Source organism: Carcharodon carcharias, chromosome 18 (genome assembly GCF_017639515.1).
Source record: "Carcharodon carcharias isolate sCarCar2 chromosome 18, sCarCar2.pri, whole genome shotgun sequence".
Lineage (NCBI taxonomy): Eukaryota > Metazoa > Chordata > Chondrichthyes > Lamniformes > Lamnidae > Carcharodon > Carcharodon carcharias.
In genome coordinates, this window is record NC_054484.1 from 82,823,139 (window position 1) to 83,111,496 (window position 288,358).

The 288,358-nt window shown below is 45.0% G+C and overlaps 1 protein-coding gene across 5 annotated transcripts; it reads left to right on the forward strand.

The window, feature by feature from the left end:
- The first annotated feature begins 9,562 nt into the window (after nucleotides 1-9,562).
- On the forward strand, nucleotides 9,563-166,552 carry ptchd1 (patched domain containing 1). Of its 5 annotated transcripts, none has more exons than XR_005945806.1 (5): nucleotides 9,563-10,157; nucleotides 57,830-58,490; nucleotides 143,376-145,341; nucleotides 146,115-147,238; nucleotides 164,702-166,552. XR_005945806.1 is itself a non-coding variant. In XM_041210828.1 (3 exons), the coding sequence occupies exons 1-3, from the start codon at nucleotides 9,807-9,809 to the stop codon at nucleotides 145,025-145,027; spliced, it is 2,664 nt and encodes an 887-aa protein (XP_041066762.1). In that variant the 5' UTR covers nucleotides 9,563-9,806; the 3' UTR covers nucleotides 145,028-145,961. The 5 variants fall into 5 exon arrangements, 3 of the variants coding, with proteins under 3 accessions (XP_041066762.1, XP_041066764.1, XP_041066763.1); XR_005945807.1 differs by having other exon boundaries at nucleotides 143,376-145,075; XM_041210828.1 differs by lacking the exons at nucleotides 146,115-147,238; nucleotides 164,702-166,552 and having other exon boundaries at nucleotides 143,376-145,961.
- Nucleotides 166,553-288,358: the final 121,806 nt, after the last annotated feature.

Consider the following 288,358-nt stretch of genomic DNA (forward strand, 5'->3'; position numbering starts at 1 on the left):
GTGTCTCATTTGCACCCCCTTTGAACATGAACTCATCCAAAACTCTGCTGCCTGTGGCTTAACTCGCATCAAGTCCTATTTATTCATTGTACCTGTGCTCGCTGACTTGCATTAGCTCTGCTTCTGGCAACACCTGGTTGGCAAATTCTCATTCTTATTTTTCAATCCCTCCATCACCTTTCCCCTCCCTGTCTCTAATCTCCTCCAGCCCCACAACCCTCTAAGATATCAGCGTTCCAGTTCTGGCCCATTGTGTGTCCCCAGTTTTGATCGTTCTACCATTGTTGACTGTGCCTCTACAATTCCCTCCCTAAAATTCCCTGCATGTGTCTCCTCCTTAAAACCCACTTCTGACCAAGATTTTCATCCTGTCCTAATATCTCCTTGTGGCTCGGTGTCAAATTTTGTTAACCCTTCTATGAAGTTCCTTGGGCCTTTTTACTGTGTTATAGGCATAAGTAATAAATGCAAGTTATTTTCACCTGAAGTCTGATGGAATTATTGCAGTTAGCAGGAAAACACTTAATATTGTTTATTGCAAGAAATTGGGAAGGGGAAGTAAGATGATGGATGGTGGCCCTAGATTTAGCAGTACTGTGGTGAATTACTGCTACATCTGAAATGTGCAAGCAATCATCCAAAGGTACCTCCAGCAGCTACATTGTCCCCCAGTTGCAATGTAAAGCCCTCCTGTCCATCAGCACAGGTCAACAATTTACTTTTAGGTTTTTTGATCTGTCTGGACCACTTCCAATCAATTGGGAAAGGTTTAGTGGTCAGTAAGCAAGAGGTAAATTTTTGTCCTCGCCCAATCGGCAGTATTCCGGCAGAGCTGATCACCTGCTTGTCCAATAACCACTTAGATTTTGATTTTAGTGGACCAAAAATGAGATGGATTATAACACCAGGCAGATGATCCACTCTGCTAGATGTACTGGCCATGCAGTAAAGATGAAGAGTTACTCCACCTAACTTGCTGATGTGGTTTATTAGTGTAAAGATCATTAGAATGCCAGCTTCTCTGGTCTGCATGTAAATTGTGTGTTTGTAAAACTTGTTCCTTTGGCATGTGAAATGCTTACACATAATAACTTTTATATAATGCCTGTTAACATAGAAAAATGTCCTATAGTGTCCTTTATAGATGCACGGTGAAAAGAAGTCTAAGCCAATGGGAGATTGAAGGGTAACCACAAGGTTGGGCAGAGATATGGTCTTTAGCAAGGGGAGGTGGAGACAGGTGTTGTGAAGGGAATTTCTAGAGAGTGAAGCTTGGCCACTAACAGTAAATTGAAAAGTGGGGTAGAACACATGGCCAGAGTCAGAGAACAGTGTGTGGGTGGTGTTCAAAGACTAATTGTCAGGCTGAAAACAAAGATGGGGAAGGGCAAGGAATTTAAAGACAAAGGTGAGAATTTGAAAATTGGGGAGTCGGGAGCTGGTGAAGGTCACAAATGCTCTTCTCAACTGCAATTTTGGCATTTATTTGAAATCCTTTACTAAACAAGAAAGAGACTTTTAAAAATCAAAGTAAAGGACTTGTATTTATTAGAACCTTAGGACATGCAAAGTGCTTCACAAGCAAAGAAGTACTTTGGAAATGCAATCATTCATTGTATGTGTTGGTTGACTTATGAATAATGAGGACCTGAAGGCTAACTGTTGTCTGATCAGCCCTATCCCCATGAAGGAGGAATATTATTTTGTATAAAATAAAAACGGAAATACTTAGGTTTGGCAGTATCCGTGGAGAGAGAAACAGTGTTAACGTTTCGAGTTGAATATGACTGTTCTTTGTATTCTGAAGAAGAATCATATTGGACTCAATGTTAACTGTTTCTCCATGGATGTTGCCAGAGTGAGTATTTTCAGCGTTTTCTGTTTTTATTTCAGATTTCCAGTATCCACAGTATTTTGCTTTTATTTAATTGAATAATTTTGGGGTAATAGTTGCCTCTTAGATCAGCTGTTGGTTTTAAATTGAGTCTCTAGATCAGTGTTAGCTTTGTTTTAGTGCTAGCACTCTTACCTCAGAGTCCACACCTGGTCATTTATCTTATTGCTGTTTGTAGAACCTTCCATTATTAGAACAGTTACAATTTCAAAATACTTAGAGTTAGGAAGCATTTTGGAATGCCCTAAAGTGTGAATAGGGTTATATAAATGCACATTTGTTCTTTAATTTTCTGAAGCTTCACATTCAATTTCTCTGTTGTAAACACTTGCAGGTATCTGTTGTTTTGGTAATGTGGGATACAGACTCAAACTTATCAATCTCACTTCTACCAGTAATTCCATATCCTAGTTGCTTTCTTTACAAGTATAACGTTAAGCAAATCAGATTTTTCCATACAAATTGATGTATAAACCGGAATAAAAACAAAGCGCTGGAAAAATTCAGCAGGTCTGGCAGCAACAGAGTTAACGTTTCGAGTCCATATGAGTCGTTAACTCTGTTTCTCTCTCCACAGATGCTGTCAGACTTGAGTTTTTCCAGCACTTTTTTATTTCAGATCTCCAGCAACTCAGCATTTTGCTTTTATTATAATGTATAAATTGGAATTAGGTTTCCCAGCGTGTCTCCCCTGATCGCTGACAGCTACCCCCCGATCCCTGGCGAATCGTGAACATGAAAACGGTGAATTGATAGTACTTTTGGCCACTTGGAATGAGGCAAAAATGGGGAGAGAGCAGGAACAAGCGGGACAACAGGAGCAGGGTGAGAGCGAGGTGAAAGCAGGGCTGATCTGGGAATCTCTCAAGCCAACTCCTGAGGTTGCAGACAAACCTCCCGATATCACCGTTCTATTGATCTGGCGATGACAATGCACAATTCTTCCCAATTTGTATTGCCATTTTCACTTTTGGGTCATTTAAGTGCAGCACTGGCAAACGCCCTAAAGAATGATTTTAAAATTAAACAATGTTAATAGTTAAAATGAGGACTTACTGTATTTCGTACAAATCTACTTTTCAAGACTCTGCCCACTAACGAGTCTTCACAATATTTGCTTTGGATAATTGCTTCCATTGAATATAAATAGAAAGGAGTTGATTGGGAGTGCACAGGTGGAGATAGATGGGTGTTGGGTAGTAGTGTATGGGAGGAAGTAAATAGTTGGGAGTGGGTTGGAGTGTGTGTAAATAGCCAAGAAAGGCACCTGCTGTGCCAAACACCTCCATTCTGTCCACAAGTACAACCCTGAGCCCCCTTATGCTTGTCGCATTAATTGACCCGCCTGTTTCCACTCTGATTCCTGTCTTTGGTCACATACATAGAGCTTTGCTGAAACAGTATAAGCTCTAAGAACAATATCTCATCTTGTTCCTAGAAGTGAACACTGACTTCAGGCTTCAACCATAACCTCATTTTCAACCCTGCTTTAATTCTAAAGGGTAAGAATTAAATACACAATGCTCTAGGGTTGTTAAAACGAAAGGGTAACCTTTGCAGAAATTGCTGCAAGAAGCCCAAAAAACCGATTATACACAAAATGAGTTAAAACAATTCTTGGTTTGATACTACTGAGATGATTAGAAATTGTTGGGAAAAACAAGAACTGCTGTATGAGTAAGCTGGTGTAAGATGGCTGACAAAGTTGCCATAGTTTCCAAGTTTAATGGCTCCTGAACAAATGGCTGTGTTCAGCATTTCTGCCCAGCAACAGTGGGCGGTCAAAATGGAACTAATTTTATCTTGCACTCCAATCAGCAAGAACTGTCTAAAATTGGGTCATAGTGGCAGTTCTGGCACTACAGTTGGTGAGAGCTTTGAGAGGAGGCAGAAGAAGTCAAGTGCCTATGAGAGCTGATCACTCTGCTATCTTGACATTGATTCCTTGGTTTAAAGTTCAATGAATTAATTAAAACAGTTTACATAGGATGAAAACAGTTTCAATGTTGTGTGCTACTTTAAATCATTAAAGTGACTAATTAGCATAGAGTACTGAAACTGACTTTGACAGGATACCGTCCAAGTTCATAAACCACTGGAACATGTGTATCCCTACAATTCCATATCTCCCATTTCTCCAGGCCTCCTTATGACTATTTATACACCACTAGCTAGCTTCAATGTCAAAGTTTGCCTATTACTTGACTCTGATGATCTGTTACCTCATTCCATTCTCAATTCCTGTGTATGCATTTTTATTAACCCTATGTGTATTGTGAAAAGGAAGAAACCAAAGCTAAGTCTATGTCCTCCCATCTGTATTTCTGAATAGACTAAGTCCAGCCCATCAGCCAGTACCAACAGTTACTATTGCCCCAGATAAAACATAACAATAGATTAATACTCAAGCTCGATGCAAAAGTAGAAGTTTGCTGCTTTCAGTTTGATTAGTGTGGAAATTTCAGTATTAATATTTCTCCAATGATAAAATGAAGTAAAAAAAAACATGCACCAAACTGGATACAAAGGGTTCTTTGGATGATGAGGAAGAGAGAATATGATGAAACAAAAAAGGTGATGTGCGTCAAGTGAATTCTTCAAGAGAGTAGCAGGTCAAGTACAATGGGTTGAGAGGGGAATGAAGAGAAAAATAAGATTGGCAAAGAGAGAATATGAGGATAGAATGACAGTTAACATAAAAATATCGCTGAAACTGAAAGGAAGAATTAATAAGAGTTGTGAGAACAGCCTTGTTGGTTTGTGTAGAAAGTTGGGGAACAATGATTGGATACTAATAATTTGCGGGTGCTGAGAAGAATGTGGAGTAACAAGAAAGGACAAAATTAGGAACCAGTACATTGGGGTCAGTGAAGGTTGTGGGAGCATCGAAGAAAGCAGCTGAGAAGAAATTGAAATAGTTTGGTCAATCTGTTGTAGAGAGAGAGGAAATGTGGTGACAAGAGTGATGGAGATGGGACTGCCAGGAAGAAGAGGAGGAAGGCCCAAAACCAGATGGAAAGATGCAGTGGTGATAAATTTAAACAGTGGGATTGGAAGAAAAATGGGTGACTGACAGGAGGAGATTCTGGATAAAGAGGATGATATTTGCTGAGAGGCCCAGGGCAAGTCTAGAATACTTAGAGTGCTCTGTATCAATGCTTACGAAAGAACTGGGTGCTGACAAAGGCGAAGATGATAGAGATAATGGATGGGATGCACTGGAAAGGTTGGCGATGCTTAGAGTGGATAAGTTGCCTGCTCCGAGTGGTTTGCTTCCTAGATTGCTAAAGGAAGTGGGAATGGAGATAGCAGACAGCTTTGCCATAAGTCTCCCGGGCTAATGCTCTGGGGACATGGGTTCAATTAATGTATATGGAATTAAAAAGCTAGTCTCAGTAATGATGACCATGAAACCAGTCAGTTATCGTAAAAATCCATCTGGTTCACTAATGTCCTTTAGGGAATGAAATCTGCCGTATGACTGGAACTACAGTGTCTGTTCTACACCAATTGAATCATGATTAAGGCATAACTTAAAAGCAAAATACTGCAGATGCTGGAAATCTGAAAGAAAAACAGAAAATGCTGGAAAAACTCAGCAGATCTGGCAGCATCTGCGGCGAGAAAAACAGTTGACGTTTCAAGTCCATATGACTTCTTCAGAGCATTAAGGCAAAACTTCTTTGTCAAGAAATACTGGATCATGATTATGCTGCTGATGATAATTGTTTCAGCAACAGTTCTGTTCACAACACAGAAGGAGCTCATTCAGCCCACCATGCTGATAGTTCAGGTGAGATTGATTTGATTTTGTTGGTTCTCCATTTTCAAACTGATCTTGGAATGATACATCTCACCGCTGAAGGTTGGCTGAAAAGCAGCAAAATCTTCATCAGCATTGATTTTAAGCAAGGCAGAGCTACAATATGTACGTACGAAATATCAGCAGGAATATTCCATTTGGCCCTTTGAGCATGCTCCACCAATAAGCTCATATCGCAGTATCTTTACAGTGCAGTAGGAGGCAATTCGGCCCATCGAGTCTGCACTGGCTCTCTGAAAGAGCATTCCACCTAGCCCCACTCCCCTGCCTTATCCCCAGAACCTTGCACAGTCTTTTTTTTCAGGTTTCAGGATTTAGCAATCCAATTCCCACTTGAGTACCTCCATCAAACCTGCCTCCACCAGCCTTTAAATAAACCATGGTTGATTTTCTACCTTAACTCAGAGTTTAGGAGGGTGGAAAATGAGAGGACTGGCCAGAAGATGATTGGTCAACAGTCAAGTCCAGAGGTAACAAAGATGTGGCTCAGGATTGCAGCAGCATATGATTTAAGGCAGGACCAGGGACAGGTCAAGGAGATGAAAGTGGGCGGTCTTGTTGATGGGGTGGATATGGGGTTGGAAGTCCAGCTCAGTGTTAAACTGAATGCCAAGGTTACGATTGATCTGATTCAGCCTCAGACAGTTGCCAGAGAGAGGACTGGAGAATGGGGTTTGCGGCGGGGATCAGATGGAATGGCTTCAACCTTTCCAATATTTAATTGGGGGAAATTCCTGCTCATCCAGCACTGGTCATTGGACAAGCAGCATGACAAATCGGAGACAGTGGAGGGGTCAAGAGTGGTAGTGGTTGATAGATCTGACTACAATTTAATAGTGCCTTCAGCTGCCAAAGCCCTGTGCTCTGAAATTCGCTCTCTAAAATTCTTCACTTCTCTACCCTGTGTCCCCATTTAGGATGGGCCAAATGGCCCCCTGTGCTTCTATGATCAAAGCTGCACTGTAATGGTAAAGGAATTGGAGGTGAGATTCCAATGGAAGGTCAATAAGAATGTTGCAGCTTAACCCCCTGAGTTATCAACACTCCGATATCAAATATTGGCCAAGATCTTGGGGACAGCTCCTCAGCCTCACGCACCCCAGCTGAGGGGGGGTAGGGACCTTCCCTCAGCTCTGAGGGTGAGGCCACAAAAACCCACAACCCCCTTCCCCCCACTGCCATTCTCCCTCAACAATCCTCCCTTACCCCTCCTCTTCCCCAGCCCCTTCCACCCACCCCCCACACCGCCCTTCCACCCACCCCACCCACTTCCAACCCCCAACCCTCCCCTTACGCCCCCCCCACCCACCCTCCACTTCCAACCCCGACTCCTTACACCCCCCCAACGCCCCTCCCCTTATAACCCACCACACCCCTCCCCCTCTCCTTATACCCCCCTCTCCTTACACCCCCCCACCTTACAATCCCCCAAACCCCTCCCCTTACATTCCCCTCCCCTTACACACCCCCTTACAATCACCCACCCTCCTCCCCTTACATCCCCCTCCACTTACACACCCCCCTCCCCCTACACACCTCCAAACCCCCTCCCCTTACACGCCCCAACCCTTACACCCCCCCACCCCCTCCTCTTACACGCCCACACCCCCTCCACTTAAAACTCCCCATCCCCCCTCCCAAACCCCCACCGCTTACACCCCCCATCCCCTTACACCCCCCTCCCCTTACATCCCCCACCCCCTTACACACCCCACCTCCCCTCACCTCACCTTACACCCCCCACCCCCCTTACACCCACCCTCCCCACGTCCCCTTACACCCCCCTCCCTTCACACACCCTCCCCCTCCACTTACACCCCCCTCCTCCCCTTGCACACCCCCTCTCCTACAGCCCCCTTCCCCTTACATTCCCCACCTCCTAACCCTCCCACCCCATACCCCCACCCCCTAGATCCCCCCCTCCCCTTACACCCCACCAACCCCCTCCCCTTACACACTCCCACCCCCTCCCCTCACACCCCCCTCCCCTTATAACCCCCACCACCCCTCCCCTTACAACCACCACCACCCCTCCCCTTACAACACCCACCCCCCTCCCCTTAAAACCCCAACCCTCCCCTTACAACCCATCAACCCCCTTCCCTTACAACCCCCACCATCCCTCCCCTTACACCCCTCACAACCCTCCAACCCCTCCCCTTACACCCCCAACCCCTCCACTTACACCCCCAACCTCCCCTTGCAGCCCCCCTCCCCTCCTCCCCTATGCCCCCCTCCCCTTACACCCCTCTCCCCTTACACCCTCCTCCCCCCCCTTTCAGCCCCCTCCCTCTACAGCCCCCACCCCTAACCCTCCCACCCCACTCACCTTACAACCCCAACCCCCCCTCCCCTTACACTCCCCACCCCCCTCCCTTTACACCCCCCCCACCCCCGCCTCCCCTTAAACCTCCCCACCCCCGCCTCCCCTTAAACCCCCCCACCCCCGCCTCCCCTTACACCCCTCCACCCCCACCTCCCCTTACACCCCTCCACCCCTGCCTCCCCTTACAACCCCTCCACCCTCGCCTCCCCTTACACACCCTCAACCCCCGCCTCCCCTTACACCCCCCAACCCCTGCCTCCGCTTACACCCACCACACCCCCTCCGCTTACACCCCCCACACCCACTCCCCTTACAACAACCACACACCCTCCCCTCACAACCTCCTCCTCCTCTTACAACCCCCTCCTCCCCTTACAACTCCCTCCTCCCCTCCCCCTCCCCTCACAGCCCCCCTCCCCTTACAACTCCCTCCTCCCCTCCCCCTCCCCTCACAGCCCCCCTCCCCTCCCCCCTCCCCTTAAAGCCCCCTCCTCCCCTCCACCCCTCCCCTTACAGCACCCTCCTCCCCTCCCCCCTCCCCTTACAGCACCCTCCCCTCCCCCCTCCCCTTACACCCCCCACCCCTTACACACCCACACCCCCTCCCCTCACACCCCCTCCCCTCACACCCCCTCCCCCTCCCCTCACACACCCTCCCCCTCCCCTCACACACCTTTCCCCCTTCCCTCACACCGCCTCCCCCTCCCCCACACCCTCTCCACCCTCCCCCACACCCTCTCCACCCTCCCCTACATCCCCACCCACCACACCCCCTTACAACCCCATCCCCCACACTCTCCTTACAGCCCCCTCCAGCACACTCCCCTCACACACCCCTCCCCCACACTCCCCCCTCTCCCAACTCCCCTCACACACCCCTCCCCCACACTCCCCCTCCCCCAACTCCCCTCACACCCCTCCCCCAACCCACCTCACACACCCCTCCCCCAACCCACCTCACAGCCCCCTCCCCCACACTCCCCTCACAGCCCCCTCCCCCACACCGTCTCCACCCTCCCCTACATCCCCACTCCCCCACACCCCCTTACAACCCCACCCCCCCACACCCCCTTACAACCCCACCCCCCCACACCCCCTTACAACCCCACCCCCCACACTCTCCTTACACCCCCCTCCAGCACACTCCCCTCACACACCCCTCCCCCCACTCCCCCCCTCACACCCCCCCTCCCCCCTCACACCCCCCCTCCCCCAACCCACCTCACGCCCCCACCCCTCCCCCAACCCACCTCACGCCCCCCTCCCCCAACCCACCTCACGCCCCCCTCCCCCAACCCACCTCACGCCCCCCTCCCCCAACACCCCCCTCCCCCAACTCCCCTCACACCCCCCTCCTCCACACTCCCCTCACACCCCTCCCCCAACCCACCTCACACCCCCCTCCTCCACACTCCCCCCCACAACTAATCCCTCCCCCCATACCTCCCACCTCCATCTCTCCCCTCTTTTACCCTCCCCCCCTCAATCTCCTCCTTTACTCTCCCCCCCCGCCCCCCCTCGCTCTCCCCGTCAGTCGAGGTGGGGGGGAGGGAGCGGGACCCGGGGGCCGGCCCGGGCTGTCCCGCCTCCCCGTCCCGTTCCCCGCCCTGCCGACAGCGCCGCCTTCCCGGGAGCCGGGCCTGCAGCCGAGGCCGAGCCGAGTGAGGGAGGTGGATGGCGGGAGGCTCGGACTCGGAGTCCAGGCCGGGCTCCGGGCTCTGAGGCCCGGCTCTGGCTGGCGGGCCTGCCCGGGCCCTGGCACCATGCTCCGGCAGCTGTTGCACCGGGGCCTCCGGAGCGGCTTCTACCGCCTGGGCTTCCTGATCGGGAACCACCCGGTGTTGTTCGCCTCAGCCCCCGTGCTCCTGTCCATCCTGCTGGGGGCGAGTTTCAGTCGGTACCGGCTCCAGGACGATATGGAATATCTGTTCGCACCGAGACACAGTCTGGCCAAGATCGAGCGGAGTCTGGTCAACAGCCTCTTCCCCGTCAACCAGTCCAAACAGCGGCTTTACTCTCACCTGCAGAGCCCGGGGCCCTATGGCCGGATCCTCATCACCCGCACCGGCTCCGGGAACCTACTGGAACCGCAACAAACCCGCCTCATCCTGCAGGTCAGAGCGGCACAGAGCCCATACATACCCATTACATTCCCTATTGCATACGCTATCATACCCATTACATTCCCTATTACATACACTATCATACCCATTACATTCCCTATTGCATACACCATCATACCCATTCCATTCCCTATTACATACACTATCATATCCATTACATTCCCTATTACATACACTATCATACCCATTTCATTCCCTATTGCATACACCATCATACCCATTCCATTCCCTATTACATACACTATCATATCCATTACATTCCCTATTACATACACTATCATACCCATTTCATTCCCTATTGCATTCACCATCATACCCATTACACTCCCTATTACATACACTATCATACCCATTACATTCCCTATTGCATACACTATCATACCCATTATATTCCCTATTGCATACACCATCATACCCATTACATTCCCTATTACATACACTATCATACTCATTACATTCCCTATTGCATACACCATCATACCCATTACATTCCCTATTGCATACACCATCATACCCATTATATTCCCTATTGCATACACTATCATACCCATTGCATTCCCTATTACGTACACTATCATACCCATTACATTCCCTATTGCGTACACCATCATACCCATTACATTCCCTATTGCGTACACTATCATACCCATTACATTCCCTATTACATACACCGTCATATCCATTACATTCCCTATTGCATACACCATCATACCCATTACATTCCCTATTACATACACTATCATACCCATTACATTCCCTATTACATACACCATCATACCCATTACATTCCCTATTGCATACACCATCATACCCATTACATTCCCTATTGCATACACCATCATACCCATTACATTCCCTATTACATACACTATCATACCCATTACATTCCCTATTACATACACCATACCCATTACATTCCCTATTGCATACACCATCATACCCATTACATTCCCTATTGCATACACCATCATACCCATTACATTCCCTATTACATACACCATCATCCCCGTTATATTCCCTATTACATACACCATCTTACCCATTAAATTCCCTATTACATACACCATCATACCCATTACATTCCCTATTAGGTACACCATCATACCCATTACATTCCCTACTACATACACCATCATACCCATTACATTCCCTATTAATACTTCATCATACCCATTACATTCCCTATTACATATGCCGTCATACCCATTACATTCCCTATCGCATACACCATCATACCCATTACATTCCCTATTGCATACACCACCATACCCATTACATTCCCTATTGCATACACTATCATACCCATTACATTCCCTATTGCATACACCATCATACCCATTACATTCCCTATTGCATACACCATCATACCCATTACATTCCCTATTACATATGCCGTCATACCCATTACATTCCCTATCGCATACACCATCATACCCATTACATTCCCTATTGCATACACCACCATACCCATTACATTCCCTATTGCATACACTATCATACCCATTACATTCCCTATTGCATACACCATCATACCCATTACATTCCCTATTGCATACACCATCATACCCATTACATTCCCTATTACATACACTATCATACCCATTACATTCCCTATTACATACACCATCATACCCATTACATTCCTTATTACATACACCGTCACACCCATTACATTCCTTATTGCATACACCATCATACCCATTACATTCCCTATTACATACACTATCATACCCATTACATTCCCTATTACATACACCATCATACCCATTAGATTCCCTATTGCATACACCATCATACCCATTACATTCCCTATTGCATACACCATCATACCCATTACATTCCCTATTGCATACACCATCATACCCATTACATTCCCTATTACATACACCATCATACCCATTACATTCCCTATTACATACGCCGTCATACCCATTACATTCCCCATTACATAAACTATCATACCCATTACATTCCCTATTACATACACATTACATTCCCTATTACATACACCATCATACCCATTACATTCCCTATTACATACACCGTCATACACATTACATTCCCTATTACATACACCATCATACCCATTACATTCCCTATTACAAACACCATCTTACCCATTACATTCCCTATTGCATACACCATCATACTCAATACATTCCCTATTACACCATCATACCCATTACATTCCCTATTACATACACCATTATACCCATTGCATTCCATATTACATACAACATCAAACCCATTACATTCCCGATTGCATACACTATACATACCCATTACATTCTCTATTACATACATCATACATACCCATTACATTCCCTACTGCATACACCATCTTACCCATTACATTTCATTGTCTTCCATGTTACCTCTGCCAATCTGATTTGTCCAGTCAATATGCAGATTAAAATCACCCATGGCAATTGTAGCGCCCTTCTTACAAGCCTCCATTATTTTCCAATTTATACTTTGCCCTACAGTGAGGCAACTCCTTGGGGATTTATTTTTGATTTTCTAAACTTCCCTTCAATTGAACCCTCCTGCCCCCACTAATTAGCTTAAAATCCTATCTAAAACCCTACTTATAGGATTTGCCAGGACACTGGTCCAGCATGGTTCAAATGAAGCCCTTCCCAATGGAACAGCTCTCTCCTTCCCCAGTACTGGTGCCAGTGCCCCATGAATCGGAATCCATTTCTCCCGCACCAATCTTTGAGCCACGCATTTACCTCTCTAATCTCATTTACCCTACGCCAATTTGAACATGGCTCAGGTAGTAATCTGGAGATTATTACCTTTGTGGTTCTGCTTTTTAATTTAGCCCCGTGCTGCTTGTAGTCCCTCAGCAGAACCTCTTTCCTAGTCCTACCTATGTTGTTGCTACCTACCTAAGTGACCCTTCTAACATGAAATACACACCACCCCCATCAGATGCCACTATACCATCAAACACCTGCATCCCCATCAGACACCCCCATTGCATCAGATACCCCCGTAACCATCAGATACCTCTTATATCATCAAAAAAAACCCATAATGCCAAATGCCCCCATACCATCAAATAACCCCTCACCCTATCAAAGTGCCCCCTAACCCCATCAGGTATTTCCTATGCCAACAAGTACCCCAGGGTATCAGATACCCCATCAAATACCTCCAATGAAATATCCTTATCAAGTACCCCCATAGAACCAAATACCTCCAGATGCCCCATCAAATACCTCCCTGCAAATGCTTACCACAAATACCCCATGGCATCAGATACCCCAGTCAAATACCTCCATACCCATCAGACACCGTATAGCATCTAATACCTCCACCAAGTACCCCCATAGCATCAATTACCCCATCAAATACCCCTTCAAATACCCCTAAAGTATCAGATGCACCCATTAAATAACCCCAGCAGATACTCCATCAAATACCCCATAGCATCAAATGCTCCCATCAAAGAACCCCATATCGATCTGATACCCCCATAGAATCAAATACCTCTCATCATATACCCCCCATACCATCAAATAGCAGTCATAACATCAAATACACCCAATCCCCATCAGATACCCAATAGCATCAAATATTCTCATACTGTCAAACACCCCTCACACCCATAAGACACTTCCATTGTATCCCCCCCATAACCATCAGATATTCTTCATAACATCAAACCCTGCCCCCCATAGTGTCAAATACCTCTCATACCATCAAACACCCCCGTCACCATCAGATACACTCCCCCACCATCAGGTACCCGCATCACCCCATCAGACACCCGCAGAGCATGAGATACCCCCTCACTAACAGATAATCCCCATATCCCATCAGATACTCCTCATTCCATCAGATATCCCCTCACCCTATCAGATATCCTCCTCACCTTATCAAATACTCCTTCACTCCATTAGATACCCCCTCATTCCATCAGACACCCTCAACTCAAATGATACCTGTCCTCACCCCAAAAGATACTCATCCTCATCTCCTCAGAAACCATCAGATTCCCAACCTCATCCCATTGGATTCATAGTCCCTTAGTTCAAACTCCCACCTTCATTCCAAAGAATCGCATGAGACACTGACCCTCATCCATTCAGATACTCACGCTCACCAGAGAGCCACCCTCATCCCATCAGATTCTATTAGGTATCCACCCTCATTCCTCGTACCCTTATCCCATCAGATACCCACCCATATCCCAACTAGCACCCGCACAGCTCCCAGCAGATACCATCAGATGCCCACCAGTATCCTGTCAGATTCTCAGCATCATCCCATTAGGTGCCTGCCCTCATCCCTTTTTCCCAACCTCATCCCATAAGATGCCACCATTTGATGCCCATCCTTATCCCACCAAATCCCCACCCTCATTCCATCAGATACCTTTCCTTCGATGAGGGGACCAGGTATAGCCTATCTAAGTTTGTGAAATACAAAGTTAGGTGGGAAAGTAGAGTCAGAGGGATTTTAGCTACAAGGTTAGTTTGGAGAAGCTGAGATTGTTCTCCCACAAGAATTAGTGGACGGAGATTTAAGGTTTTGGGCAAAGGATGCAGGAGGGATGTCAGCAAGAACTTTTTTACACTGCGAGTGGTAATGACCTGGAACTCGCTACCTATGAAGGTGGTTGAAGCAGAGACAATCAATGATTTCAAAAGGAAATTGGATGGGCATTTGAAGGAAATAAACTTGCGGGGCTTTGGGGTTGGAGTAGAAGTAAGCTGTAAAGTGGCCATAAAGATGCTGCAAAGGGATATAAATAGGTTAAGCGATGGACAGTGTTATAGCCGATGGAATAAAATGTGGGGAAGTGTGAAGGAATAATAGAAAAACAGAATATTTTTCAAATGGTGAGAGACTACAAAATGTTGATATTCAGAGGGATGTTGGTGTTCTTGCACATAAATCTGAAAAATTTAACCTGCAGGTGCAGCAAGCAATTAGGAAAGCAAATGGTATGTTAGCCTTTATTACATAAGTGGTGTGGAAGAGTGAAGAAATCTTATTGCAATTGATTGGGGCCTTGTTAAGACCACACCTGTCTACTGTGTATAGTTTTGGTCTCTTATCTAAGCAAGAATCCATAGAGGGAGTGCCACAGATGTTCACTAGATTGATTCCTGGGATGTGGGCATTGTCTAATGAGAAGTCTTCTTTCATGGGGTGTGGGCACCACTGGCAAGGCCAGCATTTGTTGCCCAACCCTAATTGTCCTTGAACTGAGTGGCTTGCTGGGACATTTTCAGATGGCATTTACGAGTCAACCACATTGTAACATCTGGAGTTACATATAGGCCAGACCAGGTAAGAATGGCAGATTTCCTTCCCTAAAGGGACTCAGTGAACCTGATGGGTTTGTACAACAATTGATGATAGTTGTCATGGTCACCAATCTTGAGACTAGCTTTTAATTCTAGATTTTACTAATTTGAACTTAAATTCCACCAGCTGCCATGGTGGGATTTGAACCCGTGTCCCTAGAACATTAGCCTGGGCATCTGGATTACTAGTCCCGCAACATTACCACCACCTCTTCCCCCTAGGCTTTTATTCTGCCCCAGGTTTATATTCCCCAGAATTTAGAAGAATAAGAGGTGGCTGCATTGTAACATAAAATTCTTAAGGGGCTTGACAGGGTAGATGCTGGGAACATGTATTCCCTCGCATTGGAGTCAAGATCTTGGGATCGCAATTTCAGGATAAGGGGCCATTTAGGTCTAAATCAGAAGAAATGTTTTCATCCAGAGGGTATTGAATCCTCTTTTTCTACCTTAGAGAGCTGTGGATGCTCAGATGTTGGGTATATTGAAGACAGAGATCTAGATACTAAAGCAATCGAGGGATATGGGCAGGAGGCAGGAATGTAGAATTGAACCAGAACAGCCATATGGATTGAATGACCTGCTCCTATTTCATACATTCTTATAATCTCATGCCGTCATCTCATGAGACACCCACACTTTTACAATCAATTACTCACTACGTACTATCAGATACCTTCAGATGCTGACCCTTATATATCTGATGTACTATCAATAACCCTCCTTTGTACTGTTGCATACCAACCTTATAGCATACAGATACAATCAGTTACCCACTGCCATACCATCAGATATTTCCTCTAAAGCCATTAGATACCCACTCTTATACCATGCAGGTACCCACTCTCATACCATGCAGGCACCTGCTGTAATACCGTGAAGATACTCGCTCTAATACCATCCAGATATCCACCTCATAACATCAGGTACGCACTCTAACCCATCAGATACCTGCCCTAACCCATAAAATACCCGCCCCAACCCATCAAATACCTATCCTAAACCATCAAATACTCACGTCAACCCATCAGTTACCCACTCTCATATTATGCAGATACCTGCTGTAATACCATGACGATGAGGGGAGATGGTGGCATGGTTTTAACGTCGCTAGACTAGTAATCCAGAGGCCCAGTTTAATGCTCTGAGGACAAGGGTTCAAACCCCACCCTGGCAGCTGGTGGAATCTAACTTCAATTCATTAAAAAAAAATCTGGAATTGAAAGCTAGTCTCAGTAATGGTGAGCACGAAACTATCATTGATGTAAAAATCCATCTGGTTCATTAATGCCCTTTAGGGGAAGAAATTTGCCGTCCTTATCTGGTCTGGCCTACATGTGACTGCAGACCCACAGCAATGTGGTTGACTCTTAACTGCCCTCTGAAATGGTCTAGCAAGCCACTCAGCTCAGGGACAATTAAGGATGGGCTAAAAATTCTGGCCTTGCCAGTGCTGCCCACATCCCATGAAAGAATAAATTTAAAAAAACTTGCTCTAATACCATCTAGATATCCACTTCATAACATCAGATACCTACTCTAACTCATCAGATACCCACTCCAACAACACCAGATATATATTCTCTTCCTACCAGATCCCATTGTACACCATCAGATGTCTACCCTTGCACCATCCAACACACGCTTACATACCAGCAGATACAACCTCGTACTGTCAGATTCCCAGCTCACACCACCCAAATTCCATTATATCAGTTACTCACTGACATCAGATACCTACATTCATATTGTCAGATACCATTAAACACTCACTTATACCATCAGATACCCACTCTTGTACCCTCCAATAGATCAGCAGATGCTATCAGATTGTCATTGATCTGAGGATGATGTCTACTCAGGGTCATGAGTTTCTGCCATGGATCTTCATGTGACTGAACAAGCTGATCCTTGACCTGCAGATCTTTGGGCACATTGGGCAGGATGTCCCCCGAGATAGCGGGATCCAAAGTGCAGGATTTGTTTCCTTTTCTCTTCTCTGATGCTGCTCTGCCTCATCATTAAGACGTTGGGACTCAAATCGTGATGCAGCTTGATGGACAAGTTGTTGCCATTTTGAACGATTGGTAGCAAGCTCCTCCCAGTCATTAATGCCAATGCTGCCACGCTTCATAGAGAGCTTCAGAATGTCTTTGTAGCATTCTCTTTGTCCTTTGCTGGAACATTGGCCATTTGAGAGATGGCCATCAGATGGGTACCCTCAAATATGCACCTCACACCATCAGATTCCCACCTCATACCATCAGACACCATCAGATGTGTATCATTATTTCCTCAGGCAGTCACCTTCATGCAACCATAGTGTTATGATCCCAGCTGATGTTACTACTGGACAAGCCAGATCTCAGGGTGGAACCTGGCTTGATTGATCCTAACTTTTATTTTTTGTTTAGATATGTGGAGAGTGGCTACTGAACAGAGTCACAGGAATCAGCTGATGAACTTTTAACAAAAGAATAAAACATTTATTAAACAAGAAAAGATGAACTATATTACAATACTCCTTCACCAACAACTATACCTTTACAGATATATGCAGATTTGTAAGGATAAGACAAGTTACAAAAGTTATTTTATACTCTAATGTTTACAGTAAGTACACAGTCCATGTAAACCAATAGGAGACCTGTGGTCAGACACACTACACTCTGAAACCAAGTGACAGATGCCACTCCAAACAGATGCTATGGTTCTCCCCTCAACCTCTCTCAGCTCCTCATTCTTAACTTCATCTAACAGGACCTTTCCCCAGTTCCTGCCTTTCCTTTGACTTAATTGTCCTCTTGGGACCTTCCTGTTCCACTCCCTAGTTATGGGGACTTTCTTCTTTTGTTCTTTGGGGAAACCTGTTTACTCTGCAGTTCCTTCTTCTGCCCTGCTTCCGCTGGCCACTGCTTCCAACTTTACTTTGGGACTTGCTCTCTGTTCCTCTCTTATGCTGCTTCTGCTGGTAACTTCTTTCAACCTTGGAGCACACTAACCAACCGCACTCAAACTGAACTGAAACTACTTTTCTGTCTCTGTGGGGCCTCCTAATGCTAGACAACAGCACAGTTTTTTTCTACCTTATGTTCACTTTACCTCCCCTTCAAGAATCATAAAACCTTCATTAAAATGCAGACATCCTTTAAAGTGAAACTAAAACTCAACTTCCCCTTTTTTAACACAAGTACAGGAACACAAATCAAACTTAAACTTAAAGGAAGATGGTTGTGGTTGTTGGAGGTCTGTCTTCTCAGGTCCAGGGCATCAGTGCAGGAGTTCCTCAGGGTAGTTCCCTCGGCCCAATCATCTTTAGCAGCTTCATCAATGACCTTCCTTCCATCATGAGGTCAGAAGTGGGGATGTTTGCTGATGATTACACAATGTTCAGCACCATTTGCGACTCCTCAGATACTGAAGCAGTCTGTGTCCAAATGCAGCAAGACCTGGACAATATCCTAGCTTGGGCTGACAAGCGGCAAGTAACATTCACGCCACACAAGTGTCAGGCAATGACCATCTCCAACAGAGAGAATCTAACCATTGCCCCTTGACATTCAATGGCATAACCATCACTGAATTCCCTACTATCTACATCCTGTGGGTTACCATTGACCAGAAATTGAACTGGACTAGCTATAAAAATACTGTCACTACCAAGAGTAGGTCAGAGGCTAGGAATCGTGCGACAAGTAACCTACCTCCTGACTCCCCAAAATCTGTCCTCCATCTACAAGGCACAAGCCAGGTGTGTGGTGGACACTCCCCATTTGCCCGGATGAGTGTAGCTCCCACAACACTCAAGAAGCTTGACACATTGCAGGACAAAAGCAGCCTGCTTGATTGGCACCCCATCCACAAATATTCACTCCCTCCACTATCGACACAGAGTAGCAGCAGTGTGTGCCATCTACAAGATGCACTGCAGGAATTCACCAAGGCTCCTTTGACAGCACCTTCCAAACCCACGACCACTATCATCTGGAAGAATAGGGGCAGCAGATAGATGGAACACCACCACCTGGAGGTTCCCCTCCAAGCCACTCACCATCCTGACTTGGAAATATATTACCGTTCCTTCACTGTCACTGGGTCAAAATCCTGGAGCTCCCTCCCTAACAGCACTGTGGGTATACCTACACCACATGGACTGCAGCGGTTCAAGAAGGCAGCTCACCACTACCTTCTCAAGGGCAATTAGGGATGGGCAATAAATGCTGGCCCAGCCAGCGAAGCCCACATCCCATGAATGAATAATAAAAAAAAGATATACCTTATTCCCATCACCTCCAAATACACATATAACTTAATTTAAACTATCTCTATTTTCCAACAATATACCTATCCAGTTTCATATCATCCAGATGCCATTAGATGCACCTTTAATATTATATGATATCCCCATACCATCATAGCCCCTCAAATTGTTCAAATGCTCCTATAGCGTAAGATATCACCCTCACCATGATATATATGCTCTTAAACCATCCAAATATTATCCTCATAGCTTCAGATTTCCTCTCCATTCCAACCAAACACCCTGTGACCTCCCTCAGCCTTGGCTCATTAGTTGCATTCTGTCCTCTGAGCCAGAATGTTATGAGATCAAGTCCCACTCCAGAACTTGAGCAAATAATCTCAGCTGACACTCTAGCACTGAGGTGTGCTGCACAGTATTTGGTGAGGTATTAAACGAATACCCTTTCGGGTGCATGTATAAAATCCTGTGATATTTTTCAAAGAATATCAGGGGAGTGATCTGGCCAGCATTTATCCCTCAACCAACATCACTAAAACCATTTATCTGATTGCTGTTTGGGGGAATTTACTGTACACAAATTGGCTGCTGTATTTCCTGCATTACAACAGTGACAAAATAGATTTTATTGGCTGTATCTATCTACCTCTCTGTCCATTTTCCTCTCTATCTCATGCTTTCTTTTTCTCTTTCCCTCCCTCTCTCACACAGAAGCATTATCAAACAGAATTTGACACTGAGCCACTTAAGGAGGTATAAGGTAGACAAGGAAATAAATTTTAAGAAGCATCTCAAACAGGTGGAAAGGTTTAGGGAGGTAATTCCAAAGTTTAGGTCCTAGCCTGTTATAGTCACAGCTGCCAATGAGGGAGTGATGAAAATTGGGATGTACAAGAGGCTAGATTGGAGGAGTACAGAGATCTTGGAGGTATGTAGGGCTGGAGAATGTTACGGAGATCAGGCCGAGGCCATGGAGGGATTTGTAAATAAGGATGAGAATTTTTAAATTGAGGCATTGCCAGATCGGGTGCCAAAGCAGAACCAGTATAGGTCAGCAAACAAAGATGGATGAACAAAGACTTGGTTAGGTAGAATTTTGGATGAGGACAAATAAACGAGACGGGAGGGTAGCCAGGAGAGCATTGAACTAGTCAAGTTTAGAGATTACAGAGATATGGACAAGAGTTTCAGCAGCAGATGAGCTGAGGCAATGTGGGGATGGGTGACTTTATGGAGACTCCCCGGAGGACAAGGGGATTGCTTTAGGGAATGTCCTCAAAGCATCCTCATTGTCTCATGGGATATCCTGGCTTGTGACCAACCAAAATGGAGGAGATACTTTCGGGAAGGCTCTGAACACATCAAGGGACTTTGTCGGGAGCATGCAGAAGTGAAGTCAGACCGCCAAACCTCCAAACATCTCATCTACTCAACCCTTCAAGCTTCACCTGCCCTGCATGTGGCAGAGCCTTAAGATTCACGCATTGGACTTATCAACCACCTCAAAACCCACTGAACTGGAGTGGAAGCCAGTCATTCTTGATCCTGAGGGTCTGCCTATGAAAGGAGGATGTGGTAGTAAGTAAACACAGAGTTAAATAGGATGACGAGGTTGCAAACATTCTGATTCACTCTTCAACACTGGCCAAGGCGAGGGATAGAGTCTTTGGTTAGGGAGTGGAGTTTGTAGCTGGGAGTGAAGACAATAACTTTGTTCTTCCCGATGTTTAATGGGAGGAAATTTCTGTTCATCCAATATCGGATGTTGGACAAGCAGCGTGACAAAGAAAGAGGAGCAGGGTCAGGAATAGATCCTTGGGGGTACCGGAGGTAAGGGTGCTGGAGCAGGAAGAGAAGCCATTGCGGGTTATTCTCTGGCTACAACCAGATAGATAGGAATGGAGCCAAGTAAGGGCAGTCCCACCCAGCTGGACAATGGAACTGAGTTGAGAGGATGATGTGTGAAATGTGTAAAAGGATGTAGACAAGGCAAAGAGGATGAAGAGGAATAGTTTACCATGGTCACTGTCACATAGGATGTCATTTGTAACTTCGATAAGGTCTGTTTCAGTTCTGTGGCATGGGTATAAACCTGCTTCGTTGGGTTCAAACATGGAACTGCGGAAAAGATGGGCAGGGATTTGGGGAGCAATGACATGTTCATGAAAATTGCAAACTGAATGTAACCAGCCCCTCTCACCTTCAATAATTCCCCTCCCATTATCAACTCATGCCATCTCTGATTACCTTTAGGGAGTTTTGTTGTTTAGTTATTAGACTAGTTGCAATTTCTTGTCTCTTGTGTAGGTTTGCAGCATCTTTATCTGTGCCATAAATTACTCTTCCTTGCTGCTGACTGCATCCCTGTTCCTGGCTGTTTTGTCAGGTTGAATCTGATTGTGTCCTTTTTGACTTTGAAGTGAACTACGGAAGCTCCTATCCACCTGATGGAGCACAGAGATTGCTTATTTTCCCCTTAATATTGTTACCCACCTCAGTCCCTATCATTCTCTAAGTGATCAATACCTTCTGTCTTTCTTTTTATAACCCCTTGTGATTTGCACCCTTCATAAATTCAGAATGATCCAAAATTTTACAGCCTAATTCCTGGCTGGCACTAAATCTCACTCACATCACTCCATCCTCACTGACCAATAGTGGCTCCCTGTCTACAACACATCAAATTTAATATACTCATTCTCAACTGCTACTCCTTCCAGAGGCTCACCCCTCTCTAACTTAGAAATCTGCTCCAGCCTAATGTGTCTTTTTGCACTGGTGCTCTGATTGTGGCTTCCCTCTCTCAGTCTGCTCCTGCCTTGGGCAAAATATTTGGAACTACCTCCCTAAGATCTCCTGTCTCTACCTCACCCTTTGCCTTTGAAAACCTTCTCCAAAAACTCTTCCACTGACGGATCATCCAAACGCTCCCAATGGCTCAGCTTCCATTCTTTCCTTTTTGGGACTTTTTTTTCTGTTAAAGCTAAATAGCAAACTTATTATAAGTTAACTGTCAAGTAGGACTTTCACTAAAAGTGCCATGTTTCTCAATGTTGCAGGAATGTCCTTTTAGCATTGATGCCAAGGAGGATATCCACACTTGTGTCGTAAGGGCCCAGTTTCAGAAACATTGTTTTCACAGAAGACTTGTACTTTTCCCCTTGGCAGCCATGCCTTTAGCTTCCTAGGCCCCTAAGCACTAGAATTCCCAACCTAAATATCTCTGCCTTCCTGGCTCTCTCTTTTAAGTTGCTTCTTAACCAAGCCTTTGATTGTCTGTGCTGATGTCCCTTTGTGTGGTTTGGTCTCAAATTTTGGCTGAATATGCATTTTTGAAGTGACTTTAGATGTTTTTTTGATGTGTAGTCAATGTTGTAGGAAACACAGTGGCCAGTTTGCACACAACAAGCTCCCACAAACAGCAGTGTGATAACAACCAGATCATCCCTTTACTCATGTTGGTTGAGGAATAAATATTGGCCAGGAAACTGGGGAGAGCTCCACTATTCATATTCATAATAGTGCCATAGGATTTTTTTACAACCAACTGAGAGTGCAGGGAGAGTTTCAATTTAAACACATCATCAGAATATAGAACTTCCATCATTACTACAGTGGAATGTTAGCTCAAATCTGACCTAAGGTTTGAACCAATAATCTTCTGACTTAGAGGCAAGAATGCTACAAACTGAGCCATCTCTAACCCTTTTCTGGTAACGTTCCTATGAATCACCTTGGGATCTTTACACAGATAGCAAGAAAAATGGTGATCCAGTGGAATGTGAGAGTTAAAGAAAGTAACAAAGAAACGCAAAGGAAATAATATGAGCTTCAAAGAGGAATGTAAGGAAAACTTTCAAATAGGATAAAGGCAATTAGTAAAGGCAATTAAGAGAATGATTGAAGGAGATGTGGGCCCATTGAAATATTGATACTGTAATAGTCAACAAGGTAATTCCGGATTTATTAAACAAGTATCTTGTATCTGTTTTCACAGTAGAGGAAAAAGATAAAATACCAGTGATAGGAAGGAAAACTAAAAGTAAGTCAAGGAACTTACTGTGTTCAATATTAATAAAGTAATGATAATGGAGAAAATAATGGGACTGAGGATAGCTAAATGATTTCCAAGCCAGGGAAAGGAGATAGCTTTTTGACTTGGATTAGAAATTGCTTGGGAGATGGGAGACAAAGAGTAGGATAAAGGAAAAGCTCTGTGATTGACTGATTTGCCAACTGGTCTTCCCCAGGGACTTGTTTTGGGTCGTCAACTTTTCATCACTTATTGGAAAAAGAACTGGAGAGTTGTCTATCCAATATTTCTGCTGATATAAAATTAGGAGGCGCAGTAAATAATGTGCCAAGCACAAACTTGCCTAGGGACATTGACAAATAAAGTGAGTGGGCAAAAACTATGAAAGATGGAATTTAATGTGGGCAAATATGAGATCATCCACTTTGGGCCCAAAAAAGATAAATTAGAGTATATTCTAAATGGTGAGAAACTGTAGAGAAGTCTGTAGCTAGACTTGGGAATCCAAGTTCAGAAATCATTAAAATCTAATTAGATATAAAAAGTGATTTAAAAAGCTAATGGAATGTTAGCATTTATCCCAAGGAGACTGGAAAACAAACAGGTGGTGTTTTGTCTTGAGTTTGGGGTCTGATGGGGTTTCTTTAGGATTTGCCTGTTTCCTTAAGAATGCTACCATAGACTATTATTCATGTTTATTTAATTTAAACTATTGTTGTTCATTTAAAGATCTATATACATCTCAGCACTTTCCACAACGTTGTACTTCTGCTTCCCACCAGATCGTAGTCTCTTAGTGACGTGACATTGTATCATAGTTACATCAGTATCAGGTAAAGTTAACCCTTTACATCTCCCCCCAAGTTTTTATCCCAACTATATACATCCTCCTACATTTCCCCTCAAAGGCTCAGTCTTCACAGGATCAGTCTCTGTGGTGCCTTGACCAATCTCCCTGATCTGGCCCTGACTTCATTTTGAGGTTGAGGGCGAACTGCACTTCCTCGTTCGATAAGAGTATCTTCCATCTGGGTGGTTGTAGAGTTTTCCTTGTTTCTGATTCCTTGTCTCCATCCAGATCTGGATAATAAGTCCAAGGTTCCATTGGTTTCCTCCCCAATGGTATCAAGGCTTTTTGGGTCCTTCTGATATTTCCCTTGTCCATTTTGATTCTATAAGGTCTTGGTTGTGGAGCTCTTTCTGTTACAATTCCCTCTGCCTGTTGATCTCGTCTCTCCCCAGCCGTAGCACTTTTGAGTCTCATGCTCTGTGCCTGAGGTTGACATTACGATCTTGACTGTCTCTTTGTTGCTCCTCACGCTTCCTAACTTTCTCCCGATCATCTGAGATAATGTTATATTGTAATGTTTGTTGTAGAGCTGGAGGTTGTGTTTGTAGCTGTCTTCCCATCAATAATTCTGATGGTGAGAACTGGTTTTTTAGTGTAGCTCTGTAGTTAGGAAGGCTAAGTTAATATCTTTGTCCCTTTTCATCAATTTCTTGATTGTTTGAATGCTTCTTTCTGCTTCTGTTTTTGACTGAGGATATCTAGGAGAGCTAGTCACATGTATGAAACCATATTCCTGCACAAAGTTGTAACACAGCTTGTTAGCAAACTGAGGTCCATTGTTTGACACCACAAAGTCCGGGATGCCACGTGTCACAAGGATTCTCAGTGATGTAATGACTGCCTCCGCCGTGATGCAGTGCAGCCTACTCACCAGACCATGCGGAGTAGTAATCAGTGACAATGCTGAAAACGCTGCCTTTAAACTCAAATAAACCCATTCCCAGGCGCTACCATGGCCGCTGGGAAAAGTGGAGGGTACCAGTGGTTCACTCTCTTTTGGCTGTTCACTGCACATAAAACGATTCATGATGAACTATTCAATGGAGTGGCTGATGCCTGGCCACCAGACTGACTGCTGGGCTCTTCCTGGCATTTCATTATTCCCAAGTGACCTTGATGGATTTCCTGGATAATTTGAAAGTGAATTGTTTTAGGGATGACTAGTCTGTCATTAAGAAATTAAGAAATCATGAATGAATGTGAGATATTTTCTCTGTTTGAAGTATTGGCGAAGTACTGGGTTGTTAGGAGTATAAGCTGGCCATCCTTTCTGGCAATACTCTTTTGTTAGAATGCATTTGTCTTTCTGTTGTTGTGCTTGCTTTATCTATTGTAATCTCTTTCCCGTGGCTGGTCAGTGTTTAGTAATGAACAAAATATATGCTTTTTAAAAGTTCATTCACAGGATGTGGTCTTCGCTGGCTAGGCTAGCGTTTATTGCCCATTCTTAGTTGCTCTTGAGAAGGTGGTGGTGAGCTGCCTTCTTGAACTGCTGCAGTCCATGTGGTGAAGGTATTGACAGTGCTATTAGGAAGGGAGTTCCAGGATTTTAACCCAGTGACAGTGAAGGAATGGTGATATATTTCCAAGCCAGGATGGTGAGTGGCTTGGAGGGGAGCTTCCAGGTGGCGGTGTTCTCATCTATCTGCTGCCCTTGTCCTTCTAGATGGTAATGGTTTGGAAAGTGCTGTCTAGGGAACCTTGGTGAATTCCTGCAGTGCATCTAGTAGGCTGCTACTGTGCGTCAGTGGTGGTGGGAGTGAATGTTTGTGAATGTGGTGCCAATCAAGTGGGTTACTCATCGCACGATTTCTAGCCTCTGACCTGCTCTTGTAGCCACAGTATTTATATAGCTAGTCCAGTTCAATTTCTGGTCAATGGTGACTCCCAGGACGTTGATGGTGGGGGATTCAATGATGGTAATGCCATTTAATGCCAAGGGGCAATGGTTAGATTCTCTCTGTTGGAGGTGGTCATTGCCTTGTGTGGCACGAATGCTACTTGCCACTTGTCAGCCCAAGCCTGGATATTGTCCAGGTCTTGCTGCATTTGGACATGGACGGCTTCAGTATTTGATGAGTTGCGATTGGTGCTGAATATTATGCAATCATTAGTGAACACCCCCACTTCTGACCTTATGATGGAAGGAAGGTCATTGATGAAGCAGCTAAAGATGGTTGGGCCTAGGACACTAACCTGAGGAACTCCTGCAGTGTTGTCCTGGAACTGAGTTGGTTGACTTCCAACAACCACAACCATCTTCCTTTGTGCTAGGTATGACTTCAGCCAACGGGGTTTTTCACCTGATTTGCATTAACTCCAGTTTTGCTAGGCTTCCTTGATGCCACACTTGGTCAAATACTGCCTTGATGTCAAGAGCAGTCACTCCCACCTCATCTCAGGAATTCAGCTCTTTTATCCAAGTTTGAACCAAGGCGATGAGGTCAGGAGCTGAGGGTGAGGAACCCAAATTGGGCATCAGCAAACAGGTTATTGCTAAGCAAGTGCCACTTGCTAGCACTGTTGATGACCCCTTCCATTACTTTACTGAAGAGAGTAGACTGATGGGGTGGTATTGGCCAGGTTGGATTTATCCTGCTTTTTGTGTACAGGACATACCTGGGCAATTTTCCACATTGCTGGGTGCATTCCAGTTGTAGCTGTACCGGAACAGCTTGGCTAGGGGCATGACAAGCTTTGGAGCACAAGTCTTCAGTTCTATTGCCGGAATATTGTCAGGGCCCATAGCCTTTGTAGTATGCAGTGCTTTCAGCTGTTTTTTGATATCACATGGAATGAATCGAATTGGCTTAAGACTGGCATCTGTCATATTGGGGACCTTCAGAGGAAGCCAAAATGGGTCATCCACTTGGCACTTCAGGCTGAAGATTGTTGCAAAAACCTCAGCCTTATCTTTTGCACTGCTGTGCTGGGCTCCCCCATCATTGAGAATGGGGATATTTGTGGAGCCTTCTCCTCCAGTGAGATGTTTAATTGTTCACCACCATTCACGACTGCATGTGGCAGGACTGCAGAGCTCAGACCTAATCCATTGGTTGTGGGATTGCTTAGCTCTGTCTATCACTTGCTGCTTATGCTGTTTGGCACGCAGACAGTCCTGTATTATAGCTTCACCAGGTTGACATCTCATTTTTAGGTATGCCTGGTGCTGCTCCTGGCATGCCCCCTTGCACTCTTTAATGAACCAGGGTTGATCCCCTGGCTTGATGGTAATGGTAGAATGGGGGATATGCCAGGCCATGAGGTTACAGATTGTGTTTGAGTACAATTCTGCTGCTGCTGATGGCCCACAGCGCCTCATGGATGCCCAGTCTTGAGTTGCTAGATCTGTTTGAAATCTACCCCATTTAGCACAGTGGTAGTGCCACACAACATGACGAAGGGTATCCTCAGTGTGAAGGCGGGAATTTGTCTCCACAACGACTGTGTGGTGGTCACTCCTACCGATACTGTCATGGACAGATGCATCTGTGGCAGGCAGGTTGGTGAGGATGAGGTCAAGTATGTTTTTCCCTCTTGTTGATTCTGCCGCAGACCCAGTCTAGCAGCTATGTCCTTTAGGACTCGGCCAGTAGCTCAGTCAGTCCTACCGAGCCACTCTTAGTGATGTACATTCTGTGCCCTTGTCACCCTCAGTGCTCCTTCAATTGGTGTTCCACATGGAGGAGCACTGATTCATCAGCTGAGGGAGGGCGATATGCAGTAATCAGCAGAAGGTTTCCTTGCCCATGTTTGATCTGATGCCATGAGTCTTCATGGGGCCCAGAGTCGATGTTGAGGACCCTCAGGGCAACTCCCTTCCGATTGTAGACCAGTGTGCCACCACCTCTGCTCGGTCTGTCCTGCCGGTGAGACAGGACATACCCAGGGATGGTGATGGTGGTGTCTAGGACATTATCTGTAAGATATGATTTCGTGAGGGTGCCTATGTCAGGCTGTTGCTTGACTTGTTTATGAGATAATTCTCCCAATTTTGGCACTGGCCCCCAGATGTTAGTAAGGAGGACTTTGAAGGGTCAACAGGGCTGAGTTTGCCATTGTCACTTCTGGCACCAAGGCCAATGCCGGGTGGTCCATCTGGTTTTATTCCTTTTTGGAGGCTTTGTAGCAGTTGATACAACTGAGTGGCTAGTTAGGCCATTTCAGAGGGCATTTAAGAGTCAACCACATCGCTGTAGGTCTGGAGTCACATGTAGGGCAGGTAAGGATGGCACATTAATAAAAACAAAAAACCGCGGATGCTGGAAATCCAAAACAAAAACAGAATTACCTGGAAAAACTCAACAGGTCTGGCAGCACGGCGGAGAAGAAAAGGGTTGACGTTTCGAGTCCTCATGACCCTTCAACAGAACTGATTGAATATTAGAAGAGGGGTGAAATATAAGCTGGTTTAAGGTGGATGGGGGGGGGGGGGGAGGTGGGGGAGAGAGGTTGGGGGGGTGGTGGTTGTAGGGACAAGCAAGCAGTGATAGGAGCAGATAATCAAAAGATGTCACAGATAAAGGAACAAGGATGTGTTGAAGGTGATGAAATTATCTAAACGAATGTGCTAATTAAGAATGGATGGCAGGGCACTCAAGGTACAGCTCTAGTGGGGGTGGGGTGGAAAGACTAACAGGGCATACAAGATTTAAAAATAATGGAAATAGGTGGGAAAAGAAAAATCTATATAAATTATTGGAAAAAACAAAAGGAAGGCGGAAGAAACAGAAAGGGGGTGGGGATGGAGGAGGGAGTTCAAGATCTAAAGTTGTTGAATTCAATATTCAGTCCGGAAGGCTGTAAAGTGCCTAGTCAGAAGATGAGGTGCTGTTCCTCCAGTTTGCGTTGGGCTTCACTGGAACATTGCAGCAGGCCAAGGACAGACATGTGGGCAAGAGAGCAGGGTGGAGTGTTAAAATGGCAAGCGACAGGGAGGTTTGGGTCTTTCTTGCAGACAGACCGCAGGTGTTCTGCAAAGTGGTAGCCCAGTTTACATTTGGTCTCTCCAATGTAGAGGAGACCACATTGGGAGCAACGAATGCAGTAGACTAAGTTGGGGGAAATGCAAGTGAAATACTGCTTCACTTGAAAGGAGTGTTTGGGCCCTTGGATGGTGAGGAGACAGGAAGTGAAGGGGCAGGTGTTGCATCTTTTGCGTGGGCATGCCTACTAGAGCTGAGTGCCCTGCCATCCATTCTTTGTTCCTTTGTCTGTGACATTTTTTGATTAGCTGCTCCTATCACTGCTTGCATGTCCCTACAACAACACCAACCCCCCCACTTCTCTCCCCCCACCTCCCCTCCCACCTTAAACCAGCCTATCTTTCAGCCCTCTTCTAATATTCAATCAGTTCTGTTGAAGGGTCATGAGGACACGAAACGTCAACTCTTTTCTTCTCCGCCGATGCTGCCAGATCTGCTGAGTTTTTCCAGGTAATTCTGTTTTTGTTTTTGTTTTGGATTTCCAGCATCCGCAGTTTTTTGTTTTTATCTCTGTGTTTAATTGACTGCCACTGCTCTTCAAGAAATGCCTACCTTGAAGAAGTTTTGTTCCTCTCTGTGACAAGATTTCCGTATCTCTTTTGCCTTGTTCACCTTCATTGCTTTCCATTTCTCTCCTGGTGTTTGACAAGGTGTTTACTAAAATCCGCTTTCACAGTCATATCTCCTTTCTCAGTGATTGTCTCCATCTCCGACTTACCCCACGTGGATTTCAACTGAAATTCCATCCCTCTTGTTTCGAACCCACCCAGGATTACAGGTATCTCCGGGACATAAAACATTTCTCGGACTGCTGTTCCTGTCACATTCTGAGATCCACACTCAGTGCCATGCGCCGCCATATGAACACACTTGACCTCTCCCTTCGGCAGCACCGCCGCACCCTTTTTCAAAGCTGTGCGTGCCCCCAGTTTCATTTTATTCTTTGTCTCATCCGACGCCGCAACAAGAAACTTTTTCTCTCAAGTGCTAAGGAATGCAAGCTCCAACAACTCATCGACACCAACACACATCTAGGATCCTCCACCCCTGCCTGTCCCTCCGTCCCCACCCCATCTTCCAATCCCAGCCCCAGCCGTGTATTCACTATACCCCCTGACCTTCCCCTCTCCGATGCTGAATGTTCAGTGCTCAGCAAAGGACTTTGTTTCATACCCTTACGCCCTCATCTCAATGAATATCGGGCTCAGCACGATGCTGAACTCTTCTTCCGCCGTCTTCGTCTCCGTGCTCACTTCTTTGGGCAGGAGTCCTCTCCCCGTTCAACGGATCCTTTTACCCACCTCCAATATTCTCCCTCCACCTGGACCCCTCCCTCTGGATTCTTACCTTCTCTTGATCTTTATATTGAGAACTGTCGGCGTGACATTAGTCGTCTCAATTTCACTGCTCCTCTCACCCATTCTAATCTGTCTCTTTCTGAATTTACTGCACTCCATTCTCTCAGGTCCAACCCCAACATTGTCATCAAACCCGCTGACAAAGGTCGTGCTGTTGTTGTCTGGCGCACTGACCTCGACCTTGCAGAGGCTGAGCGTCAACTCGCAGACACTTCCTCCTACTTCTCCCTGGACCATGATCCCACCACTGAACATCAAGCCATTGTTTCCAGGACTGTCACTGACCTCATCTCCTCTGGAGATCTTCCTCCCACAGCTTCCAACCTGATAGTCGCCCAACCTTGGACGGCCTGCTTCTACCTCCTACCCTAAATCCACAAACAGAACAGTCCCGGTAGACCGATCGTGTCAGCCTGTTCCTGCCCCACGGAACTCATTTCTCGTTATCTTGACTCCCTTCTCTCTCCCCTTGTCCAGTCCCTTCCCACCTGCATCGTGATTCCTCTGATACCTTACGTCACGTCAACAATTTCCAGTTCCCTGGCCCCAACCGCTTCCTCTTCACCATGGACGTCCAATCCCTCTACACCTCCATCCCCCACCAGGATGATCTGAGGGCCCTTAGCTTCTTCCTCGAACAGAGGCCCGAACAATCCCCATCCACCACTACTCTCCTCCGTCTGGCTGAACTTGTTCTCACACTGAACAATTTCTCCTTCAACTCCTCTCACTTCCTCCAAATAAAAGGTGTGGCTATGGGTACCCGCATGGGCCCAGCTATGCCTGTCTCTTTATGGGGTATGTGCAACATTCCTTGTTCCAGTCCTACTCCGGCCTCCTCTCACAACTCTTTCTCCGGTACATCGATGATTACTTCGGTGCTGCTTCATGCTCTCGTCGGGACTTGGAAAAATTTATTAGGTTTGCTTCCAATCTCCACCCCTCCATCATTTTCACATGGTCCATCTCTGACACTTCCCTCAACTACTGCTCCTCACACCCTGCTTCCTGTAAGGACTCCATCCCATTCTCTCAGTTCCTTTGCCTCCGTCGCATCTGTTCTGATGATGCTACCTTCAAAAACAGTTCCTCTGACATGTTATCCTTCTTCCTTAACCGAGGTTTTCTACCCACGGTCGTTGACAGGTCCCTCAACGTGTCCGGCTCATCTCCCGCGCATCCGCCCTCACGCCTTCTCCTCCCTCCCAGAAACATGATAGGGTCCCCCTTGTCCTCATTTATCACCCCACCAGCCTCCGCATTCAAAGGATCATCCTCCACCATTTCCGCCAACTCCAGCATGATGCAACCACCAAACACATCTTCCCTTCACCCCCCCAGCGGCATTCCGTAGGGATCATTCCCCCCGGGACACCCTGGTCCACTCCTCCATCACCCCCTACTCCTCAACCCCAACCTATGGCACCTCCCCATGCCCACGCAAAAGATGCAACACCTGCCCCTTCACTTCCTGTCTCCTCACCGTCCAAGGGCCCAAACACCCCTTTCAAGTGAAGCAGCATTTCACTTGCATTTCCCCCAACTTAGTCTACTGCATTCGTTACTCCCAATGCGGTCTCCTCTACATTGGAGACACCAAATGTAAACTGGGCTACCGCTTTGCAGAACACCTGCGGTCTGTCCGCAAGAAAGACCCAAACCTCCCTGTCGCTTGCCATTTTAACACTCCACCCTGCTCTCTTGCCCACATGTCTGTCCTTGGCTTGCTGCATTGTTCCAGTGAAGCCCAACTCAAAATGGAGGAACAGCACCTCATCTTCTGACTAGGCACTTTACAGCCTTCCGGACTGAATATTGAATTCAACAACTTTAGATCTTGAACTCCCTCCTCCATCCCCACCCCCTTTCTGTTTCTTCCGCCTTCCTTTTGTTTTTTCCAATAATTTATATAAATTTTTCTTTTCCCACTTATTTCCATTATTTTTAAATCTTGTATGCCCTGCTAGTCTTTCCACCCCACCCCCAGTGGCGCTGTACCTTGAGTGCCCTACCATCCATTCTTAATTAGCACATTCGTTTAGATAATTTCACCACCTTCAACCCTTCTTTGTTCCTTTACCTGTGACACCTTTTGATTATCTGCTCCTATCACTGCTTGCTTGTCCCTACAACCATGCCACCCCCCCCACCCACTTCTCTCCCCCCACCCCCCACCCCCCAACCACCTTAAACCAGCTTATATTTCACCCCTCTTCTAATATTCAATCAGTTCTGTTGAAGGGTCATGAGGACTCGAAACGTCAACTCTTTTCTTCTCCGCCGCTGCTGCCAGACCTGCTGAGTTTTTCCAGGTAATTCTGGGTTTTGTTAAGGATGGCACATTTCCTGCCCTAAAGGGCATTAGTCCTTTAGGTGACATTAGTGAACCAGATGGGTTTTTACAACATTAGACAATGTTTTCATGGTCATTATTAGACTTCTAATTCCAGAGTTTTATTGAATTCCAATTCCACCATTTGCCGTGGCAGGCTTTGAACCTAGATCCCCGAACTTTACCCTAGGTATAAGGATTACTAGTCCAGCAACAATACCATTATGCCATTACCCCCCACCCCCACCGTTCCTCAATAAAATTTAAATCTTCCAGTTTGATTCCTTTCACTGATATTCTTGATAATGCATCTGCTGTCATTTGGTACTTTCTGTGAAAATACTCAGTAACTGAATCGTATCTCATGAGCCTCTCTCTAAACTTTGAATTCTAGGCTGAAATTTTTAAATCTCCTTTATGTCAAGAACAGTAACCAAAAGTCTGTGATCAGTTTAAATTTTAAACCTTAATCCCATGACATAATTGGAGAACTTCTCACAGGTCCGTGTGGCTGCTGATTCTTCTTTCTCAATGTTGCATACCTTTTCTCTGTGTCTATGAGAGTTTTGAGGCATAATAAACTAGTTATTGTTGAACTTGAAACAACATTGCACCCAAGTCTGTAAATGTTGAGACACTGCTACAATTGTTGGCAACAATGGATCATAGTGCGCTTGAAGGTTTGGTGAAATTGGGAGATTTTTGATCTTGGCAAAAGCATTTTGCTGGTCCAAGTTTGAGCACCACAGTTGACCATGTCTCAACAGCTGTTGTAACAGCTCCTTGATTTCCACCAAGTTTGGTAGGAACTTGCCATCTTGATGGAGCACCCCAAGGAAATTTTGCAATTCTGTGATGTTTTTAGGCATTGAGAACTTTCTAATGACTTTGGTTTTCTGTGGGTCAGCGGTAATTCCCGAAGCTTGCACAATGTGCCCTAAGAATTGTATCATAGGCTGTTCAAATTCACATTTGTAGTTTAATGTCAAATCTGCTGGAGATCCATGCGGGTCTGTGTGCCATGGTCTGTATTGTGGAGGAGTCCATGCGGAACATAAGCACTGCATTGAGCCTCATGGTCGCGCGCACTGCCTCCTCCATTGAGAGAGTGTCGACTCTCATGAAGAGGCAGCTCCAGGAACAGAATCAGGGGTCTCTGGGGTTGCGCTTGAACCTGCAAGCCCTCATACAGGCACTGACCTCAGGTAGTCAGTGACAGTGTGGGAGATGGATGAGGCACGCAGTATCCGAGTTAGGTGTCCATCCATCAATAGTGAACAGGGAGGTCCAGAGTGACCTCACTTTGGCACACGAGCTGCCTGTCGTCTCTGCAGCTTTTCTCAGGGCGCTCCGCATGATGGCAGCAGTTCCCCCACCTCTCTACCAGTGACCGTCGCATCTGATGAGGCTGCCATGACTGGTGAGATGCCAGCCGTGGCACAGGCCACTCCCTCCCAGGCAGGACCAGCACAGGCTCCACTGACCAGAGGACAACCACCAAGGTGATCAAGGCCAACAGGACAGCAGAGTCAGCAGCTGCCTCCAATGCCACTGCCAACGAAGGGTGGGGTGGAGTGACACCAAGTTGTAGCATAGGCAAATGTAAGTTTAAGGCACCAAGAACACAAGAGACACTGGTCACGGGTGATCTTCTGTTGTGCAATGTCTTATATGTATTGGTCCGGGGTTGAAGGCCAGAGAAGGTTATGTTAATTCGTTTGGATTGTCAAAATGAGATAAATTGTGTTTTTGTTGTAACAGCCTGAGTATGCTTCACCTTTTTTATTTTTTTGGTGCAGGGTACCCCAGTATGTAATGCTGGACATGAGTGGCTGTAAACTTTATTGCACAGGCACTGAGTGGACTTTGTGTTCAAATGAAAGGGTCATTTCAGACACCTGGAATGGAGGACACACCCCAGGCATGAGGTGGAAGCAGATCTTTGGCAGCTTAGCTGAAGGAGCATTGGACCAAGGCGTTCCTGGTGTCCCTGCCTCCCTGGAGATTACAGAGGTCTGCCTCCATCCCTCAGTGTTCTCCTCACCATGCTCCTCTTCTGACTCACCACTGGATTCATCCTCTGTGGCCTGTGGAGCTGCCTCAAGATCCTCTTCCTTCAGTGGGTCCCCCCTTGTCAGTGCCAGATTGTGGAGAGCGCAGCATGAAACCACTATCAGTGACACCCGCTCTGGAGGGTATTGTAGTGCTCCCCCTGAACGGTCCAGGCATTGGAAGCACATCTTCAGAAGACCTATGGTGCTCTCTATCACTGCCCTTGTGGAAGAATGGCACCTATTATAATGTTTCTCTGCCTCTGTTCTTGGGTGGCGGAGAGGCGTCATAAGACACCTTTTCAACAGATAACCCTTGTCAATCAGCAGCCATCCATCCAGGCGGGCTGGAGCACTGAAGAGCCTCGGCACATGGGAGTGTCTCAGGATGTAAGCTTTATGGGAGTTACCAGGGTACCGTGCACAGACTTTGCAGAATCTGTGTCCTGTGGTCACAAACTATCTGGACATCCATCTAGTGGAATCCATTCCTGTTGACGAAGGCACCCAGCTGACCCGCTGATGCCTTGATGGTCACATGTTTAGTCTATTGCACCCTGGATCGGGGGAACCCAGCAATCACTGCAAAGCTTCTGACTCGCTCAGTCTGGCTGGCCTCGTCCGTACAGAAATGAATAAAGGTCAGTACCTGCCTGAACAGAGCTTCTGTCACCTGCTTGATGCAACTGCAGACAGCTGATTGGGAGAATCCACATTGATTCCCCCACTGAGCCCTGGAAAGAGCCGGAGGTATAGAAGTTGAGGGCCACTGTGATCTTCAGAGCCACTGGCATGGGGTGTCCACCCACACAGTCGGAACTGATCTCAGGCCCAATCATCTGACAAATGGAGGTCACTGTCTCCCTTGAGAGGCGGAGCCTTCTTCAGTATTACACCTCAGATATATTGAGGTAGCTGCATCTCCGCCTGTAAACCCTGGCAGCAGGATAGTGGCAACTTCTGCGGCCCCTTCCACCTTGGACTTCCTGCTGGCCCTGCGCCCCTTGGGCCTGCACCTCTCCTCCCACAGGTCGCTCCCCTGGAAGCTGCGTAGGGACACCTGGTCTTCTCTCCCTTCTGCTCCTCTCTTCCTCCTCAGAAAAGGTGCCACCAGCGGAGACCACAATCCCCTTTACCAGGGTAATGGAAGGCTGTCTGATACCGGGAAGGGTCCACACAGTCAAAATTCTCCGGTGGCCTTGGAGACACCAATGAGTCCTGAAATGAAGCCTAGAAATTCTAAGAATGAAGCTCAGAACAGAGATGAAACTGTCATGTTCAAATAAGCAACCAGCTGCAAACTATCTCCCAAACCTTTCTCAACTGACATTGACAATATTGCTGACCCTTATTATCCCGCCCTCGGATGAGTTTTTGCAAAATGTGGGCTGCCCGCCTGCCCGTGGGACAAGTGCGAAATTGCACGGGCATCATAAAATCTGGATTAATTAGGTTTTTAGTGGCCTTAAGTGGCCTATTAAGTGATGGTGGGCGTGGCTCTGACACCCGCGCATGCCCACCGATCTGAAGATTGCACACATGCGGGATAACATCAGGAAGCTCGCTCGACGTCTTCTTGCGCTATTGGGTCGGGCGCGCCCACTGGCAAGCGTAAAATTCTGTCCATAGGCTTAGCATCCACCCTTAGGGTTAAATGATATTCTGTTTTCAAAAGCCTGAAAATAGGAATGGAAATTCGTTTCTGAATACATTACAGACTGCTTGTCAGCAAACTTGTAAATCAACTGCAAGTATACATTTTTGCTCAATAATGATGCCCTCTGGCTCTGTATAACATACAGAGATTCAATAGTTTATTTATCTTTCCATCTTAAACTTGCCAAGTTTTGGCCTATTACTTTCAGTGTTCTGTCCTGGATCTTGCAACTGGTTGGAGCATGATTTTAATGTTACATTTTGAAGCCATTTTACTTCAGATAATACTGAAAAACCTGCTCCAGTATCTAGCTTGAATTCTGTGGGGTGACCATCAACTTCTAATTTAATGCTCCAATAATTATTTTCTATTTCATTAACTTCTCCTAAGAAGGTTATTTGTTTTTTTCTGTGGCTCTTCCACTTCTTGAATTTGATTTTGATTTGGACTTGTTATTTTCTCTTTCTTTGTGTGAGCTATTTTAAATCAGCGGACAATTTTAAAGTGTCCTAACTTTCCACAGTTGTGGCAGTCAGCTCCCCCTGCTGGATATTCTTCCCGCTTGTGTAGGGTTTTCCTGCCACATCAAGAGTGCCTCAAGATGACAATCAGCACGCTTATTCCGATCTTACAGGCTTTTGCTCCAGTACACTTTCTCTTTATTGTCTAATATATTGATTGAATGGCTTCACTCATTTTTTTCCAAGGGACATCACTTTCCTCATGAAAAACTGCTCTGGTTAGCTTCCTAAACTTGGTCTGTCATGCTATTTGTACTGCCTTTGTGAGAGTTAAATCTTCTCTCATTTGCAAGAGACCTGATAGGGTTTTATCTAAGACCCTCAACTACTATACAGTGGCGTATTAATTCATATCTGAGGATCCTATAGTCACAATTATCTGCTAGCCAGTACAGGTCACTTATGAATGAACCCATGCATTTACCCACTTTTTGTTTCCTCTTAATAAATTTTGTTTGCATTGATGTACGCATTGAATACCTAGAGGACTCCTTTGTATAAGCTTGAAGTCTCAGCAACTCTCTGCCTCACTATTACATCATCTACAGTAGTCCCTAGTGTATAGAGTACTGACCTGATCCTTTTATCCCTTCTAATGCAGACCAGGAGCTGTTCTGTATCTGGAAAATCTTGCTTCCTTCAGTTGTCCCAGTGCTGAGCCTGTTGCGAGCCTTCAGCACTTCAGAAAGGGTCTGGGAGTGGCAAGGTAGACCCCATGCTTGTCTTGAGCTCTGGATATATTGGCCTTAGATGGGATGCAGTGCAGATTCACCAGAATCATAAGGTGGCTTAGAGGTGTAGATTATGAAGACAGGTTGCAGAAACGTCTTTAGAAGAAGTGATCTGATTGAAGCGTTTGAAAAGATTCCATTGTGTAGATGCATGGAAACAAATTTCTGTGATAAGGGGATCAAGAACAAGAAGACGTAATCTTAAAATTAGAAGCAGGCTTTTCAGGAGAAAAATCAGGAAGCCCAGCTTTACAGAAAAGGAATTAGGAATTCTCTCCTGCAAACAACACCTTTTATTTGAAGAAAGTGAGTGGAGTTAAAGGAGAAATTCTTTAATGTGAGAAGAAGTTCAGCCAGACGGAGGAGGGTGGCGGTAGATGGGGACTGGTTGGGTCTCTGTTCAAGGAAAAAGTGGCGATGCCTTAGACCTGGTGGAGGATGTAGGTGAAGAGTTAAACAACCATGATAAAAGAGAAGATGGTTAGGGTCAGGAAACTGGAAATTGCTAAAGTACTTAACAACATCAAAATAGTCCAAGATGTTGTTGGGAAGAGACTGGACAAGAGGAGAAAAAAGTAGAATCAAGTTCAGTGGGGCACGAACAGGCTGAAATGATGAGGTTACCGGGGGATTCCTGTTCCTGGATCCGGGAAAGGAGGTGGAGCAGACTGTTCGGGGTTGGGAGACTATGAGGTCGGAGGCTGTGGAGGGAAGATCTCCAGAGAAGATCAGGCTAGTGACAGCCCTGAAGATGATGGCTTGATATTTGGTGGTGCGGTCATTGTCCAGAGGGAGGTAGGAGGAAGTGTTGGAGAGTTGGTGTTTGGCCTCAGTTAGGTAGAGGGTAGCTCACCAGAGAATAGCACTACCCTTTTCAGCAGGTTTGATGACAATGTTGGGCTTAAGAGACCGGAGCGTTACAAGTTCAATTTATTACATTATATCTGCTGCTCAGAATGCAGCGTTCTCTACATTAGAGAGACCAAATGCAAATTGGGTGACCATTATGCTGAACATATCAATTCAGCCTGTAAGCATGACACTGAGTTCCTGGCTACCTATCATTGTAATTCTCTACCTTGTTCCAACTCTGACCTCTGTCCTCAGTCTCCTACAATGTTCCAGTGAAGATCAACATAAGTTTGAGGAACAGCAGGTAATCTTTTGATTAGGCACTTCACAGCCCTCCAGACTCAACATTGAGTTCAACAGTTTCAGACAGTAACCTCTATCTCATTTTGTTTCCTTTTTTTTGGTTGACTGTCTTGTTTTTTTCTCTTTATTTGCTTTCAGATGACATTTTTTGCCATTCACACCTCCTCTAGACACATCTTTTGTTTTTTTACTTGTCCCATTACCACTCCCTTTGGCCTTGCACCACCAACTTCGTATGTACAGGCTATTCGGTGCTGCATCCAGTATATACGGGCTGTTTGGTGCTAAATCTGGTCCATGCAGATATTGGTGCTAAATCTTTTGTTTCTTTACTTGTCCCATTACCACTCCCTTTGGCCTTGCACCACCAACTTCATTGACATTTATTCTCTTCTGCCTTCCACCCTATCACAGATGACCTTCCCTTTTGTCCTTTGTTCCGCCCTCCCCTTTTTCTTTGCTGAATACCTATTGCATTTCTAACCTTTCCTAGTTCTGATGGAAGGTCATCAACCTAAAAATTTAATTCTGTTTTTCTCTCCATAGATGCTGCTTGACCTGCTGAGTATTTCCAGTGTTTTCTGTTCTTAATTTCAGGTTGCCAACATCCGCTGTATTTTGATTTACCAGTATATGCAGGTCATTTGGTGCTAAATCTGGTATATGCAGGCTGTTTTGTAGCTGAATCCGGTATTACAAGCTGTTTGCTGGTAAATCCAGTATATACAGGCCATTTGGTGCTAAATCCAATATGTACAGGCTATTCGGTGCTGCATCCAGTTTATACAGGCTGTTTGGTGCTAAATCTGGTCCATGCAAATAATTTGGTGCTAAATTGGGTAGATGCAAGTTGTTTGGTGCCAAATCAGAAACTGAACTGGACTAGTCATAAATACTGTGGCTACAAGAGCAGGTCAGAGGCTGGGAATCGTGTGACGAATAATTCACCTCCTAACTCCCCAAAGCCTGCCCACCATCTACAAGGCACAAATCAGGAGTGTTGGAATACTCTCCACTTGCCTGGATGAGTGCAGCTTCAACAACACTCAAGAAGCTTGATACCGTCCAGGACAAAGCAGACTGCTTGATAGGCACCACATCCACAGACATTCACTGCCTGTACCACCGACACAATATAGCAGTAGTGTGTACCATCTACAAGATGCACTGCAGGAATTCACCAAGGCTCCTTGGACAGCACCTTCCAAACCCATGACCACTACTGCCTAAAAAGACAAGGACAGCAGATAGATGGGGACACCACCACCTGGAAGTTCCCCTCCAAGCCACTCACCAATCTGACTTGGAGATATATCACCATTGCTTCACTGTTGCTGGGTCAAAATCCTGGAACTCCCTTCCTAACAGCACATTGGGTGTACCTACACTTCATGGACTGCAGTCGTTCAAGAAGGAAGCTTACCACCACCTTCTCAAGGGCAACCTTAATGGGCAACAAATGCTGGCCCAGCCAGTGAAGCCCACATCCCGTGAATTAATAATACAAAAAACCCTGGTACATGAAAGCTGCTTGGTGCTAAATCTGGTGTATGTAGGCCGTTTCATGCTAAATGCAGTATGTGCAACCATTTGGTGATAAATCTGGTACATGCAGGCCATTTTGTGCTATATCTGGTATATGCAGACCATTTGGTTCTATATCCGGTATATACAGGCAGTTTGGTGCTAAACCCAGTATATACAGGCTGCTTGATGCTAAATCAGATTTTTGCAGGACCTTTGGTGCTAAATCCAGTATATGCAGGCCATTTGGTGCTAACTCCAGTATATACAAATTGCTTGGTGCTAAATCCGGTATATACAGGTCTTTTGGTGCTATATCTGGTATATGCAGACTATTTGGTGCAAAATTTGGCATATGCAGGCTGTTTGGTGCTAAATCCAGTTTATAATCTAAGCTAATATAAGCTAAATCAGGTCTATGCAATGTTATGACTGATGCAGTTAATAAGGTGGACTTATTTAAAATTCCCAGAGGGAAACTTTAAATAACTGTCATAACCTATAATTTTAAGTAAAAATACCTGGAAAAACTCAGCAGGTCTGGCAGCATCTGCGGAGAGGAACGCAGTTAACGTTTCAAGTCCGTATGACTCTTCAACAGAACTAAGTAACAATAGAAGAGAGGTGAAATATAAGCTGGTTTAAGGGGGTGGGACATGTAGAGCTGGATAGAGGGCCAGTGATAGGTGGAGATAGCCAAAAGATGTCATAGACAAAAGGACAAAGAGGTGTTGAAGATGGTGATATTATCTAAGGAATGTGCTAATTAATTATTATTAATTAATCTGCCAGACCTGCTGAGTTTTTCCAGGTATTTTTATTTTTGTTTAGCATTTCCAGCATCCGCAGTTTTTTGCTTTTATCCTGTAATTTTACGTGTTATGTTTGAGATGCGACTCTAAATTCAGGAATCAGACCATCAGTTCTTGAGTTATTACATTAAATTAATTGAAACATTTTATTAATTTACACAGGTTAAAAATATATATACACATGGCTACAAATTACTACTATCATAACTTTTAACAAATTCACAAATTAATCTCCATTAAGGCAACAGCAACCCATAGACTTAACCAAACACCAGGCAAAGCATTTTCACCTTATGAATTCAAAATGAGGTTCTTTTCACTTTGGAGCCAGTTGGAGACTTGCAGCTGCCTTTTGATCTTACATTGCCTCTGCTCTGTACATGTGAAAACTACTGAAATTATGCCTAGCACCACTGATTGAATTCAAATTCTCATTGTCTCATCAGTCTCTTTGAACTTTACCTTTTAACAATGAAACCCCTTTCATTGTACCAATTTTATTAGTAATATAAACATATTGCTCGATAGCTGCTAGAAAGGCACCAAGTTTTCACCCCACTTCTTGAATGCTCTATTCAAAAAATGCAAATACATGCTATCTCTCTGTTTACATCTCAAAAATAGTACATATCAAACCAGCTGGCTTTAATCTAATTAAGACATACCTGCAGACTAGCCCTCTATTTTAAAAGAAAAATATTTTCCAAAATATATACATTAATAGCTTCATGACAGCAAGATGTTTGTTGCTAAATTCGGTATATACAAGTTTTTTGGTGCTAAATCAGGTATATGCAGGCCGTTTGGTACTAAAGCTGACATATGCAGGCCATTTGGTGTTAAATCAGGTATATACAAGCTGCTTGGTGCTAAATCCAGTATATGAAGGCTGTTTGGTGCATAATTCAGTATATACAGGCTACTTATTGCTACATTTGGTATATACAAGCTGCTTGGTGCTAAATCTGATATAGACAGGCCGTTTGATGCTGAATCCAGTATTTGCAGACTATTTGGTGCTAGATCCGCTATATTTGAGCTGTTTGGTGCTAAATATGGTATATGCAGGCTATTTAGTGCTAAATATGCTATATGCAGGCCATCTGGTACTAAATCAGGTATATACAAGCTGCTTGGTGCTAATTCCGGTATATACAGACCATTTGGTGCTACATCTGCTGTATATTAGCTGTTTGGTGCTAAATACAGTATATGCAGGCCATCTGGTACTAAAATGGGTATATACAAGCTGCTTCGTGCTAAATCCGGCATATGTAGGCTGTTTGGTGCTAAATCCGGTAGATGTAGGCCGATTGGTGCTAAATCCAGTTTTATACAAGCTGCTTGGTGCTAAATCTGCTATTTATAGATAGTTTAGTGCTAAATCCGGTATTTGCAGACCATTTGGTGCTAAATCTGGTATATGCAGTCAATTTGGTACTAAATCAGGTAGCTTGATGCTAAAAACAGTTGATCTAGGCCAATTGGTACTAAACCCGTTTTCATACAAGCTGCTTAGTGCTAAATCTGGTCTATGCAGACTGGTGCTAAGTTCGGTATGTGCAGGCCATTTGGTGCTAATTGGGTTTGTGCGAGGTTCTTGGTGCTAAATCTGGTATATAAGGCCATTTGGTGCTAAATCCCATATAAGGATGACATTTGGTGCTAAATCTGGTATTTGCAGACCATTTGGTGCTAAATCCATTATATACAACCCCTTTGGTGCTAAATCTGGTATATTGTAGTATTTATGGTCTTATTTAGGGTGCAATGTACCTTTAAGAACAATACTTGTTAAGGAAGATCACATGATCCATAGTAACCAATAGGAGGGTAGCTCAGGCTACCTCAGCAGTCAGTTTAGAGATAGAGTTAGAATTGAAAGCACACATGTATTGCTGCTGAGTATGTTGTAAATAAAGTTAAAATTTCCACCCAAGAACTGTCTGCAGATTAACTCTATCACTAACAGCACAACTTGGCCACCCTACAACAAACTGGCAATGAGGAGACAACAGGATTGAACAGAAGAAATTAAGTTAAAAGGAAATTGGCACTGTACCTCACCCAATGATTGTAAGTAGAAGCTTCCCTTTCAAAATGCCACAATTTGGGAGAATTGATCCTATTGAAGCAGCCACAGATGATTGGTCTCAATACATAGAATGCTTCCCATCCTTTTTTTAAGCGAATGAGCTTATGAGGGAAGAGGTGAGCCATCTTCTTGAGTACCTGTGGGGTCAAAACCTACAGCTTGACTCGAAGTTTGACGGCACCCAGTGCCTCAGATTTTAAGAATTTTGATGAATTGGTGGACCTCATGAAGGGTCACTTCCAACCAAAACCCTTAGTCATGATGCAGAGGTTCAGGTTTAATTCGTGAAATAGAGCCCCAGGTGAGACAATTGCATGCTCCGTGGCAAATTTGAAGCAGCCAGCGGAACATTGTGAGCTCGGTACGACTTTGAACAACATGATCAGAGATCATTTAGTGTTTGATGTGAAGGAGGACACTATTCAGAAAATATTATTGTCCGAAGTGAATCTGGATTTCAAGAAGGTGCTAGAGGTAGAGCTGGCAATGGAAAGCGCTGTAAGAGATTCACAAGCAATACAGGGTGTGCAAAATGGCGCCGTCCTCCACATCAGGCGGGAAACCTCAGCTGAAAAGGGTGTGAAAAAGTGAGACTCTGCCGAGAAGTGGGAAATCGCCCTCACTAGCTGAACAATAAAGAAAAATAACTTAGTAGCAAAATCAAAGAATAATTTCAATAGAGGTGGAAACAAGCAGTCTTTTAGCGATTGGCAGTTTAAAAAAACCGAATGCTACAATTGGCACAGAAATGGACATATGATGGGGCAATGCAAGGAAAGATTCAAGCAGGCTTGTGAACAAAAGAAGCCCAATGAAGTCTACAATGTAGAAGAGCCTGGAACAACAAATTCAGACATTTACTTGTTGTTTAATTTGATAGTTGGAAAGACAGAACCAATATTTGTCACAGAGAAAGTAAATGGCAAACCCGTTAGATTGGAAGTGGACATGGGAGTTTCCACTACAGTAATTGGGGAACATACCTTCAGATATTTGAATAATGATGAACATTAATTAAGTTTAAAAGAAACAGATGCCAAGCTAAAAACGTATACGGGTGAGTACATTCAAGTAAAAGGCATAAACAGAATAACTGTCCATTTTGGAAGCCAATCAGCAAAGCTACCAGTGTTGGTAATGGAAGGCAGAGGACCAAGCCTTCTAGGGTGAAATTGGCTATGGGAAATCAATCTTGATTGGCCACTGAGATTCCAAAAGGAAGCTGGGAGAGTTCCTGTTTTGAAAAGGTGTGTGTAAGGACTCAACAAGAAATGCAGGCTGTCTTAAGCCAGAACCTGGAAGGACAGCAGAAGAAACTTGAGGAAGAGACCCTGCTTGATGACAGAGTTTGAGATGAAGTGAGCGAGCTTCGCAGGGAAAAAGAAAACCTGCTGAAAGATTCCCTCAGGTCAAAGTTTTTACCTCTGGAACAGTACGAAGAGAAACAGAAAAAATTCAGCACTTCTCTGAACAAACTGAAGAATGAGTTGGCAGAGAAGACACAACAATGTTCAATTTTCCAGGAGGCAGCAAACAAATACAAAAAAGAGATGGAAGAGCCGAAGAATCAGCTAAATGAAGCCAAAGAGGCTTTGGAAGCAAAAGTCGCAGAATTTGCCAAGAAGCGGACAGACAATGAAATTTTGGGAGACTCAGCCACTGAGCTCAGACAAGTTGAGCTGGCATCTGAGAGAATTCTGGCCAATAGTGAAGTCAAAAATAAGGCTGAGATTAAATTCTGTGCTAGAAAGAAGAAGGCACGTAGAAAGAAGATACAGAAATACCAATAGGGCTTTAATCCTGGCAGCATACCAATACACTTTCGTACATAGGCCTGGCAATCTAATCACAAACGTCGATGTCCTTAGTCATTTGCCTTTACAAGAGAATGATGAGCATGTCCCAGTTCCATTAGGCCTTGTTTTACTGTAAAATTTTTTAGATTCGTCACCGGTATGTGCTCGACCCTTCACAGATTTGACAAGTTGGGACCCAGTCCTATCTCAAGTACAAGAACAAGTGCTACATGGTTGGTCACAGGAGCTCGTATCTGATGAAATGAAACCTAGCTTCAACAGTTGACATGAAATAATCAGCCAGGATGGCATCGTATTGTGGGGAGCACAAGTGATAGTTCTTCCAAAGGGAAGGGAGTCACTTTTAATTGACCTACACAGCGCACATTCATGATTTTCCCGAATGAAGACCATAGCACGCAGCTGTCTGTGGTGGCCTGGGATGGATGGCGAAATAGAGAGTTTAGTAAAGCACCATGTCAGCAACTGCAAAGGCTGCCAGTGACAACTCCATTACATCCAGATGCGGTTACACATTGACTGCATCGGACCTTTCCTGGGAACAATGTTTCTGCTCATTGTCAATGCCCATTCAAAATGGTTGGATGTATATGAAGTGAAGTCACCAATGTCGGCCGCTACAATTGAGAAACTACATCAGAGTATTGCCATTCACGGACTACCAGAAGTAGTTTCCGATAATGGCACGGCACTTACGATTGCTGAGTTTCAACGGTTTATCAGCCTCAACGGTATCACTCATGTGAAAACTGCACCGTACCACCCTTCCTCAAATGGACTGGCCAAAAGGGCGGTTCAAACGTTCAAGGCAGGCATGAAAAAGCTAACTGGCGATTCCTTGGCAACCAAGCTAGCACGCTTTCTTTTTCTGTACAGGATTACCCCCTCATACAATAACAAGTGTCACACCTGTGGAGTTATAGAAACATAGAAAATAGGAACAGGTGTAGGCCATTCGGTCCTTCGAGCCTGCTGTGCCATTCGTTATGATCATGTGATCATCCAACTCAATTTCCTGCTCCCGCTTTCTCCCCATATCCTTTGACCTCTTTCACCCCAAGAGCTATATCTAACTCCTTCTTGAAAGCATACAATGTTTTGGCCTCAACTACTTTCTGTGGTAACGACTTCAACAGGCTCACCACTCTCTGGGTGAAGAAATTTCTCCTTATCTCAGTCCTAAATGGTCTACCCCATATCCTCAGACTGTGAACCCTGGTTCTGGACTCCCCCACCATTGGGAACACACTTCCTGCATCTGCCCTGTCTAGTCCTGTTAGAATTTTATAGGTTTCTATGAGATCCTCCCTCATTCTTCTGAACTCCAGCAAATATAACCCTAACCGACTCAATCTCTCCTCATATGTCAGTTCCACCACTCCAGGAATCAGTCTGGTAAACTTTTGCTGCACTCCCTCTATAGCAAGAACGTCCTTCCTCAGATAAGGAGACCAAAACTGCACACAATATTCCAGGTGCAATCTCACCAAGGTCTTGTACAATTGCGGCAAGGCATCCCTGTTCCTGTACTCGAATCCTCTCGCTATGAAGGCCAACATACCATTTGCCTTCTTTGCGGCCTGCTGCACCTGCATGCTCACCTTCAGCGATTGGTGTACAAGGATACCCAGGTCTCGTTGCACATTCTCCTCTCTCAATTTATAGCCATTTAGATAATAATCTGCCTTCCTGTTTTTGCTAGCCAAGTGGATAACCTCACATTTATCCACATTTTACTGCATCTGCCATGCATTTGCCCACTCACTCAGCTTGTCCAAATCACACTAAAACATCCCTGCATCCTCCTCACAGCTCACCCTCCCACCCAGCTTTGTGTCATCTGCAAATCTGGAGATATTACATTTAGTTCCCTCATCTAAATCATTAATATATATTGTGAATAGCTGAGGTCCCAGTACCGATCCTTACGGTACCCCACTAGTCACTGCCTGCCATTCGGAAAAAGACCCTTTATTCCTACTCTTTGTTTCCTGTCTGCCAACTAGTTTTCTATCCATCTCAATACACTATCCCCAATCTCATGCGCTTTAATTTTACACGTTAATCCCTTATGTGGGACTTTGTTGAAAGCTTTCTGAAAGTCCAAATAAACCACATCCACTGAATCCCCCTCATCAACTCAACTGGTTACATCATCAAAAAATTCCAGTGGATTTGTCAAGCATGATTTCCATTTCATAAATCCATGCTGACTCTGTCCGATTCTGCCACTGTTTTCCAAGTGCTCAGCTATTAGATCTTTTATAATGGAATCTAGAATTTTCCCCACTTCTGACGTCAGGCTGACTGGTCTATAATTCCCTGTTTTGTCCCTACCTCCCTTTTTAAATAGTGAGGTTACATTAGCTACCCTCCAATCTGTAGGAACTGTGCCAGAGTCTATAGAATCTCGGAAGATGACCACCAATGCATCTACTATTTCTAGGGCCACTTCCTTAAGTACTCTGGGATGTAGATTATCAGACCCTGGGGATTTATCAGCCTTCAACCCCATCAATTTCTCCAACACCATTTCCCAACTAACACAATTTCTTTCAGTTCCTCCCTCTCACTAAATCCTGTGTTCCCCAACATTTCTGTTATGTTATTTGTGTCCTCCTTTGTGAAGACAGAACCAAAGTATGTATTTAGTTGGCCAGCCATTTCTTTGTTCCCCATTATAAATTCCCCTGTTTCAGACTGTAAGGGACCTACATTTGTCTTCACCAATCTTTTTCTCTTCACATACCTATAGAAATTTTTACAGTCAGTTTTTATGTTCCCTGCAAGCTTATTCTCGTTCTCTATTTTCCCCTTCTTAATCAATCCCTTGGTCCTCCTTTGCTGAATTCTAGAGTGCTCCCAATCCTCAGGTCTGTTGTTTTTTCTGGCCAATTTGTATGCCTCTTCCTTGGATCTAATACTATCTCTAATTTCCCTTCTAAGCCATGGCTTGACCACCTTTCCTATTTTACCTTTGCGTCAGACGTGAATAAACAATTGTTGCAGTTCACCCATGCACTCTTTGAACGTTTGCCATTGCCTATCCACCGTCATCCCTTTAAGTAATGTTTCCCAATTCATCAGAGCCAACTCATGGCTCATACCATCGTCATTTCCTTTATTAAGATTCAGGACCCTGGTTTCAGAATCAACTACGTCACTCTCCATCTTGATGAAGACTTCTATCATATAATGGTTGCTCATCTCCAAGGGGCCTCGCACAACTAGATTGCCAATTATTCCTTTCTCAATGCACAATACCCAGCCTAGGATGGCCTGTTCTCTAGTTGGTTCCTCAACTAGACATTGTTGAAACGCCCTCTCAGGCTGAGACTGAGCATAATAATGCAGAATTTAGAGGGGAAGGTGAAAAGGAGTCTGGGAAGTCAGAAAACTAAACACGACTCATAGTCATGAGAGGAAATTTACCATGGGACAGCTGGTATATGTGAAAAATTTTGGAAAAGGATCAAAGTGGTTATCGGGTGAAATAAGTGCGGTGACTGGACCTCTATCTTACCCCGTGGAGGTGGAAGGCCGGATCATCCGTAAACATGTGGACCATTTAAGGAACAGAGAGACAAATCCTCAAGTTATAGTTCCACCAGTGATCATGACCGATGACCAGGTCTGCATTTCCTGTTGAGGATACTCAATCCAGGACTGACATGTCTGATGTTCCTGTAAGTATTGAGGATACAGAACTACAAGTTCCCACTGAAGCACCTGATGTTCAGGCAACTCCGGAAAAGGAGGTTCCTGACAAAGAATCTGAAGTTGTAGAGCTGCGACGTTCCACTCGTACCAGGAAACCACCTGAAAGACTGAACTTGTAAATTCCTTACCCAGTGTAAATATTATGTTTTTAAAAATAAGTACTTGTAAATATAATATGTATAGCTAAGTTCAAGGGGATAAAATGTAGTAATTATGGCTTTGTATAGGGTGCAATGTACCTTTAAGAATAATATTTGTTAAGGAAGATCACATGATCTGTAGTAACCAATAGGAGAGTAGCTCGGGCTACCTCAGCAGTCAGGGTAGAGATAGAGTTGAAGTTGAAAGCAGACGTGTAGTTGCTGCTGAGTATATTGTAAATAAAGTTAAAGTTTCCACCCAAGAAGTGGAAGGCTTTTTCATGCCTGTCTTGAACATTTGAACCGCCCTTTCCGTCAGTCCATTTGAGGAAGGGTGGTGCTTTTTTCACGAATGATACCGTTGAGGCTTATAAACCGTTGAAACTCAACACTCAAAAGTGCCATGCCGTTATCAGAAACTACTTCTGGTAGTCCGTGAATGGCAATACTCTGAAATAGTTTCTCAGTTGTCGGCCAATATTGGTGACTTCACCTCATATATGTCCAACCATTTTGCAGATCAACTCTATCACTAACAGCACAACTCAGCCATCCTACAATATACATATATATACAAGCTGCTTTGTGCTAAATCCGGTATATGATGGCCATTTGGTGCTGCATCCAGTATATACAGGCCGTTTGGTGCTAAATCTAGTATATGCAGGCCATTTGGTGCTAAATCCAGTATATATAAGCTGCTTCGTGCTAATTTCCAGTATATGCAGGCCACTTGGTGCTAAATATGGTATACACAGTTGTTGGTGATTTATCTGGTATGTGCATGCCATTTGGTGCTAAATCTGGTATATACAAGCTATTTGGTGCTAAATCCAGTATATGCAGGCCGTTTGGTGCTAAATCCGGTATATACAGGCCATTTGGTGCTAAATCGGGTATATACAAGCTGTTTGGTGCTAAATCCGGTATATGCAGGATGTTTGGTGCTAAATATGGAGACCACTTGGTGCTAAATGCGGTATATGCAAGCTGCTTGGTGCTAAATACAGTACATGCAGGTGGTTTGGTGCTAAATTCGGTATATGCAAGCTGCTTGGTGCTAAATCCGCTATTTCAAGCCATTTGGTGTCAAAACACATATGTGCAGGCCATTTGGGTCTAACTCCAGTCTGTGCAGGCCATTTGGTGCTAAACCTGGTCTCTACAAGCTGCTTGGTGCTAAATCCAGTATATGCAGGTGATCTGGTGCTAAATTGGGCATGTACAAGCTCCTTGGTGCTAAATCTGGTATATGCAGGCTGTTTGATACTTAATCCTGTATAACGATGCCATTTGGTAAATCTGGTATATGCAGACCGTTTGGTGCCAAATTCAGCATATATAAGCAGCTTGTGCTAATGCCCCATATATGCAGGACACTTGGTTCTAAATATGGTATACTCAAATTGTTTGGTGCTATAACCAGTATATGCAGGCTGCTTGGTGTACACCTGGTATATGCATGTCATTTGGTGCCAAATCCAGTATGTACAAGCTGTTTGGTGCTAAATCAAGTATATGTAGGTCATTTGATGTTAAATTCGGTATATGCAGGCCGTTTGGTGCTAAATCCATTACGTGCAGGCTGCTTGGTGCTAAATCTGGTATAGGCAGGCCTTTTGTTGCTAAAACTGGTTTATGCAAGCCATTTGGTGCTAAATCTGGTATAAGCAGGCAATTTGGTGCTAAATTCGGTATATGCAGGCCATTTGGTGCTAAATCTGGTATGTAGATGCTGCTTGGTGCTACATTCGGTACATGCAGGCTGTTTGGTGCTAAATCCGGTATGTACAAGCTGTTTGGTGCTAAATCTTGTATATGCAGGCTGTTTGGTTCTAAATCCAATGTATGCAAGCTGCTTGGTGCTAAATCCACGATAGACAAGATGTTTGGTGCTAAATCTTGTATAAGCAGGCCATTTGGTTCTAAATCCGATGTATGCAAGCTGCTTGGTGCTAAATCCACGATATACAAGATGTTTGGTGCTAAATCTGGTACACGCAGGCCATTTGGTGCTAAATTGCTTGGTGGTTCATCGGGTATGTGCAGACCATTTGGCAGTAAATCTGGTATATACAAGCTGCTTGGTGTTAAATCCAGCATATGCAGGTCTTCGTGCAGGCCGTTTGGTGCTAAATCCGGTATATGCAGGCCATTTGGTGCTAATTCCTGTATATGCAGGCTGTTTGGTGCTAAATCTGGTTTATGCAGGCCCTTAGGTTCTAAACACAGTATTTTCAAGCTGCTTGGTGCTATATCCTGTTTATACAAGCTACTTGATGCTAAGTATGGTGTATACAATCCGTTTGGTGCATCCAGTATATGCAGGCAACTTGGTGTAAATCCAATATATGCAGGATATTTGGTGCTAAATCTAGTTCATACAAGCTGTTTGGTGCTAAATCCAATATATGCAGGCCACTAGGTACTTAATTCGGTAAATATAGGCTGTTATGTGCTAAATCTGATATATGCAGGCCATTCGTTGCCATATCCTGTATATCCAAGCTTCTTGGTGCTAAATCTGATATATGCAGGCCATATGGTGCTAAGTCTGATGTACACAAGCTGTTTGATGCTAAAGCGGTATATGCAGGCCATTTTGTGCTAAATCTGGTATATGCAGGCCATTTGGTGCTAAATCCGATGTATATAGGCCGCGTGGTGCTAAATCCGGTATATGCAGGCCATTTGATGCTAAATCCAGTAAGGACACAGTAGTTGGTAAATTCTGAATTATTTAAAATCCCAGAGGGAAAATTTAAGCAACTGTCATAACCTACATTTTCAATTGGTATGTTTTGAATTGCAGCTCTAAATTCAGGAATAAGACCACCAGTTCTCAAGAGGTTTTTATATCAAACTAAATGAGGCATTTATTAATTTACAACAAATTAAACATATGCACATAGCTATAAAGTACTACTATCATAACTTTTAACAAATTCCCAAATTAATTCCCACTAAGGCAACAATAACCATAGGCTTAACCAGATACCAGGCAAAGCATTTTCACCTTATGAATTCAAAATGTGGATTCTTTTAATTTGGTTCCTTTGCAGACAGTTGTAGGCTTAGATGCTTTGATCTTACATGCCTCTGCTCTGCACACACAATCCTTTCTGTTATACCCAGCATTCCCCTTTGAATGCAAATTCTCATTGTATCACCAGGCCCTTTGAACCCCTTTCATAGTACCAATTTTATTAGTAATATAAACATTGCTTGGTGTCTCCTAGCTAGGTGCAAGATTTCACTCCCACTCTTGAATGCCCTACTCAACAAAATGCAAATGTACCTCTACCTCTGTTTACAGCCCAAAACTACTATAGATCAAAGCACCTAGCGGGCTTTAAACCAATTAACACACACAGACATACCCACAGACTAAACCTCTTTTTAAAAAAAAATTCCAATAACATTATATACATTATATACATTAATAACTTCATGACAGCAGGCCACTTGGTGCTAAATCCGGTATATGCAGGCCGCATGGAGCTAAATCTGGCACTTGCAGGAGTTTTAGTGCTAAATCCAGTATATTCAAGCTGCTTGGTGCTAAATCCAGTACATGCTAAATTCAATACATGCAGGCCGTTTAGTGCTAATCCTGTTATATGCAGGGCATTTGGTGCCAACTCTGGTATTCGCAGGCCGTTTGGTGCTAATTCTGGTATACACAGGCCGTTTAGTGCTAACTCTATTGTACACAGGCTGTTTAGTACTAACTCTGTTATACGCAGGCCGTTTGGTGCTAACTCTGGTATACGCAGGCCGTTTGGTGCTAACTCTGGTATGCACAGGCTGTTTGGTGCTAATTCTGGTATACACAGGCCATTTGGTGCTAACTCTGGTATATACAGGCCGTTTGATGCTAACTCTAGTATACGCAGGCCGTTTGGTGCCAACTCTGTTATACGCAGGCCGTTTGGTGCTAACTCTGGTATACACAGGCCGTTTGGTGCTAACCCCAGTATATGCAAGCTGCATGGTGCTAAACCCTTTATATGCAAGCCACTTGGTGCTAAATCCTGTATATATAGATCTTACTCTGGTATATACATTGGGGCTAGTCTGGTTATACACAGGCCTTGCATAGGTAGGTATAAATATTTTGTGGGGGGGATGAAAGCAAAGCCACTGTAACCCCCATAAATCATATAAACTTTGTAAGAAAATCATTTTGAACTGTGAGTGCCTCAGCTCTGAGTTCTCCCCTCTTTCCAGAGTGTTGTAGGTAGGTCACTTTTCTGCTGTCTCTGATTTTTTTTTCTCTTGGTCTTGGTTTTATCAAATTTCTAAAACTAAGCACACAGGAAACTATTGGTAGCCCAGTAAGATGTTTCCTGTGAAGAGCTGTGTGTTCTTGACTCGTGGACAAGGGACTGTACATGAACTGTAATCAAGAATGCCAAGTTATTGAGCAAATAAAATTGACAGGCAGGTAAAGTCCAGTAGGCCTATCTTGCTTGCTCACGCTCAGGGAGCATCATGACTGAAATTTTCTCTCTTCTCCACCCTCCACCTCCTCTTAGAGTCAATAAGAGGAAAAAATACCCTGGAAAATTCCTCTCTGATTTGCCTTAGGTGGTCAAAACCAGCCCAGGAGGATCACAAGTGTTATTCATCAAGACTCTTACCCTGTAACTGATGTGATCTCTGCCCCTGTCAGGAACTGGTCCAGCTCCCTTTTGAAGGCATCACACCAACTGGAAATACATTCTAGAGGCTCAATAACCTCTGGGAAAAGAAAAGCCCCTACAATCCAGTCTATTCCTACTCTTACATAGTTTAAACTCATGTCTCATGGTTTTCTCCAATCTGTTAAACTGGAATAACCTCTCAAACCCTTTAATTATGTTATAGACCTCGAGCAGGTCGTCCCCAAGTCTAAACTGTTCTAAAGTAAATAGACCAGCATCCTTATACCTGTCTAGGTAACTAAGGCTCTTTAAGCCAGGAATCATTCTTGTAGCTCTCCCCTGAATCTTTTCCCAGACTACTACATGACCCCACCATACATGGGAGGTGCAAGCCTGGGCACAGTACTCTGAATGCGATCTCACCAGTGATCTCTGGAGTGACAAAATGGTTTCCTCCATACTGAATGCTTCTATTAATATACCCCAATTCCCTATTCGCTTTAGCTACAGTTTCTCTACATTGGTCATTTTCTCTCTTAAACTCTTTTCAGTATTGATCTCTGCAAATGGTACATGTATTTTGCGTTGGTTTTACATGATGCTGCATTTATCTAAGTTAAACTGCCCTAGTGCATCTAAATATTTTTGCATTTGTCTACTGCCTTAACCTGTGCACAGATTTTGGTGTCACCTGTAACCGTACCGACCATACTCCCAATGCCACTATCCAGGTTATTTTAGTAGAATCATAGAATGGTTACAGTACATAAGGAACAAAAACAGAATTACCTGGAAAAACTCAGCAGGTCTGGCAGCATCGGCGGAGAAGAAAAGAGTTGACGTTTCGAGTCCTCATGACCCTTCATGAGTCACGAGGACTCGAAACATCAACTCTTTTCTTCTCCGCTGATAGTGCCAGACATGCTGAGTTTTTCCAGGTAATTCTGTTTTTGTTTTGGATTTCCAGCATCCGCAGTTTTTTGTTTTTATCGCAGTACATAAGGAGGCTATTCAACTCATTGTGTCCGTGCTGGCTCTCTGCAAGAGCAACTCAGCTAGTCCAACTCCCCCACCCTTTCCCTGTATCCCTGGACATTTTTTCTCTTCAGTTGCTTATCCAATTCCCTTTTGAAAGCCAGCCTCAGACAGTGCATTCCAGATCCTAACCTCTTGCTGAGTGAAAAAGTTTCTCCTCATGTCGCTGTTTGTTCTTTTTCCAACCACCTTAAATCTGTGCCCCTTTGGTTCTCAATCCTTCTGGCAATGAGAACAGTCTCTTCCTATCAAGTAGACCCCTCGTGATTTTGAACATCTCTCTCAAATCTCCTGTCAGTCTTCTTTAAGTAAAACAACCCCAACTTCTCCAATTTATCCACATAACTGAACCTTCTCATCCCTGGAACCATTCTTGTGAATCTTCACATTCTTCTTAAAGTGTGGTGCCCAGAATTTTACACAACACTCCAGTTGAGGCCGAATCAGTGTCATATAAAGATTCAGCATAACTTCCTGGCTTTTGTAAAGAATGTTAACATATATTTCCATCTGCGGGTTTATTCTGTAACTGGGTGTACATAAGTTGAACACGATAGTTTCTGTTAGTTTGCAGACAGCACATTAAAAAATGTGTTAAAACTAAGGCAGAGGGGAAGATATAAGGGAACATACAGGGTTAAGAGTGAAGATGAAGCGGCCTTTGGTGGTTGATTTCTATATTTAGCCTGCAGATAAATAGTCCTGTTGCTGTCCATGTGAATGTTGCAGGATGAAGAGCGTGCACCAGTGTTCTGGCTGCTGTGGCTCCTTGTGGCTCTTCATGTCCTGGATTGTAGCCATAAACACCCAGTACGATTCCACTTCACGTGGAATTCGCACTGCTTAAACTGACAGGAGTTAATGAGAATAATAGAATTGTCCTACTATAAAAAAAATTCTAAAGGGAGGACCCACCATCCATGGTTAACTAAAGAAGTTAAGGAAAGCATCAAACTTAAGGAAAAAGCATATAACTGTGCAAAGATGAGTGGCAGGTCAGATGATTGGTCAGAATATAAAGAACAGCAGAGAATGACTAAAAGGTTAGTCAGGAGAAAGAAATTAGAGTATGAGAGGAAGCTAGCTAGAAATGTAAACATGGATAGCAAGAGTTTCTACATTTAAAAAGGAAAAGAGTAAGTAAAGTGAGTGTTGGTCCCCTAGAGAGTGACAGGGGGGAGTTAATAGTAGATAATAAGGAAGTGGCAGATGAAATGAAGAAATATTTAGCTTCTGTCTTCACCATAGAGGATACAAAAATATTCAAGTGATAGCTGTAAATCAGGAGGTGTAAGGGAGAGGGGAACTTGGTGAAAATGCAGTCAGAAAATAAAAGCTCATGGTATAGGGGGTAATGTATTAGCATGGATAGAAGATTGATTAGTTGGCAGAAAACAGAGAGTATGTATAAATGGGTCTTTGTCTGATTGGCAGGATGTGATGAGTGCAGTCCCACAGGGGTCTGTATTGGGGCCTCAGCTTTTTATAATTTACATCAATGACTTAGATGAGGAGAGCAAAGGCATGGCAGCTAAATTTGTAGACAACACAAAGATAGGTAGGAAAGTATGTTGTAAAGAGGTTTTAAGGAGGTTGCAGATGGAAATAGGCTGAGTGGGCAAAAATATGGTAGATGGAGTATAATGTGGGAAAATGTGAAGTTGTTCACTTTGGCAGGAAGAATAAAAAAGCAGAGTGTTACTTAAGTGGAGAATGGCTGGAGAATTCTGAGCTACAGAGAGATCTAAATGTTCTAGTGCATTAGTCACAAAAAGTTAGTATGCAGGTACAGCAAGTAATTAAGAAGGCTAATGGAATGCTATCCTTTATTCCAAGAGGAATTGAACATAAAAGTATGGATGTTATGCTTAGTTACACAGGGAATTGCTGAGACCACATGTCAAATATTGTGTACAGTTTTGGTCTCCTTATTTAAGGAAGGATGTAAATGCATTGGAGGTGGTTCAGAGGAGGTTTACTAGATTAATATCTGGAATTAGCGGGTTGCCTTATGAAGAAAGGTTGGATAGACCGGGATTGTTTCCACTGAAGTTTAGAAGGGCGAGGGGTGACTTGGTTGAAGTATGTAAGATCCTGAATGGCATTGACTAGGTGGAGATGGAAAGGATGTTGGTGAATTCAGAATTAGGGGGCACTGTTTTAAAATTAGGTGGTGCCCTTTTTGGACAGAAATGAGGAGAAATTTTTTCTCTCAGAGGGTTGTGCGACTTTGGAACTCTGCTTCAGAAGGCAGTGGAAGCAGGGTCACTGAATATTTTTAAGGCAGGGGTAGATAGATTCTTGTTAGGCAAGGGAATGAAAGGTTATCAAGGGTTAATGGGAATGTGGATTTCGAAACACAAACAGATCAACCGTGAGCTCAATAAATGGCGGAGCAGGCTGAAGGGGCCGAATGGCCTACATTTTGTACATTCGTATGTCCTGAGCCAGCAACATCTGTCACCGCTCTTAGCTCTCTTTTGTCTATTAGTCTCCTGCAGTTTGATCTAATTTGCCACAATGTAAATGAAATTGGCTTTGTAATAAATGAAAAATCATGTTGAGTGTTTGCTTCCTAGATAATTTACCCCCAAACCTCTTTTTCCTTCTTTCCAGTTGCACTCAACTGTAACACGGATTCAGGTGCCAATGTTGGGCTTCAACTACTCATTTGCCCACATGTGTATTCTAAAGGATAATAAGATGTGCGCCCTGGATGATATTGTGTATGTGCTGGAGGAACTGAGGGCTGCATGGACTATGAACCACACAGGGATCGTCATCAATTACCCAAATACCTACCTTAAAGATGGCCAGGAGGTGTTCATTGGGCACCAGCTCGGAGGTGTTACTCTGCAGAATAAGAATCGGGTGAAATCTGCTCGAGCGATGCAGATCACTTATTTTTTGCAAACCCGCAACTCCTTAAATGATTTGGTGGCAGAGAAATGGGAGTCGACTTTCTGCAAAACCATTGAGAATTTCCAAAAATCTCACAAGGAACTGAAGCTCTATCCGTTTACATCTTCATCACTGAAGGAGGATTTTCAGAAGAGCAGCCAGGTTTCGGAGTGGTACCTGGTGACCAGCCTGCTAGTGGTTTGGGTACTGGCCATGCTGTGCTGTTCCATGCAAGACTGTGTACGCAGCAAGCCCTGGCTTGGACTCCTGGGCTTAGTGACAATGGCTCTGGCCACCCTCACATCAGCAGGGATCATCAATTTGATGGGAGGGAAGTACAACTCTACCTTCCTGGGAATTCCCTTCATTATTTTAGGTAATTATATAACTATAATTGCCCTCTGTTTGAACTATTACATTGGTGTCACTACAGTCTGGAATTGGTTAACAACTGCTGTAAAGTTGAGACTTATTTATATCTGAAATGCACACATATTTCACCGTTTAAAAGTATACAGACAACCCTTACCAACCTATTCTCAACCAAGAATTCTGCAAATTTCTATAGAAATTCTATGAAGTTAATTTTTTTTAAAACTTGAGTTAGCCATTTCTTTCTCAAGCAAGAGAACCACAATTTATTGCAGTCTCAAAGTTATTTTGGGCAACACAATTTAGGAAGAATTTTGAGGCTCTAGAGTGAGTAGAATCCCAAATCATTGGGATTTAGAGATACAAATATGAAGAAAGACATGAAAAATTGGATAATATTGCAGAAAAATGCATATTACAGGGTAATATGATACAAGATATGGAGAGATAGGGCGAGGTAGAAGAAACAATGAGGAGCCATAGGCCATAGATTAAATGTAAGAGTTTTTGAACAAAGGACAGCAGAAACCTCTTCACGCAGAGAGTTGTGAGGCTGTGGTGGAGCCAGAAACTATGTCAACATTCAAGGTGAGATTGGATGGTTGGATAAAGAAAAAGGGATTGAAGAGATATAGGAAGAGGGTAGGTAAATTTGAAGGTAAACACTAACATGGACTGACTTGTTTCCATGTTGTAACTTCTCTGCATTTCTATGTACATAATTTGACTTATTTGTCCAGTTGAATTTTTTCCAAGTATCAAATGCCTCCTGTGCTTTTATTCATGTTGTTTTAATGGTCTTGTTAGGGTTCTGCTATTTAACCCCTGACAAGGTAAATTTATTCAGTCGAACTTATTGTCAGTTTAAATTCTCAACTAAAAGAGATTTTAAATCACTGTAAGTCAGCTATACTAGCTATGGAATTGGTCTTAAGATAAAGTATCCTCTCTCCCAGGAGTATTTAGAATGAGCAAAGATATCTTAGAACAAAACATACATCTTACATGTATTTTATAGCAGAAATTAACTTGCTGAAGTATTTACCTCTGTCAGAATTACATAATAATACAAAGTATAAATGCAAGATAAACTAATCCATCTATGTATAAATACAAAGTCCAACTTTACTTAAGAATAATTGAAAGATTCAAATCCACTTAGAAGATAAACGTAGGACATTTAAACAAATAAAAACTAGCTTTTCACACTCGCTATCAAAGTATAAAGTGTAGTATCCTGCTGTCTTTGTCTCATCTTGAGAGGAAACCATATTAGGTCTTGACTCTCTGATGGTCACACAAAGCTGACTGATCTGTTTACCTAAGTTCCTAATTTAAAGAAAGTCTGTTGCGTTTGAATAGCATGACTATTATCTATTTATTACATTTCTGAGGCTCTTTGAGTGCAAATTCTTGAAAATCAAAACATGGTTTTTGCTGCATCGCAACTGCAATGTTATCAGCTTAAGCCTGGTTCTCTATCTAAAAATCTTTCCTCAAGGTCTTTTTGTCTATGTATATGTATGAATCGAATGTTGTCTTTCTCTGCTTTTTTGCTAAGGAGTTTTAGCTGTGCTCTCAGCTGAGCTAAATTTTTAACCCTTTCATAGACTGATCAAATCCTTCACAGGCTTACTGGATAGCTTTAATCTTATTGGTGTCAGCATGACCTAATGGTAGCACACTCACCTCTGAATCAGAAAGTTATGGGTTCAAGCCCCACTCAGAGACCTGAACTCATAATATAGGCTGATAGTTCAGCACTGAGAAAGCGCTGCTGTCATAAGTGCTGTCTTTCAAATATGATGTTAAACTCTCTCATTTGAATGTAAGAGATCCTGAAGCATTATTCAAACAATAAAGGGGGAGTTGTCCTGGCCAACCAAAAACCCAATAACCAACCACACATCTCATTGCTGTATGTGGGACTATATTGTGTGCAGAATGGCTGCCAAGTTTGCTGCAAGAAAACACTGACTATGCCTCAAATAGATATCCATTGGGATGTCCTCTAGAACTGAAAGAGGTAAATATTAATGCAAGTTTGCTAGTTCAAGCAAAAATGATTTTGCGTGAATGAACATATTGTAATGGGCACTCATCATTCTGTCAGTACAAACACAGTCAAGAGTCCTGGGCAGTGAAGTCCTTAGCATGGAAGCTCATGTTCCCTTGAGAATAGAAGATTAAGGATGGCCTGACTGAGATGTGTAAGATGATTAAAGGAGTTAATAGGGTAGATGGAGAGAAACTATTTCCTCTGATGGGAGAGTCCAGAACATGGGCACGTAACCTTAAAATTAGAAATAGACCATTCGGGAGTGAAACCAGGAAGCCTTTTGCACAGAAAGAGTAGTGGGAATCTGGAACTCTCTTGCCTAAAAGTCTGTTTGACCTTGGTGGGGGGGTCAATTGAAATTTTCAAAACTAGATTTTTATTAGGCAAGGGTAGTAAGGGTGACAGTTCCGGAGCAGCTAGAGGTAAGATATAGATCAGCCATGATTTAATTGAATGTGGAATAGGCTCGAGGGACTGAATGTTCCTACATGTCTATTGAACATTTCTCTGTACCAGTTAGAGTAAACATGAATTGCACTTCATCTGATTGGATCTCCAAAGTGAAAATGGGAGAACAGCAGTTGTTGAATCTGCATTCTGTCAACAGAATGCTCCATTCCTGCATTCTTTATTACAAGCAAAATGTCAAACTATTTATGATGCTTTGTCACTCCAGTCATTTCTATTTCCTCTGGGGCAGCTGCAACAGAAAATATTTCAGTGTGTTAAAAACGTCGGAGGGCATGGAGTAGGTGGTGCAATGGTAAATTGAATCTGTGGCTTTGTAAAATCAATGGTCATGTTCTTCCAGAGTTGTCCGATGTTGACTGCATTTGCCAACAGCCAGTACAGGGTAACTTTCCAGGGAGTTGGATAGGCAATCAGAGACAAAGGGTGTGGGTTGGCAAATTAATGTTAATGCACATTCTCTTATCTCTGACTCCTGTCCAACACTCTGTATTCTTAAATTAGTTATGCACTAAAAGAGCGATTAAGAAATTTCTGTCACATCCAATGGGGCCCTCTGCCCCAAGATCAAAATCAAAAAGGGAAACTAATTTACTCCACGATGATACTGCGTTTCAAGCCTCTTTTGAGAGAGAAGAGAAAGGTGAGGATTTCTGATTAATTGCCTTTGCTATCTCAATAGTTAGTGATACCAGAGTCCGCAGTGTCTGTAGCTGTTGGTTAGTGAGACCAGAGTCCACAGTGTCTGCCCCTGATGGTCAGTGAGGCCAGAGTCCATAGTGTCAGTAGTTGATGTTGAGTGAGATCAGATTCCACAGAGTCGGCCCCTGATGGATAGAGTGAGCAAAGTCCACAGTGACTGTCCTTGATGGTCAGTGGGACCAGATTCCGCAGTGTTTGTCCCTGATGGTTAGTGTGACTAGAGTCCACAGTGTCTGTAGCTAATGGTTAGTGAGAACAGAAGCCACAGTGCCTGTAGCTGATGGTTACTGAGACCAGAAACCACAGTTTCTGTAGCTGATGGTTAGTGAAACCAGATTCCACAGCGTCTGTCCCTGATGGTTAGTGAGACCAGTGTTCCCAACCTCGGTCCCTGACTGTTAGTGATACCAGGGCCCAGAGATTCTGTTACTAATGGTTAAAAGATGAGAATCCACAGTGTCTGTCCCTGACGGTCGGGGAGACCAGAGTCCTCAGTGTCAGTAGCTGATGTTCAGGGTGACCATAGCCCACAGTGCCCGTAGCTGATGGTAAGTGAGACCAAAGTCCACAGTGTGTGTCCCTCATGGTTTGTGTATCAAGAGACCACAGAGACTGCCCCTAATGGTTAGTGAGACCAGAGACCACAGTGTCTGTATCTGATGGTTAGTGTGGCCTGAGCCCACAGTGTCTGTAGCTGAAGGCTAGCGAGTCCAGATACAATTGCCTGGAGCTGATGGTTAGTTAGGCAAGAGTCCAAAGTGTTTGCAGTTGAGGGTCAGTGAGACCAGAAACCACAGAGTCTGACCCTGATGACTAGTGTGACCAGAGTCCACAGTGACTGTCCTTGATGGTTAGTGAGACAAGAGCCCATGGTGTCTGAAGCTGATGGTTAATATGACCAGAGTCCACAGCCCCTGTCGCTGATGTTTAGCGTGACCAGATTCCACAGTGTTTGTCCCTGATGGTTAGTTAGACCAGAGTCCACAGTGTCTGCAGCTGATGGTTAGTGAGACCAGAGTCCACAGTGTTTGTAGCTGACTGTTGGTGAGACAAGAGTTGACAGCATCTGTACCTGATGGTTAGCGAGTCAGGAGTCCATTGCCTGTAGCCGATGCTCAATGAGACCAGTGTCCACAGTGTGTGTCCCTCATGCTTTGTGTATCAAGAGACCACAGAGCCTGTCCCTAATGGTTAGTGAGATTAGAGTCCACATGTCTGTAGCTGATGGTTAGTGAGACCAGAATCCACAGTTTCTGTAGCTGATGGTTAGTGAGACCAGATTCCACAGTGTTTGTCCCTGATGGTTAGTATGACTAGAGTCCACATTGTCTGTATCTGACTGTTAGTGAGACCAGAGAAGACAGCGTCTGTACCTGATGGTTAGCGAGTCAGAAGTCCATTGCCTGTAGCCGATGATCAATGAGACCAGTGTCCACAGTGTCTGTTCCTGATGGCTAGTGACTAGAGTCCACAGTTTCTGTAGCTGATGGCCAGTGAGACCAGACTCCACAGTGTCTGCCCCTGATGTTTAGTGAGACCAGGCAACACAGTTTCTGTAGCTGACGGTTAGTGAGAGCAGAGTCCACAGTGTCTGTCCCAAATGGTAAGTGAGACCAGAGTCCACAGTTTCTGTAGCTGATGGTCAGTGAGACCAAATTCCACAGTGTCTGCCCCTGATGGTTAGTGTGACGAAAGTCCACAGTGACTGTCCTTGATGGTCAGTGAGACCAGATACCGCAGTGTTTGTCCCTGATGGTTAGTATGACTAGAGTCCACATTAGTGTTGCCAGAGTCCAGAGTGTCTGAAACTGATGGCTAGCGAGTCCAGAGACCATTGTCTGTAGCTGATAGTTAGGGAGACAAGAGTCCACAGTGTCTGTCCCTGATGGTTAGTTAGACCAGAGTCCACAGTGTCTGTAGCTGATGGTTAGTGAGACCAGAGTCCACAGTGTCTGTACCTGACTGTTAGTGAGACCAGAGTCGACAGCGTCTGTACCTGATGGTTAACGAGTCAGGAGTCCATTGCCTGTAGCCAATGGTCAATGTGACAGTGTCCACAGTGTCTGTCCCTGATTGTGGGTGAGACCAGAGTCCACAGATTCCGCCCCTGATGGCTAGTGTGACCAGAGTCCACAGTGACTGTCCTTGATGTTTAGTGTGACAAGAGTCCACGGTGTCTATAGCTGATGGTTAATATGACTAGAGCCCAGAGCCTCTGTTGCTGACGCTTAGTGAGACCAGAGACAACAGTGTCTGTAACTGATGGTTAGTGTTGCCAGAGCCCAGAGTGTCTGTAACTGATGGCTAGCGAGTCCAGAGACCATTGTCTGTTGCTGATAGTTAGTGAGACAAGAGTCCACAGTGTTTGTCCCTGATGGTTAGTTAGACTAGAGTCCACAGTGTCTGTAGGTGATGGTTAGTGAGACTAGAGTCTATAGTTTCTGTAGCTGATGGTTAGTCAGACTAGAGTCCACAGTGTCTGTCCCTGATGGTTAGTGAGACCAGAGTCCATAGTTTCTGTAGCTTATGGTTAGTGAGACCAGAGTCCACAGTGTGTGCCCCTCATGGTTTGTGTATCAAGAGACCACAGAGCCTGCCCCTAATGGTTAGTGTGGCCAGAACCCACAGTGTGTGTAGCTGATGGCTAGCAAGTCCAGAGACCATTGCCTGGAGCTGATGGTTAGTTGGGCAAGAGTCCAAAGTGTTTGTAGTTGAGGGTCAGTGAGACCAGAAACCACAGAGTCTGACCCTGATGGCTAGTGTGACCAGAATCCACAGTGACTGTCCTTGATGGTTAGTGAGACAAGAGTCCATGGTGTTTGAAGCTGATGGTTAATATGACCAGAGTCCACAGCCTCTGTCGCTGATGTTTAGTGTGACCAGATTCCACAGTGTTTGTCCCTGATGGTTAGTGAGACGAAATTCCACAGTGTTTGTCCCTGATAGTTAGTTAGACCAGAGTCCACATTGTCTGTAGCTGACTGTTAGTGAGACCAGTGTCGACAGCGTCAGTACCTGATGGTTAGCGAGGCAGGAGTCCATTGCCTGTAGTCGATGATCAATGAGACCAGTGTCCACAGTGTCTGTCCCTCATGGCTAGTGAGACCAAAGTCCCCAGTTTCTGTAGCTGATGGTTAGTGAGACCAGATTCCACAGTGTCTGCCCCTGATGTTTAGTGAGACCAGGCAACACAGTTTCTGTTGCTGACGGTTAGTGAGAGCAGAGTCCACAGTGTCTGTCCCAAATGGTAAGTGAGACCAGAATCCACAGTTTCTGTAGCTGATGATCAGTGAGACCAGATTCCACAGAGTCTGCCCCTGATGGTTAGTGAGACCAGGCAAGACAGTTTCTGTAGCTGATGGTTAGTGAGACCAGTCCACAGTTTCTGTAGCTGATGGTCAGTAAGACCAAATTCCACAGTGTCTGCCCCTGATTGTTAGTGTGACGAAAGTCCACAGTGACTGTCCTTGTTGGTCAGTGAGACCAGATTCCGCAGTGTTTGTCCCTGATGGTTAGTATGACTAGAGTCCACATTGTCTGTAGCTGACTGTTAGTGAGACCAGAATCCACAGTGTCTGTACCTGACTGTTAGTGAGACCAGAGTCGACAGTGTCTGTCCCTGATGGTTAGCGAGTCAGGATTCCATTGCCTGTAGCCAATGGTCAATGTGACAGTGTCCACAGTGTCTGTCCCTGATGATGCGTGAGAGCAGAGTCCACAGTTTCTGTAGCTGATGGTTAGTGAGACCAGACTCCACAGTGTCTGACCCTGATGGTGCGTGAGAGCAGAGTCCACAGTTTCTGTAGCTGATGGTTAGTGAGACTAGATTCCACAGTGTCTGTCCCTAATGGTTAGTGAGACCAGATTCCACAGTGTCTTTCACTGATGGTTAGTGGGACCAAAGTCCATAGTTTCTGTAGCTGATGGTTAGTGAGACCAGAGTCCATAGTGTGTGTCCTTCATGGTTTGTGTATCAAGAGACCACAGAGCCTGCCCCTAATAGCTAATATGGACAGAGCCCACAGTGTGTGTAGCTGATGGCTAGCAAGTCCAGAGGCCATTGCCTGGAGCTGATGGTTAGTTGGGCAAGAGTCCAAAATGTTTGTAGTTGAGGGTCAGTGAGACCAGAAACCACAGAGTCTGACCCTGATGGCTAGTGTGACCAGAATCCACAGTGACTGTCCTTGATGGTTAGTGAGACCAGTGTTCCCGACCTCGGTCCCTGACTGTTAGTGATACCAGGGCCCAGAGATTCTGTAACTTATGGTTAGTGAGTTGAGAATCCACAGTGTCTGTCCCTGATGCTCGGTGAGACCAGAGTCCTCAGTACCTGTAGCGGATGTTCAGGGTGACCGTAGCCCACAGTTCCTGTGGCTGATGGTAAGTGAGACCAGAGTCCATAGTGTCTGTAGCTGATGGTTAGTGAGACCAGAGTCCACAGTGTGATTCCCTCATGGTTTTTGTATCAAGAGACCACAGAGGCTGCCCCTAATGGTTAGTGTGGCCAGAGCCCACAGTGTCTGTAGCTGAAGGCTAGCGAGTCCAGAGACCATTGCCTGTAGCTGATAGTTAGTGAGACAAGAGTCCTTAGTGTTTGCCCCTGATGGTTAGTTAGAGCAGAGTCCACAGTGTCTGTAGCTGATGGTTAGTGAGACCAGAGTCGACAGCATCTGTACCTGATGGTTAGCGAGTCAGGAGTCCATTGCCTGTAGCCAGTGGTCAATGTGACAGTGTCCACAGTGTCTGTCCCTGATGCTGTGTGAGACCAGAGTCCACAGTTTCTGTAGCTGATGGTTAGTGAGACCAGAGTCCACAGAGTCTTTCCCAAATGGTCGGTGAGACCGGAGTCGACAATGTCTATAGCTGATGGTTAGTGAGACCAGATTCCACAGTGTCAATAGCTGACGGCTAGCGAGTCCAGAGACCATTGCTAGGAGCTGATGGTTAGTGAGACAAGAGTACACAGTGTTTGTTGTTGAGGGTCAGTGAGACCAGAGTCCACAGATTCCGCCCCTGATGGCTAGTGTGACCAGAGTCCACAGTGACTGTCCTTGATAGTCAGTGAGACAAGAGTCCACGGTGTCTATAACTGATGGTTAATATGACCAGAATCCAGAGCCTCTGTTGCTGACATTTAGTGCGACCAGAGTCAACAGTGTCTGTAACTGATGGTTAGTGTTGCCAGAGTCTAGAGTGTCTGTAACTGATGGCTAGCGAGTCCAGAGAGCATTGTCTGTTGCTGATAGTTAGTGAGACAAGAATCCACAGTGTTTGTCCCTGATGGTTAGTTAGACCAGAGTCCACAGTGTCTGTAGCTGATGGTTAGTGAGACCAGAATCCACAATGTCTGTACCTGACAGTTAGTGAGACCAGAGTCGACAGCATCTGTCCCTGATGGTTAGCGAGACAGGAGTCCACAGTGCCTTTCGCTGATGGTTAGTGAGACCAGATTCCACAGTGTCTGTCCCTGATGGTTAATGCGACCAAAGTCCATAGTTTCTGTAGCTGATGGTTCGTGAGACCAGAGTCCACAATGTGTGTCCCTCATGGTTTGTGTATCAAGAGACCACAGAGCGTGCCCCTAATGGTTAGTGAGACCAGATTCCACAGTGTTTGTCCCTGATGGTTAGTTAGACCAGAGTCCACATTGTCTGTAGCTGACTGTTAGTGAGACCAGAGTCGACAGCGTCTGTACCTGATGATTAGCGAGTCAGGAGTCCATTGCCCGTAGCCGATGATCAATGAGACCAGTGTCCACAGTGTCTGTCCGTGATGGCTAGTGAGACCAGAGTCCACAGTTTCTGTAGCTGATGGTCAGTGAGACCAGATTCCACAGTGTCTGCCCCTGATGTTTCGTGAGACCAGGCAACACAGTTTCTGTAGCTGATGGTTAGTGAGACCAGAGTCCACAGTTTCTGTCGCAGATAGTTAGTGAGACCAGATTCCACAGTGTCTGTCCCAAATAGTCGGTGAGACCAGAGTCCACAGTTTCTGTAGCTGATGATCAGTGAGACTAGATTCCACAGAGTCTGCCCCTGATGGTTAGTGTGACCAAAGTCCACAGTCCTTGATGGTCAGTGAGACCAGATTCCGCAGTTTTTGTCCCTGATGGTTAGAGTGACTAGAGTCCACAGTGTCTGTAGCTGCTGGTTAGTGAGAACAAAAGCCATAGTGCCTGTAGCTGATGGTTAGTGAAACCAGATTCCACAGCGTCTGTCCCTGATGGTTAGTGAGACCAGTGTTCCCAACCTCGGTCCCTGACTGTTAGTGATACCAGGGCCCAGAGATTCTGTTACTTATGGTTAGTGAGATGAGAATCCACAGTGTCTGTCCCTGATGCTTGGTGAGACCAGAGTCCTCAGTATCTGTAGCTGATGTTCAGGGTGACCATAGCCCACAGTGCCTGTAGCTGATGGTAAGTGAGACCAGAGTCCACAGTTTCTGTAGCTGATGGTTAGTGCGACCAGAGTCCACAGTGTGATTCCCTCATGGTTTTTGTATCAAGAGACCACAGAGGCTGCCCCTAATGGTTAGTGTGGCCAGAGCCCACAGTGTCTGTAGCTGAAGGCTAGCGAGTCCAGAGACCATTGCCTGTAGCTGATAGTTAGTGAGACAAGAGTCCTTAGTGTTTGCCCCTGATGGTTAGTTAGAGCAGAGTCCACAGTGTCTGTAGCTGATGGTTAGTGAGACCAGAATCCACAGCCTCTGTACCTGACTGTTAGTGAGACCAGAGTCAATAGCGTCTATCCCTGATGGTTAGCGAGTCAGGAGTCCATTGCCTGTAGCCAATGGTCAATCTGACAGTGTCCACAGTGTCTCTCCCTGATGGTGCGTGAGACCAGAGTCCACAGTTTCTGTAGCTGATGGTTAGTGAGACTAGAGACCATTGTCTGTAGCTGATGGTTAGTGAGACAAGAGTCCACAGTATTTGTCCTTGATGGTCAGTGAGAACAGATTCCGCAGTGTTTATCTCTGATGGTTAGTGTGACTACAGTTCACAGTGTCTGTAGCTGATGGTTAGTGAGAACAGAAGCCACAGTGTCTGTAGCTAATGGTAACTGAGACCAGAGTCCACAGTTTCTGTAGCTGATGGTTACTGAATCCAGATTCCACAGAGTCTGCCCCTGATGGTTAGTGTGACCAAATTCCACAGTGACTGTCCTTGATGGTCAGTGAGACCAGATTCTACAGTTTTTGGCCCTGATGGTTAGAGTGACTAGAGTCCACAGTGTCTGTAGCTGATGGTTAGTTAGAACAGAAGCCACAGTGCCTGTAGCTGATGGTTACTGAGACCAGACACCACAGTTTCTGTCGCTGATGGTTACTGAATCCAGATTCCACAGCATCTGTCCCTGATGGTTAGTGAGACCAGGAAACACAGCTTCTGTAGCTGACGGTTAGTGAGACCAGAGTCGACGGCGTCTGTACCTGATGTTTACTGAGTCAGGAGTCCATTGCCTGTAGCCAATGGTCACTGTGACAGTGTCCACAGTGTCTGTCCCTGATTGTGGGTGAGACCAGAGACAACAGTTTCTGTAGCTGATGGTTAGTGAGACCAGAGTCCACACTGTCTTTCCCAAATGGTCGGTGAGACCAGAGTCGACAAGGTCTATAGCTGATGGTTAGTGAGACCAGATTCCACAGTGTCTATAGCTGATGGCTAGCGAGTCCAGAGACCATTGCCAGGAGCTGATGGTTAGTGAGACAAGAGTACACAGTGTTTGTTGTTGAGGGTCAGTGAGACCAGAGTCCACAGATTCCGCCCCTGATGGCTAGTGTGACCAGAGTCCACAGTGACTGTCCTTGATAGTTAGTGTGACAAGAGTCCACGGTGTCTATAGCTGATGGTTAATATGACTAGAGCCCAGAGCCTCTGTTGCTGACATTTAGTGCGACCAGAGTCAACAGTGTCTGTAACTGATGGCTAGCAAGTCCAGAGACCATTGTCTGTAGCTGATAGTTAGTGAGACAAGAATCCACAGTGTTTGTCCCTGATGGTTAGTTAGACAAGAGTCCACAGTGTTTGTCCCTGATGGTTAGTTAGACCAGAGTCCGCAGTGTCTGTAGCTGATGGTTAGTGAGGCCTGAGTTGACAGCGAGTGTACTTGATGGTTAGTGAGTCAGCAGTCCATTGCCTGTAGCCGATGGCTAATGAGACCAGTGTCCACAGTGTCTGTCCCTGATGGTCAGTGAGACCAGAGACCAGTGCCTGTAGCTGATGGTTAGTGAGACAAGAGTCAACTGTGTTTGTAGTTGAGGGTCATTGAGACCAGATTCTGCAGAGTCTGTCCATGATGCTTAGTGTGACCAGAGTCCACAGTGTCTGTATATGATGTTTGGTGAGATCAGAGTCCATAGAGTCTGCTCCTGATGGTTAATATGACCAGAGTCCACAGTCACTGTCCTCGATGGTTAGTGAGACAAGAGTCCACAGTGTCTATAGCTGATGGTTAGTGAGACCAGATTTCACAGTGTTTGTCCCTGATAGTTAGTTCGGCCAGAGTACGCATAGTCTATAGCTGATGGTTAGAGAGCCAAGAGTCCTTCGTGTGTGTAGCTGATGGTTAGTGAGACCAGGTGCTACAGTGTTTGACCGAGATGGTTAGTGAGATTAGAATCCACAGAGTCTGCCCCTTGATGGTTCGTGAGACCAGTGACCTTTGCCTATAGCTGATGGTTAGTGAGACAAGAGTCCACAGTGTTTGTAGTTGAGGGTCAGTGAGACCAGAGTCCACAGCATCAGCCCTTGATGGCTAGTGTGACCAGTGTCCACAGTGACTGTCTTTGATGGTTAGTGAGACAAGATTCCACGGTGTCTGTAGCTGATGGTTACTATGATCCGAGTCAACAGCCTCTGACACTGACGCTTAGTGGGACCAGATTCCACAGTTTTTGTCCCTGATGTTTGGTTAGATCAGAGTCCACAGTGTCCGTACCTGGTGATTTGCGAGTCTGATATCCATTGCCTGTAGCAGATGGTCAATGAGACCAGTGTCCACAGTGTGTGTCCCTGATGGTTAGTGAGTCCAGAGTCCACATTTTCTGTAGCTGATAGTTAGTGAGAACAGAGTCCACAGTGTCTTCTCTGATGGTAAGTGAGATCAGAGCTCACAGTGTTTGTCTCTGGTGGTTAGTGAGACCAGAATCCACAGTGACTGTCCTTGTTGGTTAGTGAGACAAGAGTCCACAGCCTCTGTCGCTAACATTTAGTGAGACCAGATTCAACAGTGTCTGTAGCTGATGGCTAGTGAGACCAGAGACCAGTGCCTGTAGCTGATGGTTAGTGAGACAAGTGACCACAGTGTTTATAGTTGAGGGTCAATGAGACCAAAGTCTACAACGTCGGCCCCTGATGGCTAGTGTGACCAGAGTCCACACTGACTGTCCTTGATGGTTAGTGAGACAAGAGTCCACAGTGTCTGTAGCTGATGGTTAATATGACCAGAGTCCACAGCCTCTGTCACTGACGTTTAGTGGGACCAGATGCCACAGTGTTTGTCCCTGATGGTTAGTTAGACCAGAGTGCACAGTGTCTGTAGCTGATGGTTAGTGAGACCAGAGTCCATAGTGTCTGTAGCTGATTGTTAGTGAGACCAGAGCCTACATTGTGTGTCCCTGATAGTTAGTAAGACCAGAGTTGACATTGTCTGTACCTGATGGTTAGCGAGTCAGCAGTCCATTGCCTGTAGCCGATGGCTAATGAGACCAGTGTCCAACGTGTCTGTCCCTGATGGTTAGTGAAACCAGAGTCCACAGTTTCTGTAGCTGATGGTTAGTGAGACCAGAGACCAGTGTCTGTAGCTGATGGTTAGTGAGACAAGAGTCTACTGTGTTTGTAGTTGAGGGTCAGTGAGACCAGATTCTACAGAGTCTGTCCATAATGCTTAGTGTGGCCAGAGTCCACAGTATCTGTTGTTGATGTTTGGTGAGATCAGTGTCCACAGAGTCAGCTTCTGATGGTTAAGATGACCAGAGTCCACAGTAAATGTCCTTGATGGTTAGTGAGACCAGAGTCCACATTTTCTGTAGCTGATGGTTAGTGAGACCAGATTCGACAGCCTCTGTCGCTGACGTTGTTGAGACCAGATTTCACAGCGTTTGTCCCTGATAATTAGTTCGGCCAGAGTACGCGTAGTTTGTAGCTGATGGTTAGAGAGACAAGAGTCCTCAGAGTGTGTAGCTGATGGTTAATGAGACCAGAGGCCACAGTGTTTGACCCAGATGGTTAGTGAGATTAGAATCCACAGAGTCTGCCCCTGATGGTTCGTGAGACCAGAGACCCTTGCCTGTAGCTGATGGTTAGTGAGACAAGAGTCCACAGTGTTTGTAGTTGAGGGTCAGTGAGACCAGAGTCCACAGTGACTGTCCTTGATGGTTAGTGAGACAAGAGTCCACGGTGTCTGTAGCTGATGGTTAATATGACCAGAGTCCACAGCCTCTGTCACTGACGTTTAGTGGGACCAGATTCCACAGTGTTTGTCCCTGATGTTTAGTTAGACCAGAGTCCACAGAGTCTGTACCTGATGGTTAGCGAGTCAGCAGTCCATTGCCTGTAGCTGATGGCCAATGAGACAGGTGTCCACAGTGTCTGTCCCTAATGGTTAGTGAGACCAGAGTCCATAGTTTCTATAGCTGATGGTTAGTGAGACATGAGTCTACAGTGTCTGTTGCTGATGGTTAGTGAGACCAGATTCCACAGTGTCTGTAGCTGATAGTTAGTGAGAAAAGAGTCCACAGTGTCTGCCACTGATGGTTAGTGAGACCAGAGCCCTCAGTGACTGTCCTTGTTGGTTAATGAGACAAGAGTCCACGTGTAGCTGATGGTTAACGTGACCACAGCCCATAGCCTCTGTTGCTGTGTTTTAGTGAGACCGGATTCCACAGTGATTATCCCTGATGGTTAGTTAGACCAGAGACCACAGTGTCTGTAGCTGATGGTTAGTGAGACCAGATACCAGTGACTGTAGCTGATGGTTAGTGAGACAAAAGTCCACTCCGTTTGTAGTTGAGGGTCAGTGAGACCAGATTCTACAGACTCTGTCCAAGATGCTTTGTGTGGCCAGAGTCCACAGTGTCTGTTTTTGATGTTTGGTGAGATCAGAATCCACAGAGTCTGCTCCTGATGGTTAGTGTGTCCAGAGTCCCCAGTGACTCTCCTTGATGGTTAGTGAGACAAGAGTCCACATTGTCTGTAGCTGATGGTAAATGTCCAGAGTAAACAGTTTCTGTCGATGACGTTTAGTGAGATCAGATTTCACAGCATTTGTCACTGATAGTTAGTTTGGCCAGAATACGCATAGTCCATAGCTGATGGTTAGAGAGACAAGAGTCCTCAGTGTGTGTATGCTGATGGTTAGTGAGACCAGAGGCCACAGTGTTTGACCCAGATGGTTAGTGAGATTACAATCCACAGAGTCTGCCCCTGATGGTTCGAGAGACCAGAGACACTTGCCTATAGCTGATGGTTAGTGAGACAAGAGTCCACAGTGTTTGTAGTTGAGGGTCAGTGAGACCAGAGTCCACAGCGTCATCCCCTGATGGCTAGTGTGACCATAATCCAGAGTGAGTATCCTTGATGGTTAGTGAGACAAGAGTCCACAGTGTCTGTAGCTGATGGTTAATATGATCAGAGTCCACAGCCTCTGTCACTGACGTTTAGTGGGAACAGATTCCACAGTGTTTGTCCCTGATGGTTAGTTAGACCAGAGTCCACAGGGTCTGCAGCTGATGGTTAGCGTGACCAGAGTTGACAGCGTCTGTACCTGATGGTTAGCGAGTCAGCAGTCCATTGCCTGTAGCTGATGGCCAATGAGACTAGTGGCCACAGTTTCTGTTGCTGATAGTTAGTGAGACCAGATTCCACAGTGTCTGTAGCTGATGGTTAGTGAGGCCAGATTCCACACTGTCTGTAGCTGATGGTTAGAGACAACAGAGTCCTCAGTGTCTGTTTTTGATGTTTGGTGAGATCAGAGTCTATAGAGTCTGCTCCTAATGGTTAACATGACCAGACTCCACAGTGACTGTTCTTGATGGTTAGTGAGACAAGAGTCCACAGTGTCTGTAGCTGATGGTTAACATGACCAGATTCCACAGCCTCTGTCACTGACGTTTAGTGGTACCAGATTCCACAGTGTTTGTCCCTGATAGTTAGTGAGACCAGAGTCCACAGTGTCTGTCCCTGATGATTAGTGAAACCAGAGTCCATAGTTTCTGTAGCTGATCATTAGTGAGACCAGATTCCACAGTGTCAATAGCTGATGGTTAGTGTGATCAGAGTCCACAGTGACTGTCCTTGTTGGTTAGTGAGACAAGAGTCCACAGCCTCGGTCGCTGTTGTTTATTCAGACCCCAGTCTGCAGTGTTTGTCCCTGATGGTTAGTGAGAGCAAAGTCGACAGCATCTGTACCTGGTGATTTGCGAGTCAGATATCCATTGCCTGTAGCAGATGGTCAATGAGACCAGTGTCCACAGTGTGTGTCCCTGATGGTTAGTGAGTCCAGAGTCCACATTTTCTGTAGCTGATAGTTAGTGAGAACAGAGTCCACAGTGTCTTCCCTGATGGTAAGTGAGATCAGAGCCCACAGTGTTTGTCTCTGGTGGTTAGTGAGACCAGAGTCCTCTGTGACTGTCCTTGTTGGTTAGTGAGACAAGAGTCCACAGCCTCTGTCACTATCATTTAGTGAGACCAGATTCAACAGTGTCTGTAGCTGATGGCTAGTGAGACCAGAGACCAGTGACTGTAGATGATGGTTAGTGAGACAAGATTCCACAGTGTTTGTCTTTGAGGGTCAGTGAGACAAAAGTCCACAGCGTTGGCCCCTGATGGCTAGTGTGACCAGAGTCCACAGTGACTGTCCTTGATGGTTAGTGAGACAAGAGTCCACAGTGTCTGTAGCTGATGGTTATTATGACCAGAGTCCACAGCCTCTGTCACTGATGTTTAGTGGGACCAGATTCCAGTGTTTGTCCATGATGGTTAATTAGACCAGAGAGCACACTGTCTGTAGCTGATGTTTAGTGAGACCAGAGTCCACAGTGTCTGTAGCTGATTGTTAGTGAGACCAGAGCCTACATTGTGTGTCCCTGATAGTTAGTGAGACCAGAGTTGACAGTGTCTGTACCTGATGGTTAGCAAGTCAGCAGTCCATTGCCTGTAGCCAATGGCTAATGCGACCGGTGTCCATAGTGTCTGTCCCTAATGGTTAGTGAGACAAGAGTCCATGGTGTCTGTAGCTGATGGTTAATATGATCAGAGTCCACAGCCTCTGTCACTGACGTTTAGTGGGACCAGATTCCACAGTGTTTGTCCCTGATGTTTAGTTAGACCAGAGTCCACAGAGTCTGTACCTGATGGTTAGCGAGTCAGCAGTCCATTGCCTGTAGCTGATGGCCAATGAGACAAGTGTCCACAGTGTCTGTCCCTAATGGTTAGTGAGACAAGAGTCCATAGTTTCTATAGCTGATGGTTAGTGAGACAAGAGTCTACAGTGTCTGTTGCTGATGGTTAGTGAGACCAGAGCCCTCAGTGACTGTCCTTGTTGGTTAATGAGACAAGAGTCCACGTGTAGTTGATGGTTAATGTGACCACAGCCCATAGCCTCTGTTGCTGAGTTTTAGTGAGACCGGGTTCCGCAGTGATTATCCCTGATGGTTAGTTAGACCAGAGACCACAGTGTCTGTAGCTGATGGTTAGTGAGACCAGATACCAGTGACAGTAGCTGATGGTTAGTGAGACAAAAGTCCACTCCGTTTGTAGTTGAGGGTCAGTGAGACCAGATTCTACAGACTCTGTCCAAGATGCTTCGTGTGGCCAGAGTTCACAGTGTCTGTTTTGATGTTTGGTGAGATCAGAATCCACAGAGTCTGCTCCTGATGGTTAGTGTGTCCAGAGTCCCCAGTGACTCTCCTTGATGGTTAGTGAGACAAGAGTCCACGTTGTCTGTAGCTGATGGTAAATGTCCAGAGTAAACAGTTTCTGTCGATGACGTTTAGTGAGATCAGATTTCACAGCATTTGTCCCTGATAGTTAGTTTGGCCAGAATACGCATAGTCCATAGCTGATGGTTAGAGAGACAAGAGTCCTCAGTGTGTGTATGCTGATGGTTAGTGAGACCAGAGGCCACAGTGTTTGACCCAGATGGTTAGTGAGATTACAATCCACAGAGTCTGCCCCTGATGGTTCGTGAGACCAGAGACACTTGCCTATAGCTGATGGTTAGTGAGACAAGAGTCCACAGTGTTTGTAGTTGAGGGTCAGTGAGACCAGAGTCCACAGCGTCATCCCCTGATGGCTAGTGTGACTATAATCCAGCGTGAGTATCCTTGATGGTTAGTGAGACAAGATTCCACAGTGTCTGTAGCTGATGGTTAATATGACCAGAGTCCACAGCCTCTGTCACTGACGTTTAGTGGGAACAGATTCCACAGTGTTTGTCCCTGATGGTTAGTTTGACCAGAGTCCACAGGGTCTGCAGCTGATGGTTAGCGTGACCAGATTTGACAGCGTCTGTACCTGATGGTTAGCGAGTCAGCAGTCCATTGCCTGTAGCTGATGGCCAATGAGAATAGTGGCCACAGTTTCTGTTGCTGATAGTTAGTGAGACCAGATTCCACAGTGTCTGTAACTGATGGTTAGTGAGGCCAGATTCCACACTGTCTGTAGCTGATGGTTAGAGAGAACAGAGTCCACAGTGTCTGCCACTGATGGTTAGTGAGGCCAGAGACCACAGTGTCTGTCTCTGGTGGTTAGTGAGACCAGAGTCCACAGTGTCTGTAGCTGATGGTTAGTGAGGCCAGATTCCACACTGTCTGTAGCTGATAGTTAGTGAGACCAGATTCCACAGTGTCTGTAGCTGATGGTTAGTGAGGCCAGATTCCACACTGTCTGTAGCTGATGGTTAGAGAGAACAGAGTCCACAGTGTCTGCCACTGATGGTTAGTGAGACCAGAGTCCACAGTGACTGTCCTTGTTCGTTAGTGAGACAAGAGTCCACATCCTCGGTCGCTGATGTTAATTGAGACCCCAGTCCACTGTGTTTGTCCCTGATGGTTAGTTAGACCAGAGTCCACAGTTTCTGTAGCTGATCGTTAGTGAGACCAGCTTCCACAGTGTTTGTAGCTGATGGTTAGTGAGAACAGAGTCCACAGTGTCTGTCCCTGATGGTAAGTGAGATCAGAGCCCACAGTGTTTGTCTCTGGTGGTTAGTGAGACCAGAGTCCACAGTGACTGTCCTTGTTGGTTAGTGAGACAAGAGTCCACAGCCTCGGTCGCTAACATTTAGTGAGATCAGATTCCACAGTGTCTGTAGCTGGTGGTTAGAGAGAACAGAGTTCACAGTTTCTGCCACTGATGGTTAGTGAGACCAGAGCCTACAGTGATTGTCCTTGATGGTTAGTGAGACAAGAGTCCACGTGTAGCTGACGGTAAATGTGACCACAGTCCATAGCCTCTGTCGCTGAGGTTTAGTGAGACCAGATTCCACAGTGATTATCGCTGATGGTTAGTTAGACCAGAATTCACAGTGTCTGTAGCTGATGGTTAGTGAGACCAGAGACCAGTGCCTGGAGCTGATGGTTAGTGAGACAAGAGTCCACAGTGTCTGCCACTGATGCTTAGTGAGACCAGATTCCACAGCGTCTGTCGCTGATGTTTAGTGAGACCAGGTTTCACATTGTTTGTCCCTGATAGTTAGTTCGGCCAGAGAATGCGTAGTCTGTAGCTGATGGTTAGAGAGGCAAGAGTCCACAGTGTCTCTAGATGATTGTTAGTGAGACCAGAGACTACATTGTGTTTCCCTGATATTTAGTAAGATCAGAGTTGACAGTGTCTGTACCTGATGGTTAGTGAGTCAGCCGTCCATTGCCTGTAGCTGATGGCTAATGAGACCAGTATCCAAAGTGTCTGTCCCTGATGGTTAGTGAGACCACAGTCCACAGTTTCTGTAGCTGATGGTTAGTGAGACCAGTGACCAGTGCCTGTAACTGATGGTTAGTGAGACAAGAGTCTAATGTGTTTGTAGTTGAGAGTCGGTGAGACCAGATTCTACAGAGTCTGTCCATGATGCTTAGTGTGGCCAGAGTCCACAGTGTCTGTTGTTGATGTTTGGTGAGATAAGAGTCCACAGTGTTTGTCCCTGATGGTTAGTTAGACCAGAGTCTGCAGCTGATGGTTTGTGAGACCAGAGTTGACAGCGTCTGTACCTGATGGTTAGTGAGTCAGCTGTCCATTGCCTGTAGCTGATGGCTAATGAGACCAGTATCCAAAGTGTCTGTCCCTGCTGGTTAGCGAGACCACAGTCCACAGTTTCTGTAGCTGATGGTTAGTGAGACCAGAGACCAGTGCCTGTAACTGATGGTTAGTGAGACAAGAGTCCACGTGTAGCTGATGGTTAATGTGACCACAGTCCATAGCCTCTGTCGCTGAGGTTTAGTGAGACCAGATTCCACAGTGATTATCGCTGATGGTTAGTTGGACCAGAGTTCACGGTGTTTGTAGCTGAATGTTAGTGAGACAAAAGTCCATCCACTGCGTTTGTAGTTGAAGGTCAGTGAGACCAGATTCTATAGGGTCTGTCCATGATGCTTAGTGTGGCCAGAGTCCTCAGTGTCTGTTTTTGATGTTTGGTGAGTTCAGAGTCCATAGAGTCTGCTCCTAATGGTTAACATGACCAGAGTCCACAGTGACTGTCCTTGATGGTTAGTGAGACAAGAGTCCACAGCGTCTGTAGCTGATGGTTAGTGAGACCAGATTCCACAGTGTCTGTAGCTGATGGTTAGAGAGAACAGAGTTCACAGTTTCTGCCACTGATGGTTAATGAGACCTGAGCACACAGTGAGTGTCCTTGATGGTTAGTGAGACAAGAGCCATGTGTAGCTGATGGTAAATGTGACCACAGCCTGTAGCCTCTGTCGCTGAGGTTTAGTGAGACCAGATTCCACAGTGATTATCCCTGATAGTTAGTTAGATTAGAGTTCACAGTGACTGTCCTTGATGGTTAGTGAGAGGAGAGTCCACAGTGTCTATAGCTGATGGTTAATATGACCAGAGTCCACAGCCTCTGTCACTGACGTTTAGTGGGACCATATTCCACAGTGTTTGTCGCTGATGGTTAGTGAAACCGGATTCCACAGTGTCTGCCACTGATGGTTAGTGAGACCAGATTCCACAGTGTCTGTAGCTGATGGTTAGTAAGACCAGATTCCACAGTGTCTGTAGCTGATGGTCAGAGAGAACACAGTGTCTGCCACTGATGGTTAGTGAGACCTGAGCCCACAGTGACTGTCCTTGATGATTAGTGAGACAAGAGTCCACTTGTAGCTGATGGTTAATGTGACCACAGCCCATAGCCTCTGTCGCTGAGGTTTAGTGAGACCAGATTCCACAGTGATTATCGCTGATGGTTAGTTAGACCAGAGTTCACAGTGTTTGTATCTGATGGTTAGTGAGAAAAAAGTCCACTGCGTTTGTAGTTGAGGGTCAGTGAGACCAGATTCTATAGAGTCTGTCCATGATGCTTAGTGTGGCCAGAATACTCAGTGTCTGTTTTTGATGTTTGGTGAGATCAGAGTCCACAGAGTCTGCTCCTGATTGTTAATATGACCAGAGTCCACAGTGACTGTCCTTGATGGTTAGTGAGACAAGAGTCCACAGCGTCTGTAGCTGATGGTTAGTGAGACCAGATTCCACAGTGTCTGTAGCTGATGGTTAGAGAGAACAGAGTTCACAGTTTCTGCCACTGATGGTTAATGAGACCAGAGCCCACAATGAGTGTCCTTGATGGTTAGTGAGACCAGAGTCCACAGTGTCAATTGATGATCAATAATGAGACCAGAGTCCACAGTGACTGTCACTGGTGGTTCTTGAGTCCAGAGGCCACAATGTCTGTCACTGATGGTTAGTGAGGCCAACGTCCAGGTGTCCATTTTAGATGGTTCGTGAGACCAGATTCTACAGTGTTTGTCCCTGATGGTTAGTGAGACCAGAGTCCACAGTGTCAAAAGATTATCAGTAATGAGACCAGAGTCCATCGTTCCTGCATCTCATGGGTTGTGAGACCAGAGCCCACAGTGACGGGCCCTGATGGTTAGTGAGAGCAGAGCCCACAGTGTCTGTCGCTGATGGTTAGTGTGATAGGACTCCATAGTTTCTGACCCTGATAGTTATTGAGTCCAGATCCCACTGTGTCTGAGCTGATGGTTATTGAGACCAGAGTGCCCAGGGTCTGTAGCTGATGGTTAGTGAGACCAGCGTCCACAGTCTCAGCCACTCATGGTTAGTGAGACCAGAGTCTGTAGTGCCTGTAGCTGATGGTTAATGAGACCAGAGTCCAGAGTTTCTGTCCCTGATGGTGAGTGAGACCACAGTCCATAGTCTCATCCACTGATTGTTAGTGACACCAGAGTCCACAGTGCCTGTAACTGATGGTTAGTGAGACCAGAGTCCACAGTGCCTGTAACTGATGGTTAATGAGACCAGGGTCCACAGTGTTTGTCCCTAATGTTTAGTGAGACCAGAATCTGAAGTGTTTGTAGCTGATGGTTAGTGAGACCAGATTCCACAGTGTCTGTAGCTGATGGTCAGAGAGAACACAGTGTCTGCCACTGATGGTTAGTGAGACCTGAGCCCACAGTGACTGTCCTTGATGGTTAGTGAGACAAGAGTCCATGTGTAGCTGATGGTTAATGTGACCACAGCCCATAGCCTCTGTTGCTGAGGTTTAGTGAGACCAGATTCCACAGTGATTATCGCTGATGGTTAGTTGGACCAGAGTTCACAGTGTTTGTAGCTGATGGTTAGTGAGACAAAAGTCCACTGCGTTTGTAGTTGAGGGTCAGTGAGACCAGATTCTATAGAGTCTGTCCATGATGCTTAGTGTGGCCAGAGTCCACAGTGTGTGTTGTTGATGTTTGGTGAGATCAGAGTCCATAGAGTCTGCTCCTAATGGTTAACATGACCAGAGCCCACAGTGAGTGTTCTTGATGGTTAGTGAGACAAGAGTCCACAGCGTCTGTAGCTGATGGTTAGTGAGACCAGCGTCCACAGGGTTTGTAGTTGATTGTCAGTGAGACCAGAGTCCACTGCGTCGGCCCTTGATGGCTAGTGTGACCAGAGTCCACAGTGACTGTCCTTGATGGTTAGTGAGACGAGAGTCCACAGTGTCTGTAGCTGATGGTTAATATGACCAGAGTCCACAGCCTCTGTCACTGACGTTTAGTGGTACCAGATTCCACAGTGTTTGTCCCTGATGTTTAGTTAGACCAGAGTCCACAGTGTCTGACGCTGATGATGAGTGAGACCAGATTCTACAGTGTCTGTAGCTGATGGTTAGTGAGACCAGATTCCACAGTGTCTGTAGCTGATGGCCAGAGAGAACACAGTGTCTGCCACTGATGGTTAGTGAGACCTGAGCTCACAGTGACTGTCCTTGATGGTTAGTGAGACAAGAGTCCATGTGTAGATGATGGTTAACGTGACCACAGCCTCTGTCGCTGAGGTTTAGTGAGACCAGATTCCACAGTGATTATCGCTGATGGTTAGTTAGACAAGAGTTCACAGTGTTTGTAGCTGGTGGTTAGTGAGACAAACTCCACTGCGTTTGTAGTTGAGGGTCAGTGAGACCAGATTCTATAGAGTCTGTCCATGATGCTTAGTGTGGCCAGAGTCCTCAGTGTCTGTTTTTGATGTTTGGTGAGATTAGAGTCCACAGAGTCTGCTCCTGATTGTTAATATGACCAGAGTCCACGGTGACTGTCCTGATGGTTAGTGAGACAAGAGTCCACAGTGTCTGTAGCTGATGGTTAGAGAGAACAGAGTTCACAGTTTCTGCTACTGATGGTTAGTGAGACCAGAGCCCACAATGAGTGTCCTTGATGGTTAGTGAGACCAGAGTCCACAGTGAAAGTGGTTGATGTTTAGTGAGACCAGAGTCCACAGAGCCTGCCCCTGATGGTTAGTGAGACCAGAGTCCACAGTGTAAATAGTTGATGTTTAGTGAGATTAGAGTCCACAGAGTCTGCCCCTGATGGTAAATGTGACCAGAGTCCCTAGTAACTCTCCTTGATGGTTACTGACACAAGAGTCCACGTTTTCTGTAGCTGATGGTAAATGTGACCAGAGTAAACAGCTTCTGTCGCTGACGTTTAGTGAGACCAGATTTCACAGTGTTTGTCCCTGATAGTTAGTTCGGCCAGGGTACACATAGTCTGTAGCTAATGGTTAGAGAGACAAGAGTCCACAGTGTGTGTCCCTGAAGGTTATTGAGACCAGAGCCCACAGTCGCAGCCTCTGATGGTTAGTGACACCAGAGCCCACAGTGTCTGCACCTGATGGTTCATTAATCCAGGTCCACAGTCTCAGCCACTGATGATTAGTGAGCCCAGAGACCATAGTGCCTGAATCTAATGTGTAGTGAGACCATAGCCCACAGTGACTGCCTGTGATGGTGAGTGAGACCAGAGTCCACAGTCTCAGACAATAATGGTTAGTGAGACCAGAGCCCACAGTGTCTGTAGCTGATGGTTAGTGAGACCAGCGTCCACAGTTTCTGTAGCTCATGGTTAGTGAGATCAGAGTCCACAGTATCTGTCCCTGATGGTTAGTGAGACAAGAGTCCACAGTGTCTGTAGCTGATGGTTAATATGACCAGAGTCCACAGCCTCTGTCACTGACGTTTAGTGGGACCAGATGCCACAGTGTTTGTCCCTGATGGTTAGTTAGACCAGAGTGCACAGTGTCTGTAGCTGATGGTTAGTGAGACCAGAGTCCATAGTGTCTGTAGCTGATTGTTAGTGAGACCAGAGCCTACATTGTGTGTCCCTGATAGTTAGTAAGACCAGAGTTGACATTGTCTGTACCTGATGGTTAGCGAGTCAGCAGTCCATTGCCTGTAGCCGATGGCTAATGAGACCAGTGTCCAACGTGTCTGTCCCTGATGGTTAGTGAAACCAGAGTCCACAGTTTCTGTAGCTGATGGTTAGTGAGACCAGAGACCAGTGTCTGTAGCTGATGGTTAGTGAGACAAGAGTCTACTGTGTTTGTAGTTGAGGGTCAGTGAGACCAGATTCTACAGAGTCTGTCCATAATGCTTAGTGTGGCCAGAGTCCACAGTATCTGTTGTTGATGTTTGGTGAGATCAGTGTCCACAGAGTCAGCTTCTGATGGTTAAGATGACCAGAGTCCACAGTAAATGTCCTTGATGGTTAGTGAGACCAGAGTCCACATTTTCAGTAGCTGATGGTTAGTGAGACCAGATTCGACAGCCTCTGTCGCTGACGTTGTTGAGACCAGATTTCACAGCGTTTGTCCCTGATAATTAGTTCGGCCAGAGTACGCGTAGTTTGTAGCTGATGGTTAGAGAGACAAGAGTCCTCAGAGTGTGTAGCTGATGGTTAATGAGACCAGAGGCCACAGTGTTTGACCCAGATGGTTAGTGAGATTAGAATCCACAGAGTCTGCCCCTGATGGTTCGTGAGACCAGAGACCCTTGCCTGTAGCTGATGGTTAGTGAGACAAGAGTCCACAGTGTTTGTAGTTGAGGGTCAGTGAGACCAGAGTCCACAGTGACTGTCCTTGATGGTTAGTGAGACAAGAGTCCACGGTGTCTGTAGCTGATGGTTAATATGACCAGAGTCCACAGCCTCTGTCACTGACGTTTAGTGGGACCAGATTCCACAGTGTTTGTCCCTGATGTTTAGTTAGACCAGAGTCCACAGAGTCTGTACCTGATGGTTAGCGAGTCAGCAGTCCATTGCCTGTAGCTGATGGCCAATGAGACAGGTGTCCACAGTGTCTGTCCCTAATGGTTAGTGAGACCAGAGTCCATAGTTTCTATAGCTGATGGTTAGTGAGACATGAGTCTACAGTGTCTGTTGCTGATGGTTAGTGAGACCAGATTCCACAGTGTCTGTAGCTGATAGTTAGTGAGAAAAGAGTCCACAGTGTCTGCCACTGATGGTTAGTGAGACCAGAGCCCTCAGTGACTGTCCTTGTTGGTTAATGAGACAAGAGTCCACGTGTAGCTGATGGTTAACGTGACCACAGCCCATAGCCTCTGTTGCTGTGTTTTAGTGAGACCGGGTTCCACAGTGATTATCCCTGATGGTTAGTTAGACCAGAGACCACAGTGTCTGTAGCTGATGGTTAGTGAGACCAGATACCAGTGACAGTAGCTGATGGTTAGTGAGACAAAAGTCCACTCCGTTTGTAGTTGAGGGTCAGTGAGACCAGATTCTACAGACTCTGTCCAAGATGCTTTGTGTGGCCAGAGTCCACAGTGTCTGTTTTTGATGTTTGGTGAGATCAGAATCCACAGAGTCTGCTCCTGATGGTTAGTGTGTCCAGAGTCCCCAGTGACTCTCCTTGATGGTTAGTGAGACAAGAGTCCACATTGTCTGTAGCTGATGGTAAATGTCCAGAGTAAACAGTTTCTGTCGATGACGTTTAGTGAGATCAGATTTCACAGCATTTGTCACTGATAGTTAGTTTGGCCAGAATACGCATAGTCCATAGCTGATGGTTAGAGAGACAAGAGTCCTCAGTGTGTGTATGCTGATGGTTAGTGAGACCAGAGGCCACAGTGTTTGACCCAGATGGTTAGTGAGATTACAATCCACAGAGTCTGCCCCTGATGGTTCGAGAGACCAGAGACACTTGCCTATAGCTGATGGTTAGTGAGACAAGAGTCCACAGTGTTTGTAGTTGAGGGTCAGTGAGACCAGAGTCCACAGCGTCATCCCCTGATGGCTAGTGTGACCATAATCCAGAGTGAGTATCCTTGATGGTTAGTGAGACAAGAGTCCACAGTGTCTGTAGCTGATGGTTAATATGATCAGAGTCCACAGCCTCTGTCACTGACGTTTAGTGGGAACAGATTCCACAGTGTTTGTCCCTGATGGTTAGTTAGACCAGAGTCCACAGGGTCTGCAGCTGATGGTTAGCGTGACCAGAGTTGACAGCGTCTGTACCTGATGGTTAGTGAGTCAGCAGTCCATTGCCTGTAGCTGATGGCCAATGAGACTAGTGGCCACAGTTTCTGTTGCTGATAGTTAGTGAGACCAGATTCCACAGTGTCTGTAGCTGATGGTTAGTGAGGCCAGATTCCACACTGTCTGTAGCTGATGGTTAGAGACAACAGAGTCCTCAGTGTCTGTTTTTGATGTTTGGTGAGATCAGAGTCTATAGAGTCTGCTCCTAATGGTTAACATGACCAGACTCCACAGTGACTGTTCTTGATGGTTAGTGAGACAAGAGTCCACAGTGTCTGTAGCTGATGGTTAACATGACCAGATTCCACAGCCTCTGTCACTGACGTTTCGTGGTACCAGATTCCACAGTGTTTGTCCCTGATAGTTAGTGAGACCAGAGTCCACAGTGTCTGTCCCTGATGATTAGTGAAACCAGAGTCCATAGTTTCTGTAGCTGATCATTAGTGAGACCAGATTCCACAGTGTCTATAGCTGATGGTTAGTGTGATCAGAGTCCACAATGACTGTCCTTGTTGGTTAGTGAGACAAGAGTCCACAGCCTCGGTCGCTGTTGTTTATTCAGACCCCAGTCTGCAGTGTTTGTCCCTGATGGTTAGTGAGAGCAAAGTCGACAGCATCTGTACCTGGTGATTTGCGAGTCAGATATCCATTGCCTGTAGCAGATGGTCAATGAGACCAGTGTCCACAGTGTGTGTCCCTGATGGTTAGTGAGTCCAGAGTCCACATTTTCTGTAGCTGATAGTTAGTGAGAACAGAGTCCACAGTGTCTTCCCTGATGGTAAGTGAGATCAGAGCCCACAGTGTTTGTCTCTGGTGGTTAGTGAGACCAGAGTCCTCTGTGACTGTCCTTGTTGGTTAGTGAGACAAGAGTCCACAGCCTCTGTCACTATCATTTAGTGAGACCAGATTCAACAGTGTCTGTAGCTGATGGCTAGTGAGACCAGAGACCAGTGACTGTAGATGATGGTTAGTGAGACAAGATTCCACAGTGTTTGTCTTTGAGGGTCAGTGAGACAAAAGTCCACAGCGTTGGCCCCTGATGGCTAGTGTGACCAGAGTCCACAGTGACTGTCCTTGATGGTTAGTGAGACAAGAGTCCACAGTGTCTGTAGCTGATGGTTATTATGACCAGAGTCCACAGCCTCTGTCACTGACGTTTAGTGGGACCAGATTCCAGTGTTTGTCCATGATGGTTAATTAGACCAGAGAGCACACTGTCTGTAGCTGATGTTTAGTGAGACCAGAGTCCACAGTGTCTGTAGCTGATTGTTAGTGAGACCAGAGCCTACATTGTGTGTCCCTGATAGTTAGTGAGACCAGAGTTGACAGTGTCTGTACCTGATGGTTAGCAAGTCAGCAGTCCATTGCCTGTAGCCAATGGCTAATGCGACCGGTGTCCATAGTGTCTGTCCCTAATGGTTAGTGAGACAAGAGTCCATGGTGTCTGTAGCTGATGGTTAATATGACCAGAGTCCACAGCCTCTGTCACTGACGTTTAGTGGGACCAGATTCCACAGTGTTTGTCCCTGATGTTTAGTTAGACCAGAGTCCACAGAGTCTGTACCTGATGGTTAGCGAGTCAGCAGTCCATTGCCTGTAGCTGATGGCCAATGAGACAAGTGTCCACAGTGTCTGTCCCTAATGGTTAGTGAGACAAGAGTCCATAGTTTCTATAGCTGATGGTTAGTGAGACAAGAGTCTACAGTGTCTGTTGCTGATGGTTAGTGAGACCAGAGCCCTCAGTGACTGTCCTTGTTGGTTAATGAGACAAGAGTCCACGTGTAGTTGATGGTTAATGTGACCACAGCCCATAGCCTCTGTTGCTGAGTTTTAGTGAGACCGGGTTCCGCAGTGATTATCCCTGATGGTTAGTTAGACCAGAGACCACAGTGTCTGTAGCTGATGGTTAGTGAGACCAGATACCAGTGTCAGTAGCTGATGGTTAGTGAGACAAAAGTCCACTCCGTTTGTAGTTGAGGGTCAGTGAGACCAGATTCTACAGACTCTGTCCAAGATGCTTCGTGTGGCCAGAGTTCACAGTGTCTGTTTTGATGTTTGGTGAGATCAGAATCCACAGAGTCTGCTCCTGATGGTTAGTGTGTCCAGAGTCCCCAGTGACTCTCCTTGATGGTTAGTGAGACAAGAGTCCACGTTGTCTGTAGCTGATGGTAAATGTCCAGAGTAAACAGTTTCTGTCGATGACGTTTAGTGAGATCAGATTTCACAGCATTTGTCCCTGATAGTTAGTTTGGCCAGAATACGCATAGTCCATAGCTGATGGTTAGAGAGACAAGAGTCCTCAGTGTGTGTATGCTGATGGTTAGTGAGACCAGAGGCCACAGTGTTTGACCCAGATGGTTAGTGAGATTACAATCCACAGAGTCTGCCCCTGATGGTTCGTGAGACCAGAGACACTTGCCTATAGCTGATGGTTAGTGAGACAAGAGTCCACAGTGTTTGTAGTTGAGGGTCAGTGAGACCAGAGTCCACAGCGTCATCCCCTGATGGCTAGTGTGACTATAATCCAGAGTGAGTATCCTTGATGGTTAGTGAGACAAGATTCCACAGTGTCTGTAGCTGATGGTTAATATGACCAGAGTCCACAGCCTCTGTCACTGACGTTTAGTGGGAACAGATTCCACAGTGTTTGTCCCTGATGGTTAGTTTGACCAGAGTCCACAGGGTCTGCAGCTGATGGTTAGCGTGACCAGATTTGACAGCGTCTGTACCTGATGGTTAGCGAGTCAGCAGTCCATTGCCTGTAGCTGATGGCCAATGAGAATAGTGGCCACAGTTTCTGTTGCTGATAGTTAGTGAGACCAGATTCCACAGTGTCTGTAACTGATGGTTAGTGAGGCCAGATTCCACACTGTCTGTAGCTGATGGTTAGAGAGAACAGAGTCCACAGTGTCTGCCACTGATGGTTAGTGAGGCCAGAGACCACAGTGTCTGTCTCTGGTGGTTAGTGAGACCAGAGTCCACAGTGTCTGTAGCTGATGGTTAGTGAGGCCAGATTCCACACTGTCTGTAGCTGATAGTTAGTGAGACCAGATTCCACAGTGTCTGTAGCTGATGGTTAGTGAGGCCAGATTCCACACTGTCTGTAGCTGATGGTTAGAGAGAACAGAGTCCACAGTGTCTGCCACTGATGGTTAGTGAGGCCAGAGACCACAGTGTCTGTCTCTGGTGGTTAGTGAGACCAGAGTCCACAGTGACTGTCCTTGTTCGTTAGTGAGACAAGAGTCCACATCCTCGGTCGCTGATGTTAATTGAGACCCCAGTCCACTGTGTTTGTCCCTGATGGTTAGTTAGACCAGAGTCCACAGTTTCTGTAGCTGATCGTTAGTGAGACCAGCTTCCACAGTGTTTGTAGCTGATGGTTAGTGAGAACAGAGTCCACAGTGTCTGTCCCTGATGGTAAGTGAGATCAGAGCCCACAGTGTTTGTCTCTGGTGGTTAGTGAGACCAGAGTCCACAGTGACTGTCCTTGTTGGTTAGTGAGACAAGAGTCCACAGCCTCGGTCGCTAACATTTAGTGAGATCAGATTCCACAGTGTCTGTAGCTGGTGGTTAGAGAGAACAGAGTTCACAGTTTCTGCCACTGATGGTTAGTGAGACCAGAGCCTACAGTGATTGTCCTTGATGGTTAGTGAGACAAGAGTCCACGTGTAGCTGACGGTAAATGTGACCACAGTCCATAGCCTCTGTCGCTGAGGTTTAGTGAGACCAGATTCCACAGTGATTATCGCTGATGGTTAGTTAGACCAGAATTCACAGTGTCTGTAGCTGATGGTTAGTGAGACCAGAGACCAGTGCCTGGAGCTGATGGTTAGTGAGACAAGAGTCCACAGTGTCTGCCACTGATGCTTAGTGAGACCAGATTCCACAGCGTCTGTCGCTGATGTTTAGTGAGACCAGGTTTCACATTGTTTGTCCCTGATAGTTAGTTCGGCCAGAGAATGCGTAGTCTGTAGCTGATGGTTAGAGAGGCAAGAGTCCACAGTGTCTCTAGATGATTGTTAGTGAGACCAGAGACTACATTGTGTTTCCCTGATATTTAGTAAGATCAGAGTTGACAGTGTCTGTACCTGATGGTTAGTGAGTCAGCCGTCCATTGCCTGTAGCTGATGGCTAATGAGACCAGTATCCAAAGTGTCTGTCCCTGATGGTTAGTGAGACCACAGTCCACAGTTTCTGTAGCTGATGGTTAGTGAGACCAGTGACCAGTGCCTGTAACTGATGGTTAGTGAGACAAGAGTCTAATGTGTTTGTAGTTGAGAGTCGGTGAGACCAGATTCTACAGAGTCTGTCCATGATGCTTAGTGTGGCCAGAGTCCACAGTGTCTGTTGTTGATGTTTGGTGAGATAAGAGTCCACAGTGTTTGTCCCTGATGGTTAGTTAGACCAGAGTCTGCAGCTGATGGTTTGTGAGACCAGAGTTGACAGCGTCTGTACCTGATGGTTAGTGTGTCAGCTGTCCATTGCCTGTAGCTGATGGCTAATGAGACCAGTATCCAAAGTGTCTGTCCCTGCTGGTTAGCGAGACCACAGTCCACAGTTTCTGTAGCTGATGGTTAGTGAGACCAGAGACCAGTGCCTGTAACTGATGGTTAGTGAGACAAGAGTCCACGTGTAGCTGATGGTTAATGTGACCACAGTCCATAGCCTCTGTCGCTGAGGTTTAGTGAGACCAGATTCCACAGTGATTATCGCTGATGGTTAGTTGGACCAGAGTTCACGGTGTTTGTAGCTGAATGTTAGTGAGACAAAAGTCCATCCACTGCGTTTGTAGTTGAAGGTCAGTGAGACCAGATTCTATAGGGTCTGTCCATGATGCTTAGTGTGGCCAGAGTCCTCAGTGTCTGTTTTTGATGTTTGGTGAGTTCAGAGTCCATAGAGTCTGCTCCTAATGGTTAACATGACCAGAGTCCACAGTGACTGTCCTTGATGGTTAGTGAGACAAGAGTCCACAGCGTCTGTAGCTGATGGTTAGTGAGACCAGATTCCACAGTGTCTGTAGCTGATGGTTAGAGAGAACAGAGTTCACAGTTTCTGCCACTGATGGTTAATGAGACCTGAGCACACAGTGAGTGTCCTTGATGGTTAGTGAGACAAGAGCCATGTGTAGCTGATGGTAAATGTGACCACAGCCCGTAGCCTCTGTCGCTGAGGTTTAGTGAGACCAGATTCCACAGTGATTATCCCTGATAGTTAGTTAGATTAGAGTTCACAGTGACTGTCCTTGATGGTTAGTGAGAGGAGAGTCCACAGTGTCTATAGCTGATGGTTAATATGACCAGAGTCCACAGCCTCTGTCACTGACGTTTAGTGGGACCATATTCCACAGTGTTTGTCGCTGATGGTTAGTGAAACCGGATTCCACAGTGTCTGCCACTGATGGTTAGTGAGACCAGATTCCACAGTGTCTGTAGCTGATGGTTAGTAAGACCAGATTCCACAGTGTCTGTAGCTGATGGTCAGAGAGAACACAGTGTCTGCCACTGATGGTTAGTGAGACCTGAGCCCACAGTGACTGTCCTTGATGATTAGTGAGACAAGAGTCCACTTGTAGCTGATGGTTAATGTGACCACAGCCCATAGCCTCTGTCGCTGAGGTTTAGTGAGACCAGATTCCACAGTGATTATCGCTGATGGTTAGTTAGACCAGAGTTCACAGTGTTTGTATCTGATGGTTAGTGAGAAAAAAGTCCACTGCGTTTGTAGTTGAGGGTCAGTGAGACCAGATTCTATAGAGTCTGTCCATGATGCTTAGTGTGGCCAGAATACTCAGTGTCTGTTTTTGATGTTTGGTGAGATCAGAGTCCACAGAGTCTGCTCCTGATTGTTAATATGACCAGAGTCCACAGTGACTGTCCTTGATGGTTAGTGAGACAAGAGTCCACAGCGTCTGTAGCTGATGGTTAGTGAGACCAGATTCCACAGTGTCTGTAGCTGATGGTTAGAGAGAACAGAGTTCACAGTTTCTGCCACTGATGGTTAATGAGACCAGAGCCCACAATGAGTGTCCTTGATGGTTAGTGAGACCAGAGTCCACAGTGTCAATTGATGATCAATAATGAGACCAGAGTCCACAGTGACTGTCACTGGTGGTTCTTGAGTCCAGAGGCCACAATGTCTGTCACTGATGGTTAGTGAGGCCAACGTCCAGGTGTCCATTTTAGATGGTTCGTGAGACCAGATTCTACAGTGTTTGTCCCTGATGGTTAGTGAGACCAGAGTCCACAGTGTCAAAAGATTATCAGTAATGAGACCAGAGTCCATCGTTCCTGCATCTCATGGGTTGTGAGACCAGAGCCCACAGTGACGGGCCCTGATGGTTAGTGAGAGCAGAGCCCACAGTGTCTGTCGCTGATGGTTAGTGTGATAGGACTCCATAGTTTCTGACCCTGATAGTTATTGAGTCCAGATCCCACTGTGTCTGAGCTGATGGTTATTGAGACCAGAGTGCCCAGGGTCTGTAGCTGATGGTTAGTGAGACCAGCGTCCACAGTCTCAGCCACTCATGGTTAGTGAGACCAGAGTCTGTAGTGCCTGTAGCTGATGGTTAATGAGACCAGAGTCCAGAGTTTCTGTCCCTGATGGTGAGTGAGACCACAGTCCATAGTCTCATCCACTGATTGTTAGTGACACCAGAGTCCACAGTGCCTGTAACTGATGGTTAGTGAGACCAGAGTCCACAGTGCCTGTAACTGATGGTTAATGAGACCAGGGTCCACAGTGTTTGTCCCTAATGTTTAGTGAGACCAGAATCTGAAGTGTTTGTAGCTGATGGTTAGTGAGACCAGATTCCACAGTGTCTGTAGCTGATGGTCAGAGAGAACACAGTGTCTGCCACTGATGGTTAGTGAGACCTGAGCCCACAGTGACTGTCCTTGATGGTTAGTGAGACAAGAGTCCATGTGTAGCTGATGGTTAATGTGACCACAGCCCATAGCCTCTGTTGCTGAGGTTTAGTGAGACCAGATTCCACAGTGATTATCGCTGATGGTTAGTTGGACCAGAGTTCACAGTGTTTGTAGCTGATGGTTAGTGAGACAAAAGTCCACTGCGTTTGTAGTTGAGGGTCAGTGAGACCAGATTCTATAGAGTCTGTCCATGATGCTTAGTGTGGCCAGAGTCCACAGTGTGTGTTGTTGATGTTTGGTGAGATCAGAGTCCATAGAGTCTGCTCCTAATGGTTAACATGACCAGAGCCCACAGTGAGTGTTCTTGATGGTTAGTGAGACAAGAGTCCACAGCGTCTGTAGCTGATGGTTAGTGAGACCAGCGTCCACAGGGTTTGTAGTTGATTGTCAGTGAGACCAGAGTCCACTGCGTCGGCCCTTGATGGCTAGTGTGACCAGAGTCCACAGTGACTGTCCTTGATGGTTAGTGAGACGAGAGTCCACAGTGTCTGTAGCTGATGGTTAATATGACCAGAGTCCACAGCCTCTGTCACTGACGTTTAGTGGTACCAGATTCCACAGTGTTTGTCCCTGATGTTTAGTTAGACCAGAGTCCACAGTGTCTGACGCTGATGATGAGTGAGACCAGATTCTACAGTGTCTGTAGCTGATGGTTAGTGAGACCAGATTCCACAGTGTCTGTAGCTGATGGCCAGAGAGAACACAGTGTCTGCCACTGATGGTTAGTGAGACCTGAGCTCACAGTGACTGTCCTTGATGGTTAGTGAGACAAGAGTCCATGTGTAGATGATGGTTAACGTGACCACAGCCTCTGTCGCTGAGGTTTAGTGAGACCAGATTCCACAGTGATTATCGCTGATGGTTAGTTAGACAAGAGTTCACAGTGTTTGTAGCTGGTGGTTAGTGAGACAAACTCCACTGCGTTTGTAGTTGAGGGTCAGTGAGACCAGATTCTATAGAGTCTGTCCATGATGCTTAGTGTGGCCAGAGTCCTCAGTGTCTGTTTTTGATGTTTGGTGAGATTAGAGTCCACAGAGTCTGCTCCTGATTGTTAATATGACCAGAGTCCACGGTGACTGTCCTGATGGTTAGTGAGACAAGAGTCCACAGTGTCTGTAGCTGATGGTTAGAGAGAACAGAGTTCACAGTTTCTGCTACTGATGGTTAGTGAGACCAGAGCCCACAATGAGTGTCCTTGATGGTTAGTGAGACCAGAGTCCACAGTGAAAGTGGTTGATGTTTAGTGAGACCAGAGTCCACAGAGCCTGCCCCTGATGGTTAGTGAGACCAGAGTCCACAGTGTAAATAGTTGATGTTTAGTGAGATTAGAGTCCACAGAGTCTGCCCCTGATGGTAAATGTGACCAGAGTCCCTAGTAACTCTCCTTGATGGTTACTGACACAAGAGTCCACGTTTTCTGTAGCTGATGGTAAATGTGACCAGAGTAAACAGCTTCTGTCGCTGACGTTTAGTGAGACCAGATTTCACAGTGTTTGTCCCTGATAGTTAGTTCGGCCAGGGTACGCATAGTCTGTAGCTAATGGTTAGAGAGACAAGAGTCCACAGTGTGTGTCCCTGAAGGTTATTGAGACCAGAGCCCACAGTCGCAGCCTCTGATGGTTAGTGACACCAGAGCCCACAGTGTCTGCACCTGATGGTTCGTTAATCCAGGTCCACAGTCTCAGCCACTGATGATTAGTGAGCCCAGAGACCATAGTGCCTGAATCTAATGTGTAGTGAGACCATAGCCCACAGTGACTGCCTGTGATGGTGAGTGAGACCAGAGTCCACAGTCTCAGACAATAATGGTTAGTGAGACCAGAGCCCACAGTGTCTGTAGCTGATGGTTAGTGAGACCAGCGTCCACAGTTTCTGTAGCTCATGGTTAGTGAGATCAGAGTCCACAGTATCTGTCCCTGATGGTTAGTGAGACCAGAGTCCACAGTGTCAATCGATGATCAATAATGAGACCAGAGTCCACAGTGACTGTCGCTGGTGGTTCTTGAGTCCAGAGGCCACAGTGTCTGTCGCTGATGGTTAGTGAGGCCAACGTCCAGGTGTCCATTTTAGATGGTTCGTGAGACCAGATTCTACAGTGTTTGTCCCTGATGGTTAGTGAGACCAGAGTCCACAGTGTCAAAAGATTATCAGTAATGAGACCAGAGTCCATCGTTCCTGCATCTCGTGGGTTGTGAGACCAGAGCCCACAGTGACAGTCCCTGATGGTTAGTGAGACCAGCGTCCACAGTCTCAGCCACTGAAGGTTAGTGATGGTAGCGTCCACAGTGTCCAAAGCTGATTGTTAGTGAGACCAGAGTCCATAGATTCTGTCCCTGATGGTTAGTGAGACCAGAGTCCACAGTGTCAACAGGTGATCAATAGTGAAACCAGGGTCCACAGTGTCTGTCCCTGAAGGTTTTTGAGACCAGAGTCCAGTCTCAGCCACTGATGGTTAGTGAGACTAGAGTGCATAGTGCCTGCATCTGATGGGTAGTGAGACCAGCGTCCACAGTCTCAGCCACTGATGGTTAGTGACACCAGAGCCCACAGTGTCTGTAGCTGATGGTAAGTGAGATCAGAACCCACAGTGTCTATAGCTGATGGTTAGTGAGACCAGAGTCCACAGTTTCTGCCACTGATAGTTAGTGAGACCAGCTTCCACAGTGTCTGCCACTGATGGTTAGTGAGACCAGTGCCCTCAGTGATTGTCCTTGATGGTTAGTGAGACAAGAATCCACGTGTAACTGATGGTTAATGTGACCACAGCCCATAGCCTTTGTCGCTGAGGTTTAGTGAGACCAGATTCCACAGTGATTATCCCTGATGGTCAGTATAACCAGAGACCATAGTGTCTGTAGCTGATGGTTAGTAAGACCAGAGACTGGTGCCTGTAGCTGATGGTTAGTAAGACCAGAGACTGGTGCCTGTAGCTGATGGTTAGTGAGACAAGAGTCCACTGTGTTTGTAGTTGAAGGTCAGTGAGACCAGATTCTACAGAGTCTGTCCATGATGCTTAGTGTGGCCAGAGTCCACAGTGTGTGTTGTTGATGTTTGGTGAGATTAGAGTCCACAGAGTCTGCTCCTGATTGTTAATATGACCAGAGTCCATGGTGACTGTCCTTGATGGTTAGTGAGACAAGAGTCCACAGCTTCTGTAGCTGATGGTTAGTGAGACCAGAGTCCACAGTTTAAGTAGTTGGTGTTTAGTGAGATCAGAGTCCACAGAGTCTGCCCCTGATTGTTAGTGTGACCAGAGTTCCCAGTGACTCTCCTTGATGGTTAGTGAGACAAGAGTCCACGGTGTGTGTAGCTGATGGTAAATGTGACCAGATTCCACAGCCTTTGTCGCTGACGTTTAGTGAGACCAGATTTCACAACGTTTGTCCCTGATAGTTAGTTCCGCCTGAGTCTGCAAATCCTGTAGCTGATGGTTAGAGAGACAAGAGTCCGCAGTGTCTGTAGCTGATGGTTACTGAGACTAGGTTTCACAGAGTCTGCCCCTGATGGTTAGTGAGACCAGAGACCATTGCCTGTAGCTGATGGTTAGTTGGACAAGAATCCACAGTGTTTGTAGTTGAGGGTCAGTGAGACCAGAGTACACAGCGTCAGCCGCTGATGGCTAGTGTGACCAGAGTCCACAGTGACTGTCCTTGATGGTTAGTGAGACATGAGTCCATGGCGTCTGTAGCTGATGGTTAATATGACCAGAGTCCACAGCCTCTGTCACTGACGTTTAGTGGGACCAGATTCCACAGTGTTTGTCCCTGATGGTTAGTTAGATCAGAGTCCACAGAGTCTGCAGCTGATGGTTAGTGAGACCAGAGTTGACAGCGTCTGTACTTGATTGTTAGCGAGTCAGCATTGCCTGTAGCCGATGGCCAATGAGACCAGTGTCCACAGTGTCTGCCCCTGATGATTAGTGAGACCAGAGTCCACAGTTTCTGTATCTGATGGTTAGTGAGGCCAGAGTCCATATTGTGAATAGATGATCAATAATGAGACCAGAGTCTTCAGTGTCTTTCCCTGATGGATCTTGAGTCCAGAGTCCACAGTGTCTGTAGTTGATTGTTAGTGATACCAGAGGTTCACAGTGCCTGTCCCTGAAGGTTTGTGACACCAGAATCCGCAGTGTCTGTTATTCAGTCTAGAGTCTACAGACTTAGCCAATGTTGGTTAGTGAGACCAGAGTCCTCAGTGTCTGTAGCTGATGGTTAGTGAGACAGAGTCCACAGTGCCTGATGCTCTCTGTTAGTGAGAGCAGAGTCCACAGTGTCTGTCGCTGATGGTTAGTGAGAGCAGACTCCACAGTGTCTGTCTCTGATGGTTTGTGAGACCAGAGTCCACAATGTCCATAGTTGATAGTTAGTGAAACCATTGTCCACAGTGACTGTCCCTGATGGTTAGTGAGATCACTGTCCGTGGTGTCTGTCCCTGATGGTTACTGAGACCAGAGTCCCCAGTGTGTGTCCCTCCTGGTTTGTGTATCAAGGGACCACCGAGGCTGTCCCTAATGGTTAGTGAGATCAGAGTCCACAGTGTCTGTAGCTGATGGTTAGTGAGACCAGAGTCAACAGTGTCTGTAACTGATGGTTACTACAGCCAGAGTCCGTAGTGTCTGTAGTTGATGTTTGGTGAGATCAGAATCCACAGAGTCTGCCCCTGATGGTTAGTGTGACCAGAGTCCACAGTATCTGTAACTGATGGTTAGTTAGAGCAGAGTCCACAGTGTGTGTCCATGATGATTATTGAATCTAGAGGCCACAGAGACTGTCCTTGATGGTTAGTGAGACAAGAGTCCACAGCCTCTGTCGCTGATGTTTATTGAGACCCCAGTCCACAGTGTCTGTAGCTGATGGTTAGTGAGACAGAGTCCACAGTGTCTGATGCTCACTGTTAGTGAGAGCAGAGTCCACAGTGTCTGTCCCTGATGGTTAGTGAGACCACAGTCCACATTTTCTGTAGCTGATGGTTAGTGAGACCAGATTCCACAGTGTTTGTAGCTGACGGTTAGTGAGAACAGAGTCCACAGTGTCTGTCCTTGTTGGTGAGTGAGACAAGAGTCCACATTGCCTGTAGCTGAGGTTTAGTGGGACCAGATTCCACAGTGATTATCCCTGATAGTTAGTTAGATTAGAGTCCACAGTGTCTGTAGCTGATGGTTAGTGAGACCAGCGTCCACAGGGTTTGTAGTTGAGTGTCAGTGAGACCAGAGTCCACTGCTTCGGCCCTTGATGGCTAGTGTGACCAGAGTCCACAGTGACTGTCCTTGATGGTTAGTGAGATGAGAGTCCACAGTGTCTATAGCTGATGGTTAATATGACCAGAGTCCACAGCCTCTGTCACTGACGTTTAGTGGTACCATATTCCACAGTGTTTGTCCCTGATGGTTAGTGAGACCAGATTCCACAGTGTCTGTAGCTGATGGTCAAAGAGAACAGAGTCTACAGTGTCTGCCACTGATGGTTAGTGAGACCTGAGCCCACAGTGACTGTCCTTGATGGTTAGTGAGACCAGAGACCACAGTTAAAATGGTTGATGTTCAGTGAGATCAGAGTCCACAGAGCCTGCCCCTGATGGTTAGTGAGACCAGAGTCCACAGTGTCAATCGATGGTCAATAATGAGACCAGAGTCCACACTGACTGTCGCTGGTGGTTCTTGAGTCCAGAGGCCACAGTGTCTGTCGCTGATGGTTAGTGAGGCCAGCGTCCACGGTGTCCATTGTGGATGGTTCGTGAGACCAGATTCTACAGTGCTTGTCCCTGATGGTTAGTGAGACCAGAGACCACAGTGTCAATAGATTATCAATAATGAGACCAGAGTCCATCGTTCCTGCATCTCATGGGTTGTGAGACCAGAGCCCACAGTGTCTGTAGTTGATGGTTAGTGAGACCAGAGTCCACAGTGTCTGTAGCTGATGATTAGTGAGACCAGAGTCCGCGTGACTGTCCCTGATTGTTAGTGAGACCAGAATCCAAAATGTCTGTAGCTGATGGTTAGTGAGACCAGAATCCACAGTGTCTATTGCTGATGCTTAGTGAGACCAGAACCCGCAGTGTCTATTGCTAATGGTTAGTGTGACCAGACTCCACAGTGTCTGTCCCTGATGGTTAGTGAGACCAGATTCCACAGTTTCTGCAGCTGATGTTTAGTGACACTCGCGTCCACAGTGTCTTACTCTGATGGTTAGTGAGACCAGAGTCCACAGTGCCTGACCATGATGTTTATTTAGAGCAGAACCCACAGTGTCTGTAGCTGATGGTTAGTGAGACCAGATCGCACAGTGTCTCTACCTGATGGTTAGTGAGACCAGAGTCCACAGTCTCAGCCACTGATGGTTAGTGAGACCAGAGTCCACAATGTCTGTCGCTGATGGTTATTGAGTCCAGATCCCACAGTATCCGTAGCTGATGATTAGTGACACCAGAGTCCACAGTGTCTGTAGCTGATGGCTAGTGAGATCAGAGTCCACAGTGTCTGTCCCTGATGGTTATTGAGTCCAGATCCCACAGTATCAGAATCCAAAGTGTCTATAGTTCATGATCAGTGAGACCAGCGTCCACAGTGTCTGTCACTGATGGCTAGTCAGACCAGTGATCACAGCGTCCATAGCTGATGGTTAATGAGACCAGAGTCCAAAGTGTCTGCACTTGGTGGTTAGTGAGACCAGAACCCACAGTGTCTATTGCTGATGGTTAGTGAGACCAGAGTCCACAGTATGTCTCCCTGATGGTCACTGAGGCCAGAGTCTACAGTGTCAATAGATGATCAATAATGAGACCAGAGCCAACAATGTATTTTGCTGATGGTTAGTGACACCAGATGCCACAGTGTCGGTAGTTAATGGTTAGCGAGACCAAAGGCCACAGTGCCTGTAGCTGATGGTTAGTGAGAGCTGCATCCACGGTGTCCTTGGCTGCTGGTTTGTGAGAGCAGAGTCCACAGTGTCTGTCCCTGATGGTTAATGAGACCAGAGAGCACAATATCAATAGATGTTCAATAATGAGACCAGAGTCGAAAGTGCCTGTTCCTGATCGATAATGAGACCAGATCCACAGTGTCTGTAGCTGATGATTAGTTTCAACCGTGTCCACAGTGTCTGCCTCTGATGGCTAGTGAGACCAGAGCCCACAGAGTGTGTCCCTGATGGTTATTTAGACCAGAACCCACAGTGTCTGTCGCTGATTGTTAGTGAGGCCAGATCCCACAGTGTCTGTACCTGATGGTTAGTGCGACCAGAGTCCACAGTCTCAGCCGCTAATGGTTAGGGAGACCATAGTCCACAGTGCCTGTCCTTGATGGTTAGTGAAACCAGATGATACAGTGTCTGTAGCTGATGGCTAGTGAGACCAGAGTCCACAGTGTCTGTCCCTGATGGTTACTGAGTCCAGATCCCACAGTATCTGTAGCTGATGATTAGTGAGACCAGAAGATACAGTGTCTGTAGCTGATGGTTAGTGAGACCATTGTCCACAGTCTCAGCCACTGATGGTTAGTGACAGCAGAATTCACAGTGTCTGTAGCTGATGGCTAGTGAGACCAGAGTGCATAGTGTCTGTCCCTGATGCTTAGTGAGACCACATTTCACAGTCTAAGCCACTGATGGTTTGTCAGACCAGAGTCCATAATGTCTGTCCTTGATGGTTTTTGAGTCCAGATCCCACAGTGTCTGCAGCTGATGGTTTGTGAGATCAGAATCCACAGTGTCTGTCCATGATATTTAGTGAGACCAGAATCCAAAGTGTCTCTAGTTCATGATTAGTGAGACCAGCGACCACAGTCTCAGCCCCTGTTGGTTAACGACACCAGAGTCCACAGTGTGTGTCACTGATGGCTAGTGAGACCAGTGATCACAGTGTCCATAGCTGATGGTTAATGAGACCAGAGTCCAAAGTGTCTGTAGCTGATGGTTAGTGAGACCAGAGTCCACAGTGTCTGCAGCTGATGGTTAGTGAGACCAGAACTCACAGTGTCTATTGCTGATGGTTAATGAGACCAGAGTCCACAGTATTTGTCCCTGATGGTTAGTGAGGCCAGAGTCTGCAGTGTCAATCGATGATCAGTAATGAGACCAGAGCCCACAGTGTCTTTTGCTGATGGTTAGTGACACCCGAGTCCACAGTGTCGGTAGTTAATGGTTAGCGAGATCAAAGGCCACAGTGCCTGTAGCTGATGGTTAGTGAGAGCTGCATCCACGGTGTCCTTGGCTGCTGGTTTGTGAGAGCAGAGTCCACAGTGTCTGTTCGTGATGGTTAATGAGACCAGAGACCACAATATCAATAGATGATCAATAATGAGACCAGAGTCCACAGTGCCTGTCCCAGATGGTTCTTGAGTCCAGGGTCCACAGTGTCTGTCCCTGAAGTTTAGTGAGCCCAGCACCCACAGTGTCTTTAGCTGGTGGTTAGTGATAGCAGAGTCCACAGTGTTTTTAGCTGATGGTTAGTGAGAGCAGAGTCTACAATGTCTTTAGCTGATGGTTAGTGAGACCAGAGTCCACAGTGTCTTTAGCTGATGGTTAGTGAGACCAGAGTCTACAATGTCTTTAGCTGATGGTTAGTGAGACCAGAGTCCACAGTGTCTGTCCCTGATGGTTAGTGACACCAGAGTCCACAGTGTCCATAGCTGATGGTTAGTGAGACCAGAGTCGATAGTCTCAACCACTGATGGTTAGTAAGACCAGAGTCCAAAGTGTCTGCAGGTGATGGTTAGTGAGATCAGAGTCCACAGTATCTGTCCATAATATTTAGTGAGACCAGAATCCAAAGTATCTATAGTTGATGTTGAGTGAGACCAGCATCCACAGTCTCAGCCCCTGTTCATTTGTGATACCAGAGTTCACAGTGTCTGTCGCTGATGGCTAGTGAGACCAGCGTCCATAGTGTCCAAAGCTGATGGTTAATGAGACCAGAGTCCAAAGTGCTTGCAGCTGTTGGTTAGTGAGACCAGAGTCCACAGTGTCTGTCCCTGATGGTTAGTGAGACCAGAATCCAAAGTGTCTGTGGCTGATGGATGAGACCAGATTCAGCAGTGTCTGAACCTGATGGTTAGTGAGACCAGCGTCCACAGGGTATACCTGATTGTTCATGAGATCAGTGTCCACAGTGTCAATAGGTCATCAATAATGAAATAGGGTCCACAGTGTGTGTCCCTGATGGTTATTGAGTCCAGATCCCACAGAATCTGTAGCTGATGATTAGTGAGACCAGAGTCCACAGTGTCTGTAGCTGATGGCTAGCGAGACCAGAGTCCACAGTGTCTGTCCCTGACAGTTATTGAGTCCAGATCATACAGTATGTGTAAATGATGATTAGTGAGACCAGAAGATACAGTCTCTGTAACTGCTGGTGAATGAGACCAGAGTCCAAAGTGTCTGCAGCTGATGATTAGAGAGACCAGAACCCTCAGTGTCTATTGCTGATGGTTAGTGAGACCAAAATCCACAGTGTCTATTGCTGATGGTTAGTGAGACCAGACTCCACAGTGTCTGTCCCTGATGGTTAGTGAGACCACATTCCACAGTGTCTACAGCTATTGGTTCGTGAGTCTGCAGCTGATGTTTACTGACACTCGTGTCCACAGTGTCTTACTCTGATGGTTAGTGAGACCAGAGTCCACAGTGCCTGTCCATGATGGTTATTTAGAGCAAAACCCACAGTGTCTATATCTGATGGTTATTGAGACCAGCGCCCATGTTAACTGTAGCTAGTGGTTAGTGCGACCCGAGTCCAAAATGTCCATAGCTGATGTTTAGTGAGAGCCGAGTCCACAGTGTCAATAGATGATCAATAATGAGACCTAATCCACAGTGTCTGTAGCTGATGTTTAGTTTCAACCGTGTCCACAGTGTCTGCCTCTGATGGCTAGTGAGACCAGAGCCCACAGAGTGTGTCCTTGATGGTTATTTAGACCAGAACCCACAGTGTCTGTCGCTGATGGTTAGTGAGGCCGGATCCCACAGTGTCTGTACCTGATGGTTAGTGCGACCAGAGTCCACAATCTCAGCCACTGATCGTTAGTGAGACCAGAGTCCACAATGTCTGTCCTTGATGGTTATTGAATCCAGATCCCACAGTATCTGTAGCTGATGATCAGTGAGACCAGAGGATACAGTGTTTGTAATTGATGGTTAATGAGACCAGAGTCCAAAGTGTCTGCAGGTGAAGGTTAGTGAGATCAGAGTCCACAGTGTCTGTCCATGATATTTAGTGAGACCAGAATCCAAAGTATCTATAGTTGATGATTAGTGAGAGCAGCATCCACAGTCTCAGCCCCTGTTCATTTGTGACACCAGAGTGCACAGTGTCTGTCGCTGATGGCTAGTGAGACCAGCGTCCACAGTGTCCATAGCTGATGGTTAATGAGACCAGAGTCTAAAGTGCCTGTAGATGGTGTTTAGTGAGACCAGAGGATACAGTGTCTGTAGCTGATGGTTAGTGAGACCAGAGTCCACAGTGTCTGTTCCTGATGGTTAATGAGACCACCGTCCACAGTCTCAGCCACTGCTGGTTAGTGACACCAGAATCCACAGTGCCTGTCGCTGATCGTTAGTGAGAGCTGCGTCCACAGTGTCCTTGGCTGCTGGTTTGTGAGAGCAGAGTCGACAGTGTCTGTCCCTGATGGTTAATGAGACCAGAGTGCACAATGTCAATAGATGATCAATAATGAGACCAGAGTCCACAGTGCCTGTCCCTGATTGTTAGTGAAACCAGAGGATACAGTGTCTGTAGCTGATGGCTAGTGAGACCAGAGTCCACAGTGTCTGTCCCTGATGGTTATTGAGTCCAGATGCCACAGTATCTGTAGCTGATGATTAGTGAGACCAGAAGATACAGTGTCTGTAGCTGATGGTTAGTGAGACCACCGTCCACAGTCTCAGCCACTGATGGTTAGTGACAGCAGAATTCACAGTGTCTGTAGCTGATGGCTAGTGAGACCAGAGTGCACAGTGTCTGTCCCTGATGCTTAGTGAGACCACATTTCACAGTGTCTGCAGCTATTGGTTCGTGAGAGTTGTGTGCACAGTGTCTGTCCCTGATGGTTAGTGAGACCAGCGTCCACAGTGTCAATAGATGATCAATAATGCGACCAGAGTCTTCAGTGTCTGTCCCTGATGGTTAGTGAGACCAGAGTCCACAGTCTCAGCCATTGATGGTTAGTCAGACCAGAGTCCACAATATCTGTCCTTGATGGTTTTTGAGTCCATCTCCCACAGTATCTGTAGCTGATGATTGTGAGACCAGAGTCCACAGTGTCTGTAACTGATGGTGAATGAGAATAGAGTCCAAAGTGTCTGCAGCTGATGGTTTGTGAGATCAGAGTCCACAGTGTTTGTCCATGATACTTAGTGAGACCAGAATCCAAAGTGTCTATAGTTCATGATCAGTGAGACCAGCGTCCACAGTCTCAGCCCCTGTTGGTTAACGACACCAGAGTCCACAGTGTCTGTCACTGATGGCTAGTCAGACCAGTGATCACAGCGTCCATAGCTGATGGTTAATGAGACCAGAGTCCAAAGTGTCTGCACCTGGTGGTTAGTAAGACCAGAACCCACAGTGTTTATTGCTGATGGTTAGTGAGACCAGAGTCCACAGCATGTCTCCCTGATGGTCACTGAGCCCAGAGTCTACAGTGTCAATAGATGATCAATAATGAGACCAGAGCCAACAATGTATTTTGCTGATGGTTAGTGACACCAGATGCCACAGTGTCGGTAGTTAATGGTTAGCGAGACCAAAGGCCACAGTGCCTGTAGCTGATGGTTAGTGAGAGCTGCATCCACGGTGTCCTTGGCTGCTGGTTTGTTAGAGCAGAGTCCACAGTGTCTGTCCCTGATGGTTAATGAGACCAGAGAGCACAATATCAATAGATGTTCAATAATGAGACCAGAGTCGAAAGTGCCTGTTCCTGATGGTTAGTGAGACCAGAGGATACAGTGTCTGTAGCTGATGGCTGGTGAGGCCAGAGTCCACAGTTTCTGTCCCTGATGGTTATTGAGTCGAGATCCCACAGTATCTGTAGCTGATGATTGGTGACGCCAGAGGATACAGTGTCTGTAGTTGATGGTTAGTGAGACCAGAGTGCACAGCGTCTGTAGTTGTTGTTTAGTGGGATCATTATCCACAGTCTCAGCCACTGATGGTTAGTGAGACCAGAGTCCACAGTGTCTGCAGCTGATGGTTTGTGAGATCAGAATCCACAGTGTCTGTCCATGATATTTAGTGAGACCAGAATCCAAAGTGTCTATAGTTCATGATTAGTGAGACCAGCGACCACAGTCTCAGCCCCTGTTGGTTAAGGATACCAGAGTCCACAGTGTGTGTCGCTGATGGCTAGTGAGACCAGTGATCACAGTGTCCATAGCTGATGGTTAATGAGACCAGAGTCCAAAGTGTCTGTAGCTGATGGTTAGTGAGACCAGAGTCCACAGTGTCTGCAGCTGATGGTTAGTGAGACCAGAACTCACAGTGTCTATTGCTGATGGCTAGTGAAATCAGAGTCCACAGTATTTGTCCCTGATGGTTAGTGAGGCCAGTGTCTGCAGTGTCAATCGATGATCAGTAACGAGACCAGAGCCCACAGTGTCTTTTGCTGATGGTTAGTGACTCCAGAGTCCACAGTGTCGGTAGTTAATGGTTAGCGAGATCAAAGGCCACAGTGCCTGTAGCTGTTGGTTAGTGAGAGCTGCATCCACGGTGTCCTTGGCTGCTGGTTTGTGAGAGCAGAGTCCACAGTGTCTGTTCGTGATGGTTAATGAGACCAGAGACCACAATATCAATAGATGATCAATAATGAGACCAGAGTCCACAGTGCCTGTCCCAGATGGTTCTTGAGTCCAGAGTCCACAGTGTCTGTCCCTGATGTTTAGTGAGCCCAGCACCCACAGTGTCTTTAGCTGGTGGTTAGTGATAGCAGGGTCCACAGTGTTTTTAGCTGATGGTTAATGAGACCAGAGTCCACAGTGTCTTTTGCTGATGGTTAGTGAGACCAGAGTCTACAATGTCTTTAGCTGATGGTTAGTGAGACCTGAGTCCACAGTGTCTGTCCCTGATGGTTAGTGAGACCAGAGTCGATAGTCTCAGCCACTGATGGTTAGTAAGACCAGAGTCCACAGTATCTGTCCATAATATTTAGTGAGACCAGAATCCAAAGTATCTATAGTTGATGTTGAGTGAGACCAGCATCCACAGTCTCAGCCCCTGTTCATTCGTGACACCAGAGTCCACAATGTCTGTCGCTGATGACTAGTGAGACCAGCATCCACAGTGTCCAAAGCTGATGGTTAATGAGACCAGAGTCCAAAGTGCTTGCAGCTGTTGGTTAGTGAGACCAGAGTCCACAGTGTCTGTCCCTGATGGTTAGTGAGACCAGAATCCAAAGTGTCTGTGGCTGATGGATGAGACCAGATTCAGCAGTGTCTGAACCTGATTGTTAGTGAGACCAGCGTCCACAGTGTCAATAGGTCATCAATAATGAAATAGGGTCCACAGTGTGTGTCCCTGATGGTTATTGAGTCCAGATCCCACAGAATCTGTAGCTGATGATTAGTGAGACCAGTGTCCACAGTGTCAGCCACTGATGGTTAGTGAGACCAGTGTGGATACAGTGTCTCTAGCTGATGGCTAGCGAGACCAGAGTCCACAGTGTCTGTCCTTGACAGTTATTGAGTCCAGATCCTACAGTATGTGTAAATGATGATTAGTGAGACCAGAGGATACAGTCTCTGTAACTGCTGGTGAATGAGACCAGAGTCCAAAGTGTCTGCAGCTGATGATTAGTGAGACCAGAACCCACAGTGTCTATTGCTGATGGTTAGTGAGACCAGAATCCACAGTGTCTATTGCTGATGGTTAGTGAGACCAGACTCCACAGTGTCTGTCCCTGATGGTTAGTGAGACCACATTCCACAGTGTCTGCAGCTATAGGTTCGTGAGTCTTCAGCTGATGTTTACTGACACTCGCGTCCACAGTATCTTACTCTGATGGTTAGTGAGACCAGCGCCCATGTTAACTGTAGCTAGTGGTTAGTGCGACCCGAGTCCAAAGTGTCCATAGCTGATGTTTAGTGAGAGCCGAGTCCACAGTGTCAATAGATGATCGATAATGAGATCAGATCCACAGTGTCTGTAGCTGATGTTTAGTTTCAACCGTGTCCACAGTGCCTGCCTCTGATGGCTAGTGAGACCAGAGCCCACAGAGTGTGTCCCTGATGGTTATTTAGACCAGAACTCACAGTGTCTGTCGCTGATGGTTAGTGAGGCCAGATCCCACAGTGTCTGTACCTGATGGTTAGTGCAACCAGAGTCCACAGTCTCAGCCGCTAATGGTTAGGGAGACCATAGTCCACAACGTCTGTCCTTGATGGTTATTGAATCCAGATCCCACAGTATCTGTAGCTGATGATCAGTGAGACCAGAGGATACAGTGTTTGTAATTGATGGTTAATGAGACCAGAGTCAAAAGTGTCTGCAGCTGATGGTTAGTGAGATCAGAGTCCTCAGTGTCTGTCCATGATATTTAGTGAGGCCAGAATCCAAAGTATCTATAGTTGATGATTATTGAGAGCAGCGTCCACAGTCTCAGCCGCTGTTCATTTGTGACACCAGAGTCCACAGTGTCTGTCGCTGATGGCTAGTGAGACCAGCGTCCACAGTGTCCATAGCTGATGGTTAATGAGACCAGAGTCTAAAGTGCCTGTAGATGGTGTTTAGTGAGACCAAAGGATACAGTGTCTGTAGCTGATGGTTAGTGAGACTACCGTCCACAGTCTCAGCCACTGCTGGTTAGTGACACCACAGTCCACTGTGTCGGTAGTTAATGGTTAGCAAGACCAAAGGCCACAGTGCCTGTAGCTGATCTTTAGTGAGAGCTGCGTCCACAGTGTCCTTGGCTGCTGATTTGTGAGAGCAGAGTCGACAAGGTCTGTCCCTGATGGTTAATGAGACCAGAGTCCACAATGTCAATAGATGATCAATAATGAGACCAGAGTCCACAGTGCCTGTCCCTGATGGTTAGTGAAACCAGAGGATACAGTGTCTGTAGCTGATGGCTAGTGAGACCAGAGTCCACAGTGTCTGTCCCTGATGGTTATTGAGTCCAGATCCCACAGTATCTGTAGCTGATGATTAGTGAGACCAGAAGATACAGTGTCTGTAGCTGATGGTTAGTGAGACCATCGTCCACAGTCTCAGCCACTGATGGTTAGTGACGGCAGAATTCACAGTGTCTGTAGCTGATGGCTAGTGAGACCAGAGCGCACAGTGTCTGTCCCTGATGCTTAGTGAGACCACATTCCACAGTGTCTGTAGCTATTGGTTCGTGAGAGTTGAGTGCACAGTGTCTGACCCTGATGGTTAGTGAGACCAGCGTCCACAGTGTCAATAGATGATCAATAATGAGACCAGAGTCTTCAGTGTCTGTCCCTGATGGTTAGTGAGACCAGAGTCCACAGTCTCAGCCACTGATGATTAGTCAGACCAGAGTCCACAATATCTGTCCTTGATGGTTTTTGAGTCCAGATCCCACAGTGTCTGCAGCTGATGGTTTGTGAGATCAGAATCCACAGTGTCTGTCCATGATATTTAGTGAGACCAGAATCCAAAGTGTCTCTAGTTCATGATTAGTGAGACCAGCGACCACAGTCTCAGCCCCTGTTGGTTAACGACACCAGAGTCCACAGTGTGTGTCGCTGATGGCTAGCGAGACCAGTGATCACAGTGTCCATAGCTGATGGTTAATGAGACCAGAGTCCAAAGTGTCTGTAGCTGATGGTTAGTGAGACCAGAACTCACAGTGTCTATTGCTGATGGTTAGTGAGACCAGAGTTACAGTATTTGTCCCTGATGGTTAGTGAGGCCAGAGTCTGCAGTGTCAATCGATGATCAGTAATGAGACCAGAGCCCACAGTGTCTTTTGCTGATGGTTAGTGACACCCGAGTCCACAGTGTCGATAGTTAATGGTTAGCGAGATCAAAGGCCACAGTGCCTGTAGCTGATGGTTAGTGAGAGCTGCATCCACGGTGTCCTTGGCTGCTGGTTTGTGAGAGCAGAATCCACAGTTTCTGTTCGTGATGGTTAATGAGACCAGAGACCACAATATCAATAGATGATCAATAATGAGACCAGAGTCCACAGTGCCTGTCCCAGATGGTTCTTGAGTCCAGGGTCCACAGTGTCTGTCCCTGATGTTTAGTGAGCCCAGCACCCACAGTGTCTTTAGCTGGTGGTTAGTGATAGCAGAGTCCACAGTGTTTTTAGCTGATGGTTAGTGAGAGCAGAGTCTACAATGTCTTTAGCTGATGGTTAGTGAGACCAGAGTTCACAGTGTCTTTAGCTGATGGTTAGTGAGACCAGAGTCCACAGTGTCTGTCCCTGATGGTTAGTGACACCAGAGTCCACAGTTTCCATAGCTGATGCTTAGTGAGACCAGAGTCGATAGTCTCAGCCACTGATGGTTAGTAAGACCAGAGTCCAAAATGTCTGCAGGTGATGATTAGTGAGAACAGAGTCCACAGTATCTGTCCATGATATTTAGTGAGACCAGAATCCAAAGTATCTATAGTTGATGATTAGTGAGAGCAGCATCCACAGTCTCAGCCCCTGTTCATTCGTGACACCAGAGTCCACAATGTCTGTCGCTGATGGCTAGTGAGACCAGAATCCAAAGTGTCTGTGGCTGATGGATGAGACCAGATTCAGCAGTGTCTGAACCTGATTGTTAGTGAGACCAGCGTCCACAGGGTATACCTGATTGTTCATGAGATCAGTGTCCACGGTGTCAATAGGTCATCAATAATGAAATAGGGTCCACAGTGTGTGTCCCTGATGGTTATTGAGTCCAGATCCCACAGAATCTGTAGCTGATGATTAGTGAGACCAGAGTCCACAGTGTCTGTAGCTGATGGATGTTGAGACAAGTGTCCACAGTGTCAGCCACTGATGGTTAGTGAAACCAGTGTGGATACAGTGTCTCTAGCTGATGGCTAGCGAGACCAGATCCACAGTGTCTGTCCCTGACAGTTATTGAGTCCAGATCCTACAGTATGTGTAAATGATGATTAGTGAGACCAGAGGATACAGTCTCTGTAACTGCTGGTGAATGAGACCAGAGTCCAAAGTGTCTGCAGCTGATGATTAGTGAGACCAGAACCCACAGTGTCTATTGCTGATGGTTAGTGAGACCAGAATCCACAGTGTCTATTGCTGATCGTTAGTGAGACCAGAATCCACAGTGTCTATTGCTGATGGTTAGTGAGACCAGACTCCACAGTGTCTGTCCCTGATGGTTAGTGAGACCACATTCCACAGTGTCTGCAGCTATTGGTTCGTGAGTCTTCAGCTGATGTTTACTGACACTCGCGTCCTCAGTGTCTTACTCTGATGGTTAGTGAGACCAGAGTCCACAGTGCCTGTCAATGATGGTTATTTAGAGCAGAACCCACAGTGTCTATATCTGATGGTTATTGAGACCAGCGCCCATGTTAACTGTAGCTAGTGGTTAGTGCGACCCGAGTCCAAAGTGTCCATAGCTGATGTTTAGTGAGAGCCGAGTCCACAGTGTCAATAGATGATCGATAATGAGATCAGATCCACAGTGTCTGTAGCTGATGTTTAGTTTCAACCGTGTCCACAGTGTCTGCCTCTGATGGCTAGTGAGACCAGAGCCCACAGAGTGTGTCCCTGATGGTTATTTAGACCAGAACCCACAGTGTCTGTCACTGATGGTTAGTGAGGCCAGATCCCACAGTGTCTGTACCTGATGGTTAGTGCGACCAGAGTCCACAGTCTCAGCCGCTAATGGTTAGGGAGACCATAGTCCACAATGTCTGTCCTTGATGGTTATTGAATCCAGATCCCACAGTATCTGTAGCTGATGATCAGTGAGACCAGTGTTTTTAATTGATGGTTAATGAGACCAGAGTCAAAAGTGTCTGCAGCTGATGGTTAGTGAGATCAGAGTCCTCAGTGTCTGTCCATGATATTTAGTGAGGCCAGAATCCAAAGTATCTATAGTTGATGATTAGTGAGACCAGCATCCACAGTCTCAGCCCCTGTTCATTTGTGACACCAGTGCCCACAGTGTCTGTCGCTGATGGCTAGTGAGACCAGCGTCCACAGTGTCCATAGCTGATGGTTAATGAGACTAGAGTCTAAGGTGCCTGCAGATGGTGTTTAGTGAGACCAGAGGATACAGTGTCTGTAGCTGATGGTTAGTGAGACCACCGTCCACAGTCTCAGCCACTGCTGGTTAGTGACACCAGAGTCCACTGTGTCGGTAGTTAATGGTTAGCGAGACCAAAGGCCACAGTGCCTGTAGCTGATCGTTAGTGAGAGCTGCGTCCACAGTGTCATTGGCTGCTGGTTTGTGAGAGCAGAGTCGACAGTGTCTGTCCCTGATGGTTAATGAGACCAGAGTCCACAATGTCAATAGATGATCAATAATGAGACCAGAGTCCACAGTGCCTGTCCCTGATGGTTAGTGAAACCAGAGGATACAGTGTCTGTAGCTGATGGCTAGTGAGACCAGAGTCCACAGTGTCTGTCCCTGATGGTTATTGAGTCCAGATCCCACAGTATCTGTAGCTGATGATTAGTGAGACCAGAAGATACAGTGTCTGTAGCTGATGGTTAGTGAGACCAGAGTGCACAGTGTCTGTCCCTGATGCTTAGTGAGACCACATTCCACAGTGTCTGCAGCTATTGGTTCGTGAGAGTTGAGTGCACAGTGTCTGTCCCTGATGGTTAGTGAGACCACCGTCCACAGTGTCAATAGATGATCAATAATGAGACCAGAGTCTTCAGTGTCTGTCCCTGATGGTTAGTGAGACCAGAGTTCACAGTCTCAGCCACTGATGGTTTGTCAGACCAGAGTCCACAATGTCTGTCCTTGATGGTTTTTGAGTCCAGATCCATAGTATCTGTAGCTGATGGTTTGTGAGATCAGAGTCCACAGTGTCTGTCCATGATATTTAGTGAGACCAGAATCCAAAGTATCTGTAGTTGATGATTAGTGAGACCAGCGTCCACAGTCTAAGCCCCTGTTCATTCGTGACACCAGAGTTCACAATGTCTGTCGCTGGCGGCTAGTGAGACCAGAGTCCACAGTGTCCAAAGCTAATGGTTAATGAGACCAGAGTCCAAAGTGCCTGCAGCTGTTGGTTAGTGAGACCAGAGTCCACAGTGTCTGTCCCTGATGGTTAGTGAGACCAGAGTCCACAATGTCAATAGATGATCAATAATGAGACCAGAGTCCACAGTGCCTGTCCCTGATGGTTAGTGAAACCAGAGGATACAGTGTCTGTAGCTGATGGCTAGTGAGACCAGAGTCCACAGTGTCTGTCCCTGATGGTTATTGAGTCCAGATCCCACAGTATCTGTAGCTGATGATTAGTGAGACCAGAAGATACAGTGTCTGTAGCTGATGGTTAGTGAGACCAGAGTGCACAGTGTCTGTCCCTGATGCTTAGTGAGACCACATTCCACAGTGTCTGCAGCTATTGGTTCGTGAGAGTTGAGTGCACAGTGTCTGTCCCTGATGGTTAGTGAGACCACCGTCCACAGTGTCAATAGATGATCAATAATGAGACCAGAGTCTTCAGTGTCTGTTCCTGATGGTTAGTGAGACCAGAGTTCACAGTCTCAGCCACTGATGGTTTGTCAGACCAGAGTCCACAATGTCTGTCCTTGATGGTTTTTGAGTCCAGATCCACAGTATCTGTAGCTGATGGTTTGTGAGATCAGAGTCCACAGTGTCTGTCCATGATATTTAGTGAGACCAGAATCCAAAGTATCTGTAGTTGATGATTAGTGAGACCAGCGTCCACAGTCTAAGCCCCTGTTCATTCGTGACACCAGAGTTCACAATGTCTGTCGCTGGCGGCTAGTGAGACCAGAGTCCACAGTGTCCAAAGCTAATGGTTAATGAGACCAGAGTCCAAAGTGCCTGCAGCTGTTGGTTAGTGAGACCAGAGTCCACAGTGTCTGGCCCTGATGGTTAGTGAGACCAGAATCCAAAGTGTCTGTAGCTGATGGTTAGAGAGACCAGAACCCACAGTGTCTATTACTGATGGTTAGTGAGACCAGAATCCACAGTGTCTGCAGCTGATGTTTAGTGACACTCGCGTCCGCAGTGTCTTACTCTGATGGTTATTTAGAGCAGAACCCACAGTGTCTATATCTGATGGTTAGTGATACCAGCGCCCATGTTAACTGTAGCTAGTGCATAGAGCGACCCAAGTCCAAAGTGTCCATAGCTGATGGTTAGTGAGAGCCAAGTCCACAGTGTCAATAGATGATCGATAATTAGACCAGATCCACAGTGTCTGTAGCTGATGTTTAGTTTCAACCGTGTCCACAGTGTCTGCCTCTGATGGCTAGTGAGACCAGAGCCCACAGAGTGTGTCCCTGATGGTTATTTAGACCAGAACCCACAGTGTCTGTCGCTGATGGTTAGTGAGGCCGGATCCCACAGTTTCTGCACCTGATGGTTAGTGCGACCAGAGTCCACAATCTCAGCCACTGATGGTTAGTGAGACCAGAGTCCACAATGTCTGTCCTTGATGGTTATTGAGTCCAGATCCCATAGTATCTGTAGCTGATGATTAGTGAGACCAGTGGATACAGTGTTTGTAATTGATGGTTAATGAGACCAGAGTCCAAAGTGTCTGCAGCTGATGGTTAGTGAGACCAGAGGATACAGTGTCTGTAGCGGATGGCTAGTGAGACCAGAGTCAACAGTGTCTGTCTCTGATGGTCATTGAGTCCAGATCCCACAGTGTCTGTAGCTGATGTTTAGTTTCAACCATGTCCACAGTGTCTGCCTCTGATGGCTAGTGAGACCAGAGCCCACAGAGTGTGTCCCTGATGGTTATTTAGACCAGAACCCACAGTGTCTGTCGCTGATGTTTATTGTGGTCATATCCCACAGTGTCTGTACCTGATGGTTAGTGCAACCAGAGTCCACAATCTCAGCCACTGATGGTTAGTGAGACCAGAGTCCACAATGTCTGTTCTTGATGGTTATTGACTCCAGATCCCACAGTATCTGTAGCTGATGATTAGTGAGACCAGAGGTTACAGTGTTTGTAATTGATGGTTAATGAGACCAGAGTCCAAAGTGTCTGCAGCTGATGGTTAGTGAAACCAGAGTCCACAGTGCCTGTCCCTGATGGTTATTGTGTCCAGATCCCACAGTGTCTGTAGCTGATGTTTAGTTTCAACCGTGTCCACAGTGTCTACCTCTGATGGCTAGTGAGACCAGAGCCCACAGAGTGTGTCCCTGATGGTTATTTAGACCAGAACCCACAGTGTCTGTCGCTGATGTTTATTGAGGTCATATCCCACAGTGTCTGTACCTGATGGTTAGTGCAACCAGAGTCCACAATCTCAGCCACTGATGGTTAGTGAGACCAGAGTCCACAATGTCTGTTCTTGATGGTTATTGACTCCAGATCCCACAGTATCTGTAGCTGATGATTAGTGAGACCAGAGGTTACAGTGTTTGTAATTGATGGTTAATGAGACCAGAGTCCAAAGTGTCTACAGCTGATGGTTAGTGAAACCAGAGTCCACAGTGCCTGTCCCTGATGGTTATTGTGTCCAGATCCCACAGTGTCTGTAGCTGATGTTTAGTTTCAACCGTGTCCACAGTGTCTACCTCTGATGGCTAGTGAGACCAGAGCCCACAGAGTGTGTCCCTGATGGTTATTTAGACCAGAACCCAGAGTGTCTGTTGCTGATGGTTAGTGAGGCCGAATCCCACAGTTTCTGTACCTGATGGTTAGTGCGACCAGAGTCCACAATCTCAGCCACTGATGGTTAGTGACACCAGAGTCCACAATGTCTGTCCTTTATGGTTATTGTGTCCAGATCCCACAGTATCTGTAGCTGATAATTAGTGAGACCAGTGGATACAGTGTTTGTAATTGAAGGTTAATGAGTCCAGAGTCCAAAGTGTCTGCAGCTGATGGTTAGTGAGATCAGAGTCCACAGTGTCTGTCCATGATATTTAGTGAGACCAGAATCCAATGTATCTATAGTTGATGATTAGTGAGACCAGCGTCCACAGTTTCAGCCCCTGTTCATTTGTAACACCAGAGTCCACAGTGTCTGTCGCTGATGGCTAGTGAGACCAGCTTCCACAGTGTCCATAGCTGATGGTTAATGGGACCAGAGGATACAGTGTCTGTAGCTGATGGCTAGTGAGACCAGAGTCAACAGTGTCTGTCTCTGATGGTTATTGAGTCCAGGTCCCACAGTGTCTGTAGCTGATGATTAGTGAGACCAGAGGATACAGTGTCTGTAGCTGTTGGTTAGAGAGACCACCGTCCACAGTCTCAGCCACTCTTGGTTAGTGACACCAGAATCCACAGTGTCTATAGCTGATGGTTAGTGAAACCAGAGTCCACAGTGCCTGTCCCTGATGGTTAGTGAGACCAGAGGATACAGTGTCTGTAGCTGATGGCTAGTGAGACCAGAGTCAACAGTGTCTGTCTCTGATTGTTATTGAGTCCAGATCCCACAGTGCCGGTAGCTGATATTTAGTTTCAACCGTGTCCACAGTGTCTGCCTCTGATGGCTAGTGAGACCAGAGCCCACAGAGTGTGTCCCTGATGTTTATTTAGACCAGAACCCACAGTGTCTGTCGCTGATGTTTAGTGAGGCCAGATCCCACAGTGTCTGTACCTGATGGTTAGTGCGACCAGAGTCCACAATCTCAGCCACTGATTGTTCGTGAGGCCAGAGTCCACAATGTCTGTTCTTGATGGTTATTGAGTCCATATCCCACAGTATCTGTAGCTGATGATTAGTGAGATCAGAGGATACAGTATTTGTAATTGATGGTTAATGAGACCAGAGTCCAAAGTGTCTGCAGCTGATGGTTAGTGAGATCAGAGTCCACAGTGTCTGTCCATGATATTTAGTGAGACTAGAATCCAAAGTATCTATAGTTGATGGTTAGTGAGACCAGCGTCCACAGTCTCAGCCCCTGTTCATTTATGACACCAGAGTCCACAGTGTCTGTCACTGATGGCTAGTGAGACCAGCTTCCACAGTGTCCATAGCTGATGGTTAATGAGACCAGAAGATACAGTGTTTGTAGCTGATGGTTAGTGAGACCACCATCCACAGTCTCAGCCACTGATGGTTAGAGACACCAGAATCCACAGTGTCTGTAGCTGACGGTTAGTGAAACCAGAGTCCACAGTGTCTGTCCCTGATGGTTATTGTGTCCAGATCCCACAGTGTCTGTAGCTGATGATTAGTGAGACCAGAGGATACAGTGTCTGTAGCTGATGGTTAGTGAGACCACCGTCCACAGTCTCAGCCACTGATGGTTAGAGACACCAGAATCCACAGTGTCTGTAGCTGACGGTTAGTGAAACCAGAGTCCACAGTGTCTGTCCCTGATGGTTATTGTGTCCAGATCCCACAGTGTTTGTAGCTGATGATTAGTGAGACCAGAGTTCATAGTGTCTTTAGCTGATGTTTAGTGGGATCATCATCCACAGTCTCAGCCAATGATGGTTAGTGACACTACAGTCCACAGTGTCTGTAACTGATGGTAAATGAGAGCAGAGTCCAAAGTGTCTGCAGCTGATAGTTAGTGAGACCAGAGTCCACAGTGTCTGTCCATGATAGTTAGTGAGACCAGAATCCAAAGTGTCCATAGCTCATGACTGGTGAGACCAACGTCCACAGACTCAGCTCCTGTTTGTTAACGATACCAGAGTCCACAGTGTGTGTCGCTGATGGCTAGTCAGACTCGTGATCACATTGTCCATAGCTGATGGTTAATGAGACCAGAGTCCAAAGTGTCTGCACCTGGTGGTTAGTGAGACCAGAGTCCACAGTGTCTGCAGCTGATGGTTAGTGAGACCAGAACCCACAGTGTCTATTGCTGATGGTTAGTGAGACCAGAGTCCACAGTATTTGTCCCTGATGGTTAGTGAGGCCAGAGTCTGCAGTGTCAATAGATGATCAATAAATAGACCTGAGCCCACAGTGTCTTTTGCTGATGGTTAGTGACACCAGAGTCCACAATTTCGGTAGTTAGTGGTTAGCGAGACCACAGGCCACAGTGCCTGTAGCTGATGGTTAGTGAGAGCTGCATCCACGTTGTCCTTGGCTGCTGGTTTGTGAGAACAGAGTCCACAGTGTCTGTCCCTGATGGTTAATGACCAGAGTCCACAGTGTCAATAGATGATCAATAATGAGACCAGAGTCCACAGTGCCTGTCCCAGAAGTTTCTTCAGTCCAGAGTCCACAGTGTCTGTCCCTGATGTTTATTGAGCCCGGCACCCACAGTGTTTTTAGCTGATGGTTAGTGAGACCAGAGTCTACAATGTCTTTAGCTGATGGTTAGTGAGACCAGAGGATACAGTGTCTGTAGCTGATGGCTAGTGAGGCCAGAGTCCAAAATTTCTTCCCTGATGGTTATGGAGTCCAGATCCCACAGTATCTGTAGCTGATGATTAGTGAGGCCAGAGGATACAGTGTCTGTAGCTGATGGTTAGTGAGACCACCTTCCACAGTTCTGCCACTGATGATTAGTGACACCAGAATCTACAGTGTCTGCAGCTGATGGTTAGTGACACCAGAGTCCACAGTGTCTGTAACTGATGGTAAATGAGAGCAGAGTCCAAAATGTCTGCAGCTGATGGTTTGTGAGATCAGAATCCACAGTGTCTGTCCATGATAGTTAGTGAGACCAGAGTCCACAATGTCAATAGATGATCAATAATGAGACCAGAGTCCACAGTGCCTGTCCCTGATGGTTAGTGAGACCAGAGCATACAGTGTCTGTAGCTGATGGCTAGTGAGACCAGAGTCTACAATATCTGTAGCTGATGATTAGTGAGACCAGAAGATACAGTGTCTGTAGCTGATGGTTAGTGAGACCACCGTCCACAGTCTCAGCCACTGATGGTTAGTGACACCAGAATGCACAGTGTCTGTAGCTGAGGATTAGTGAGACCAGAGGATACAGTATTTGTAATTGATGGTTAGTGAGATCAGAGTCCACAGTGTCTGTCCATGATATTTAGTGAGACCAGAATCCAAAGTATCTGTCCCTGATGGTTATTGTGTCCAGATCCCACAGTGTCTGTAGCTGATGATTAGTGAGACCAGAGTCCACAGTGACTGTCCCTGATGGTTAATGAGACAAGAGTCCACAATGTCAATAGATGATCAATAATGATACCAGAGTCCACAGTGCCTGTCCATGATGGTTAGTGGGACCAGAGGATACAGTGTCTTTAGCTGATGGTTAGTGAGACCACCGTCCACAGTCTCAGCCACTGATGGTTGGAGACACCAGAATCCACAGTGTCTGTAATTGATGGTCACTGAAACCAGAGTCCACAGTGCCTGTCCCTGATGGTTAGTGAGACCAGAGGATACAGTGTCTGAAGCTGATGTTTAGTTTCAACCATGTCCACAGTGTCTGCCTCTGATGGCTAGTGAGACCAGAGCCCACAGAGTGTGTCCCTGATGGTTATTTAGACCAGAACCCACAGTGTCTGTCGCTGATGTTTAGTGAGGCCAGATCCCACAGTGTCTGTACCTGATGGTTAGTGCGACCAGAGTCCACAATCTCAGCCACTGATGGTTAGTGAGACCAGAGTCCACAATGTCTGTTCTTGATGGTTATTGACTCCAGATCCCACAGTATCTGTAGCTAATGATTAGTGAGACCAGAGGTTACAGTGTTTGTAATTGATGGTTAATGAGACCAGAGTCCAATGTGTCAGCAGCTGATGGTTAGTGAGATCAGAGTCCACAGTGTCTGTCCATGATATTTAGTGAGACTAGAATCCACCGTATCTATAGTTGATGATTAGTGAGACCAGCGTCCACAGTCTCAGCCCCTGTCCATTTATGACACCAGAGTCCACAGTGTCTGTCACTGATGGCTAGTGAGACCAGCGTTCACAGTGTCCATAGCTGATGGTTAATGAGACCAGAGGATACAGTGTCTGTAGCTGATGGCTAGTGTGACCAGAAGATACAGTGTTTGTAGCTGATGGTTAGTGAGACCACCGTCCACAGTCTCAACCACTGATGGTTAGAGACACCAGAATCCACAGTGTCTGTAGCTGATGGTTAGTGACACCAGAGTCCACAGTGCCTGTACCTGATGGTTATTGTGTCCAGATCCCACAGTGTCTGTAGCTGATGTTTAGTTTCAACCGTGTCCACAGTGTCTGCCTCTGATGGCTAGTGAGACCAGAGCCCACAGAGTGTGTCCCTGATGGTTATTTAGACCAGAACCCACAGTGTCTGTCGCTGATGGTTAGTGAGGCCGGATCCCACAGTTTCTGTACCTGATGGTTAGTGCGACCAGAGTCCACAATCTCAGCCACTGATGGTTAGTGAGACCAGAGTCCACAATGTCTGTCCTTGATGGTTATTGAGTCCAGATCCCACAGTATCTGTAGCTGATGATTAGTGAGACCAGTGGATACAGTGTTTGTAATTGATGGTTAATGAGACCAGAGTCCAAAGTGTCTGCAGCTGATGGTTAGTGAGATCAGCGTCCACAGTGTCTGTCCATGATATTTAGTGAGACCAGAATCCAAAGTATCTATTGTTGCTGATTAGTGAGACCAGCGTCCACAGTCTCAGCCCCTGTTCATTTGTGACACCAGAGTCCACAGTTTCTGTCACTGATGGCTAGTGAGACCAGCGTCCACAGTGTCCATAGCTGATGGTTAATGAGACCAGAGGATACAGTGTCTGTAGCTGATGGCTAGTGAGACCAGAGTCAACAGTGTCTGTCTCTGATGGTTATTGAGTCCAGGTCCCACAGTGTCTGTAGCTGATGATTAGTGAGACCAGAGGATACAGTGTCTGTTGCTGTTGGTTAGTGAGACCACCGTCCACAGTTTCAGCCACTATTGGTTAGTGACACCAGAATCCACAGTGTCTGTAGCTGATGGTTAGTGAAACCAGAGTCCACAGTGCCTGTCCCTGATGGTTAGTGAGACCAGAGGATACAGTGTCTGTAGCTGATGGCTAGTGAGACCAGAGTCAACAGTGTCTGTCTCTGATGGTTATTGAGTCCAGATCCCACAGTGCCGGTAGCTGATATTTAGTTTCAACCGTGTCCACAGTGTCTGCCTCTGATGGCTAGTGAGACCAGAGCCCACAGAGTGTGTCCCTGATGTTTATTTAGACCAGAACCCACTGTGTCTGTCGCTGATGTTTAGTGAGGCCAGATCCCACAGTGCCTGTACCTGATGGTTAGTGCGACCAGAGTCCACAATCTCAGCCACTGATGGTTAGTGAGACCAGAGTCCACAATGTCTGTTCTTGATGGTTATTGACTCCAGATCCCACAGTATCTGTAGCTAATGATTAGTGAGACCAGAGGATATAGTGTTTGTAATTGATGGTTAATGAGACCAGAGTCCAATGTGTCAGCAGCTGATGGTTAGTGAGATCAGAGTCCACAGTGTCTGTCCATGATATTTAGTGAGACTAGAATCCAAAGTATCTATAGTTGATGATTAGTGAGACCAGCGTCCACAGTCTCAGCCCCTGTCCATTTATGACACCAGAGTCCACAGTGTCTGTCACTGATGGCTAGTGAGACCAGCTTCCACAGTGTCCATAGCTGATGGTTAATGAGACCAGAAGATACAGTGTTTGTAGCTGATGGTTAGTGAGACCACCGTCCACAGTCTCAGCCACTGATGGTTAGAGACACCAGAATCCACAGTGTCTGTAGCTGACGGTTAGTGAAACCAGAGTCCACAGTGTCTGTCCCTGATGGTTATTGTGTCCAGATCCCGCAATGTCTGTAGCTGATGATTAGTGAGACCAGAGGATACAGTGTCTGTAGCTGATGGTTAGTGAGACCACCGTCCACAGTCTCAGCCACTGATGGTTAGAGACACCAGAATCCACAGTGTCTGTAGCTGACGGTTAGTGAAACCAGAGTCCACAGTGTCTGTCCCTGATGGTTATTGTGTCCAGATCCCGCAGTGTCTGTAGCTGATGGTTAATGAGACCAGAAGATACAGTGTTTGTAGCTGATGGTTAGTGAGACCACCGTCCACAGTCTCAGCCACTGATGGTTAGAGACACCAGAATCCACAGTGTCTGTAGCTGACGGTTAGTGAAACCAGAGTCCACAGTGTCTGTCCCTGATGGTTATTGTGTCCAGATCCTGCAGTGTCTGTAGCTGATGATTAGTGAGACCAGAGGATACAGTGTCTGTAGCTGATGGTTAGTGAGACCACCGTCCACAGTCTCAGCCACTGATGGTTAGAGACACCAGAATCCACAGTGTCTGTAGCTGACAGTTAGTGAAACCAGAGTCCACAGTGTCTGTCCCTGATGGTTATTGTGTCCAGATCCCACAGTGTTTGTAGCTGATGATTAGTGAGACCAGAGTTCATAGTGTCTTTAGCTGATGTTTAGTGGGATCATCATCCACAGTCTCAGCCAATGATGGTTAGTGACACTAGAGTCCACAGTGTCTGTCCCTGATGGTTATTGTGTCCAGATCCCACAGTGTCTGTAGCTGATGATTAGTGAGACCAGAGGATACAATGTCTGTAGCTGATGGTTACTGAGACCACCATCCACAGTCTCAGCCACTGATGGTTAGTGACACCAGAATCTACAGTGTCTGCAGCTGATGGTTAGTGACACCAGAGTCCACAGTGTCTGTAACTGATGGTAAATGAGAGCAGAGTCCAAAGTGTCTGCAGCTGATGGTTTGTGAGATCAGAATCCACAGTGTCTGTCCATGATAGTTAGTGAGACCAGAATCCAAAGTGTTTATAGTTCATGATTAGTGAGACCAGCATCCACAGTCTCAGCCCCTGTTGGTTAACGATACCAGTGTCCACAGTGTGTGTCGCTGATGGCCAGTGAGACCAGTGATCACAGTGTCCATAGCTGATGGTTAATGAGACCAGAGTCCAAAGTGTCTGTAGCTGATGGTTAGCGAGACCAGAGTCCACAGTGTCTATTGCTGATGGTTAGTGAGACCAGAGTCCACAGTATTTGTCCCTGATGGTTAGTGAGGCCAGAGTCTGCAGTGTCAATCGATGATCAATAATGAGACCAGAGCCCACAGTGTCTTTTGCTGATGGTTAGTGACACCAGAGTCCACATTGTCGGTAGTTAATTGTTAGTGAGACCAAAGGCCACAGTGCCGGTCGCTGATGGTTAGTGAGAGCTGCATCCACGGTGTCCTTGGCTGCTGTTTTGTGAGACCAGAGTCCACAGTGACTGTCCCTGATGGTTAATGAGACCAGAGTCCACAATGTCAATAGATGATCAATAATGAGACCAGAGTCCACAGTGCCTGTCCCTGATGGTTAGTGAGACCAGAGCATACAGTGTCTGTAGCTGATGGCTAGTGAGACCAGAGTCTACAATATCTGTAGCTGATGATTAGTGAGACCAGAAGATACAGTGTCTGTAGCTGATGGTTAGTGAGACCACCGTCCACAGTCTCAGCCACTGATGGTTAGTGACACCAGAATGCACAGTGTCTGTAGCTGAGGATTAATGAGACCAGAGGATACAGTATTTGTAATTGATGGTTAGTGAGATTAGAGTCCACAGTGTCTGTCCATGATATTTAGTGAGACCAGAATCCAAAGTATCTGTCCCTGATGGTTATTGTGTCCAGATCCCACAGTGTCTGTAGCTGATGATTAGTGAGACCAGAGTCCACAGTGACTGTCCCTGATGGTTAATGAGACAAGAGTCCACAATGTCAATAGATGATCAATAATGATACCAGAGTCCACAGTGCCTGTCCATGATGGTTAGTGGGACCAGAGGATACAGTGTCTTTAGCTGATGGTTAGTGAGACCACCGTCCACAGTCTCAGCCACTGATGGTTGGAGACACCAGAATCCACAGTGTCTGTAGTTGATGGTCACTGAAACCAGAGTCCACAGTGCCTGTCCCTGATGGTTAGTGAGACCAGAGGATACAGTGTCTGAAGCTGATGTTTAGTTTCAACCATGTCCACAGTGTCTGCCTCTGATGGCTAGTGAGACCAGAGCTCACAGAGTGTGTCCCTGATGGTTATTTAGACCAGAACCCACAGTGTCTGTCGCTGATGTTTAGTGAGGCCAGATCCCACAGTGTCTGTACCTGATGGTTAGTGCGACCAGAGTCCACAGTCTCAGCCACTGATGGTTAGTGAGACCAGAGTCCACAATGTCTGTTCTTGATGGTTATTGACTCCAGATCCCACAGTATCTGTAGCTAATGATTAGTGAGACCAGAGGATACAGTGTTTGTAATTGATGGTTAATGAGACCAGAGTCCAATGTGTCAGCAGCTGATGGTTAGTGAGATCAGAGTCCACAGTGTCTGTCCATGATATTTAGTGAGACTAGAATCCAAAGTATCTATAGTTGATGATTAGTGAGACCAGTGTCCACAGTCTCAGCCCCTGTCCATTTATGACACCAGAGTCCACAGTGTCTGTCACTGATGGCTAGTGAGACCAGCGTTCACAGTGTCCATAGCTGATGGGGGGGTTAATGAGACCAGAGGATACAGTGTCTGTAGCTGATGGCTAGTGTGACCAGAAGATACAGTGTTTGTAGCTGATGGTTAGTGAGACCACCGTCCACAGTCTCAACCACTGATGGTTAGAGACACCAGAATCCACAGTGTCTGTAGCTGATGGTTAGTGACACCAGAGTCCACAGTGTCTGTCCCTGATGGTTATTGTGTCCAGATCCCACAGTGTCTGTAGCTGATGTTTAGTTTCAACCGTGTCCACAGTGTCTGCCTCTGATGGCTAGTGAGACCAGAGCCCACAGAGTGTGTCCCTGATGGTTATTTAGACCAGAACCCACAGTGTCTGTCGCTGATGGTTAGTGAAACCAGAGTCCACAGTGCCTGTCCCTGATGGTTAGTGAGACCAGAGGATACAGTGTCTGTAGCTGATGGCTAGTGAGACCAGAGTCAACAGTGTCTGTCTCTGATGGTTATTGAGTCCAGATCCCACAGTGCCGGTAGCTGATGTTTAGTTTCAACCGTGTCCACAGTGTCTGCCTCTGATGGCTAGTGAGACCAGAGCCCACAGAGTGTGTCCCTGATGTTTATTTAGACCAGAACCCACTGTGTCTGTCGCTGATGTTTAGTGAGGCCAGATCACACAGTGCCTGTACCTGATGGTTAGTGCGACCAGAGTCCACAATCTCAGCCACTGATGGTTAGTGAGACCAGAGTCCACAATGTCTGTTCTTGATGGTTATTGACTCCAGATCCCACAGTATCTGTAGCTAATGATTAGTGAGACCAGAGGATACAGTGTTTGTAATTGATGGTTAATGAGACCAGAGTCCAATGTGTCAGCAGCTGATGGTTAGTGAGATCAGAGTCCACAGTGTCTGTCCATGATATTTAGTGAGACTAGAATCCAAAGTATCTATAGTTGATGGTTAGTGAGACCAGCGTCCACAGTCTCAGCCCCTGTTCATTTATGACACCAGAGTCCACAGTGTCTGTCACTGATGCCTAGTGAGACCAGCTTCCACAGTGTCCATAGCTGATGGTTAATGAGACCAGAGGATACAGTGTCTGTAGCTGATGGCTAGTGAGACCAGAAGATACAGTGTTTGTAGCTGATGGTTAGTGAGACCACCGTCCACAGTCTCAACCACTGATGGTTAGAGACACCAGAATCCACAGTGTCTGTAGCTGACGGTTAGTGAAACCAGAGTCCACAGTGTCTGTCCCTGATGGTTATTGTGTCCAGATCCCACAGTGTCTGTAGCTGATGATTAGTGAGACCAGAGGATACAATGTCTGTAGCTGATGGTTAGTGAGACCACCATCCACAGTCTCAGCCACTGATGGTTAGAGACACCAGAATCCGCAGTGTCTTTAGCTGATGGTTAGTGAAACCAGAGTCCACAGTTTCTGTCCCTGATGGTTAGTGAGACCAGAGGATACAGTGCCTGTAGCTGATGTTTAGTTTCAACCGTGTCCACAGTGTCTGCCTCTGATGGCTAGTGAGACCAGAGCCCACAGAGTGTGTCCCTGATGTTTATTTATACCAGAACCCACAGTATCTGTCGCTGATGGTTAGTGAGGCCAGAGCCCACAATTTCTGTACCTGATGGTTAGTGCGACCAGAGGATACAGTGTCTGTAGCTGATGGCTAGTGAGACCAGAGTCCACAGTGTCTGTCCCTGATGGTTATTGTGTCCAGATCCCACACTGTGTGTAGCTGATGATTAGTGAGACCAGAGGATACAGTGTCTGTAGTTGATGGCTAGTGAGACCAGAGTCTACAGTGTCTGTCCCTGATGGTTATTGAGTCCAGATCCCACAGTATCTGTAGCTGATGATTAGTGAGACCAGAGGATACAGTGATAAAAACAAAAAAACTGCAGATGCTGGAAATCCAAAACAAAAACAGAATTCTGTTTTTGCAGAGGATACAGTGTCTGTCGCTGATGGTTAGTATGACCACCGTCCACAGTCTCAGCCACGGATGGTTAGAGACACCAGTATCCACAGTGTCTTTAGCTGATGATTAGTGAGACCAGAGTCCACAGTGCCTCTCCCTGATGGTTAGTGAGACCAGAGTCCACTGTGTCTGTAGCTGATGGTTAGTGAGACTAAAGTCTATAGTGTCTGTAGCTGATGGTTGTTGAGAAGAGAGTCCATGGGTCAGTGTCTGAATTTTACTGAGACCAGAGTTCACAGATTGTGAAATTGATGGCTATTGAAATGAGAATCCATCGGTCGGTTGCTGATGGATATTTAGGCCTGAGTCCACAGTTTCTGTCACTGATGTTCAATGTGACCCGTGCCCACATGTCTGTCTCTGATGGTTAGTGTGACCAGAGTCCGCACTGACTGTCGCTGATGGTAAGTGAGGTCAGTGTCCTCAGTGTCTGTGGTTGTTGTTTAGTGAGACCAGGGCCCGCAGTGTCTGACCCTGATGTTTAGTGAGACGAGAGTCACAGTGTCTTTAGCTGAGGTTTAGTGAGACCAAAATCCACAGTGCCTTTAGCTGATGGTGAGTGAGACCAGAGTTGACAGTGTCTGTCCCTAACGGTATGTGAGGCCAGAGTTTACAGTTCCTGTAACTGATCGCTGTGAGACCAGCACCCACAGTGTTAGGGATGGATACAGTTAAAAATGTTAAATTGATAATTATTAGGTTGTTTACCTAAGTACCCGTTCTGTAATATAATCAGGATAACAGTGGAGACTGGTTCTGTCTGTGGAGAGTTTTATGATAAGCATTTGAACTCTGTCTGAAGGAGTCTGTCTTGATTTTGGTCTTCATTTCTAAAGAACTAATGGAACTCAGCAGTGGTCGCAGTGGATGGTTGCTGCTTGTAGGTAAAAGATTGGAATCTAAGTTTTATTTAGGCAAAAGTGGTTGGAGTTAACTTTAAGTGTAGAGTGGTTTGGAGTAAAATAAAATGGAGAATGGCTGAATCAAAATGTAGAGTTTTTTGGTATGATTACCCACCGATGTTTTCTGTGAGTGAACCCTATGAGTAGTGGAAGAATGAAATAACTATGTGGACATGGATTATGTCCTTGCCAGTGAAGAAACAGGGAGTGGCCTTGGCACACTCATTACCATAGAAAAGCAAAATAAGATGTAAAGTATTTTTGGAGTTGGAGCCTGAGCATTTGAACACAGATGAAAGTTTGGAAACATTATTAGATTTTATGAATAAGATCTATCAAAAAGATTATTTATTAAGTGCCTTTGAAGCATGATCCGATTTTGATGTATTTAGAAAGTTGAAATAAAGTTCCACAGAAGATTACACAATGGAATTCAATGAATTGTATGCTAGATTGTAAAAGTTCTATCTAGAAATTCCCCAATCAGTGCTGGCATTTAAGTTACTGGACGGTGCCAGAGTATTGAAAATGGACAAGCTTCTAGTTCTAAGGTGACCTAAGTTTGCAGAAAGACACACACACTGCTAGAACAGATGTCAGAAGCTCTAAAAAAAAATTCCTCAGAAAACATTCCTTTCCAGCAGCGTTCAAGGCACAAATGGGTCATTCGGCAGTAAGACAGAAAATGGAGGATACAATGTTAGCGGATGGCAAGATCATTTAGAAACAGCCCACAGGCATCAGTACAAAAGGAGATTTGTAACTAGAAACAACAGAGACAGAAACGCCTTGGACAATTGTGGCAGGAGAAAAGAATTAGGGATTTATGACAAAAGAATGAACCCCAGAAATGCCCAGGGTGTGGGTCAATCGGTGTTTTAGATGAGATTCAAAATACCATTATGCAATGAACTGTCGTAAATGATTTAATGAGGTGTTCGAAATTAAACATGAGACAGAAGACTCAGAAGCAGAAGATGGAAATATTGACCAAAGAGAGGGCATTGTATTAGTTACAAGGAGTTTCAGCCCGGTGATGAATGCCTTGGTGGCAGAGCCCTTCAACTGTGCAGTGCTAGATAGCGGATGCACATCTGCAGTCTGTGGAAAAATCTGGTTAAAATGCTACCTGGACTCCTTAAATGACAAGGACCAGAATAAGGTTAAAGAATTTGAGAGTTCCACTAATTTTAGATTTGGAGATGATAATACCCTAAAATCTTTAAAAAGGGTAGTGATTCCCTGTAAGACAGCTGGAGTCAATTATTTTATCAGCACAGATGTAGTGTCTAACGAAATACCATTACTGCTGAGCAGACCATTGATGAAGAAAGCGCAAATTAAGCTGAACATGAAAAATGACAGGGCCATTGTATTTGGAAAACCTGTGGATTTACAATTTATGCAATCTGGACACTACTGCATTCCTTCAATGAAACCTAACTTTTCTACAAAGGAGATTAAAGAAGTGTTATTAGTGTCAGGGGATAGGAATTTGGAAGACAAAAAGCAATTGTGTCAAAACTGCATCGGCAGTTTGCCCAACCTTCTTCTCAATGATTAAAAATTTTGCTAAGGTATGGAGAGTACACTAAACTTAGAGGAGATAAGCGATAGATGTGATATATGTAAGAAATGCAGAAGGACACCGTCACGACTGATAGTGAGTCAACCTTTAGTGATGGATTTCAATGAAGTTGTGGTGATGGATTTATAAGTGTGGGATAAGAAATGAACATTTTTATTTTACATTTCATAGATTTGGCAGCAAGGTTTAGCCAGTCAACAATTGTATACAGTAAAGGAAAGAAAATAATAATTGTGGATCAGATAATGGAGAAGTGGATTGGGACCAGATTGGGACTGCCAGTGAAATTCCTCACTGATAATGGGGGCGAATTTGCTAATGACGAGTTTTGGGTTATGTGGAAAAACATGAATATAATAGTTATGAATACCACAGCAGAAAGCCCCTTTAGTAATGGAGTGTGTGAAAGGAATCACGCGGTTATAGATGAGATGCTTTGTAAAATATTGATGGATAGACCAAGCTGTGAATTAACATCAGCTCTAGCATGGGCTTCCATGCCAAGAATTCACTGCAGATGGTTGGGAGCTGTGTCCCATGTCATTTGGTATATGGTATAAACCCAAAAATTCCTTCAGTCCTCAGTGATTATCCCTAGCTTGGGAGGGAACTATAATTAGCTCTACCTTTTCTGAGCATTTAAACACACTACATGCAAGTAGAAGGAACTAAGCAAAGAAGTTAAAGATAACATAAAGGCAAAAACTAAGGCATGCCAAATTGCAAAGGTCAGTGCCAGGCTGGAGATTGGGAAACTTTTAAAGATCAACAAAGGATTACTAAAAAAAATAAAAAGAGCAAAGGTAAATTACGAAAGAAAACTAGCACAAAATGTAAAAACTGATAGCAAAAGCTTCTACAAATATATAAAAGGAAAGAGAGTAGCTAAAGTGAATGTTGGTCCCTTAGAGGATAAGACTGGGGAGTTAATAGTGGTGAACGCAGAAATGGCAGAGACGTTTAATCAATATTTTGCCTCAGTTTTCACAGTGGAGGACACTAGTACCACCCCAATCGAAACAGGTAGTGCAGAGAGTATAGAGAAGGAGGAACTTAGAACAATCACCATCACTAGACAAAAAGTACTGAGCAAACTATTGGAATTAAAGGGTGACAAGTCTCCAGGACCTGATGGCCTACATCCCAGGGTCTTAAAAGAAGTGGCGGCGGAGATAGTGGATGCATTGGCTATAATATTCCAAAATTCCCTGGATTCTGGAAAGGTTCCAGTGGATTGGAAAAATGCTAATATAATGCCCTTATTCAAAAAATGGGGGAGGCAGAAAGTAGGAAACTGTAGACCAGTTAGTTTAATGTCTGTCGGTGGGAAATTGTTGGAATCCATTATTAAGGAAGTAGTAATGGGGCATTTGGAAAGTCAAAATGCAATCCATCAGAGTCAGCATGGTTTTATGAAGAGTAAATCATGTTTGACTAATTTGTTAGAGTTCTTTGAAGATGTGACAAACAAAGTGGATGTAGTATATCTGGACATTCAGAAAGCCTTTGATAAGGTGCTGCACAAAAGATACAATCACACAGAGTTAGGGGTAATATATTAGCTTGGATAGAGGATTGGCTAACCAACAGAAAGCAGAGAGTCAGGATAAGTGGGTTTTTTTCTGGATGGCAAGCTGTAACTAGTGGGGTGCCACAAGGTTCGGTCCTTGAACCCCAACTATTTACAATCTATATTAATGACTTGGATTCAGGGACAGAAGGTACTATAGCTAAATTTGCAGATGACACCAAAGTAAGTTGCAATGAAGAAATAAGAAAGTTACAAATGGATCTTGACAGGCTAGGTGAATGGGCCAAAATTTGGCAGATGGAGTTTAACATGGATAAGTGTGAGGTTATCCATTTTGGTCGGAAGAATAAAAAGGCGCCTTATTATTTAAATGGAGAGAAACTTCAGAATGCTTCAGTGCAGAGGGATCTGGGTGTCCTCATGCATGAATCGCTGAAAGCTACTATGCAGGTACAGCAGGTAATAAGGAAGGCAAGTGGAATTTTGTCATTTATTACTAAAGGAATAAAGTATAAAAATAGGGAAGTGTTGTTGCAACTGTACAAGGCATTGGTGAGACTGCAGCTGGAGTACTGTGCACAGTTTTGATCCCCTTACTTGAGGAAGAATATAGTTGCATTGGAGGTGGTTCAGAGGAGGTTCACTAGATTGATTCCAGAGATGCGGGGCTTGTCTTATGAGGAGAGATTGAGCAGTCTAGGCCTATACTCGCTAGAGTTTAGAAGGATGAGAGGAGATCTAATTGAGGTATATAAGATGCTAAAGGGGATAGACAAAGAAGACATGGAGCGAATATTTCCCCTTGTGGGGCATTTTAGAATGAGAGGCCATAGTTTTAGGTTAAGGGGTGGTAGATTTGGTAGGGGGTAGGAGGAGATAGACAGATTTTTAATTAGTAATGGGTTGAAAGGTTATGGGGAGAGGCAGGAAATTGGAGTTGAGGCCAAGATGAGATCAGCCATGATCGTATTGAATGGTGGGGTAGGCTCGATGGGCTGAATTAACAACTCCTGCTCCTAGTTCTTATGTTCTTTATGTTCTTATCTTAGAAGAGCGTTTCTTAAAGCCGAAATTTCAGAGAATTCGAAGAGCTCTAAGACACAATGTACGACCATCGGAAATTATTTTCAATTAGGGAGACATGGTATACTGTAGAAGAGAAGGACTTAATGAGTGGAAAGGCCCAGGAAAGATTATAGGTAAAGACGGTAAAACAGTCATTTTACAACATGGGAACCAGGTGACTTGAGTACACTCATCAAGGTTAGTTGGTGCAGATTACAAATTTGCAGGTTCAGAAAGTGTAGGAAGAGACAAGGAACCATGTACTTCTCATACCCATATGTTATATGATTGTGAGGACCAGGTAGCTGCAGTTGACAGGGTATCTGAAGATAGAGACAGTAATTTGGACGAAGAATTTGAGGTGATTTGTCCCAGAGGACAACTGCTGAAAGTTGGCATTAAGTTGCATACTTGCCAGAAGGGCCAGTCGATGGTGGGAAGCGACAATTGGGAAGGCCACTGGAAAATATAAAAACTGATTAAATGTACGAGATAAATGACAGGAGGTTAGGCATATGGATTGGGAACATGAAGTACAAAAATGGAAGGCACGGAAATGCAGTATCAGTTCAGACAGTGGGTCTGGAAGTGAAGATGCCTCTAAGAAGAGATTGTGAACTGTTGAAAGAACATCTATAAATGGGAGAAGGAGATCAAACAGCAATAGTCTGGAGCGTAATAGAAGGCAGGATAGAGGGCATAGCCTAACAAAGTCAAAGAATATGGTAGAGACTGGTAGCGTTAAAATGTACAGAAGACCATGTGATTGAGAATTCTTAGTAACTTCAAACAAATTAGATGATAGATTAATAAAGGATATCAAAGAGCAAGAACTACATAGTTGGAAAGAATTTGGAGTATACACAGAGGTGCCAGTAGGGAACAACCAGCTCTGTCTCATAGATGCATATGCATGGAAAAGATGCTTCCTGATGGCACTTGTAAAGCTAAAGCCAGGCTAGTGGCACGAGGGTTTGAAGAAAAATTGGGTAATCAGGATATAAGAATAGATTCATCTACAGCAGGGAAAGTTATGCTGTAGATTTTTTTTTGGCTCTATTAGCTACAAATGTTTGGGAATGTTAGTCCATTGATATTAAAGCTGCTTTTTTGCAGGGACACCAACTTCAAAGGGAACTTTATCTACGTCCACCAAGAAGAGGTACCAAACACAGAAGGGACATTCTGGAAGCTAAATAAATGCATATATGGTTTAAATGATGCCTCCAGAGTTTGGTATTTCTCAGTGAAGTCAATTTTGTTAAAATTGGGCTGTCTTCAGTTGGCACCATGGAGGGAAACTTAGAGGCATCTTTATGATGCATGTAGATGATTTTTTTTGTGGTGTGGTTGTAGTGAATTTGAAACAACTGTCGTTAATGGGCTCAGAACGGAGTTTAAAATTGGAAGTCAGGCTTCTGGTGTGTTTAAGTACATTGGATTGGAAATCAGGCAGAGCGGATCACATGTCCTTTTACATCAGCAATCCTATTTAGAGAACGTCAATCCCATTGCAATTAGTTGTGGTGGGGCCTCCCAGAAGATTACAGTGGCTTCTGAAACAGAAAAAGAAGTACTCCGAAGTCTAACTGGGCAACTCAATTGGCTAGGCAAACAAACAAGACTGGATGTCAGTTTTGACGTTTTGGAATTGAGCACTAAAATGAACAATCCCAAGACTGAAGAAATCATTCAGGCAAACAAAACATTGACAAAATTCAAAATGGAGCATCGTGTTTTGAAATTCCCATCTTTGGGTGATGTTAGAAAAATGAAACTGTGTTCGGTGATGCATCTTGTGCAAATCAATGTGATGGATTTTTGAGTGCGTGAGGATTTATAATAATTCTCATGGGGGAATAAAGCAAAAGCTGCCCTTTGACATGGGAATCTACAAAGATACGATGAGTTGTAAAAAGCGCATTGGCAGCAGAGGCTCTCGCCCTTGTTGAGACGGTAGATATGGCATTCTTTATATCAAAGATACTGGCAGAAGTTTTAAATGGAAAAGGGTATTCAGGAATGGTACATATAGAATGTCCTATGGACAACAAGTTACTTTGGGAAAATGTTCACTCTACAAAGTGTATTAATGAGAAGAGGTTGCGATTTGACATTGCAAGCTTAAATGGAGAATAAGGAGATTGCCAAGATCAAATGGATTGATAGCAGCTACCAATTATCTGATAGCTTCACCATAAGAGGAGCGAGCTCCAAGAAGTTACTCAAGATCCTCAAAGAGGGATGTTGTTTTCTTTAAGCAAAAATACTTCTTTTGTGTTGACATATCTATACATGTGTTCTTTCTTAAAGAGGGGAATAAAGTCAATTTATTGAATGAAAAATATATATTGATGTTTGTTATTACTATTATTTTTTGTGTGATTATATAAACTTAAGGGTTACTTTCTTTTAAAGAAGAGGGGAATCTGTTAGGAATGGAAACTGTTAAAGAAGTTCAATTGCTATTCATTGGGTTGTTTAACTAAGTATCCATTTGGTTGTATAAAAGGGATAACAGCTGAGACTAGCTCTGTCTGTGGAGAGTTTTATGACAAACAATAAAACTGTGTCTGAAGGAGACTGTCTTGGTTTCAGTCTTCATTTCTAAGCAACTATTGGAACTTAACACACACTATCTGCAGCCGGTGGTTAGTGATACTAGAGTCCACATTGCCTGCCCCTCATGGTTAGTGAGACCAGAGTCCACAATTGCCCCTGTCTAATGGTTAGTGAGGCCCCGAACTGCAGTTTCTGTTGCTGATGACTAGTGAGACCCCAGAGGGTCTCAACCAGAGGGGCTAAGTGGATGATCCATCTCGGCCTCTTCCTGAGCTTTTCAAAAGTCACAGTTGCGAGTCTTCAGCCAATTTGATTCATTCCATGTGGTATCAGTGAATGGCTGAAGGCACTGAATACTGCTTTGTCTATGAGCCCTGACAATATTTTGGCAACAATCCTCAAGACTTATGCTCCAGAACTAGCCAAGCTGTTCCAGTACAGCAACAACACTGGCATCTACCTGGCTATGTGGATAATTGCCCAGGTATGTCCTGTCCACAAAAAGTAAGACAAATCCAACCCAGCCAGTTACCACTCCATCAGTCTACTCTCAACCATCAGTAAAGCGATGGAAGGAGTCATCAACAGTGCTATCAAGCGGCACTTGCTTAGCAATAACCTGCTCACTGATGCCCAGTTTGGGGTCTGCCAGGGCCTCTCGGTTCCTGGCCTCATTACAGCCTTGGCCCAAACATGGACAAAAGAGTGAACTCCTGAGGTAAGGTGAGAGTGACTGCCCTTGATGTCAAGGCTGCATTTGACTGAGTGTGACATCGAGGAGATCTAGCAAAACTGGAGTCAATGGGAATCAGGGGGAAGATTCTCCACTGGTTGGAGTCATACCTAGCACAAAGGAGGATGGTTGTGGTTGTTGGAGGTCAGTCATCTCAGTTCCAGGGCATCACTACAGGAGTTACTCAGGATGGTGTCCTAGGCCCAACCATCTTCAGCTGCTTCATCAATGACCTTCCTTCCATCATAAGTCAGAAGTGGGGATGTTCACTGATGATTGCACAATACTCAGCACCATTCACAACTCCTCAGACTCTGAAGCAGTCCATGTCCAAATGCAGCAAGACTTGGACAATATCCATGCTTGAACTGACAAGTGGCAAATAACATTTTCGCCACACAAGGGTCAGGCAATGACCATCTCCAAAAAGTGAGAATCCAACCATCGCCCCTTGACATTCAAGGCATCGCTGAATCCCCCATCATCAACATTCTGAGGATTACCATTGACAGAAACTAAACTGGACCAGCCACAAGTGGCGACTCGGGTGACATATATTCCAGAAAGACCCAGTGAATGAAGATATATGACAATGATGTAGCGTGCATGAAAAGCTACTGGCAAAATTAAATGTCGGTTAGATGTTCAGGAGGATAGTGATAGCAGCAACCATAGGTAGCAGCGAACATAATATGTTTGAATTTACATTCAGTTTGAGGGAGAGCGGAGTGGGTCTGAGACTAAGTTTTTAATCTTAAATAAGGGCAATTTTGAGGGCATGATAGCTGAGCTGGCTAAAGTGAATTGCCAAATTAGGGTAAAGGATAGGTCAATAGAGATGCAGTGGCTAATATTTAAGGAGATATTTCAGAATGCACAGAATAGATACATACTAAAGAGTAAGAAAAAGTCCAAGGGATGGGCACATGATCCGTGGTTAACTAGAAAGGTTAAAGAGAATATTAAACTTAAAGAGAAAGCATATAATTGTGCAAAGATGGTTGGAAGGCCAGAAGATAGGACAGATTTTAAGGAACAGCGAAGAATAATTAAAAGACAAGTGAGGAGGGAAAATTTAGAGTATGAGGGAAAGCTAGCCAGAAATATAAAAACAGATGGTAAGAGTTTTTATAGATATTTAAAAAAAGAAACGAGTTATCAAAATGAGTGTTGGTCCTATAGAAAGTGAGTCTGGAGAATTGATAATGGGAAACAAGGAGATGGCAGATGAATTGAACAGGTATTTTGCTTCAGTTTTCACTATAGAGGATAAAAGCAACATCCCAGAAGCAGCTATAAACCAGGAAATGGAAGTGGGGAAGGAAGTCAGGAAAATTGCTGTCACCAGAGAAGTGGTACTGAGTAAATTGTTGGAGCTGCGGGCTGACAAAAGCCCAGGTCCTGATGGACTTCATCCTAGGGTCTTAAAAGAAGTGTCCAGTGAGAGAGTTGATGCACTGGTTTTAATTTTCCAAAACTCCCTAGGGCAACATTTTCCCCCCATCGGGCGAGATGTGGGGGAGCGGGCACAGGCGAGTTCGTTCTCGATCGGGTGCGCCGCCATTTAATGTGGGTGGGCCAATTAAGGCCCTCCCAGCATGACATCTGAAAGAGCGCCCAGATTTCCCTGAGGCAAAGTGCTGCCTCAGGGAGATCGGCTCAGGTTTGAAACATTAAATAAAGATTAGGAAAAAAATTACTGACATGTCCCCTCATGTGCCACTGTCACATTAGCTGGGACATGTCAATTTCTTTTATTTAGATAGTTAATATAAACCTCTTGAAACCTCATCCCGCCCGTGGATGAGGTTTCATGTATTTTTGGAAGCCCACCTGGGCTCCTGGCCTGCCCGCCAATCTTAAGGTTGGATGGGCAGGTCCATTGATTGATTCAATTACTTTATTAATGGCCTTAAATGGCCGCCGACCTGAAAATGCAAATGACACGGGGTGACATCGGGACGCCCGCCCAACGTCACCCCACATCATTTTACACATCGGTGAGCAGGCCCCGCCTCCTGCTCGCCGACTGGAAGATGCAGCCCCTAGATTCGGTGAAGGTCCCATTAGATTGGAAGAAAGCAAATGTAACTCCATTATTCAAAAAGGGAGGAAGACAGAAGGCGGGAAACTAGAGGCAGTTAGCTTAACATCTGTCGTAGGGAAAATGTTAGAAGCTATTACTGAATAAGTTATAACAGGACACTTGGATGAGCTCAAGATCATCAGGCAGAGTCAACATGATTTCATGAAAGGGAAATCGTGTTTAACCACCTTATTGGAGTTCTTTGAGGAAGTAACATATGCTGTGGATAAAGGGGAACCGATGGACGTACTGTACTTAGATTTCCAGAAGGCATTTGATAAAGTGCCTCATCAAAGGTTATTGTGGAAAATAAAAGCTCATGGTATAGGGGGTAACATATTGGCTAGCTAACAAAAACAGAGAGTAGGCATAGATGCATCTTTTTCAGGTTGGCAAGATGTAATGAGTGACATGCCATGGGGATCAGTGCTGGGACCTCAACAGTTTACAATTTATACAAATGACTTGGTAAAGGGATTGAAGGGACGGTTGCCAAATTTGCTGATGACACAAAGATATGTAGGAAAGTAAATTGTGAAGAAAACATAAGGAGGCTACAAACAGATATAGATAGGTTAAGTGAGTGGGCAAAGGTCTGGCAGATGGAGTACAATGCGGGAAAATGTGAAATTGTCCATTTTGGCAGGAAGAATAAAAGAGAAGCATATTACCTAAATGGTGAGAGATTGCAGAGCTCTGAAATGCAGAGGGATCTGGGTGTCCGAGCGCATGAAGGCTAGTATGCAAGTACAGTAAGTAATTAGGAAAGCTAACAGAATGTTATCATTTATTGCAAAGGAAAGCATAAGTAGTGAGATTATGCTTCAGTTGTGCAGGGCACTAGTGAGACCACATTTGGAGTACTATATACATATTGGTCACTTTATTTAATGAAGGATGTAAATGTATTGGAAGCAGTTCAGAGAATGTTTACCAGACTAATACCTGGAATGGGTGGGTTGTCTTATGAGGAAAGGTTGGACAGGCTGGGCTTGTATCCGCTGGAGTTTGGGAGAGTAAGAGGCAACTTGATTGAAACAGATAAGACCCTGAGGGGCCTTGACAGGGTAGATGTGGAGAGGATGTTTCCTTTTGTGGGAGAATCTAGAACAGAAAATAAGGGGTCACCCATTTAAGACAGAGATGAGGCATATTTTTTTCACTCAGAGGATCGTGAGCCTATGGAATTCCTTTCCTGAAAAGGTGGTGGAGGCAGAATCTTTGAATATTTTAAAAGCAGAGATGGATAGATTCTTGGTAAGCAAGGGGGGTGGGGGGGTGATAAGTTATCGGGAGTGGGTGGGATGCAGATTTCAAGTTACTATCAGATCAGCCATGATCTTATTAAATGGCGGAGCAGGCTTGTGGGATTGAATGGCCTACTCCTGCTCCTTGTTCATATATTCGCCAAGAACTGAGGTCCATGGACTGGTAGTATGGGGTAAAAGAATGGAAAGTAAGAAAGCACAGTGTGAGATCTAACAGTAGGTCAGAGACTGACTCTTATGTTAGCAAATGATCACTTCCCAGAGAAAGAGTCTCCGACCAAGTGAGAGAGAGAGACCCTACAGTGATAGTCCCGAGAGACATTGAATTGCAAGTAGAGGCTGCAGCTTGAATAGATAACACAATGAAAGGTGGACTGCAGAACAGTCTCATGATAAGACTAAAAGCAGAAGTCCTCATGACCGTGAAGTTTTGGTGGCTGTCAATAAACTATAGGGTAACCTAGGGCAACATCTTCCGGTTGGCGAGCGTGTCCTGATGTCACCCCGCATCATTTAGATTTTCAGTTCTGTAGGCGCCTATTAAGGCCATTAAAAAAGTAATTAACCTGATTGACAGACCTGCCCATACAACCTTAGGGTTGGCGGGCAGGCCGGGAGCCCAGGCAGGCCTTGGAAAAAGCATGAAACCTCATAAACGGGCGGGATGTGGTTTCATGAGGGTATTTAAATTTTTAGTAAAGGTTTCAATAAAAGTTATGGACATGTCCCCACTCATGTGATAGTGGCACATGAGGGGATATGGCAGGGAAATTTTAAAAATACTTTTATTTAAAGTTTCAAATCTGAGCCAATCTCCCTGAGGCAGCACTTTGCCTCAGGGACATCTGTGCGGTCTTTCACGTGCATGCATGAAAGAGTGCACTCCCGGCTCAGGGAATCCCCCCCCCCTCCCCGCCCGCATGGGGAGTGCACAGCGCTTCCTGGTGCATGTCACACTGGTCGGGCCTTAATTGGCCTGCCCACATAAAATGGCGGCACACCCCCCCGACCGGGGACGCCAATCACAAGGCTGCCCACCTGCGACCACTCCCGTTCTTCCCTCCCAACGAGGGGAGAATGTTGCCCCTAATAAAAGAGGCAAAACTAAATGAATTTGAAGGTTGGAAGGAATTTGGTCTTTATTCCTTGCCGGCTAGCCTTGTTTAGATAGATTTGTATGGAAAAGTTCCTTGGAGTTTGTAACTCTAAAGTGAGGCTAGTTGCTCAGGGTTTTGAAGAGCGACTGGGTGATACAAATGTTAGTGTGGACTCTTCCACAGTGGGAAAAGTAATCCTGAAAACCTTTTTATTTATTTCAGCCACATATTTGTGGGAATATAGATCAATTGACATAAGCTATGTATGGGCAGGGTGAAAAATTTCAAAGAGACATGTTTCTGAAACTACCTAATGAGGCAAGCAATGCAGCGAGGAAACATGGCCTGAATGATGCTTTGGGGGTGTGGTATTTTTCAGTGAGATCTGTTTTGCTGAAAGTAGGCTGTGTTCAACTAAAAACAGATCCTACAGTGTTTTACTGGTATCAAAAAAGGAATATTTCAGGCCTCTTCATGATGTATGTTGATGTACTGTGGAATTTGGCAAATGTGCTATTAATATGATAAAAGTGGAATTTAAGATTGGAAGTTTTGGTTTAGATAGCAAGCAGAATAAGTCTGGAGTGACTTTGAATCACAGTGTTACTCCTATCCTGGCTAATCATGCTAGGTCATCACAGAAAGATGATGACACATCTAAAGAAGAGACAGAGCCGTTGTGAAGTTTGATTGGTCAATTGAATTTGGTATGCATTCATGCAAGGGCGAATGCTTGTCTTGACGTATTGGAACTAAATACTACAACGAAGCACCCTAAGGTTGAGAATCTTTAAATGGCAAATGAAATATTTAAAATACTAAATATGGAGAAATGCATACTTAAGTTTCCATGCTTAGGTGATCCACAGAATATGAAATTATTTATCTTTGTGATGCTTCACTTGCCAATCTTCCTGATGGGTATTCAAGTGCAGTGGGTATCATAATGTTTTGGAGGGTGAAATTGGGAAACATTGTCATTTAGCCTGTGAAGCAAAGAAATTAAGAAGGGTTGTTAAACATAATTTAGCTGCAGAAACGCTGGCTCTTGTGGAAACAGTAGATATGGGATCCTATTTGTCATTTTTTTAGGGGAAGTTCTACACCAGAGATGTAATGCAAAAGTTTGCCCATTGAATGTTACATTGAATCATTCCTTGTGGGATAATGTAAACTCTACAAAAAGTGTAAGTCAAAAAAGTTTAAGACCTCAAATGTTAGAGAGAAAGGAAATCTCTAAGATCAAATGCTTAGATACAATTGTTGATCAGTTACCTGATTGTTTCACAAAAGGGAGTCTTGTACCAATTATTGGGGTTCATGGAAGAGAGCCAGCTTTTATTGTAACGCTTTACAGATAATATGGAAAATCATTTTTTTCTTCTTTGGTTTGTTTTGAAATACCGTTTGTGAATATTAAGTTTTATTTAAAAATGATAAAGGGTATCTGTTAACTGTATAAATTAAGGTTAAGGGGACACAGGTGGGTGGGGGGTGGCATTTATTGGTTATTTACTTGTTCCGATATAAAGAGACATCTATTGACATGGTGGTAAGTTGTTGCAGAGTTAGGAGCTATACATTTTTAATATCTCATTTTGTGAATAACTCTGAAACTGAGTAAAGATTGACTTCTGGCCCCTTTCACCAACTAGTTATAAGAAGTTTAACTTTCTGCCGGTGTTTGAGATCTCTCTCTCTAGAGGTTAAATTTTGTGATCTGCAGTGTTTTGAAGTCTCTATCTATGGGGATTTGAGCTCCCAATCTGTAGTTGTTTGTCTCTACTTGAAAGGGTTTCATTTCTCTATCTGCTCAAGTTTGATCTCTGTGATGTGTAGTGGTTTGAACACTCCCTGTTAGGTTCGCCATCATCATCTTTGATCTCTTCCTCTCTGTGAAGTGTAGGTTTTCCAATCTTTATCTGAAAGCATTTGAGATAATGTAACCTGTATAGAATTGAGACCCTGTCATGTTTGAGTACAAAGCCTGGATTTGCCAGGCTTTGATCCCTCTATTGTTGGGGCTTCTACAGTTTGTAGATAGTTTGTGTGTTCTGTGAGCAATTGAGCTTATCTGCAGGGGTTTTTGAGTTTATCTGTAGACAATGCAGATTCAGGGTTGGAGTTTATCTGGAGGGGTTCTGCCACTGTTCGTTGGTGGTGTAGGGAGTGAATGTTTGTGGATGTGGTGCCAATCAAGCGGATTGCTTTATTCTGGACGGTGTCAAGCTCCTTGAGTATTGTGGGAGCTGCACTCATCCAGGCAAGTGGAGAATATTCCATCACACTCCTGATTTGTGCCTTGTAGATGATGGACAGGCTTTGGGGAGTCAGGAGGTGGGTTACTCATTGCAGAATTCCCAGCCTCTGACTGCTCTTGTAGCCACAGTATTTATATGTTAGTCCAGTTCAGTTTCTGGTCAATGGTAACCCCCAGGATGTTGATAGTGGGGTTTCACCAATAGTAATGCCATTGAATATCAAGGGGCGATGGTTAGATTCTCTCTTGTTGGAGAAGGTCATTGCCTGGTACTTGTGTGGCATGAATGTTACTTGCCACATATCAGCCAACTCTGGATATTGTCCAGGTCTTGCTGCATTTGGACATGGACTGCTTCAGTATCTGAGGAGTCGCGAATGGTGCTGAACATTGTGCAATCATCAGCGAACATCCCCACTTCTGACCTTATGATGGAAGGAAGGTCATTGATAAAGCAGCTGAAGATGGTTTTGCAATTACAAGAACTTGACTCTTAAAAGGTTGCTCTGAGTGGTTGCAATTTTTTCCATTTACCGATTTTATAAGACACCATCTTGCAAAGAAATGCATAATTCAGTGACAGAAAGCAGAGTTGCACTTAAAAAGCATCTCTCACTTTCAGCTGACATAGTATCTGGCACTGACATTGTTGCTGCATCTGCGCATGTGCACAAGATTGTCCCCTGAGTGTTGCAGCACAAATAAACACAGCTATAAGAGAACATGTGTATTGCTCTGCAGTGAGCCAAGATGTATTTGGGTGCTCAACCCCAAGAATCAATAGAAAGGCATTAAAGAGCGAGAGAATTTGGGCACAGCATAGTTGCCTGTTTAACCACTTGCCCCAGCATTTATGCCAGGTATTGATTTTTCACCTTCAGTATCTGTCCCTCTGAGTGCCATTTCAAAGAAAGTTCCACTCTCTATATCTCACAGTTTTGAGCTCAATGAACTTGTAGGGTTTTGGGCCTGTGGTATGCTAGTGCAACCAGTAGGTGTTTGAGGCCTGTGACTGACTGGTGTTTGAGGTCTGTGACTTGTAGGCATTTGAGGCCTGTGACCGTTTAGGTGTTTGAGGCCTTTGGGGTGGTGGCATAGTGGTATTGTCACTGGACTGGTATTCCAGAGACCCAGGGTAATGCTATGGGGACTCAGATTCAAATCCACCACAGCAGCAATAAAAATCTGGAATTAAAAGTGGATTGTTGTAAAAGCCTATCTGGTTCACTGATGTCCTTTAGGGAAGGAAACCTGTCATCCTTACCGGGCCTACATGTGACTCCAGACCCACAGCAATGTTGTTGACTCTGAAATGCCCTATGAACAATGGCAATAAATGCTGGCTTAGCCAGTGATGCCTACATCCCATGAATGAATAAAAAAAAACAGTTGGTGTTTGAGGTCTGTGGCCTGTTAGCATTTGAAGCCTGTGGCCCTTAAGTGTTAAAGCTTGTTGAAGTGCACTGTCAGTGTTTGGGGCCTGTAGATTGTTTGGGGCCTGTGCCTGCTTGGCATTTGAGGCCTATGTCCTGTATCATCCTGGCATTTGAGAGGGCCATTGGGGAATTAAAGGCAAGTTTGAATTCAATTTTGTGAGGCACACAAAGCTGACTATTTGTTCCATCTGATGGTGTTGGCCAGATTTTCCTGAAAACCCGTCTCATAGTAAAGGCGTATCTATGCTGTGCACAATTATTTTTGTGCAGATTTTCCAGGAAAATTGTGTAATACTTATGTCACACCAATATGTCCTGGGCTATTTACATTGCTCCATCATTATGCTCGCCAAAACTGTGTTTTTAAGTTAATTATCAGAGTTCCATCTCCATGGCAACCTACTGTGACTGTGCCTTTGCTTGATGGATACCTGTTCTCTCGCTGCTGCCACTTAGATTGGAGAATAGTTGCATAGGTCACAAGCAGTGGTTTCATTTCTCCAGAATTTTAAAGTCAAGGTCTTGCTAGACTGGGAGCCACTCCACTCACAGTTGGCCAATGTGCTCACTGTGATGTGGTCTAATTGGAAATGGAGAAAATTATAAACAGAGCCAATCTTGCTGCCACAAGAACATCTGGGCCAGTGTCTCCCATTTGTCTCAGTGTCAGTGCTGGCATGTGTATGTCCACTGCCCAATGTTCTTCTAGCAGAGGAGTTGACATTGAGAGTGGAAAACCTGTTTGAAGAAAAAAAGACTTGAATTTGTATAATGTCTTTCATGCTCTCAGGATGTCAGAAAGGACATTAAAGCCAATAAAGCACTTTTGAATCTTGCTGAAAAAGGAGACATGTTGTCAAAGCTTTTCGTCTTTCTCTCATCAGGACAAATGCAAGAATGCCAAATTTCAAACAATCTCTATTTACACTACAGGGGAAAAGGATGCTGATTGGTTGACAAGTCAACTCCGATTGGCTGAGACATTGCCCTGGAGAAAGCAATGGGGAAATATAGGCTTCCCAAGCTCCCGGATAATTCAAAAAAGGCTCAAGGCTCGAACGTATTCCTTTTGTTTGCAGAGAAAGGGTCCCTGTGTATGTATGTATGTCAATTCGAGCAAGTGTAAATGAGCCACATTACAAGCTTGCCACATTACAAGCTTGACTGATTATCTTAAATAGGTAGTTAGTGTAGCTATTAGCACACTCTGGATTGTTCAGCAAGTGCTACCCAATCACAGAATCAAATCTAACAGTAGACATTTTGTTCTGGATTTTGCAATTGCAGACTGGCTGAGTCTGGTCTATAGTTTAATTCAATCAGCCATTTCACTGGGATGTGTGGTCTACGTCCCTGGCATCATAGCGGCACTGAAATTCATACACAATATTGCTCAATTATGAGGTAGGCAGAATATCTTTTTGGATTGACAGCAGCCTCCTGTTACTGGAAAATAGTAATAGTTGGCCGAAAGTACTTTTGAATGTTGCAATGTAGGAAACACATTATCCAATCGGAACACCACAAGCTTCCACAAACAGCAATGAGATAAATGATTTAAAAATAGTTTCTTTTGATGTTGATTGAGGAATAAATATCAGCCAGAACACTGGGGAGAACTACCCTACTCTTCTTCAAGATGGTACAATGGGATCTTTTATGCCCACCTCCGAAAGCAAACAAGGCTTTTATTTGGTGTTTTACCTGAAAGGCAGCATCTCTACATTGCAGTAGTCACTCAGTGCCACACTGGACTATGAGCTTAGGTTTGTGCACAAACAATTGGTCATGGTTTAATAATGTCTCTAACTGGTCTCCCACCAAACAGTGGAGGCCTCCTGTACAAATGCTATTTGGCCACAAAACCACCGGGGTAATATTTCTGCATTCCTGGACAATGGAGCAGCCTGAATGCAGGTCGCTGCACCAAAGAACAGTTAAACATACAAACTCATGTCAACTTGAACCAAAGAATAAAGAGAGTTACAAAAGCAACGTATTGAATTGTGCAGTAAAATAGCAAACAGTGGGGCTTGTCACTGTGGTTTTTAGGACAATATGACTTATTTGTTCTGGAGCTGGCACATTATGGGGTCAATTTTCACTCCATTTAGCTGGCACCAATGGTGAATGCAGGCACCATTTTGAAAGGGACCTATCGCTGACACTTGCCTTTTTCAAGTGATGAGTCCCTTTTAACATGGAAATCAGGGTATGGCACTGTTAATAGGAAGCTGAATGTCACTGATCAGTGCCCAAGTGATGGAAACAAGGAGGCTTAGCCAAGAGGCAAGTGTCAAATTCTTTTTGTGGGCCTCAGATTAGCACTCCTGGGCTCAGGATTTATCAGAAGATTACAAACATAATCTGGACCGCCTAGCTAATTGACATCTTGCTGCTTGAATGATTAAGTTAAGGGAGGTGGGGGGCCTCAAAATTGTTTTGAGTGGGGTGGGAGAAGAGGGGGCTCTCTGGATCCTGCATCAGGCAGCCAAAGGTCAAAATTGACCCCTGCACATGGCAGGATCAACAAGCAAAGGCAAACCCACATATGGAACTGCATATCAGGTTCAAGGAGGCAGGCAGCTGGACCTGTGCAGAGCCCTCGTTTCCTGCAAGGTAGTTCTGCTGGTTAGGGTTTGTGCAGTGGGTGAGGACCTGCCTCAGATTTAACTGTGTGACAAGCACTTTTCTGGCCTAGTGCTACAGCTTTCTGGTTTGCTGATTTTAATCAAAGCCTTTCTGTCTTCCTTTTCTCAGGGCATGGACTCTATGGCATGTTTGAAATGCTTTCATCGTGGAGGGAGACTGTGGAGGATCAGCATGTGAAAGAGAGGATTGCCAATGTGTATGCTGACACCATGCTGCCCATTACATTCACCACTGCTATGTACATGGTGACATTTGGCATTGGTGCCAGTCCCTTCACCAACATAGAAGCAGTGAAGGAGTTCTGTGTTAACACGTGCATATCTGTGCTTTTCAACTACCTCTACCTGATGGCATTCTATGGCTCCAATCTGGTCTTCACTGGTTACTTGGAAAATAATTACCAGCACAGTCTCTTTTGCAGAAAAGTGCCCAAACCAGATGATCTACAAGCTAAACCCGCCTGGTACAGGTTTATCATGATGTCCAAATTTAGTGAGGAGGCAGCAGGTCCCAGTGACACAAATCCCTATGAAAGTCAATTCCTGCTTTGGTTTCTCAAGCAGTATTATTGCGATTGGATTACAAACACTTATGTCAAGCCTTTTGTAGTTCTGTTTTATCTCGTTTATATCTCCTTTGCCTTAATGGGCTACCTGCAGATCAGTGAAGGCTTGGACCTCAGTAACGTGGTGGCGACTGAGTCTCGTACTGTCTCATACAGCACCGTGCAGCAGAGATACTTCAGCAGCTATAGTCCTGTCATTGGCTTTTATATTTACGAACCGATAGAGTATTGGAATGCCAGCGTTCAGGAGGATTTGTTGGAAATCACTGGGGGCTTTGTCAGAATATCTTGGTTCGAAACATATTTGAATTACCTTAAAAAATTGAATGTTACCACTCCAGTGTCCAGAAACTACTTCCTAGAAACTCTACGGAATTCCTTCCTAAAGACTCCCCAGTATTCCCAATTCTCAGATGATATCATACTGGTGAGGAAAACCAACGATGAGCTAGAGGTGGTCGCCTCACGCATGTACCTGGTGGCCAAGACGGCAGAGAACACCAGAGAAGAGATTTATGATCTGTTGGAGACCCTGAGGAAACTGTCCCTGACCTACAAAGTGAAGTTTATGATTTTCAACCCGTCCTTTATTTATATGGATCGGTATGCTTCATCAGTGGGAGCGCCTTTGCAGAACTCGTGTATCAGTGCACTGTTTGTTCTCTTCTTCTCTGGCTTCCTGGTGGTGAACTCTCTGCTGAATGTCTGGCTCATTCTCACTGTGGCCTCAGTGGAGTTTGGAGTTATTGGCTTCATGACCCTGTGGGATGTTGAACTGGACTGTATCTCTGTCCTCTGCTTAATTTATGGGATAAACTATACCATCGACAACTGTGCACCATTCATATCTACGTTTGTCCTGGGCAAAGACCTGACAAGGACGAAGTGGGTTAAAAATGCTTTGGAACTGCATGGAGTGGCTATTTTGCAGAGCAACTTTTGTTACATGGTCGGTATAATCCCCCTTAGTTCGGTGCCTTCAAACCTGATCTGCACACTCTTCAGGTGTCTGTTTCTAATTGCGCTTTTCACCTTCCTCCACTGCTTTGCCATTCTACCTGTGATCCTGACCTTTGTGCCACCTTCCAAAAAGCGGGCAGAAAGGAAAAGCCCCGACAGCAACAACGAGATTGAGTGCATGGAGATGGTGGACCTGGATGGCACCCGGGTGGTTGACCACATCACCTCGGTCTGATAGGCACAGTACAGCCAGGCGACATGAAGACCGACACAGAGAGAGAGGGTGAACATATGAAATTGTGGGAGGGATGGGAGAAAATGGGCCGATGGAATACCACTTTGTGGGTGAAGGTGCGGGAGATAGGGGACGAGAGTGTGCAAAATTACAGCAAGAAGTAAAGTTGACACCTCCTGGTGTTTTTACCCAGCGCTAAGAGCACAGAAACATCCCAACAAGCCTATGTTGGTGTTTATCCTCCACATGAACTGTTTCCTACCCTCGCATCATCTCACCCTATCAACATATCCTTCCATTCCTTTCCCCCTCAAGTACGTATCCAGCTTCCCCTTAAATGCATCAATAATATTCACCTACTCCTGGATATCAGGTTCCGCATTCTAACCACTCTCTGGGTAAAGAAGCTTCAACTAAATTACCTCTTGGATTTATTAGTGACTATCTTATATTTTACGGCCCTTATTTTTGTGCTCCCCCATAAGTGGAAACATCTTCCCTGTGTCAACCCTTTTGAACCCCTTCATAGCTTAGCCGATTTGGAGCCACCCAAGACACTGAGTCTAGCAGGGGGGTGCTGCTCAGTGTTCAAGGACACTGCAGAGATGGACTGGGGGAACTGCATGCATTCAGTGAGCCATCTGTTCATTTTCACTCTGCTGAACTGGGATTTTCATATTAGAGCTGGATGATCTAGTGGCGGTGTTGGCCCTGCTATCTGCACCAGTAAAATCCTTCGGGTAGGCAAGTTTGAATATCACGAGATGAAAGGGGAAGAGCCATTCAGCTGGTTTTGTGACCTCTCCTGGAGTATTTCTTTAATTGGCTGAATAATTCAGGGATTAAAGACACTGATTGGCCTTTGTAGATGTTAAATTCACCTGATAAATCTGGGCATCAGCCTCCACAGTAAGAGACATGATGTCGATCTCAAGTGGCTTCTTACTTATTGCTTTTACCTCTGAAAATTTGTATTTTAAGATCCAATAGATTATTCTAGTCCCACTGCACCCAACACTGTTATAGTTCAATGACTGATACACTCCAGAGAAAATAGAATTATGAATCTCTGATTTTTTTTTTGCAGATGCAATCAAATATCCAACCAAAACTTGCATAGGAAGATCATTGAACGATACAGAGCAAAAGGAGACTATTCGGCCCATCGTGACTGTGCTGCCTTTTTGAAAGAGCTATTCAATTAGTGCCACTCCCCTGCCCTTTCCCTATGATTCAAACGATATCTTTACAATCATTTATCTATTTCCCTTTTGCTGCTTCCACCACCTTTTCAGGCAGAACATTCCACATCATGGTAACTCGCTGAGTAAAACAATTTCCTCTCTTGTTCATTTGCCCCATTATCTTAAATCAGTGTCTGCTGGTTACTGGCCCTCCTGACACTGGAAATTGTATCTCCTTATTTACTCGATCAAATTCAAGATAAAGTATGAAGTGCAAAGAACAAACCCATAATTTTACATATTCCAACCTAAGGCTTGTCAATGAAGCTTCTGCTGAAAGACTCCCCCCCACCCCTCCATCTACCCAGCGACCTAGTATCAGGCTGTGGTTGCTCCTGAAATCTGGCTCAGGTCCCTTCAGCTGACAGAGACTGGATGGACTATGAAACGAACGGGACAATTGCTGTTTCGCTAAGCACTCAGGGCTCCAAGCAAAGTGATTGGATAGAATCTCAGCCTGACAATTTACCAGCAACACACAAGATGATTCCCCCATGAGGTGTCATCGCAGGAGGCAGACATTTAAACTTCAAACATCTTATCCAGCAAATTCGATCATTCACTAAATGTAACTTACCTCATTATCCTGCACATGACTACAAGCACATATTGAGGAGCAAGGGATATTGTCCTACATTTGAGTTAGTTAACAGATTGAGGAGGAATAATGAGAAAGTTTTCAGTCCCGATATACAGATTCTCAATTTGGCACAACTCTCATTAAGATACTTTTTTTAGTTAAACTGACTTTTCATTGGGTGAGGAATCCTCCTGTGAGTCATTGCAAATTGTGTTTATTTGGCACCTTTCATGAGCAAAGCACGGCTTGTGATCACTGATCAATGTTACACACTTGCCTCCTAAACAACCTGCTGGAACTTTTTACTAGAGAGTAAAATTGAATGATGTACAACAAAATGCTTTACAGGATGACTGTTGTGCATTAAAGGATTGTCCATATAAACAGGTAGGTCCAGTTTCTACACGCAACTAATGTTCACACAGTAAGTGTAAATATGTAACCATATGTACTGTATGTTTCTGAAGGTGCTACCATGTTGGTGATGCACTGAGTATATTGCGATGACCTACAACAATATGTGAACACCTTTCCTTAAGTCCATTCTGAAATTCAGATTCTTGTTAGAATGATTTATAATACTATATCCAAACAAATTCATTCCTGGTTTTATTGAACACAAGGAAATTCCCTCAGGGTGAACCACTGAAAACTTTATGCTGTCATTTCAAGGTTCAGATCTAATCAGGACTTTAAAAATCATACAAGTACCATATACACTGTAACTTCTCCAGTCTGAAATCTGTTTGACCAGTTGGCTGGAGAATTTCTGAGCAGACCCAGCAACTCTCAGCATTATTTTAGTGCAGTTTTGGGAGTGGAAACAGGGAAGATACAGTATTTGATAAGCAAAACCATTTTTATTCCTGTTTTATAATGTTTGATCACTGTTTTATGCTTCAGGTAAATATATATATATATATATATCTACAGTGTTTTCTGGTTTACACACTTGTGGTTAGACATTCCAATGTCATTCTATAATCCAAAAAGTTCTGAAATCCAGAAATGACTTGGTCCCAAGTATTCCGAACTGGAAAGGTTATAGTGTATCACTTTCGGTCAAGCTTTCCTGTCATAAAGGGAATTTCACGCCAGATTTATTTTGGTGATATCTTCCTTTTTGGGACAGATGGTTACTTTTGGAGCTCTGATTCATGTATACAACATGTTTGGGTTGGCAAAGGGTGTGTAGGTGTCCCATAACTGACACTTGATAGATGGCATGCCTGAATCTTTAAACTGGCAATACTGAGGGTTCTTTTATAAAGTCAGGATGTAGACGGGACTAACATGAGGTGGATTCTGTGACCCATGCTCCCATTCATTGAAGCTTTACTTTACCCTTATAAGCAGTCAGCAGAAATGATGAGTGCAATGTAGAGGATGACATGTAATTTGCAACTTGGGACAACTTGTAACCTTCCACTTCAAATGATCTTACTGCATGATACGTTCCTTTTCACACATTGAGACTTCAATAACATGTTGCTGAATAATTACCTACAGGTAAGGCTTGGGTGTCTCTGCTCTGTGGAAGAGCAGTACAATCTAACTCGACTTCTCATACACCCAACCTCATTACAGATGAGGGGACTCCTTCATCCAGCCCAAATGCTGCATGTGATTGTTGCACTTACTTTCTGAAGAAAGTCTGAAAGCTAAATCAGGTTCAATGTATGACTAGTGATCAGTTACCAAAGAAATGGCAACAAATGAAATGAAAAATGCATCAGATGACAGGTCAGTGGAGAGGACAGATGAGTTAATGTTGATCTTTGGTCATAACTTAACAGACTTTAAGCAGAACTACAGATCAGCAGTCCCTGTCAGGAGCGTTCAAACTCCTCGTCCCTACCTTCACAAATGTTGCACACAGATTTTGATTGGTGAATTGTGTCATGGGAGTGGGACATGAATGGCGAATGGGACTTTTTAAAATTCTTCTATGGGATGCGACTGTCACTGGCTGGGCCAGCATTTATTGCCCATCCCTAATTGCCCTTGAGAATGTGGTGGTAAGCTGCTTTCTTGAACCACTGCAGTCCATGTAGTGTAGGTACATCCACAGTGCTGTTTAGTGTAGGTACATCCACAGTGCTGTTAGGAAGGGAGTTCCAGGATTTTGACCTAGCGACAGTGAAGGAACAGTAACAGTGAAGGATCAGTTTTGGGACCTTTGCTGTTTGTAGTATACGTAAATGATTTGGAGGAAAATGTAACTGGGCTAATTAGTAAGTTTGCAGGCGACACTAAGGTTGGAGGAGTTGCAGATAGTCAAGAGGATTGTCAAAGGATACAACGGAATATAGATCGGTTGGAGACTTGGGCGGAGAAATGGCAGATGGAGCTTAATCCGGACAAATGCGAGGTAATGCATTTTGGAAGGTCCAATACAGGTAGGAATTATACAGTAAATGGCAGAATCCTTAAGTGCATTGACGGGCAGAGGGATCTGGGTGTACAGGTCCACAGGTCACTGAAAGTGGCAACGCAGGTGGATAAGGTAGTCAGGAAGGCATCTGGCATGCTTGCCTTCATTGGCAGGGGTATTGAGCATAAAAGCTGGGAAGTCATACTGCAGCTGTATAGAACCTTGGTTAGGCCACACTTGGAACATTGCATGCAATTCTGGTCGCTACATTACCAAAAGGATATGGAGGCATTGGAGAGGGTGCAGAGGAGGTTTACCAGGATGCTGCCTGGTCTGGAGATTATTAGTTATGAGGAGAGGTTGGAGAAACTCGGATTGTTCTCACTAGAGCAACAGAGATTGAGGGGCGACTTGATAGAATTTACAAAATTATGAGTGGCATGGACAGAGTAGATAGTCAGAAGCTTTTTCCCAGGATGGAAGAGTCAATCACTAGGGGACATAGATTTAAGGTGAGAGGAGAAAACTATAGAGGAGATGTGCGGGGCAAGTTTTTTATGCAGAGAGTAGTGAGTGTCTGGAATTTGCTGCCAGAGGAGGTGGTGGAAGCAGGTACGATAGTGGCATTTAAGAGGCAGCTTGACAAATACATGATTAGGATGGGAATAGAGGGATATGGACCCCGGAAGTGCAAAATGTTTTAGTTTGACAGGCAATATGATCGACACAGGTTTTTGGAGGTCCTGTGCCTGTGCTGTCCTTTTCTTTGTTCTTTGTTCTATATATTTCCAAGTCAGGATGGTGAGTGGCTTGGAGGGGAACTTACAGGTGGTGGTGTTCCCACATCTCTGCTGCCCTTGTCCTTCTAGGTGGTAGAGGTCACGGGTTTGGAAGTTGCTGTCAAAGGAGCCTTAGTGAGTTTCTGCAGTGCATTTTGTAGATGGTGCACACTGCTGCCACTGTGTGTCGGTGGTGGAGGGAGTGAATGTTTGTGGATGGGGTGCCAATCAAGTGGACTGCTTTGTCCTGGATGGTGTCAAGCTTCTTGAGTGTTGTTGGAGCTGCATTCATCCAGTCAAGTGGAGAGTATTCCATCACACTCCTGACTTGTGCTTGGGGATGTTGGACAGGCTTTGGGGAGTCAGGAGGTGAGTTACTCAATGCAGAATTCCTAGCCTCTGACCTGTTCTTGTAGCCACAGTATTAAATGGCTGGTCCAGTTCAATTTCTGGTCAATGGTAACACCCAGGATGTTGATAGTGGGGGATTCAGCGATTGTAATACCATTGAATGTCAAGGGGCAATGGTTAGATTCTTTCTTGTTGGAGATGATCATTGCTTGGGACTTGCCAGCCCAAGTTGAGGCTAGATTGGATTTGTCCTGCTTTTGTGGACAGGACATACCTGGGCATTTTTCCACATAGCCAGTGTTGTAGCTCTACTGGAACAGCTTGGCTAGGGGGTGCAGCTATTTCTGGAGGACAAATCTTCAGTAGCTGGAATGCTGCCAGGGCCCATAGCCTTTTCTGTGTCCGATGCTTCAACCATTTCTTGATATCATTTTTTTATTATTCATTTATTGCCCATCCCTCGTTGCCCTTGAGAAGGTGGTGGTGAGCTGCCTTCTTGAACCGCTGCAGTCCATGTGGTGTAGGTAAACCCATAGTGCTGTTAGGGAGGGAGTTTCAGGATTTTGAGTGAAGGAACGGCGATATATTTCCAAGTCAGGATGGTGAGTGACTTGGAGTGGAACTTCCAGGTGTAGAATGAATTATCATGTAGAATGAATCAAATTGGCTGAAGACTGGCATCTGTGATGCTGGCGACCTTGGAAGGAGGCCGAGATGAATCATCAACTCAGTACTTCTGGCTGAAAATGGTTGCAAATGCTGTTTTTTGGATTAATTGTCTAACGCCATTCATGATAAAATGTGGCAGGTCTGCAGAGCTTTAATCTGCCCTTTTGGTTGTGGAATCGTTGAGCTCTATCTATTTAATAACAAGCTGTTCTGCTGTTTAGCATGCATGTATTCTTGTGTTGTAGCTTCACCGGGCAGTTATACCTCATGCTGCTGCTGGCATGCTCTTCTACATCCTCAGTGAACCAGGGTTGACCCCTTGGCTTGATGGTAATGTTAAAGTGGGGGATATGCTGTGCCTTGAGGCTACAGATTGTGGTTGAATACAATTCTGCTTCTGCTGATGACCCACAATCTGTTGGTTCCCAACCTATCCCATTTAGCATGGTGGTAGTGCCACACAACATGCTCAACAGTGTCCTCAAAGTGAAGACAGGAAATCCATCTGGACAGGAGCTGTGCAGTGGTCACTTCTACCAGTACTGTTTCATCTGCAACAGGCAGATTGATGAGGATGAATGCAAGGAGTATATAGAACAGTGGAATTTGGAGTCAGCCATTCAGGCCCTCCATTTGGACATTTATTCCATCTTTGATCCATACCACTTGATACCATACCCTGATGAAAATCTGAGAAACGCATTGTTGAGATCTTAAATGGTCACACAGAATTCACAGCCAAATTATCCCTTGCCGGTGATGTGGGACAGTCTCTGCTGACATTTTGTTCTCAGAGCTGGTGTCTGCTTCGGAGCTTCTGAAGCCACATTCACGGTGGTGAATTCCTGCCCACAGTTGGTGTCACCATTTGCATCGATCATCAGCTGGAGTTTCCCACTTGTCATGATTGATGTTGAGAATTTTTATGTCTCTTTTGGCAATACCTTGAATTGGAGCTTTGGGCACCCTGTTGTGTCTTGACATGGATTCCTGCCCGGATAGCCCATCCTTGGAGATGTAGCCATCTTCCATCCTGCGCACATGCCCAAACTAGCAAAGCCTTCTTTGCTTTATTAGTGCCAGCATGCTTGGCATGTTTGCTCAAAGATTGCTTCATTGGTGACTTTGTCTTTCTACGTGATGCTGAGGATGCTTCATAGACACCAGAGATGGAAGTTATTGAGCCTTTTCTCTTGGTAGGTGGGCAACTTAGCCCAGGCTTCGCTGGGATAGAGCAATGTACTGACAGGCACCCACTTCAGTCTTAATTTGTCCCTTCTTGTTCTAAAATTACTTTCATTGTACAGTATTCATTCTTTGAAGATTTTCCCATTTGCATAGTGTTTTGTGCTAATCTGAGGACTGACTTACTGGTGAATTGCTCACTTGCTTTGGTCCAATGGCTGTATGACTATAACTTCTTTCTATCAAGACTGTGGCAGAGTTAGGAGCTGTTGACACAAATATTGACACAAAAGTGTGGCCAAGAAGTTATGAAAACAGAATGTCTTTTTAATCATTGTATATAGAACCTATTCAATCATCGCAACATCATTATAAAATTTCAATGCTGTTCATACTGAATAGACTCTTAACACTGACGCTTGCCAATAGAGGCCTGTATAACGGCCTCTATTGGCAAGACTGCAATTGTTATCAGCAGTGAGGATCTATGCTATGACTCCACACACATTGTTGGGCACAGGCCCACCACCACTGTGGTTCTGCTGGGAGTCCCTGGCACAGCTCTCTAGCATACAAACAACACCACAGCTGGAAATATAGCCAGATCAGGGAGGTACAACCAGGACTTGGCATGTCCCACGCTGGTTGCCAGCTCTGAAAGTATTCCTGGAGATTACTGATGTTCAGCCTCCAACCGCCCTGCCACTGGTCACCTGATGTGGTCACCCTCACAAAGCCCCACCTCTGCACACTAACTGGAAAACCAACAGAGTCTGTCCACCCCATTGGATAATAATTGACTGTCAGCCAAATATTCTTCGCTCCCCATTTCCAATATTTTGATCACTAAAAGTACTCCAAAAAAAATGAAACAAAAGGGCATATCTTTTGTTAGTGCCTCGACTAATTTCTCTTCCCCCCCAACCCCCCCCCCCCCCCCCCCCCCCCCCCCCCCCCCCCACCCCTCTGCGAGTTTTGCTTAAAGCAGTTTTCTGGAGACTCATCTTTAACTCCTGGAGAATCCAGGCTAATGCTGGAGGACTGATAATCTAGGCTGGAAGTGCTCGTTATCAGGACGCCTAAGCCAATGTGTTCAAATCCCATTTCTCTGCTATTATTGTAACAGAGTTGGTTTCCAGTTTAAGACTTATGGAGGAATATTAGCAGGATGTGCTAGGTGCTCTTTTGCTAACATCACAAATATCAATTTCTAGACTTACATTCCTCATACTTAATTTCACTGAAAATTTAAATTGAACATTAATGCGGGTTTTGTCCTTTTGATGTGTATTTTATTAACAATTATATTATTACCAAAAACAATGCTTTGCAGGTGTTTGCTGAATTTACAATTTCAAGCCTCAGCCAGTATTTTCTTTGTACAAGTAGCTGCAAAGGTAAACTATTGAAATGAAATAAGAGATAGCCAAATTTTTGTCCTTTAGGTTTCTTGTCACTGAGGTAACGGTGTACAAAATAAAACATGCAAATTCACTTTAAAAGAACTATAAATGTAAATGTGAGGAAAGATTTTGATTTTTCAAATTGCTAAAATGCCTTCTGTACCCTCACAACGCTTTGGAGAGTGAGCAGGAGAGAGAAATTAACTGGGTGGGACATTAAAGAGCATGGGGAGTGAGCAGGAGAGTTGGATTGGATTAGTTGGGATATTAAAGGATATAACTAACCAGGGTTATAAGAACATATTGTAAGAGCTTCTACAAACTTATAAAAAGGAGAGTAGCTAAATTAAACATTTGTCCCTTAAAGGCAGAGACAGGAGAAATTATCATGGAGAATGAGGAAATGGCAGGCGTTGTACATATGTTTATTGTCTGTCTTCACAAAGGAAATTAGATACCAGAAATAGAGGGCAACCAAGGGGCTAGTTAGTATTGGTAGGGAGGTGGTGGCATAGTGGCATTGTCACTGGACTGGATTAGTATTCCAGAGACCCAGGGTATTGCTCTGGGGTCCCAGGTTTGAAACCCACCAAGGCAAACGTCTAGCGTGTGCATGCTCTATAGTATTGACTTCAATGAAAGTTCGCAGAGTAATGTATCCAAGGGCTGAATTTTTCATCCCGCGGGTGAGCGTGCGCCCAACCCGAGTGGGAGTAAATAGTGAGCGATGATGTCACCCAAACGCCCTGACGTCATCGCGAACTCTCGCGATCTTTTGGTCGGTGGGTGTGCATGGGTGTCGGAGCAGCACCCGCCATTAATTAACAGGCTACTTAAGGCTATTAACAGTGAAATTGTCTGAGATTTTTCATTGCCCATGCGATTTTCTGCTCCTCTCACAGGCAAAACGGGCAGACAGCCAGCTGACATTTCCTCAAACCTCATCCACGGGCAGGATAAAAAGGGTCAGCAGCATTGCCAGTGTGAGTAGTGAGCTGTTTTGGAGATAGTTTACTGTCGGTGACTTATTGGTACTTGGCAGCTTCATCTCTGTTCAGGGCTTCATTCTTAGCATTTCCAGGCTTCATTCCAGGACTCATTGGTGTCTCCCAGGCCCCCAGAAGTTTCAGACAGTGTGGACTCTTCCAGGTATCAGACAGCCTTCCCTTACCCTGGTAATAGGCATTGTGATCCCCGCTGAGGAAGAGAGGGGCAGAAGGGAAAGGGGGCCACATGTCCCAATGCAGCTTCCAGGGGAGCAACCTGTGGGAGGAGAGGTGTAGGCACAAGGGACACAGGGCCAGCAGGTGGTCCAACATGGAAGGGGCCACAGAAGAGGCCACTATCCTGCTGCCAGCGTTACAGGCGGTGATGCAGCTACCTCAATATGTCTGAGGTGCAATGCCGAAGGAGGCTTCGCCTCTCAAGGAAGACAGTGACCTCCATTTGCCAGATAATTGGGCCTCAGATCAGCTCCGACTGTGTGGGAGGACACCCCATGCCAGTGGCTCCAAAGGTCAGAGGGGTCCTCAACTTCTATGCCTCCGGCTCTTTCCAGGGTTCAGTGGGGGATCTTTGTGGAGCCTCCCAATCAGCTGTCCATAGTTGCTTCAAGCTGGTGGCAGGAGCTCTGTTCGTGCGGGTACTGACCGTTATTCTTTGCCATCCGGTCGAGGCCAGTCAGACACAGTGAGCCAGAGGCTTTGCAGTGATTGCTGGCTTCCCCTGCATCCAGGGTGCAATAGACTGTACATATGTGGCCATCAAGGTGCCAGCAGATGAGCCCAGAGCCTTCATCAACAGGAAGGGCTTCCACTCCATGAATGTGCAGATAGTGTGTGACCACAGGATGCAGATTCTGCAAGTCTGTGCAAGGTACCCAGGCAGCTCCCACGACATCTACATCCTCAGACACTCCCAGGTGCCAGGGCTCTTCAGTGCTCCAGCAATACTGGATGGATAGCTGCTGGGTGACAAGGGCTATCCCTTGAAGAGGTGTCTCTCTGCCACCCAGGAACAGAGGCAGAGCAGCGTTACAATATGAATCATGGCTCCACAAGAATGGTGCTAAAGAGCACCATAGGTCTTCTCAAGATGCGCTTCTGATGCCCGGACCGTTCGGGGGGTGCACTACAGTACCCCCCAGAGCGGGTGTCACTATAGTGGTTACATGCTGCGTGGTTGCAATCTGGCACTGGCAAGGGGGGACCCACTAGAGGAAGAGAATCTTGACGCAGCTGCACAGGCCAGAGGTGATGAATCCAGTAGGGAGTCCCAAGATGAGCACGGTGACGAGAACACTGAGGGCACGGAGCCAGACCTCAGTCAGCTGCAGGGAGGCAGGGACACCAGGGACGCCTTGATCCTATGCTTCTTCAGATAGACTACTAACGATCAGCTTCAAACGCATGCCAGGGCTGCCGCCTCCAGCCCGGGCGTCTGAAAGGACCCTTTCATTTGAACACAAAGAGCACTGAGTGTCTGTGCAATAAGTTCAGAGCCACTTACGTCCAGCATTATGTACTGGTGTACCCCGCACCAATGAAATAAAAAGGTGAAGCATACTCAGTTCATTACAACAAAACCATATTTATACCTTTTTGACAAGTACAGACTACTTACATCAACCTCTCTGACCTTAAGTCCCAGACCAGTAAACATGAACTAAACATAAATGAACATAAAATAACCCATGGCCTGTCCCTCTGTGCTCAAGGTGCCTTTAACCTATGCTGGTGAGTGTTACGCCTTGGTGCACCAACCAGCTTCCCCCCCCCCCCCCACCCCCCCTGGCATCGGCATTGTCCTGTTGTCCTGTTGGCCTTGATGACCTTGGCGGTCGTCCTCTGGCCAGTGGAGCCTGTGCTGGCCCCGCCTGGGAGGGAGTGGCCTCTGCCATGGCTGGCATCTCCCAGTTGTCGCAGACTCATTAGCTGCCACGGTCACTGGCAGAGAGGTGGAGGAGCTGCTGCCATCATCCAGAGGTCCCTGAGAGGAGCCGCAGAGACAACAGGCATCTTGTGCGCCAACATGAGGTCGCTCTGGACCTCCCTGCACTCCATTGATGGATGGGACCTAGCTGGGATACTGGGTGCCTCATCCACCTCCCACACTGACACAGGCCACCTGAGCTCAGTGCCTGTGTGAGGGCTTGCAGGTCCGAGCACAACCCCAGGCAGCCCTGATTCTGTCCATGGAGCTGCCTCTCCATGATAGTCGCCACTCTCTCAATGGAGGAGGCAGTGCGCTCAGCCATGACAGTCAACGCAGTTCTCATGTTCCGCATGGACTCCTCCATAATGGAGACCATGGCAAACATACCCTCATGGATCTCCACCAGATCCTCCCACACATCTCGCTCAACATCCAGTACCTGCCGCCCAATGGATGACTCCAGAGGCCCATCAACTGAGCATTGTCCTGGTCCCCAGCAGTCCTCTGACTGCTGGTGCCCTGGGCACTGTCTGCCTCTGCCTGCATCTCAAGCAAATGGGAACTGCCCTCAACAATGTGCACTGAGATACCAGCCACCACTCTAGTGCTGGTATCTGTGCTGATGCCTGCTTCAGAGAGCGGGTGTGACGCAGGTGACAGGGATGCCCAGTGGTCCTCTGGTGTCAGGGTGGCCCTTCGGGGCCTGTGGATGGGACACCTGCTGATGAACCTAAAAGGGAGAAGAAGGACATGTCATTAGTTAAAGTCATTACACTCACTGTGCATGCCAGGCACCATGGTGAGACAATGGAGATCTGCATCATGGTGCCTTCATCTTTCAATGATCATTGGGGACACCGGGTTCGAGGCTCACATTAGTGAGGAGACTGCACTAGAAAAGTTGCAAATCGTAAACTCTCATCTCTGTGCACTGTGCTCTTACCTTCATCTGGCATCCCCGCCTCTCCACGCAGTTGCACAGGGAGTTTGCTGGCTCTCCAGCTCAAGGGCATCCTGCTCGAACCAGGAGAGCAACAGCAGGTTGGGCCTGTACGTGGCCTCTCTGCTTGGTTATGGCTAGGCTTCTCCTGAAAGGACAGAGGAGCATGGATTAATCCACTCTCTACCTGCAGCATCATTGCAGCCTAGCCAACCCCAGCTGAGGAACACCTCGCAGGGTACATCCGAGTCATGGCCCTCAAGCCTCAAGGCTCAGTCCAAGCAGCCAGGGCTCACCCCCTTGGCCAGCTCTGGCATGATTGAAAGTTGGCACTCAGACTCTAACACCCCTGAGGTCCACAGGGGGACAGCCACATCTTAACACTTCTGCACACTGACCCATGCCAACATGGTACTCACCTGCGGTCTGTCCGCAAGAATGACCCAAACCTCCCTGTCGCTTGCCATTTTAACACTCCACCCTGCTCTCTTGCCCACATGTCTGTCCTTGGCTTGCTGCATTGTTCCAGTGACGCCCAATGCAAACTGGAGGAACAACACCTCATCTTCCGACTAGGCACTTTACAGCCTTCCGGAATGAATATTGAATTCAACATCTTTAGGTCGTGAGCTCCCTCCCCCATCCCCACCCCCTTTCTGTTTCCCCCTTCCTTTTTTTCCCAATAAATTATAAAGATTTTTCTTTTCCCACCTATTTCCATTATAAAAAAAAACACCCCCACTAGAGCTATACCTTGAGTGCCCTACCATCCATTCTTAATTAGCACATTCGTTTAGATAATATCACCAACTTTAACTTTAACACCTATGTGTTCTATTGTACTATTGTTGTTGACATCTTTTGATGATCTGCTTCTATCACTGCTTGTTTGTCCATACAACCACACCCCCCCCCACCTCTCTCTCTCTCTATCTCTCCACCCCCCACACACACACCTTAAACCAGCTTATATTTCAACTCTTTCTTGGACTCGAACTCAGGTTCTGTTGAAGGGTCATGAGGACTCGAAACGTCAACTCTTTTCTTCTCCGCCGATGCTGCCAGACCTGCTGAGTTTTTCCAGGTAATTCTGTTTTTGTTTTGGATTTCCAGCATCCGCAGTTTTTTTGTTTTTATCTTGGTACTCACCCTTCCTGAGCACAGCAGGTCATTGAAGCACTTCTGGCACTGCACCCAGCAGCACTGCACCACATCATGGCTGCTCACCCGGACTGCCAGCTCCTCCCATGCCTTCTATGTAAGGTGCGGTGACCTCCTCCTCTCATCTCTGGAGACAAGGATGTCCCTCCTGGCAGCCATCTCCAGGAGTACAGTGAGGCACTCATCTGAAAAGCAGGGAGGCACTGAGTGTCCACCTGATCTGCCCTCCCTCCTGGGGTTTGCTGCCACACTCGAATGCATTATCAGAACAGAAGCCAGACGTCCTTCCCTGGCAGCCTTTCTGTATCTGCCAGGGCCTTCTTTATTCCGGCCGCCGGGTCGCCATTGGACCCAGCGGCAAACAATCGCCTGTCCCCGCTCGGCCCTTCTCAGCCAGTGATGAGCCACATTTCACGTTGGGTGGGCCTTAATTAGCCCGCCATTGTGAAATCGTGGTCAGGGCACGATCGTGGGCAGTGGTCAGTTCGTGGCTGCTCCCAGGCCCGCTCGATGAGGGCAGAAAACCAGCCCCAAGTCTGCTGATGATACAAAGCTAGTTGGAAATGTAAACTGTGAGGAGGATACAGAGGCTACAAATAGAGACACGTTAAGTGAGTGGGAAACAAGATGGTAGAAGGAGTCAAAGGAAGTGAGGTTATTCACTTTGGTCATAAAATAGAAAAGCAGAATCATTTTTCAAAGGGGTGAAACTTCTAAATGTTAATATTCGGAGAGACTTGTAAAAGGAACACAGAAAATTAGCATGGGGTTACAAAAAGCAGTTAGGAAGGCAAATGACGTTGGTCTTTATTGCAAGGGGTTTTGAATAAAGAAGTCTTGCTACAATTATTTAGGGAATTGGTGAGACCACACCCGGAATACTGTGTACAGTTTGGTCTCCATAATTAAAAATTTAATTATTAATTATTAAAAGCTTAAGGAGCATAATGTTAGATTAGACAGTGTGGAAATTGAAGTGTTTGAGGAGTGAGATAATTAGACATGGTGAGATATTGGAAGTGCATTTGGAGTGAGCAGGAGAATGTGATTTCCTGAGTGGTAATTAAAGGGACAAGGAGTGAGCTGTCAAGTGGAATGAGAATAGATGCATTGTGTGGAGTAAAGCAGGAATGCAGCATTGATAGACCGAAAGGAATTGGAGTTTGGACACCCCAAGTTTGAATACAGAGGGTTGTGCTCCATAATGGGATCTAGAGCAGAGATTCTGAAACCTTTTTTGGTTCAAGATCTCCTTTTCAAGTGGATCAGCAATGACGGATTGCCAATCTAAATTATAATACTACTTAATACTCAAAACTACAAAAATGCTGCAGCTAAAATGTGTATTTAATAATGCCTTGAAGAAAACAGGTATTCACTTAAAAATATCAGTGAGATGGATGTATTACTTCTTACTTCACAGTGTCTCTCCTTGTCAGGAGCACACAAGCAATCTGAAGATGACAGGAGTATGAAGGGAGCAGGAGCATGGAAAGAGCAGGGGCACGGGGTGAGAGCAGGGACACGGGGAGAGAACAGGGACACTGGGAGAGAGCAGGTGCATGGGGAGAGAGCAGGAGCATGGGGAGAGAGCAGGGGCATGGAGAAAGAGCAGGAGCCTGGGGAGAGAGCAGGGGCACAGGGAGAGAGCAGGAGCATAGGGAGAGAGCAGGGGCACGGCGAGAGAGCAGGAGCATGGGGAGAGGGCTTGGGCATGGGGAGAGAGAGAGAGAGAGCATGGGCACGGGGTGAGAGCAGGGGCACTGGGAGAGGAAACAGGGGCACTGGGAGAGGGAGCAGGGGCAGGAAGAGAGAGCATGGGCAGGGAGAGAGAGAGAGAGCAGGGGCACTGGGAAATGGCAGGAGCACAGAGGAGCAGGAACCTGGCAGGGAGCAGGGCACACCATCTCACATTCACTTTCCTTTGGCTATGAGGTCCTTGGTGGTTGCCCAAATCGCCCAGCTGTGGACTGGATCTGCATTGCAGACTCTCTGGAAGGTTGTGTGGACTCCAGTTCAATAACCAGTGGCCTTGCAGATGATGAGTGAGTGAGGTGGTGCACACCACACCAGTTATAAGCTTTGCATTTTCAATTTTCCTGCGCTGCAGGAACTCATCAAGGCTCCTTAGACAACACCTTCCAAACCCATAAGGACAAGGGCAGTAGGCACATGAGAACACCACCACCTGGAGGTTCCCCTCCAAGCCACTCACCATCCTGACTTGGAAATATATCACCGTTCCTTCACTGTCGCTGGGTCAAAATCCTGGAACTCCATCCCTAACAGCACTGTGGGTGTACCTGCACCACATGGACTACAGCGGTTCAAGAAGGCAGCTTACCACCACTTTCTCAAGGGCAACTAGGGATGGGCAATAAATGCTGGCCCAGCCAGCGACGCCCACATCCCACGAATGAATTTTTAAAAATTGATCATACCTTCCTCTCTTTTTCATATCTTCTATGTCTGAATTTTGTTTTCTCTTCATATTTATTTTCACATGTAATCAATTTTGTATTTGTTTCACCTTTCTACTCACTCCTCATAATGATATCAGTTATGCATATGGTCAGGAACGGGGCAATCACTTTTTAAAATTCATTCATAGGATATGGGTATTGTTGGCTGGACCAGCATTAATTGCCCATCCCTAATTTCCCTTGAGAAGGTGGTGATGAGCTGCCTTCTTGAACCACTGCAGTCCATGTGGTATAGGTACACCCATAGTGGGAGTTCCAGGATTTTGACCCAGCGACAGTGAAGGAACGGCAATATATTTCCAAGTCAGAATGGTGAGTGGCTTGGAGGAGAACTTCCAGGTAGTGGTGTTTCCATCTATCTGCTGCCCTTGTCCTTCCAGATGGTAGTGGTCATGGGTTTGGAAGGTGCGAAGGAGCGTTGGTAAGTTTCTGCAGTGCATCTTGTAGATGGTACACACTGCTGCTACTGTGTGTCAGTGGTGGAGGGAGTGAATGTCTGTGGATATGGTGCCATTTAAGCGGGGCTGCTTTGTCCTGAATGGTATCGAGCTTCTTGAGTGATGTTGGAGCTGCACTCATCCAGGCAAATGGAGAGTATTCCACCACACACCTTACTTGTGCCTTGTAGGCGGTGGACAGGCTTTGGGGAGTCAGGGGGTGAGTTACTCGCTGCAGGATTCCTAGCCTCTGATCTGCTCTTGTAGCCACAGTATTTATATGGCTGGTCCAGTTTGTTTCAGGTCAATGGTAACCTCCTGGATGTTTGATAGTGGGAGATTCAGTGATGGTAATGCGATGGTTAGATTCTCTCTTGTTGGAGATGGTCATTGCCTGGCACTTGTGTGGCGCGAATGTTACTTGTCACTTGTCAGTCCAAGCCTGGATATTGTTCCAGTCTTACTGTATTCGGGCATGGACTGCTTCAGTGTCTGAGGAGTCGTGAATGGTGCTGAACATTGTGTAATCATCAGCGAACATCCCCACTTCTGACCTTATGATGGAAGGAAGGTCATTGATGAAGCAATTGAAGATGGTTGGGCTGAGGACACTACCCTGAGGAACTCCTGCAGTGATGTCCTGGAACTGAGATGATTGACCTCCAACAACCACAACCTTCTTACTTTGTGCTAGGTATGACTCCAACCAGTAGAGAGTTTTTCTTTGATTCCCATTGACTCCAGTTTTGCTGGGGTTCCTTGATACCACACTCAGTCAAATGCTGCCTTGATGTCAAAGGTAGTCACTCTCACCTCACCTTTTGAGTTCAGCTCATTTGTCCGTTTGCTATCTTCATATTATGGATGCACACACAAAGCCTATTTGGGGTGGTATTCGGAAATTGCAGTAAAGATTGTGGATTTCTGCTACTCTGATCTGCATATTTTAGTCGTTGTCACTCATCGTCATCTGTGTGTGGGGTCTCCATCTTTGAGACTCAGATCCTGCCATGTTGAATTAGCCGATGTTGGCAAAACCTAAAGCTAGAGAAAGACAGGAAGCAGCAATATCTGGTTAAGGAATTTATTGCAGTCATATAAGTGTGTTCTTTTCATTAATTTTCTGTACTGTTGTGATATTAAGATCTGAATACCTAACTATAGAATAGAACAGTAGGAGGCCATTTGTCCTGTCATGCCTGTGCCATCTCTTTGAAAGACTATCCAATTAGCCCCACCAGCCTGATCCTTTCCTTAACCTACAACCGTTTCCCTTTCAAGTAATTCTGCAATTCTTTTTTGAAAGTTATTACTGAATCTGCTTCCACCATTCTTTCAGCCTCCCTTGGAAAAGAGTGACACTTGGAGGGAGCACTGTTCAGAAAATTTTGGGCTCCCAGTTTTTCTATAGTGAAAATAAAGGATAAAGCAGGGTCTGTGGCCTGGCCTCTGACCCCACATGGACGAGGCTGCCCTGCAAGAGCTTTATCAAAGAATTAGTCCTTTAGAGTGGAAAGCTGAACAAATCAGTTCAACAGGTGAACTGTTTATCGAAGGCACTGTAACCTCTCTGGTCCGGATTGCTTGGGACCAAGTCATTTCTGGATTTCAGAATTTTCTGGATCATAGAACAATGTTAGAATGTCTAACCACAAATGTGTAAACCGGAAAACACCAGAGATATAAATATTTACCTAAAACATAAAACAGTGATAAAACATTCAGTAATAAAATTTGTTTTACTTGTCCAATGTGTTAGTTCCTGTATTCACATGTTTTATTGTGGCGAATATTGCAACAGATGCAAAGATCCAGCTACATGCTTTAACTATGAACAAGGCTGCTCCACTCAATTGGATTTATTTTTCTCAAATGATGTGTAATATAATTCCAAGGAAAATAGTCAGTGCTGCATTAGTTACCAGCTGTTGAAAGCCTTTGATCACTAATAACAATTGAATCAAATGGATTTAAACAGATAATATTCTGACCCAGAAATTGTTGGAGTAGGGCATCACATTGCCAGCACTCTGAATTAGATTTTTTACTTCACTCTTCAGATTGCACTTTTCATCTCAGATTGCTGGAAGTGTGAATTGATAATGGTGCAGAGGCAATAACAGGCCACCTGAGACCTCTGTGAATGTCGGGTCCAATGGTTTATCTCCTTAACTAATGAAGATAGAGAAAGAAACAGTGAATGACATAGAAAGAAATAGTGTGAATTGGAGTCAAATTAGAAACAGAAAGAAAAATAGAGGGAAAGAAAGATTGGATTAAAAGAAAAAAGTGGCTTAAAGAAAAAGTAAGAAACAATTTTTTAAAAATACATGTTAAAATAATTTATTGTCTGCAGGGGTGAGACCCAGCATTTTTCCTTCAGTGGGCCTGCAATGTTGAGTGGCATGTCAGGACCTGAATGGCTAGCCCTAAATGAGTTTAGTGGAATCAATTCACATTAACAGCATTAAATACAGCAATATGATGAGGTTCATGCTGAGATGTTAATTCAGTTAGTTTCTGTGAAGCTAAAGGAAAACTGTCCTGAACTGCAAGGTGAATCAGTGGGGTATCGCTTCTTGCCATGAATTGCTGGATTTTTTTTTATGCACCATGAACTCGATATTATTTTTCAGCCAATCCTGGGCCATTCTGTGCAGGAGGATGGTGTTACTGGAGACCAAGAGTGTTCTCACTCATACAAAGCAACTGACCGAGAAAAGCATTCCTGTACCAGAACAGGATTGGAATTCCTCCAGGGTGAATCCAATTCACGACCTCTACAGAGCCTTGAGCACATTCTCCAGGCTGACACTGCAGTGCAGTACTGAGGGAGTGCTGCATTGTCTGAGGTGCCATCTTTCAGAGAACATGTCTGCCCTCTCAGGTGGATGTAAAAGATCCCATGGTACTATCCAAAGAACAGCAGGGGTGTTATCCCTGGTGTCCTGACCAATATTTATTTGTTATCCCAAATAGATTAACTGGAGATTAGTCTCATTGTCTTTGCTCAGGTTGGTTGCCATTACTGACATAGCAACAGTGATTGCACCTCAAAAAAAGTACTTAAATGGCTGTGAAGCACTTTGGGACCTGCTTGAGGATGTGAAAGGTGTTTTTTTTCTCTTTCTTAGGCCAATGATGCAGTTGCTATCCTAGCTGCATGAATACAATGAAGGCATGAGACACTACTGAAAATGGCTATTTGTAAACTGAGCCAGTACTACAGGGTAGGCTGTCCAAAAGCAGCCAGCACATACTAAATACTGGGTAATTTAGTAGGTTTGTTTCCTACTTGTTCATATATTTATGCAGAAAATGAGAGTTGATGTGTGGACACTTAATGCTCTTTGTATAAAGGTACAAAAATGTTCCATTTTTTTCATAAGAATTTGATTTTAGTTTAGACGTGTGAAAGAATGACTAACACAACACATGCTGGAATTAAGGAAATGCTGCAAAATGATAGCTCTTGATGAGGTAATTGTGATAAAACTTAATTTGTTATTTAAGGAGGTAGTACTTTTTCCTTGTTATCTATACTTATAGGTAGTGTTAATAAGTTAATCCTCCAGCTGCTGGCAACTTGCCACGTTTTGCTAATCCAGGTAACTGCCTATTCCCTCATCCCATATGCTCTGACTTTAGCCATGAGCCATGCAGTACTTTATCAAAGGCCTTTTGGAAATCCAAATACATTACATCTACTATATCACCCTTATCTACTCTTTCTGTTACTGCTTCAGAGAATTCAATAAGGTTATTCAAACATCAATTTCCCTTTCAAAAACTCTGCTGTTATTTTTCAGTTTTTAAATGTTTTCCTATTGCATCTTTGAATGGAGGATTCCTTTATCTTTCTTATCAATGACATTAAGCTAATTAGTCCATGTACTTCTCTGGCTTGTTCTATCTGCCTTTAAAAGATAGGAACTGCATCAGTTGTCCACCACTCCTTTGGCTACTATTCCCTATTCTAATGAGTTTTTAGATATCTATAATAGTGTGTCTATTGTCTCTTCCCTCGTTTTGTGTAATATGTGCAGAGGCAATCTATCCAATCCGGGGGTTTTATGCTCTCTAAGTTTCACTAGTGTATCGGTTATCTCCCCCTCCCCACTCACTATATTAAATGTTTTTATATCTTTTTTTCATTTCTCAAGTCATGTCCACCATGTTAGTCTCCCTAGTAAATACAGGGTAATTACAGGTAACCATTTCATGTTGTTACTCAGACGCAGTAGCAACACAGTGGTATTCTCCACTAACAGGATGCTGCCGTCAAGCCAAAAAGACATTCTGCCTCTCACACAAATGTGTAATGTGGCATATGAATTTCAGTGCAGTTGTGATGCCAGGTACGTAGGCTGTATGTCCCAATGACTGGTGGATTGCATCAAGCAGCAAGTACCTTTGGCTGTTCACAACAGGCCATACTCAACCAGCCTATGCTTGCAAAACTCAAAACAGTGTTCGACATTAGGTGTGATTCAGCAATTGGACAGCACTTGCTAAACAATCCTGACTGTGCTGGGAATCACACTGAAAATCAATTTAAGATTATTAGTTGAGCTTGCAGTGTGGCTCACTTACACATGCTAGAAGCTACATATATTCACAAACATGGCTCTGTCCTTTGCAGACAGAAGGATCATATCCACACATTGCACCTTTTTCAATGAAACAAAACCTTGAGGACAGCCACTCCCTGGTTCATTCCCCATAGCAATGCCTTGACCAATCGGAGTCACCCTGCCTGGTTTGAGTTTGAACAGAAGCCTGGCAGTTAACTGTTCACTGCTGCATTCTCCATGCTAATGCCTCTACCAATTAGAGTGCACTTGGCGACCAACTCTCTTCTCATGCAGTATAAATTGTTGTTCTCTTTACTGTTGATTATCTTGCGATCTGTCATGATGAGTGCAAGACAAAAAGCTTAGACAACATGTCTCTTTTTTCAGCATTAGAGTCATAGAGGTCTACAGCACAGAAAAAGGCCCTTTGGCCCATTGAGTCTGCGTTGGTCATACAAGTACCTAACTATTCTAATCCCATTTTCCAGCACTAGGCCCAGAGCCTTGTATGCCATAGCATCACAAGTGCGCATCCAAATGCTTCTTAAATGTAATGAGGGTTTCTGCCTCTACCGCCCTTTCAGGTGATGAGTTCCAGATTCCCACCACCCTCTGGGTGAAAAAATTCTTCCTCACATCCCTTCTAAACCTCCTGGCCCTTACCTTAAATCTATGCCCCCGGTTATTGATCCCTTCACCAAGGGGAAAAGTTACTTCCTATCTACCCTATCTATGCCCCTCATAATTTTATACACCTCAATCTTCTCTGCTCCATGTAAAATAACCCCAGTCTATCCAATCTCTCTTCATAACAAAAACTGTCCAGCCTAGGCAATATCCTGGTAAATCTCCTCTGTACTCTCTCTAGTGCAATCACATCCATTCTATAATGTAGATTCCAGAACTGCATGCAATACTCTAGCTGTGGCCTAACCAGCATTTTATACAGTTCCAACATAACTTCACTGCTCTTATATTCTGTGCCTCGGCTAATAAAGGCAAGTATCCCATATGTCTTCTTAACCACCTTATCTACCTGTCCCACTACCTTAAGGGACCGGTGGATATGCACACCAAAGTCCCTCTGATCCTCAGTACTTCCCAGGGTCCTACCATTCATCGTGTATTCCCGTGCCTTGTTTGTCCTGCCCAAGTGCATCGCCTCACACTTATCCGGATTAAATACCATTTGCCACTGATCAGCCCATCTGACCAGCCCATCTATATCATCCTGTAATCTCAGGGTTTCCTCCTCACTGTTTACCACCCCAACAATTTTCATGTCATCCGTGAACTTAGTGATCAACAAACATTCAAGTCTAAATCATTTATATGTACCACAAATGGCAAGGGACCCAACACTGATCCCTGTGGAACTCCACTGGACACAGGCATCCAGTCACAAAAGTATCCCTCGACCATCACCCTCTGCTTCCTGCCACTCAGCCAATTCTGGATCCAATTTGCCAAATTGCCTTGGATCCCATGGGCCCTTACCTTCATTATCAGTCTCCCATGCAGGACCTTATCAAAAGCCTTGCTGAAGTCCAAGTTGATTACGTCAAATACATTGCCCTCATCTACACACCTGCTCACCTCTTTGAAAAATTCAATTAAATTGGTTAGACATGATCTCCCCTTAACAAAACCATGCTGACTGTCCTTGATCAATCCCTGCCTCTCCAAGTGTAAATTAATTCTGTCCCTCAGAATTGCTTCCAATAGTTTCCCTGCCACTAAGGTTAGACTGACTGGCCTGTAGTTCCCTGGTTTATCCTTTCCTCCCTTCTTGAATAATGGTACCACATAGGCTGTCCTCCAAGTCCTCAGGCACCTCTCCTGTGGCCAGAGAGGTATTGAAAATTATTGCCAGCATCCCTGCTATCTCCTCCCTTGCCTCACTCAACAGCCTGAGATACATTTCATCCGGGCCTGGAGATTTATCTACTTTTAAGCCTACCAGACCACTTAGCACCTCCTCCCTTTCTATGCTAATTTCTTTAATTATATCACAGTCCTTCTGTCTGATTTCCATACCCGTGTCGTTCCTCTCACTTGTGAACATTGACACAAAGTATTCATTTAGAACCCTACCTACATCTTCCAGCTCCACACACAAATTACCACTATGGTCATTAATGGGTCCTACTCTTTCCCTAGTTATCCTCTTACTCTTAATGTATTTGTAAAATAACTTTGGATTTTCCTTTATTTACCTGCCAATGTTTTTTCATGTTCCCTTTTTGCTCTCCTAATTTCATTTTTAAGGTCCCCCCTACACATTCTATACTCGTCTATGGCTTCCGCTGTTTTGAGCTCTCGGTATCTGCCATAAGCCTCCCTTTTTCTCCTTATCCAATCCTGTATATTCCTTGACATCCAGGGCTCCCTGGATTTGTTGGTCCAACCCTTTGTTTTTACTGGAATATGTTGGCCCTGTACTATCCCTATTTCTTTCTTGAATGAGTCCCACTATTCTGACGTAGGTTTACCTAAAAGTAGCTGCTCGCAGTCAACTCTGGCTAAATCATATCTGACCTTATTAAAATCAGCCTTCCCCCAATTTAGAACTCTGATTTCTGGCCCATTCTTGTCTTTTTCCATAACAACCTTGACTCTAATGGAGTTATGATCACTATCTGCAAAATGCTCCCCCACTGATACCTCTACCATTTGCCCTGCTTCATTCCCTAAAATTAAGTCCAGGACTGCCCCCTTTCTTGTAGGACCTTCTACGTACTGGCTTAAAAAGCTCTCCTGGATGAACTTTAAGAATTCAGCTCCCTCGAAATCGATCACACTATAACTAACCCATTAATGTTGAGGAAGTTGAAATCCTCCACTATTACTACCCTATTATTTTTACACTTCTCTGAAATTTCCCTACATATCTATTTCTCTCTGATTGTTTGGGGGCCTATGGTACACGGGCAGTAATGTGATTGCTCCTTTTTTGTTTTTCAGTTCCACCCATATGGCTTCATTTGAGGAGCCTTCTAAGATGTCATCCCTCCTCACTGCTGTAATTGACTCCTTGATTAATGTTGTGATACCCCCTCCTCTTTTACCTCCTTCCCTGTCTCACCTGAAGACCCTATATCCTGGAATATTGAGCTGCCAATCCTGCCCCTCTTTCAACCATGTCTCTGTGACAGCAATGACATCATACTTCCACGTGTTAATTTGTGCCCTCAACTCGTCTGCTTTATTCATCAGACTCCTTGCATTAAAATAAATACAGGGTAATACAGGGTAATTATTTAATATTTCTGTTATTTCATGACCACTACCTGTGAGTTTGTGTGTATCCCTTATTAGCCCTATCCTGATTTTTTCTTTTCAAGTATCTGAAAAACACTTTACTTTTCTTATATTTCTTGATAATTTAATTTTGTAATTTATTTTTGCCTTCTCAATTGTCTTACTTCTCTCCTAACCTTTTCAGGACCCCTTTGTCATCCTCTCCTTTGTTCTCGATATATTTTAGTTATGCTTTATCTTGAGTTTCAATTTTGCCCTTATTTCTTTATTTATTCATTGTGTATCATTACTGGCTGGTTTGTTCCTGCTGTTTAGTGTGATTTATTTCCCATTGCTGTTCTATTTCTTTGTTTGTCAATAAATCTTTACCCTTTATTTTCCCTAGTTCCATGGTTATCCCCCTAAAACCAGCTTTGCTCCAATCTACCACATTGGTCTTTGACTTACTGATGTTCTTCTCAATCATTATCTCAAACTCTTCTCTGTTGTGAACAATATTGTATAAACCTACTTCTTTTATCTGTTCTGGTTCATTTCATTTTCATTTCATTCAAAATCATGAGGGGTACGGACAGAGTAGGTAGGGAGAAACTGTTCCCACTTGTGAAAGGATCAAGAGCAAGAGGGTACAGATTTAAAGTAATTAATAAAAGAAGCAAAAGCGATATAAGGAAATTTTTTTCACACAGCGAGTGGTTAATATCTGGAGTGCTCTGCCTGAGAGTGTGGTGAAGGCAGGATGAATCAAAGCATTCAAAAGGGAATTAGACTGTTACCTGAAAAGGAAGAATGTGCAGGGTTATGTGGAGAAGGTGGGGGAGAGGCACTAAATGAATTGCTTCTTCACAGAGCCGGTGCAGACACGGTGAGCCAATGTTCTCCCATGATTATTATTCTGTGCCTTTTACTCATTTATATATTTACTTGCATATTTCTTCCTTTACCTCCATTCCATGATTAGGTGGTCTGTCGTCTATCCCAATTAGTGTTATTGATCCTTTATTTGCTTTTATTTTAACCTGAATGAATTCTGTTTCTAGCCTTTAGTTAGTTATGCCTCTTTTTTACTACTGCCATTATGTTATCTCTAATTAGTACAGCTACTCCACATTCCTCTTCTTTCCCTGTCCTTTCTCTCTGTTTTATGCAGTAATATCTAGGTGTCAGTCCTGTTCTTTATGAAGGCATGTGGGTAGACAGATAGATAGAAGGATGGTGAGCAAGTAGATGTATGGATAGATGACAGATAGGCAGAGAGATTGGTAGATGTAACTCCCTCCCTAACAGCACTGTGGGTGTACCTATACCACATGGACTGCAGTAGTTCAAGAAGGCAGCTCACCACCACCTTCTCAAGGGCAACTAGGGATGGGCAATAAATGCTGGTCTAGCCACGACGCCCACATCTTGTGAATGAATAAGAAAAGAACAGTAGATAGCTTCTGGGTGGATGAATAGATGGATGCTAAGAGAGACTGATGATTGAAGGAAAGGTGGAGATATAGATGAGAGAATGAGGGGATACATACATGGTGGAGGGACAGCACATGGAAGATGCATGGTAGATGGATAGATAGGTTGCTGGATGGATAGATAATAGATGGGAGGAATGTACCAATCTATGGGTGCATGGGAGAGCCAAGAGATAGTGAAAGGGTGGCTAGATTTTCTTAAAATTCAATCGGGTGTGTGGACATCACTGCCAAGGCTAGCGTTTGTTGCCATCCCTAACTGCCCTTGAACTGAATGACTTGTTAGGCTATTTTAAAGGGCAGTTAAGAGTCAACCACATTGCTGTGGATCTGGAGTCATGTGTCGGCCAGAACAAATAAAGGTGGCAGATTTCCTTCCCTACAGGGCATTAATGAACCAGATTTTATTACAGCCATCAATTATAGTTTCATAGTCACCTCCACTGAGATTGGCCTTCAATTCTAAGTTTTTTAAAATTAAATTTAAATTCCATGAGTTGCTGAGGTGGGATTTGAATCCATAGCCTGGGTCTACTGGATTGTTAGCTGGGTGACATTACCACTACACCACCGTCTGACCATCAATAGGCACATTGAAGGCACAAATAGATGGTCGAACACAAATGAGAGGATGGTTGGTCAGATAGATGGTAGACAAATGGATGCGAGGATGCGTTGATAATGGTGGCTGTTAGGACAGATATATGAGTGAATACATGGCCAAATGGATGGATAGTTGCATGGACAGATAGACAAGTGGATAAGTAGACAGATAGGTGGTCAATGGTATAGTTGATGAATGGATTGATGAACATTAGAAAGTGGATGGATGGATAGGTAAGTAGGATTAAAAGAAGATCTATGGTTGTTACCAAGAAAAATATATGGGAGAATGGGGTGGGCAGATGGATGAATGAGCATATAGATAGATGGATGTGCAATAGATAGTACAATTAGATAGGAGAATGGTTAGGCAGACAGATAGTGCATGGATGGAGAGATGGATGGATGGACAGACAGATAGATAGATGATGGGTGAAAAATATGCTGTTCAAACCTGTTGGCGGTAATCATTCTAACCTGTCACTTGGATTGTATTAGTAAGCATGTGAAATTTCTGTTTGAAGTATGGAAAAGAATCAGCTTAAGGTATGAATCTGAGCAACTAGCACAGGTTCTGTTTGCAGCTGCATTTGGAATAGTCTGCACCTTCCGAATCACAAGTCTCCTTAAAGTTTATAGCAAGAAACGTGAACATTTTCTCTCAGTCTTGATCACTTACTTTGTTAAATTATATTGTTTACCGGAACAGTATGAGTGATTCTGTTGGATACTTTTGTTGGGATTCTTAAGGGACATTATAGTAAATGTTGAGTGTTATCAGAAATATAGAGTTGTTTATGCATGGCCTTTGTGTATAGTGTCGTGTCTGAGGCAAAGTTAATTCATTTATTTGCTGAGAAGTAAATAGAAAATTGAACAACCCTCTCATTCAGTCTCAAAGGTTGATTTCAGTAGGTGAGAGGCACTGTAACACAGGTTATAAATTAATGAGTATTGTCATTATCAAAAAATGGCCAGTGATTTTTTAATTTTGCTTTGGTGGGGGAGAAAACCAGAGTCTTTTGTTGCTTTTGTAGCCATAATGTCACATTCTGGTGGCACCATCATGTACTCAAATACATTTTATGTTACTGTGTATGAAAAAAGCTCAAAGGCTGGAATGTTCCTTTAAGCATCAGAACAATGAGAAAAGCCTGCAAAGAAAGTTAAGATCTAGGGAATTGCCTTTTTCAATGCCAACTTCAGCCGAATTTTAAATTGGTCTCAGTCAGGAGGCACAGTTTATGCCACTCCTCACTGCTAGGATGGTTGCTAAGAGTCTAACTAAACATTTTAACCAATTCCCTCTTTCCTCAGTAAAGCTGGCGTAGGGGTAACTTTCTACAATTACAAAGCTGACATGTGAGGACTGTCTCTGAGGAAAATGCTTGTTCGAAGGTGAATCAAGCAGTTACACTTCAGGCACATTTCCACAGGAAATTGATTTCTGTGGGCAAATGGGGAAAAAAGTTTCCAAAAAACTAAATGCTGAAGAGGGTTTATGTTTAAACAGAAAATCTACTTCCCTGGAGGTCCTCCCTTTTCTGTAAGGGGACATTTACATTGTACTTTTCACTGTCTGAACTACAGCTCTCCCACTTGCTCCACTTTTTACTGCAATGGGATCAATATCCTGACTGTGCTGTCTCCATGCAATATGACGAAAAGCCTCTGTTCTCTTGCCCACCATACCTGGGGTGAACATGCTCTCTGTGTAAATGTGTATTTCCATAAATTTACATTGTACACTCTCAATTTCAATTTGAGCTAAAAGAAAATGTGGAATTAGTCAGTTTTCTATGCAAAATAACTGTACACAGGAGATCGACCAACTGAGCTGAAAAAAAAGGATTCATCCAGTCAACACAAAGCCCCAGGGTTGGAAACGCTCTGCATTGCTAATCATTACTTTTTCTGTAAAATATTGTTTCATTTTCTGGCACTGAACAAGATGTGCACTAACAGAATCTGTAAATAATGATCAGGCTCAGAATTGGTGAGCAGATTCTTGTGTTATTTGAATCGCATCAGCCTGCTGAACATCTCATGTTAATAAAACAAATGCTTCTGATATCACTTAAGTCAACTGTTTTGTTTTAGAAAGATCTATTTTTGGAGCTTTTGAGATAGTTGTTCTTATGTACCCATATGTTTTATGTAAAAAAAAGGCCAATAAATTGACCCTGTTTGTAATTGGTGTTGAGTTCTTTATATCTGTTAGTTATAGAGGATAATGTGAAGATTCCTGTCAGTTCATTAGCTGACCTCATGGAAGGGTGTGGTGGCGCTTGGGGATGTGGTTGGGGTTTGCTTGCTCATGTTAGGAGAATACATAACTTCCAGCTAAATGATTGCCTTTCTAATCAGGTTCATGGCTGGAAGACAACAATTGACTGTGCCCAGACCTTGAAATTTATAGCCCCAATAATGGCATTTCCTCCATTCCATAGAATCTGTGTCCTCACTGTGCTCCAACTCCCCACCAACATCCCACTTCCTAGATGATTCCTTCTCTCTGCAATGTCAGTGCCAATCCATCCCTCAGCTGCTGCATAAACTGGACAGAATGTCCAGAGTGCAGTCCATGTGCAGGCTTGTCACACATATACTGCCTGTCCACAAGATGAGCAGCCGGTTGTTTAAATATTATTTTTCATTACTTTGTCTTTGTTTGTGGAATGTGGTCATGGCTGCAGTTAATACCCATCTGTAGCTGCCCTGAGAAGGCGGTTGTTGGGCATTGTCCCTTTTTATTCACTTTATTCTTCTCATGCAGCACTGGCAGGACCAGCATTTATTGCCCACTCATGATTGCCTTGAAATGAGTGGCTTGCTAGGCCATCAAAATGGAGGACAGAGTTCATGGTCTGAAATTGTTGAACTCTGTGTTGAGTCCAGAAGGCTATAAAGTGCCTAATTGGAAGGTGCGGTGCTGTTCCTTCAGCTTATGTTGAGCTCCCACTGGAACAGTCCAGGCCGAGGACAGAAATGTTAGTTTGAGAGCAAAGTGGTGAATTAAAGTGGCGAGCAACTGGAAGATCAGTGTCATACTTGCAGAATGAGCAAGCATCTTTGATGACACCTTTGTCATTTAATCTCTCCTCCGTTTTAATTCTGTTTTGTTGCCATGTGCTGGTTTGAACCTTGTTTTTCATGTTTTAGCTTTCAGGAAGCAGTTCTCTATTCTGCCATTTACATGCACTCTGGACAAATGTTTTATTTATTTCTTACAACCATTACCGTTTCCTTTGGCACTTGTTCCCTGACATCTTTGATCATTCAGGGCAGAATTTTACAGCCCCGTTTCGGTGGGGATGGGGCCTTAAAATGCAGCGAGACATTCTAAACACCATTGGCTTCGGCGGGAACGTAAAATCCTGCTGCCGTAAAATTTCGCCCTTAATCTCTCCTGCCCTCTATCTGATCCCAGGCCTACCCTTTTGTCCTTCCTTCCCCCCTCCCCACTTTCAACAGCATAAAACCCAACACATTTCTACCTTAATATAAAAACAAAAAAACTGCGGATGCTGGAAATCCAAAATAAAAACAGAATTACCTGGAAAAACTCAGCAGGTCTGGCAGCATCGGCGGAGAAGAGTTGACGTTTTGAGTCCTTGACAGAACTTGAGTGAATCCAAGAAAGGGGTGAAATATAAGCTGGTTTAAGGTGTGTGTGTGGGGGAGGGGGGTGGGTATGGGTGGCAGAGAGAAGTGGAGGGGGGTGGTGTGGTTGTAGGGACAAACAAGCAGTGATAGAAGCAGATCATCAAAAGATGTCACAGACAACAGAACAAAAGAACACATAGGTGTTAAAGTTGGTCTAAACGAATGTGCTAATTAAGAATGGATGGTAGGGCACTCAAGGTATAGCTCTAGTGGGGGTGGGGGGAGCATAAAAGATTTAAAAATAATGGAAATAGGTGGGAAAAGAAAAATCTATATAATTTATTGGAAAAAACAAAAGGAAGGGGCAAGAAACAGAAAGGGGGTGGAGATGGAGGAGGGAGCTCAAGACCTAAAGTTGTTGAATTCAATATTCAGTCCGGAAGGCTGTAAAGTGCCTAATCGGAAGACGAGGTGTTGTTCCTCCAGTCTGCGTTGGGCTTCAATAGAACGACGCAGCAAGCCAAGGACAAGGCAAGAGAGCAGGGTGGAGTGTTAAAATGGCAAGCGACAGGGAAGTTTGGGTCATTCTTGCGGAAAGACCGCAGGTGTTCTACAAAGCGGTCGCCCAGTTTACGTTTGGTCTCTCCAATGTAGAGGAGACCACATTGGGAGCAACGAATGCAGTAGACTAAGTTGGGGGAAATGCAAGTGAAATGCTGCTTCACTTGAAAGGAGTGTTTGGGCCCTTGGACAGTGAGGAGAGAGGAAGTGAAGGGGCAGGTGTTACATCATTTGCGTGGGCATGGGGTGGTGCCATAGGAGGGGGTTGAGGAGTAGGGGGTGATGGAGGAGTGGACCAGGGTGTCCCGGAGGTAATGATCCCTACAGAATGCCGATAGGGGGGGTGTGTTTGGTGGTGGCATCATGCAGGAGTTGGCGGAAATGGCAGAGGATGATCCTTTGAATGCGGAGGCTGGTGGGGTGATAAGTGAGGACAAGGGGGACCCTATCATGTTTCTGGGAGGGAGGAGAAGGCATGAGGGCGGATGCGCGGGAGATGGGCCGGACACAGTTGAGGGCCCTGTCAACGGCCGTGGGTGGAAAACCTCGGTTAAGGAAGAAGGAGGACATGTCAGAGGAACTGTTTTTGAAGGTAGCATCATCGGAACAGATGCGACGGAGGCGAAGGAACTGAGAGAATGGGATGGAGTCCTTACAGGAAGCGGGGTGTGAGGAGCTGTAGTTGAGGTAGCTGTGGGTGTTGGTAGGTTTGTAATGGATATTGGTGGACAGACTATCACCAGAGACTGAGATAGAGAGGTCAAGGAAGGGAAGGGAAGTGTCAGAGATGGACCACGTGAAAATGATGGAGGGGTGGAGATTGGAAGCAAAATTAATAAATTTTTCCAAGTCCCGACGAGAGCATGAAGCAGCACCGAAGTAATCATCGATGTACCGGAGAAAGAGTTGTGGAAGGGGGCCGGAGTAGGACTGGAACAAGGAATGTTCCACATACCCCATAAAGAGACAGGCATAGCTGTCGGGGCAGTTCGGTCGAAGGGTCATGAGGACTCGAAACATCAACTCTTTTCTTCTCCGCCGATGCTGCCGGACCTGCTGAGTTTTTCCAGACATTTCTACCTTCCTTCAGTTCTGAAGAAGAGTCATATTCAAGCTGAAATTTTAACTTTTTCTCTCCCCACAGATGCTGCCGAACCTGCCAAGGCAATTTCTGTTTTTATTATCTTTGTTCAGGGTTTGGAAAATCTATCTGAATTTTCCCCAAAACAATTCCATCAAATAAATTGTTACAAATACTCACAATTTCATTCTATTGCAGGAGACTGTTCTCTAGAGGTGTTTCTTGTCTTGTCCAAACACTTGAAATAAAAGTCACTGTCTTGACGGAAACTAGGTGGGTGCTGCAATGTTGAAATCTATACTTATATCAAACTCCTCTGTCTAGAGCACATACTGTATATACTCGTATAAAAATCAAACTTTTGAGACCAATATTTTAGGCCAAACATCATGGGTTTGAATTTTACATGGATGCTTGAATTGTGCTCAAAAAAGTAAAAAAAACCATATTAATTCTCTAACATTTACTTTGTGACGTTACAAACGATATACATTTCATCCAACACTGTATAAATATACAGCGTAACGAATTAACTACATCACTTCATGTTGAAGTTCTTTGAAATGACTTTGATCACCAACTAATTCATCCCAAAAGCCTGGTCATATAACATCATCACCTGGATCTTCATCATCATCGTCTTGATAGTATTGGTAGCTTCAGCATCATCTTTCCATAAGTAATCATCCTCAGTACCGTCGAGTGTATTCGATGTTCCACATTTTAGAAATGATTTTTTGCCACTATTCGGATCAAGTTCATTCCACATGTTTCTGACCTATTGACACAATGTTGTTAGTGAGAGTGCTCACACGTTTCTGTCCTTAGCGAATGTTTATTCACCTTCCAACATCTGATTGTTCTACACATTTCGGATACTCTCCTTGATAGGTTTATTTAGACACACACCCAAGAGCTGAACAACACTCGTAAAGCCGCTGGGAATAACTGCCATGTCAGTGTTGGTTAATCATGCATCACGTACTACATCATCGACGAGGTGGGATTTGAACATGTCTCAGATGAACAAACCTTTGTGTAACCTTCTTGGTCTCAAATTCCACACTTCTTGGATCCATTTCTTGCAGGCGCCTTCATCCAGCCTTTCTTGTAAACATAGATGGACACCTTTCTGAAATTTCTCTGTGGGGAGGGATTTGTGCTTAAATATCAACATCGGTTTTAATTTTGCGTCATTCGCCATACAAGAAGGAACAACTATGAACCTCGTCGTCTTGTGGTTGGTTTTTTCACCAATCTTTGTAACAGTCTTGTTTGCTGGCATGTCGAAGTTCATCGGTATTTCATCCATATTTCCAGTGCTGGGCCAATCAATACACGTTCCTCTGTCGATGTCAGATGACAAATCGGTGGAATTTGATGATTTTATTGTTGAGTTTAGGCTGTGGATGTGAAATTTTTGTTGACTGACAGAGTACTAAATTGTGCTTTTACATGAACTTTGTGCACCAGCCAGCACTGGCCTTGAATCTGGAATATCATCTTCTCTGAGGGCGGTGAATTCGGTGGCTCTATGGGTGATAATGGAATGACCATTTTGCTGATGCTCATTCTGCCACGTCTTTCTCCAGGTGAGGTCACTTGCTTGATCTTCCTCTCCGGCCCATTTATTTCCCAGCATCTTTTCCAGTTTATTAGAAATTTTTCTTCAGTCTCTAATTATTTTCTGAGAAACATTAAACTCGCCAGAAACTATACAATTATTACTCTTCTCGGTGAATGCTACAACTTTCAGTTTAACTTGAGTTATGTACTTGTTATTCTTTTGCTTAAGGCAGCGTGATAGATCATGTGGTACAGATTAGTCTTGCTGATTGGCTAGGAGATTACTGCTAGAACTGGCGGAGGGAAAATCTAAAGGTTCCTGTGTGGACTTTTAAATGAATAAACCGTAGTAGTTACCAGTAAATCATAAATAATCCCAACGTGGTTTGATCCTTGAAAAACCAGGGTCGATTTTTACATGAGGTATTTGAAAAATTCAGTTTTTTTTAGGCCAACAGGCTAACAGACTCATACACAAGTATCTTATGTCACAGCTTGCAAAGCTGAAAATGTGAAGTCAAGGTGTGCTCGCAGAGCGAAACATGTCAGGATTGGATGAATTAATTATGTTCCCTTTAAATTGTTGGTTAAATTTTGGTGGGCATCTGTTGCAGCAAAATCCTGAAGCCCTTGAGTATGATGATATTTGGGGATCAAATTTCCAGGGGCTCCTACTGAAGAATTTGGAAGACATTTCAGAGAGATGGTGGAAACTGTTGTTTCAAAGTTACAGCAAGAAACCTGGGGAAAGGCTTCACAGAAAATCTACTCCTTGATTTTTGTAATCAGTGGGAATTTCGACACCGTGTCTGCCAATGAGTTGGAAGTGATCCAGGACTTGTGGTGTGCATTTACTCCTAAACCACAACAAATGGAATCTGTCAGTCCAGCAAACAATCAAATCGCTCCTTGTCATTTACAGCAGTGGGGTCTCCAGGAATTATTTCGATTCTAAGGCAGTTGATGAAGTATGAAATTAGACACTAATACTTTTCTTGATAATAGGTTTATTCACAGAATGCAGCATTACATATATCTGCTTCCTACCCACCAATACCCAGGTCCCAGCAGTTTCTCTTTATAAGTTCTCTAAGTACTTAATTAAATAATGCCATTGGCCTATGTATCTTAACAAGACAATTACTATACCATTAATACATTCTGCCCGAGACTTGTTATGTTTTGAAGAACATTTTGCTCTAAGCTCGCTCAGGTTAATTATTATTTTAACAATAAGTTTAAGCTAATCTATTATTCTCATATAGTATCCTTGGCATGTGGATGATTCTGGCAAGGCCACACTTACTTCCCAGCTCTAGTTACCCTATAAAAGTGGTGGTGGGCCTCCTCTTTTGAATCACTGTGGTTTTAGTGGTGAAGGTGCTCCCTCAATGGTGTTAAGCAGGAAATGTCAGGATATTAACCCAATATTAGTAAAGGAATGGTAATCATTGTCCATGTCAGGATTGTGTGTGAGTTAAGGAGAAATTGGAGGTGATGATTTCCTCATCACATTGCTACCATTCATCTTTTCCAGTGGTTTAAGATCAGGGAAAGAAGGATCCTACCACAACAATTCTGCTGAATCCTCAAGGTTGTACACACTACAGCAATCAAAGCCGGTGAACCGCACCAAAATGTTGCAAGGTCCAATAACCCTGGAGATTTGGTCCCTTGCTGTCAGCCTACCCCTCTCCCAGATCCTGGGGATGAAATGTTTGTTCGAAGGGAGGAAGCCTGCAGTGGCATTTCTGTCTGTCCATAAGTTGAGCATGAATTTCAATGGGATATCTTGCATTTTTCTCTGGGTGGGGTGTATTCTAGCTGAGTTTGGAAGGCCTTTTGGCGCATTTAAGTTACTACTTTCCTAACAGGAATTGATTCCTCTGCAAAGGGCCCCATGATGAAAGGAATTGAAAGGCTAGAGAGAGAGCAACTGTTTCCTCTGCTGGGTAATTTCCAAGATGGTCCTTCAATCTTGGACTCTAGGCATGGGGCTTGGTTATTAGACAGACTGTAGACACACTCTGGTATCCGCTTTATGCTCGTTTATTAGTACTACATCTAAACAGGTTACAGAGGAGGCCTGTGGCTCCTGGTCACAATTCCAATTCTCGAGAGAGAGAGAGTCAAGTGGTACATCATCATCTGCATCATACATTAGCATTTCCCATTGGTTAACCCTTTATACACCTCCCCCCATGTATAATATTCTACTTTTTTAACATTAACATGAAACTCTTTAACTATTCACATTACGGTCAGAATTTTCCCCTCGTCAGTCAGGCGCACACCCGACCAGATTAGGAGTACAATAGTGCGCATTGAGGTCGGGTGAGTGTCCTGCATCATTGCGCACTCTCGCGATATTTCGCTTAGTGGGCACGTGTGAGAGACAGCAGGTTGCTCACCGACAATTATGAGGCCTATTTAGGCACCTAATCAATTAATTAAATCAAATTTTTTGCTGCCCATCCAACTGTACGGTTGGTGGGTGGGCAAATAGACCAAGTGGCCTTTGCATTTTTGCAAAACCTTATCCGTGGGAGGGATGAGATTTCAACCAGTAATTAAAAAAAAAAACTTTTAAAACCCATTTTTAACATGTCCCTGCTCATGTGACAGAGTCACACCAGGGGACATGTTTTTCTTATTTTTCAGCTCTTCATTTGAAACGTTAAAAATCTTCAGCTCCCTGATGCAACTCTGTGCCTTCAGGGAGCTTTCACCGAGCTTGCGCACACTTCAGCGCTCGCGCTCCTCCCTCCCCACCCCCACCCCCGGCAGCGCTGAGGCTCTGCGCGCGCCTCTCACGATGGCTGGCCGTTAGCCACCGTGAAATTGCGGTGGGGGCAGTCGGTTTCATGGCCACTCCCAGGCCTGCCTGCTAGGTAAAAATCCTGCTGTGCATTTCTGTAACTCCATTTTTATAACTATAGACTTTACTGAACTCTAACTCGTACTCTTTCCCTCCCCAAGTCACAGTCCGGAGGGATTCAATCTCCCTCAATATTCTCAGCCTTTGGGTAAGAGGTCTTGGAGACCTGAGGGCTTCCTTCTGCATCTGGTAGGATATCTTCACCTGCAGAATAGGACAACACTTTAGTAGCATTGCTGGGAAGCAGAGTGTATGTTGCAGGATGACTGGACTGTAAGGACAATGAAGACTCTTCAACGAGAGACTGATCCAAGGGAAATGACTGAAGAGAATCAACCTTTGGACCCTCTAGAGCTAGAAGAGAAGAAGTCAGGACTCTCTGAGGAACTTGCTGCTCCCTCAAAGCACATGGAAAGAGCTTCAGAAGAGGAATGCTCTTCAACTCCAGGGAAGATTGTCACAGCTGTATCATCCACTGCTGCATTGAAGAGTGAAAAGGCTTTGAAGATCTGAGATTTCAATGAACTTAGACAAGAAAGGGAAAAATGACCAACTTCCCATCTGACTATTGGGAAAAGAAGAAGAAATCATTTCAGGAGGACCTGCCTACTTTCTGTAGGCAAGTGGTAAGAGAGCCACACTTCTCTCTGTGTGAGGTTGCTCCATTCTGGGCAATGGGAAGAATTGCTGAGGATATGGAGACAAGACAGCTTCATCTTTTTGTATTGAGACAAACTTCCTGTAGATAGTTAACTTGGGGCTAAGATTGCTGTACAGGATTCTGCAGCTTCAGAAGTGCTAAAGATTCTGCTGCAGCTTCTGTTCTGACCTCCAACCCTGGAGGGAAGAAGACTCTCAGCTGAGATTGAAGTTTAGGTGCCAATTGACATTCACCCTGGAAAGGTACCAGCTCTCTAACAGTGATCCTCTATGGACTCTGACATGGGATCAGGCAAAGCATCCTCTCTGGAAGACTCTTCATGGACAACAGGAGATAAAGTAGACAATACATCGATAGGTTCAGTGGATCTGAACACTGCTCAATACTAAAAATACAGCTGATTCCTTTAAAAAGGCAAAAGAGACTTCATATGGTGTGTCGATTAACAGGAAAGATGAATCATTCTCCAGGACTTCAACCTCCAAGAGGTCACTCAGTGCTACAAGAGATTCTTCCTCATCATTTTCTAGGAAGAGCCAATTCCAGTCCAACAGGTCTTCATGGAGATGGTCATCTACTCCTGTGCCTTCTTTATCCTCCACCTCTGGCCTTACTGAGTGAAGAACTGAGAGATTCATAGCTTCTATGTCTGCCATGGGTCTAGTGGATGGTGTCTCTGTGAAAGAAAGGAACTTATTGCTGAGTGTTTGAACTTCCTCAGCTTCTGAAGGCTGAATTTTCACTGCTTCTAAACAAAAGCTTGAAGATTGTTGCATGAAAGAGAGTGAGTCATTCAAATGATGATCATCATCAGGTTTATCTAGGTTTCTAGAAGTATGCCAACATCACCACTCAACAAAGATGTATGTTGATTGTGAATAACATAGAGTCAACAATCTGTCTCCCTCTTGTAGCTGAGAGGAGCAATAATCCTGCCTTTGTTAGGAAGGTCTATGACGCCTGGACCTTGTAACTTGATGTCTGATGGATGAAGGGCCATTGGCTGAAGCCAGTTGGGTTCATCTGCTAATCTGTTAACAGAAGCTTCAGTATCAATGTTAAAAGTAGTATCGAAGCCTTGATCCCTAAAGTAGCTGAACAGTAGTCTGGATTAAGACTATCAGCTTCTCCTAGGAACTCTGGAGGGTTGTTGTTTTCTGTACTTTCCATTTCTTAGAAGGAATGTGTTTCATAAATACTTTCTTCAACCTCGATTAAAATTTTGGATTTGCCGCATTAGAAGCAATCCATACCCCCTGCTGGGTGCACTTGGGGGAGAATGTTCTGCTCGGAGAACGGGGGTGGGGCCCGCTCGCTGAGGTATAAAATGACACAGGGCGACGTTGAGTGTGCGTCCCGATGTCACTGCGTGTCACTTAGATTTTCAGTTCGGCGGGTACGCATCCAAGTCGGCTGCGCGCCTGCTGAACTGTCAAAGGCCTGTTAAGGCCATTAATTAACTAATTAACCCTATTGAGAAAGCTGCCCGTCCAACCTTAAGGTTGGGGGGCAGATGAAGAGCCCAGACGGCCTTTGCATTTTTCATGGAACCTCATCCACTGGCAGGATGAGGTTTCATGAATGTTTTTGAAATTTTGGAAAAATTTTTAATAAAATTAATACACATGTCCCAGCTCATGTGATAGTTTCACATGAGGGGACATAGTCTAAGCATTTTGTTCTCCTTTATTAAACTTTAGAAACTTTGAAGCTAATCTCCCTGAGGCACAGAGGTGCCTCAGAGAGATTTCTGTGTGAAAGAGCACACTCCTGACTCAGGGAACGCACCCCCCACCTGCACTACACTTCCAGGTGCGTCAGGCTGGACAGGCCTTAATTGGCCCACCCATGTAAAATGGCGGCACGGACCCGATCGGGGCTGGCGATCGGGTCTGCGCCTGTCTCCGCACAACACCCCCCGAAGGGGGCAAAATTCTACCCTTGGGTATCTATGTTGGATTTTCGTTCCACAACACACGCTTCTTCAAATGACTGCCTGTCAGGAAGATATAATCATTTTCATTATGTTATGGATTTATTGTAGTGTAATAGTGGGGTTTGTTTGTTTGTGTGTGTGTGTGTGTGTGTGTGTGGGGGGGGGGGGGGGGGGGGGGGGGGGGGGGGGGGGTGGGGGGGAGGGGTGTGGGGGATGGGGAGGGGGGACACAGCTGAATTAAAGGCTGTTGGTCTGTAGGCTTTGATGTATCAGAAGGTGAGCTCGGTTTGAAGTGTTAATAGGTAAACATGGGGGAAGTTTTGGAATGTGAGGTGTAAAGGGAACATTTGCATTTTTAAATAAACCAGACTAGCTTGAATTCAAAAAAAGGGGGTGAAATGTTTCACATAGCCAGGAGCAGTTAAGAAACAGTGGGCAGGATTTTCCCCATGCCGAGCGGATACATGGGTGGACCCAGGAACGGCCGTAAAACTGACCACCGCCCATGATCGGACCCTGACCGCAATTTCATGCTGAGCGGGTCTTAATTGGCCTGTCACTGGCCAGGAAGGGCCGAGCGGGGAGGGGCCGACCCTGTTGGCTGCCGGGTCCAATGGCGCCGGCCCAGGCAGCCCTGGAAGGCTGCCAGGGAAGGATGTCTGTCTGCTGTTCTAACAATGGACTCGAGTGCGCCTGCAAAGCCAGGTGGGAGGGCAGGGCAGGTGGACAATCAGACCCCTGCTTTTCGGATGAGGGCCTCGCTGTCCTTCTGGAGGAGGTGTCTGCCAGGAGGGACACCCTTGTCCCCAGAGATGGGAGGAGGAGGCCACTGCACCTCACCAAGAGGACATGGGAGGAGGTGGCAGCCTGTGGGGAACAGGCCTGGCATCTTTGTGTGAGTGTTTGGCAGCAGCAGGGTGAGGAGGCACTGGAGCCCTGATATGTCCCACTCTGGTTGGGGTGGACTGTGCGCAAACAGAGTCCTTGTGCAATTTGCTCGTCTCTCATTTTCAGAAGAATGCACATAACGTGGCAGAGTGTGCGAGGACTGGCGACGGCCAGGCGCAGATCGCCATTCTTAGCCGGTTCGAGCAGGAGGCCCTGGACCTGGAGAGGCCCCGTGCACCGAGGTCCACTGGTGTCAGTGAGGCTGGGGTGCCAATGCCAGGTATTTATGCCCAACAGTGAGGTCAGCATTGTCCTCCCAACAGCTATGGCACTGCTGAATGTTAAATGATTTAATTTTGCAACTTAGCTTGACCATTAGTTATGGAAGGATGAGTGCATAATGATCCTGGGGACAGGGATGCACTTTGTCATTCTCTCCACATTAACTGATACACTGTCCTTGTTCTTCCTTTCAGCATCAGCAGAGCAGGTCTGGGAGGAGGAGCAGCAGAGGCCCCCTCTCACACCTGAGGGCCCTGAGGTCTCACCAGCGTCACACCATCTTTGCCAGGCAGGCACCAGCGCAGATACTAGCACCTCGGTGGGAATTTGAACAACGGCTAGTGTCCCAGGGCACAGTGGTGAGGGCACTTCACAGTTGCTAGAGGAGCTGGCAGAGACAGAGAGTGCCCATGGCACAAGCAGTTGGAGGACTGGAGGGAACCAGGTACATGCTCAGTTGGTGCCTGATGATGTGCCTCTGGTGTTGTCCACGATACAGCAAACACAGGAACAGGAAATGCAGCAGAGTGTGAGGGAGCATCTGGGGGAGATACATGAGACTCCTTCTCCATAGTGGAGGAGTCTACGCGGACGCTCGCTGAATCAATGAGCCTCATGGCTGAGCGCCATGTGTCCTCCATTGAGAGAGTGGCGACTCGTGGAGAGACTCCTCCAGGAGACCAATCAGGGCTTTCTGAGGATGCGCTCGGACCAGCAAGCCCTCACATCAGCATTGACCTCAGCTGGTCAGTGCCAGTGTGGGAGAATGTGTGGTGGGAATCAAGTTTCCCAGCTCGGTGCCCATCCATTCACGGTGATCAGGGTCTGAATTGGCGCAGCAGCTGCCAGTTGTCTCTGCGGTCATCTCTCAGGACGCTCTGGAAGAGGGTGGCAGCTCCTCCACCCCTCTGCCAGTGACCGTATCATCTTGGTGAGGCTGCAACGACTGGGGAGATGCCAGCTGTGGAACTGGCCGCTCCCTCCCAGGCAGGGCCAGCACAGGCTACGTGGGCCCAGAGGACGACAGCCAAGGTCATCGAGGCCAACAGGACAGCAGAATCGGCAGGCTGTCTCAGGTGCCACTCCCAGCAAGGGGGCAGCACCAAGATGAAGCACCCAAAAACGAAAGCTTAAGGCACATTAGGCACATCACGGGTTTATCACTGGTGCTTTTGTGTTGGCCCACAATGAGGCCCTTATGATTTTATTTGATTTGTAACACTATTGTCTTTTTTTTGTAATAAGTTGCTTTGCTTGACACATTAAATTCAGATATGTCACCATGGCTGAGGGTGCCTCTTTTCTTCTGCATGTGTATGGTTTCCAAAACTGTAATAAGTGCTTTGTTGGACATTCAGCTTTATTAACAAGGCCCTTAGTTGCTGTTGCTAACCGGGCAGATTTTGCACTTAGGTGTTGAGTGTCGAACCTACAGCCCAGGCTTGTCCTGGTGGTCCATATGTGGTGTGCTAGCTGCAAGTTCATTGGATTAAAGCCTCCCAAGTGCCCTTGCCTCCTTGGTGTAGTCCTGGGTCAGTGTTTAGCCCCTCAGCATCCCCCTGTGCTTCCCCATCCTCGGACTCACTGCTGGACTCATCGTGTGCAGCCGCAGCCACTGCGTCAATATCTTCATTGTCCACTGTGCCCCCCCTTTCCAGCGCAAGATTGTGGAGAGCGCAGCATGCAACCACTATTACAGAGACACAATCTGGGGGGTACTGGAGTGTGCCTCCTGAGTGGTCCAGGTATTGGAATCACATCTTGAGAAGACCAATGGTTCTCTCCACCACAGCCCTTGTGGAGCCGTGGCTCCTATTGTAGCGCTCCTCAGCTTCTGTTCTCGGATGGTGGAGAGGCATCATGAGTCACCTTCTGAGGGGATAGCCCTTGTCACCCAGCAGCCAATCATCCAGCCAAACTGGAGCACTGAAGAGCCCCGGCACCTGGGAGTGTCTGAAGATGTAGGAGTCGTGGGAGCTGCCTGGGTACCTTGCACAGACTTGTAGAATCAGCATCCTGTAGTCACACACTATCTGCACGTTCATGGAGTTGACGAAGGCACCGGGCTCACCTGCTGGCACCTTGATGGCCACATGTGTACAGTCTACAGCACCCTGGACACGGGGGAAGCCAGCAATGGCCGCGAAGCCTCTGGCTCGCTGTGCCTGGCTTGCCTGGTCCCAACAGAAGTGGGTGAAGGTCAATGCACGTCTGAACAGAGCATCTGTAACCTGCTTGACACAAGTGTGGACAGCTGATTGGGAGACACCACAAAGATCACCTACCAAGCCCTGGAAGGAGCCAGATGCATAGAGGTGAGGGCAGCTGTGACCTTCAGAGCTGTCTCCCTTCACAGATGGAGCCTCCTTCGACACTGCACCTCAGACATATTGAGGTAGCTGCATCGCCGCCTGTAAACCCTGGCAGCAGGATAGCGGCATCTTCTGTGGCCCCTTCCACCTTGGACTTCCTGCTGGCCCTTCGCCCCTTGTGCCTGCGCCTCTCCTCCCACAGGTTAAGAGTCCATAAAAAACAGCTGGTATGTGTTTTGAAGTATTGCAGATCACACAGGCAAGTTTCAAAAACTTTCAAAAATAAATACTTCTGCCTACGGTCACCGTGCATCATTTTACGTGCAGAAGTGCAGGACCTGCCCCCGCACGACGATGGGAAAATTCTGCCCCATGTCTCTCTATTGGCTATAAGATCATACACATTAACCTCTATTTGTGCCATTAATTCATTTATTTTGTTTCGAATACTACTTGCATTTAGCCTTTTTACCATTTCTCCCCGTTTGGCCCTATTTGTTGCTGTTTTTTCCATGTTTGTACACTCTGTCCCTTCCTGTCACACTCTGCGGGCCAGGATATTGCAGTCGGTGAGCGGAGGACGGGGTCACTAACCGACGCGGGAAGACATCAGGCAGAACTCCCGACGTTACCCCGCCCCATTTCAATTTTCAGGTAGGCTGGGGCTCAGCCGAATCAGCTGTGTACCCGCCAACTTGTCACTGGCCAATTGAGGCCATTGACAGAGTCATTAACCTCATTAAAGGACCTGCCCATCCAACCTTAAGGTTGGCGAGCAGACCAGGAACCCTGGCGGGCTTCAGAAAATGCATCAAACCTCATCCATGGGCAGGATGAGGTTTCATGAGGGTTTTTAAAAATTAATAACATTTTGATTTAAAGGTGATGGACATGTCCCAACTCATGTGACAGTGTTACATGAGGGGACATGTCAGGGAAAATTTGTTTCTGCACCTTTACCATTTTTAAATTTGGAACTGATCTGGAGATGACATGTGACAGTCACATGAGTTGGGACATGTCCATAACCTTTAAAAACATTTTATTAAATTTTTTAAACCCTATATGAAACCTCATCCCGCTCATGGATGAGGTTTGATGTTTTACCTGAAGCCCGCCTGGGCTCTCAGCCTGCCTGCCAACCCTAAGGTTGGATGGGCAGGCCCGTTGATTAGTTTAATGATTCTGTCAAAGGCCTCAATTGGCCATTGACAGGTTGGCAGGCCCACAGCTGATTTTGCTGAGCCCTCGCTAACCTGAAAATTTAAATTGGGCGCAGTGACGTCGGGAGTTCTGCCTGACATCATCTGGCGTCGGCGAGCAGGCCCCCCCCCCCCCCCCCCCCCCCCCCCCCCCCCCCCCCCCCCCCCCCAACTCGCCGGTGGGAAAATCCTGGCCCAAGTGAAGCCCGTCCCATCGGAACAGCCCCCTTCTACCCCAACACTGCTGCCAATGCCCCCATGAACTGAAACCCATTCCTCCCACACCAATCTCTGAGCTACGTATTTAACTCCTTGACTTTATTTACCCTATGCCAGCTTGCCCATGGCTCAGGTAATAATCCTGAGATTATTATCCTGGAGGTTCTGCTTTTTAACTTAGCTCCTAACTGTTCAAATTCTTTCAGCAGAGCCTCCTTTCTAGTCCTATCAATGTCGCTGGTACCAACATGGACGACAACAACTGGATCCCTCCCTTCTCACTTCAAGTTCCTCTCCAGCCCTGAGGAGATGTCCTTAACCCTGGCACCGGGCAGGCAACACAGCCTTCAGGATTCACGCTCACAGCTGCAGAGAACAGCATCTAATTCCTAATTATACTGTCCCCTACCACTACAACGCTCCTGTTTCCTCCCTGTACCACGGTGCTGTGGTTAATTTGCTTATATTCCCTGCAGTCCTTGTTCTTGTCCACACAGATTGCATGAACCTCATAACTGTTGGACATTTGCTGGGGCCAAGGCTCCTTGAACGCTACCCCCAGGGTCCCCATACCTGCCTCACCCACTGTCACACCCTCTTGTCTCTGATAACAGTCCAAATTTGAATGACCTAATCTGAGGGTGTGACTGCCTCCTGGAGCAAAGTGACCAGGTAACTTTCCCTCTCCCTGATGTGGTGCAATATCTGCAGCTCGGACTCCAGCTCCTTAGCTCAGATCCGAAATTCCTCGTGCTGTAAACACTTAGTACAGATATGTTCATTCTGGATCCCCTCGCTCTCCACCCGCTTTTTAAAATGAACTCCCCTCGCTCTCCGCCCGCTTTTTAAAATGAACTCCCCTGACTCTCTACGCATTTTTTAAAATGATCTCCCTTTGCTCTCAGCGCGTTTTTTAAAATCACTTCCCCTTGCTCTCCGCACGCTTTTTAAAATTACTTCCCCTCGCTCTCTGCCCGCTTTTTAAAATTACTTCCCCTCACTCTCCGCATGCTTTGAAAAATAAACACCACTCAATTTCCACGCACTTTTTTAAATCACTTCCCCTCGCCCTCCACACTTTTTAAAATGAACTCCTCTCACTTTCCACACACTATTTGAAATGAACTACTCTCACTCTCCACACACTATTTAAAATGAATTCCCTTCAATCTCCACACTCTTTTTAAAATGAACTCCTCTCACTCTCCACACTCTTTTTAAAATGAACTCCCCTCACTCTCCACACTCTTTTTAAAATGAACTCCCCTCACTGTCCACACACTTTTTAAAATGAACCTCCCTCACTCTCCACAAACTTTTAAAAAAGAGATCCCGTCATTCTCCACTAGCTTTTTAAAATGAACTCCTACAATCTCCGCACTCTTTTTAAATTGAACTCCCCTCGCTCTCCACGCGCCTTTTGAAATGAACTTCGCTTGCTCTTCGCACGCTTTTTAAAATCACTTCCCCTCGCACTCCAGACGCTTTGAAAAATAAACTGCCCTCACTCTACGCGTGCTTTGAAAAATAAACTCCCCTCAATCTCCACACTCTTTTTGAATTGAACTCCCCTCCTCTCCGCTCTGTTTAAAATGAACTCCACTTACACTCCACAGGCTTTTTAAAATGAACTCCCCTCACTCTCCGTGCTCTTTATAAAATGAACTCCACTTGCTCTCTGCACTCTTTTTGAAATGAACTCCCCTCAAACCCCACGAGCTTTTTAAACTGAACTCCCAGCAATCTCCATGCTCTGTTTAAAATGAACTCCCCTCAAACTCCGCACTCTTTTTGAAATGAACTCCCCTCAATCCCCACGAGTTTTTTAAATTGCACTCCCCTCAATCTCCGCGCTCTGTTTAAAATGAACTCCCCTCACTCTCTGCACGCTTTTTAAAATGATCTCCCTTTTCTCTCCACCCACTTTTTAAAGGCATTTCCCCTCGCTCTCCACACACTTTTTAAAATGAACTCCCCTCCTTCTCGGAATGCTTTTTAAAATGAACTCCCCTCACTCTCCGCGCACTTTTTAAAATGAACTCCTTTTGCTCTCCGCATGCTTTTTAAAATTATTTCCCCTCGTTCTCCGCACGCTTTTTAACATCACTTCCCCTCGCTTTCCGCACGGTTTTTAAAATCACTTCCACTCGCTCCACGCACGCTTTGAAAAGTAAACTCCGCTCACTCTCCACTCACTTTTTAAAATGAATTCCCCTCACTCTCCGCACACTTTTTAAAATGAGCTCCCCTCACTCTCCGCACACTTTTTAAAATGAGCTCCCCTCACTCTCTGCACATTTTTTAAAACGAACTCCCCTCACTCTCCGTGCACTTTTTAAAAAGAACTCCCCTCACTCTCCGCGCTCTGTTTAAAATGAACTCCCCGACTCGCTATGCACTTTTTAAAATGATCTCCCTTTGCTCTCAGCACGTTTTTTAAAATCACTTCCCCTTGCTCTCCGCATGCTTTGAAAAATAAACTCCCCTCACTCTACGCACACTTTTTAAATTGAGCTCACCTCACTCTCCGTGCGCTTTTCAAAATGACTCCCCTCAATCTCTGCATGCTTTTTAGAATGATCTCCCCTCACTCTCCACGCACTTTTTAAAATGAACTCCCCTTGCTCTCCGCCCACTTTTTAAAATTACTTCCCCTCGCTATCCGCCCATTTTTTAAAATTACTTCCCCTCGCTCTCCACCCGCTTTTTAAAATTACTTCCCCTCGCTCTCCACCCGCTTTTTAAAATTACTTCCCCTCGCTCTCCGCACGCTTTGAAAAATAACAACCCCTCAATTTCCACGCACTTTTTCAAATCACTTCCCCTCACCCTGCACACTTTTTAAAATGAACTCCTCTCACTCTCCACACACTATTTAAAATGAACTCCTCTCACTCTCCACACACTATTTAAAATGAATTCCCTTCAATCTCCACACTCTTTTTAAAATGAACTCCCCTCGCTCTCCGCTAGCTTTTTAAAATGAACTCCTCTCACTCTCTGCACTCTTCTTAAAATGAACTCCCCTCACTGTCCACACACTTTTTAAAATGAACTTCCCTCACTCTCCACAAACTTTTAAAAAACAGCTCCCTTCACTCTCCACTAGCTTTTTAAAATGAACTCCTACAATCTCCGCACTCTTTTTAAATTGAACTCCCCTCGCTCTCCACGCGCCTTTTGAAATGAACTTCGCTCGCTCTCCGCACGCTTTTTAAAATCACTTCCCCTCGCACTCCAGACGCTTTGAAAAATAAACTGCCCTCACTCTACGCGTGCTTTGAAAAATAAACTCCCCTCAATCTCCACACTTTTTAAAATGAACCCCCCTCAGTTTTCACACACTTTTTAAAATGAACTCCCCTCACACTCCACGATCTGTTTAAAATGAACTCCCCTTACTCTCCGCACGCTTTTTAAAATGAACTCCCCTCACTCTCCGCGCTCTTTATAAAATGAACTCCACTCGCTCTCTGCACTCTTTTTGAAATGAACACATCTCAAACCCCATGAGCTTTTTAAATTGAACTCCCCTCAATCTCTGCGCTCTGTTTAAAATGAACTCCTCTCATTCTCCGCGCCCTTTGTAAAATGAACTCCACTTGCTCTCAGCACTCTTTTTGAAATGAACTCCCCTCAAACCCCACGAGCTTTTTAAACTGAACTCCCCTCAATCTCGATGCTCTGTTTAAAATGAACTCCCCTCGCTCTCCGCACACTTTTTAAGATGAACTCCCCTCAATCCCCACGAGCTTTTTAAATTGCACTCCCCTCAATCTCCGCGCTCTGTTTAAAATGAACTCCCCTCACTCTCCGTGCTCTTTATAAAATGAACTCCCCTCACTCTCTGCACGCTTTTTAAAATGATCTCCCTTTTCTCTCCTCACACTTTTTAAAATAAACTCCCCTCCTTCTCCGAACGCTTTTTAAAATGAACTCCCCTCACTCTCCGCGCTCTGTTTAAAATGAACTCCCCTGACTCTTCACGCACTTTTTAAAATGGTCTCCCTTTGCTCTCAGCACGCTTTTTATAATCACTTCCCCTTGCTCTCCGCAGGCTTTTTAAAGTCACTTTCCCTCACTCTGCGGACGCTTTGAAAAATGAACTCCCCTCACTCTCCGCACGCTTTTTAAAATGATCTCCCTTTTCTCTCCACACACTTTTTAAAGGCATTTCCCCTCGCTATCCACACACTTTTTAAAATGAACTCCCCTCCTTCTCCGAACACTTTTTAAAATGAACTCCCCTCACTCTCCACGCACATTTTAAAATGAACTCCTTTTGCTCTCCGCATGTCTTTTTAAAATTATTTCCCCTCGTACTCCGCACGCTTTTTAACATCACTTCCCCTCGCTTTCCGTGCGGTTTTTAAAATCACTTCCACTCGCTCCACGCACGCTTTGAAAAGTAAACTCTGCTCACTCTCCACTCATTTTTTAAAATGAGCTCCCCTCACTCTCTGCACATTTTTTAAAATGAACTCCCCTCACTCTCTGCACATTTTTAAAAACGAACTCCCCTCACTCTCCGTGCACTTTTTAAAAAGAACTCTCCGCGCTCTGTTTAAGATGAAGTCCCCTGACTCTCTACGCATTTTTTAAAATGATCTCCCTTTGCTCTCAGCACGTTTTTTAAAATCACTTCCCTTTGCTCTCCGCACGCTTTTTAAAATTACTTCCCCTTGCTCTCCGCACGCTTTTTAAAATCACTTTCCCTCACTCTGCGGACGCTTTGAAAAATGAACTCCCCTCACTCTACGCACACTTTTTAAATTGAGCTCACCTCACTCTCCATGCGCTTTTTAAAATGACTCCCCTCAATCTCTGCATGCTTTTTAGAATGATCTCCCCTCACTCTCCACGCACTTTTTAAAATGAACTCCCCTCGCTCTCCACCCTCTTTTTGAAATGAACACCCCTCGCTCCCCGCCCAATTTTTAAAATTACTTCCCCTCGCTCTCCGCCCGCTTTTTAAAATTACTTCCCCTCACTCTCCACACGCTTTGAAAAATAAACACCCCTCAATTTCCACACACTTTTTCAAATCATTTCCCCTCACCCTCCACACTTATTAAAATGAACTCCTCTCACTCTCCACACACTATTTAAAATGAATTCCCTTCAATCTCCGCACTCTTTTTAAAATGAACTCCCTCACTCTCCGCACTCTTTTTAAAATGAACTCCCCTCACTCTCCGCACACTTTTAAGAATGAACTCCCCTCACTCTCCGCACACTTTTAAGAATGAAGTCCCCTCACTCTCTGCACACTTTTAAAAATGACCTCCCTTCACTCTCCTTCACGCTTTTAAAAATGAATTCCTCTTATTCTCCACACACTTTTGAGAATGAACCCCCCTCTCTCTCCACACGCTTTTTAAAATCACTTCACCCTACTCTCCGCATGCCTTGAAACATAAACTTCCCTCACTCTCCGCGCCCTTTTTAAAGTGATCTCCCTTTGCTCTCCGCATTCTTTTTAAAATGAAGTCCCTTCAATCTCCGAACGCTTTTAAAAATGAGCTCCCCTCTCTATCCGCACACTTTTAAAAATGACCTCCCTTCACTCTCCCAAAATTTTTAAAACGAACTCCCCTCACTCTCCCAAACTTTTTACAATGAACTCCCCTCACGCTCCGCAAGCTTTTTAAAGTCCCTTCCCATCCCTCTCCACCTGCTTTTTAAAATCACTTCACCTCGCTGTCCGCACACTTTTAAGAATGAACTCCCCTCACTCGCCACACACTTTTAAGAATGAATTCCCCTCTCTCTCCGCACTCTTTTTAAAATTAACTCCTCTCTCTCTCCACATGTTTTTAAAAATCACTTCACCCCGCTCTCCGCACACCTTGAAAGATAACCTCCCCTCACTCTCCGCGCCCTTTTTAAAGTGATCTCCCTTTGCTCTTAACACGCCTTTTAAACTCACTTCCACTCATTCTCCGCATTCTTTTTAAATTGATCTCCCCTCACTCTCTGGACTCTTTTTAAAATGAATTCCCTTCCATCACCACGCGCTTTTAAAAAGGATCTCCCCTCACTCTCCGCAAACTTTTTAAAATGAACTCCCCTTACTCTCCGCACACTTTTTAAAAGGTACACCCCTCACTCTCCCCAAGCTTTTTCAAATGAACTCCTCTCATTCTCCGCACTCTTTTAAAATGAACTCCCCTCAATCTCCACGCGCCTTTAAAAATGAGCTTCCCTCACTCTCCGCAAACTTTTTAAAATGAACTCCTCTCACTCTCCGTGAACTTTTAAGAATGAAGTCCCCTCACTCTCTGCACTCTTTTTAAAATGAAATCCACTTACTCTCCACACACTTTTAAAAATGAACTCCCCTCACTCACGCACACTTTTAAGAATGAACTCCCCTCACACACCCCACACTTTTAAGAATGAACTCCCCTCACTCTCCGCACACTTTTAAGAATGAACTCCCCTCACTCTCCGCACACTTTTAAGAATGAACTCCCCTCACTCTCCGCACACTTTTTAAAATGATCTCCCCTCTCTCTCCACACACCTTTATGAATGAACTCCCTTCACTCTCCACACAATTTTAAGAATGAACTCCCCTCTCTCTCCGCCCACTTTTAACAATGAACTCCCCTCTCACTCCGCACACTTTTAAAAATGACCTCCCCTCACTCTCGCAAACTATTGAAAATGAAGTCCCCTCACTCTCCCAAACTTTTTACAATGAACTCCCCTCATGCTCCGCACGCTTTTTAAAATCGCTTCCCCTCCCTCTCCACCCACTTTGTAAAATCACTTCACCTCGCTCTCTGCAGACTTTTACGAATGAACTCCCCTCACTCTCCGCACACTTTTAAGAATGAACTCCCCTCACTCTGCACACTTTTAAGAATGAACTCCCCTCACTCTCCCCACACTTTTAAAAATGAACTCCCCTCACTCTCCGCACACTTTTAAGAATGAACTCCCCTCACTCTCCCCGCACTTTTAAGAATGAACTCCCCTCACACTCCGCACACTTTTAAGAATGAACTCCCCTCACTCTCCGTACACTTTTAACAATGAACTCCCCTCTCTCTCCAATACCTTTAAGAATGAACTCCCCTCACTCCACACAATTTTAAGAATGAACTCCCCTCTCTCTCCTCACTCTTTTAAAAATGAACTCCCTTCACTCTCCGCACACTTTTCAGAATGAACTTCCCTCTCTCTCTGCACACTTTTAGAAATGAACTCCTCTTACTCTCAGCACACTTTTAAGAATGAACTCCCCTCACTCTCCCCACAATTTTAAGAATGAACTCCCCTCACACTCCCCACACTTTTGAAAATGAACTCCCCTCACTCTCCCCACACTTTTAAGAATGAACTCCCCTCACTCTCCGTAGACTTTTAACAATGAACTCCCCTCTCTCTCCAACACCTTTAAGAATGAACTCCCCTCACTCCGCACAATTTTAAGAATGAACTCCCCTCTCTCTCCGCACTCTTTTAAAAATGAACTCCCTTCACTCTCCACACACTTTTCAGAATGAACTTCCCTCTCTCTCTGCACACTTTTAAAAATGAACTCCACTCACTCTCCACACACTTCTAATAATGAACTCCCATCACTCTCTGCACTCTTTTTAAAATGAACTCCCTTCAATCTCCGCGCGCTTTTAAAAATGTGCTCCCCTCACTCTCCGCAAACTTTTAAAAATGAACTCCCTTCACTCTCCGCACTATTTTTAAAATGAACTCCTCTCACTCTCCGCACACTTTCAAGAATGAACTCCCCTCGCACTCCGCACACTTTTTAAAATGAACTCCCTTCACTCTCCGCACACTTTTCAGAATGAACTTCCCTCTTTCTCCGCACACTTTTAAAAATGAAGTACCCTCACTCTCCCAAACTGTTTACAATGAACACCCCTCACTCTCCGCACGTTTTTTAAAATCGCTTCCCCTCCCTCTCCACCCACTTTGTAAAACCACCTCACCTCGCTCTCCGCACACTTTTAAGAATAAAGTCCCCTCACTCTCCGCACACTTTTAAGAATGAAGTCCCCTCACTCGCCGCACACTTTTAAGAATGAAGTCCCCTCACTCTCCGCACACTTTTAAGAATGAAGTCCCCTCACTCTCCGCACACTTTTAAGAATGAACTCCCCTCACTCTCCGCACACTTTTAAGAATGAAGTCCCCTCACTCTCTGCACACTTTTAAAAATGACCTCCCTTCACTCTCCTTCACGCTTTTAAAAATGAATTCCTCTTATTCTCCACACACTTTTGAGAATGAACCCCCCTCTCTCTCCACATGCTTTTTAAAATCACTTCACCCCACTCTCCGCATGCCTTGAAACATAAACTTCCCTCACTCTCCGCGCCCTTTTTAAAGTGATCTCCCTTTGCTCTCCGCATTCTTTTTAAAATGAAGTCCCTTCAATCTCCGAACGCTTTTAAAAATGAGCTCCCCTCTCTATCCGCACACTTTTAAAAATGACCTCCCTTCACTCTCCCAAAATTTTTAAAACGAACTCCCCTCACTCTCCCAAACTTTTTACAATGAACTCCCCTCACGCTCCGCAAGCTTTTTAAAATCCCTTCCCATCCCTCTCCACCTGCTTTTTAAAATCACTTCACCTCGCTGTCCGCACACTTTTAAGAATGAACTCCCCTCACTCGCCACACACTTTTAAGAATGAATTCCCCTCTCTCTCCGCACTCTTTTTAAAATTAACTCCTCTCTCTCTCCACATGTTTTTAAAAATCACTTCACCCCGCTCTCCGCACGCCTTGAAAGATAACCTCCCCTCACTCTCCGCGCCCTTTTTAAAGTGATCTCCCTTTGCTCTTAACACGCCTTTTAAACTCACTTCCACTCATTCTCCGCATTCTTTTTAAATTGATCTCCCCTCACTCTCTGGACTCTTTTTAAAATGAATTCCCTTCCATCACCACGCGCTTTTAAAAAGGATCTCCCCTCACTCTCCGCAAACTTTTTAAAATGAACTCCCCTTACTCTCCGCACACTTTTTAAAAGGTACACCCCTCACTCTCCCCAAGCTTTTTCAAATGAACTCCTCTCATTCTCCGCACTCTTTTAAAATGAACTCCCCTCACTCTCCACACACTTTTAAGAATGAACTCCCCTCACTGTCTGCACACGTTTTAAAATCAACTCCCCTTACTCTCCGCACACTTTTAAGAATGAACTCCCCTCATTGTCCTCACACTTTTAAAAATGAACTCCTCTTACTCTCTACACACGTTTAAAAATCAACTCCCTACACTGTCCCCACACTTTTTAAAATGACCTCCCCTCACTCTCCGCACACTTTTAAAAATGAATTCCTCTTATTCTCCACACACCTTTAAGAATGAACTCCCCTCTCTCTCCACACGCTTTTTAAAATCACTTCACCCCACTCTCCGCACGCCTTGAAACATACCTCCCCTCACTCTCCACGCCCTTTTTAAAGTGATCTCTCTTTGCTCTCCGCACTCTTTTTAAAATGAAGTCCCTTCAAACTCCGAACACTTTTAAAAATGACCTCCCTTAACTCTCCCAAAATTTTTAAAATGAAGTCCCCTCACTCTCCCAAACTTTTTACAATGAACTCCCCTCACGCTCCACAAGTTTTTAAAAATCGCTTCCCCTCCCTCTCCACCCACTTTGTAAAACCACTTCACCTCGCTCTCCGCACACTTTTAAGAATAAAGTCCCCTCACTCTCCGCACACTTTTAAGAATGAAGTCCCCTCACTCTCCGCACACTTTTAAGAATGAAGTCCCCTCACTCTCCGCACACTTTTAAGAATGAACTCCCCTCACTCTCCGCACACTTTTAAGAATGAACTCCCCTCACTCTCCGCACAATTTTCAGAATGAACTTGCCTCTCTCACCGCACACTTTTAAAAATGAAGTACCCTCACTCTCCCAAACTTTTTAAAATGAAATCCCCTCACTCTCCTAAACTTTTTACAATGAACTCCCCTCATGCTCCTCACGCTTTTTAAAATCACTTCCCCTGCCTCTCCACCCACTTTGTAAAATCACTTCACCTCGCTCTCCGCACACTTTTAAGAATGAAGTTCCCTCACTCACCGCACACTTTTAAGAATGAACTCCCCTCCCTCTCCGCACTCTTTTAAAAATGAGCTCCCTTCACTCTCCGCACACTTTTCAGAATGACCTCCCCTCACTCTCCGCACACTTTTAAAAATGAACTCCCCTCACTCGCCGCACACTTTTAAGAATGAACTCCCTTCACTCTTCGCAGACTTTTAACAATGAACTCCCCTCTCTCTCCAACACCTTTAAGAATGAACTCCCCTCACTCTCCGCACAATTTTCAGAATGAACTTGCCTCTCTCACCGCACACTTTTAAAAATGAAGTACTCTCACGCTCCCAAACTTTTTAAAATGAAATCCCCTCACTCTCCTAAACTTTTTACAATGAACTCCCCTCATGCTCCTCACGCTTTTTAAAATCACTTCCCCTGCCTCTCCACCCACTTTGTAAAATCACTTCTCCTCGCTCTCCGCACACTTTTAAGAATGAACACCCCTCACTCTCCGCACACTTTTAAGAATGAACTCCCCTCACTCTCTGCACACTTTTAACAATGAACTCCCCTCTCTCTCCAACACCTTTAAGAATGAACTCCCCTCACTCCGAACAATTTTAAGAATGAACTCCCCTCTCTCTCCGCACTCTTTTAAAAATGAACTCCCCTCACTCTCCACACACTTTTGAGAATGAACTCCCCTCTCTCTCCACACGCTTTTTAAAATCACTTCACCCTACTCTCCGCATGCCTTGAAACATAAACTTCCCTCACTCTCCGCGCCCTTTTTAAAGTGATCTCCCTTTGCTCTCCGCACTCTTTTTAAAATGAAGTCCCTTCAATCTCCGAACGCTTTTAAAAATGAGCTCCCCTCTCTATCCGCACACTTTTAAAAATGACCTCCCTTCACTCTCCCAAAATTTTTAAAATGAACTCCCCTCACTCTCCCAAACTTTTTACAATGAACTCCCCTCACGCTCCGCAAGCTTTTTAAAATCCCTTCCCATCCCTCTCCACCCGCTTTTCAAAATCACTTCACCTCGCTGTCCGCACACTTTTAAGAATGAACTCCCCTCACTCGCCGCACACTTTTAAGAATGAACTCCCCTCTCTCTCCGCACACTTTTTAAAAGGTACACCCCTCACTCTCCCCAAGCTTTTTCAAATGAACTCCTCTCATTCTCCGCACTCTTTTAAAATGAACTCCCCTCACTCTCCACACACTTTTAAGAATGAACTCCCATCACTCTCCGCACTCTTTTTAAAATTAACTCCCCTCACTCTCTGTGAACTTTTAAGAATGAACTCCCCTCACTGTCCGCACACGTTTTAAAATCAACTCCCCTTACTCTCCGCACACTTTTAAGAATGAACTCCCCTCATTGTCCTCACACTTTTAAAAATGAACTCCTCTTACTCTCCACACACGTTTAAAAATCAACTCCCTACACTGTCCCCACACTTTTAAAAATGACCTCCCCTCACTCTCCGCACACTTTTAAAAATGAATTCCTCTTATTTTCCACACAACTTTAAGAATGAACTCCCCTCTCTCTCCACACGCTTTTTAAAATCACTTCACCCCGCTCTCCACACGCCTTGAAACATAAACTCCCCTCACTCTCCACGCCCTTTTTAAAGTGATCTCTCTTTGCTCTCCGCACTCTTTTTAAAATGAAGTCCCTTCAATCTCCGAACGCTTTTAAAAATGAGGTCCCCTCTCTATCCGCACACTTTTAAATATGACCTCCCTTCACTCTCCCAAAATTTTTAAAATGAAGTCCCCTCACTCTCCCAAACTTTTTACAATGAACTCCCCTCATGCTCCACAAGTTTTTAAAAATCCCTTCCCCTCCCTCTCCACCCACTTTGTAAAATCACTTCACCTCGCTCTCCGCACACTTTTAAGAATGAAGTCCCCTCACTCGCCGCACACTTTTAAGAATGAACTCCCCTCTCTCTCCGCACTCTTTTAAAAATGAACTCCCCTCACTCGCCGCACACTTTTAAGAATGAACTCCCCTCACTCTCCACTCACTTTTAAGAATGAACTCCCTTCACTCTCCGCAGACTTTTAACAATGAACTCCCCTCTCTCTCCAACACCTTTAAAAATGAACTCCCCTCACTCTCCGCACAATTTTCAGAATGAACTTGCCTCTCTCACCGCACACTTTTAAAAATGAAGTACCCTCACTCTCCCAAACTTTTTAAAATAAAATCCCCTCACTCTCCTAAACTTTTTACAATGAACTCCCCTCATGCTCCTCACGCTTTTTAAAATCGCTTCCCCTGCCTCTCCACCCACTTTGTAAAATCACTTCACCTCGCTCTCCGCACACTTTTAAGAATGAACTCCCCTCTCTCTCCGCACTGTTTAAAGATGAACTCCCCTCTCTCTCCACATGCTTTTAAAAATGACCTCCCCTCACTCTCCCAAACTTTTTACAATGAACTCCCCTCACTCTCCCAAACTTTTTACAATGAACTCCCCTCACACTCCGCCAGCTTTTTAAAATCCCTTACCCTCCCTCTCCACCCGCCTTTTAAAATCACTTCTCCTCGCTGTCTGCAAACTTTTAAGAATGAACTCCCCTTACTCTCTGCACACTTTTAACAATGAACTCCCCTCTCTCTCCACACACCTTTAAGAATGACCTCCCTCACTCTCCGCACAATTTTAAGAATGAACTCCCCTCTCTCTCCGCACACTTTTAAAAATGAACTCTTCTCACTCTCCGCACACTTTTCAGAACGAACTCCCCTCTGTCTCCGCACACTTTTAAAAATGAACTCCCCTCACTCTCCCAAACTTTTTAAAAGGCGTCCCCTCACTCTCCTAAACTTTTTACAGTGAACTCCCCTCACTCTCCTAAACTTTTTAAAATGAACTCCCCTCACGCTCCGCATGCTTTTTAAAATCCCTTCCCCTCCCTCTACACCCGATTTTTAAAATCACTTCACCTCGCTCTCCGCACGCCTTGAAACATAATCTCCCCTTGCTCTCTGTGCCATTTTTAAAGTGATCTCCCTTTGCACACTTTTTAAACTCACTTCCCCTCATTCTCCACACTCTTTTTAAAATGAACTCCTCTCACTCTACGCACACTTTTTAAAATGATCTCCCCTCTCTCTCCACACACCTTTAAGAATGAACTCCCCTCAGTCTCCACACAATTTTAAGAATGAACTCCCCTCTCTCTCCACCCACTTTTAAAAACGAACTCCCCTCTCACTCCGCACACTTTTAAAAATGACCTCCCCTCACTCTCGCAAACTTTTTAAAATGAAGTCCCCTCACTCTCCCAAACTTTTTACAATGCACTCCCCTCACGCTCCACACGCTTTTTAAAATCGCTTCCCGTCCCTCTCCATCCACTTTGTAAAATCACTTCACCTTGCTCTCCGCACACTTTTAAGAATTAACTTCCCTCACTCTCCGCAGACTTTTAAGAATGAACTCCCCTCACTCTCCGCACACTTTTAAGAATGAACTACCCTCACTCTCCCAAACTTTTTAAAATGAAATCCCCTCACTCTCCTAAAGTTTTTACAATGAACTCCCCTCACGCTCCGCACGCTTTTTAAAATTGCTTCCCCTCACTCTCCACATGCTTTGTAAAATCACTTCACCTCGCTCTCCGCACACTTTTAAGAATGAACTCCCCTCACTCCCCGCACACTTTTAAGAATGAACTCCCCTCACTCTCCGCACACTTTTAACAATGAACTCCCCTCTCTCTCTAACACCTTTAAAATGAACTCCCCTCACTCTCCGCACAATTTTCAGAATGAACTTCCCTCTCTCACCACACACTTTTAAAAATGAAGTACCCTCACTCTCCCAAACTTTTTAAAAAGAAATCCACTCACTCTCCTAAACATTTTACAAGGCACTCCCCTCACAGTCCCAAACTTTTTAAAATGATCTCCCCTCACTCTCTGCACTCTTTTTAAATTGAACTCCCTTCAATCTCCGCGCGCTTTTAAAAATGTGCTCCCCTCACTCTAAGTAAACTTTTAAAAATGAACTCCCTTCACACTCCGCACTCTTTTTAAAATGAACTCCCCTCACTCTCCGCACTCTTTTTAAAATGAACTCCCCTCACTCTCTGCATAATTCTGAGAATGAACTACCCTCACTCTCCCAAACTTTTTAAAAATGATCTCCCCTCACTCTCTGCACTCTTTTTAAAATGAACTCCCTTCAATCTCCACGCGCTTTTAAAAATGTGCTCCCCTCACTCTCCACAAACTTTTAAAAATGAACTCCCTTCACTCTCCGCACTCTTTTTAAAATGAACTCCCCTCACTCTCCGCACTCTTTTAAGAATGAACTCCCCTCACTCTCCGCACACATTTCAGAATGAACTTCCCTCTCTCTCCGCACACTTTTAAAAATGAACTACCCTCACTCTCCCAAACTTTTTAAAATGAAATCCCCTCACTCTCCTAAACTTTTTACAATGAACTCCCCTCACGCTCCGCACGCTTTTTAAAATCGCTTCCCCTCGCTCTCCACACACTTTTAAGAATGAACACCCCTCACTCTCCGCACACTTTAAAGAATGAACTCCCCTCACTCTCCGTACACTTTTAAGAATGAACTCCCCTCACTCTCCGCACGCTTTTAAGAATAAACTCCCCTCACTCTCCGCAGACTTTTAAGAATGAACTCCCCTCACTCTCCACACACTTTTAAGAATGAACTCCCCTCACTCTCCGCACACTTTTAACAATTAACTCCCCTCATTCTCCGCAGACTTTTAACAATGAGCTCCCCTCTCTCTCCAACATCTTTAAAAATGAACTCCCCTCACACTCCGCACAATTTTCAGAATGAACTTGCCTCTCTCACCGCACACTTTTGAAACTGAAGTACCCTCACTCTCCCAAACTTTTTAAAAAGTAATCCCCTCACTCTCCTAAACTTTTTACAAGGCACTCCACTCACGGTCCCAAACTTTTTAAAATGATCTCCCTTCACTCTCTGCACTCTTTTTAAAATGAACTCCCTTCAATCTCCACGCGCTTTTAAAAATGAGCTCCCCTCACTGTCCGCAAACTTTTAAAAATGAACTCCCTTCACACTCCGCACTCTTTTTAAAATGAACTCCCCTCACTCTCACCACACTTTTAAAAATCAACTCCCCTCACTCTCCGCACACTTTTAAGAATGAACTCCCTCTCTCTCTCCGCACACTTTTAAAAATGAACTCCCCTCTCTCTCCACACACTTTTAAAAGTGAACACCCTTAACTCTGCGCACACTTTTAAGGATTTCCTCCCCTCTCTCTCCGCACACTTTTTAAAATGAACTCCTCTCTCTCTCCGCACGCTTTCAAAAATCACTTCACCCCGTTCTCCGCACGCCTTGAAACATATAATACCCTCTCTCTCTGCGCCCTTTTTAAGGTGATCTCCCTTTGCTCTCCACATGCATTTAAACTCACTTCCACTCATTCTCCGCACTCTTTTTAAAATGAATTCCCTTCAATCAGCGCGCGCTTTTAAAAAAGAGCTCCCCTCTCCACAAACTTTTTAAAATGAACTCCCTTTACTCTCCACAAACTTTTTAAAAGGGACTCCCCTCATTCTCTGCATTCTTTTAAAATGAACTCCCTCACTCTCCACACACTTTTAAGAATGAACTCCCCTCTCTCGCCGCACACTTTTAAGAATGTACTCCCCTCTCTCTCCGCACTCTTTTTAAAATGAACTCCTCTCTCTCTCCACACGCTTTTAAAAATCACTTCACCCCGGTCTCCGCACGCCTTGAAACATAAACTCCCCTCACTCTCCGCGCCCTTTTTAAAGTGATCTCCCTTTGCTCTTAACATGCTTTTTAAACTCACTTCCACTCATTCTCCACACTCTTTTTAAAATGAACTCCCTTCAATCACCACACGCTTTTAAAAAAGAGCTCCCCTCACTCTCCGCAAACTTTTTAAAATGAACTCCCCTTACTCTCCACACACTTCTTAAAAGGTACACCACTCACTCTCTGCAATCTTTTTCAAATGAACTCCTCTCGTTCTCCGCATTCTTTTAAAATGAACTCCCTCACTCTCCACACACTTTTAAGAATGAACTCCCCTCTCTCTCCACACTCTTTTTAAAATGAACTCCTCTCTCTCTCCACATGCTTTTAAAAATCACTTCACCCCGCTCTCCGCACGCCTTGAAACATAAACTCCCCTCACTCTCCGCGCTTTTAAAAAAGAGCTCCCCTCACTCTCCGCAAACTTTTTAAAATGAACTCCCCTCACTCTCCACACACTTTTTAAAATGAACTCCCCTGACTCTCCGCACACTTTTAAGAATGACCTCCCCTCACTCTCTGCACACTTATAAGACTGATCTCCCCTGTCTCTCTGCGCACTTTTAAAAATGAACTCCCTTCTCTTTCCGCACTCTTTTTAAAATGAACTCCCCTCACTCTCACCACATTTTAAAACTCAGCTCCCCTCACTCTCCACACACTTTTGAGAATGAACTCCCCTCTCTCTCCGCACGCTTTTTAAACTGATCTCCCTTTGCTCTCCGCACGCTTTTTAAACTCACTTCCCCTCATTATCCGCACTCTTTTTAAAATGAACTCCCCTCACTCTCACCACATTTTAAAACTCAGCTCCCCTCACTCTCCACACACTTTTGAGAATGAACTCCCCTCTCTCTCCGCGCGCTTTTTAAACTGATCTCCCTTTGCTCTCCGCACGCTTTTTAAACTCACTTCCCCTCATTATCCGCACTCTTTTTAAAATGAACTCCCCTCACTCTCCGCACTCTTTTTAAAGTGAACTCCCCTCACTCTCACCACAGTTTTAGAAATCAACTCCCCTCACTCTCTGCACACTTTTAAAAATGAACTCCCCTCACTCTCACCACAGTTTTAGAAATCAACTCCCCTCACTCTCTGCACACTTTTTAAAATGATCTCCCCTCTCTCTCCACACACCTTTAAGAATGAACTCCCCTCACTCGCCGCACACTTTTAAGAATGAACCCCCATCAATCACCGCACTCTTTTTAAAAAGAACTCCGCTCACTCTCACCATACTTTTATAAATCAACTCCCCTCGCTCTCCGCACACTTTTGAGAATGAACTCCCCTCTCTCTCCGCACGCTTTTTAAAATCACTTCACCCTACTCTCCGCACGCCTTGAAACATAAACTCCACTCACTCTCCGCGCCCTTTTTAAAGTCATCTTCCTTTGCTCCCCGCATGCTTTTTAAACTCACTTCCCCTCATTCTCCGCACTCTTTTTAAAATGATCCCCGCTCACTCTCTGCACTCTTTTTAAAATGAACTCCCTTCAATCTCCACGCGCTTTTAAAAATGAGCTCCCCTCACTCTCCGCAAACTTTTAAAATGAACTCCCCTTACTCTCCACACACTTTTAACAATGAACTCCCCTCACTCTCCGCACACCTTTAAGAATGACCTCCCCTCACTCTCCGCACAATTTTAAGACTGATCTCCCCTCACTTTCACCACATTTTAAAACTCAACGCCCCTCACTCTCCGCACACTTTTGAGAATGAACTCCCCTCTCTCACCGCACACCTTTTAACCTGATCTCCCTTTGCTCTCCGCACGCTTTTTAAACTCACTTCCCCTCATTCTCTGCACTCTTTTTAAAATGAACTCCCCTCACTCTCCGCACTCTTTTTAAAGTGAACTACCCTCATTCTCACCACAGTTTTAAAAATCAACTCCCCTCACTCTCTGCACACATTTGAGAATGAACTCCCCTCACTCTCCGCACGCTTTTAAGAATTAACTCCCCTCACTCTCCGCACTCTTTTTAAAATGAACTCCCCTCACTCTCACCACACTTTTAAAAATCAACTCCCCTCACTCTCCGCACATTTTGAGAATGAACTCCCCTCTCTCTCCGCACGCTTTTTAAAATCACTTCCCCTCATTCTTCGCACTCTTTTTAAAATGATCCCCGCTCACTCTCCGCACTCTTTTTAAAATGAACTCCCTTCAATCTCCACGCGCTTTTGAAAATGAGCTCCCCTCACTCTCCGCAAACTTTTTAAAATGATCTCCTCTCACTCTCCGCGAACTTTTAAAAATGCACTCCCCTCAATCTCCACACACCTTTAAGAATGACCTCCCCTCAATCTCCGCACTCTTTTTAAAATGAACTCCCCTCACTCTCACCACAGTTTTAAAAATCAATTCCCCTCATCCTCTGCACACTTTTGAGAATGAACTCCCCTCACTCTCCGCACACTTTTAAGAATGAACTCCCCTCACTCTCCGCACTCTTTTTAAAATGAACTCCCCTCTCTCTCCACATGCTTTTTAAAATCACTTCACCCCACTCTCCGCATGCCTTGAAACATAAACTCCCCTCACTCTCCGCGCCCTTTTTAAAGTCATCTCCCTTTGCTCTCCGCACTCTTTTTAACCTCACTTCCCCTCATTCTCCGCACTCTTTTTAAAATGATCCCCGCTCACTCTCCGCACTCTTTTTAAAATGAACTCCCTTCAATCCCCACGCGCTTTTAAAAATGAGCTCCCCTCACTCTCCGCACTCTTTTTAAAATGAAATCCACTTACTCTCCACACACTTTTAAAAATGAACTCCCCTCACTCTCCGCACACTTTTAAGAATGAACTCCCCTCACTCTCCGCACACTTTTAAGAATGAACTCCCCTCACTCTCCGCACACTTTTAAGAATGAACTCCCCTCACACTCCCCACACATTTGAAAATGAACTCCCCTCACTCTCCACACACTTTTAAGAATGAACTCCCCTCACTCTCTGCACACTTTTGAAAATGAACTCCCCTTACTCTCTGCACACTTTTGAAAATGAACTCCCCTTACTCTCTGCACACTTTTGAAAATGAACTCGCCTCACTCTCCCAAACCTTTTAAAATTAAGTCCCCTCACTCTCCCCTCACTCTCCCAAACTTTTTACAATGAACTCCCCTCACACTCCGCCAGCTTTTTAAAATCACTTCACCTCGCTGTCTGCACACTTTTAAGAATGAACTCCCCTCACTCTCTGCACACTTTTAAGAATGAACTCCCCTGACTCTCCGCACACTTTTAAGAATGACCTCCCCTCACTCTCTGCACACTTTTAAGACTGATCTCCCCTGTCTCTCTGCGCACTTATAAGACTGATCTCCCCTGTCTCTCTGCGCACTTTTAAAAATGAACTCCCTTCTCTTTCCGCACTCTTTTTAAAATGAACTCCCCTCACTCTCACCACATTTTAAAACTCAGCTCCCCTCACTCTCCACACACTTTTGAGAATGAACTCCCCTCTCTCTCCGCACGCTTTTTAAACTGATCTCCCTTTGCTCTCCGCACGCTTTTTAAACTCACTTCCCCTCATTATCCGCACTCTTTTTAAAATGAACTCCCCTCACTCTCACCACATTTTAAAACTCAGCTCCCCTCACTCTCCACACACTTTTGAGAATGAACTCCCCTCTCTCTCCGCACGCTTTTTAAACTGATCTCCCTTTGCTCTCCGCACGCTTTTTAAACTCACTTCCCCTCATTATCCGCACTCTTTTTAAAATGAACTCCCCTCACTCTCCGCACTCTTTTTAAAGTGAACTCCCCTCACTCTCACCACAGTTTTAGAAATCAACTCCCCTCACTCTCTGCACACTTTTAAAAATGAACTCCCCTCACTCTCACCACAGTTTTAGAAATCAACTCCCCTCACTCTCTGCACACTTTTTAAAATGATCTCCCCTCTCTCTCCACACACCTTTAAGAATGAACTCCCCTCACTCGCCGCACACTTTTAAGAATGAACCCCCATCAATCACCGCACTCTTTTTAAAAAGAACTCCGCTCACTCTCACCATACTTTTATAAATCAACTCCCCTCGCTCTCCGCACACTTTTGAGAATGAACTCCCCTCTCTCTCCGCACGCTTTTTAAAATCACTTCACCCTACTCTCTGCACGCCTTGAAACATAAACTCCACTCACTCTCCGCGCCCTTTTTAAAGTCATCTCCCTTTGCTCCCCGCATGCTTTTTAAACTCACTTCCCCTCATTCTCCGCACTCTTTTTAAAATGATCCCCGCTCACTCTCTGCACTCTTTTTAAAATGAACTCCCTTCAATCTCCACGCGCTTTTAAAAATGAGCTCCCCTCACTCTCCGCAAACTTTTAAAATGAACTCCCCTTACTCTCCACACACTTTTAACAATGAACTCCCCTCACTCTCCGCACACCTTTAAGAATGACCTCCCCTCACTCTCCGCACAATTTTAAGACTGATCTCCCCTCACTTTCACCACATTTTAAAACTCAACGCCCCTCACTCTCCGCACAATTTTGAGAATGAACTCCCCTCTCTCACCGCACACTTTTTAACCTGATCTCCCTTTGCTCTCCGCACGCTTTTTAAACTCACTTCCCCTCATTCTCTGCACTCTTTTTAAAATGAACTCCCCTCACTCTCCGCACTCTTTTTAAAGTGAACTACCCTCATTCTCACCACAGTTTTAAAAATCAACTCCCCTCACTCTCTGCACACATTTGAGAATGAACTCCCCTCACTCTCCGCACGCTTTTAAGAATTAACTCCCCTCACGCTCCGCACTCTTTTTAAAATGAACTCCCCTCACTCTCACCACACTTTTAAAAATCAACTCCCCTCACTCTCCGCACATTTTGAGAATGAACTCCCCTCTCTCTCCGCACGCTTTTTAAAATCACTTCCCCTCATTCTTCGCACTCTTTTTAAAATGATCCCCACTCACTCTCCGCACTCTTTTTAAAATGAACTCCCTTCAATCTCCACGCGCTTTTGAAAATGAGCTCCCCTCACTCTCCGCAAACTTTTTAAAATGATCTCCTCTCACTCTCCGCGAACTTTTAAAAATGCACTCCCCTCAATCTCCACACACCTTTAAGAATGACCTCCCCTCAATCTCCGCACTCTTTTTAAAATGAACTCCCCTCACTCTCACCACAGTTTTAAAAATCAATTCCCCTCATCCTCTGCACACTTTTGAGAATGAACTCCCCTCACTCTCCGCACACTTTTAAGAATGAACTCCCCTCACTCTCCGCACTCTTTTTAAAATGAACTCCCCTCTCTCTCCACATGCTTTTTAAAATCACTTCACCCCACTCTCCGCATGCCTTGAAACATAAACTCCCCTCACTCTCCGCGCCCTTTTTAAAGTCATCTCCCTTTGCTCTCCGCACTCTTTTTAACCTCACTTCCCCTCATTCTCCGCACTCTTTTTAAAATGATCCCCGCTCACTCTCCGCACTCTTTTTAAAATGAACTCCCTTCAATCCCCACGCGCTTTTAAAAATGAGCTCCCCTCACTCTCTGCACTCTTTTTAAAATGAAATCCACTTACTCTCCACACACTTTTAAAAATGAACTCCCCTCACTCTCCGCACACTTTTAAGAATGAACTCCCCTCACTCTCCGCACACTTTTAAGAATGAACTCCCCTCACTCTCCGCACACTTTTAAGAATGAACTCCCCTCACACTCCCCACACTTTTAAGAATGACCTCCCCTCACTCTCTGCACACTTTTAAGACTGATCTCCCCTGTCTCTCTGCGCACTTATAAGACTGATCTCCCCTGTCTCTCTGCGCACTTTTAAAAATGAACTCCCTTCTCTTTCCGCACTCTTTTTAAAATGAACTCCCCTCACTCTCACCACATTTTAAAACTCAGCTCCCCTCACTCTCCACACACTTTTGAGAATGAGCTCCCCTCTCTCTCCGCACGCTTTTTAAACTGATCTCCCTTTGCTCTCCGCACGCTTTTTAAACTCACTTCCCCTCATTATCCGCACTCTTTTTAAAATGAACTCCCCTCACTCTCACCACATTTTAAAACTCAGCTCCCCTCACTCTCCACACACTTTTGAGAATGAACTCCCCTCTCTCTCCGCACGCTTTTTAAACTGATCTCCCTTTGCTCTCTGCACGCTTTTTAAACTCACTTCCCCTCATTATCCGCACTCTTTTTAAAATGAACTCCCCTCACTCTCCGCACTCTTTTTAAAGTGAACTCCCCTCACTCTCACCACAGTTTTAGAAATCAACTCCCCTCACTCTCTGCACACTTTTAAAAATGAACTCCCCTCACTCTCACCACAGTTTTAGAAATCAACTCCCCTCACTCTCTGCACACTTTTTAAAATGATCTCCCCTCTCTCTCCACACACCTTTAAGAATGAACTCCCCTCACTCGCCGCACACTTTTAAGAATGAACCCCCATCAATCACCGCACTCTTTTTAAAAAGAACTCCGCTCACTCTCACCATACTTTTATAAATCAACTCCCCTCGCTCTCCGCACACTTTTGAGAATGAACTCCCCTCTCTCTCCGCACGCTTTTTAAAATCACTTCACCCTACTCTCCGCACGCCTTGAAACATAAACTCCACTCACTCTCCGCGCCCTTTTTAAAGTCATCTCCCTTTGCTCCCCGCATGCTTTTTAAACTCACTTCCCCTCATTCTCCGCACTCTTTTTAAAATGATCCCCGCTCACTCTCTGCACTCTTTTTAAAATGAACTCCCTTCAATCTCCACGCGCTTTTAAAAATGAGCTCCCCTCACTCTCCGCAAACTTTTAAAATGAACTCCCCTTACTCTCCACACACTTTTAACAATGAACTCCCCTCACTCTCCGCACACCTTTAAGAATGACCTCCCCTCACTCTCCGCACAATTTTAAGACTGATCTCCCCTCACTTTCACCACATTTTAAAACTCAACGCCCCTCACTCTCCGCACACTTTTGAGAATGAACTCCCCTCTCTCACCGCACACTTTTTAACCTGATCTCCCTTTGCTCTCCGCACGCTTTTTAAACTCACTTCCCCTCATTCTCTGCACTCTTTTTAAAATGAACTCCCCTCACTCTCCGCACTCTTTTTAAAGTGAACTACCCTCATTCTCACCACACTTTTAAAAATCAACTCCCCTCACTCTCCGCACATTTTGAGAATGAACTCCCCTCTCTCTCCGCACGCTTTTTAAAATCACTTCCCCTCATTCTTCGCACTCTTTTTAAAATGATCCCCGCTCACTCTCCGCACTCTTTTTAAAATGAACTCCCTTCAATCTCCACGCGCTTTTGAAAATGAGCTCCCCTCACTCTCCGCAAACTTTTTAAAATGATCTCCTCTCACTCTCCGCGAACTTTTAAAAATGCACTCCCCTCAATCTCCACACACCTTTAAGAATGACCTCCCCTCAATCTCCGCACTCTTTTTAAAATGAACTCCCCTCACTCTCACCACAGTTTTAAAAATCAATTCCCCTCATCCTCTGCACACTTTTGAGAATGAACTCCCCTCACTCTCCGCACACTTTTAAGAATGAACTCCCCTCACTCTCCGCACTCTTTTTAAAATGAACTCCCCTCTCTCTCCACATGCTTTTTAAAATCACTTCACCCCACTCTCCGCATGCCTTGAAACATAAAATCCCCTCACTCTCCGCGCCCTTTTTAAAGTCATCTCCCTTTGCTCTCCGCACTCTTTTTAACCTCACTTCCCCTCATTCTCCGCACTCTTTTTAAAATGATCCCCGCTCACTCTCCGCACTCTTTTTAAAATGAACTCCCTTCAATCTCCACGCGCTTTTAAAAATGAGCTCCCCTCACTCTCCGCACTCTTTTTAAAATGAAATCCACTTACTCTCCACACACTTTTAAAAATGAACTCCCCTCACTCTCCGCACACTTTTAAGAATGAACTCCCCTCACTCTCCGCACACTTTTAAGAATGAACTCCCCTCACTCTCCGCACACCTTTAAGAATGAACTCCCCTCACACTCCCCACACTTTTGAAAATGAACTCCCCTCACTCTCCACACACTTTTAAGAATGAACTCCCCTCACTCTCTGCACACTTTTGAAAATGAACTCCCCTTACTCTCTGCACACTTTTGAAAATGAACTCCCCTCACTCTCCCAAACCTTTTAAAATTAAGTCCCCTCACTCTCCCCTCACTCTCCCAAACTTTTTACAATGAACTCCCCTCACACTCCGCCAGCTTTTTAAAATCACTTCACCTCGCTGTCTGCACACTTTTAAGAATGAACTCCCCTCACTCTCCGCACACTTTTAAGAATGAACTCCCCTGACTCTCCGCACACTTTTAAGAATGACCTCCCCTCACTCTCTGCACACTTATAAGACTGATCTCCCCTGTCTCTCTGCGCACTTTTAAAAATGAACTCCCTTCTCTTTCCGCACTCTTTTTAAAATGAACTCCCCTCACTCTCACCACATTTTAAAACTCAGCTCCCCTCACTCTCCACACACTTTTGAGAATGAACTCCCCTCTCTCTCCGCACGCTTTTTAAACTGATCTCCCTTTGCTCTCCGCACGCTTTTTAAACTCACTTCCCCTCATTATCCGCACTCTTTTTAAAATGAACTCCCCTCACTCTCCGCACTCTTTTTAAAGTGAACTCCCCTCACTCTCACCACAGTTTTAGAAATCAACTCCCCTCACTCTCTGCACACTTTTAAAAATGAACTCCCCTCACCCTCCACACTTTTTAAAATGAACTCCCCTCACTCTCCGCGCACTTTTTAAAATGATCTCCCCTCTCTCTCCACCACTTTTAAGAATGAACTCCCATCAATCACCGCACTCTTTTTAAAAAGAACTCCGCTCACTCTCACCATACTTTTATAAATCAACTCCCCTCGCTCTCCGCACGCTTTTGAGAATGAACTCCCCTCTCTCTCCGCACGCTTTTTAAAATCACTTCACCCTACTCTCCGCACGCCTTGAAACATAAACTCCACTCACTCTCCGCGCCCTTTTTAAAGTCATCTCCCTTTGCTCTCCGCATGCTTTTTAAACTCACTTCCCCTCATTCTCCGCACTCTTTTTAAAATGATCCCCGCTCACTCTCTGCACTCTTTTTAAAATGAACTCCCTTCAATCTCCACGCGCTTTTAAAAATGAGCTCCCCTCACTCTCCGCAAACTTTTAAAATGAACTCCCCTTACTCTCCACACACTTTTAACAATGAACTCCCCTCACTTTCCGCCAGCTTTTTAAAATCACTTCACCTCGCTGTCTGCACACTTTTAAGAATGAACTCCCCTCACTCTCCGCACACTTTTAAGAATGAACTCCCCTGACTCTCCGCACACTTTTAAGAATGACCTCCCCTCACTCTCTGCACACTTATAAGACTGATCTCCCCTGTCTCTCTGCGCACTTTTAAAAATGAACTCCCTTCTCTTTCCGCACTCTTTTTAAAATGAACTCCCCTCACTCTCACCACATTTTAAAACTCAGCTCCCCTCACTCTCCACACACTTTTGAGAATGAACTCCACTCTCTCTCCGCACGCTTTTTAAACTGCTCTCCCTTTGCTCTCCGCACGCTTTTTAAACTCACTTCCCCTCATTATCCGCACTCTTTTTAAAATGAACTCCCCTCACTCTCCGCACTCTTTTTAAAGTGAACTCCCCTCACTCTCACCACAGTTTTAAGAATGAACTCCCCTCACTCTCCGCACACTTTTAAAAATGAACTCCTTTTACTCTCCGCACATTTTAAGAATGAACTCCCCTGACTCTCCGCACACATTTAAGAATGAACTCCCCTCACTCTACGCACACTTTTGAAAATGAACTCCCCTCACTCTCCACACACTTTTAAGAATGAACTCCCCTCACACTCCCCACACTTTTGAAAATGAACTCCCCTTACTCTCGGCACACTTTTAAGAATGAACTCCCCTCACTCTCCGCACACTTTTAAGAATGAAGTCCCCTCTCTCTGCACACACTTTTAAGAATGAACTCCCCTCACTCTTCGCACGTGTTTTAGAATGAACCCACCTCTCTCTCCGCACACTTTTAAGAATGAACTCCCCTCTCTCTCCGCACACTTTTAAAAATGAACTGCCCTCACTCTCCCAAACTTTTTAAAATGAACTCCCGTCATTCTCCCAAACATTTTACAATGACCTTCCCTCAGTCTCCCAAATTTTTAAAATGAACTCCCCTCACTCTCCGCACACTTTTAAGAATGAACTCCCCTCACTCTTCGCACTCTTTTTAAAATAAACTCCCCTCTCTCTCCACATGCTTTTTAAAATCACTTCACCCCACTCTCCGCATGCCTTGAAACATAAACTCCCCTCACTCTCTGCGCCCTTTTTAAAGTCATCTCCCTTTGCTCTCCGCACTCTTTTAAACCTCACTTCCCCTCATTCTCCGCACTCTTTTTAAAATGATCCCCGCTCACTCTCCGCACTCTTTTTAAAATGAAATCCACTTACTCTCCGCACACTTTTAAAAATGAACTCCCCTCACTCTCCGCACAATTTTAAAAATGAACTCCCCTCACTCTCCACACACTTTTCAAAATGAACTCCCCTCTCTCTCTGCGCACTTTTAAAAATGACCTCCCCTCACTCTCCCAAACTTTTTTAAATGAAGTCCCCTCACTCTCCCAAAATTTTTACAATGAACTCCCCTCACGCTCCGCACACTTTTAAAAAGGAACTCCCCTCACTCTCCGCACACTTTTAAGAATGACCTCCCCTCACTCTCCACACAATTTTAAGAATGAACTCCCCTCTCTATCTGCACTCTTTTAAAAATGAACTCCCCTCACTCTCCGCACACTTTTCAGAAAGAAATCCCCTCTCTCTCTGCACACTTTTAAAAATGAACTCCCCTCACTCTCCCAAACTTTTTAAAATGAACTCCCCTCACTCTTCTAAACTTTTTAAAATGATGTCCCCTCACTCTCCCAAAATTTTTACAATGAACTCGCCCTACGCTCCGCACGCTTTTTAAAATCCCTTCCCCTCCCTCGCCACACGATTTTTAAAATCACTTCACCTCGCTCTCTGCACGCCTTGTAACATAATCTCCCCCTGTTCTCCGCGCCCCTTTTAAAATGATCTCCCATTGCTCCCCGCACACTTTATAAAGTCACTTCCCCTCATTCTCCGCACTGTTTTTAAAATGTACTCCACTCATTCTCCGCACTCTTTTTAAAATCAACTCCCCTCATTCTCCGCACACTTTTAAGAATGAACTCCCCTCACTCTCCGCACACTTTTAAAAATGAACTCCTTTTACTCTCCGCACATTTTAAGAATGAACTCCCCTGACTCTCCGCACACATTTAAGAATGAACTCCCCTCACTCTCCCAACACTTTTAAAAATGAACTGCCCTTACTCTCGGCACACTTTTAAGAATGAACTCCCCTCACTCTCCGCACACCTTTAAGAATGAACTCCCCTCACACTCCCCACACTTTTGAAAATGAACTCCCCTCACACTCCCCACACTTTTGAAAATGAACTCCCCTTACTCTCGGCACACTTTTAAGAATGAACTCCCCTCACTCTCCGCACACTTTTAAGAATGAACTCCCCTCACTCTTCGCACTCTTTTTAAAATAAACTCCCCTCTCTCTCCACATGCTTTTTAAAATCACTTCACCCCACTCTCCGCATGCCTTGAAACATAAACTCCCCTCACTCTCTGCGCCCTTTTTAAAGTCATCTCCCTTTGCTCTCCGCACTCATTTAAACCTCACTTCCCCTCATTCTCCGCACTCTTTTTAAAATGATCCCCGCTCACTCTCCGCACTCTTTTTAAAATGAAATCCACTTACTCTCCGCACACTTTTAAAAATGAACTCCCCTCACTCTCCGCACAATTTTAAAAATGAACTCCCCTCACTCTCCACACACTTTTCAAAATGAACTCCCCTCTCTCTCTGCACACTTTTAAAAATGACCTCCCCTCACTCTCCCAAACTTTTTTAAATGAAGTCCCCTCACTCTCCCAAAATTTTTACAATGAACTCCCCTCACGCTCCGCAAGCTGTTTAAAATTCCTTCCCCTCCCTCTCCACCCGCTTTTTAAAATCACTTCACCTCGCTCTCCGCACACTTTTAAGAATGACCTCCCCTCACTCTCCACACAATTTTAAAAATGAACTCCCCTCACTCCCCGCACACTTTATAAAGTCACTTCCCCTCATTCTCCGCACTGTTTTTAAAATGTACTCCACTCATTCTCCGCACTCTTTTTAAAATCAACTCCCCTCATTCTCCGCACACTTTTAAGAATGAACTCCCCTCACTCTCCGCATACTTTTAAAAATGAACTCCCCTCACTCTCCGCACATTTTAAGAATGAACTCCCCTGACTCTCCGCACACATTTAAGAATGAACTCCCCTCACTCTCCGCACACTTTTGAAAATGAATTCCCCTCACTCTCCACACACTTTTAAAAATGAACTCCCCTCTCTCTCCACACACTTTTAAAAATGACCTCCCCTCACTCTCCCAAACCTTTTAAAATTAAGTCCCCTCACTCTCCCCTCACTCTCCCAAACTTTTTACAATGAACTCCACTCACACTCCGCCAGCTTTTTAAAATCACTTCACCTCGCTGTCTGCACACTTTTAAGAATGAACTCCCCTCACTCTCCACACACTTTTAAGAATGAACTCCCCTGACTCACCGCACACTTTTAAGAATGACCTCCCCTCACTCTCTGCACACTTAAGACTGATCTCCCCTGTCTCTCTGCGCACTTTTAAAAATGAACTCCCTTCTCTTTCCGCACTCTTTTTAAAATGAACTCCCCTCACTCTCACCACATTTTAAAACTCAGCTCCCCTCACTCTCCACACACTTTTGAGAATGAACTCCCCTCTCTCTCCGCACGCTTTTTAAACTGATCTCCCTTTGCTCTCCGCACGCTTTTTAAACTCACTTCCCCTCATTATCCGCACTCTTTTTAAAATGAACTCCCCTCACTCTCACCACATTTTAAAACTCAGCTCCCCTCACTCTCCACACACTTTTGAGAATGAACTCCCCTCTCTCTCCGCACGCTTTTTAAACTGATCTCCCTTTGCTCTCCGCACGCTTTTTAAACTCACTTCCCATCATTATCCGCACTCTTTTTAAAATGAACTCCCCTCACTCTCCGCACTCTTTTTAAAGTGAACTCCCCTCACTCTCACCACAGTTTTAGAAATCAACTCCCCTCACTCTCTGCACACTTTTAAAAATGAACTCCCCTCACTCTCCACACTCTTTTTAAAATGAACTCCCCTCACTCTCCGCACACTTTTTAAAATGATCTCCCCTCTCTCTCCACACACTTATAAGAATGAACTCCCCTCACTCTCCGCCCACTTTTAAAAATGAACTCCCCTCTCTCTCCACACACTTTTAAAAATGACCTCCCCTCACTCTCCCAAACCTTTTAAAATTAAGTCCCCTCACTCTCCCAAACTTTTTACAATGAACTCCCCTCACACTCCGCCAGCTTTTTAAAATCACTTCACCTCGCTGTCTGCACACTTTTAAGAATGAACTCCCCTCACTCTCCGCACACTTTTAAGAATGACCTCCCCTCACTCTCTGCACACTTATAAGACTGATCTCCCCTGTCTCTCTGCGCACTTTTAAAAATGAACTCCCTTCTCTTTCCGCACTCTTTTTAAAATGAACTCCCCTCACTCTCACCACATTTTAAAACTCAGCTCCCCTCACTCTCCACACACTTTTGAGAATGAACTCCCCTCTCTCTCCGCACGCTTTTTAAACTGATCTCCCTTTGCTCTCCGCACGCTTTTTAAACTCACTTCCCCTCATTATCCGCACTCTTTTTAAAATGAACTCCCCTCACTCTCACCACATTTTAAAACTCAGCTCCCCTCACTCTCCACACACTTTTGAGAATGAACTCCCCTCTCTCTCCGCACGCTTTTTAAACTGATCTCCCTTTGCTCTCCGCACGCTTTTTAAACTCACTTCCCCTCATTATCCGCACTCTTTTTAAAATGAACTCCCCTCACTCTCCGCACTCTTTTTAAAGTGAACTCCCCTCACTCTCACCACAGTTTTAGAAATCAACTCCCCTCACTCTCTGCACACTTTTAAAAATGAACTCCCCTCACTCTCACCACAGTTTTAGAAATCAACTCCCCTCACTCTCTGCACACTTTTTAAAATGATCTCCCCTCTCTCTCCACACACCTTTAAGAATGAACTCCCCTCACTCGCCGCACACTTTTAAGAATGAACCCCCATCAATCACCGCACTCTTTTTAAAAAGAACTCCGCTCACTCTCACCATACTTTTATAAATCAACTCCCCTCGCTCTCCGCACACTTTTGAGAATGAACTCCCCTCTCTCTCCGCACGCTTTTTAAAATCACTTCACCCTACTCTCCGCACGCCTTGAAACATAAACTCCACTCCTCTCCGCGCCCTTTTTAAAGTCATCTCCCTTTGCTCCCCGCATGCTTTTTAAACTCACTTCCCCTCATTCTCCGCACTCTTTTTAAAATGATCCCCGCTCACTCTCTACACTCTTTTTAAAATGAACTCCCTTCAATCTCCACGCGCTTTTAAAAATGAGCTCCCCTCACTCTCCGCAAACTTTTAAAATGAACTCCCCTTACTCTCCACACACTTTTAACAATGAACTCCCCTCACTCTCCGCACACCTTTAAGAATGACCTCCCCTCACTCTCCGCACAATTTTAAGACTGATCTCCCCTCACTTTCACCACATTTTAAAACTCAACGCCCCTCACTCTACGCACACTTTTGAGAATGAACTCCCCTCTCTCACCGCACACTTTTTAACCTGATCTCCCTTTGCTCTCCGCACGCTTTTTAAACTCACTTCCCCTCATTCTCTGCACTCTTTTTAAAATGAACTCCCCTCACTCTCCGCACTCTTTTTAAAGTGAACTACCCTCATTCTCACCACAGTTTTAAAAATCAACTCCCCTCAATCTCTGCACACATTTGAGAATGAACTCCCCTCACTCTCCGCACGCTTTTAAGAATTAACTCCCCTCACTCTCCGCACTCTTTTTAAAATGAACTCCCCTCACTCTCACCACACTTTTAAAAATCAACTCCCCTCACTCTCCGCACATTTTGAGAATGAACTCCCCTCTCTCTCCGCACGCTTTTTAAAATCACTTCCCCTCATTCTTCGCACTCTTTTTAAAATGATCCCCGCTCACTCTCCGCACTCTTTTTAAAATGAACTCCCTTCAATCTCCACGCGCTTTTGAAAATGAGCTCCCCTCACTCTCCGCAAACTTTTTAAAATGATCTCCTCTCACTCTCCGCGAACTTTTAAAAATGCACTCCCCTCAATCTCCACACACCTTTAAGAATGACCTCCCCTCAATCTCCGCACTCTTTTTAAAATGAACTCCCCTCACTCTCACCACAGTTTTAAAAATCAATTCCCCTCATCCTCTGCACACTTTTGAGAATGAACTCCCCTCACTCTCCGCACACTTTTAAGAATGAACTCCCCTCACTCTCCGCACACTTTTAAGAATGAACTCCCCTCACTCTCCGCACACTTTTAAGAATGAACTCCCCTCACTCTCCGCACACTTTTAAGAATGAACTCCCCTCACTCTCCGCACTCTTTTTAAAATGAACTCCCCTCTCTCTCCACATGCTTTTTAAAATCACTTCACCCCACTCTCCGCATGCCTTGAAACATAAACTCCCCTCACTCTCCGCGCCCTTTTTAAAGTCATCTCCCTTTGCTCTCCGCACTCTTTTTAACCTCACTTCCCCTCATTCTCCGCACTCTTTTTAAAATGAACTCCCTTCAATCTCCACGCGCTTTTAAAAATGAGCTCCCCTCACTCTCCGCACTCTTTTTAAAATGAAATCCACTTACTCTCCACACACTTTTAAAAATGAACTCCCCTCACTCTCCGCACACTTTTAAGAATGAACTCCCCTCACTCTCCGCACACTTTTAAAAATGAACTCCCCTCACTCTCCGCACACTTTTAAAAATGAACTCCCCTCACTCTCCGCACACTTTTTAAAATGAACTCCCCTCACTCTCACCACATTTTAAAACTCAGCTCCCCTCACTCTCCACACACTTTTGAGAATGAACTCCCCTCTCTCTCCGCACGCTTTTTAAACTGATCTCCCTTTGCTCTCCGCACGCTTTTTAAACTCACTTCCCCTCATTATCCGCACTCTTTTTAAAATGAACTCCCCTCACTCTCCGCACTCTTTTTAAAGTGAACTCCCCTCACTCTCACCACAGTTTTAGAAATCAACTCCCCTCACTCTCTGCACACTTTTAAAAATGAACTCCCCTCACCCTCCACACTCTTTTTAAGATGAACTCCCCTCACTCTCCGCGCACTTTTTAAAATGATCTCCCCTCTCTCTCCACCACTTTTAAGAATGAACTCCCATCAATCACCGCACTCTTTTTAAAAAGAACTCCGCTCACTCTCACCATACTTTTATAAATCAACTCCCCTCGCTCTCCGCACACTTTTGAGAATGAACTCCCCTCTCTCTCCGCACGCTTTTTAAAATCACTTCACCCTACTCTCCGCACGCCTTGAAACATAAACTCCACTCACTCTCCGCGCCCTTTTTAAAGTCATCTCCCTTTGCTCTCCGCATGCTTTTTAAACTCACTTCCCCTCATTCTCCGCACTCTTTTTAAAATGATCCCCGCTCACTCTCTGCACTCTTTTTAAAATGAACTCCCTTCAATCTCCACGCGCTTTTAAAAATGAGCTCCCCTCACTCTCCGCAAACTTTTAAAATGAACTCCCCTTACTCTCCACACACTTTTAACAATGAACTCCCCTCACACTCCACACACCTTTAAGAATGACCTCCCCTCACTCTCCGCACAATTTTAAGACTGATCTCCCCTCACTTTCACCACATTTTAAAACTCAACTCCCCCCACTCTCCGCACACTTTTGAGAATGAACTCCCCTCTCTCACCGCACACTTTTTAACCTGATCTCCCTTTGCTCTCCGCACGCTTTTTAAACTCACTTCCCCTCATTCTCTGCACTCTTTTTAAAATGAACTCCCCTCACTCTCCGCACTCTTTTTAAAGTGAACTACCCTCATTCTCACCACAGTTTTAAAAATCAACTCCCCTCTCTCTCCACACACTTTTAAAAATGACCTCCCCTCACTCTCCCAAACCTTTTAAAATTAAGTCCCCTCACTCTCCCCTCACTCTCCCAAACTTTTTACAATGAACTCCCCTCACACTCCGCCAGCTTTTTAAAATCACTTCACCTCGCTGTCTGCACACTTTTAAGAATGAACTCCCGTCACTCTCCGCACACTTTTAAGAATGAACTCCCCTGACTCTCCGCACACTTTTAAGAATGACCTCCCCTCACTCTCTGCACACTTATAAGACTGATCTCCCCTGTCTCTCTGCGCACTTTTAAAAATGAACTCCCTTCTCTTTCCGCACTCTTTTTAAAATGAACTCCCCTCACTCTCACCACATTTTAAAACTCAGCTCCCCTCACTCTCCACACACTTTTGAGAATGAACTCCCCTCTCTCTCCGCACGCTTTTTAAACTGATCTCCCTTTGCTCTCCGCACGCTTTTAAAACTCACTTCCCCTCATTATCCGCACTCTTTTTAAAATGAACTCCCCTCACTCTCCGCACTCTTTTTAAAGTGAACTCCCCTCACTCTCCGCACTCTTTTTAAAGTGAACTCCCCTCACTCTCACCACAGTTTTAAGAATGAACTCCCCTCACTCTCCGCACACTTTTAAGAATGAAGTCCCCTCTCTCTGCACACACTTTTAAGAATGAACTCCCCTCACTCTTCGCACGTGTTTTAGAATGAACTCCCCTCTCTCTCCACATGCTTTTTAAAATCACTTCACCCCACTCTCCGCATGCCTTGAAACATAAACTCCCCTCACTCTCCGCGCCCTTTTTAAAGTCATCTCCCTTTGCTCTCCGCACTCTTTTTAACCTCACTTCCCCTCATTCTCCGCACTCTTTTTAAAATGATCCCCGCTCACTCTCCGCACTCTTTTTAAAATGAACTCCCTTCAATCTCCACGCGCTTTTAAAAATGAGCTCCCCTCACTCTCTGCACTCTTAAAAATGAACTCCCCTCACTCTCCGCACACTTTTAAAAAGGAACTCCCCTCACTCTCCGCACACTTTTAAGAATGAACTCCCCTCACTCTCCGCACACTTTTAAGAATGAACTCCCCTCACTCTCCGCACACTTTTAAGAATGAACTCCCCTCTCTCTCTGCACACTTTTAAAAATGACCTCCCCTCACTCTCCCAAACTTTTTTAAATGAAGTCCCCTCACTCTCCCAAAATTTTTACAATGAACTCCCCTCACGCTCCGCAAGCTGTTTAAAATTCCTTCCCTCCCTCTCCACCCGCTTTTTAAAATCACTTCACCTCGCTCTCCGCACACTTTTAAGAATGACCTCCCCTCACTCTCCACACAATTTTAAGAATGAACTCCCCTCTCTATCTGCACTCTTTTAAAAATGAACTCCCCTCACTCTCCGCACACTTTTCAGAAAGAAATCTCCTCTCTCTGCACACTTTTAAAAATGAACTCCCCTCACTCTCCCAAACTTTTTAAAATGAACTCCCCTCACTCTCCCAAACTTTTTAAAATGATGTCCCCTCACTCTCCCAAAATTTTTACAATGAACTCGCCCTACGCTCCGCACGCTTTTTAAAATCCCTTCCCCTCCCTCGCCACACGATTTTTAAAATCACTTCACCTCGCTCTCTGCACGCCTTGTAACATAATCTCCCCCTGTTCTCCGCGCCCCTTTTAAAATGATCTCCCATTGCTCCCCGCACACTTTATAAAGTCACTTCCCCTCATTCTCCGCACTGTTTTTAAAATGTACTCCACTCATTCTCCGCACTCTTTTTAAAATCAACTCCCCTCATTCTCCGCACACTTTTAAGAATGAACTCCCCTCACTCTCCGCACACTTTTAAAAATGAACTCCCCTCTCTCTCTGCACACTTTTAAAAATGACCTCCCCTCACTCTCCCAAACTTTTTTAAATGAAGTCCCCTCACTCTCCCAAAATTTTTACAATGAACTCCCCTCACGCTCCGCAAGCTGTTTAAAATTCCTTCCCTCCCTCTCCACCCGCTTTTTAAAATCACTTCACCTCGCTCTCCGCACACTTTTAAGAATGACCTCCCCTCACTCTCCACACAATTTTAAGAATGAACTCCCCTCTCTATCTGCACTCTTTTAAAAATGAACTCCCCTCACTCTCCGCACACTTTTCAGAAAGAAATCTCCTCTCTCTCTGCACACTTTTAAAAATGAACTCCCCTCACTCTCCCAAACTTTTTAAAATGAACTCCCCTCACTCTCCCAAACTTTTAAAATGATGTCCCCTCACTCTCCCAAAATTTTTACAATGAACTCGCCCTACGCTCCGCACGCTTTTTAAAATCCCTTCCCCTCCCTCGCCACACGATTTTTAAAATCACTTCACCTCGCTCTCTGCACGCCTTGTAACATAATCTCCCCCTGTTCTCCGCGCCCCTTTTAAAATGATCTCCCATTGCTCCCCGCACACTTTATAAAGTCACTTCCCCTCATTCTCCGCACTGTTTTTAAAATGTACTCCACTCATTCTCCGCACTCTTTTTAAAATCAACTCCCCTCATTCTCCGCACACTTTTAAGAATGAACTCCCCTCACTCTCCGCACACTTTTAAAAATGAACTCCTTTTACTCTCCGCACATTTTAAGAATGAACTCCCCTGACTCTCCGCACACATTTAAGAATGAACTCCCCTCACTCTCCCAACACTTTTAAAAATGAACTGCCCTTACTCTCGGCACACTTTTAAGAATGAACTCCCCTCACTCTCCGCACACCTTTAAGAATGAACTCCCCTCACTCTTCGCACTCTTTTTAAAATAAACTCCCCTCTCTCTCCACATGCTTTTTAAAATCACTTCACCCCACTCTCCGCATGCCTTGAAACATAAACTCCCCTCACTCTCTGCGCCCTTTTTAAAGTCATCTCCCTTTGCTCTCCGCACTCTTTTAAACCTCACTTCCCCTCATTCTCCGCACTCTTTTTAAAATGATCCCCGCTCACTCTCCGCACTCTTTTTAAAATGAAATCCACTTACTCTCCGCACACTTTTAAAAATGAACTCCCCTCACTCTCTGCACACTTTTAAGAATGAACTCCCCTCACACTCCCCACACTTTTGAAAATGAACTCCCCTCACTCTCCACACAATTTTAAAAATGAACTCCCCTCACTCTCCACACACTTTTAAAAATGAACTCCCCTCTCTCTCTGCACACTTTTAAAAATGACCTCCCCTCACTCTCCCAAACTTTTTTAAATGAAGTCCCCTCACTCTCCCAAAATTTTTACAATGAACTCCCCTCACGCTCCGCAAGCTGTTTAAAATTCCTTCCCCTCCCTCTCCACCCGCTTTTTAAAATCACTTCACTTCACTCTCCGCACAATTTTAAGAATGACCTCCCCTCACTCTCCACACAATTTTAAAAATGAACTCCCCTCACTCCCCGCACACTTTATAAAGTCACTTCCCCTCATTCTCCGCACTGTTTTTAAAATGTACTCCACTCATTCTCCGCACTCTTTTTAAAATCAACTCCCCTCATTCTCCGCACACTTTTAAGAATGAACTCCCCTCACTCTCCGCATACTTTTAAAAATGAACTCCTTTTACTCTCTGCACATTTTAAGAATGAACTCCCCTGACTCTCCGCACACATTTAAGAATGAACTCCCCTCACTCTCCCAATACTTTTAAAAATGAACTCCCCTCACTCTCCGCACACTTTTAAGAATGAACTCCCCTCACTCTCCGCCCACTTTTAAAAATGAACTCCCCTCTCTCTCCACACACTTTTAAAAATGACCTCCCCTCACTCTCCCAAACCTTTTACAATGAACTCCACTCACACTCCGCCAGCTTTTTAAAATCACTTCACCTCGCTGTCTGCACACTTTTAAGAATGACCTCCCCTCACTCTCTGCACACTTATAAGACTGATCTCCCCTGTCTCTCTGCGCACTTTTAAAAATGAACTCCCTTCTCTTTCCGCACTCTTTTTAAAATGAACTCCCCTCACTCTCACCACATTTTAAAACTCAGCTCCCCTCACTCTCCACACACTTTTGAGAATGAACTCCCCTCTCTCTCCGCACGCTTTTTAAACTGATCTCCCTTTGCTCTCCGCACGCTTTTTAAACTCACTTCCCCTCATTATCCGCACTCTTTTTAAAATGAACTCCCCTCACTCTCACCACATTTTAAAACTCAGCTCCCCTCACTCTCCACACACTTTTGAGAATGAACTCCCCTCTCTCTCCGCACGCTTTTTAAACTGATCTCCCTTTGCTCTCCTCACGCTTTTTAAACTCACTTCCCCTCATTATCCGCACTCTTTTTAAAGTGAACTCCCCTCACTCTCACCACAGTTTTAGAAATCAACTCCCCTCACTCTCTGCACACTTTTAAAAATGAACTCACCTCACTCTCCACACTCTTTTTAAAATGAACTCCCCTCACTCTCCGCACACTTTTTAAAATGATCTCCCCTCTCTCTCCACACACTTATAAGAATGAACACCCCTCACTCTCCGCCCACTTTTAAAAATGAACTCCCCTCTCTCTCCACACACTTTTAAAAATGACCTCCCCTCACTCTCCCAAACCTTTTAAAATTAAGTCCCCTCACTCTCCCCTCACTCTCCCAAACTTTTTACAATGAACTCCCCTCACACTCCGCCAGCTTTTTAAAATCACTTCACCTCGCTGTCTGCACACTTTTAAGAATGAACTCCCCTGACTCTCCGCACACTTTTAAGAATGACCTCCCCTCACTCTCTGCACACTTATAAGACTGATCTCCCCTGTCTCTCTGCGCACTTATAAGACTGATCTCCCCTGTCTCTCTGCGCACTTTTAAAAATGAACTCCCTTCTCTTTCCGCACTCTTTTTAAAATGAACTCCCCTCACTCTCACCACATTTTAAAACTCAGCTCCCCTCACTCTCCACACACTTTTGAGAATGAACTCCCCTCTCTCTCCGCACGCTTTTTAAACTGATCTCCCTTTGCTCTCCGCACGCTTTTTAAACTCACTTCCCCTCATTATCCGCACTCTTTTTAAAATGAACTCCCCTCACTCTCACCACATTTTAAAACTCAGCTCCCCTCACTCTCCACACACTTTTGAGAATGAACTCCCCTCTCTCTCCGCACGCTTTTTAAACTGATCTCCCTTTGCTCTCCGCACGCTTTTTAAACTCACTTCCCCTCATTATCCGCACTCTTTTTAAAATGAACTCCCCTCACTCTCCGCACTCTTTTTAAAGTGAACTCCCCTCACTCTCACCACAGTTTTAGAAATCAACTCCCCTCACTCTCTGCACACTTAAAAATGAACTCCCCTCACTCTCACCACAGTTTTAGAAATCAACTCCCCTCACTCTCTGCACACTTTTTAAAATGATCTCCCCTCTCTCTCCACACACTTATAAGAATGAACTCCCCTCACTCTCCGCCCACTTTTAAAAATGAACTCCCCTCTCTCTCCACACACTTTTAAAAATGACCTCCCCTCACTCTCCCAAACCTTTTAAAATTAAGTCCCCTCACTCTCCCCTCACTCTCCCAAACTTTTTACAATGAACTCCCCTCACACTCCGCCAGCTTTTTAAAATCACTTCACCTCGCTGTCTGCACACTTTTAAGAATGAACTCCCCTCACTCGCCGCACACTTTTAAGAATGAACCCCCATCAATCACCGCACTCTTTTTAAAAAGAACTCCGCTCACTCTCACCATACTTTTATAAATCAACTCCCCTCGCTCTCCGCACACTTTTGAGAATGAACTCCCCTCTCTCTCCTCACGCTTTTTAAAATCACTTCACCCTACTCTCCGCACGCCTTGAAACATAAACTCCACTCACTCTCCGCGCCCTTTTTAAAGTCATCTCCCTTTGCTCTCCGCATGCTTTTTAAACTCACTTCCCCTCATTCTCCGCACTCTTTTTAAAATGATCCCCGCTCACTCTCTGCACTCTTTTTAAAATGAACTCCCTTCAATCTCCCCGCGCTTTTAAAAATGAGCTCCCCTCACTCTCCGCAAACTTTTAAAATGAACTCCCCTTACTCTCCACACACTTTTAACAATGAACTCCCCTCACTCTCCGCACACCTTTAAGAATGACCTCCCCTCACTCTCCGCACAATTTTAAGACTGATCTCCCCTCACTTTCACCACATTTTAAAACTCAACGCCCCTCACTCTCCGCACACTTTTGAGAATGAACTCCCCTCTCTCACCGCACACTTTTTAACCTGATCTCCCTTTGCTCTCCGCACGCTTTTTAAACTCACTTCCCCTCATTCTCTGCACTCTTTTTAAAATGAACTCCCCTCACTCTCCGCACTCTTTTTAAAGTGAACTACCCTCATTCTCACCACAGTTTTAAAAATCAACTCCCCTCACTCTCTGCACACATTTGAGAATGAACTCCCCTCACTCTCCGCACGCTTTTAAGAATTAACTCCCCTCACGCTCCGCACTCTTTTTAAAATGAACTCCCCTCACTCTCACCACACTTTTAAAAATCAACTCCCCTCACTCTCCGCACATTTTGAGAATGAACTCCCCTCTCTCTCCGCACGCTTTTTAAAATCACTTCCCCTCATTCTTCGCACTCTTTTTAAAATGATCCCCGCTCACTCTCCGCACTCTTTTTAAAATGAACTCCCTTCAATCTCCACGCGCTTTTGAAAATGAGCTCCCCTCACTCTCCGCAAACTTTTTAAAATGATCTCCTCTCACTCTCCGCGAACTTTTAAAAATGCACTCCCCTCAATCTCCACACACCTTTAAGAATGACCTCCCCTCAATCTCCGCACTCTTTTTAAAATGAACTCCCCTCACTCTCACCACAGTTTTAAAAATCAATTCCCCTCATCCTCTGCACACTTTTGAGAATGAACTCCCCTCACTCTCCGCACACTTTTAAGAATGAACTCCCCTCACTCTCCGCACACTTTTAAGAATGAACTCCCCTCACTCTCCGCACACTTTTAAGAATGAACTCCCCTCACTCTCCGCACTCTTTTTAAAATGAACTCCCCTCTCTCTCCACATGCTTTTTAAAATCACTTCACCCCACTCTCCGCATGCCTTGAAACATAAACTCCCCTCACTCTCCGCGCCCTTTTTAAAGTCATCTCCCTTTGCTCTCCGCACTCTTTTTAACCTCACTTCCCCTCATTCTCCGCACTCTTTTTAAAATGAACTCCCTTCAATCTCCACGCGCTTTTAAAAATGAGCTCCCCTCACTCTCCGCACTCTTTTTAAAATGAAATCCACTTACTCTCCACACACTTTTAAAAATGAACTCCCCTCACTCTCCGCACACTTTTAAGAATGAACTCCCCTCACTCTCCGCACACTTTTAAAAATGAACTCCCCTCACTCTCCGCACACTTTTAAAAATGAACTCCCCTCACTCTCCGCACACTTTTTAAAATGAACTCCCCTCACTCTCACCACATTTTAAAACTCAGCTCCCCTCACTCTCCACACACTTTTGAGAATGAACTCCCCTCTCTCTCCGCACGCTTTTTAAACTGATCTCCCTTTGCTCTCCGCACGCTTTTTAAACTCACTTCCCCTCATTATCCGCACTCTTTTTAAAATGAACTCCCCTCACTCTCCGCACTCTTTTTAAAGTGAACTCCCCTCACTCTCACCAGTTTTAGAAATCAACTCCCCTCACTCTCTGCACACTTTTAAAAATGAACTCCCCTCACCCTCCACACTCTTTTTAAGATGAACTCCCCTCACTCTCCGCGCACTTTTTAAAATGATCTCCCCTCTCTCTCCACCACTTTTAAGAATGAACTCCCATCAATCACCGCACTCTTTTTAAAAAGAACTCCGCTCACTCTCACCATACTTTTATAAATCAACTCCCCTCGCTCTCCGCACACTTTTGAGAATGAACTCCCCTCTCTCTCCGCACGCTTTTTAAAATCACTTCACCCTACTCTCCGCACGCCTTGAAACATAAACTCCACTCACTCTCCGCGCCCTTTTTAAAGTCATCTCCCTTTGCTCTCCGCATGCTTTTTAAACTCACTTCCCCTCATTCTCCGCACTCTTTTTAAAATGATCCCCGCTCACTCTCTGCACTCTTTTTAAAATGAACTCCCTTCAATCTCCACGCGCTTTTAAAAATGAGCTCCCCTCACTCTCCGCAAACTTTTAAAATGAACTCCCCTTACTCTCCACACACTTTTAACAATGAACTCCCCTCACACTCCACACACCTTTAAGAATGACCTCCCCTCACTCTCCGCACAATTTTAAGACTGATCTCCCCTCACTTTCACCACATTTTAAAACTCAACTCCCCTCACTCTCCGCACACTTTTGAGAATGAACTCCCCTCTCTCACCGCACACTTTTTAACCTGATCTCCCTTTGCTCTCCGCACGCTTTTTAAACTCACTTCCCCTCATTCTCTGCACTCTTTTTAAAATGAACTCCCCTCACTCTCCGCACTCTTTTTAAAGTGAACTACCCTCATTCTCACCACAGTTTTAAAAATCAACTCCCCTCTCTCTCCACACACTTTTAAAAATGACCTCCCCTCACACTCCCAAACCTTTTAAAATTAAGTCCCCTCACTCTCCCCTCACTCTCCCAAACTTTTTACAATGAACTCCCCTCACACTCCGCCAGCTTTTTAAAATCACTTCACCTCGCTGTCTGCACACTTTTAAGAATGAACTCCCGTCACTCTCCGCACACTTTTAAGAATGAACCCCCCTGACTCTCCGCACACTTTTAAGAATGACCTCCCCTCACTCTCTGCACACTTATAAGACTGATCTCCCCTGTCTCTCTGCGCACTTTTAAAAATGAACTCCCTTCTCTTTCCGCACTCTTTTTAAAATGAACTCCCCTCACTCTCACCACATTTTAAAACTCAGCTCCCCTCACTCTCCACACACTTTTGAGAATGAACTCCCCTCTCTCTCCGCACGCTTTTTAAACTGATCTCCCTTTGCTCTCCGCACGCTTTTAAAACTCACTTCCCCTCATTATCCGCACTCTTTTTAAAATGAACTCCCCTCACTCTCCGCACTCTTTTTAAAGTGAACTCCCCTCACTCTCCGCACTCTTTTTAAAGTGAACTCCCCTCACTCTCACCACAGTTTTAAGAATGAACTCCCCTCACTCTCCGCACACTTTTAAGAATGAAGTCCCCTCTCTCTGCACACACTTTTAAGAATGAACTCCCCTCACTCTTCGCACGTGTTTTAGAATGAACTCCCCTCTCTCTCCACATGCTTTTTAAAATCACTTCACCCCACTCTCCGCATGCCTTGAAACATAAACTCCCCTCACTCTCCGCGCCCTTTTTAAAGTCATCTCCCTTTGCTCTCCGCACTCTTTTTAACCTCACTTCCCCTCATTCTCCGCACTCTTTTTAAAATGATCCCCGCTCACTCTCCGCACTCTTTTTAAAATGAACTCCCTTCAATCTCCACGCGCTTTTAAAAATGAGCTCCCCTCACTCTCTGCACTCTTTTAAAAATGAACTCCCCTCACTCTCCGCACACTTTTAAAAAGGAACTCCCCTCACTCTCCGCACACTTTTAAGAATGAACTCCCCTCACTCTCCACACACTTTTAAAAATGAACTCCCCTCACTCTCCACACACTTTTAAAAATGAACTCCCCTCACTCTCCACACACTTTTAAAAATGAACTCCCCTCTCTCTCTGCACACTTTTAAAAATGACCTCCCCTCACTCTCCCAAACTTTTTTAAATGAAGTCCCCTCACTCTCCCAAAATTTTTACAATGAACTCCCCTCACGCTCCGCAAGCTGTTTAAAATTCCTTCCCTCCCTCTCCACCCGCTTTTTAAAATCACTTCACCTCGCTCTCCGCACACTTTTAAGAATGACCTCCCCTCACTCTCCACACAATTTTAAGAATGAACTCCCCTCTCTATCTGCACTCTTTTAAAAATGAACTCCCCTCACTCTCCGCACACTTTTCAGAAAGAAATCTCCTCTCTCTCTGCACACTTTTAAAAATGAACTCCCCTCACTCTCCCAAACTTTTTAAAATGAACTCCCCTCACTCTCCCAAACTTTTTAAAATGATGTCCCCTCACTCTCCCAAAATTTTTACAATGAACTCGCCCTACGCTCCGCACGCTTTTTAAAATCCCTTCCCCTCCCTCGCCACACGATTTTTAAAATCACTTCACCTCGCTCTCTGCACGCCTTGTAACATAATCTCCCCCTGTTCTCCGCGCCCCTTTTAAAATGATCTCCCATTGCTCCCCGCACACTTTATAAAGTCACTTCCCCTCATTCTCCGCACTGTTTTTAAAATGTACTCCACTCATTCTCCGCACTCTTTTTAAAATCAACTCCCCTCATTCTCCGCACACTTTTAAGAATGAACTCCCCTCACTCTCCGCACACTTTTAAAAATGAACTCCTTTTACTCTCCGCACATTTTAAGAATGAACTCCCCTGACTCTCCGCACACATTTAAGAATGAACTCCCCTCACTCTCCCAACACTTTTAAAAATGAACTGCCCTTACTCTCGGCACACTTTTAAGAATGAACTCCCCTCACTCTCCGCACACCTTTAAGAATGAACTCCCCTCACTCTTCGCACTCTTTTTAAAATAAACTCCCCTCTCTCTCCACATGCTTTTTAAAATCACTTCACCCCACTCTCCGCATGCCTTGAAACATAAACTCCCCTCACTCTCTGCGCCCTTTTTAAAGTCATCTCCCTTTGCTCTCCGCACTCTTTTAAACCTCACTTCCCCTCATTCTCCGCACTCTTTTTAAAATGATCCCCGCTCACTCTCCGCACTCTTTTTAAAATGAAATCCACTTACTCTCCGCACACTTTTAAAAATGAACTCCCCTCACTCTCTGCACACTTTTAAGAATGAACTCCCCTCACACTCCCCACACTTTTGAAAATGAACTCCCCTCACTCTCCACACAATTTTAAAAATGAACTCCCCTCACTCTCCACACACTTTTAAAAATGAACTCCCCTCTCTCTCTGCACACTTTTAAAAATGACCTCCCCTCACTCTCCCAAACTTTTTTAAATGAAGTCCCCTCACTCTCCCAAAATTTTTACAATGAACTCCCCTCACGCTCCGCAAGCTGTTTAAAATTCCTTCCCCTCCCTCTCCACCCGCTTTTTAAAATCACTTCACCTCACTCTCCGCACACTTTTAAGAATGACCTCCCCTCACTCTCCACACAATTTTAAAAATGAACTCCCCTCACTCCCCGCACACTTTATAAAGTCACTTCCCCTCATTCTCCGCACTGTTTTTAAAATGTACTCCACTCATTCTCCGCACTCTTTTTAAAATCAACTCCCCTCATTCTCCGCACACTTTTAAGAATGAACTCCCCTCACTCTCCGCATACTTTTAAAAATGAACTCCTTTTACTCTCCGCACATTTTAAGAATGAACTCCCCTGACTCTCCGCACACATTTAAGAATGAACTCCCCTCACTCTCCCAATACTTTTAAAAATGAACTCCCCTCACTCTCCGCACACTTTTAAGAATGAACTCCCCTCACTCTCCGCCCACTTTTAAAAATGAACTCCCCTCTCTCTCCACACACTTTTAAAAATGACCTCCCCTCACTCTCCCAAACCTTTTACAATGAACTCCACTCACACTCCGCCAGCTTTTTAAAATCACTTCACCTCGCTGTCTGCACACTTTTAAGAATGAACTCCCCTCACTCTCCGCACACTTTTAAGAATGAACTCCCCTGACTCTCCGCACACTTTTAAGAATGACCTCCCCTCACTCTCTGCACACTTATAAGACTGATCTCCCCTGTCTCTCTGCGCACTTTTAAAAATGAACTCCCTTCTCTTTCCGCACTCTTTTTAAAATGAACTCCCCTCACTCTCACCACATTTTAAAACTCAGCTCCCCTCACTCTCCACACACTTTTGAGAATGAACTCCCCTCTCTCTCCGCACGCTTTTTAAACTGATCTCCCTTTGCTCTCCGCACGCTTTTTAAACTCACTTCCCCTCATTATCCGCACTCTTTTTAAAATGAACTCCCCTCACTCTCACCACATTTTAAAACTCAGCTCCCCTCACTCTCCACACACTTTTGAGAATGAACTCCCCTCTCTCTCCGCACGCTTTTTAAACTGATCTCCCTTTGCTCTCCTCACGCTTTTTAAACTCACTTCCCCTCATTATCCGCACTCTTTTTAAAATGAACTCCCCTCACTCTCCGCACTCTTTTTAAAGTGAACTCCCCTCACTCTCACCACAGTTTTAGAAATCAACTCCCCTCACTCTCTGCACACTTTTAAAAATGAACTCACCTCACTCTCCACACTCTTTTTAAAATGAACTCCCCTCACTCTCCGCACACTTTTTAAAATGATCTCCCCTCTCTCTCCACACACTTATAAGAATGAACTCCCCTCACTCTCCGCCCACTTTTAAAAATGAACTCCCCTCTCTCTCCACACACTTTTAAAAATGACCTCCCCTCACTCTCCCAAACCTTTTAAAATTAAGTCCCCTCACTCTCCCCTCACTCTCCCAAACTTTTTACAATGAACTCCCCTCACACTCCGCCAGCTTTTTAAAATCACTTCACCTCGCTGTCTGCACACTTTTAAGAATGAACTCCCCTGACTCTCCGCACACTTTTAAGAATGACCTCCCCTCACTCTCTGCACACTTATAAGACTGATCTCCCCTGTCTCTCTGCGCACTTTTAAAAATGAACTCCCTTCTCTTTCCGCACTCTTTTTAAAATGAACTCCCCTCACTCTCACCACATTTTAAAACTCAGCTCCCCTCACTCTCCACACACTTTTGAGAATGAACTCCCCTCTCTCTCCGCACGCTTTTTAAACTGATCTCCCTTTGCTCTCCGCACGCTTTTTAAACTCACTTCCCCTCATTATCCGCACTCTTTTTAAAATGAACTCCCCTCACTCTCACCACATTTTAAAACTCAGCTCCCCTCACTCTCCACACACTTTTGAGAATGAACTCCCCTCTCTCTCCGCACGCTTTTTAAACTGATCTCCCTTTGCTCTCCGCACGCTTTTTAAACTCACTTCCCCTCATTATCCGCACTCTTTTTAAAATGAACTCCCCTCACTCTCCACACTCTTTTTAAAGTGAACTCCCCTCACTCTCACCACAGTTTTAGAAATCAACTCCCCTCACTCTCTGCACACTTAAAAATGAACTCCCCTCACTCTCACCACAGTTTTAGAAATCAACTCCCCTCACTCTCTGCACACTTTTTAAAATGATCTCCCCTCTCTCTCCACACACTTATAAGAATGAACTCCCCTCACTCTCCGCCCACTTTTAAAAATGAACTCCCCTCTCTCTCCACACACTTTTAAAAATGACCTCCCCTCACTCTCCCAAACCTTTTAAAATTAAGTCCCCTCACTCTCCCCTCACTCTCCCAAACTTTTTACAATGAACTCCCCTCACACTCCGCCAGCTTTTTAAAATCACTTCACCTCGCTGTCTGCACACTTTTAAGAATGAACTCCCCTGACTCTCCGCACACTTTTAAGAATGACCTCCCCTCACTCTCTGCACACTTATAAGACTGATCTCCCCAGTCTCTCTGCGCACTTATAAGACTGATCTCCCCTGTCTCTCTGCGCACTTTTAAAAATGAACTCCCTTCTCTTTCCGCACTCTTTTTAAAATGAACTCCCCTCACTCTCACCACATTTTAAAACTCAGCTCCCCTCACTCTCCACACACTTTTGAGAATGAACTCCCCTCTCTCTCCGCACGCTTTTTAAACTGATCTCCCTTTGCTCTCCGCACGCTTTTTAAACTCACTTCCCCTCATTATCCGCACTCTTTTTAAAATGAACTCCCCTCACTCTCACCACATTTTAAAACTCAGCTCCCCTCACTCTCCACACACTTTTGAGAATGAACTCCCCTCTCTCTCCGCACGCTTTTTAAACTGATCTCCCTTTGCTCTCCGCACGCTTTTTAAACTCACTTCCCCTCATTATCCGCACTCTTTTTAAAATGAACTCCCCTCACTCTCCGCACTCTTTTTAAAGTGAACTCCCCTCACTCTCACCACAGTTTTAGAAATCAACTCCCCTCACTCTCTGCACACTTTTAAAAATGAACTCCCCTCACTCTCACCACAGTTTTAGAAATCAACTCCCCTCACTCTCTGCACACTTTTTAAAATGATCTCCCCTCTCTCTCCACACACCTTTAAGAATGAACTCCCCTCACTCGCCGCACACTTTTAAGAATGAACCCCCATCAATCACCGCACTCTTTTTAAAAAGAACTCCGCTCACTCTCACCATACTTTTATAAATCAACTCCCCTCGCTCTCCGCACACTTTTGAGAATGAACTCCCCTCTCTCTCCTCACGCTTTTTAAAATCACTTCACCCTACTCTCCGCACGCCTTGAAACATAAACTCCACTCACTCTCCGCGCCCTTTTTAAAGTCATCTCCCTTTGCTCTCCGCATGCTTTTTAAACTCACTTCCCCTCATTCTCCGCACTCTTTTTAAAATGATCCCCGCTCACTCTCTGCACTCTTTTTAAAATGAACTCCCTTCAATCTCCACGCGCTTTTAAAAATGAGCTCCCCTCACTCTCCGCAAACTTTTAAAATGAACTCCCCTTACTCTCCACACACTTTTAACAATGAACTCCCCTCACTCTCCGCACACCTTTAAGAATGACCTCCCCTCACTCTCCGCACAATTTTAAGACTGATCTCCCCTCACTTTCACCACATTTTAAAACTCAACGCCCCTCACTCTCCGCACACTTCTGAGATTGAACTCCCCTCGCTCACCGCACCCTTTTTAACCTGATCTCCCTTTGCTCTCCGCACGCTTTTTAAACTCACTTCCCCTCATTCTCTGCACTCTTTTTAAAATGAACTCCCCTCACTCTCCGCACTCTTTTTAAAGTGAACTACCCTCATTCTCACCACAGTTTTAAAAATCAACTCCCCTCACTCTCTGCACACATTTGAGAATGAACTCCCCTCACTCTCCGCACGCTTTTAAGAATTAACTCCCCTCACGCTCCGCACTCTTTTTAAAATGAACTCCCCTCACTCTCACCACACTTTTAAAAATCAACTCCCCTCACTCTCCGCACATTTTGAGAATGAACTCCCCTCTCTCTCCGCACGCTTTTTAAAATCACTTCCCCTCATTCTTCGCACTCTTTTTAAAATGATCCCCGCTCACTCTCCGCACTCTTTTTAAAATGAACTCCCTTCAATCTCCACGCGCTTTTGAAAATGAGCTCCCCTCACTCTCCGCAAACTTTTTAAAATGATCTCCTCTCACTCTCCGCGAACTTTTAAAAATGCACTCCCCTCAATCTCCACACACCTTTAAGAATGACCTCCCCTCAATCTCCGCACTCTTTTTAAAATGAACTCCCCTCACTCTCACCACAGTTTTAAAAAACAATTCCCCTCATCCTCTGCACACTTTTGAGAATGAACTCCCCTCACTCTCCGCACACTTTTAAGAATGAACTCCCCTCACTCTCCGCACTCTTTTTAAAATGAACTCCCCTCTCTCTCCACATGCTTTTTAAAATCACTTCACCCCACTCTCCGCATGCCTTGAAACATAAACTCCCCTCACTCTCCGCGCCCTTTTTAAAGTCATCTCCCTTTGCTCTCCGCACTCTTTTTAACCTCACTTCCCCTCATTCTCCGCACTCTTTTTAAAATGAACTCCCCTCACTCTCACCACAGTTTTAAAAAACAATTCCCCTCATCCTCTGCACACTTTTGAGAATGAACTCCCCTCACTCTCCGCACACTTTTAAGAATGAACTCCCCTCACTCTCCGCACTCTTTTTAAAATGAACTCCCCTCTCTCTCCACATGCTTTTTAAAATCACTTCACCCCACTCTCCGCATGCCTTGAAACATAAACTCCCCTCACTCTCCGCGCCCTTTTTAAAGTCATCTCCCTTTGCTCTCCGCACTCTTTTTAACCTCACTTCCCCTCATTCTCCGCACTCTTTTTAAAATGATCCCCGCTCACTCTCCGCACTCTTTTTAAAATGAACTCCCTTCAATCTCCACGCGCTTTTAAAAATGAGCTCCCCTCACTCTCCGCACTCTTTTTAAAATGAAATCCACTTACTCTCCACACACTTTTAAAAATGAACTCCCCTCACTTTCCGCCAGCTTTTTAAAATCACTTCACCTCGCTGTCTGCACACTTTTAAGAATGAACTCCCCTCACTCTCCGCACACTTTTAAGAATGAACTCCCCTGACTCTCCGCACACTTTTAAGAATGACCTCCCCTCACTCTCTGCACACTTATAAGACTGATCTCCCCTGTCTCTCTGCGCACTTTTAAAAATGAACTCCCTTCTCTTTCCGCACTCTTTTTAAAATGAACTCCCCTCACTCTCACCACATTTTAAAACTCAGCTCCCCTCACTCTCCACACACTTTTGAGAATGAACTCCCCTCTCTCTCCGCACGCTTTTTAAACTGATCTCCCTTTGCTCTCCGCACGCTTTTTAAACTCACTTCCCCTCATTATCCGCACTCTTTTTAAAATGAACTCCCCTCACTCTCCGCACTCTTTTTAAAGTGAACTCCCCTCACTCTCACCACAGTTTTAGAAATCAACTCCCCTCACTCTCTGCACACTTTTAAAAATGAACACCTCACTCTCCACACTCTTTTTAAAATGAACTCCCCTCACTCTCCGCAAACTTTTAAAATGAACTCCCCTTACTCTCCACACACTTTTAACAATGAACTCCCCTCACTTTCCGCCAGCCTTTTAAAATCACTTCACCTCGCTGTCTGCACACTTTTAAGAATGAACTCCCCTCACTCTCCGCACACTTTTAAGAATGACCTCCCCTCACTCTCTGCACACTTATAAGACTGATCTCCCCTGTCTCTCTGCGCACTTTTAAAAATGAACTCCCTTCTCTTTCCGCACTCTTTTTAAAATGAACTCCCCTCACTCTCACCACATTTTAAAACTCAGCTCCCCTCACTCTCCACACACTTTTGAGAATGAACTCCCCTCTCTCTCCGCACGCTTTTTAAACTGATCTCCCTTTGCTCTCCGCACGCTTTTTAAACTCACTTCCCCTCATTATCCGCACTCTTTTTAAAATGAACTCCCCTCACTCTCACCACATTTTAAAACTCAGCTCCCCTCACTCTCCACACACTTTTGAGAATGAACTCCCCTCTCTCTCCGCACGCTTTTTAAACTGATCTCCCTTTGCTCTCCGCACGCTTTTTAAACTCACTTCCCCTCATTATCCGCACTCTTTTTAAAATGAACTCCCCTCACTCTCCGCACTCTTTTTAAAGTGAACTCCCCTCACTCTCACCACAGTTTTAGAAATCAACTCCCCTCACTCTCTGCACACTTTTAAAAATGAACTCCCCTCATTCTCCACACTCTTTTTAAAATGAACTCCCCTCACTCTCCGCACACTTTTTAAAATGATCTCCCCTCTCTCTCCACACACTTATAAGAATGAACTCCCCTCACTCTCCGCCCACTTTTAAAAATGAACTCCCCTCTCTCTCCACACACTTTTAAAAATGACCTCCCCTCACTCTCCCAAACCTTTTAAAATTAAGTCCCCTCACTCTCCCCTCACTCTCCCAAACTTTTTACAATGAACTCCCCTCACACTCCGCCAGCTTTTTAAAATCACTTCACCTCGCTGTCTGCACACTTTTAAGAATGAACTCCCCTCACTCTCCGCACACTTTTAAGAATGAACTCCCCTCACTCTCTGCACACTTATAAGACTGATCTCCCCTGTCTCTCTGCGCACTTTTAAAAATGAACTCCCTTCTCTTTCCGCACTCTTTTTAAAATGAACTCCCTCACTCTCACCACATTTTAAAACTCAGCTCCCCTCACTCTCCACACACTTTTGAGAATGAACTCCCCTCTCTCTCCGCACGCTTTTTAAACTGATCTCCCTTTGCTCTCCGCACGCTTTTTAAACTCACTTCCCCTCATTATCCGCACTCTTTTTAAAATGAACTCCCCTCACTCTCCGCACTCTTTTTAAAGTGAACTCCCCTCACTCTCACCACAGTTTTAGAAATCAACTCCCCTCACTCTCTGCACACTTTTAAAAATGAACTCCCCTCACTCTCACCACAGTTTTAGAAATCAACTCCCCTCACTCTCTGCACACTTTTTAAAATGATCTCCCCTCTCTCTCCACACACCTTTAAGAATGAACTCCCCTCACTCGCCGCACACTTTTAAGAATGAACCCCCATCAATCACCGCACTCTTTTTAAAAAGAACTCCGCTCACTCTCACCATACTTTTATAAATCAACTCCCCTCGCTCTCCGCACACTTTTGAGAATGAACTCCCCTCTCTCTCCTCACGCTTTTTAAAATCACTTCACCCTACTCTCCGCACGCCTTGAAACATAAACTCCACTCACTCTCCGCGCCCTTTTTAAAGTCATCTCCCTTTGCTCTCCGCATGCTTTTTAAACTCACTTCCCCTCATTCTCCGCACTCTTTTTAAAATGATCCCCGCTCACTCTCTGCACTCTTTTTAAAATGAACTCCCTTCAATCTCCACGCGCTTTTAAAAATGAGCTCCCCTCACTCTCCGCAAACTTTTAAAATGAACTCCCCTTACTCTCCACACACTTTTAACAATGAACTCCCCTCACCTTCTCCGCACACCTTTAAGAATGACCTCCCCTCACTCTCCGCACAATTTTAAGACTGATCTCCCCTCACTTTCACCACATTTTAAAACTCAACGCCCCTCACTCTCCGCACACTTTTGAGAATGAACTCCCCTCTCTCACCGCACACTTTTTAACCTGATCTCCCTTTGCTCTCCGCACGCTTTTTAAACTCACTGCCCCTCATTCTCTGCACTCTTTTTAAAATGAACTCCCCTCACTCTCCGCACTCTTTTTAAAGTGAACTACCCTCATTCTCACCACAGTTTTAAAAATCAACCCCCCTCACTCTCTGCACACATTTGAGAATGAACTCCCCTCACTCTCCGCACGCTTTTAAGAATTAACTCCCCTCACGCTCCGCACTCTTTTTAAAATGAACTCCCCTCACTCTCACCACACTTTTAAAAATCAACTCCCCTCACTCTCCGCACATTTTGAGAATGAACTCCCCTCTCTCTCCGCACGCTTTTTAAAATCACTTCCCCTCATTCTTCGCACTCTTTTTAAAATGATCCCCGCTCACTCTCCGCACTCTTTTTAAAATGAACTCCCTTCAATCTCCACGCGCTTTTGAAAATGAGCTCCCCTCACTCTCCGCAAACTTTTTAAAATGATCTCCTCTCACTCTCCGCGAACTTTTAAAAATGCACTCCCCTCAATCTCCACACACCTTTAAGAATGACCTCCCCTCAATCTCCGCACTCTTTTTAAAATGAACTCCCCTCACTCTCACCACAGTTTTAAAAATCAATTCCCCTCATCTCTGCACACTTTTGAGAATGAACTCCCCTCACTCTCCGCACACTTTTAAGAATGAACTCCCCTCACTCTCCGCACTCTTTTTAAAATGAACTCCCCTCTCTCTCCACATGCTTTTTAAAATCACTTCACCCCACTCTCCGCATGCCTTGAAACATAAAATCCCCTCACTCTCCGCGCCCTTTTTAAAGTCATCTCCCTTTGCTCTCCGCACTCTTTTTAACCTCACTTCCCCTCATTCTCCGCACTCTTTTTAAAATGATCCCCGCTCACTCTCCGCACTCTTTTTAAAATGAACTCCCTTCAATCTCCACGCGCTTTTAAAAATGAGCTCCCCTCACTCTCCGCACTCTTTTTAAATTGAAATCCACTTACTCTCCACACACTTTTAAAAATGAACTCCCCTCACTCTCCGCACACTTTTAAGAATGAACTCCCCTCACTCTCCGCACACTTTTAAGAATGAACTCCCCTCACTCTCCGCACACCTTTAAGAATGAACTCCCCTCACACTCCCCACACTTTTGAAAATGAACTCCCCTCACTCTCCACACACTTTTAAGAATGAACTCCCCTCACTCTCTGCACACTTTTGAAAATGAACTCCCCTTACTCTCTGCACACTTTTGAAAATGAACTCCCCTCACTCTCCCAAACCTTTTAAAATTAAGTCCCCTCACTCTCCCCTCACTCTCCCAAACTTTTTACAATGAACTCCCCTCACACTCCGCCAGCTTTTTAAAATCACTTCACCTCGCTGTCTGCACACTTAAGAATGAACTCCCCTCACTCTCCGCACACTTTTAAGAATGAACTCCCCTGACTCTCCGCACACTTTTAAGAATGACCTCCCCTCACTCTCTGCACACTTATAAGACTGATCTCCCCTGTCTCTCTGCGCACTTTTAAAAATGAACTCCCTTCTCTTTCCGCACTCTTTTTAAAATGAACTCCCCTCACTCTCACCACATTTTAAAACTCAGCTCCCCTCACTCTCCACACACTTTTGAGAATGAACTCCCCTCTCTCTCCGCACGCTTTTTAAACTGATCTCCCTTTGCTCTCCGCACGCTTTTTAAACTCACTTCCCCTCATTATCCGCACTCTTTTTAAAATGAACTCCCCTCACTCTCCGCACTCTTTTTAAAGTGAACTCCCCTCACTCTCACCAGTTTTAGAAATCAACTCCCCTCACTCTCTGCACACTTTTAAAAATGAACTCCCCTCACCCTCCACACTCTTTTTAAAATGAACTCCCCTCACTCTCCGCGCACTTTTTAAAATGATCTCCCCTCTCTCTCCACCACTTTTAAGAATGAACTCCCATCAATCACCGCACTCTTTTTAAAAAGAACTCCGCTCACTCTCACCATACTTTTATAAATCAACTCCCCTCGCTCTCCGCACGCTTTTTAAAATCACTTCACCCTACTCTCCGCACGCCTTGAAACATAAACTCCACTCACTCTCCGCGCCCTTTTTAAAGTCATCTCCCTTTGCTCTCCGCATGCTTTTTAAACTCACTTCCCCTCATTCTCCGCACTCTTTTTAAAATGATCCCCGCTCACTCTCTGCACTCTTTTTAAAATGAACTCCCTTCAATCTCCACGTGCTTTTAAAAATGAGCTCCCCTCACTCTCCGCAAACTTTTAAAATGAACTCCCCTTAATCTCCACACACTTTTAACAATGAACTCCCCTCACTTTCCGCCAGCTTTTTAAAATCACTTCACCTCGCTGTCTGCACACTTTTAAGAATGAACTCCCCTCACTCTCCGCACACTTTTAAGAATGAACTCCCCTGACTCTCCGCACACTTTTAAGAATGACCTCCCCTCACTCTCTGCACACTTATAAGACTGATCTCCCCTGTCTCTCTGCGCACTTTTAAAAATGAACTCCCTTCTCTTTCTGCACTCTTTTTAAAATGAACTCCCCTCACTCTCACCACATTTTAAAACTCAGCTCCCCTCACTCTCCACACACTTTTGAGAATGAACTCCACTCTCTCTCCGCACGCTTTTTAAACTGATCTCCCTTTGCTCTCCGCACGCTTTTTAAACTCACTTCCCCTCATTATCCGCACTCTTTTTAAAATGAACTCCCCTCACTCTCCGCACTCTTTTTAAAGTGAACTCCCCTCACTCTCACCACAGTTTTAAGAATGAACTCCCCTCACTCTCCGCACACTTTTAAAAATGAACTCCTTTTACTCTCCGCACATTTTAAGAATGAACTCCCCTGACTCTCCGCACACATTTAAGAATGAACTCCCCTCACTCTCCGCACACCTTTAAGAATGAACTCCCCTCACACTCCCCACACTTTTGAAAATGAACTCCCCTCACTCTCCACACACTTTTAAGAATGAACTCCCCTCACACTCCCCACACTTTTGAAAATGAACTCCCCTTACTCTCGGCACACTTTTAAGAATGAACTCCCCTCACTCTCCGCACACTTTTAAGAATGAAGTCCCCTCTCTCTGCACACACTTTTAAGAATGAACTCCCCTCACTCTTCGCACGTGTTTTAGAATGAACCCACCTCTCTCTCCGCACACTTTTAAAAATGAACTGCCCTCACTCTCCCAAACTTTTTAAAATGAACTCCCGTCATTCTCCCAAACATTTTACAATGACCTTCCCTCAGTCTCCCAAATTTTTAAAATGAACTCCCCTCACTCTCTGCACTCTTTTTAAAGTGAACACCCCTCACTCTCACCACAGTTTTAAAAATCAACTCCCCTCACTCTCTGCACACTTTTAAGAATGAACTCCCCTCACTCTCCGCACTCTTTTTAAAATGAACTCCCCTCTCTCTCCACATGCTTTTTAAAATCACTTCACCCCACTCTCCGCATGCCTTGAAACATAAACTCCCCTCACTCTCCGCGCCCTTTTTAAAGTCATCTCCCTTTGCTCTCCGCACTCTTTTTAACCTCACTTCCCCTCATTCTCCGCACTCTTTTTAAAATGAACTCCCTTCAATCTCCACGCGCTTTTAAAAATGAACTCCCCTCACTCTCCGCACACTTTTAAAAAGGAACTCCCCTCACTCTCCGCACACTTTTAAGAATGACCTCCCCTCACTCTCCACACAATTTTAAGAATGAACTCCCCTCTCTATCTGCACTCTTTTAAAAATGAACTCCCCTCACTCTCCGCACACTTTTCAGAAAGAAATCCCCTCTCTCTCTGCACACTTTTAAAAATGAACTCCCCTCACTCTCCCAAACTTATTAAAATGAACTCCCCTCACTCTCCTAAACTTTTTAAAATGATGTCCCCTCACTCTCCCAAAATTTTTACAATGAACTCGCCCTACGCTCCGCACGCTTTTTAAAATCCCTTCCCCTCCCTCGCCACACGATTTTTAAAATCACTTCACCTCGCTCTCTGCACGCCTTGTAACATAATCTCCCCCTGTTCTCCGCGCCCCTTTTAAAATGATCTCCCATTGCTCCCCGCACACTTTATAAAGTCACTTCCCCTCATTCTCCGCACTGTTTTTAAAATGTACTCCACTCATTCTCCGCACTCTTTTTAAAATCAACTCCCCTCATTCTCCGCACACTTTTAAGAATGAACTCCCCTCACTCTCCGCACACTTTTAAAAATGAACTCCTTTTACTCTCCGCACATTTTAAGAATGAACTCCCCTGACTCTCCGCACACATTTAAGAATGAACTCCCCTCACTCTCCCAACACTTTTAAAAATGAACTGCCCTTACTCTCGGCACACTTTTAAGAATGAACTCCCCTCACTCTCCGCACACCTTTAAGAATGAACTCCCCTCACACTCCCCACACTTTTGAAAATGAACTCCCCTTACTCTCGGCACACTTTTAAGAATGAACTCCCCTCACTCTCCGCACACTTTTAAGAATGAACTCCCCTCACTCTTCGCACTCTTTTTAATATAAACTCCCCTCTCTCTCCACATGCTTTTTAAAATCACTTCACCCCACTCTCCGCATGCCTTGAAACATAAACTCCCCTCACTCTCTGCGCCCTTTTTAAAGTCATCTCCCTTTGCTCTCCGCACTCTTTTAAACCTCACTTCCCCTCATTCTCCGCACTCTTTTTAAAATGATCCCCGCTCACTCTCCGCACTCTTTTTAAAATGAAATCCACTTACTCTCCGCACACTTTTAAAAATGAACTCCCCTCACTCTCCGCACACTTTTGAAAATGAACTCCCCTCACTCTCCACACACTTTTAAAAATGAACTCCCCTCTCTCTCTGCACACTTTTAAAAATGACCTCCCCTCACTCTCCCAAACTTTTTTAAATGAAGTCCCCTCACTCTCCCAAAATTTTTACAATGAACTCCCCTCACGCTCCGCAAGCTGTTTAAAATTCCTTCCCCTCCCTCTCCACCCGCTTTTTAAAATCACTTCACCTCGCTCTCCGCACAATTTTAAGAATGAACTCCCCTCTCTATCTGCACTCTTTTAAAAATGAACTCCCCTCACTCTCCGCACACTTTTCAGAAAGAAATCCCCTCTCTCTCTGCACACTTTTAAAAATGAACTCCCCTCACTCTCCCAAACTTATTAAAATGAACTCCCCTCACTCTCCTAAACTTTTTAAAATGATGTCCCCTCACTCTCCCAAAATTTTTACAATGAACTCGCCCTACGCTCCGCACGCTTTTTAAAATCCCTTCCCCTCCCTCGCCACACGATTTTTAAAATCACTTCACCTCGCTCTCTGCACGCCTTGTAACATAATCTCCCCCTGTTCTCCGCGCCCCTTTTAAAATGATCTCCCATTGCTCCCCGCACACTTTATAAAGTCACTTCCCCTCATTCTCCGCACTGTTTTTAAAATGTACTCCACTCATTCTCCGCACTCTTTTTAAAATCAACTCCCCGCATTCTCCGCACACTTTTAAGAATGAACTCCCCTCACTCTCCGCACACTTTTAAAAATGAACTCCTTTTACTCTCCGCACATTTTAAGAATGAACTCCCCTGACTCTCCGCACACATTTAAGAATGAACTCCCCTCACTCTCCCAACACTTTTAAAAATGAACTGCCCTTACTCTCGGCACACTTTTAAGAATGAACTCCCCTCACTCTCCGCACACCTTTAAGAATGAACTCCCCTCACACTCCCCACACTTTTGAAAATGAACTCCCCTTACTCTCGGCACACTTTTAAGAATGAACTCCCCTCACTCTCCGCACACTTTTAAGAATGAACTCCCCTCACTCTTCGCACTCTTTTTAATATAAACTCCCCTCTCTCTCCACATGCTTTTTAAAATCACTTCACCCCACTCTCCGCATGCCTTGAAACATAAACTCCCCTCACTCTCTGCGCCCTTTTTAAAGTCATCTCCCTTTGCTCTCCGCACTCTTTTAAACCTCACTTCCCCTCATTCTCCGCACTCTTTTTAAAATGATCCCCGCTCACTCTCCGCACTCTTTTTAAAATGAAATCCACTTACTCTCCGCACACTTTTAAAAATGAACTCCCCTCACTCTCCGCACACTTTTGAAAATGAACTCCCCTCACTCTCCACACAATTTTAAAAATGAACTCCCCTCTCTCTCTGCACACTTTTAAAAATGACCTCCCCTCACTCTCCCAAACTTTTTTAAATGAAGTCCCCTCACTCTCCCAAAATTTTTACAATGAACTCCCCTCACGCTCCGCAAGCTGTTTAAAATTCCTTCCCCTCCCTCTCCACCCGCTTTTTAAAATCACTTCACCTCGCTCTCCGCACACTTTTAAGAATGACCTCCCCTCACTCTCCACACAATTTTAAAAATGATCTCCCATTGCTCCCCGCACACTTTATAAAGTCACTTCCCCTCATTCTCCGCACTGTTTTTAAAATGTACTCCACTCATTCTCCGCACTCTTTTTAAAATCAACTCCCCTCATTCTCCGCACACTTTTAAGAATGAACTCCCCTCACTCTCCGCATACTTTTAAAAATGAACTCCTTTTACACTCCGCACATTTTAAGAATGAACTCCCCTGACTCTCCGCACACATTTAAGAATGAACTCCCCTCACTCTCCCAATACTTTTAAAAATGAACTCCCCTCACTCTCCGCACACTTTTAAGAATGAACTCCCCTCACACTTTTAAAAATGAACTCCTTTTACTCTCCGCACATTTTAAGAATGAACTTCCCTGACTCTCCGCACACATTTAAGAATGAACTCCCCTCACTCTCCCAATACTTTTAAAAATGAACTCCCCTCACTCTCCGCACGCTTTTAAGAATTAACTCCCCTCACGCTCCGCACTCTTTTTAAAATGAACTCCCCTCACTCTCACCACACTTTTAAAAATCAACTCCCCTCACTCTCCGCACATTTTGAGAATGAACTCCCCTCTCTCTCCGCACGCTTTTTAAAATCACTTCCCCTCATTCTTCGCACTCTTTTTAAAATGATCCCCGCTCACTCTCCGCACTCTTTTTAAAATGAACTCCCTTCAATCTCCACGCGCTTTTGAAAATGAGCTCCCCTCACTCTCCGCAAACTTTTTAAAATGATCTCCTCTCACTCTCCGCGAACTTTTAAAAATGCACTCCCCTCAATCTCCACACACCTTTAAGAATGACCTCCCCTCAATCTCCGCACTCTTTTTAAAATGAACTCCCCTCACTCTCACCACACTTTTAAAAATCAATTCCCCTCATCCTCTGCACACTTTTGAGAATGAACTCCCCTCACTCTCCGCACACTTTTAAGAATGAACTCCCCTCACTCTCCGCACTCTTTTTAAAATGAACTCCCCTCTCTCTCCACATGCTTTTTAAAATCACTTCACCCCACTCTCCGCATGCCTTGAAACATAAACTCCCCTCACTCTCCGCGCCCTTTTTAAAGTCATCTCCCTTTGCTCTCCGCACTCTTTTTAACCTCACTTCCCCTCATTCTCCGCACTCTTTTTAAAATGATCCCCGCTCACTCTCCGCACTCTTTTTAAAATGAACTCCCTTCAATCTCCACGCGCTTTTAAAAATGAGCTCCCCTCACTCTCCGCACTCTTTTTAAAATGAAATCCACTTACTCTCCACACACTTTTAAAAATGAACTCCCCTCACTTTCCGCCAGCTTTTTAAAATCACTTCACCTCGCTGTCTGCACACTTTTAAGAATGAACTCCCCTCACTCTCCGCACACTTTTAAGAATGAACTCCCCTGACTCTCCGCACACTTTTAAGAATGACCTCCCCTCACTCTCTGCACACTTATAAGACTGATCTCCCCTGTCTCTCTGCGCACTTTTAAAAATGAACTCCCTTCTCTTTCCGCACTCTTTTTAAAATGAACTCCCCTCACTCTCACCACATTTTAAAACTCAGCTCCCCTCACTCTCCACACACTTTTGAGAATGAACTCCCCTCTCTCTCCGCACGCTTTTTAAACTGATCTCCCTTTGCTCTCCGCACGCTTTTTAAACTCACTTCCCCTCATTATCCGCACTCTTTTTAAAATGAACTCCCCTCACTCTCCGCACTCTTTTTAAAGTGAACTCCCCTCACTCTCACCACAGTTTTAGAAATCAACTCCCCTCACTCTCTGCACACTTTTAAAAATGAACTCACCTCACTCTCCACACTCTTTTTAAAATGAACTCCCCTCACTCTCCGCAAACTTTTAAAATGAACTCCCCTTACTCTCCACACACTTTTAACAATGAACTCCCCTCACTTTCCGCCAGCCTTTTAAAATCACTTCACCTCGCTGTCTGCACACTTTTAAGAATGAACTCCCCTCACTCTCCGCACACTTTTAAGAATGACCTCCCCTCACTCTCTGCACACTTATAAGACTGATCTCCCCTGTCTCTCTGCGCACTTTTAAAAATGAACTCCCTTCTCTTTCCGCACTCTTTTTAAAATGAACTCCCCTCACTCTCACCACATTTTAAAACTCAGCTCCCCTCACTCTCCACACACTTTTGAGAATGAACTCCCCTCTCTCTCCGCACGCTTTTTAAACTGATCTCCCTTTGCTCTCCGCACGCTTTTTAAACTCACTTCCCCTCATTATCCGCACTCTTTTTAAAATGAACTCCCCTCACTCTCACCACATTTTAAAACTCAGCTCCCCTCACTCTCCACACACTTTTGAGAATGAACTCCCCTCTCTCTCCGCACGCTTTTTAAACTGATCTCCCTTTGCTCTCCGCACGCTTTTTAAACTCACTTCCCCTCATTATCCGCACTCTTTTTAAAATGAACTCCCCTCACTCTCCGCACTCTTTTTAAAGTGAACTCCCCTCACTCTCACCACAGTTTTAGAAATCAACTCCCCTCACTCTCTGCACACTTTTAAAAATGAACTCCCCTCACTCTCACCACAGTTTTAGAAATCAACTCCCCACACTCTCTGCACACTTTTTAAAATGATCTCCCCTCTCTCTCCACACACCTTTAAGAATGAACTCCCCTCACTCGCCGCACACTTTTAAGAATGAACCCCCATCAATCACCGCACTCTTTTTAAAAAGAACTCCGCTCACTCTCACCATACTTTTATAAATCAACTCCCCTCGCTCTCCGCACACTTTTGAGAATGAACTCCCCTCTCTCTCCTCACGCTTTTTAAAATCACTTCACCCTACTCTCCGCACGCCTTGAAACATAAACTCCACTCACTCTCCGCGCCCTTTTTAAAGTCATCTCCCTTTGCTCCCCGCATGCTTTTTAAACTCACTTCCCCTCATTCTCCGCACTCTTTTTAAAATGATCCCCGCTCACTCTCTGCACTCTTTTTAAAATGAACTCCCTTCAATCTCCACGCGCTTTTAAAAATGAGCTCCCCTCACTCTCCGCAAACTTTTAAAATGAACTCCCCTTACTCTCCACACACTTTTAACAATGAACTCCCCTCACTCTCCGCACACCTTTAAGAATGACCTCCCCTCACTCTCCGCACAATTTTAAGACTGATCTCCCCTCACTTTCACCACATTTTAAAACTCAACGCCCCTCACTCTCCGCACACTTTTGAGAATGAACTCCCCTCTCTCACCGCACACTTTTTAACCTGATCTCCCTTTGCTCTCCGCACGCTTTTTAAACTCACTGCCCCTCATTCTCTGCACTCTTTTTAAAATGAACTCCCCTCACTCTCCGCACTCTTTTTAAAGTGAACTACCCTCATTCTCACCACAGTTTTAAAAATCAACCCCCCTCACTCTCTGCACACATTTGAGAATGAACTCCCCTCACTCTCCGCACGCTTTTAAGAATTAACTCCCCTCACGCTCCGCACTCTTTTTAAAATGAACTCCCCTCACTCTCACCACACTTTTAAAAATCAACTCCCCTCACTCTCCGCACATTTTGAGAATGAACTCCCCTCTCTCTCCGCACGCTTTTTAAAATCACTTCCCCTCATTCTTCGCACTCTTTTTAAAATGATCCCCGCTCACTCTCCGCACTCTTTTTAAAATGAACTCCCTTCAATCTCCACGCGCTTTTGAAAATGAGCTCCCCTCACTCTCCGCAAACTTTTTAAAATGATCTCCTCTCACTCTCCGCGAACTTTTAAAAATGCACTCCCCTCAATCTCCACACACCTTTAAGAATGACCTCCCCTCAATCTCCGCACTCTTTTTAAAATGAACTCCCCTCACTCTCACCACAGTTTTAAAAATCAATTCCCCTCATCTCTGCACACTTTTGAGAATGAACTCCCCTCACTCTCCGCACACTTTTAAGAATGAACTCCCCTCACTCTCCGCACTCTTTTTAAAATGAACTCCCCTCTCTCTCCACATGCTTTTTAAAATCACTTCACCCCACTCTCCGCATGCCTTGAAACATAAAATCCCCTCACTCTCCGCGCCCTTTTTAAAGTCATCTCCCTTTGCTCTCCGCACTCTTTTTAACCTCACTTCCCCTCATTCTCCGCACTCTTTTTAAAATGATCCCCGCTCACTCTCCGCACTCTTTTTAAAATGAACTCCCTTCAGTCTCCACGCGCTTTTAAAAATGAGCTCCCCTCACTCTCCGCACTCTTTTTAAAATGAAATCCACTTACTCTCCACACACTTTTAAAAATGAACTCCCCTCACTCTCCGCACACTTTTAAGAATGAACTCCCCTCACTCTCCGCACACTTTTAAGAATGAACTCCCCTCACTCTCCGCACACCTTTAAGAATGAACTCCCCTCACACTCCCCACACTTTTGAAAATGAACTCCCCTCACTCTCCACACACTTTTAAGAATGAACTCCCCTCACTCTCTGCACACTTTTGAAAATGAACTCCCCTTACTCTCTGCACACTTTTGAAAATGAACTCCCCTCACTCTCCCAAACCTTTTAAAATTAAGTCCCCTCACTCTCCCCTCACTCTCCCAAACTTTTTACAATGAACTCCCCTCACACTCCGCCAGCTTTTTAAAATCACTTCACCTCGCTGTCTGCACACTTTTAAGAATGAACTCCCCTCACTCTCCGCACACTTTTAAGAATGAACTCCCCTGACTCTCCGCACACTTTTAAGAATGACCTCCCCTCACTCTCTGCACACTTATAAGACTGATCTCCCCTGTCTCTCTGCGCACTTTTAAAAATGAACTCCCTTCTCTTTCCGCACTCTTTTTAAAATGAACTCCCCTCACTCTCACCACATTTTAAAACTCAGCTCCCCTCACTCTCCACACACTTTTGAGAATGAACTCCCCTCTCTCTCCGCACGCTTTTTAAACTGATCTCCCTTTGCTCTCCGCACGCTTTTTAAACTCACTTCCCCTCATTATCCGCACTCTTTTTAAAATGAACTCCCCTCACTCTCACCACATTTTAAAACTCAGCTCCCCTCACTCTCCACACACTTTTGAGAATGAACTCCCCTCTCTCTCCGCACGCTTTTTAAACTGATCTCCCTTTGCTCTCCGCACGCTTTTTAAACTCACTTCCCCTCATTATCCGCACTCTTTTTAAAATGAACTCCCCTCACTCTCCGCACTCTTTTTAAAGTGAACTCCCCTCACTCTCACCACAGTTTTAGAAATCAACTCCCCTCACTCTCTGCACACTTTTAAAAATGAACTCCCCTCTCTCTCCACCACTTTTAAGAATGAACTCCCATCAATCACCGCACTCTTTTTAAAAAGAACTCCGCTCACTCTCACCATACTTTTATAAATCAACTCCCCTCGCTCTCCGCACACTTTTGAGAATGAACTCCCCTCTCTCTCCTCACGCTTTTTAAAATCACTTCACCCTACTCTCCGCACGCCTTGAAACATAAACTCCACTCACTCTCCGCGCCCTTTTTAAAGTCATCTCCCTTTGCTCTCCGCATGCTTTTTAAACTCACTTCCCCTCATTCTCCGCACTCTTTTTAAAATGATCCCCGCTCACTCTCTGCACTCTTTTTAAAATGAACTCCCTTCAATCTCCACGCGCTTTTAAAAATGAGCTCCCCTCACTCTCCGCAAACTTTTAAAATGAACTCCCCTTACTCTCCACACACTTTTAACAATGAACTCCCCTCACTCTCCGCACACCTTTAAGAATGACCTCCCCTCACTCTCCGCACAATTTTAAGACTGATCTCCCCTCACTTTCACCACATTTTAAAACTCAACTCCCCTCACTCTCCGCACACTTTTGAGAATGAACTCCCCTCTCTCACCGCACACTTATTAACCTGATCTCCCTTTGCTCTCCGCACGCTTTTTAAACTCACTTCCCCTCATTCTCTGCACTCTTTTTAAAATGAACTCCCCTCACTCTCCGCACTCTTTTTAAAGTGAACTACCCTCATTCTCACCAGTTTTAAAAATCAACTCCCCTCTCTCTCCACACACTTTTAAAAATGACCTCCCCTCACTCTCCCAAACCTTTTAAAATTAAGTCCCCTCACTCTCCCCTCACTCTCCCAAACTTTTTACAAAGAACTCCCCTCACACTCCGCCAGCTTTTTAAAATCACTTCACCTCGCTGTCTGCACACTTTTAAGAATGAACTCCCCTCACTCTCCGCACACTTATAAGACTGATCTCCCCTGTCTCTCTGCGCACTTTTAAAAATGAACTCCCTTCTCTTTCCGCACTCTTTTTAAAATGAACTCCCCTCACTCTCACCACATTTTAAAACTCAGCTCCCCTCACTCTCCACACACTTTTGAGAATGAACTCCCCTCTCTCTCCGCACGCTTTTTAAACTGATCTCCCTTTGCTCTCCGCACGCTTTTTAAACTCACTTCCCCTCATTCTCCGCACTCTTTTTAAAATGAACTCCCCTCACTCTCCGCACTCTTTTTAAAGTGAACTCCCCTCACTCTCACCACAGTTTTAAGAATGAACTCCCCTCACTCTCCGCACACTTTTAAAAATGAACTCCTTTTACTCTCCGCACATTTTAAGAATGAACTCCCCTGACTCTCCGCACACATTTAAGAATGAACTCCCCTCACTCTCCGCACACCTTTAAGAATGAACTCCCCTCACACTCCCCACACTTTTGAAAATGAACTCCCCTCACTCTCCAAACACTTTTAAGAATGAACTCCCCTCACACTCCCCACACTTTTGAAAATGAACTCCTCTTACTCTCGGCACACTTTTAAGAATGAACTCCCCTCACTCTCCGCACACTTTTAAGAATGAAGTCCCCTCACTCTTCGCACGTGTTTTAGAATGAACCCACCTCTCTCTCCGCACACTTTTAAGAATGAACTCCCCTCTCTCTCCGCACACTTTTAAAAATGAACTGCCCTCACTCTCCCAAACTTTTTAAAATGAACTCCCGTCATTCTCCCAAACATTTTACAATGACCTTCTCTCAGTCTCGCAAATTTTTAAAATGAACTCCACTCACTCTCTGCACTCTTTTTAAAGTGAACACCCCTCACTCTCACCACAGTTTTAAAAATCAACTCCCCTCACTCTCTGCACACTTTTAAGAATGAACTCCCCTCACTCTCCGCACTCTTTTTAAAATGAACTCCCCTCTCTCTCCCAAACTTATTAAAATGAACTCCCCTCACTCTCCTAAACTTTTTAAAACGATGTCCCCTCACTCTCCCAAAATTTTTACAATGAACTCGCCCTACGCTCCGCACGCTTTTTAAAATCCCTTCCCCTCCCTCGCCACACGATTTTTAAAATCACTTCACCTCGCTCTCTGCACGCCTTGTAACATAATCTCCCCCTGTTCTCCGCGCCCCTTTTAAAATGATCTCCCATTGCTCCCCGCACACTTTATAAAGTCACTTCCCCTCATTCTCCGCACTGTTTTTAAAATGTACTCCACTCATTCTCCGCACTCTTTTTAAAATCAACTCCCCTCATTCTCCGCACACTTTTAAGAATGAACTCCCCTCACTCTCCGCACACTTTTAAAAATGAACTCCTTTTACTCTCCGCACATTTTAAGAATGAACTCCCCTGACTCTCCGCACACATTTAAGAATGAATTCCCCTCACTCTCCCAACACTTTTAAAAATGAACTGCCCTTACTCTCGGCACACTTTTAAGAATGAACTCCCCTCACTCTCCGCACACCTTTAAGAATGAACTCCCCTCACTCTTCGCACTCTTTTTAAAATAAACTCCCCTCTCTCTCCACATGCTTTTTAAAATCACTTCACCCCACTCTCCGCATGCCTTGAAACATAAACTCCCCTCACTCTCCGCGCCCTTTTTAAAGTCATCTCCCTTTGCTCTCCGCACTCTTTTTAACCTCACTTCCCCTCATTCTCCGCACTCTTTTTAAAATGATCCCCGCTCACTCTCCGCACTCTTTTTAAAATGAACTCCCTTCAATCTCCACGCGCTTTTAAAAATGAGCTCCCCTCACTCTCTGCACTCTTTTAAAAATGAACTCCCCTCACTCTCCGCACACTTTTAAAAAGGAACTCCCCTCACTCTCCGCACACTTTTAAAAAGGAACTCCCTTCACTCTCCGCACACTTTTAAGAATGAACTCCCCTCACTCTCCGCACACTTTTAAGAATGAACTCCCCTCACTCTCCACACACTTTTAAAAATGAACTCCCCTCACTCTCCACACACTTTTAAAAATGAACTCCCCTCTCTCTCTGCACACTTTTAAAAATGACCTCCCCTCACTCTCCCAAACTTTTTTAAATGAAGTCCCCTCACTCTCCCAAAATTTTTACAATGAACTCCCCTCACGCTCCGCAAGCTGTTTAAAATTCCTTCCCCTCCCTCTCCACCCGCTTTTTAAAATCACTTCACCTCGCTCTCTGCACACTTTTAAGAATGACCTCCCCTCACTCTCCACACAATTTTAAGAATGAACTCCCCTCTCTATCTGCACTCTTTTAAAAATGAACTCCCCTCACTCTCCGCACACTTTTCAGAAAGAAATCCCCTCTCTCTCTGCACACTTTTAAAAATGAACTCCCCTCACTCTCCCAAACTTATTAAAATGAACTCCCCTCACTCTCCTAAACTTTTTAAAACGATGTCCCCTCACTCTCCCAAAATTTTTACAATGAACTCGCCCTACGCTCCGCACGCTTTTTAAAATCCCTTCCCCTCCCTCGCCACACGATTTTTGAAATCACTTCACCTCGCTCTCTGCACGCCTTGTAACATAATCTCCCCCTGTTCTCCGCGCCCCTTTTAAAATGATCTCCCATTGCTCCCCGCACACTTTATAAAGTCACTTCCCCTCATTCTCCGCACTGTTTTTAAAATGTACTCCACTCATTCTCCGCACTCTTTTTAAAATCAACTCCCCTCATTCTCCGCACACTTTTAAGAATGAACTCCCCTCACTCTCCGCACACTTTTAAAAATGAACTCCTTTTACTCTCCGCACATTTTAAGAATGAACTCCCCTGACTCTCCGCACACATTTAAGAATGAATTCCCCTCACTCTCCCAACACTTTTAAAAATGAACTGCCCTTACTCTCGGCACACTTTTAAGAATGAACTCCCCTCACACTCCCCACACTTTTGAAAATGAACTCCCCTCACACTCCCCACACTTTTGAAAATGAACTCCCCTTACTCTCGGCACACTTTTAAGAATGAACTCCCCTCACTCTCCGCACACTTTTAAGAATGAACTCCCCTCACTCTTCGCACTCTTTTTAAAATAAACTCCCCTCTCTCTCCACATGCTTTTTAAAATCACTTCACCCCACTCACCGCATGCCTTGAAACATAAACTCCCCTCACTCTCTGCGCCCTTTTTAAAGTCATCTCCCTTTGCTCTCCGCACTCTTTTAAACCTCACTTCCCCTCATTCTCCGCACTCTTTTTAAAATGATCCCCGCTCACTCTCCGCACTCTTTTTAAAATGAAATCCACTTACTCTCCGCACACTTTTAAAAATGAACTCCCCTCACTCTCCGCACACTTTTAAGAATGAACTCCCCTCACTCTCCGCACACTTTTAAGAATGAACTCCCCTCACTCTCCGCACACTTTTAAGAATGAACTCCCCTCACTCTCCGCACACTTTTAAGAATGAACTCCCCTCACTCTCCGCACACTTTTAAGAATGAACTCCCCTCACACTCCCCACACTTTTGAAAATGAACTCCCCTCACTCTCCACACAATTTTAAAAATGAACTCCCCTCACTCTCCACACACTTTTAAAAATGAACTCCCCTCTCTCTCTGCACACTTTTAAAAATGACCTCCCCTCACTCTCCCAAACTTTTTTAAATGAAGTCCCCTCACTCTCCCAAAATTTTTACAATGAACTCCCCTCACGCTCCGCAAGCTGTTTAAAATTCCTTCCCCTCCCTCTCCACCCGCTTTTTAAAATCACTTCACCTCGCTCTCCGCACACTTTTAAGAATGACCTCCCCTCACTCTCCACACAATTTTAAAAATGAACTCCCCTCACTCCCCGCACACTTTATAAAGTCACTTCCCCTCATTCTCCGCACTGTTTTTAAAATGTACTCCACTCATTCTCCGCACTCTTTTTAAAATCAACTCCCCTCATTCTCCGCACACTTTTAAGAATGAACTCCCCTCACACTCCGCATACTTTTAAAAATGAACTCCTTTTACTCTCCGCACATTTTAAGGAATGAACTCCCCTGACTCTCCGCACACATTTAAGAATGAACTCCCCTCACTCTCCGCACACTTTTAAGAATGAACTCCCCTCACTCTCCGCACACTTTTAAGAATGAACTCCCCTCACTCTCCGCACACTTTTAAGAATGAACTCCCCTCACTCTCCGCACACTTTTAAGAATGAACTCCCCTCACTCTCTGCACACTTTTGAAAATGAATTCCCCTCACTCTCCACACACTTATAAGAATGAACTCCCCTCACTCTCCGCCCACTTTTAAAAATGAACTCCCCTCTCTCTCCACACACTTTTAAAAATGACCTCCCCTCACTCTCCCAAACCTTTTAAAATTAAGTCCCCTCACTCTCCCCTCACTCTCCCAAACTTTTTACAATGAACTCCACTCACACTCCGCCAGCTTTTTAAAATCACTTCACCTCGCTGTCTGCACACTTTTAAGAATGAACTCCCCTCACTCTCCGCACACTTTTAAGAATGAACTCCCCTGACTCTCCGCACACTTTTAAGAATGACCTCCCCTCACTCTCTGCACACTTATAAGACTGATCTCCCCTGTCTCTCTGCGCACTTTTAAAAATGAACTCCCTTCTCTTTCCGCACTTTTTAAAATGAACTCCCCTCACTCTCACCACATTTTAAAACTCAGCTCCCCTCACTCTCCACACACTTTTGAGAATGAACTCCCCTCTCTCTCCGCACGCTTTTTAAACTGATCTCCCTTTGCTCTCCGCACGCTTTTTAAACTCACTTCCCCTCATTATCCGCACTCTTTTTAAAATGAACTCCCCTCACTCTCCGCACTCTTTTTAAAGTGAACTCCCCTCACTCTCCGCGCACTTTTTAAAATGATCTCCCCTCTCTCTGCACCACTTTTAAGAATGAACTCCCATCAATCACCGCACTCTTTTTAAAAAGAACTCCGCTCACTCTCACCATACTTTTATAAATCAACTCCCCTCGCTCTCCGCACACTTTTGAGAATGAACTCCCCTCTCTCTCCTCACGCTTTTTAAAATCACTTCACCCTACTCTCCGCACGCCTTGAAACATAAACTCCACTCACTCTCCGCGCCCTTTTTAAAGTCATCTCCCTTTGCTCCCCGCATGCTTTTTAACCTCACTTCCCCTCATTCTCCGCACGCTTTTTAAAATGATCCCCGCTCACTCTCTGCACTCTTTTTAAAATGAACTCCCTTCAATCTCCACGCGCTTTTAAAAATGAGCTCCCCTCACTCTCCGCAAACTTTTAAAATGAACTCCCCTTACTCTCCACACACTTTTAACAATGAACTCCCCTCACTCTCCGCACACCTTTAAGAATGACCTCCCCTCACTCTCCGCACAATTTTAAGACTGATCTCCCCTCACTTTCACCACATTTTAAAACTCAACGCCCCTCACTCTCCGCACACTTTTGAGAATGAACTCCCCTCTCTCACCGCACACTTTTTAACCTGATCTCCCTTTGCTCTCCGCACGCTTTTTAAACTCACTTCCCCTCATTCTCTGCACTCTTTTTAAAATGAACTCCCCTCACTCTCCGCACTCTTTTTAAAGTGAACTCCCCTCACTCTCACCACACTTTTAAAAATCAACTCCCCTCACTCTCACCACACTTTTAAAAATCAACTCCCCTCACTCTCACCACACTTTTAAAAATCAACTCCCCTCACTCTCACCACACTTTTAAAAATCAACTCCCCTCACTCTCACCACACTTTTAAAAATCAACTCCCCTCACTCTCCGCACATTTTGAGAATGAACTCCCCTCTCTCTCCGCACGCTTTTTAAAATCACTTCCCCTCATTCTCCGCACTCTTTTTAAAATGATCCCCGCTCACTCTCCGCACTCTTTTTAAAATGAACTCCCTTCAATCTCCACGCGCTTTTGAAAATGAGCTCCCCTCACTCTCCGCAAACTTTTTAAAATGATCTCCTCTCACTCTCCGCGAACTTTTAAAAATGCACTCCCCTCAAACTCCACACACCTTTAAGAATGACCTCCCCTCAATCTCCGCACTCTTTTTAAAATGAACTCCCCTCACTCTCACCACAGTTTTAAAAATCAACTCCCCTCACTCTCCGCACACTTTTGAGAATGAACTCCCCTCACTCTCCGCAAACTTTTAAGAATGAACCCCCCTCAATCTCCGCACTCTTTTTAAAATGATCCCCGCTCACTCTCTGCACTCTTTTTAAAATGAACTCCCTTCAATCTCCACGCGCTTTTAAAAATGAGCTCCCCTCACTCTCCGCAAACTTTTAAAATGAACTCCCCTTACTCTCCACACACTTTTAACAATGAACTCCCCTCACTCTCCGCACACCTTTAAGAATGACCTCCCCTCACTCTCCGCACACCTTTAAGAATGACCTCCCCTCACTCTCCGCACAATTTTAAGACTGATCTCCCCTCACTTTCACCACATTTTAAAACTCAACGCCCCTCACTCTCCGCACACTTTTGAGAATGAACTCCCCTCTCTCTCCGCACGCTTTTAAGAATTAACTCCCCTCACTCTCCGCACTCTTTTTAAAATGAAATCCCCTCACTCTCACCACACTTTTAAAAATCAACTCCCCTCACTCTCCGCACATTTTGAGAATGAACTCCCCTCTCTCTCCGCACGCTTTTTAAAATCACTTCCCCTCATTCTCCGCACTCTTTTTAAAATGATCCCCGCTCACTCTCCGCACTCTTTTTAAAATGAACTCCCTTCAATCTCCACGCGCTTTTGAAAATGAGCTCCCCTCACTCTCCGCAAACTTTTTAAAATGATCTCCTCTCACTCTCCGCAAACTTTTAAAAATGCACTCCCCTCAAACTCCACACACCTTTAAGAATGACCTCCCCTCAATCTCCGCACTCTTTTTAAAATGAACTCCCCTCACTCTCACCACACTTTTAAAAATCAACCCCCCTCACTCTCCGCACACTTTTGAGAATGAACTCCCCTCACTCTCCACACACTTTTAAGAATGAACTCCCCTCACTCTCCGCACACTTTTAAGAATGAACTCCCCTCACTCTCCGCACTCTTTTTAAAATGAACTCCCCACTCTCTCCAAATGCTTTTTAAAATCACTTCACCCCACTCTCCGCATGCCTTGAAACATAAACTCCCCTCACTCTCCGCGCCCTTTTTAAAGTCATCTCCCTTTGCTCTCCGCACTCTTTTTAACCTCACTTCCCCTCATTCTCCGCACTCTTTTTAAAATGATCCCCGCTCACTCTCCGCACTCTTTTTAAATGATCCCCGCTCACTCTCCGCACTCTTTTTAAAATGAACTCCCTTCAATTTCCACGCGCTTTTAAAAATGAGCTCCCCTCACTCTCCGCACTCTTTTTAAAATGAAATCCACTTACTCTCCACACACTTTTAAAAATGAACTCCCCTCACTCTCCGCACACTTTTAAGAATGAACTCCCCTCACTCTCCGCACACTTTTAAGAATGAACTCCCCTCACTCTCCGCACACCTTTAAGAATGAACTCCCCTCACACTCCCCACACTTTTGAAAATGAACTCCCCTCACTCTCCACACACTTTTAAGAATGAACTCCCCTCACTCTCTGCACACTTTTGAAAATGAACTCCCCTCACTCTCCCAAACCTTTTAAAATTAAGTCCCCTCACTCTCCCCTCACTCTCCCAAACTTTTTACAATGAACTCCCCTCACACTCCGCCAGCTTTTTAAAATCCCTTACCCTCCCTCTCCACCCGCTTTTTAAAATCACTTCACCTCGCTGTCTGCACACTTTTAAGAATGAACTCCCCTCACTCTCCGCACACTTTTAAGAATGACCTCCCCTCACTCTCTGCACACTTATAAGACTGATCTCCCCTGTCTCTCTGCGCACTTTTAAAAATGAACTCCCTTCTTTTTCCGCACTCTTTTTAAAATGAACTCCCCTCACTCTCCGCAAACTTTTAAAATGAACTCCCCTTACTCTCCACGCACTTTTAACAATAAACTCCCCTCACTCTCCGCACACCTTTAAGAATGACCTCCCCCCACTCTCCGCACACTTATAAGAATTAACTCCCATTACTCTCCGCACACTTTTGAAAATGAACTCCCCTAACTCTCCACACACCTTTAAGAATGACCTCCCCTCACTCTCTGCACACTTTTGAAAATGAACTCCCCTTACTCTCTGCACACTTTTGAAAATGAACTCCCCTCACTCTCCCAAACCTTTTAAAATTAAGTCCCCTCACTCTCCCCTCACTCTCCCAAACTTTTTACAATGAACTCCCCTCACACTCCGCCAGCTTTTTAAAATCACTTCACCTCGCTGTCTGCACACTTTTAAGAATGAACTCCCCTCACTCTCCGCACACTTTTAAGAATGAACTCCCCTGACTCTCCGCACACTTTTAAGAATGACCTCCCCTCACTCTCTGCACACTTATAAGACTGATCTCCCCTGTCTCTCTGCTCACTTTTAAAAATGAACTCCCTTCTTTTTCCGCACTCTTTTTAAAATGAACTCCCCTCACTCTCCGCAAACTTTTAAAATGAACTCCCCTTACTCTCCACGCACTTTTAACAATAAACTCCCCTCACTCTCCGCACACCTTTAAGAATGACCTCCCCTCACTCTCCGCACAATTTTAAGACTGATCTCCCCTCACTTTCACCACATTTTAAAACTCAACTCCCCTCACACTCCGCACACTTTTGAGAATGAACTCCCCTCTCTCTCCGCACGCTTTTTAACCTGATCTCCCTTTGCTCTCCGCATTTTTAAACTCACTTCCCCTCATTCTCCGCACTCTTTTTAAAATGAACTCCCCTCACTCTCCGCACTCTTTTTAAAGTGAACTACCCTCATTCTCACCACAGTTTTAAAAATCAACTCCCCTCACTCTCTGCACACATTTGAGAATGAACTCCCCTCACTCTCCGCACGCTTTTAAGAATTAACTCCCCTCACTCTCCGCACTCTTTTTAAAATGAACTCCCCTCACTCTCACCACACTTTTAAAAATCAACTCCCCTCACTCTCCGCACATTTTGAGAATGAACTCCCCTCTCTCTCTGCACGCTTTTTAAAATCACTTCACCCCACTCTCCGCACGCCTTGAAACATAAACTCCACTCACTCTCCGCGCCCATTTTAAAGTAATCTGCCTTTGCTCTCCGCATGCTTTTTAACCTCACTTCCCCTCATTCTCCGCACTCTTTTTAAAATGATCCCCGCTCACCTCCCCTCACTCTCCGCACACCTTTAAAAACGAACTTCCCTCACACTCCGCACACTTTTGAAAATGAACTCCCCTCACACTCCCCACACTTATAAGAATGAACTCCCCTCACTCCCCACACACATTTAAAATTGAACTGCCCTTACTCTCGGCACACTTTTAAGAATGAACTCCCCTCACTCTCCGCACACCTTTAAAAACGAACTTCCCTCACACTCCGCACACTTTTGAAAATGAACTCCCCTCACACTCCCCACACTTTTGAAAATGAACTCCCCTCACACTCCCCACACTTATAAGAATGAACTCCCCTCACTCCACACACTTTTTAAAATGAACTCCCCTCTCTCTCCACACAATTTTAAAAATGACCTCCCCTCACTCTCCCAAACCTTTTAAAATTAAGTCCCCTCACTCTCCCCTCACTCTCCCAAACTTTTTACATGAACACCCCTCACACTCCGCCAGCTTTTTAAAATCCCTTACCCTCCCTCTCCACCCGCTTTTTAAAATCACTTCACCTCGCTGTCTGCACACTTTTAAGAATAAACTCCCCTGACTCTCCGTACACTTTTAAGAATGACCTCCCCTCACTCTCCGCACACTTATAAGAATTAACTCCCATTACTCTCCGCACACTTTTAACAATGAACTCCCCTCACTCTCCACACACCTTTAAGAATGACCTCCCCTCACTCTCCACATAATTTTAAGACTGAACTCCCCTCTCTCTCCGCACACTTTTAAAAATGACCTCCCTTCTCTCTCCGCACTCATTTTAAAATGAACTCCCCTCACTCTCACCACACTTTTAAAAATCTACTCCCCTCACTCTCCGCACACTTTTGAGAATGAACTCCTCTCTCTTTCCGCATGCTTTTTAAACTGATCTCCCTTTGCTCTCCGCACACTTTTTAAACTCACTTCCCCTCATTCTCCGCACTCTTTTTAAAATGAACTCCCCTCACTCTCCGCACTCTTTTTAAAGTGAACTCCCTCATTCTCACCACAGTTTTAAAAATCAACTCCCCTCACTCTCTGCACACTTTTAAAAATCACTTCACCCCACTCTCCGCACGCCTTGAAACATAAACTCCCCTCACTCTCCACGCCCTTTTTAAAGTCATCTCGCTTTGCTCTCCGCATGCTTTTTAAACTCACTTCCCCTCATTCTCCGCAATCTTTTTAAAATGATCCCCGCTCAATCTCTGCACTCTTTTTAAAATGAACTCCCTTCAATCTCCACGCGCTTTTAAAAATGAGCTCCCCTCACTCTCGGCAAAGTTTTTAAAATGATCTCCTCTCACTCTCCACGAACTTTTAAGAATGCACTCCCCTCACTCTCCACCCACCTTTAAGAATGACCTCCCCTCACTCTCCGCACAATTTTAAGAATGAACTCGCCTCTCTCTCCGCACACTTTTAAAAATGAACTCCCCTCACTCTCACCACAGTTTTAAAATTCAATTCCCCTCACTCTCTGCACACTTTTGAGAATGAACTCGCCTCACTCTCAGCACACTTTTAAGAATGACCTCCCCTCACTCTCCGCACTCTTTTTAAAATGAACTCCCCTCACTCTCCGCACTCCTTTTAAAGTGAACTCCCCTCACTCTCACCACAGCTTTAAAAATCAACTCCTCTCACTCTCTGCACACTTTTAAGAATGAACTCCCCTCACTGTCCTCACACTTTTAAAAATGAACTCCTCTTACTCTCCACACACGTTTAAAAATGAACTCCCCTCACAGTCCCCACACTTTTAAAAATCAACTCCCCTCACTCTCTGCACACTTTTGAGAATGAACTCCCCTCTCTCTCCGCACGCTTTTTAAACTGATCTCCCTTTGCTCTCCGCACGCTTTTTAAACTCACTTCCCCTCATTCTCCGCACTCTTTTTAAAATGAACTCCCCTCACTCTCCGCACTCTTTTTAAAGTGAACTCCCCTCACTCTCACCACAGTTTTAAAAATCAACACCCCTCACTCTCTGCACACTTTTAAGAATGAACTCCCCTCACTCTCCACGCTCTTTTTAAAATGAACTCCCCTCACTCTCGGCACACTTTTAAAAATGAACACCTCTTATTCTCCACACACTTTTCAGAATGGACTCCCCTCTCCCTCCGCACGCTTTTTAAAATCACTTCACCCCACTCTCCGCACGCCTTGAAACATAAACTCCCCTCACTCTCCGCGCCCTTTTTAAAGTCATCTCCCTTTGCTCTCCGCACTCTTTTAAAAATGAACTCCTTTTACTCTCCGCACATCTTAAGAATGAACTCCCCTCACTCTCCACACACATTTAAGAATGAACTCCCCTCACTCTCCCCACACTTTTAAAATTGAACTGCCCTTACTCTCCACACACTTATAAGAATGAACTCCCCTCACTCCCCACACACATTTAAAATTGAACTGCCCTTACTCTCGGCACACTTTTAAGAATGAACTCCCCTCACTCTCTGCACACCTTTAAAAACGAACTTCCCTCACACTCCGCACACTTTTGAAAATGAACTCCCCTCTCTCTCCACACACTTATAAGAATGAACTCCCCTCACTCCGCACACTTTTTAAAATGAACTCCCCTCTCTCTCCACACAATTTTAAGAATGAACTCCCCTCACTCTCCGCCCACTTTTAAAAATGAACTCCCCTCTCTCTCCACACACTTTTAAAAATGACCTCCCCTCACTCTCCCAAACCTTTTAAAATTAAGTCCCCTCACTCTCCCCTCACTCTCCCAAACTTTTTACATGAACCCCCCTCACACTCCGCCAGCTTTTTAAAATCCCTTACCCTCCCTCTCCACCCGCTTTTTAAAATCACTTCACCTCGCTGTCTGCACACTTTTAAGAATAAACTCCCCTGACTCTCCGTACACTTTTAAGAATGACCTCCCCTCACTCTCCGCACACTTATAAGAATTAACTCCCATTACTCTCCGCACACTTTTAACAATAAACTCCCCTCTCTCTCCACACACCTTTAAGAATGACCTCCCCTCACTCTCCGCATAATTTTAAGACTGAACTCCCCTCTCTCTCCGCACACTTTTAAAAATGACCTCCCTTCTCTCTCCGCACTCATTTTAAAATGAACTCCCCTCACTCTCCGCACACTTTTGAGAATGGACTCCCCTCTCTCTCCACATGCTTTTTAAAATCACTTCACCCTACTCTCCGCATGCCTTGAAACATAAACTCCCCTCACTCTCCGCGCCCTTTTTAAAGTCATCTCGCTTTGCTCTCCGCACTCTTTTTAAACTCACTTCCCCTCATTCTCCGCACTCTTTTTAAAATGATCCCCGCTCACTCTCTGCACTCTTTTTAAAATGAACTCCCTTCAATCTCCACGCGCTTTTAAAAATGAGCTCCCCTCACTCTCGGCCAAGTTTTTAAAATGATCTCCCCTCACTCTCCACCCACCTTTAAGAATGACCTCCCCTCACTCTCCGCACAATTTTAAGAATGAACTCGCCTCTCTCTCCACACACTTTTAAAAATGAACTCCCCTCACTCTCACCACAGTTTTAAAAATCAACACCCCTCACTCTCTGCACACTTTTAAGAATGAACTCCCCTCACTGTCCTCACACTTTTAAAAATGAACTCCTCTTACTCTCCACACACGTTTAAAAATGAACTCCCCTCACAGTCCCCACACTTTTAAAAATCAACTCCCCTCACTCTCTGCACACATTTGAGAATGAACTCCCCTCACTCTCCACACACTTTTAAGAATGAACTCCCCTCACTCTCCGCACACTTCTAAGAATGAACTCCCCTCACTCTCCGCACACTTTTAAGAATGAACTCCCCTCACACTCCCCACACTTTTGAAAATAAACTCCCCTCACTCTCCACACAATTTTAAAAATGAACTCCCCTCACTCTCCACACACTTTTAAAAATGAACTCCCCTCTCTCTCTGCACACTTTTAAAAATGACCTCCCCTCACTCTCCCAAACTTTTTTAAATGAAGTCCCCTCACTCTCCCAAAATTTTTACAATGAACTCCCCTCACGCTCCGCAAGCTGTTTAAAATTCCTTCCCCTCCCTCTCCACCCGCTTTTTAAAATCACTTCACCTCGCTCTCCGCACACTTTTAAGAATGACCTCCCCTCACTCTCCACACAATTTTAAAAATGATCTCCCATTGCTCCCCGCACACTTTATAAAGTCACTTCCCCTCATTCTCCGCACTGTTTTTAAAATGTACTCCACTCATTCTCCGCACTCTTTTTAAAATCAACTCCCCTCATTCTCCGCACACTTTTAAGAATGAACTCCCCTCACTCTCCGCATACTTTTAAAAATGAACTCCTTTTACTCTCCGCACATTTTAAGAATGAACTCCCCTGACTCTCCGCACACATTTGAGAATGAACTCCCCTCACTCTCCCAATACTTTTAAGAATGAACTCCCCTCACTCTCCGCACACTTTTAAGAATGAACTCCCCTCACTCTCCGCACACTTTTAAGAATGAACTCCCCTCACTCTCCGCACACTTTTAAGAATGAACTCCCCTCACTCTCCGCACACTTTTAAGAATGAACTCCCCTCACTCTCTGCACACTTTTGAAAATGAATTCCCCTCACTCTCCACACACTTATAAGAATGAACTCCCCTCACTCTCCGCCCACTTTTAAAAATGAACTCCCCTCTCTCTCCACACACTTTTAAAAATGACCTCCCCTCACTCTCCCAAACCTTTTAAAATTAAGTCCCCTCACTCTCCCCTCACTCTCCCAAACTTTTTACAATGAACTCCACTCACACTCCGCCAGCTTTTTAAAATCACTTCACCTCGCTGTCTGCACACTTTTAAGAATGAACTCCCCTCACTCTCCGCACACTTTTAAGAATGAACTCCCCTCACTCTCTCCACACACCTTTAAGAATGATCTCCCCTCACTCTCTCCACACACCTTTAAGAATGAACTCCCCTCACTCTCTCCACACACCTTTAAGAATGAACTCCCCTCTCCATCCGCACACTTTTAAAAATGAACTCCCCTTACTCTCCGCACACTTTTCAGAATGAATTCCCCTCTCTCTCCGAACACATTTAAAAATGAACTCCCCTCACTCTCCCAAACTTTTTAAAATGAAGTCCCCTCACTCTCCTCAACTTTTTAGAATGAACTCACCTCACTCTCCGCAAACTTTTGAGAATGAACTCACCTCACTCTCCGCACACTTTTAAGAATGAACTCCTCTCTCTCCACACTTTTAAGAATGAACTCCCCTCACTCTCCTCACACTTTTAAAAATGAACTCCGCTCACTCTCCAGAACACTTTTAAGAATGAACTCCCCTCTCTCTCCGCACCCTTTTTAAAACAAACTCACCTCTCACTCCGCACACTTTTTAAAATCACTTCACCCTGCTCTCCGTATGCCTTGAAACATAAATTCCCCTCGCTCTCCGCGCCCTTTTTAAACTGTTCTCCCTTTGCTCTCCGCAAGCTTTTTAAACTTACTTCCCCTCATTCTCCACACTTTTTAAAATGATCCCCGCTCACTCTCCGCACTCTTTTTAAAATGATCCCCACTCACTCTCCGCACTCTTTTTAAAATGAACTCCCTTCAATTTCCACGCGCTTTTAAAAATGAGCTCCCCTCACTCTCCGCACTCTTTTTAAAATGAAATCCACTTACTCTCCGCACACCTTTAAGAATGAACTCCCCTCACTCTCCGCACACTTTTAAGAATGAACTCCCCTCACACTCCCCACACTTTTGAAAATGAACTCCCCTCACTCTCCACACACTTTTAAGAATGAACTCCCCTCACTCTCTGCACACTTTTGAAAATGAACTCCCCTTACTCTCTGCACACTTTTGAAAATGAACTCCCCTCACTCTCCCAAACCTTTTAAAATTAAGTCCCCTCACTCTCCCCTCACTCTCCCAAACTTTTTACAATGAACTCCCCTCACACTCCGCCAGCTTTTTAAAATCCCTTACCCTCCCTCTCCACCCGCTTTTTAAAATCACTTCACCTCGCTGTCTGCACACTTTTAAGAATGAACTCCCCTCACTCTCCGCACACTTATAAGACTGATCTCCCCTGATCTCTGCGCACTTTTAAAAATGAACTCCCTTCTTTTTCCGCACTCTTTTTAAAATGAACTCCCCTCACTCTCCGCAAACTTTTAAAATGAACTCCCCTTACTCTCCACGCACTTTTAACAATAAACTCCCCTCACTCTCCGCACACCTTTAAGAATGACCTCCCCTCACTCTCCGCACAATTTTAAGACTGATCTCCCCTCACTTTCACCACATTTTAAAACTCAACTCCCCTCACACTCCGCACACTTTTGAGAATGAACTCCCCTCTCTCTCCGCACGCTTTTTAACCTGATCTCCCTTTGCTCTCTGCACTCTTTTTAAACTCACTTCCCCTCATTCTCCGCACTCTTTTTAAAATGAACTCCCCTCACTCTCCGCACTGTTTTTAAAGTGAACTACCCTCATTCTCACCACAGTTTTAAAAATCAACTCCCCTCTCTCTCCACACACTTTTAAAAATGACCTCCCCTCACTCTCCGCACGCTTTTAAGAATTAACTCCCCTCACTCTCCGCACATTTTGAGAATGAACTCCCCTCTCTCTCTGCACGCTTTTTAAAATCACTTCACCCCACTCTCCACACGCCTTGAAACATAAACTCCACTCACTCTCCGCGCCCATTTTAAAGTAATCTGCCTTTGCTCTCCGCATGCTTTTTAACCTCACTTCCCCTCATTCTCCGCACTCTTTTTAAAATGATCCCCGCTCACTCTCCGCACTCTTTTTAAAATGAACTCCCTTCAATCTCCACGCGCTTTTGAAAATGAGCTCCCCTCACTCTCCGCAAACTTTTTAAAATGATCTCCTCTCACTCTCCGCGAACTTTTAAAAATGCACTCCCCTCACTCTCCACACACCTTTAAGAATGACCTCCCCTCAATCTCCGCACTCTTTTTAAAATGAACTCCCCTCACTCTCACCACACTTTTAAAAATCAACTCCCCTCACTCTCTGCACACTTTTGAGAATGAACTCCCCTCTCTCTCCGCACGCTTTTTAAACTGATCTCCCTTTGCTCTCCGCACGCTTTTTAAACTCACTTCCCCTCATTCTCCGCACTCTTTTTAAAATGAACTCCCCTCACTCTCCGCACTGTTTTTAAAGTGAAGTCCCCTCACTCTCACCACAGTTTTAAAAATCAACACCCCTCACTCTCTGCACACTTTTAAGAATGAACTCCCCTCACTCTCCACGCTGTTTTTAAAATGAACTCCCCTCACTCTTCGCACACTTTTTAAAATCAACTCCCCTCACTCTCCGCACACTTTTAAAAATGAACTCCCCTCACAGTCCCCACACTTTTAAAAATAAACTCCCCTCACTCTCGGCACACTTTTAAAAATGAACACCTCTTATTCTCCACACACTTTTCAGAATGGACTCCCCTCTCCCTCCGCACGCTTTTTAAAATCACTTCACCCCACTCTCCGCATGCCTTGAAACATAAACTCCCCTCACTCTCCGCGCCCTTTTTAAAGTCATCTCCCTTTGCTCTCCGCACTCTTTTAAAAATGAACTCCTTTTACTCTCCGCACATCTTAAGAATGAACTCCCCTCACTCTCCACACACATTTAAGAATGAACTCCCCTCACTCTCCCCACACTTTTAAAATTGAACTGCCCTTACTCTCCACACACTTATAAGAATGAACTCCCCTCACTCCCCACACACATTTAAAATTGAACTGCCCTTACTCTCGGCACACTTTTAAGAATGAACTCCCCTCACTCTCCGCACACCTTTAAAAACGAACTTCCCTCACACTCCGCACACTTTTGAAAATGAACTCCCCTCACTCCACACACTTTTTAAAATGAACTCCCCTCTCTCTCCACACAATTTTAAAAATGACCTCCCCTCACTCTCCCAAACCTTTTAAAATTAAGTCCCCTCACTCTCCCCTCACTCTCCCAAACTTTTTACATGAACACCCCTCACACTCCGCCAGCTTTTTAAAATCCCTTACCCTCCCTCTCCACCCGCTTTTTAAAATCACTTCACCTCGCTGTCTGCACACTTTTAAGAATAAACTCCCCTGACTCTCCGTACACTTTTAAGAATGACCTCCCCTCACTCTCCGCACACTTATAAGAATTAACTCCCATTACTCTCCGCACACTTTTAACAATGAACTCCCCTCACTCTCCACACACCTTTAAGAATGACCTCCCCTCACTCTCCGCATAATTTTAAGACTGAACTCCCCTCTCTCTCCGCACACTTTTAAAAATGACCTCCCTTCTCTCTCCGCACTCATTTTAAAATGAACTCCCCTCACTCTCACCACACTTTTAAAAATCTACTCCCCTCACTCTCACCACACTTTTGAGAATGAACTCCTCTCTCTTTCCGCATGCTTTTTAAACTGATCTCCCTTTGCTCTCCGCACACTTTTTAAACTCACTTCCCCTCATTCTCCGCACTCTTTTTAAAATGAACTCCCCTCACTCTCCGCACTCTTTTTAAAGTGAACTCCCTCATTCTCACCACAGTTTTAAAAATCAACTCCCCTCACTCTCTGCACACTTTTAAAAATCACTTCACCCCACTCTCCGCACGCCTTGAAACATAAACTCCCCTCACTCTCCACGCCCTTTTTAAAGTCATCTCGCTTTGCTCTCCGCATGCTTTTTAAACTCACTTCCCCTCATTCTCCGCACTCTTTTTAAAATGATCCCCGCTCAATCTCTGCACTCTTTTTAAAATGAACTCCCTTCAATCTCCACGCGCTTTTAAAAATGAGCTCCCCTCACTCTCGGCAAAGTTTTTAAAATGATCTCCTCTCACTCTCCACGAACTTTTAAGAATGCACTCCCCTCACTCTCCACCCACCTTTAAGAATGACCTCCCCTCACTCTCCGCACAATTTTAAGAATGAACTCGCCTCTCTCTCCGCACTCCTTTTAAAAATGAACTCCCCTCACTCTCACCACAGTTTTAAAATTCAATTCCCCTCACTCTCTGCACACTTTTGAGAATGAACTCGCCTCACTCTCAGCACACTTTTAAGAATGACCTCCCCTCACTCTCCGCACTCTTTTTAAAATGAACTCCCCTCACTCTCCGCACTCCTTTTAAAGTGAACTCCCCTCACTCTCACCACAGCTTTAAAAATCAACTCCTCTCACTCTCTGCACACTTTTAAGAATGAACTCCCCTCACTGTCCTCACACTTTTAAAAATGAACTCCTCTTACTCTCCACACACGTTTAAAAATGAACTCCCCTCACAGTCCCCACACTTTTAAAAATCAACTCCCCTCACTCTCTGCACACTTTTAAAAATGAACTCCCCTCACTCTCCACGCTCTTTTTAAAATGAACTCCCCTCACTCTCCGCACACTTTTTAAAATCAACTCCCCTCACTCTCGGCACACTTTTAAAAATGAACACCTCTTATTCTCCACACACTTTTCAGAATGGACTCCCCTCTCCCTCCGCACGCTTTTTAAAATCACTTCACCCCACTCTCCGCACGCCTTGAAACATAAACTCCCCTCACTCTCCGCGCCCTTTTTAAAGTCATCTCCCTTTGCTCTCCGCACTCTTTTAAAAATGAACTCCTTTTACTCTCCGCACATCTTAAGAATGAACTCCCCTCACTCTCCACACACATTTAAGAATGAACTCCCCTCACTCTCCCCACACTTTTAAAATTGAACTGCCCTTACTCTCCACACACTTATAAGAATGAACTCCCCTCACTCTCTGCACACCTTTAAAAACGAACTTCCCTCACACTCCGCACACTTTTGAAAATGAACTCCCCTCACACTCCCCACACTTATAAGAATGAACTCCCCTCACTCCGCACACTTTTTAAAATGAACTCTCCTCTCTCTCCACACACTTATAAGAATGAACTCCCCTCACTCCGCACACTTTTTAAAATGAACTCCCCTCTCTCTCCACACAATTTTAAGAATGAACTCCCCTCACTCTCCGCCCACTTTTAAAAATGAACTCCCCTCTCTCTCCACACACTTTTAAAAATGACCTCCCCTCACTCTCCCAAACCTTTTAAAATTAAGTCCCCTCACTCTCCCCTCACTCTCCCAAACTTTTTACATGAACACCCCTCACACTCCGCCAGCTTTTTAAAATCCCTTACCCTCCCTCTCCACCCGCTTTTTAAAATCACTTCACCTCGCTGTCTGCACACTTTTAAGAATAAACTCCCCTGACTCTCCGTACACTTTTAAGAATGACCTCCCCTCACTCTCCGCACACTTATAAGAATTAACTCCCATTACTCTCCGCACACTTTTAACAATAAACTCCCCTCACTCTCCACACACCTTTAAGAATGACCTCCCCTCACTCTCCGCATAATTTTAAGACTGAACTCCCCTCTCTCTCCGCACACTTTTAAAAATGACCTCCCTTCTCTCTCCGCACTCATTTTAAAATGAACTCCCCTCACTCTCCGCACACTTTTGAGAATGAACTCCCCTCTCTCTCCACATGCTTTTTAAAATCACTTCACCCTACTCTCCGCATGCCTTGAAACATAAACTCCCCTCACTCTCCGCGCCCTTTTTAAAGTCATCTCGCTTTGCTCTCCGCACTCTTTTTAAACTCACTTCCCCTCATTCTCCGCACTCTTTTTAAAATGATCCCCGCTCACTCTCTGCACTCTTTTTAAAATGAACTCCCTTCAATCTCCACGCGCTTTTAAAAATGAGCTCCCCTCACTCTCGGCAAAGTTTTTAAAATGATCTCCCCTCACTCTCCACCCACCTTTAAGAATGACCTCCCCTCACTCTCCGCACAATTTTAAGAATGAACTCGCCTCTCTCTCCACACACTTTTAAAAATGAACTCCCCTCACTCTCACCACAGTTTTAAAAATCAACACCCCTCACTCTCTGCACACTTTTAAGAATGAACTCCCCTCACTGTCCTCACACTTTTAAAAATGAACTCCTCTTACTCTCCACACACGTTTAAAAATGAACTCCCCTCACAGTCCCCACACTTTTAAAAATCAACTCCCCTCACTCTCTGCACACATTTGAGAATGAACTCCCCTCACTCTCCACACACTTTTAAGAAAGAACTCCCCTCACTCTCCGCACTCTTTTTAAAATGAACTCCCCTCACTCTCACCACACTTTTACAAATCAACTTCCCTCACTCTCCGCACACTTTTGAGAATGAACTCCCCTCTCTCTCCGCATGCTTTTTAAAATCACTTCACCCCACTCTCCGCACGCCTTGAAACATAAACTCCACTCACTCTCCGCGCTCTTTTTAAAGTCATCTCGCTTTGCTCTCCGCATGCTTTTTAAACTCACTTCCCCTCATTCTCCGCACTCTTTTTAAAATGATCCCCACTCACTCTCCGCACTCTTTTTAAAATGAACTCCCTTCAATCTCCACGCGCTTTTAAAAATGAGCTCCCCTCACTCTCTGCAAACTTTTTAAAATGAACTCCCCTCACTCTCCACACACTTTTAAAATGGAACTCCCCTCACTCTCCGCAAACTTTTGAAAATGAACTCCCCTCACTCTCCGCACACTTTTTAAAATTAACTCCCCTCACTCTCCGCACTCTTTTTAAAATTAACTCCCCTCACTCTCCGCACACTTTTAAGAATGAACTCCCCTCACTGTCCTCAAACTTTTAAAAATCAACTCCCCTCACTCTCGGCACACTTTTAACAATGAACTCCTCTTATTCTCACACACTTTTCAGAATGGACTCCCCTCTCCCTCCGCACGCTTTTTAAAATCACTTCACCCCACTCTCCGCATGCCTTGAAACATAAACTCCCCTCACTCTCCGCGCCCTTTTAAAAGTGATCTCCCTTTGCTCTCTGCACTCTTTTTAAAATGAACTCCCTTCAATCTCTGCGCGCTTTTAAAAATGAACTCCTCTCACACTCCATGAACTTTTAAGAATGATCTCCCCTCACCCTCCGCACTCTTTTTAAAATGAAATCCACTTACTCTCCACACACTTTTAAAAATGAATTCCCCTCACTCTCCGCACACTTTTAAGAATGAACTCCCTTCTCTCTCTGCACACTTTTAAAAATGAGCTCCCCTCACTCTTTTAAGAATGAACTCCCTTCTATCTCTGCACACTTTTAAAAATGAAATCCCCTCACTCGCTGCACACTTTGAAGAATGAACTCCCCTCTCTCTCCGCACACTTTTGAAAATGAGCTCACCTCTCTCCGCAAGCTTTTTAAACTCACTTCACCTCGCTCTCCGTACGCCTTGAAATACGCCCTTTTTGATGTGATCTCCCTTTGCTCTCCGCATGCTTTTTAAACTCACTTCCCCTCATTCTCCGCACTCTTTTAAAAATTAACTCTCTCTCACTCTCCGCACTCTTTTTAAATTGAACTCCCCTCACTCTTCACCACAGTTTTAAAAATCAACTCCCCGCTCTCTCCGCACACTTTTAAGAATGAACTCCCCTCACTGTCCTCACACTTTTAAAAATGAACTCCTCTTACTCTCCACACACGTTTAAAAATGAACTCCCCTCACTCTCCGCGCACTTTTCAAAATCAACTCCCCTCACTCTCCGCACACTTTTAAAAATGAATTCCTCTTATTCTCCACACACCTGTAAGAATGACTTCCCCTCTCTCTCCACTCGCTTTTTAAAATCACTTCACCCCACTCTCCACAAGCCTTGAAACATAAACTCCCCTCACTCTCTGCGCCATTTTTAAAGTCATCTCCCTTTGCTCTCCGCACTCTTTTTAAAATGAACTCCCTTCAATCTCCATGCGCTTTTAAAAATGAGCTCCTCTCACTCTCCGTAAACTTTTAAGAATGACCTCCCCTCACACCGCACTCTTTTTAAAATGAAATCCACTTACTCTCCACACACTTCTAAAAATGACCTCCCCTCACTCTCCGCACACTTTTAAGAATGAACTCCCCTCACTCTCCACACACTTTTAAGAATGAATTCCCCTCACTCTCCACACTCTTTTTAAAATGAACTCCCCTCACTCTCACCACACTTTTAAAAAATCAACTCCCCTCACTCTCCGCAAACTTTTGAGAATGAACTCCCCTCACTCTCCGCACACTTTTAAGAATGAACTCCTCTCTCTCTCCGCACACTTTTAAAAATGAACTCCCCTCACTCTCCGCATACTTTTAAAAATGAACTCTGCTCACTCTCCGCACACTTTTAAGAATGAACTCCCCTCTTTCTCCGCACGCTTTTTAAAATCACTTCACCCTGCTCTCCGCACGCCTTGAAACATAAATTCCCCTCGCTCTCGGCACCCTTCTTAATGTGATCTCCCTTTGCTCTCTGCAAGCTTTTTAAACTTACTTCCCCTCATTCTCCGCACTCTTTTTAAAATGAACTCCCCTCACTATCAGCACTCTTTTTAAAATGAACTCCCCTCACTCTCACCACAGTTTTAAAAATGAACTCCCCTCACTCTCCGCACACTTTAAAAATTAACTCCTCTCACTCTCCGCCACTTTTAAGAATGAATTCCCCTCACTGTCCCCACGCTTTTAAAAATGAACTCCTCTTACTGTCCACACACTTTTAAAAATGAACTCCTCTCATTCTCCGCACACGTTTAAAAATGAACTCCTCTTACTCTCCACACACGTTTAAAAATGAACTCCCCTCACTGTCCCCATAATTTTCAAAATGAACTCCCCTCACTCTCCACACACTTTTAAAAATGAATTCCTCTTATTCTCCACACACCTTTAAGAATGAACTCCCCTCTCTCTCCGCACGCTTTTTAAAATCACTTCACCCCACTCTCCGCACGCCTTGAAACATAAACTCCCCTCACTCTTCACGCCCTTTTTAAAGTGATCTCTCTTTGCTCTCCGCACTCTTTTTAAAATGAACTCCCTTCAATCTCCGAACGCTTTTAAAAATGAGCTCCCCTCACTCTCCGCAAACTTTTTAAGATGAACTCCTCTCACTCTCCGCACACTTTTAAGAATGAACTCCCCTCACTCTCCGGACACTTTTAAAAATGAACTCCCCTCACTCTCTCCACACACCTTTAAGAATGATCTCCCCTCACTCTCTCCACACACCTTTAAGAATGATCTCCCCTCACTCTCTCCACACACCTTTAAGAATGAACTCCCCTCACTCTCTCCACACACCTTTAAGAATGAACTCCCCTCTCCATCCGCACACTTTTAAAAATGAACTCCCCTTACTCTCCGCACACTTTTCAGAATGAATTCCCCTCTCTCTCCGAACACATTTAAAAATGAACTCCCCTCACTCTCCCAAACTTTTTAAAATGAAGTCCCCTCACTCTCCTAAACTTTTTAGAATGAACTCACCTCACTCTCCGCAAACTTTTGAGAATGAACTCACCTCACTCTCCGCACACTTTTAAGAATGAACTCCTCTCTCTCCACACTTTTAAGAAAGAACTCCCCTCACTCTCCTCACACTTTTAAAAATGAACTCCGCTCACTCTCCAGAACACTTTTAAGAATGAACTCCCCTCTCTCTCCGCACCCTTTTTAAAACAAACTCACCTCTCACTCCGCACACTTTTTAAAATCACTTCACCCTGCTCTCCGTATGCCTTGAAACATAAATTCCCCTCGCTCTCCGCGCCCTTTTTAAACTGTTCTCCCTTTGCTCTCCGCAAGCTTTTTAAACTTACTTCCCCTCATTCTCCACACTTTTTAAAATGATCCCCGCTCACTCTCCGCACTCTTTTTAAAATGATCCCCGCTCACTCTCCGCACTCTTTTTAAAATGAACTCCCTTCAATTTCCACGCGCTTTTAAAAATGAGCTCCCCTCACTCTCCGCACTCTTTTTAAAATGAAATCCACTTACTCTCCACACACTTTTAAGAATGAACTCCCCTCACTCTCCGCACACTTTTAAGAATGAACTCCCCTCACTCTCCGCACACCTTTAAGAATGAACTCCCCTCACACTCCCCACACTTTTGAAAATGAACTCCCCTAACTCTCCACACACTTTTAAGAATGAACTCCCCTCACTCTCTGCACACTTTTGAAAATGAACTCCCCTTACTCTCTGCACACTTTTGAAAATGAACTCCCCTCACTCTCCCAAACCTTTTAAAATTAAGTCCCCTCACTCTCCCCTCACTCTCCCAAACTTTTTACAATGAACTCCCCTCACACTCCGCCAGCTTTTTAAAATCACTTCACCTCGCTGTCTGCACACTTTTAAGAATGAACTCCCCTCACTCTCCGCACACTTTTAAGAATGAACTCCCCTGACTCTCCGCACACTTTTAAGAATGACCTCCCCTCACTCTCTGCACACTTATAAGACTGATCTCCCCTGTCTCTCTGCGCACTTTTAAAAATGAACTCCCTTCTTTTTCCGCACTCTTTTTAAAATGAACTCCCCTCACTCTCCGCAAACTTTTAAAATGAACTCCCCTTACTCTCCACGCACTTTTAACAATAAACTCCCCTCACTCTCCGCACACCTTTAAGAATGACCTCCCCTCACTCTCCGCACAATTTTAAGACTGATCTCCCCTCACTTTCACCACATTTTAAAACTCAACTCCCCTCACACTCCGCACACTTTTGAGAATGAACTCCCCTCTCTCTCCGCACGCTTTTTAACCTGATCTCCCTTTGCTCTCCGCACTCTTTTTAAACTCACTTCCCCTCATTCTCCGCACTCTTTTTAAAATGAACTCCCCTCACTCTCCGCACTCTTTTTAAAGTGAACTACCCTCATTCTCACCACAGTTTTAAAAATCAACTCCCCTCACTCTCTGCACACATTTGAGAATGAACTCCCCTCACTCTCCGCACGCTTTTAAGAATTAACTCCCCTCACTCTCCGCACATTTTGAGAATGAACTCCCCTCTCTCTCTGCACGCTTTTTAAAATCACTTCACCCCACTCTCCGCACGCCTTGAAACATAAACTCCACTCACTCTCCGCGCCCATTTTAAAGTAATCTGCCTTTGCTCTCCGCATGCTTTTTAACCTCACTTCCCCTCATTCTCCGCACTCTTTTTAAAATGATCCCCGCTCACTCTCCGCACTCTTTTTAAAATGAACTCCCTTCAATCTCCACGCGCTTTTGAAAATGAGCTCCCCTCACTCTCCGCAAACTTTTTAAAATGATCTCCTCTCACTCTCCGCGAACTTTTAAAAATGCACTCCCCTCACTCTCCACACACCTTTAAGAATGACCTCCCCTCAATCTCCGCACTCTTTTTAAAATGAACTCCCCTCACTCTCACCACACTTTTAAAAATCAACTCCCCTCACTCTCTGCACACTTTTGAGAATAAACTCCCCTCTCTCTCCGCACGCTTTTTAAACTGATCTCCCTTTGCTCTCCGCACGCTTTTTAAACTCACTTCCCCTCATTCTCCGCACTCTTTTTAAAATGAACTCCCCTCACTCTCCGCACTCTTTTTAAAGTGAACTCCCCTCACTCTCACCACAGTTTTAAAAATCAACACCCCTCACTCTCTGCACACTTTTAAGAATGAACTCCCCTCACTCTCCATGCTCTTTTTAAAATGAACTCCCCTCACTCTCCGCACACTTTTAAAAATAAACTCCCCTCACAGTCCCCACACTTTTAAAAATAAACTCCCCTCACTCTCGGCACACTTTTAAAAATGAACACCTCTTGTTCTCCACACACTTTTCAGAATGGACTCCCCTCTCCCTCCGCACGCTTTTTAAAATCACTTCACCCCACTCTCCGCATGCCTTGAAACATAAACTCCCCTCACTCTCCGCGCCCTTTTTAAAGTCATCTCCCTTTGCTCTCCGCACTCTTTTAAAAATGAACTCCTTTTACTCTCCGCACATCTTAAGAATGAACTCCCCTCACTCTCCACACACATTTAAGAATGAACTCCCCTCACTCTCCCCACACTTTTAAAATTGAACTGCCCTTACTCTCCACACACTTATAAGAATGAACTCCCCTCACTCCCCACACACATTTAAAATTGAACTGCCCTTACTCTCGGCACACTTTTAAGAATGAACTCCCCTCACTCTCCGCACACCTTTAAAAACGAACTTCCCTCACACTCCGCACACTTTTGAAAATGAACTCCCCTCACACTCCCCACACTTATAAGAATGAACTCCCCTCACTCCCCACACACATTTAAAATTGAACTGCCCTTACTCTCGGCACACTTTTAAGAATGAACTCCCCTCACTCTCCGCACACCTTTAAAAACGAACTTCCCTCACACTCCGCACACTTTTGAAAATGAACTCCCCTCACACTCCCCACACTTATAAGAATGAACTCCCCTCACTCCACACACTTTTTAAAATGAACTCCCCTCTCTCTCCACACAATTTTAAAAATGACCTCCCCTCACTCTCCCAAACCTTTTAAAATTAAGTCCCCTCACTCTCCCCTCACTCTCCCAAACTTTTTACATGAACACCCCTCACACTCCGCCAGCTTTTTAAAATCCCTTACCCTCCCTCTCCACCCGCTTTTTAAAATCACTTCACCTCGCTGTCTGCACACTTTTAAGAATAAACTCCCCTGACTCTCCGTACACTTTTAAGAATGACCTCCCCTCACTCTCCGCACACTTATAAGAATTAACTCCCATTACTCTCCGCACACTTTTAACAATGAACTCCCCTCACTCTCCACACACCTTTAAGAATGACCTCCCCTCACTCTCCGCATAATTTTAAGACTGAACTCCCCTCTCTCTCCGCACACTTTTAAAAATGACCTCCCTTCTCTCTCCGCACTCATTTTAAAATGAACTCCCCTCACTCTCACCACACTTTTAAAAATCTACTCCCCTCACTCTCACCACACTTTTGAGAATGAACTCCTCTCTCTTTCCGCATGCTTTTTAAACTGATCTCCCTTTGCTCTCCGCACACTTTTTAAACTCACTTCCCCTCATTCTCCGCACTCTTTTTAAAATGAACTCCCCTCACTCTCCGCACTCTTTTTAAAGTGAACTCCCTCATTCTCACCACAGTTTTAAAAATCAACTCCCCTCACTCTCTGCACACTTTTAAAAATCACTTCACCCCACTCTCCGCACGCCTTGAAACATAAACTCCCCTCACTCTCCACGCCCTTTTTAAAGTCATCTCGCTTTGCTCTCCGCATGCTTTTTAAACTCACTTCCCCTCATTCTCCGCACTCTTTTTAAAATGATCCCCGCTCAATCTCTGCACTCTTTTTAAAATGAACTCCCTTCAATCTCCACGCGCTTTTAAAAATGAGCTCCCCTCACTCTCGGCAAAGTTTTTAAAATGATCTCCTCTCACTCTCCACGAACTTTTAAGAATGCACTCCCCTCACTCTCCACCCACCTTTAAGAATGACCTCCCCTCACTCTCCGCACAATTTTAAGAATGAACTCGCCTCTCTCTCCGCACACTTTTAAAAATGAACTCCCCTCACTCTCACCACAGTTTTAAAATTCAATTCCCCTCACTCTCTGCACACTTTTGAGAATGAACTCGCCTCACTCTCAGCACACTTTTAAGAATGACCTCCCCTCACTCTCCGCACTCTTTTTAAAATGAACTCCCCTCACTCTCCGCACTCCTTTTAAAGTGAACTCCCCTCACTCTCACCACAGCTTTAAAAATCAACTCCTCTCACTCTCTGCACACTTTTAAGAATGAACTCCCCTCACTGTCCTCACACTTTTAAAAATGAACTCCTCTTACTCTCCACACACGTTTAAAAATGAACTCCCCTCACAGTCCCCACACTTTTAAAAATCAACTCCCCTCACTCTCTGCACACTTTTGAGAATAAACTCCCCTCTCTCTCCGCACGCTTTTTAAACTGATCTCCCTTTGCTCTCCGCACGCTTTTTAAACTCACTTCCCCTCATTCTCCGCACTCTTTTTAAAATGAACTCCCCTCACTCTCCGCACTCTTTTTAAAGTGAACTCCCCTCACTCTCACCACAGTTTTAAAAATCAACACCCCTCACTCTCTGCACACTTTTAAGAATGAACTCCCCTCACTCTCCATGCTCTTTTTAAAATGAACTCCCCTCACTCTCCGCACACTTTTTAAAATCAACTCCCCTCACTCTCCGCACACTTTTAAAAATGAACTCCCCTCACAGTCCCCACACTTTTAAAAATAAACTCCCCTCACTCTCGGCACACTTTTAAAAATGAACACCTCTTATTCTCCACACACTTTTCAGAATGGACTCCCCTCTCCCTCCGCACGCTTTTTAAAATCACTTCACCCCACTCTCCGCACGCCTTGAAACATAAACTCCCCTCACTCTCCGCGCCCTTTTTAAAGTCATCTCCCTTTGCTCTCCGCACTCTTTTAAAAATGAACTCCTTTTACTCTCCGCACATCTTAAGAATGAACTCCCCTCACTCTCCACACACATTTAAGAATGAACTCCCCTCACTCTCCCCACACTTTTAAAATTGAACTGCCCTTACTCTCCACACACTTATAAGAATGAACTCCCCTCACTCCCCACACACATTTAAAATTGAACTGCCCTTACTCTCGGCACACTTTTAAGAATGAACTCCCCTCACTCTCTGCACACCTTTAAAAACGAACTTCCCTCACACTCCGCACACTTTTGAAAATGAACTCCCCTCACACTCCCCACACTTATAAGAATGAACTCCCCTCACTCCGCACACTTTTTAAAATGAACTCCCCTCTCTCTCCACACACTTATAAGAATGAACTCCCCTCACTCCGCACACTTTTTAAAATGAACTCCCCTCTCTCTCCACACAATTTTAAGAATGAACTCCCCTCACTCTCCGCCCACTTTTAAAAATGAACTCCCCTCTCTCTCCACACACTTTTAAAAATGACCTCCCCTCACTCTCCCAAACCTTTTAAAATTAAGTCCCCTCACTCTCCCCTCACTCTCCCAAACTTTTTACATGAACCCCCCTCACACTCCGCCAGCTTTTTAAAATCCCTTACCCTCCCTCTCCACCCGCTTTTTAAAATCACTTCACCTCGCTGTCTGCACACTTTTAAGAATAAACTCCCCTGACTCTCCGTACACTTTTAAGAATGACCTCCCCTCACTCTCCGCACACTTATAAGAATTAACTCCCATTACTCTCCGCACACTTTTAACAATAAACTCCCCTCTCTCTCCACACACCTTTAAGAATGACCTCCCCTCACTCTCCGCATAATTTTAAGACTGAACTCCCCTCTCTCTCCGCACACTTTTAAAAATGACCTCCCTTCTCTCTCCGCACTCATTTTAAAATGAACTCCCCTCACTCTCCGCACACTTTTGAGAATGAACTCCCCTCTCTCTCCACATGCTTTTTAAAATCACTTCACCCTACTCTCCGCATGCCTTGAAACATAAACTCCCCTCACTCTCCGCGCCCTTTTTAAAGTCATCTCGCTTTGCTCTCCGCACTCTTTTTAAACTCACTTCCCCTCATTCTCCGCACTCTTTTTAAAATGATCCCCGCTCACTCTCTGCACTCTTTTTAAAATGAACTCCCTTCAATCTCCACGCGCTTTTAAAAATGAGCTCCCCTCACTCTCGGCAAAGTTTTTAAAATGATCTCCCCTCACTCTCCACCCACCTTTAAGAATGACCTCCCCTCACTCTCCGCACAATTTTAAGAATGAACTCGCCTCTCTCTCCACACACTTTTAAAAATGAACTCCCCTCACTCTCACCACAGTTTTAAAAATCAACACCCCTCACTCTCTGCACACTTTTAAGAATGAACTCCCCTCACTGTCCTCACAATTTTAAAAATGAACTCCTCTTACTCTCCACACACGTTTAAAAATGAACTCCCCTCACAGTCCCCACACTTTTAAAAATCAACTCCCCTCACTCTCTGCACACATTTGAGAATGAACTCCCCTCACTCTCCACACACTTTTAAGAAAGAACTCCCCTCACTCTCCGCACTCTTTTTAAAATGAACTCCCCTCACTCTCACCACACTTTTACAAATCAACTTCCCTCACTCTCCGCACACTTTTGAGAATGAACTCCCCTCTCTCTCCGCATGCTTTTTAAAATCACTTCACCCCACTCTCCGCACGCCTTGAAACATAAACTCCCCTCACTCTCCGCGCTCTTTTTAAAGTCATCTCCCTTTGCTCTCCGCATGCTTTTTAAACTCACTTCCCCTCATTCTCCGCACTCTTTTTAAAATGATCCCCACTCACTCTCCGCACTCTTTTTAAAATGAACTCCCTTCAATCTCCACGCGCTTTTAAAAATGAGCTCCCCTCACTCTCTGCAAACTTTTTAAAATGAACTCCCCTCACTCTCCACACACTTTTAAAATGGAACTCCCCTCACTCTCCGCAAACTTTTGAAAATGAACTCCCCTCACTCTCCACACACTTTTTAAAATTAACTCCCCTCACTCTCCGCACTCTTTTTAAAATTAACTCCCCTCACTCTCCGCACACTTTTAAGAATGAACTCCCCTCACTGTCCTCAAACTTTTAAAAATCAACTCCCCTCACTCTCGGCACACTTTTAACAATGAACTCCTCTTATTCTCACACACTTTTCAGAATGGACTCCCCTCTCCCTCCGCACGCTTTTTAAAATCACTTCACCCCACTCTCCGCACGCCTTGAAACATAAACTCCCCTCACTCTCCGCGCTCTTTTTAAAGTCATCTCGCTTTGCTCTCCGCATGCTTTTTAAACTCACTTCCCCTCATTCTCCGCACTCTTTTTAAAATGATCCCCACTCACTCTCCGCACTCTTTTTAAAATGAACTCCCTTCAATCTCCACGCGCTTTTAAAAATGAGCTCCCCTCACTCTCTGCAAACTTTTTAAAATGAACTCCCCTCACTCTCCACACACTTTTAAAATGGAACTCCCCTCACTCTTATTCTCCTGAACTCCTCTTATTCTCACACACTTTTCAGAATGGACTCCCCTCTCCCTCCGCACGCTTTTTAAAATCACTTCACCCCACTCTCCGCATGCCTTGAAACATAAACTCCCCTCACTCTCCGCGCCCTTTTAAAAGTGATCTCCCTTTGCTCTCTGCACTCTTTTTAAAATGAACTCCCTTCAATCTCTGCGCGCTTTTAAAAATGAACTCCTCTCACACTCCATGAACTTTTAAGAATGATCTCCCCTCACCCTCCGCACTCTTTTTAAAATGAAATCCACTTACTCTCCACACACTTTTAAAAATGAATTCCCCTCACTCTCCGCACACTTTTAAGAATGAACTCCCTTCTCTCTCTTAATGAGCTCCCCTCACTCTTTAAAAATGAGCTCCCCTCACTCTTTTAAGAATGAACTCCCTTCTATCTCTGCACACTTTTAAAAATGAACTCCCCTCTCTCCGCAAGCTTTTTAAACTCACTTCACCTCGCTCTCCGTACGCCTTGAAACACGCCCTTTTTGATGTGATCTCCCTTTGCTCTCCGCATGCTTTTTAAACTCACTTCCCCTCATTCTCCGCACTCTTTTAAAAATTAACTCTCTCTCACTCTCCGCACTCTTTTTAAATTGAACTCCCCTCACTCTTCACCACAATTTTAAAAATCAACTCCCCGCTCTCTCCGCACACTTTTAAGAATGAACTCCCCTCACTGTCCTCACACTTTTAAAAATGAACTCCTCTTACTCTCCACACACGTTTAAAAATGAACTCCCCTCACTCTCCGCGCACTTTTCAAAATCAACTCCCCTCACTCTCCGCACACTTTTAAAAATGAATTCCTCTTATTCTCCACACACCTGTAAGAATGACTTCCCCTCTCTCTCCACTCGCTTTTTAAAATCACTTCACCCCACTCTCCACAAGCCTTGAAACATAAACTCCCCTCACTCTCCGCGCCATTTTTAAAGTCATCTCCCTTTGCTCTCCGCACTCTTTTTAAAATGAACTCCCTTCAATCTCCATGCGCTTTTAAAAATGAGCTCCCCTCACTCTCCGCAAACTTTTTAAGATGAACTCCTCTCACTCTCCGTAAACTTTTAAGAATGACCTCCCCTCACACCGCACTCTTTTTAAAATGAAATCCACTTACTCTCCACACACTTCTAAAAATGACCTCCCCTCACTCTCCGCACACTTTTAAGAATGAATTCCCCTCACTCTCCACACTCTTTTTAAAATGAACTCTGCTCACTCTCCGCACACTTTTAAGAATGAACTCCCCTCTTTCTCCGCACGCTTTTTAAAATCACTTCACCCTGCTCTCCGCACGCCTTGAAACATAAATTCCCCTCGCTCTCGGCACCCTTCTTAATGTGATCTCCCTTTGCTCTCCGCAAGCTTTTTAAACTTACTTCCCCTCATTCTCCGCACTCTTTTTAAAATGAACTCCCCTCACTATCAGCACTCTTTTTAAAATGAACTCCCCTCACTCTCACCACAGTTTTAAAAATGAACTCCCCTCACTCTCCGCACACTTTTAAAAATTAACTCCTCTCACTCTCCGCCACTTTTAAGAATGAATTCCCCTCACTGTCCCCACGCTTTTAAAAATGAACTCCTCTTACTGTCCACACACTTTTAAAAATGAACTCCTCTCATTCTCCGCACACGTTTAAAAATGAACTCCTCTTACTCTCCACACACGTTTAAAAATGAACTCCCCTCACTGTCCCCATAATTTTCAAAATGAACTCCCCTCACTCTCCACACACTTTTAAAAATGAATTCCTCTTATTCTCCACACACCTTTAAGAATGAACTCCCCTCTCTCTCCGCACGCTTTTTAAAATCACTTCACCCCACTCTCCGCACGCCTTGAAACATAAACTCCCCTCACTCTTCACGCCCTTTTTAAAGTGATCTCTCTTTGCTCTCCGCACTCTTTTTAAAATGAACTCCCTTCAATCTCCGAACGCTTTTAAAAATGAGCTCCCCTCACTCTCCGCAAACTTTTTAAGATGAACTCCTCTCACTCTCCGCACACTTTTAAGAATGAACTCCCCTCACTCTCCGGACACTTTTAAAAATGAACTCCCCTCACTCTCTCCACACACCTTTAAGAATGATCTCCCCTCACTCTCTCCACACACCTTTAAGAATGATCTCCCCTCACTCTCTCCACACACCTTTAAGAATGAACACCACTCACTCTCTCCACACACCTTTAAGAATGAACTCCCCTCTCCATCCGCACACTTTTAAAAATGAACTCCCCTTACTCTCCGCACACTTTTCAGAATGAATTCCCCTCTCTCTCCGAACACATTTAAAAATGAACTCCCCTCACTCTCCCAAACTTTTTAAAATGAAGTCCCCTCACTCTCCTAAACTTTTTAGAATGAACTCACCTCACTCTCCGCAAACTTTTGAGAATGAACTCACCTCACTCTCCGCACACTTTTAAGAATGAACTCCTCTCTCTCCACACTTTTAAGAATGAACTCCCCTCACTCTCCTCACACTTTTAAAAATGAACTCCGCTCACTCTCCAGAACACTTTTAAGAATGAACTCCCCTCTCTCTCCGCACCCTTTTTAAAACAAACTCACCTCTCACTCCGCACACTTTTTAAAATCACTTCACCCTGCTCTCCGTATGCCTTGAAACATAAATTCCCCTCGCTCTCCGCGCCCTTTTTAAACTGTTCTCCCTTTGCTCTCCGCAAGCTTTTTAAACTTACTTCCCCTCATTCTCCACACTTTTTAAAATGATCCCCGCTCACTCTCCGCACTCTTTTTAAAATGATCCCCACTCACTCTCCGCACTCTTTTTAAAATGAACTCCCTTCAATTTCCACGCGCTTTTAAAAATGAGCTCCCCTCACTCTCCGCACTCTTTTTAAAATGAAATCCACTTACTCTCCACACACTTTTAAAAATGAACTCCCCTCACTCTCCGCACACTTTTAAAAATGAAATCCACTTACTCTCCACACACTTTTAAGAATGAACTCCCCTCACTCTCCGCACACTTTTAAGAATGAACTCCCCTCACTCTCCGCACACCTTTAAGAATGAACTCCCCTCACTCTCTGCACACCTTTAAGAATGAACTCCCCTCACACTCCCCACACTTTTGAAAATGAACTCCCCTCACTCTCCACACACTTTTAAGAATGAACTCCCCTCACTCTCCGCACACCTTTAAGAATGAACTCCCCTCACTCTCTGCACACCTTTAAGAATGAACTCCCCTCACACTCCCCACACTTTTGAAAATGAACTCCCCTCACTCTCCACACACTTTTAAAAATGAACTCCCCTTACTCTCTGCACACTTTTGAAAATGAACTCCCCTCACTCTCCCAAACCTTTTAAAATTAAGTCCCCTCACTCTCCCCTCACTCTCCCAAACTTTTTACAATGAACTCCCCTCACACTCCGCCAGCTTTTTAAAATCCCTTACCCTCCCTCTCCACCCGCTTTTTAAAATCACTTCACCTCGCTGTCTGCACACTTTTAAGAATGAACTCCCCTCACTCTCCGCACACTTTTAAAATGGAACTCCCCTCACTCTCCGCAAACTTTTGAAAATGAACTCCCCTCACTCTCCGCACACTTTTTAAAATTAACTCCCCTCACTCTCCGCACTCTTTTTAAAATTAACTCCCCTCACTCTCCGCACTCTTTTTAAAATTAACTCCCCTCACTCTCCGCACACTTTTAAGAATGAACTCCCCTCACTGTCCTCAAACTTTTAAAAATCAACTCCCCTCACTCTCGGCACACTTTTAACAATGAACTCCTCTTATTCTCACACACTTTTCAGAATGGACTCCCCTCTCCCTCCGCACGCTTTTTAAAATCACTTCACCCCACTCTCCGCATGCCTTGAAACATAAACTCCCCTCACTCTCCGCGCCCTTTTAAAAGTGATCTCCCTTTGCTCTCTGCACTCTTTTTAAAATGAACTCCCTTCAATCTCTGCGCGCTTTTAAAAATGAACTCCTCTCACACTCCATGAACTTTTAAGA

Excerpts from the sequence above, each read along its gene's own strand:
- ptchd1 (XM_041210828.1), top strand. The coding sequence starts at position 9,807 with ATGCTCCGGCAGCTGTTGCACCGGGGCCTCCGGAGCGGCTTCTACCGC. Across the intron at positions 10,158-57,829 it reads AAACCCGCCTCATCCTGCAG|TTGCACTCAACTGTAACACG; the intron begins GTCAGAGCGGCA and ends CCTTCTTTCCAG. Across the intron at positions 58,491-143,375 it reads AATTCCCTTCATTATTTTAG|GGCATGGACTCTATGGCATG; the intron begins GTAATTATATAA and ends TCCTTTTCTCAG.